The sequence below is a fragment of the Sus scrofa genome, chromosome 13, assembly GCF_000003025.6.
Source record: "Sus scrofa isolate TJ Tabasco breed Duroc chromosome 13, Sscrofa11.1, whole genome shotgun sequence".
NCBI lineage: Eukaryota > Metazoa > Chordata > Mammalia > Artiodactyla > Suidae > Sus > Sus scrofa.
In genome coordinates, this window is record NC_010455.5 from 92,828,815 (window position 1) to 93,117,172 (window position 288,358).

Below are 288,358 nucleotides of genomic sequence, written 5' to 3' on the forward strand. Positions count from 1 at the left end.
TCTGTTTTGGTACCAGTACCACACTGTCTTGATGACTGTGGCTTTGTAATATTGCCTGAAGTCTGGGAGAGATATGCCTCCTGTTTGGCTTTTGTCCTCAGAATTGCTTTGGCAATTCTGGGTCTTTTATGGTTCCATATAAATTTTTAGATTGTTTGTTCTAGTTCTGTGAAAAATGTCATGGGTAATTTTATAGGGATTGCATTGAATCTGTAGATTGCTTTGGGTAGTATGGCCATTTTTACAATATTAATTTTTCCAACCCAGGAGCAGGGAATATCTTTCCATTTCTTTACATCTTCTTTAATTTCCTTCATTAATGTTTTATGGTTCTTGCCATGTAAGTCCTTTACCTCCTTGGTCAGGTGTATTCTCAGGTATTTGATTTTGGGGGGTGTAATTTTAAAAGGTGTTGTATTTTTGTATTCCTTTTCTAATATTTCATTGCTGGTATACAGAAATGCAACTGACTTCTGAATGTTAATCTTATATCCTGCTACTTTGCTGAATTTGTTGATCAGTTCAGTTAGTTTTTTGGGTTGAGTCCTTAGGGTTTTCTATATATAGTATCATGTCATTTGCATACAGTGACAGTTTTACCTCTTCTCTTCCTATTTGGATGTCTTTTATTTCTTTTGTTTGTCTGATTGCTGTGGCTAGGACTTCCAGTACTATGTTGAATATCAGTGGTGAGAGTGTGCATCCTTGTCTTGTTCCAGATTTTAGTGGGATGGCTTTCAGATTTTCTCCATTGAGTATTATATTTGCTGTGAGTTCCCATTGTGGCTCAGTGGTAACAAATCTGACTAGCATCCATGAGGAGGCAGATTTGATCCCTGGCCTTGCTCAGTGATTTAAGGATCTGGCATTGCTATGAACTGTGGTATAGGTCCCAGATGTGGCTCAGATCCCATGTTGCAGTGACTGTGGTGTAAGCTGGCAGCTATAGCTCCGATTTGACCTCTAGCTTGGTGAACTTCCATGTACCACAAGTATGCCCTTAAAAAGACAAAAAAGAAAAAGAAAAAAGAAATTAGTTGAAACTTCTTTTGCTACCTCTGGCATAGGTTATTTTCAGTGTTGTAGGTTCATCTATATATTGCTTTTTGAATACTTCTGTATTATCATGTATGGGATTTGGAGAGGGAAGAGAGCTGGTATGTGCCTGGTCCACCAATATGAACTTCCTTCTATTATTAATATCAACATTATAGCATCTATACCAATCTTTTCCCCCTCTATTCACAGGATGAAGTCAGCCTTCTCTTGGTTTTACCATCTTCTATATCTTAGTTCAAAACATCACCTCTGTTCATTGCTCTTGTGTCTAGTGTCCTCTCAATGCTCTCTTTCCTTCATTGTATGAACTCCTTCAGTTCTCTCTAATTTTCCTCTTTCCTTCTCCTTTAGATGGCACCTTATCACTTTCTTTTAATTCTCATCCAAATTTACCAGTGGCTTACTTTCCTTCCTGACTTTCCAAACACTAAATCTCAGTGCATTCTAACTCCCTGTCTCTCTCCTCTGATGTTGCTTTGACAGAGGTTGTTGACCATCTCTGCATAGTCAAATGCAATAGATGAATTTAAATCTTCTTTGTGTGACCTTGTTAACCACACCTGGCATTACCTTCACCCTGGGCTTCTAAGCAAACCTGTGCTCTACCTCCCTTACATTTTATCAGATTTCTCTCTCTAGTTTCTTCTCCTACTACCCTTCAGATACTGTTGCACTGAGTCCATTCATGGCCAGCTGTTATTCTTGAACTTTTTGGACTGCTTGACAGTATTCTCACCCCTTCATCTGTTTTCGTTGTCATATTTTCTACTTGGGTTCTGATCTTTCTAAATGGCAACTGATAATAATGTTATCTATGTTTATTATTGCTCACTCTGTGGTAGACCCTTTGCTAAGCATCTTCATGCACTATCTTATTTCACCTTTGTAGTAACCTATGAGATAAGTGTTATCATCTCCATTCTACAGAAGAAGAAACTGACACTCAGTAAGACTCAGTAATTTACCCAAGTTATGCAACTAGACAATGGAGATCCAGGAGTTATACCAGGTTTCACTGGAAGGCTGTGCTCTCACTCCCTGTGTTGTGCACCCTCACATGCTTCCTTGTCTCTTTTATGCAGATCATGGGATTCATGGAGACCTACTTGGCCATCAGCCTTCGTGGATGTCTGAAACAGGCTTGACTTTCCACTTTGGCATGTTTTTTCTAAAGAGGCACAAGTTTTCCTCTAAGAGTTTTTGGCTGTTTGGAAAGTCAACATGTTCTCCAGTCTTTGCTTGAATTTCTCTTTCTTAATGAACACACACACACACACCCCTATTCTCCTAGGCAAAGGTGTATATTTATAACTATTAAAATGCTATTCATTTATTTAAAAACACATATAGTGTGGCGATCCTAGGCAAGTAAAGACAGGAATTGAAATGATGAGAGGAGAGTTAAAATTAATTCAAATCTCTATTTTGGTCCTGCAGATCCTTGCTTTCATTTACTGGTATATGTTAAGGAGAAGATTCTCAGAAAGAAGAGGGAAAATTGTGAAATCTAAATGCTAGAATCAAGAATCCAAATAGAAAGCTCCCATGTAACCCTTCCTGGGGGCAACTCTGTTCCAGCGGTTTTGCAGCTATTCTTGTCTTCTGGGTTCTTTTTGAGGTTGGCGCAGCATTGTTATCTCTCAGTGTGGGATCTCAGGTCCTAGAACCCATCTTTCCAGTTCCCATATTATGTAGACTCTAAAGTCACCAGTAACCAGTGTTGGGAGCTCAGGAGCTGTTTTGCTGCCTCCCTCATGCAGCAAAAAGATGCTACTGGACTTTTGGGACCAGCGCCAAGTATTTATTTACCTTCTTGGCCTCTTCATCTCTCGCATGTTCCCAAGCCTAACTACTTTTGGGACCAGCGCCAAGTATTTATTTACCTTCTTGGCCTCTTCATCTCTCGCATGTTCCCAAGCCTAACTACAAAGAGACATAGAATCAGAAGAGCTACTTGTATCACATTTAGGTTTTGTCTTTCCAGTCTGTCCTGGGACCTTACCTATATCTTTCTTCACTTTATTTCCAGTGCCACAGGGCACAGCTGTGTGCTGCATCACTTCTGGGGTTACCATTTTCTTGGACTGCAGAGAAAGGTACTCTCTGGTGTTGTGTGGTATGTTGGCCCCTACAGGTGTGCCCTGAGCAGGAAGCTTGATACTGGTTTGTGAGTTAAGAAGTGGAGGAGAACGTCATGGCCATCACTGTCTTACACTAAATTTTGCAGAATGCATTTTGTCCAGGAAATTTTTCTTTCTTTTTGCTTTTTAGGGCTATACCCTTGGCATATGGAAGTTCCCAGGCTAGAGGTCAAATCGAAGCTACAGCTGCCAGCTTATACCCCAGCCACAGCCATAGCAGTGAGGGATCTGAGCTCTGTCTGCAGACTACACCACAGCTCACCAATGCCGGATCCTTAACCCACCAAACAAGGCCAGGGAATGAACCCGCATCCACATGGATCCTAGTTGAGTTCTTTAACCACTGAGCTATGAAAGGAACTCCTGAATTTTTTTAAGTGACAGACAGGGATACTCAACACTGTACCAGAGGGGAAGACATTGAATTGTTTTTAGTGGACATGTTAGGCTCTTATTTGACTTTATTAAATATACATGAATGCTTGGAATAATGACAAGAGCAAAAAATATTTGAATTTAAAAATCCTTCTCTACTATTACTGTTTAAAACAATCCTCTTTTTTTTTTTAAAAAAAAAAAGACAGTATATTTTAAATTTTATTTTATTTTATTTCTTTTTTTTTTTCTTTTTGTATTTTTAGGACTGCACTCGCAGCATAGGGAAGTTCTCAGGCTAGGGGTCTAATTTGAGCTATAGCTGCCGGCCTACACCAGAGCCACAGAAATGCCAGATCTGAGCCATGTCTATGACCTACACCACAGCTCACGGCAATGCCAGATCCTTAACCCACTGAGAGAGGCCAGGGATCGATCCCTCAACCTCATGGTTCTTAGTCGGATTTGTTTCTGCTGTGCAACGACGGGAATTCCTATTTCAAATTTTAAATTACAAGAATGCTGATCTTGTGGACAGAGCAAGAGTAATCATCAGCACACATGCCATGTATCAGAATGAAGAATAATTTTATATGTTTTTATTATTGTGCGCAGTTTTAATGAAAATGCTGTATAGTGACATACAATATATAGTGATAGGTCAATAACTTTATCCTAGATAACTCAATTACCAAGGGTAATGTTCTTTCATTCATTCATTCATAAATTCATGCATTTAAAGAATGATTGGGAGTTCCCACTGTGGCCCAGCAGGTCAAGAACCCAACTAGTATCCATGAGGATGCAGGTTCAATCCCTGGCCTCGCTCAGTGGATTAAGGGTCCAGTGTTGCCCTAAGCTGTGGTGTAGGTCACAGATGCAGCTTGGATCTGGCATTATGGCCGGCAGCTGCCACTCCAATTCGACCTCCCAGCCTGGGAACTTCCATATGCTGCGGGTGCAGTTGTAAAAAGAAAAAAGAAAAGAAATGATTGAATACTAAGGATAAGAGACTAATAATGATCCCTTGGCACTATATGCTACTGGAATGCTATTTATTAAGATATGAGGCTTTGAGAATGTACAATACACAGTTTCAATGCATATTTCAAGAATTTTTCTAAAAAATATATTTTAAGTTTCTGTTGATAGAAGAGAGCCGTGGAGTTCAGAACAAGAGAATATCCATGGCTGAAAACATAACCAGGCGCCATCTTACCTTTAACTTATTTCCAGGTTCCTTTCAAAGGAGAAGCTACACTGTCAAGACTATAAAGGTTATCACCACAGTCTTAGGGAATTTCCTTCCTATTACTCCTCAATAAGGGCTCCAGAGACATTTCCAATTATTTCTCCTCAAGACAGCCACCATCTTAGGTTAAAGATTTTTCATTACTGAGAATTGTCAAATTAATACCTTATAGGAAATTATGAAAGATTCCAGATCTTTGAGTAACATAACAGTTATTATAAAAGTTAAACTCCCTCCCCAAAATTACTTCTTTGTAAAAGATTTATCCTTAAGATTTAAAACATTTAAACAATATAAGCTGAGGCCAAAGGGAGGAAAAACATTTAGTGTGGTGTAGGCAGTGCTAAAGCAGAACTTTGAAACAGAATTTTCCAGCTGTCAATTAATATGGCAGAATTATTGAGATATTTTACTTACTGAAATATTGCAGAACATTTTAATTTAGGTTTTGGTACCCAACACTATCCAAATATAATTCATCTCAGTAAATCTATCCCATATTATTAGAGACTGGCTCACTGTAAGTCAGATTGATTTGTGATTCCACTAAAGCAGTTTATAATCTTAATTTTTCATCATTCATATCATATTGTCATAACTGCCACATTTCAAAGAAAAGTGATCCAAATCCCCAAGTCCTAAAATGGTTGATATGCTCAGAGAATTCAGCAAATCCTCTGGAGGGCTGGCTAACTAGTCAATTCTATTTATCTCAGAAATAAAATCTTAAGAAAACCTGACACTCCTTGGAATTTTGAGTTCAGGAATTTCAGTGCAACCAGTGTCATATGATGCCATGATTCACCGTGTAAAACCAGAATGCAATCAATGTTGTGAAAGCAGCTCTCAGATTGTAGAGAAACAAACACCACAATGTCTGTCAAGGGAGTGACGGGGCTGATTAATGAAAGCTGAGCTGGGACCGGGGAATGGTTGATGGCAATTTAGTTGTTTGTTTTTCAATCTTAAAACTTAAAAAATAACCTCTGTCCCCATTTTGGGGAATGAGGGTTTTCTAAAGAGACGTTGTGGACACAGAGATGAGCCCTCCAGATTGCCACAGCAGACAGTCTCTGGATTTTAGCTTCCCAGGGTTTGCTGCATCTGCAGAGAGGCAACTTGCTCAAGAACAAGTTTTTCCCAGGAAGGACACAGCCAATAACTGATCAGGATGGGGTATAAAGACAGCCATTTTAGCCCAGTGGGGTCACCTCTGATAGGCTGTATACACTCCCGCACTCTCCATGGGGACTTTCCTTTGCCCTATCCTGCTTCCTCCCCCTCCTTCCAGAGATGTTGATGCCTAATAAACACAGTGTTTGCCAAATACCATTTCAGTGTCTGATGCCAGAGACTCAGACATTCAACAAAAGATAAAGCAACATTTTGAGTTATGTACTATCCTGTGATAGTTTGGAGGAATTATGGAAAACACACACTAATAAACAATTAAGAGTAAAGTATTATCAAATATAAAGAGATGGGTTTATTTATTATAATTCTGCAAAAACTCTCACATTAACTCTTTCATCTTCCATCAACCCCTCATCAAAGCTCACAGGCAAATCAGAAACTGTTGACACCTTCCTATTATTTTTATATCATCTCCTTTTAAATGTACAAATTGCCAACTTAAACAGTAATAATTTAAAAGAGAATTTGGTTAAAAAGAATCAAAGCAGCTGAAAAAAAAATATATATTGTAATGGGGAAGCCTTGGAAGAAACACAGAATTCTGAGAATGTAAAAGGGATTGCAAAAAACACTTCCATTAAATAAAACTAAATATAAATCATTTTGATGTGAATGACCTATTGAGGATCACAACTTTGGGCGAACAATTCAATGAACTCATTATTTAATTAGTGCCTACAATGTGTGGTGCCTGCTATTAGGTGTAGCAAGAGTTACAACAAAGTGAGAGCAAGAGGCTTGTGCTCTCAGATGCAGAATGAAACAAGAGAATATGTTCGTTGCATTTCAAATGCTGTAGTGTTCCAGAGAGGGAAAAGGGACTGTGACAGAGAAACAGAGAGACAGAGACAGAGACAGCGATTGGAAATTTGTTTGAAAGATAAAGAAAAGCTTTACAGAGTAGATGTATCTGAGAGAAGCTATACATATGAGTAAAATTCTGCCAGGGAGGACTGAAGGAATATAGAATGAAAGTTAAGGCAACAGCATGAGCAATGGAAAGGAAGCACGAGTTTTACTTGATTTCCTTTCCTCCCAGTGTTTCATCCGTAAAGAGAAATAGTTGGACAAGATGAGGGCTTTACAAACCACATCTCTTGAAACACAGTTAACCCATTAAATTGTTCGTCTAGGTTAACTCATGGGAGGGCAGTCCTTGGAAAAGGACCTATAGTGTATTAGCATATATTCTTAAGCTTCTTGCAAATGTGCATAGATTAGGAAGACTTGTTTTCTCTTTCTTTTTTTAAAATTCAGGCCTGAGCTTGTTCTTTCCAACGAAAATGTATGCATGATACATTGCCTCAGCGCACGGGTGCCAAGTCCAATTAAATGTACGCCCGGGCTCGGATATCTCTCCTCTGCGCATGTGCCCACTAGGGCCCAGCAGTTGCTGGGCAATAGCGAGGGAGTTGGTAGCACACCAAGTTGTGATCATATCTTTTACAGGTTTTATACAAAGGGTTTGTAAGCGTCTTGTCTAACTTTTATTTTCATGATGGGAAATGTGAGCAGGTGGAAGATATTGTCGAATATTTAACTGAAATAAAAACGGCCAACTGCCTCTTGTTTCCAGGGTCTAGATTAGAGCAAATTAAGAGTATTCTTAGAGTGTGAGGTAAAGTGGCAAATGTAATTTACTGTTTGCAACTGCAAATATTTGTGAAATTGTGTGACTTTAGCAAATTACTGAAGTAGATGAGATGTTGAGTTTGAAATGACTGCAAATGTCCCCTATAATGTCATATCAATTTTTGGCTTACGTTTATCAAAACTCGCTCATTGTTGCTCTCATTCAATGTTAAAATTTTTTAAAGTTATAAATTTTCATATGTTCAGTATCTTTGTACAGAAAAACAACAGTTCTGGCTGTTTTAAGCCACGGGGAGCCCTACGTATATTTTACTTAAAAAAAAAAAAAAAGACATTTAAAAGTTTAGAATCCTGTATGAGATCCCTTCCATATAGATAACTTTATGATCTCTTCTGATTTTAAATAATTCCCTATTCCTAGATATGCATTTGCAAGAAGTGAATGAATGAAAGGTGGTCCCCATTATTATTATGCATAAAGTAAAAATAGAGCAAGTTTTTTTTCACTATTGACAGTTTGATAGAAAAAAAAAAGTGAAACAAAAACAGTACAATTACCATGGTTTGTGAAGAAATATTTGTCAACACCAGCTTTTATCTCTCGAAGAGCAATTGACATATAGTAGCTGTTCATCAAATATTTGTTGGATGAATGAGAATTAAGGAATATTAATTCCTAATGAGAATGGAAAGGAAGGGCCAAACACACAGCAAACCAGGTTGTAGGGATCATTTATTTGACTAAAAAATAAGCAGAGTATGAAGCAATATAAAGAAGTTTCAAAATATTGGAAAATAAAATGAGAATCACTGTGAGCTCCATGAAAACTTGAAATCCTTATGATATCCAAAATAAAGTTTCAAATCTAAAGAGAATTTTCGAACAGCTAAACTATAATAATGATTTTGTTATATATCCAGTGTTTGGACCAAACATAGAATGCATTTTAAAACTAAAGAAGAACTTGGGGGTTCCTGTTGTGGCTCAGCAGGTTTCAAACCTGACTAGTATCCATGAAGATGCGGGTTTGATCCTGGTCTTGCTCAGTGGGTCAAGGATCAGCGTTGCTGCAAGCTGCAGTGTAGGCCACAGATGTGGTTTGGATCAGGAGTTGCTGTGGCTCTGGCATAGGCTGGCAGTTGCGTTCCAATTCAACCCCTAGCCTGGGAACTTTCACATGCCACAGGTGCAGCCCTAAAAATAAAAAGCCAAAAATAAGTTTTAAAGAACTCAAACACTTCATATTTCAGGGTACAGCTGAGGAAAAGAGAAGATGTAACAAACCTATAAATGACAGGAAAATTAAATGTGATTACTAACATTTTAGTAAAATGTAGATAGTAATTTCCAGGAAGACTTTTGGGAAAAACTGTATAGCAGAATTCATCATAAGAGAATATCTATAAGGAAATGAAGTTCATGAAAATCAATTAAAAAGAATCAACTTCTAATGAGCAATTTCCCTCCCTTGGGAGAATTAACCTTTTCGAAAAGAACCAGAGAAAAATGAATAGTAGGGAACCGATGGAAGACTGGAGGAAAGATTTATCACATCTTCAATATGTAATCATAAAGCTTATTACAGCTGTAAGACATAAGCCCCCCGATTCATCCATTTCTAAATCATGCTTTTAACAAGAAAAGCAGATTTATTCCCATTTGACAGATGATCTGTAAGTAAAAAAAAAAAGTGCAGCTTTTTAATGTGCCACCTTCTACTTCTAATTTGAATTTTATTTTGAAAATTTATTGTCAAAGTGTGATTGTTGAAATTGTTTGCTTTATCATTTTGTCAGTTTGTCCAGTCATATGTAACTTACTGTTAGTTAAATATCATATGATGTACTTAGTGGTTACCTGTCATTTTATGGGGGAGGGAATGCTCTGTACATCACTCCATCTTGTTATGACCCCTCACTGCCCTTTTAGGAGTCTTATGGCACCCTCATCATTGTGTGTGGCCTTGGTTGGAGTTGGTGCCAGCCTCCCACAGTGGACACCCCAGGCACCAGACCTCCCCTCCTTGCTAGTATGCAGAGAAGCGGGAACAGCTAAATAAATGCCCTTGTTCCCTGGCTCTTCACAGCTTCCAGCATGTCTCCTTTTTATTAGTCAAAGCCTCTGGCTTCCCCATACTTCCCTTTACTCAGAGCCCCCCACAGTTTATCAACAAATTCCCTTTACCTTAACTTAGCCAGGGCCATTTTATGATGCTTGCAACCAAGGATACTGAAAATAATAATATTTTTAATTTTATAATTTTTTAAAATTTTTTGTCTTTTTAGGGCCGCACTCATGGCATATGGAGGTTCCCAGATTAGGGGTCAAATCACAGATGTAGCCACTGGCCTATGCCACAGCCATAGCAACACCAGATCCACTGCAGCTTAAGGCAATGCCAGATCCTTAACCCACTGAGTGAGGCCAGGAATCAAACCTGCAACCTCAGGATGTTAGTCAAATTTGTTTCTGCTGAGCCATGACAGGAACTCCATGAAAATCACAATATTTATTCAGAAAATGCAATGGCCATCTTCTTAAAGTAATATTAATACTTTAGACCTGGGACAGTCTTTTTTTTCTTTTCTTTCTTTCTTTCTTTCTTTCTTTCTTTTTTTTTTTTTTTTTTTTTTTTTCGTTTTAAGGGTAGCCGTGCATATCGAAGTTCCAAGGCTAGGGGATGAATTGGAGCTATAATTTCCCAGCCTACACCACAGCCACAGCAACACAGGATCCAAGCCACATCCACGACCCACACCTCGGCTCATGGCAATGCCAGATCCTTAACCCACTGAGTGAGACCAGGGATCGAACCCACATCCTCTTGGATGCTAGTCAGGTTCATTACCACCGAGCCACAGTGAGAACTCCAGACTTTGGAGAGTCTTTAGTGACGCTCTTAACAAATCCACGTTTGTCATTGAAGAAACAAAGGTTAAAGAATATCACAGGCTCAAAAGGATCAGCCCCAAATTCATGTTGAAGACCTCCCCCCTCCTGCCCCCATACATCAGAATGTGATTGTCTTTGCAGAGAGGGCCTTTAAAATGGTAATTAAATTAAAATGGGGTTTTTAGGCCAGACTCTAACCCAGTATGACTGTTGTCCCTATAAACAGAAGAGATGAGGACACATAGAAACACCAGTCCTGTGCATGCACAGAGAGGCAACCATGTGAACATAGGAGAGAAGGCGTCTGCTATAGAAGGAATGTTTCTGTGCCTCAAAGTTCATATGTTGAAATCCAGTCTCCAATGTGATTGTGTTTGGAGGAAAGGCCTTTGGAAGGTAATTAGGTCCTGAGAGCAGAGCCCTCATGAACAGGATCAGTGCCCTTATAAAAGAGATCCTACAGAGCTCCCTTGCCCCTTCTTCTATGTGAGGACATAGTGGGAAGACAGCCTCTATGAACCAGGAAGTAGATCCTGAATCTGCCTGTACCTTCATCTTGGACATCAGAGCCTCCAGAACTGTGAGAAGTCAGTATTTGTTATTTAAGCCACTCAGTCTACAGTATTTTTAAAATAACAGCCTGAACTAAGAGTCCATTTGCACACCAAGAGAGAAGCTTCGGAGCAAACCAAACCTGCTGATACCTTGATCTTGGATGTCTAACTTCCAGAACTATGAGAAAATCAGTCTTTACTGTTCAAACCACCCAGTCTTTGGTATTTTATTGTGGCAGCTTGAAGAAACCACTACAAAGAGGTGATGCCTATTGTCTAATACTGCAGTGTTGGCCATGGTGAAATCTGGACCCATATCCAAAACATCCCAGTCTATGCTGAAGCTGGTCACACATGCAGCAGTGAACTTGAGTCATCTATGCTTTGATTATCATAAATGTTATTTCTAGCATTATTTTGGTTAATAATGTGATCAACTGGGCTGTCCTGTAAAACTTCTGCTTATCAATCTATAAAAATGGTTCTACATCTGAGACTGAATACGAGAACACGGCAAAGCTCTTATATTAATATTCACACACAAAAATGGCTACTTCCAGGTTCCCAGTTCACATGATTTCTAAAAGTTTATTAAATTTGGATAAAGATTTGTTTCTTGAGACCTGCATTCCAGAATATGATTCAGTGTGTCTTAAGAAAAGACCACACTCATCTGTGATTTTAGAAATAAATTACATTCTAAGCTTTTACCAAACAGCTTTAACAGCTTCTGCCAAAGTCCATAATTAATCTTTTTCTGAATTCATTTTGTAACTTAAATGCCGTTAAATGTTACCAAAGGACTAATGCTAAATATAAATACACAAAAAAGAAAGGAAATACAGCCTATTCTTAATTCAGTGGAAAATGAGGGTGAGTAAAAGCTTCTCTAGGGGAATGAATTGATTCAATTAACTGTCTTGGTTAAATTAATCCCATTAGAGAACCAAACACTGTCTAATGCACTAGAAAAAGTAACTTTCAAAATAGCCCTCTGGTCTCCCAGCAATTAATATAATATAGGTAGATAAACACATTTCCCCTAAAGTATTTTATCCATTGTAGTTCAAAGGAGGCTCAATCAGAATATTCTTATCTCCTGTTCTGTCCTTGAAAGAAGCTCATTGTCTAGGATATTATTGTCATGTGAATCACCCTCAGAAGCTTATAAAAAGCAATGTCCCTTGAAGCTACTTGCACATGAGAATTAGCCCCATTTAGTTTCTTACCAAGTACCTTTTCCTAACTTTTATCATGTGGTCCATCAGCAGGACAGGTACACTTGTAAGAAGGAAAGCAGGACTTCTCTTCAATAGATTATGTGGAAAACAGAAAGGTGGCCATGCTGTGCCTTGAAAACTTCTACAGGAAATCTGAATTGATGAAGATTTGAACATAGCGCCCTAGAAAACTAAAGAGAGTGATGTGTCCTAAACAAATTTGTAGTCTCCTTGGAAGTTAGAATTTAAAAGCAATACCATTTAAAATAGCATCAGGGAGGGAGTGGGATGGACTGGGATTTGGGGTTAGTAGATGCAAACTATTATATTTAGAATGGATAAATAATAAGGTCCTACTATGCAGCACAGGGAACTATATCCAATTTCTTTTGACAGACTATCATGGAAGATAATATAAGAGAAGGAATGTGTGGAGTTCTCATTGCGGTGCAGAAGGAAATGAACCCAATTAGTATCCATGAAGACACGGGTTTGATTCCTGGCCTTGCTTAGTGGATCAAAGATCTGGTGTTGCTGTGATGGTACAGGTCACAGATATGGCTCGGATCCCATGTTGCTGTGGCTGTGGTGTAGGAAGGCATCTGTGGCTCCAATTTGACCTCTAGCCTGGAAACCTCCATATGCCATGCGTGCGGCCCTAAAAAAAGAAAGAAAAAGAAAGGAAAGAAAGAAAGAGAAAGAAAGAAAGAAAGAAAGAAAGAAAGAAAGAAAGAAAGAAAGAAAGAAAGAAAGAAAGAAAGAAAGAAAAGGAATGTGCATGTATATGTATGACTGGGTAACTTTTCTGTACAGCAGAAATTGGCATAACAATGTAAATCCATTATACTTTAACAAAAATTAATTTAAAAAAAAAACAAAAATAGCATCAAAAATAAAACATTTACAGATAAATTTGACAAAGGACTGTAAATTGAAAACTATAAAACATTGTTTAGAGAAATTAAAGAAAAATAAGTAATTTGAAACATTCTTTATTCACAAGATAGAAGACTCAATATTGTTAAGATGTCAATTCTTCCCAAATTGATCAATAGAGTCAATGCAATCTCAGTTGAAATACCAATATGCCTTGTAGAAACTGACAAGCTGATTGTAAATTTCAAGGAGAAATGCAAAAGACCTAGAATGACTAAAAGGAGTGAAGTTGGAGGATTCAATGCCATCTGGCTTTAAGATAAACTATAAATACATATATATAAAACTGCAAGTGTATTATGCCGTGGGGTAATTGGCATCATTACAGACAAATGCAGTATGGAGTCCAGAAGAGATCCACAGATATGTGGACACTGCTTCCTAGCAAAAGTTTAAAGGCAAGTCAATGAAGAAAACCTAGTGTTTTCAACAAATAATGGTAGACCAATTGATAGGTAAAAGAAGGAACTTAATCTATTCCTTACACCACATACAAAATTAACTTAAAATGACAATAAACCTAATGTAAACCTTAAACTTATAAAACTTCTAGGAGAAAATTTTGCAACCTTTAGATAGGCAATGATTTCTTTGCTATAACAACAGTAAAACAGAACCTGCAGAGAAAAAGAATGAATAAATTGTACTTCATCAAAATTTAAAACTTGTGCTATTCCAAAAATGTTGTTAAAAGACAAGCTGCAGACTTGGAGAAAATATTTGCCAAGTCTATGTCCAAAAAGGGGCTTGTTTACAGAATGTATCAGAACTTTCAAACCTCAATAATAAAAAGAAAAGCCCACTTTTAAAAGGGGACCAAAGAGTCGAACAGACACATCACAAAGAAGATCTGTGGATAATAAACAAGCATTTTAAAAGGTGCTCAATGTCATTTGACATTAGGGAAATGCAAAATAAAACCACAATGAGCTATCACTACCTATTTATAAAAATGGCCAAAGTGAAGACTAATCATACCAAGTGTTGGTGAAGATATAAAACTGAACTCATACACAACTAGTGAGTATGTAAGGTGTACAACTGATTCTGAAAACAGTTGGATAGGTTCTTTAAATGTTAAAAACACTTGTCATAACTTAATGTATGACCCAGGCATCCATTTCTGGTATTTTCCTAAAAACTAATGGAAAAATATAGGGAACTATTAGGAGCCTCACACACACACACACACACACACACACACACACACACACACCCTAACTGGCTTGATTCACTTAACTCTTTATTCTCCGTTACCTGTACGGTGACAGGATATATTTTTAAAATATTGATTGGACCATTATCACTTAACTTTAAAAGTCCTTAATACACTTGTTAACTTTCTACTGTGTGTAACATTATCAAATTTCAAGTGGCTCATGAAAAACACAAATTGTACCTTCCAAAAGTGCTTTCTTCCATTTCATTTTCTCAGATTTGACTCACGAGTAAATTCACCTTCAAATGGCTGAAAACTTTAAATCAGTTCATTGGGAGACTGGGGACTGAGTCCTTAACTTTCTATTTTCATATCTCTGTATTCATAAATATTAATTTGAAAACTATTTCTGGATCAATCAGATTCAAATTGAGGTCTCTTAAAAAATTAATCATTTTTATTCTCTCAATTTTGAAAGTAAAAAACTTCAGTCTGAGCTAAATTACATCACTTTATGCTCTTCAATAGAATAATTCAGAATGACTCAAATGTATTCAATCTTTCTAACAGCTTTCTTTCCATTCTGCTGTTCCTTATCCTACACAAGCCTCAAAACTTGTGGCTCCTCCTATTTGACCATCTCCAGACCTCCACCAGGCTCAGTTATGTATACAACAGCTAGACCACATCCCCCTGCTTTATCGCATTAGTCACATTCTCAGCAGTGCTATTTCTCTTCTACCTCTTGTTTTTTTCTACACCTCTCTTTCCCTTCCTCTCTAGCCCTAAACTTAAACCAACCCAATGTCTTAGGTCCTCGAATCCTGCTGGAGAAAATGCATCACCATGCCAGCAGGTCCCCATTGTTCACTCTGGCCAAATGTTTATGTGCTCCTGGTAAGTCATCTCTGCCACCACTCATGATAGCAAGTTACAACCATTGGGAAACCGTCCAATTGTCCTTTGCCTTCTCGGCTGTCCCTCCACCTTACTTCCTCTATGTGAAAACGATACCAGCAAAGTTGGGTGGGACTTTAATTCAGGATTAAATATTTGAACTGGCATTATCTGATAGTTTCCTGGGCTTTGATCCCTGGACATTTGCTCCAGAGCTATGCCAAGACAAGGAGAAATATGCAAAGGAGAACAAGGAGAAAAGTAGGATGCTGGATGAGAGAAGAGATTGTCTGGGGGGATTATGAAGACAAAATCTTCAATTAAAGCCTTGAAATAGAACTAGGAGAAAAGGTGGATATAGGTGTTTCCAGGGAGAGAAACATAACACTAAATCATGGAAGCACAAGCTCACTTAGGGAATTTAGTTGCAAGAGCAAAATGCCTTAGAGAGTGGAAAGCAATGGGAAGAGGTAAGGCTGCAATGGAAGGTGATGTGGAATTTTGAAGCCTCTTTAATACCAGGTCAATACATTTTTACTTCACCCTAGAGGAATGGCTATTAAAGAAAAATTGTAAAGGATGCACATGTTTCTTTCTTAGAGTAGTAAGTGACAACAGTAGGAAAGTAGGCTGGGATTGGTGGTAAGAAGCAGAAGTGGCTACATGGGCCTAAGGCCAGTAAGTCCTACCAGAACCAGTCCTGCATCCTCAGAAAGGCTCCACGGTAGGGCTTAAGGCTTTCTGGTTTCTGTCTTAATATTTAGAATTACAATTATAACTCTGAACAATAAAGTAGATGCCACAGGCTTGGAGCCTCGGGTTGCAGGTGTTCTTTCTTGCCATCTCCATACTTCCTGGGATGGGCAACACCTGACCCAACCCACTTTGACTGGCCCTGCCATCCCCCCGACCCCCCCGTGACCTGGGCAAGGGTGTGGGGAGGGAGGGTCAAGAGCAAATACCCCAGGCCATCATGGGGCAGGACAGGGTGCCATCATTGCTCCACATGTTGGCAGCCACAACTGCTCAGCAAGCACCCCAGCCAGTGTGAGCCTCTTGCCTACCCCCAACCCAGGGCCCCTGCAGGTCCCATCATGCAAGTTGAAATCTCTTGAAGTTCAACTGTCCACTTGAGGTAGGGGACGAGGCCCAGTGGGAAGGGGAGATGTGTGGCTTGACTTACCTGCCCTTGACAGAGACATAACTTGTTACCAATTCCCAGTGGCATGGGCCCTGTGGTTGGAGGGAGGAGGGACCCAGCAGCTAATTGAACGTGGACTGAGGATTGGTGCTGGGACCCAGGGAACATGATATTAAACAGCAGATACCATGATAAGTCAAGAGAGACTGAGCATAGAAGAAAGGAAAATGTTTCATATGTTAGTGCCCTCAGGGCACATTTTCTTTCTGCCCTGGGCCCCACAACTCATTTAGCTTGTCCTGGGAGCAACTAGTTGTACTGTTACCACAATCCATGCAGGAGCCCAAGGTGAAAGGAATGGAATCATTTCTGCTCACTCTGCCTTAGGTCTTCCTGATTACTTGCTTCTTCAAAAATACCTTTGTATGCACATTATATTTGGAAGTTCTCGGTCTGCTTCACTTTTTTCCCCTAAACTGTTCTCCTTCAGAGAGAATTATCTTTCTGATTAGGTTAAGTATGACTTCCACCCTCAAAGAGGACAAAATAATGAGTCCTTAAAATATGTTTTTGGAATAATAGAAAAGTGAAGATAGTGAAGGGGCTCACAGAGGTGGGGCGGTGTGTGTGTTTTGGTTTATTATGTTTTAAGAAATGTACGTACTTTAGGGTCAGTAGGGTAGTGGAAGTTTCCATGGCCCTTATACTAGAAGATCTTACCCTATTTTTATCCTGAGAGTTGTTACCTAATCAGAGAATGAAGTCAGGATCATTAAGATGTTGATGATAAAACTTTAGTCCTCCTTTCTTTCAGTTTAATAGAAGGTCCACATATCTGGAAAAAAGCCCTTATCAGAGAAGCATCTGAGAAGCTTCTGAGAAGGAAAAAAACTGCTGCCTTCATTATCTACCCAAGAAAAAAAGGACTGAGGAGAGAAAGCAAGCAGGATTGGCTCTTTTGAGAAAAAAAAATTTTATTATTTGTGTGTTTGCGATAATGATGATTTTCTTCCCTTTTATCTATAATTTTAAACAATTAAGCCATTAACTCCGCAACAAGTGTGGAAGAGTCTGACAAATCAATATCCTTGCTAAACATTTCCTGAGCCTTATCACTTATTATTTGTGGTGCAGCTCCAGTCCTGTGGAACCAGATGGAAAGGATAGCAAAAAGACTTCAGGTCAGGAAAGGACAAAAAGATAAGTAAAGGCAGTAAAGGACAAAAGGATAGTATTATTAAAAAATTTTTTGTAGTCTGAGGAACAGAGAAAAACACAAGGAAGACCTGGAAAATGGATTTTGCAGGCAAAATTTACTGGAATTTTTGAGCTTTAAGAGAGTCTGATAAAACCCCCAAACAAGACAAGAAATTAAGGTACCGTGCAATTTAGAGCCAGAAGGAGAAAGGCAGAGTTTGGAAAACATTACTACAGAGCCGAAGAAGCATTTCCAGGTACAGCTGAACGTGGGTCTCTCAATGCTTTGTAGCACTGTTTGTAGCAAATGCAGAGAGAGAATGCTTGCGATAGATCTCCATACCGCTATTACTTTGGGTAAGTTTTAACTTCTCAAATCCTTAATTTCCCCTCCATGGAAAGAGGCTGATAATAATAGTATTTGCCTCATAAATTGTTGTTAGAAAAACTTTTTTTTATATATGTATTAGTTAATTCACTTTTTTTAAATTTATTTTTTCCACTGTACAGCATGGGGACCAAGTTACACTTATATGTATACATTTTTTTCCTCCCTTTGTTCTGTTGCGATGTAAGTATCTAGACATAGTTCTCAATGCTACACAGCAGGATCTCATTGTAAATCCATTCCAAGAACAATAGTTTGCATCCTATAACCCCACGCTCCAGATCTCTCCCACTCCCCCCCTCCCCCCAGGCAGCCACAAGTCTGTTCTCCAAGTCCATGATTTTCTTTTCTGTGGATATGTTCACTTGTGCTGTGTATTAGATTCCAGTTATAAGTGATATCATATGGTATTTATCTTTGTCTTTCTGACATTTCACTCAGTATGAGAGTCTCTAGTTCCATCCATGCTGCTGTAAATGGCATTATGTCATTCTTTTTTACGGCTGAGTAGTATTCCATTGTGTGTGTGTGTGTGTGTGTGTGTGTGTGTGTGTGTGTGTGTGTGTGTGTGTATACATATACACACATATATATATACTTTTTTTTTTTTGCTTTTTAGGGCCGTGCCCTGGGAATACGGATGTTCCCAGCCCTAGGGGTCAAAACGGAGCTACAGCTGCCAGTCTACACCAAAGCCACAGCAACACAGGATCCGAGCCTCATCTGTGACCTACGCCACAACTCATAACAACGCCGCTGGATCCTTAACCCACTGAGCAAGGCCAGGGATTGAAGCCGCAACCCCATAGTTCCTAGTCTGATTCATTTCCACTGTGCCACGATGGGAACTCCAAGGGTTAGAAATACTTAATGCGCATAGAAAACTTAGCTTGGTGTCCAGCATGTATTAAATGCTCATCATACATTATCTATTGTTATAAAAGGCAAGAATTAGAAAAATCTCAAAATTGCTTTTGTTTTTATGGAAATGAAACTGAATGTAGGTTTCGAATTAGTCATTTCTGTAATGATTAAAAGCTAAATATGTCCACTTTTGTTTACCAACAGCTTTATCTCTTTCCCAACATTATTTTCCTGTAAAAATTCAATAGCAACATTCAAATTCCTTTTCCTCTGAGACTTTGTGTGTATGTGTGCTTAGCGGAAAATATATTCATATATTTCTGACTTTGTTTTCAATTAAATACTTATGCTTTTATCTTTTTTTTTTCTTTCTTTCATTTTTTTTTTACTTCCCAGCAGCATGGAGTTCCCAGTCCAGGGATAAGATCTGAGCTACAGTAGGACCCACAGCATAGCTGGGGCACTGTGACAACATGGGATCCTTGAACCCACTGTGTGGGTCCAGTGATTGAACCTGGGTCCTGGAACCGCAGAGATGCCACTGATCCCGTTACACCACAGCTGGAACTCCTTTTTAATTTTTTTTCCTTTTTCTTACACATGTATCTTTTATTTTATTATTATTTTTTTATTTTTTTGTCTTTTTAGGGCCACAACCAAGGCATGTGGAAGTTCCCAGGCTGGGGGTCGAATTGGAGCTATAGATGCCAGCCTATGCCACAGCGACAGCAATAGGGGGACCCCAGCCACATCTGTGACCTACATCGCAGTTCACGGCAGCTCTGGATCCTTAACCCACAGATCAAGGCCAGGGATTGAACCTGTGTCCTCATGGATGATAGCTTTGTTTCAGCTGAGCAACGACGAGAACTCCCCACATTTATCTTTTAAAGAAATAAGTAGTAAATGGCAATATGCTCAAATAAATGCTAGGATTTTTTTTTTCTTCATGAAAAGAGGAAGGTTTAGCTTACAGATATTTAAATGAGCTTAAACTCCACCTGGTTGAGGTCTGAAGTCCTTCTCTTCCGTTTTACTTTGAGAGTTGGCTTCAATGATATACCTAAACATATTTAACTTTATTTTTAAAAGTAATTTTAAAAATTAAATATGTATATTAAATTTATTTTTAAAAGCCATACCTAATGAGTATGATTGCCAAAGAAAGAAGGATTAGTTATTACTTCGAAGGATCAGATTCAAATTGAAAGTTATTTATAAAGGGAATAAAAATAATTCTGTTTAATCCCTTCTATTTTTAGTTGGGGGGGGTGAAATCAGGTATAAATCTTTTTTAAGAAAGAAGAGAGCCTCTCTGGAAGTGCCAGGAGAGAATTTTAAGAAAGCCTAAACCAAATTACTTCTAGAACTAAAATTTATAGGTTTTTTCCCTCTATATTATTACAAAACGAATGTTGTGAAATTTTCTAATTAATTTTTACCAACATAGCTACAAGTGACAGAGAGCTGTAGTTCATGGAAAAAAAAGGGCAAAATAGCCTTTTCATATACTCTTATGATGTTGACTAACTAGAAAAGGGAGAGTCTCATGTTATATTAATTACCCATGATTTTAACAAAATCATTTGATTTTTCTTTTGTCATGATGATGAAAGTGGGTGTGTTTTTTTTTTTTCCTAAAAGGTAAGTGAGTTTATTGCTGATGTCTTTGTAAACACAGAGCTGAGAGTTGTGCTCTATCTTCATGTAATTCACTGGGCACAGGCTTTGTTGTCCTTAAACTGAGTGCCAAAGCTGACATCACCATCCTTGTTCTCCTAGAGCTCCAGCTGGATGAACTTGGGGTATGTGCTGTGACTTCATGTTCAACATCAGGGTCAAAGCAAAGGGAGGGCTGACAATGATTCCCTTGTGAGCTTGCTATGGAAATGCCATGATGATTCTACATCAAGCTCAGTGTCCATTGCACCAGCACTCACCCTTCCCAGTGAGGTCCTATATCACGCCTTATAATGCAACCCAGATGGGTGAGGAAGAGAGGAAGAATGAGGATGTCAGAGCAGTCATTATTCTATTCTATTTCATCTGAAAGTGGTGAATCTTATTTTTCTTGATTCTGTAATTTCTGCCATCTACTCTAAAATTTTAGAACAAACTTAAATGTCACTTTACAGATGAGATAATTGGGACTTGTAGTGTTCAAAGGATTGGCTCTTGGAGTAGAAACCCAGAATTTTCTAACTTATTCAGACTCAGACAATCATATTTTATTTTGGAACTCCTTAACACATGCTTAATCTGTCTCCTTGGTTGAGGAGAATGTATCTGTCTGTGTAGAGTATCAAGACATGACAAAATATACAGTTGGTATCCTTCCTAGCTTTAAGAGATAAACTGTCAGGAAAAAAATGTGAAAAACTTTGAAGCAGGCAAAAAAGTCCACTAAGTGTTCTGTTAGGGCTATCTCTTTCTTTTATTGTCTTCAACGTTTTACAACTCATAATAATTCAAAACAATGTTATCCATAGAAATACAGATGTGTTGTATGTGGTGAAACATTTATTTATTGCTGGGTGAATACTGACAGTTTCACATCTATTTATATGTATCTTAAGGACTTTCCTTTGACTAGGCTGTAACATCTTATTGGTTTCCTCATTCATTAATGAGTCAAATAAAATATTTAATACATGTTTGCTTTATATTTGTATGACAAACATGGTTTTACCTTTAAAAAAAAATCCTTTATCAAGAACTTCAAACAATCCATAGACTCTTCATTCTATCTTCAAATTACAAACCTAAAGGTAGAGGAACTCTCCACAAAATGAGAAACTTTCTGACTTGCGTAATAGATTCTCATCAAATATTTCTGTCCTTGGTGTCCAAAGATAATCCTAAAGATAATGAGATTGTGTGTTAATATGCTAACAAATCTGGGATCATTGGTCCATGGAGTCTTGGTTAAGGTGGAAGAGGCTATGAGGAATTCTGGCTAACAGTGCTGGTGAGACATTCAGGTCAATGTGCTTCTGGAAAAAATGGAAGCCTCTTAAACTTAATGGAGAATTAGATTAAAGGTAAATAGCTCAGATTTTTTTTTTCAGCATTAAAGTTTTTTTTCTTTTTTTTTAATTTATTTTTTATTGTTATTTCCCCCAACACATTTTTTTCCCCACTTTATAGCATGGGGACCCAGTTACACATACACATATACATAATTTTTCCCCATTATCATGCTGCCTTGTGAGTATCTAGACATAGTTCTCAGTGCTACACAGTAGGATCTCATTGTTAGTCCATAGCTCAGATAATTTTTAAATTGATTCAATGGAATCATAGCAAGAATGCTTCTCTCCCCTTCCCTAAGGAAACTCTGATCTAAATGGCTCCCTGCCTTACTGTTTCATCTTATGTTTGACTCTGAAAACAAATATAAATAGCTGAGGAATCATAAAACCAGTAAAATAATAATAGATGTCATTTATTGGAAAGCTACTATTTAATAATAGATGTCATTTATTGGAAAGCTACTATTTAAAGATATTTTGCATTTTTAAAAAAAAATTTTATTATAGTTGATTTACAATGTTCTGTCAATTTCTGCTATATAGCCAAATGATCCAGTTATACACATAAATACATTCTTTTTCACATGTTATCTTGCATCACATTCCATCACAACTGACTGGATGTAGTTGTAGTTCCCTGGGCTATACAGCAGGACCTCATTACTTATCTACTCCAAATGCAATAGTTTGCATCTACTAACCCCAAATTCCCAGTCCCTCCCAGTCCCTCCCCCTCCCCCTTGGCAACCACAAGTCTGTTCTCCATGTCTATAAGTTTGTTTCTGTTTTGTAGATAGGATCATTTGTGCCATATATTAGATTTCAGATATAAGTGATATCATATGGTGTTTGTAGTTCTCTTTCTGACTTACTTCACTAAGTATGAAATCTCTAGTTGCATCCATGTTGCTGCAAATGGTATTATTTTGTTCTTTTTATGGCTGAGTAGTATTCCACTGTATATATGTACCAAATCTTCTTAGTCCATTCATCTGTCAATGGACATGTATCTTTTTGAATGAAAGTTTTATACAGATATATGCCCAGGAGTGGGATTGATGGATCATAAGGAAGTTCTATATTTAGTTTCCTGTGGTACCTTCATACCGTTTTCCATAGTGGTTGCACCAGTTTACATTCCCACTAACAGTGTAGGAGAATATCCTTTTCTCCACATCTTCTCCAGCATTTGTTATTTGTAGACTTATTAATGATGGCCATTCTGAATGGCCCTCATTATGGTTTTGATTTCCATTTCTCTAACAATTAATGATGTTAACCATTTTTTCATATTTCATATTTTGCATTTATTACCAGAGTTATTCCTCACAGCAACTATAGCTGGAAAGTATTACTACCTATATTCTATATATGAAAAAACTAGTGCCCAAAGAGACAAAATATATAGGGAGCTGGGATTTTAACACTTTTTGGCTTGACTCTGGAGCCATTGGGTTAAACCATTATAACATATGGAGTCTGTGTTGTTGGGCTCTGGAGTTTTGCCTGGCTTTGAATCCTGATTCAGCCACTTCAGCTACCTACCCCCCAAGACAGCTGGCATTTTAGAGAGAATATCAGGAGAGAAGAATGAAATGGAAAGGTCTGAAATACAAGTGGAGAACCATGAAAGCGTGTGGCCACAGAGGAAAGAGAGGAGAGAATTCCAGGAAGAATGTAATGATCATCTGTTTCAAATAGTTTGAGGATGTCAACTAGCATAATAAAAACTAATTCGTTTAGAGCCATAGGAGGTGATCGGTGGCAAACTTTGCCAGGAAATTTTAGCAGAGTGGAAGCAGAAACCAGATAAGCGTCTGTTGAAGGCAGATAGAATGAGGGGATATGGAAGAAAGAAACTGAAGACACAGGAGAGAAAGATGGTGATGAAATTCCCTAAGAGACCCTAGACAAGTGCAAAAGATCATCTAAAGGTGCGATGGATGCTTGAGCCTTGAATATCAGAATGGGAAACAACTGGCCAGCTTCAATTTCTATGTGAAATAGGAGATACGTGTGTTGCTGGAGAAAGGGAGTGAGCTCTAAAGGCAGCAAGGACAGTGCAAAACAATGGGGCAATTTTCTGATTGTTTTGACTTGCAGTTATGACTGCTTATTATGAACAAATAAAAAAGTTGGCCAGAGAAGGCTGCAGGCCCACTGTGACTGGGCATCTAGAACAGTGATTGTCTGCATGGTGGTGTAGTTTCTCCAGTAGGACTCAGGATACTAAACTGTTGGATTGTATTAAGATTAGAGTTCAGTGGTAAGGTGGGTGAGGTGTAGAGAAGAGCTAGGTGTTGAAGGGAAATGACAATGCTAGAAAAAGAGACTAAAGTAGAGAAGGAGGAGGAGGAAGGATGTGGTCTCACAGTATATAAAACAACTGAGCCTGGCTGGGGTCCTGAGCTGGTAAAAAAAAAGGAGAACCAAAAATTGTGAGGGTTTCTATGGGAGGAAGAGAAAGGGTAGTGATGAAACATCTTAGTTCAGATTTCATCTAAAGGGCAAGGTGAACATTCATAAGACATTGCTGAGGAAACACTGAAAAATTCACTCTGTATCTCAACCCTGAAAATGTTAAAGTGGATAAATTATTAAGGACTAATTTTTCATCCTAATCGAAGCCATTTTAAATAGGCTTGTTTTCCAGCTGTTTCTGAAATAGCATTAGTATCTAGAGAACTTATAAAAAATAAAGAGCAGTCTGTAGGAAGTTTATTTCTTTTTGTATTTTATATCATTAAGATCATTTGAGTCTATCTATGCTTTGTTTAGAGGTGATGCAAATTATCTACCCCACATAAAGAAAACAAAAGAGATGTAGAGGTCATGTTTAAATAATTTTTGTAAATCATAATGCCTTACAGAATTTACCTAACAGTAGGAAAGGGGAATGAGAAACCACATGCCCATCTCAATGACTATTTACATTTGTAGATCATAATTGATTTCATTTCTGAACCTGATCGAGGATCATAAAACACTCCATTTTTCTATTCACATGGAGAAAAACAACTCATTTCCAGTCACACCTCTGATACTCATGTTAATAGATGTAGGAAATAAGGGTGAAGAAACAATTTCACAACTAAATAAAATTAACTTGTTACCAGTTGTTACATTTCTGTGCTTGATACTTTTAGACTAGTGTTACCAAATTTATTTGTTTGAGAAATCACAAAGCTTTAAAAAAAATTTGAAATAAACTTGGCATTAGTTAAGGCCAAAGCAAGGGCTTGTTTTCTGTTTTCTTCTCAGTTCTTTAAGGACCAAGTACTAGTTGCTTTTCAATATTAATGGAGATATAGACCCTATAAATAAAACAAAATCCTGAACTTCATTTTTGCTGAAAATGAGACCTCTAATGAATGACTTTGTCTTGAACTTTTAAAAAATCTCTCATTCTTGAGGAAACATTAAGTTAAAGCATGGAAAGCTGGAAAGATAATTTGAGGGGAGAAAATGCAGGAGGGAATCAGAGGAAGTGTTAATGACGGACCCTCCCAGATGAAGTTGGCAGTAGTGCAAATTTATTGTGAGTCATAAGGCTAATGTATGTACACAAGCCTATTAAGCTCTGCTCTCTGTGACAGGCTCAGCATTTTCCTTTCCATTTTTCTATCTGGAAATACTATTAGTCAGCTAATGCACCTTGCTGCAAGAGGCAAGAAAGACTTCAGGGATTTGGGATATGAAGCCTTGGATCATTGCACAGATGCATTTTCTGTGCATTTTGCCTAAAATGGCCTGACCCCTGAAAGTTAACTTTTGATAAATATTATTTTCAAACTTTTATTTTCATCTCAATATTTTTAATTGGAATAATATAGTTTTAATCATCTGTTTCCCTATTCACCCCCCCCCCCAGAAATAACAATGAAATAAATGAGGGAAATCATATCAGAGCTGAAGAAAGTAGGGAGAAATTTAAGAACCTTCTGAATAGTCATGTTACTTTAGAAATATTTTAATTTAATAATATTTTAAAGTAAAATATTTTTACACAGTACACTCTTTTTCTTTAATATTTTCTCTTCTAATTAGCCTCCAGTGTAGGTATATGGTAACCACCTGGGTTGAACCTTGCTAAATGTCAGATCTACATTAAGAAAAGGCGATTTTCATTATTTTCTGCTTTTTCCATTATTATCCTCTCTGGTACTGCATTATATACAAATGTTATATAAACTTCAATATTGGAACACTAACTTAATCATTTTTTCTGTGAAAATCTACATATTCTGTAAAGTTATTTTTTAAAATTTTATTGGCGTATAGTTTATTTATAAAGTTGTGTTAGTTTCAGGTATACAGCAAAATTGGAAAGTTATATTTTAAAGAAAGAGTTCTCAAAGTATATTTTTCAGCTTTTTTTCTGTGACTGCTCCATAGCTAGCCTTCTAGCAGCTAGCTGTCTATTGTTGGTCCTGATGCAAAATGTCAGGTCGCTTGCTGGGAGGAGGGTTGGTGGGGTGGGAGGGGGGCTTTAGAAATGAGTTTAGAGCCCTAGGATGTGTATTCTCATTTGTTTCCATGTCATCTATATTACTTGAGGCTTCCAGGTACAGACCTTCAGGAAAGACAGATCCATACCATCCTAAAGAAGCTCTCTATCTCATCAACTCCCTCCTCAAATTCAGCAACCCTGCACTCTGGAATTAACCCATTTAATGCATCCTGGTTATGCAAATTGATGCATAAATCATGAGATAAAGGTTTATTAGAAGGGGTAAAGAATTCACTCACATTTTAAAATGCCCACAAACAGTTCTACAGAGTTGGTCAGAACACCAGGAATTTGCTGTTATATATATGTACAAGAGTGATTTTTAACAGATATGACGTTGCATGTCTCCATTTTTCACCGTATCTTCAATGTTTCAAAATTCTTTGCTCCCTTTCAAAAAAAAAAAAAAAAATCCTGGTGTTTAGTAACACATTGATACCAAGCTACCTTCTACATAAAAACATTATTAGAGGCAGAGCTGAAAGATATTTTACAAGCCAAGACCCAGCCCAGGCCCTGGAGTTCTCTGTTACTCTTGTAACCATTGATAACAATCACTCAACCTGAAGCTACTTGGAGCTGCAGTCTGCAGGGCTCCTTCTGCTCCTTTTAAATGTTTGATGTTGTCAGCAGGGAAACCAAAAACAATGAGTGCTCAGGTCTAGGAATACCAAAGTGAGAGGGACCATGCCTAGACTATTCTATGAAAAATTGTATGTACTTCTAATTGCTATAAATGCAGATGCATGTGCCAGCAAATGTTTTGCTGGTAAAATTGCTTAAAATTGTTTTCCATCACCCTCTTCAGCAAAGCAGAGACCTACTTGCCTATCACAGTTTCTGCGGCATTTTGAAAATATTTCTGTGATGAAAGATGACAAAAAGCAGTGCAATAGCCCACTTCTCTGGAAGAAGCTAAGTCCCAGTGCCTAAGGGGAGACATTCACCAACCTTATGAAAATCAGTCTTTGTTAAGAGAAGGAAGTGAACATGCAGGGACTTTTACTGGGATGAGTAAATCAAGCCTTCAGTAACTCAAGGAACAAAGTTACAAGAAAGACTTAACAACTCATTAAGACCAAGTTAGGGCAACACTACAGAAAACAAATCATTTTCTCTGGTCATGGGGCTTTGCAGGAAGTTAATTGGCAGTTCAAATAACGGCTTTGAGAATGACATCAACCTGGGCTGTATAAGCAGGTTTCAATCAACAGAAATTTCTGGTAAATTGTACCAAAAAACCTACTTATCTTCCTGATAAAGATTAGGAAAAGTGTCATGTTCTATCTATTTCTGTTTTGTTCTTTGAAATGATACTGGACTTGGGCTAATCCCTTAGTCCTAAAATATTGGGAATGAAAGGCTGTAATAGTCACCCCATATTATTTTAAATTTTGTATTAATGTCAAAGGAGATGAAAGGGCAAGAAAATTTGCATTCATGCTGAAACTGCAAATGGAAATGTGTGAATGACCTCTTGGACACTTCTGCTTGACGCTGAAAACTGTACTTTTTACATAATAACCCATATGCAACTAGCCATAATTGAACTTAATTTAGTAAAGCATTTTGCTCTGAATAAAATGGACATTTTCAACATTTAAGTGTGTTTAACAGAAAATGAGGAAGGAATCTAAATTAAGAAAAAAATTCTTGTGGTAAATCTATCAAATGTCTTCCTTTGCTATAATACATTCCAAATATAATTTCTTTTGCTACAACACATGTCCTGTAATATGAATAAGTTCAAATGGGATCAGTATAGAAAGAGATGATGTCAGTATAACCTGAAAGACCAGAAGTTTCCTATATGGTTTTCCCCCAACATCCTAATGTTTTGTGCTGTAACAGCAGCGGGATGCAAAGTATCCTTATGGAAGCTGAATCCAGCAAGCCATCAAAGACTGCAGTACTGTGCAGGGCATCCACTCATGCTACCTTCTCTTGCGGTTGATCACATACAAAAGAAACAGTGACAAAATAATGATCCAAATATCAGTCTACTATCGCCCAATATCATTGATGAATATAGATGCAAAAATTCTCAACAAAATCTTAGCAAACCGAATCCAACAACATATCAAAAAAATTATACACCATGACCAGGTAGGGTTCATCCCAGGTTCACAAGGATGGTTCAACATATGCAAAGCAATCAACATCATACACCACATTAACAAAAAAAAGTCAAAAATCATATGATCATCTCAATAGATGCAGAAAAAGCATTAGACAAAGTCCAACATCCATTCATGATCAAGACCCTCGCCAAAGTGGGTATAGAGGGAACATTCCTGAATATAATCAAAGCCATTTATGAGAAACCCACAGCAAATATAATACTCAATGGGGAAAAACTGAAAGCCTTCTCCCTCAAATCTGGAACAAGACAGGGATGCCCACTCTCACCACTGCTCTTCAACATCGTTTTGGAAGTCCTAGCCACAGCAATTAGACAAACAAAAGAAATAAAAGGCATCCATATAGGAAGAGAAGAGATCAAACTGTCACTGTATGCAGATGACGTGATACTATACATAGAAAACCCTAAGGACTCAACCCCAAAACTCCTTGAACTGATTAATAAATTCAGCAAAGTAGCAGGATATAAGATTAACATTCAGAAGTCAGTTGAATTTCTGTATACCAGCAATGAAACATTAGAAAAGGAATACAAAAATACGATACCTTTTAAAATTGTACCTCACAAAATCAAATACCTCGGAATACACCTGACCAAGGAGGTAAAGGACCTATATGCCGAGAACTATAAAACTTTAATCAAAGAAATCAAAGAAGATGTAAAGAAATGGAAGGATATTCCATGTTCCTGGATTGAAAAAATCAATATTGTAAAAATGGCCATACTACCCAAAGCAATCTACAGATTCAATGCAATCCCTATCAAATTACCCAGGACATTTTTCAAAGAACTAGAACAAATGATCCAAACATTTATATGGAACAACAAAAGACCCAGAATCGCCAAAGCAATCCTGAGAAACAAAAACCAAGCAGGAGGAATAACTCTCCCAGACTTCAAGAAATACTACAGGGAGTTCCCATCGTGGCGCAGTGGTTAACGAATCCGACTAGGAACCATGAGGTTGCAGGTTCGGTCCCTGCCCTTGCTCAGCGGGTTAACGATCCGGCGTTGCCGTGAGCTGTGGTGTAGGTTGCAGACGCGGCTCAGATCCCGCGTTGCTGTGGCTCTGGCATAGGCTGGCAGCTACAGCTCCGATTAGACCCCTAGCCTGGGAACCTCCATATGCCGCAGAAGCGGCCCAAGAAATAGCAACAACAACAACAACAAAGACAAAAAGACCAAAAAAAAAAAAAAAAAAAAAAAAACCTACAAAGCCACAGTAGTCATCAAAACAGACAGACAGACCAATGGAACAGAATAGAGAACCCGGAAATAAACCCTGACACCTATGGTCAATTAATCTTTGACAAGGGAGGCAAGAACATCAAATGGGAAAAAGAAAGTCTATTCAGCAAGCATTGCTGGGAAACCTGGACAGCTGCATGCAAAGCAATGAAACTAGAACACACCCTCACACCATGCACCAAAATAAACTCAAAATGGCTGAAAGACTTAAATATACGACAGGACACCATCAAACTCCTAGAAGAAAACATAGGCAAAACACTCTCTGACATCAACATCATGAATATTTTCTCAGGTCAGTCTCCCAAAGCTATAGAAATTAGAGCAAAAATAAACCCATGGGACCTCATCAAACTGAAAAGCTTTTGCACAGCAAAGGAAACCAAAAAGAAAACAAAAAGACAACTTTCAGAATGGGAGAAAATAGTGTCAAATGATGCAACCAACAAGGGCTTAATCTCTAGAATATATAAACAACTTATACAACTCAACAGCAAAAAAACCAATCAATCAATGGAAAAATGGGCAAAAGACCTGAATAGACATTTCTCCAAAGAAGATATACAGATGGCCAACAAACACATGAAAAAATGCTCAACATCTCTGATTATAAGAGAAATGCAAATCAAAACTACCATGAGATACCGCCTCACACCAGTCAGAATGGCCATCATTAATAAATCCACAAATAACAAGTGCTGGAGGGGCTGTGGAGAAAAGGGAACCCTCCTGCACTGTTGGTGGGATTGTAAACTGGTACAGCCACTATGGAGAACAGTTTGGAGATACCTTAGAAATCTATACATAGAACTTCCATATGATCCCACTATCCCACTTTTGGGCATATATCCAGACAGAACTCTACTTAAGAGAGACACATGCACCCACATGTTCATAGCAGCACTATTCACAATAGCCAGGACATGGAAACAACCCAAATGTCCATCAACAGAGGACTGGATTCGGAAGAAGTAGTATATATACACAATGGAATACTACTCAGCCATAAGAAAGAATGACATAATGCCATTTGCAACAACGTGGATGGAACTAGAGAATCTCATACTGAGTGAAATGAGCCAGAAAGACAAAGACAAATACCATATGATATCACTTATAACTGGAATCTAATATCCAGCACAAATGAACATCTCAGAAAAGAAAATCATGGACTTGGAGAAAAGACTTGTGGCTGCCTGACGGGAGGGGGAGGGAGTGGGAGGGATTGGGAACTTGGGCTTATCAGACACAATTTAGAATAGATTTACAAGGAGATCCTGCTGAGTAGCATTGAGAACTTTGTCTAGATACTCATGTTGCAACAGAACAAAGGGTGGGGGAAAAATGTAATTGTAATGTATACATGTAAGGGTAACTTGATCCCCTTGCTGTACAGTGGGAAAATAAAATAAAAAAACAAAACCAAAAAAAAAAAAAAACCCAAATATCAGTCTAGATCTTTGCTATAGTATGGGCAAAGCCTGCATATGCCTAACCACTTACAACTTCTGACGACAATTTGCTGGTCTCCATTATTCAGCAGACTTTCTTTGACTCCCTTCCACTAGTCTACCTTCTTTTGTATTTAGAATAAAGTCCTACAATTACCATAACATTTACTTATAATAATTATAACATTAAAAAAATTATGATCTGTTGTTTTAAAGTAGATTTTGTGGTGATTGTTGTAGTTGTTAGTTCTCTGGCCATAAAGTGGCATATGTCTTTAGTGATCTGGATTAATTCTATTTTTTTTCCCATAAGCTCTGTAACTTTATATATGCAGTGTAGCATATTGCAAGCTCCATTTATAGTCAGCTTTTGTATGAAGATTCTTTCAAAGGTCAAAAATAGATTTACCTTCTTGATGTAAAATAACCAGCAAATCTTAACCTCGAATTTGGGTGATATATTTGTAAAAAGAAATAAAATTAATTGAGAAGTTGCAGTTAGTTGAGAGAGACTATAACATGACATAAGAATGCAGGTTCTGGAGTTCCATGGTGGCACAGTAGTTAAGTATCCAGTGTTGTCACTGTTGTGACTCCAGTTGCTGCTGGGGCACAGGTTCAATCTAATCCCTGGACTGGGAACTTCCACATGCCCTGGGTATGGCCAAAAACAAAACAACAACAACAAAATCAGAAAATATCAGGTTCTGAATTGACACTGCTTGGTTCAAATAACTTGTGCAAATTATTTAACTTCCCTGTGCCTCAGTTTTCTCATTTGTAAAATGAAAGTATAACAGTGCTTACCTAATAGGGTTGTTGTGGGGATTAAATGTGCTAAATAAAGTACTCAGTACTTAATAAGAATATACTCTAAGTACTATTATTGCTTTAAAATATAATTAACCCATCAAATTGACAATATTTTTTTTTTTAGAAGGTAGGAGTTTCTTGAGGGTAGGATCTATGTTTTATACATCTATTGCCTCTTTAGTGCATTAAACATAAGAAAGGTCTAACAAATACTGGTTAAATTGTATTTAATTCTTTGATTATGTTTTGTTTTCCTTTGACTAAAAATTGCGTTTGAGGATTAGTTCTTCCAAAGATAATCAGTTTTCTTCCTATGTAGTCCATACTTTTTTAAAAAAATATCTTTGATTTTTATTTACTTTACAATTCTTTATCTTATCACTGGAATAAAGAAGAGCAACAAATAGGCATTAAATGATGAAATAAGAGAGGAAAAAAGCTGAAAAATTTGAAGACAAACAAAAAAATTTGAAGAAAAACAAAAAAGTAAGATTTTTGGATATAGCTGTTTTAGTTCTCAAGAAATAACAGGCTCAACTTTTATAGGTGGCTAAAATATGATAGTCAACAGATGTTTTTTTTTAGCCAAACATTGCTGGATGCTGACGAATCAGGAAAAAAAAAAGTCCCTGTCCTGAAAAGCTTATGGTACAATAAAAGGGATCAGACTTCTATGTGCTACCTGAAACCCCTGAATAGCACAAGGTCATAAAATTTGAATATGAAATTATAACTCAGGTAATTCACCAAATCGGGTTCTGATCTTCAGTCTCTCTAAGCAGCCCCACCTATTAAAATAATAATAAAAATAAAAAGTTGTTAGCTTAATCTTCCTTCAAACTGAAAATCTAGACCTTAATATCTATGAAGAGATCCTTTCATTTGTATGCCTTTATATGTAACAACCTCTCAATTGACAGACATTTGTCTGATATTTCACATTGTTACCTTTTCTATTCATCAACTAATGAAAGAGTATATGGATTTGGCAAAAAGTAGATTATTAGTAATATTCAAGGGTGTGGTAATAGCAAAGAGACATCATTGCAAAGCTTTATAGAAGGACTTGATAATATAGTCTAGATGATACATAATAGTTTAATTCTCTGTGAATCAGTAAAATGTATTTCTTCCTGTTAGTCATAGAATGCAACCATATTCCCACTCCATGTTAAGGAGAAAATTATGAATTAATACTTTTCTGTTCACACTGTTTAAGTAGACCACTTTCCTTAAACTCCAGTGTTTCCAAGTACATCTTCAAATTGGTTTACTGTTTCTGCTCTCATCTTTTTAAAGAACGGTGTTTCTCACAGGTTCAGCATTTCACTTCTCCTGATAATAGTTGCACAACTCTGTAAATGTATTTTAAAAAGCACTGAATTGGGGAGTTCCTGTCGTGGCACAGTGGAAATGAATCCAACCAGGAACGATGAGATTGTGGGTTCCATCCCTGGCCTTGCTCAGTGGGTTATGGGTCTGGCGTTGCTGTGAGCTGTGGTGTAGGTCGCAGATGCGGCTCAGATCTGGTATTGCTGTGGCTGTGGTGTAGGCTGGCAGCTACAACTCGAATTCAACCCCTAGCCTGGGAATCTCCATATGCCATGGGTGTGGCCCTAAAAAAGGACAAAAGACAAAAAAAAAAAAAAAAGCATTGAATTGCACATTTGAAACAGGTAAATTTTTGGTATATAAATTAAGTTGCAGTAAGTCTTTTAAAAATAAGGATAGGGTGATCTTGTTGTGGCTCAGTGGAAACGAATCTGACTAGCATCCATGAGGATGCAAGTTCAACCCTTGGGTTAAGTATCTGGTGTTGCCATGAGCTGTGGTGTAGGTTGCAGATATGGCTTGGATCTGATGTTGCTGCGGCTGTGGCTATGGCCAGCAGGGGTAGCTCCGATTTGACCCCCAGCCTGGGAACCTCCATGTGCTGGGTGTGGCCCTAAAAAGACAAAATAATAATAATAATAATAATAATAATAAGGGTAATGTTTATTCAAGAACTATAATATCGATTCCTATTTATATACTAGAGATGCTTACAGCTTTACATAGTGGCAAAGTCCTATAATCAGCAATCTTGGAAATTCTTCTGTGGGTTATTTATTTCTATATTACAGATACCTTTTATAAAGTTGTGTGTGTGTGTGTGTGTGTGTTTGCTTTTATTAAGGACTACAGGTACAGCATATGAAAGTTCCAAAGCTAGGAGTCGAATCGGAGCTGCAGCTGCTGGCCTACACTACAGCCACAACAATGTTGCTGGATCTGATCTGCATCTGAGATCTACACCACAGCTCACAATGCCCGATGCTTAACCCTCTAAGGCCTAGAGAGGAAGATATTTGCTCAGTCCCCAAGCTAGACAGTAACAGAGACAGGGATCAGTGATCAAAGCAACTGCTGGTATCTACAACAATGCCTTTTCCAAATAGGAGCTATACAATCAAATACATTGAAATAGTCAATGCTTTACTGTTTGAGATAAGTTGCAAGCTACCAATCCTTACTTCTTCCCTGGAAGATTTAATGTGACATCTGGGTACAGCGTGTGACTCTTCTTTCTTAATTTTGAAAACTTCCCTTCACCCTAGATTTATAGTTCATTTTAATAGGTTCTCTGCAGCCCACGTTTTCCTGTTTAAATTTTTCCTCTGACAAGTAATAGTGTATAAATGTAATAACAGGTATTAGTTGTGACAACTGCATTGAAATAATTTTTATGACAAAATTACTTCTAAATTATTTTTTGATAGTGCATGGATTTTCAGCTTAATATTATATAATTTAGATGAAGAATTGGATTAGTCTGTGACTCCAAAAACAGTTAAGGGAACAAGAGACATAAGAAAATGATCAAGTTGTTTAATTTAAAGAGGACACATTAATATGGCCTAATAGGTTTTGTCCCCCTCCACAAAATACCATTTTAATCAAGTTCCTCCCTAATTCAAAAACTATCAATGACACACAACCACTTTAAAGTGGAAAATATTTATACTGTCTTCAAGTTTATCATGTACTTCCCCAGCCACATCTCTCATAGCTTCGCTCAACAGTTTTCTGTACAACCCACTGTCTGTTGAGCACACCTGGTACATTTCTACCTCCTTCATTTCATGCACTGTTTTCTTTCATTGGAATAACCAACATTTCTTTCTGACTACGTGTATTACATTCCTTTTCCAAAACTTGCCTCCTTCATGAAGAGATACTGTTCTCCTCTGAGTTCCTACACACTTACTACAGCTACCATTTATATACTAGAGATTAAGAGTAAATCCTATTATTTTTAGAAAAGGAAGATAAAAACTAGAGAAATTAGGTGATAGGACAAGACATTTTTTATTGAAGTATAGCCGATTTACAATGTTATGTTAATTTCTGTTTTACAGCAAAGTGACAGTTTTTTAAATATATATATTCTTTCTATTACGAATTATCTCAGGATATTGAATATAGTTCCCTGTGCTATACAGCAGGGCCTTGTTTATCCCTTCCATATGGAAGAGTCTGCATCTACTAACCCCAAACTCTTAGTCCATCCCTCCTCCACTGGCAACTGTAATGTTTGTTATGCATGACAGCTTTCTGACTGAACTCATTTAGAACAAGGCTCAGTTTAATTGAACAAGCAAGTATTGGATATGCCTATTATATAAAAAGTATGATGTTAAGCGCTTCTGGGATAAAAACTGAATAAGATCATCTATACCCTTAAAAGGCGAGTTATATACTTTTGGAACAAGGCATGTTACACTTAAAAGAATAAAAGTTATTGTCTGATGTTTTCTAGCTCTGGCTATAACTTTCAAGGACCTATTGCAGACTTCAAGAAAAGAATGATATCAACACTAAGGAAAGATTTCAATTTGGGTCTATTTGTCAACAAGCCTGGGAAGTTCATGTCACTGAGTCCTTCCAAGTGTGCCTGTGGACCAATGTGATGGTTAATTTTATGTGTCAACTTGGCTAGGCCAGAGTACCCAGATATTTGGTCAAATGCAGTGGGACATTGCTTTGAAGGTACTGTTTATATGAGATTGTCATTTAAATCAGTAGAATTTGATTAGATAATGTGAGTGGGCCTCATCCAATTTGTTGAAGACCTTAATAGAAAAAGACTGACCTCCCCTGAAGAAGAGAGAATTCTGCCTATAGTCTTCTTTTGGACTCAAACTGCAGCATCCATCCTTCCTTGACCCTCCAACCTTTCAGCCTACACTGCAGATTTTGGACTTGCCAGCCTCAATGATTGCATGAGCCAATTCCCTCAAATAAATCCCCCCCGACATGCACACATACTCTCACAAATGTATACACACAGTCACAGACACATCCTTTTGATTCTGTTTCTTTGGAGAACACTGACTAATGTAGCTGAGGTCTCTTTTAGTTCTATTTGCCTGTGATTCATGTATAAAATGGAATTTCTTCAAATCTGTGCTTCAACCAAGTTTGTACACAAGTCTTCATCTGCATTTATTCTCTGTCCTTAATTTGTATCCTTGAAGGGGAATCACTGCAATAAGAGAAATGAACATTTTCAAGGTCTTTAACATTTATTTGGATTGTATAAAATACCACAGGGCTTTGTGGCTTGCTCCCTGCATTTATAATTTTTGAATTTTAATAGCATAGATGAAATAATTATAGAAAGACTGCAATTTGCATAATCTCATTTATTTTACTTCTCTTTCTTCTCTGTGAGATCCGCTCAACCTTTCATTCCATGCCTTCATGGGTAAATTGGCAGTAATACTAGTCTATGAATATCAATTTTTTTTCCATAGGCCTTAATCTTGCTTGTTGTGGAAAAGAAACCACTGTTGAAAGCCATTCATATGAGAAATTAGTAGGTCCTAAAATACTGCTAGAATAAAAAGGACTTTTTCAGCTACATCTGTAAAAGAGTATACCACTGTAATAAGTTTAATTTGGTCCTCCTAAACATTGTATTTTCATTTTTACTGAACATTGACCTGATTGTGCCATGTTTCTCTCTGAGTCACTATTATTATGGCTTAGATTCATTTGTTCTCCATCAATTTATTCAGCAAATTCTTACCTAGTTTATTTTCCATTCACTGTTCAGGCACTGAAGATAAAGCATGAACATTATAGACTTTTGTCTGCTCTGTGGAGCATACATTCTAGTAGAAAGAAGAAGATGTCACTACCATACAGACAATACTTTTAAAACATTAAGTCCAAAAATTAAAAAAAAAAATACATGAATGTACACAGAATATTTGGAATTACAAAGTAGGGGTGGCTAACAGCCCGTTTTTGTTCTCTTACTTTGCTTTAGTTACAGGGACCATGGAAACATTTGTATGTGCAATCCTTGTGACAAATGGCCATTGGAAGGGCTTGGCTTACACTTTAGGTCCCATACTCTTCCCCTGGACATAGCGGCCTCCCAGGACCCCACTGGTCAGACTAGAAGATTAGCCCTGAAGATGCTGCAAGTAAGCATTTTGGATACAAAGCTTTCAAGGAAGATTGTAGTGTATTTTGATACAGTCGTTTTAAATTACAAAACTAAATTATGTTCATTATAAAAATTTCATAAAATACTCGATAAGAAAGAAAAATAGTCTAACTCATTGTTGAAAGAGCTACTTTTAACACTTCAATAGATTAAAACATACAATGTAAATAAAATATGTATATATAAATGTGCATATGTTAAAAATCAGGCTTGCATCACACATAGTATTTTGCAGCCTCTGTTTTTACTTAAAATTATGTTGTGGAATTTTTTCTATCTTGAAGTATTTTCCCAGAACATGATATTGAAAGGCTGAAAATGTGCCCGAACAGACATAACCCATATGCTATTGTTGGACATTTATACTGTTTATCTCATCACAGCATCTCTGATTATTTCCTTAAGATAAATTAATAGAAGAAGATTTTGGGGTCAAAATTAAATGCACATTTTTATCATTCTTGATGCATGTGGCCAGATAATGCCAATTTACACTCTGGCCAGCAATGTATGCAAACACTAAAGAGGTTATATTAAAAAACAAATGCCAGCCAAAGGTGAACTGGTAAGATGGATGGGCAAACCGTGGCTGTGCAGCCCCACAGTGGAAATGGCTGGCTGTTTGGGTCAGAACTGGCTGCATTCCTTGTCTTTAAGTCCATGTTCAGAAGAAGTAGATTGGTGGTTTGATGGGCCATGTGTGGTATTTTACAAGCAAGATTTGGGCCTTCTTCCAGCTCTGGCCAGTGCTGACTCGGTCAGCTAAATCCCTTCTTGGCACAAAGTGGCCAAAGTTAGAGACTTCCTTAGGAGGTTTCTAGCCCTCTATGTTACATGTACAGAGAACTTAGAAACCCCCTTTTTTTCTGGAGTTTCTCTTTTAACCCAGGTTGCACAGAAGTGATGGTTTCCTATCTAGTCTCTCGGGGAGACGCTGGAAACCTCCCAAAGGAACAGGTCATTTCCCTGATTACAGCACCCAGATAAGTCTCTGTGCTACTTAAAATAAAATAAAAGTCCCATGATGGAAAGCATTCCTCCCATGACCTGTCTGAGTCTTGCTCAGGATCTTCCAGCCCCACCAATCGATCCCCTTTTGGTCCCTTGAACTTTTTCAACCACTTTCTGATCTCAGGGTCTTTGTACTTGCAATTCTTTATCACTTTTCTCTTCTATCTTTACCTCTGAATGATACTCATTCTGCTATAAATATCTAAAAATAATTACCTTCTATTATCACACTCATCACTCTGTATTATAGTACTCTGCTTTATTTTTTTCTTCTCAGCATTTAGCATTATTTGAAATTATATCACTCATTAATTTAGATTTTATTTATTATATATATTACCTGAACCAAACTTGGATCCACGTGCAATAAAGCCAATCCACTGACAAATTGGATTTGCATGCAATAAAACCAATCTACTGACACCAGGTTGTGGTGAAGGAAAGTGCTGAGCTTATCACAGGGCACCGAGCAAGAAGTCTGGGGCACCTAGTGCTCAAAACACTCAAACTTCAGTGGGTTTCAGAAAAACATTTTTAAAGGAAAGCTGAAGGAGGGGCATCCCAGTGTATGTAATCAGCTTGTGCACAATTCTCTTATTGGCTGATGGTGAGGGAACAGGGCCCTGTCCCAGGGGTTAACAATATCAATCCTTAGGCACCAGTACGTCTGGGGGCTACATGCTCATGGCACTCAAGCAGTTAATTTCTTCCATTTGGTGGTAGTTTTAGCATCTGTAAAACAACTCAGGAATGTGCATCAGATATGATTATCTGGGTACTTCAGAGAGGAGCTAAAGATGGGGGAGGGGTCTGTCCCAGTCCTGCTCAGTTACATCTAGCTCTTTTTTTTTTTTTTTAATGCTTTATACTCTTTTTTCCCCAGCTTTACTGAGATTATATTTGATATGCAAAAAATTGTGAGTTTAAGATGTACAATGTAATGATTTGATACATGTATATGTTGTGAAATGATTATCATGATAAGGTTAGTTTACATATCTATTATCTAACATAATTACATTTTATTTTTCTGTGAATGGTGAGAACTTTTAAGGTTTATTCTCTTGGCAACTTTTTTCTTTTTTAAAAAATAAATTTTATTGGAGTATAGTTGCCTTAACAACATTGTATTCGTTTCAGGTGTACAACAAAGTGAATCAGATATATATATATATACTTGTATATATATACAAGTTCCTTATATATAAAGGAATATATAAAGAATATTTCCCACATATGTTATTACAGAATATTGAGTAATTATATAAGGAATATATAGAATATTTACCATATAGGTTTTTACAGAATATCGAATAATTTCCCTGAGCTATATACAATAGATCTTTGTCAGTTAACTATGAGTTTGTTCCTGTTTTATAAAAAATTCTTTGTATTATTTTAAATTAGATTCCACATAGAAGTGATATCATATGATATTTGTCTACATCTGTCTGACTTACTTCACTTAGTATGATCATCTACATCTCTCTCCTCCTGATGGAGTATTAACTCCATGAAGTCAGGGGTGTCGTGTGGCTTGTTCATTGCCAAATCCCCCAATGCTTGGAACTGAGTTAAATATCGAATGAATGAAGAAAAGAAGGAGTAAATTACATGTACTGGCTCTGGGAAGGCAAGACAATCCACTTTCCCCACAGTGTATGCATGCTGACACAGCAAATATAACCTTTAGTGAGGTATATGCATTCTTATCCTGCTCCTGGAAGAGTTACATTCAAATGTGCATGAATTCATCTTAATCTGGTATGTCTTATGCCTTCAGTTCCTTAAGTGGAGGTGTGAGGTCAAGGATCAGGACTCATCCTTACTAACAGAGGTGATTTTTAGATAATCTTGTGAAAATTTAGAGTTGTCCCAGATCCCATTACTTGACAAAAAACATGTTTAAGAATTATATTCACACACAATGTTTCTAGCTATTTAATTCTTTTTTATCATTATATGAGGAAAGTTTTACATTAATTGTGCATTTTGGGTCTTATTTTATTTACTATTTACCTACTTTACTCTCCTATTTCATAAATAAGACTAAAAAAATATAGTACACTAAAGTCCTATAAAGTTGTTTGACTCTTGACAAGGCTGCAAAACAGATTAATTCTCTCTCCAAGAGTATCTCTCTCATTTTTTTTTTCTTTCTTTCTTTATTGGTAATCCATTCACTTTATTTTTTTCATTTTTTAAAGTTTTATAAAAATATAGTTGATGTACAATGTTGTGATAATTTCTGCTATACAACAGTGATTCAGTTATACATGTAGACACATCCATTCTTTTTCAAATTATTTTCCCATATAGATTATCCCAGATTATCGAGTAGAGTTCCCTGTGGTATACAGCAGGTCCCTGTTCACCATCCATTCCATATATCTGTTATTTTTTTTTCTAAAAAGATGCAGAATGAAAGAAACCTAAAAACAGGCCATGGTATATGAGGAAGGATGTTAATATTCTTACTTTTATTATCTCTTTCTTAAGATTATCTTTGGTTCCAGTATTTTCTCTTTCAAAATTTGATAAATTAGGAAACTCATCTTCCTAACATTTGGAGACTACTCAAGAGGAATGGCATTTATATACTGTCTGACCTCTGCCTGATAATCACCATATGGCTTTAGTTGACTTATAACATAAAATTAGTTTACATGCATTAAAAACATTAATTCTAATTCTCTCATAATAATAATAATAATGATAAATTGCTCTGGCAACACTGTTCCCACTGTTCTGAATGGCAATATTTGGCTGGCGACCTGGGGTGTGTTACTGACTGTGGGCACACTCATTTTTGTTTGGCGTTGCACATTCATGCCACTTTCTTGGCTCTGAAGATGTCAGAGTCTACTCCTCCCTGATGACATGATCTCCTAAGCGACTTCATCCATGGACACCCTGCAGGGCCTTGCTGATGTGCCCAGGCTTTTCTTCTTCCTAGCTCCATCTCACTCCTATGAGAGCCTGGGACTATTATTTGCTTGTGCACAAGAGTCTGCATTATAATGAGCGCTTTGGTTTGTCTTTGCTCTATGCACAGTTGAGGTGAGAAGCTGAGGAGAAAAAAAAAAAAAAAAAACAGAAAGGAAATGGTAGAGAAGAGAAATTAACCAGTGTTTTGGCTTTTCTCCCTCATCTGTCTGACCAAGTCCATGTTGACTGTCTTTATTTAATTTACAATATGCCACTCATTTAGGATAGTGTTCAACCATCTGAGCCTTCCTTCCAATTTTGGCTGCATTAGGGACTGGAGAATGAGTAATATCCTTATTATTAAAAGGAAGTAAAAAGGAAGCCAAGATTGTATTGCTGTATTTTTTTTTTTTAAGAAAATCATTTTGGTGTGTGTTGAGAAAGGCAAAATTTCAGACAGATTTGTAAAAGACAGTTACTAATCAAAAGGTAGATCGGCTCGTGTTTAAAAATCAAATGGAAGTAATGACTTTGGGAGTTGGAGAAACTGGGGAGAAAACTGAAAAGGATGCATTAAGCTGCCCTCCAGTAGTACATGTGGTTATGGCAAAATGAGGACTGTGTCTGAAAGAAAGGAAATGAAGGTCTTATGGTAAAAGCCAAAAAGATTTCATTTTTTGTTTCCCCCCAAATTATTATTATCTGCTGTGACTGATGATGAAGAACCACTTAACATTCTCTTCAAAGAATAATCACCAACCTTTTCTTTGGCCCCATCTCACATAGACTAACCTGCCAAAGACAGAATTTTGCCCTAATTCTTTAAAGAACAGGAAAACACTGATGTAATCTGTTTGTTTAATTCTAGAAAACTTTTCCCTGAAGTCAGTTTAGTTTTTGCACTGCCAAGATGGGAAGGGACGTCTGGGGGAGTAATTAAAGGCTTTAAACATGAAAGAAAGAGAAGTTCTTATTGCAGCCTGGGGACCCAGTGAGAATAATGGGAACCAAGGGAAATTAAGATGGACAAGCCGAAGTTAATGGGAAAATATGTCAGCATCCTGTGAGATGTTAAAAGTTGGTGCTGAAGAGAATCAGTGGCTCCAGTTTACCTTTTCACAGTCTACACTGAGCAAATTAATACTTTAAACAAAATGGCCAGAGCCAGAGTAATGTCTGCACAAGAGAACAGACTCTGAGGGCTTGGCTCTTTCCTGTTGATCACAGATTGGTGAGGCTAATGCATTAAAGTCTTTTCCTTGGAATTTCAACATTTAGAGCAGTCACATAGAGTTACTGTGATGACCTGAATATATATACTGTGCATTTTAAAAGTATTATTCTATAATGCTAATATGAAAATGCGTATACAAAAATTCTGCAGGAGATCTCAGTTGGACATAGTCAACACTGGAGTCATTATTTGTTTTTCTCCTACTTTACTGGTTGATTTTTTCCCCCATCTCCTTTACTGGTCCTTCCTCTTCTATAAAATCCATGCTCATTTGCCTGATTCTCAGCCTTACTTCTTAGATGAACTCAGGTTAATGGTTTTAATACTATACATATTCTGACTTCAAAATTCATAGCTGCAGTGCCAACCCAACCCCTGAGTTCTGGATTTATATATTCAACTGCTTTCTCAACATCTTCACTTTTATATATCTAATTTTTCCAAAATCTAATGGATACTTCAAAGTTTTATGTACTTGGAGAACTGTTGAGTGTAAACACTAAGAGGTTAGGGATCTTGTCCAAAAGTGCTAGGTATGCAGTAAAAACATGCTAAGTATTTGTTGAATGAATGAATAGATGATTATCCTAATTTACCCTTAAATCTGCATTTTTCCACATATATGTTTTTTTATTTTAGTCAAGTCTATTGCTATACATCCAGCTGGCGAAGGTAGGAAACTTAGACTTTCTCATTCTTCCTATATCTTGCTTTCCACATTAAATCAATAATTAAATTCTCTTTAACTGTCCCTGAGAAAATAATCTGTAATTCATTTCTTCCTATTATTATCACTGAAAATTCTCTTCTTCTCTAACAAAAGTGTTATTTCTCCTGTTATGGTCTGAATTGTGTCACCCCAAAATCATATGTCGAAGCCCTAATCCCTAGTACCTCAGAATGTGACTGTGTTTGGAGATAGGACCTTTAAAGAGGAAATCAAATGAAAATAAGGCTGTCAGGGCTGGTGCTACTCCAATATGACTGTTGTCTTAATACAAAGGGGATACTGGGATACACAAAGAGACACCAGTGATGTGATATGGGTGTACAGAGAAGGAAAGATCATGTGAGGACACAGAGAGAAGGTGGTCATTGGCAAGCCAAGGAGAGAGGCCTCAGGAGAAACCAAGCCAGCAGACACATGGATCTTAGACTAGCTCCTAGAATTATGAGAAAATAAGTTTTTGTTGTTTAAGCCACCTGATATGTGGTAGCTTATTATGGCAGCCCTGAGAAACTAATATATATTCCCTAAAAAGATCCTCTTGTCTTCCTAACAAGACATCATATCATATCATCTCTCTCTCCATGGAAATATATATCTTTGTTTTAGCTTTCAAATATCTATTTATTATTCATATTTATTATTATTAAGGAATATAAATATAAATAATAAATGGATATTTAATAATAAGTATTATTAATAGATAATAGATATTATTAAGGAAAATAATAGATATTATTAATGAAAATAAATATAAATAATAAATAGATATTTGAAGGCTAAAACAGGGTTTTATCCATCTTTCTCTCCAACCTCTATATATGATTACATATATGATCTTTCTTAAAACATCATAATAACTATAAATGAACATGTTACTTCAGTGCTTAAAAAAAAAGACCTACTGTATAGGACAGGGAACCATATTCAATACCTTGTAATAAGTTATAATGCAAAATAATCTGAAAAAGAAGAAATATATGTGCGTGTGTGTAAAACTGAACCACTTTGCTATACTCCTTAAAATAACACATTATAAATCAAGTATACTTCAATAAAAAATTATTTTGAACTTATGGTTCCTTATTATCTGACAGTAAATTCAAATGTCTTAGCCTTGTATACCAAAGTTTTTATTTTTGTTTTCCTCCACTCATCTTTCCAAGTGCTTCTGATCTACAGTCTGTGAAAGAACAGAACAAGAAGCAGAAGGCCAGAGAAGGTGATGAGCCATGAAGACACAGGTGATCTGGGCTCCCATTGGCTTCCCAATTCCAGCTCCAGTTTCTCAGGCCATGCGAGCCATGTGCTATGCACCGTTATGAGCATTTTACACACCAAATCTCACTTAAATATCATGAAACACAGAGAGACTATGCAACTTGCTCAAGATCTCACAGCCAATGAGTAGCAGAGTTGATATTTAAAGCCATGTGGTCCAGCTCTGCTAGTCTGCTCTTTGCACCTACTGTCTTTCCAATACACTTCAATTGTTGTTAATTTCTTTAATCAAATGTGTTTTGTTTTTACTAAGATAACTCAAATTGGTTTCCATTACTACTAGTAAAATACAATGAAAACCTCAGTAGCCTAAATGAAATGTTACATTCTCTGGGCAAGGTAGGTGGGCAGAATTATACAACCCTCCTTCCTTGGTCTTCTTGGTAATGCTTTACACTTACCTTCTTAATAACCCTTATCAAGCCACAGCGTAATTGCTTATTTACAGGTTTTTATTCTAGCTATCATCTTGTCCAGCACATAGTACAAGTTAGAATAAATAATAATTATTTTTCTTTTCCCATATTATGTAAACAAGTCTAAGAGAATTGCTGTATCTTATTATTAGCATACACTCAGCATAGAATCTGATATCTAAGAGGTACATAACATGCCACTGATGAACAGCTGATTGATGTCATGGCAGTTTAATGTTTAATCATGGTTATAAGTAAAGAATGAAGAAAATTACATGGGAAAAATAAATGGAACCATAACCCAAAATGGGAATTCTAAGGGTTTAGTTTGGCGTAACTGAAAATGCTGCTTTCTGCTGGAAAAACAAAGCTCTAATATCTGATATATTCTGAAACTGGTTTAGAAGATGTGATATTGGAATTCTAGACACCTGTGGATTTCTTTGATTGCATCGCTCTCTCTCCCTTCTTTCATTTCATTTTGTCTTTTCCAGATTGTACCTGTAAAGATTCCAAAAACAAACAGGTTTTTTTGTTTGTTTGTTTGTTTGTTTTTAAGGTTGGTGAGGAAATATAGGGCCCTGGTCTTCTTGCAAATCTATTAGATAAGGAATTGCTGGAGTTCCCACTATGGCTTAAAGGGATCAACCTGTCTCTGCAGTGGGAAGGGCGCAAGTTTGATTCCCAGACACATGCAGTGGGTTAAAGGATCCAGCGTTGCCATAGCTGCAGCATAGAATTGCTAAGATTCAAGAATTTTCTGCTTATTTTAATTTTGTTATCAGAATACATGTTTATAAAGATTAGCTGGGATTTGACAATTGTTAAAGCTCTAAATACTTTTGAAGCATAGAGGTTCATTGTAGTTTCTACACGAAAAATTTCAGGTACAAAAAAATTAAAGCTTTATAGATTAATAAAAAGGAACTATTCTTATATATGTAGATAGAAAAATGAAATGAGGAAGAACTGCTTCCTGAAGCTGGTAACGCTTTATGTTACCAGCATTTCTAATTGAATAAACAATAACGAAAAAATTTTTTTCTTTTTACTTTGTGTTTCTATTTCATAAGAGGAGTAGTAAGTTTGTACACTGAATAGTAGGAATATAATCTGGTGAATTCTAAATACTTTTTACCTTCTTTGTCTCAGAATATATGTGGCTATCTTACATACTTCCCATAAGGAAAATATTACAGAAGGCTGGTATATGAATCCTAAGAATTTTAAAACCGAGGGCCTTATGGGAAGAACACCTGATATGGCTATTAATATGGCTCAGTGAGGAGTTCCCATCATGGCTCAGTGGAAACGAGTCCAACTAGTATCCAGGAGTAGGTGGGTTCAATCCTTGGCCTTGCTCAGTGGGCTGGGGATCTGACATTGCTGCGAGCTGTGGTGTAGGCAGGCAGCTATAGCTCTGATTTGACCCCTAGCCTGGGAACTTCCATATGCCATGGTGTGGCCCTAAAAAGCCAAGAAAACATAATAATAGATTAAATTAAAAAATTAAAATTAAAAAATATGGCTTAGTGAGTAAATACACATATTTACCTATTAATTATCTCACAAAAGCAAGTATTGCTTTTATTTTTAATAAAGATGTATTTTCCATAACAAATACAAACATAGTATTTGTATTTAGTGCTGTAAATAACAGTAAATACTACTCCAGGATGGTGAATCATTGAGCAAAACAACTTTCTGAAGGCTAAAAATAGCATGAGAACAAATATTTGCAAATGTCCTCAATAAAGTTCTTGCAAGATGGATAAAAAACGTCAGCACTTAGCACCCAACAGAATTTCAAACACAGAAGAGATTTTACCTAGGTAACTGTGACAATCATTCCTAGAAACCAAGGAGAGACCTCTTTAACCAGTTAAGCCACATTCCCAGACAGTAGGGCTTCAGAGTCAGGTTCAGCCTCCTAGAAATCCTAACCTGTGGTTGCTTGTGAAAAGCGACTGCCATCAATTCCAGCAAAGTGCCATTTCTTTTGATGACTGTGCCTTTTATGAGAAACAAAGGGAGCAGCAAGAAGCTGAGCAAAGTTATGGTGATTGAGATGCCGTGGTCACCATGGACTAGCGTCCATCCAGTGGTTGGTTAAAAGCAGGCCTGACCAAATGAATCCAGATTGATAGAAATTAGATCAGTGAGTATACAGGGGGTTGGATTTGGACTGCCAATGGCATAAGTGAACTTTCTGAGCTGATGGAAATGTTCTAGGCTTTCACTGGGGAGATGGTTACATGGGTAGATATACTTGTCAAACACATCTAACTGTACATGAATATGGATGAATTTTATTGCATCTAAATTGATTTATCCCTCAGTAAGATTAATTAGAGGTGAAAATCAGAGTTAAGAAAGTGATTGGCTTTGGAGGCAGTGTCCTAAGGCAAAAGGGGAGGCAAAGGGTATCCTGGAGATGTTCCTTTTCTAAACCCTATCAGCCTCTTGTTGCTTCTTCTCCTGGCCTAGATAAAGAGTTCCCTGATATGGAGGCCTCTCTGACTCCTCAGGAAGAATTTCTTGTCTAAAATTTTTGTGTCTTCTTCACAAAATTCTATCCTGATTTTCCCATCTCCCTCGGTCTCTCTCTTCCCCTTCCCTCCTTTTTTCTTTCTTTCCTTCTTTCCCTTCTTATTCTATTTTTTCCCCATTAAAATCAATTTCCAGAGGGACAGTTATCTTGAAGGAATTTATTCTTCTAGACAATAAGAGGAAACTTCAGAAAGGAAAATGCATGGACTAACTAGCTACTTGAAATTTAGTAACTGAGTAGGTGACTGAAAAAGAGACTTTTTTTTTCTTTTTTTGTCTTTTGTCTTTTTAGGGCTGCACCTGCGGCAAATGGAGGTTCTCAGGCTAGGGGTCTTATCAGAGCTGTAGCTGCCTGCCTACACCACAGCCACAGCAACACCAGATCTGCCAGATCAGAGCAACCTACACCTCAGCTCACAGCAACGCTGGATCCTTAACACACTGATCGAGGCCAGGGATCAAACCTGCCTCCTCATGGATGCTAGCCATATTCATTTCCACTGAATCATGATGGGAATTCCAAATAAAGAGACTTTGGATGGGAGAGTTTTCCCAGGTTCCTCATTCTTTGCCTTGCTTCACCTTGCGTATGACCAGAATACAACATTGCAGCACATCGAGGAACACAGGATTCAAAGTCAAGGAGACATGGGTTACCACTTAAAGCAAATCCCATCTCTGCCACTTACAAGCCACATGACATTTGAAATGATCCCTAGTCTCACCAAACCTGTATCTTCATCTTGAAGATACAGTGGGCATTTAAAATTACCTATTTCTTTAGATTATGAGGACTACATGATATAATGAATTATTTGAAATTTGCTAATTCTTTTTTTTTTTTCCCTTTTCTGATGCCCAGACAGTCCTCTCGTTAGCCCCACCAGGCCTGCCAGCAAGAATCCTGAAGGAACCATGGCAACTTCAAGACAGTATGTATGTGAAAGGACAGGTACAGTGTGAAAAAAATGATCATATAGTAAAATGATAAATATTCTATTCTGAGATGATAATTAAGAGATCACTGTAGATGAACTTCTCTATAAGGAAGGGAATTTGTATTTCTTTTTTTCCGTGCTCAATTGCCAGTGTAGAAAAACTGACACAGAATAGGCAAACAAATCTTTTTTGTATGAAAGAATATTAAAACCAAAATATGCTGCCACTTTAAGCAAGATCAGAAGAAATAAGTAAAACTCTTTGAATGACTTGGGATCTGGATCACCACTGACATGTTCCAAAATGTTTTACAAAAAGCTTTGCTCCAAGAGCATTATAATTTTCTGCAAAGTTGCTTGGGAACAATATAAAGAAGGAAAGTTTTCGAGTGTCAGAGAACTTCTCTGTATATCCTACCACACAAAATATAACTTTAATCATATAAAACAAAAGTTCTGTAAATAAATGCAAAAGTATAAAGAAAATAAAATCATACCACCCAGGCGGACAATTTTAATTTGTTTATGTTTTTTCCTTTCAGTTTTTTTGCATGTTTTCAAGCACCATGTAAATAACCACCAATCTGTATACATTTTCAGAGTTGAAATTATATTGTGTATGAAATTTTAAATTCTGATTTTTATTACATCATATCATAAGGATGTCATCCTCTCAGTCTTCATGATTTTTTAAAAATTGCTGCATAATCTATGGAATATGTATCCAAAATTTATGAGAAATGATCCTAGATGTGTTGTAGGGATAAAGAGTCCCAGGCAGGTGCCATTTATAATATTCAACTCAAGTTTGAGCTGCAGAGTCACCCCCCCAATCCCGTGAAAATGATGTCATGCTATTTGTGTTCCTGAAAAGGAGCACTTTTGGAAGTCAGACTAAGTAGATAAAAAGGACATCTGAGGGCCTGGAGTTGAGAGGAAAAGAGATAACTTATGAACAGGGAAAGAGATAACTTCTGACAGGGAAAGCCAGAAAATCAATGCTTAATGTCCGTCAGCCAGTCCAAAGTGTTTTTGGCATTGAGAGTTCTAGCCATTATTAAGGAATCGAGGTAACGATGTATTCGTGTGGGTGCTGGCATCCTTCTCTCCCTATACACTTGAACAGCCTGGAAAGAAGAGGTTTCCAAGTGAATATTATAGCTAAGATGGATTGTCTCTGCTGTGATGATAGGTAACACTTACTGGGTGCTTACTGTGTCCCAGGATTTGTTCTATGTCTTTTCCATGCATTGACTCATTTAATCCTTCACGACAATTCCGATAAACAATTTCCACTATTATTCCACTATCCTCATATTACAGAAATGATAATGGAGGCACGGAGAAGTTATACAAATTGTCCTCAGATGGTAAGATTTAAGCGCAGGAGTCCTGGCCCCTTTTCAGTCCTGGCCCCCAGAATATGTATGTAAATGTAGTTATCATAGATATGTGTATGTGTAATCATATCTTACTTAGTTTATATGCTACACGTGTGTGTGTGTTACTGCATGTGTAGTTCCCCCAACGGTACTTTTCCTAACCTACTAAAATCTTGCCTGTATTCTTGTCTAACTTTGATCACACCCTTTTGTCCTCTGTTCATGAAAACTTGAGAACTACATTAGGTGTAGTAACTTCCTCACCTCACATATTCATTCCATCCCACTGAAATGTGTTTTCCCTCTCTCTGTTCTATTAACATAGTTCTTTTAAGCCCACAGTAGCCCTCCTAGTTGATAAGGAGACTTTTCAGACATTGAACTTCTTTGTAGCTTTAAAAAGAGTTAGCTACTTCTTCCAAGAAGTTCTCAACATTTAGTTCCTATGACCCTGAACATCCTTGTTTTGTTTTGTGTTTTTATGGAATTTATTTTTCTATCAGCTTAATGTGCTATTCTACTTTGGATACTTAACAGTTGACATTCTCCAGATTTTCATTCTCATCCCACTGTTTTTCTCACTCTGCACAGTTTCCCCATCTAATATCATCATTTTTACACTTTTCATCTCTCTTCTTCATGTATTAACTCTTTAGCCTGTAAATTTCCAGAATTGGATGCAAGTCTATCCAGATTTCTTTAGATACAATTATTAACTGTAAGTCTCCTGAATAGGTAATAGGCATCTTATTTTATTTTTTTGGCCACACCCAGGCATGTGGAAGTTCTCCATGCCACAGCAGCAACCCAAGGCACTGCAGTGGCAATGCCAGATCCTTAACCTGCTGCACCACTGGGAACTCCCAAGATGGGCACCTTAAACTTAACATGTATAAAGTTCGACTCATCTTTTTTCCCAAAGCCGTTCATCCTTCTTTATCTCAGTTAACAGCACAATACTCTGCCCATTACTAACTAAAACATTAGTATTGTTTTTGTTTTCTTGCCTTCCTCATTCCCACATTGTGTCATTCTTCAAGACCTTCTTCATTTATTTGCTAAATATTACCTCAATATTTTATAACAATGACACTTTGCATTGAAGTGAGAGAAACTCAAATTTCCCTGAGGCAAAAGGGAAAAGATATAGTGTGGTGTTGCCTTAACTGGTGGAGCTATGGCTGGGGAAAAAAGGAATTCATGCTACCGGGTGTCTCTCTAAATCTCTCAATCTTTGTCTTGTACCATCCCACATTGATTTCTCCTTTTCTCTATATATTGGCTGAACCCAGGTATTGGATATTAGAATAGATCTCTAGTATCCCTTGGGTAAATTCTGGAATTCTCTGTTAAAATAGATCCCTTTATCAGCCTATGCTAATGAAATTTATTCTTTAACCTCATTTGACTGACTCATTGGAGCTGACCACTCTTTTCCCCCTTTCTTTCAGGATGTCTAACGGACTCTCCTTCTCTTTTTTCATGGTACTCTCTCTCTCCATCTCCTTGGCTACTCCATGCATCCATTCAACAATTATTTAAGGAATCCTTTCTGAGAGCTGGTCTCTGTGACAGAGCCTCTGCTGATGAGCCAATTTCTCCCTAGGTGTCTTTGTTTATTTCCATGGTACCACTGTTTTGCCCAACAGAGACCTTTCTTCTGAGCTCCAAAGCCATATCTATTTGCCTGGTCAACATCTTTGCTTGAATTTCCAACTGCTACTTCTGACTAAACATATTCTAAACTGCACTGGTTTTGTCCTCAATTTCCTCCTCCCTATCAGCGAATGGCACTTCTGTACACAGAATATGCAAACCATAGTACTGACAGTCATTCTTATCTCCTCTCTCTCTTACCATTCTGTCAATCATCACATTGCATTGGTCTTGCCTACATACTATCTCTGCAATCCATACACTTATTTCTTTCTCCACTGCCACTTATCACAATCTGAGTCACCATCATCTTCTTTTCCATATTACTCTAATTCACTTGCAAATAGCCCCTGGCATCTACTTTTGCTTCTATCTAATCCATTATTCACCCTGTTGACCCAGTGATTTTTTTTTTAAATACATTGATCTGATCATGTTACTCCCATGCTTAAAACTCTAAATGATTTCCCATTGCTTTTAGGACAAGTTCCAAAATATATTTCAAATGGCTGACAAAAGCTTGCTTTCTCTCTTCAAGCTCATTATTTTCCTTCTCCTAGATTTATCAATGCATCAATCATGAAAATTTCCTTTTGATTCTCACAAAATACTGTTTTTCTACTCCATGGCCTTTGTAAACATTTCCTCTGTTTCTATTTATAGTAAAGTAGAAGTAAAATATCCACATGGTTAAAAATATCAAATGGCATAAAAATCTATAAAATAAAAAGAGAAATCTTTCCTCTGACTCCTACCTGGTCACTCTTATCAAAAGCATACAAAATATCTCTTGTATATTTTCCTAAAATATGTATATGTGTGTGTGCGTGCATGTGCATGTGCATTTTTTTTTGGAAGGATGGTAAAGAAATGGGTTTACTCTATATTCAGCAATATAGTAAAATTATTAAAGTTCAAATTCTGGAACCTGACTGCCTGAATTCAAATTCTGTCTCTGCCACAGAAGAGGCTTGTGATCATGGACAAGTTATTTATTCACTCTGTGTCTTAGTTTCCTCATCTGTAAAATGGTAAATTAACAGGATTTATCTCATAGGTTGTTACGAATATTAAATGACTGCACAGAAACACATACAAACACACATGGATGCTGATTGAACTCAGAGCTGAGTATATTTATTTCATCAATACAATCTGAACTTGGAAAATAATTACAGGATGGGTACATGCACACAGCATTCCCACTATGAGATGGTCCTAAACCTAAACTCCATTTATCATCCAATTTCCAAAGGCTTAGACTGACTAGTTACATTCTGGGTTAACTAATAATCTTGAAAGCCTGGGCATTTCCTTTATCTAAGTGTGCACTTCCTTTGACAAAGAGCTACTTTTCCTTTTGAGAAAGGCAAATGGAAACATAGAACGTACTCTTGTTGCTGCTTTATGGTATTTCTTTAAAATATCTGGGCTTCCCCTTCATTTGTGGGGTTTGAGTATGAGAACACTCTCAGGTTTAGTAACTGAGAAGCCTGGGGTTGCTTATGAAGTAACTTCCAGTGAAATTTGGCTAAAAGAGCATATGAAAATGCACATACACATATATGCATGTGCTTTGGGAAACTGAGGTGGGAAATTCTACAATAGTTCAAGTTTATTAAGCTCTTTAAATTTCCTATCTCAATTCACAAACACACATGTATGTATGTGTATAGGTATGTTCCAGGCACAGGGTTGAATGTGATTATGTCAATTATGCCATAGTTTCAATAGTGAAGGAACCTTAAATCTGGTGAAAAACCAATAGGCAAGTACAATGCACTACAATGGCATGTTACCTAGGAGGGATAGGCCCCTCCTGTCTGGGAAAGTCCCCAGACTGCACAATGTCTAGCTGAATTCTGAAAGACTTAACAAAGAACTACTTTCCCAATGTGGAACAATTGATAAAGACTCCAAAGCAGTAGGAATTAGATATTAAATTCTAGATAGTGATTTAAAATACAGCCAATACTTGTAATTTTTCCTAATATCAGATTTCTGAAGAATGAAATTTAATGTTTTGAACGACCTCACAATGAAGTGCACAAATAATTAACATGTTACCTCCAGAGGGTGGTGATGTCCTCCAGTTAATGGGTGGAAGCACAATATTATATGGTATTTTAAGTAAGCCTCAGGTAGTTCTACTACAAGATCTTAATTTGAGAACAACTTTTTCTTTTTTCTTTTTTTAAGGGCCACACCTGCAGCATATGTAAGGTTCCAGGCTAGGGGTTGAATCAGAGCTGTAGCTGCTGGCCCATGCCACAGCCTCAGTCATGGCAACGCCAGATCCAAGCTACACTGCAGCTTGAGGCAATGCTGGATCCTTAACCCACTGAGTGAGGCCAAGGATTGAACCCACATCCTCACAGACACTATGTCAGGTTCTTAACCCACTGAGTCATAGTGGGAACTCCATTTTAGAGCATCTTTGAGCAAGTTTTAGAGATAGATCCTCTTATCCTTAGGAAAGAAGATCTTGAGTGATATACCTTTGGCTGTTAGAACATGTTATTCAGACAAATGGACATAGGTCTGGAAATTACAAGTTGAGGGACATTAAATAGATTTACTTGAATACTCTTTTTGAAGAGAAAGTGACATATGTGAAAATTACCATCCTTATAAATTTTCAGTCTTCACTAAGAGGAATGAAGTACAAATGATGACTCTTATGGTAGAGGTGGAGGGGAGGAGATGGTGCTAGGAGTGAGGAGTTTGGAAATTGTTTCAAGAGATATATTGGACTTCTAAGTTTGAAGTCCTATCAAACTTATTGGCCTCAAGTAACATTACTAACTTTGTCACATGCCTTACACATAAAACTTCATCTGCGATGACTTTTTTATGTTTCAAAAAATCAAATTTACTCTTTAAGATCGACTATTTGACACCTCTGGGGATATGTATAAAAATGGCTCTGAAGGCAGTTCAAAAATAGTGGCAATGACAGCATCATTGGAATAAGCACTTAGCTAATGGGATGATTATACGAAAGAGAAAAACAGTTGGATGCCTTGATAAAAGACTCTAGTTGTCTTTTATGTTTATTCCTCCTTCTTATGTGGTAGTAGAGTCCCCAGTTTTTAGCTGGGTTCATGACCACATGAAATAAAGACTATATTTCTCTGCCTCTCTTCAGGCAATATGAGACTGTGTCACTTAGTTTTGACCAATGGACTATAAGCAGAAGAATCATGTGGCTGTCTTGAATCTTCATTAATAGGCAATCATCATGTAGCCTTTGCTCATTCTTCTCTTGTCCCTTTATCCTTTCCACATGCTAGAGTGCTATAAAATTGCTAGGACTAAAGCAGCTATTTTGGTTCTTGAGCTAGCCTTGAGATTGGAGGTCATATTAGTAGCAGAATAACAGGACAGAATCCATACACTTAAAAAATTTGTAGAATTGAATCTTTTTACAAGTCCTAGGTTGCTTTTTTCTAGGTTTTCATGTAAGAGAAACAAGCATATCTCCTGTAAGTCATTGTCATTTGGAGTCTCAGTTACCCAAAAGGAACTTCACCCTAAGTGATACATGTGAATACATTCTCGTGTGTTTGTCAGTCTCACATTATTTTCTAGCATCAATATGTGCGTTTATAATAACAGTAAAACATATATATTTTGTAATTTGTTATGCTTTATAGTCACATTAACTACTTAAATATTAAGTTTCAAAAAATTTCCAAGTTCTGAAAATACTGATATGCCCTGAGGTTAACTCAGGGGAAGTTGTGACGAGAAGCTGCATCCCAGATATCCTTGTATAGACTTTAGGGGAGGCATGGGGCCTCTTGTAGTCTCTCTAAAAATCTAAGATTGCTCAGCCCTTAAAGGTCTCAAGGCCCCGACCTTTGAAGGTATAATTCTTGTCTATTCATGTAGAGATAAAAAGTTGCAGAACATAGAATAACAATCATCTCATTGGAGGTTTATAGGAATATTGGGATCAGACCTATGTGGACAGCTGCAAGAACAAAGGATTCCAGGACCAAGTTTGCAACAACCAGCCACATTCCCTCCCCTTTTAGTACAAAAGAAGTGTGTATTCTAAGTTGAGTAAGATAGTTCTTTGGGACACTAATCCACCATCTTCTTAGTCTGCTGGCTTTCCAAAAAAAAGCCCCTATTCCTTATCCCAGCAACTCATCTCTGGATTTATTGGTCTATTCATGTGGCAAGCAGCACAAGCCTGGACTTGGTAATAATAACTATTTACTTCTCACATTTCTCAGCCTAGATACCTATATTTTAAAAATCACTTAACATTGGGAATGAGTGCTGTGAGGAAAAAAAAAAAAAAAAAAAAAAAACAAAAAAAAACCCTGGAATTCAAGGTGGGGGAAGAACTGCATGTGTATACTGGTCATACCTACCCACTCACTGCCCCAGCGTCATTGGGCAAGTCATGAAGCTCATTTCTTCATCTGTGAGAACAAAATACATCAGGTTCTCCAGGTAAAGGAGATCCTCCCTGTGGAGAATGTGAAAGAACTAGACATTGTCAGTTATTATTATATTTACCATTCTCTCATGTAAAGACCGTGTGGGCTGAGAGTAGCAGGACCTGGTAGGCAGAGTTTGAGTAAGCACGTATCTGTTTAAACTTGTTTCCGTAATTTACTACAGTCATTATTCCCTACCAATAAGAGCATATTCTCAAAGTTCTATGAACAGTAGCAAATTAAAGGGAAATTTCCTGGGAATAAGCCCATCTCACTGTTTTTTTTTTTTATTAAATAAATAAATGTATATTATCTATGATATATGTATTTATATAACATATATATGCTTATAAAACATTTTTGTTTTATATTTGTATACAAACAAAAGACTCTAAAAACAAAATTAGAAAGTGATCTCAAGCCAGGAGAAAAATTGCAACATATGTGATAAATAGGGTTAATAATCCTTAAAATAGAGGGAACTTTTTTAAGTCAATAGGGAAAAGTAAATATCCTGGGACATGTAGGAATATATCTGAATACATAATTTCAATAAAAGGTTAATATGCCATATGAGAACTTTCTATTCCTATTGGTTTTCAAAGAAAAAAAAATTTTAAAAACAAGATGCCCTGTTTTTTCTATTGGCAAAGATTTTATAAACTTTTTTTTAAAACCCATATGTTTCTAGGAGAAGGGAGAAATGGGCCTTCTCATGCTCTGCTGGTAGTTAGATTCACTGTTCCAGCTGTAATCTGAATAATAAACCATGAAAATGTGCAGAAGATCAAAAGGTATTGAAAATGAAACTCTTGTTCTCATTCCTACTAACTTCTCTAGTTAGAAATAAAGATGCACACAAATTTTTCTGTACCTGAATATTCATTGAGAGTAATATTTAGACTAGGGAAGTATAAAATCAGTCTAAAGCAGTAACAACACAGGACTGGTTAAATCAATTAAGTAGTGAATAGTAAGACCAATTAATTGTCTTAAGTTATTTCATGAATTTAAACATTGTTTAATGAAAAACATATTTGAGTTACTGTGCACGGCATATGCTCACTAAATGAATACATGGAAAGATACAGTCCAAAAATGGAAGCATAATGTGATTTTCTTTAAGTTGAATTATAAATATTCCAAATTATATGCAATGAATATGTGTTACTTTATAAATAAATCTTAATAAACAAAAGTTGTTTCTTTTAAAAATTATTGAAGACCATAATCTTAAACTTGGGTAGAAAATTCAACCCAAATATGTTAGAAGGTTATGTTATTTTCTCTGACTCTCATTCTCTCTCTTTTTTTCCCCCTTCTTTTTATAGGCACACCTGTGGCATTGGAAGTTTTCAAGCTAGGGCTCGAATCAGAGTTGCAGCTGAGGCCTACGCCAGTTCCCAACAGCATCTGTGACTTATACCACACTTGAGGCAAGGCCAGATCCTTAACCCTCTGAGCAAGGTCAGGGATCCAACCTACATCCTTACAGAGACAACATTGGGTTTTTAACTCACTGAACCACAATTGGAACTCTGACTTCCCCCTTCTTTTGAACCCACATGTCCCCTAAACAGCCAAGGTGAGTTTATCCTGGTCATGGAAGGCTAAGTATTTCCAATTAAATGCAGATGAACTTCTAGCTTAAGAGGTTATTTTAAGTAAATATTATGTCTATTCAAAAACAAGATTATTTCTCTCCTCTCAAGGAGTCTCCTCTGGCCCTCATCCTACCCAGACATTTCAGGATGTGGAAAAAGGATTATATATCTGGAAGAAGAGAGTCTGCAGCAGGCCGGACTGCACATGTGCCATCTGGCTCCCCTGGTTTCTGGGTATTGGATAATTTTAAATGTAAGTTTTATTATTTTTCAGGTATAGTGAGGCCAACAGAGTAAGAGATGATTTTCACTGAGAAGACAGTTTATTTCTCATAGTTCCAAGAAGAAGATATGCCATTCCATGCAGGGAGCCACACAGGGCAGCACCAGGCTCAGTCAGGAAGCAGAGGGAGCAAGGGAAATGTGGGCAAGAGGCTGGAATTTGGTTTCTGCTGGGGGAAGGTGGGGGGAGTTGCTGGCAAGGCAGGTGTGAGGAAAATGGAGTAACTCAGGCTTTTCTGCCTAGCCACAGTGTAGTTCTGGGGAGGAACAACTGCAGCAACTATTACATAGTGATAGTTACACATGTGCATGTGCAGTAGAATAGCATGACATCCGTCATATACGTAACATTTTGGCAAACTGCTGGCTTTATTCTGCACCAGTATAAAAGGTGGACAGGACTTTCTGCCCCTCTGGTCACTGCTTGTAAAGCCAACAAAGGGATGTCTGACCTACTCCCAGCGCCGCAGCTCTTCTTCAGGTTGCCTGACCCAGATTCAACCTGCTTGGTCTCCAAAGACTGGAGGACAGCAGCATGAGCAGGCTTAGGACCGGCTAGTTGGAGTAATTTCAGCAGGCTCTGGGTGTAGGGGCCGTCTCTAGTGGTCTGGTACCTGCCCCTGGGGTGAGAAGGGCAGGGGAACAGTGGCCTAGAGGGTAAGAACTCCATAAAGGAGGTGGTTGGGGAATTGGTTTGGGGTATTGGCTGGTCTGCAGGCTAGTGGAGTCCTTTAGTATCTCTGGAAATTGGCGAGTCCTGGGAGAGACAATCTCTTCAGGGTCTGTGAAGACCCCAGTGTCAAAACATCAGAAATGTGTGGTTAATGCAGCCTCCCTTCCCACGTCCAACCCTAATGTAACTTCTTCCTCCTGGTCTTCAATCAGCTTATATCCACTATTAATGCTCCCTGTGGCCTCTACGCTTGATTCAGCTACAAGATCTTATCTCTCACCAAATTCTTGTCTGGACTTGCCTCTTTGGGTTCCTAGTTTTCTTGGCATTTTCACTTCACTGTGCGTAGGCATGTGGCATTGGCAGGATCTTCCCCAAACCCCACTTATCCGTAGGAAACAGGGGCCCCAACTCAGGCCCTTGCCTGAATACCCACATTATGTTACTTTGCTGTAGTCCAGGGCACACTGGAGGCAGTATGTTCTCAAAGTCCTAAAGACGAGATGACACAAGCCCATCTGCTTTGGCGATTCCCCTTAGCTGTGTTTCAGGGGAACAGATATTTGATTCTGATTTTCTTTCTTCTTCTCTTCTTGCCCTTCCTTTCTCTCCTGCTCTCTTTCCCAATTTATTTCCTCCTCTGGGAGCACTTTCCTCCTTTTCTTAGGGAAACTTCACAGGACATCTTCATTCCTCTTTACTCTATAGATTGTAAAAGTGACTCTGTGAGGTAGTAATCTCAGCCTGGCTGTTATTATTGGAGCTGTGAGAAGACCAAGGACCAGGGTTCACTAGTGATAAAAACACAATGGTTTCATTTATAAAATATTACTTCTGCTATAATCACCCCCTTCCAAAGGGATATCTTCTCTTTTACTTCTTCAAGTTCACCTGGGTAAATGATAAGCAAACCCTTACCTTTCTTGAATAAAAGCTGTTACCCTTTCCTCAGGATACTGAGCCTCTTCTAGTGTAGCCCCATCCTAAGACCTTCTGGCCACCTACCTGACCACTGTAAAGGTTAGCCAAAACTCTGAGCAAAGCTTCCCCTAAAATGGCATAAAACTTGGACAGGTCTTCAAAAGAATTTACTATCAACGACCCTTACTGAAATGGTTAATAAAGGATATATGTCAAGAACAAGAAATATGAATCCTGATGGAATAATTGAAATGTAAGCAACAATGAAAAGAAGAAAAACAATTTAAATATCTTGGCAAAAACAATACATATGTGTGTCTTTAAAAATATAAAACTAAAGAATAGATCAGTCAATAAGTAGTTTTAGTCAATAAATAGTTTGAGCAAATTAGTAAGTGAACTATTGGCTATAATATGCAAAATTTTTTATTAATTTGGCTTTTGACATTAAATTTCATTACTGTATTTTTAGCAATACTGAAGTTACACATTTTTGTAGAGCAAATCTGTCTACTTTCTCCTTTATCATTCTTTTTTTAAAAATTTTGACATCTTGATTACAAAGTCTCATTCATACTTCAAGGTTATAAAATATTTATGTAATATTTAAGAACTTACATTATTTCTTCTATTTACAAAAGTAAGAGACACATAAACATTGATGTGGGACATAAAAATATACTTAGATATTAAAACATTAGAGTAGAAATCACAATTTTAAAGAGTTGAGGCTAAAAGGATAAGAGCTGCTGTCATAAAAACCTTGAAGCTCCTGATAAATACTTCAACTTTGAGAGTTGATTTCAAGGGTACCAATTATTTCTTCTAGTACTGAGAAGGTGCTGTGCTTCCAGAGAGGGAACAATCCCAGTCTTACTGCTCTGGTATTTTTAATTAGAGATTGAGAACATCAAACATAAGACATTGTGTATTTTCTTTTTCCCAATATTTTAGATTGCATTTTTTAAGTGCTACAAAACAGTTTAAATGTGTAATGGAATTATTGGGTTGGAAAAAGTTCCAATTTGATGACAGTTGATTGAAGCAAAAGGTTAATTTTATTAAAGGCTCATGTAGCTGTACCAAAAAAAAAGAAGGAAAAAAAAACATAAAGCAAAATTTCCTTCCTATATTAGAGCTGTAGTACACTTTTTTCAGTGTAGACTACAGGCCACTTTCATATATATATTTATGTATGGCAACTAAAGTAGATTAAACTACAGAATATAGGGAGAAAATACTTTCCAGATTTTCATGTGTCTCCTGATGTATTGTGTTTATACTGTGGAACGGAAGAAAAACAGCCTTTGAGGCCAGATGGTCTTGGTTTAGGGTTGCCAGATTTAGCAAATAAAAATACAGGATGCCCAATTATATTTGAATTGCAGATAAACAGTGGTTTTTTTTTTTTTTTTTTAAGTGTACATCCTATGCAATATTTTTTCAAGTGACCCTATCCTGGATTGGATCCCATCACTACCTTTCCTGCAGCATCACCTTATCTTTGTGACTTCAACCTACACATTTGCCAACTGGGAAGAATAATAGGCATTTTTCAAGTTTTGTAAGTCTTGGCATATATTTTATATGCAAAAGACCTTAAACAGTATCTAAAATATGATAGATGCTGAAGAAATGTTAGATTCTTCCCCCCTTCTAAGACTCTATCCAGCCACATGGAAATAGCTGCAGTTAAAAATTTACAATCCTTCAGGTTAAGAAGTAGGTCAATCAGTAACAGATAAACTAATGAATTTGGATTTTGCCAGGCAAGATTTCAAGCCACTCTTCAATTAATTGATTCTTCCATGCCCATGTCACCCCTGTTATCTCACAACAAGCATTAACAATCTTCTGGTCCTGAGAGCCAGGAGGATGTATGGGAGCTAGATTAGAACTTTTGGAGGTTACATTTTAAATATTCAAAATACAAATTTTTTTATTCCCTATCCCCATCTAAATGTCTTCCAGATGTTCCAATTTCAGTAAAAGATACAATCATTTATCCAGTATTCAAGCTAAAACCTAGGATCTCAATTTAAATATAAGTGGGTTTTTCTATAGAAATGCAAAGGATCTAAAAAGACAATTTTGAAAAAAAAAAAATTGAAAAAGAATGGAGTGCATCTAGCATCTTGGTTTCTAATACCATTTATTAGTAAAAGGAACCAAGATTCCTTGAAAATGACCAGTTCTTGAACTGGGGTAGGGAACATACTGGAAAAACCTGAAAGCATGCTGTAGTGCCGAAAAGTAAGAAACACACAAAAAAGTAAGTTAAAACCCCCCAAATCAACACTATATCAATGGGTGTTTCTCAAAGTGACATAGAAACCTACCAGCAAGAGCTCCCAATAGCCAAAACTGGAACAAATTGAGTAATGAAATAAAGTGGTATTGGATTATCATTCAAATAAGTACTCATGAGTTAATACTAATATAAATAAACGATTAAAATAGTAAAGGATAAGAGGCAAATATCCCTTGCAGAACAATTCCAAATGATTTATTGCAGACAGTTGGCCTTCAAGGAGGTGGAGCATAACTCCCCACTCCTTAACTGTGAACTGCTTACTGCGACTTTGTTCCAAAATGTATGGAAAGAGAGGAAAAGAGTAACTTGGTGGTGGTGAGACCTGACAAGCATTACCTCAACCAGGTGATCAAGGTCAATATCAACGGTGATAAACGATGTTGGTACCACACACCCTTAATGAAAATGCCGCTTTACCTCTGTGGTTGTCACTTCACTCTTCATGCCTAAGTATCTTTAAATGAGGCTAACAGTAGTCACAATAGTTGTTACCTGATAGGATTGTTCTGAGAGTTAAATGAGTAAATAAATGTATGTGAGGTGACTAGAGGTGCCTGGCACATAGTAAGCTCTAAATAAGGAATAGCTGCTCTCTTGACCTTTTATTTTTCTTTTTTCAACATCCTCATTCAGTAGTGATAGCGATGACCTATCACTTTTAGTTCCAAAATATAAAATATCTTTCTCCATTTTTTTGCTACTGGTGCAAACAGCCCTTTAGTCTCTTTACATTTATTCCTGGCCTCCTTCTGCAATGAGTGGTTTTTGAAAATAAAAATGGAATTCATACTCCATTCTTGCTAAAATCCTTCAGTGGTTTTCCTTGACATCTCAAAGTTCCAAACTTATCATCACCACTGAGACCCTTCTTGAGAGCCATTTATTTATTTATATCTATGTGAACTAATGGGTCCCTATTTTATTCAATATGTTTTATCCAATTGCTATCATGATTTATTTTGAGGTCAAGCTGCCCCAGATTTTGCTAGTGGGAACCTCTCCAAGTGGACTTCTTTTTCTTTGTGATATATTCTAAGCATCATTTCAGTGTTTTCTTGCTTTCTGGCATGATAAGATGTTCCAGGCTTATCTTGTACCTTCCCCATTCCAGCCCTGGTATCAGACAACTTTTCAAGGGACCCTGTTTTCCTTTTAGTGGAGAATAGTATTTACAATTCAAGACTAGGGCTCTATGTATGCTCATTATTTTTGGAATTTGGCACTTGAACCCTCAATGGAAAGATCCAGAGAATAGATTTTTTTTATTTCATATAGTATGTTTCCCTGATCCTTCCACCGAGAGGACTCAAACATATATTTTTGTATATTAATATATAATGTATATTATGTATATTGGAAATATTCATTATATATAATAAAATATATGTATTTTTACAGACATTTATTTCTGAACACATCTACACCTGTATTTACAGCTATAAAATTTCCAATCCAACTGTACAGGCATGATTCATTCTAGTTTCTTCATTTTCTGAATGTGTTGCTCCCTTTTCCAACAGTGAGAAACCAGACTTCTATTATCCTTAGTATTTTTTTAATACAAGGAATCCCCCAGTATGTAACCAATTGCCAATATCCCCCATCCAGCCCAGCCCCTGCAGTGTTCTCCCCTGCTCAAGCTCTAATGCCTGCACCTGGGCTGCATCCCCCTTCTGCATCTTGCTTTGCACCATTTAAGTTTCAAATTGAAATGTCCACAAGGGGAAGAGAAGAGAAAGGGGTAGAGGAAAAGGGGGTCTGATCCATATGCTTCATGGAAGTTACCACAATGTAATTTCCTTCCTTCTTCCCTTCCTTCCTTCCGTCTTCCTTTCTCTCTCTCTCTTCTCCTTTCTTATTCTTTGTGTGTGTGTGTGTGTCTCTCTCAGCCAGAACATAAACTCTGCAAAGGCAGGCACCTTGTCTGTCTTGCTACTGAAATATTCAGGCATTTGGGAGATAAGAAGAAGTGGATAGGTGTTTTTTCTGTAATGCACACTCAGGATTAAAAAACTGAAGGTACTGTTTTTCTTTGGATTAGTTAGACTTAAGCCTCTATAACAATGCAGATAGCAATCAGTTTAATTGCATGTTTAACATTCAAACAGATTGTTTTAGACTTGTAAAGGCTTAGTTTTAAAATGATAATTTTGTCAACTTTGGAGTTGTTGCCACCAGGACAAAAACAGTTCTACTTCTTGCTGTTTAATAGTAAGAACTTATTACTTAAATTAAAAAAAAAAATCTTACCTCTATCATCACCCCCCAAAAATGATTATTCAGTTGAATAGGCTTATAAGTTAGTCAACATAATATTCAGAAGTAATTTAATGGAAGATTTATTTTGTACACTTAGGTTACATGGTTCCATTACGTTTTTCTTCATCCATGTAATATACATATTGTAATTTTGATGGATTAGTAGCAAAGAAAACCTGATTTAAATGTAAATTATATTCTACCTGTCAGGGAGGTAAATTACATAGTTCATTCTATAAAGAGACTGGTTTATTTTTTTCCCATTTCCTGATGTGATTTCTTCCAGAGGGACAAGTTTTTGACTTGGAGACATTCCGCATGCTATGGCATGTCCCATGTGATATGCTAGTTGCTAAGGTAACTGTATTTTCCTGAAAATACCAAACTAAACAGGAGCTTGAATCATCTGTATGCAATTTGCTGCTATTATATTTATTGAAATTTTCCTTAGCATGTAAATACACATATTGTGCCCAGATAATTCTGGATCCTTTCTCTGATCTTTTCTACACTAGCACAATCACAAGCGCAGTCAATTACACAAAGAGTTCTGTTACTTAGGGGATATGCAGTCGCTTAATCTAGACTGGACATATCTTTGCAATCTCTCTGCAGACAAATTTGTTAAATAAAGTTGCTGAAGAAATCGGATTGTGAGACACCCAAGAGGCTAAACTGCTTTTCAGAACCTTAACCTATTTTTGTAAACAAATTGATATCTCTAATAAAAATTGAACTTTTTGGAGTGGAACTTCAAAACATAGACTCCCTACTTTGAAATGTCTTACTAAAAATAGTAGAGTATCTATGCACATTGATAGCCACATATATGTATTATATTCATTTGAATTTAATAAATTGAAAGTCTTTTTTTCTATAGGGCTTATATTTCCTAATTTAGACTCTTCATTTCATCAATTAGCAAATTTGCTTAATACAGCTTTTAATCAATGAAGCAACTTAATAAAATATAGTTTTATAGGTTTCGTGACTCTATTCATGAAGTTGATGAAATCACACATTATTGATTGATTTCTTTTAATTAAAAGCATACTTTAAAATTCTCAATTTCTTTCTTGTAGCTTTTCTTGATCCCTGCACATCATTATCAAGAATTTCAACTTCACTTTGAAGAGAGTGCGTGGTAACATTTTTGAAAAAGAAATATAATTTTTGGAAACACACCCATATCTACCCAATGACAAAAATATCTACCTAACTCAGAGATTACCAGCATCTTCAGAATTAAATGGCCAGAATTCAAATTCATCTCTGCCCCTTTTCTAGAGTAGGATAGGGCTAGCTGAAGAAAGCATCAGTTTCCTCATCAGAACTTTGGGGAGTATAATAATGCAAACATACTTCCTAGGGTTGTCAGTGGATTAAATCAGATGATCTCTAAGAAAATCATAGTGCGTGATACATAAGTGTTTCATAAGTGTCATCGGCTATTTCTATTATCGTTTTTAAGTAGATTGGAATGAGAAACTCATTCAAAATATTCTTTCATGTGTTGAATATACATGTCTGGGACTCAGGTACTATAGATTTCATCAAGTGCTATTTTAGCTTCCTGTAGATGTAAACTTGGTGAGGCTTCCTTTGTGAAAGCTCAATACCAGTTTCATAAGAAAATTAAGGGTTCGACCAAATTACTTTTTTGAGAGTGAAGTTTGACTCCTCCCTTAAATGACAAAGCTTTCTAGTTTAAATTAGTTTATTACATGCTCCCAAGTCTTAGTCAGAAAGGAATATCTGAATAATGGGTTGACATTTTCTTGATGATTCATGCTGCCCCCTACAAAGTACAGTGCTGCAATCTAGTACTGCCCTTGGGGAATGCTGAAATTCATGGTCAGGTCTGTCCTGGACCACTGTGTTCACTTTTCTGTTTGAGATTCCTTTGGACTCTTTCTTCATTGTCAGTTGTCATTCTATGCCCTTAGCGATTCTGACCCTGTCTCATTTGTAACAGAGTAATTTGGAAAGAGACCAGTTTACCAAGCGAAAGGAAATGCCTGAGCAAGTAGAACGCATGACAAATATATATATATATATATATATTTACAAGAGAAAACCAGTGGCATCTGACCCGGCTGCTCTCTTCCCTGTAGGGATTCTGTGCAGGGAGGTTTGAGGTTGCTGTAATTCTATCAACAGGTTAAATGAGTCAGTTTACAATTAGATCTAGAGGTCCTGGGTGACCATAAAAATGTACTATTGAAGAATGTTCCCTTTAGTGGGGAGATTGAGATTGCCTGTTGATTCCACTTTCAGTAGCAGAAAATACAAATGAGTCATGCTTGTTGCATAGTCAATATGTCTCCTGAGTCACACCAGTTCTCCAGAAGCTGCTTCACCTGCTTTCCTGCAAATAGTAATCTGTTATTTTAATTACATTTACACTGTCTGCATTTTTGCTTACAGTATGTAGTCCAATGCAGAAATAAGTTAATTTGAAGCTCCTTTTTACTTTTCTCTTGATAAAAGAACTTCTCATATGGTTTTGTAAATTAGACTTTTTGTCACTTGAAACCATTATATATTGAAGTCTGTCATCTTTCAACTTTGGAACTTTTTTTTTTAGATGTACAATTTTATGCTGTCATATTTTTGCTTCTTTTGGTAACAATAATTGGAGGATACACTATTCTTGATTCATCTGCATTATTCAATCATATTATCTACCTATTATCACATTTTTTATTTTTGTAACCAAGGTGTTATTATTTAGTTGATTCAATATTTCTATTTATTTCAATGTCCTCAGAGCCTAACCAGTTAATTACTTAAACAAACATCCATTATGGTCTTTTTGTTAATCATTTTATGTGTCAGTAGTGGCTAGCAGAATGCCTGGTATATATTAGATGTTCACTATATGTTAATCATAAATAAAGAAATGATTGTTGATTGCAGGCCTAGTGTTACCATAGTTGTAACGCTGAAGGACTTAATGAAGATGCTTTTGTTGTTTTTTAGCTGGTACGTTTTTGCTAATCCATCAGCTTATTCACTTGTTTTTTTATCATTAGTTAAAGTTTTTCAGGGTATGATTTTGTTAGTATAGAAGAATGAGGAGTGAGTCAAGGTCTATCAGTTCCCTCACTATATGCTCAGAACCTCTCTAGGTAACAGACACACAGAAGATGCTCAGTAAGTATTTCTTGACTCAGTGAATGAATTCAGAAAGTTCATAAAAAGGATGATGAATAAGAAGCAGAATTGTAGGAATTCCCTGGTGGTGCAAGGGTGTTAAGGATCTGGTATTATCACTGCAGTGGCTCAGGTCACTGCTGTGGCATGGGTTCAGTCCTTGGTCTGGGAAATTCCACATGCTATAGACAAGGGCAAAAAAAAAAAAGAGTAAAGTTTTAGTTTATTTGCTTGTGGTGAGAGTTATGGGCAGAGCATTCCCTTGGCTACTTGTCCCACTCACAAATTCATTATTTCTTTGTAGACCATTCTATGTGGGAAGAAAAAGACCAGCTATAATTATCTTCAGAACTGGGATGTGATTATGAAATGCTTCCTAACTACAACAGGATTCGTAAGGAGTATGGAAGCAACACATGTCTCTACCCACAGCCCCAGTCATTGACACTTTATCAACCCATGGCACAGAGCATACCCTCCATCCAAGAGTCCAGTCATTGCTGCTATGTTAAAGAGCTTCCATTGCTGACTGCATCACCTTTGATAACCATATGACCTTTGGAAATCATATTCTTTGTTCAACTATGAAAACCACTGTCTTGGAGAACACTATTATCTACATGTTCATCCTACGGCTTATACTTCTGATGGCAAAATTATTACTTTTAAGTTACAGAAGTCTACTCATTGCAAAAATGACTAGCAAAGTTCTAGCCTTGTAAATACAATAGATTTTTAAATGAATTATTCTATTATTGTTTGCTACTTTCCATCTCAACTCAAAATTTTAAGACCAACATTTCATTCCAATACATGTCTATGGTTCTTTCTTCGGGATCATGTTGCTTTAAAACACTTTTTTTTTAGATCACAAGGAGTTTTGGAGAGAAAATATCTATGAGTAACATACATAGAGAGTACATGAGGGTAGCACAAAGCACTTTCAAGAAAACAGATCATAGGGACTAGGAGATGCAGTGAGAAAAGGCTATGGAAAGAGGCTTTACTCAACAAATATTTAATTAGTATGTATTAGGTGTAGGTGAGTAATGGCTCCCACAGCCTAGTCTTTAGAACATATGAATGTTATCTTAATATGACCAAGGAAAAAGGTCTTTACAGATGTGAATAAGAACCTGGAGATGGTGAGGTTATTCTGGATTATCCTGGTGGGTCCAATGTAATCATAAGTGTCCCCATAGAGAAAGGTAGAATGATTTGACACACACAGAGAAGGGGTGTGAAGACAGAGCAGGGGGAAACTTGAAGATGTTGGCCTTGAAGGCTGGAGTAACACATCCACAAGCCAAGGACTGTTAGCAGCCATTCCTTAAGGAGAACTGGAAGAGGCAAGAAGGAAAAACTTCTCCCCTGGAGCTTCCAGGATGAGCAGCCCTGCCAACTTGACCTTGGTCCAGTGATACTGACTTGAGACTCTATCCTCCAGAACTGTGAGATAATAACTTCCTGTTGTTTTAAGCTTCTTTGTAACAGAAGTACCAGAAAACTAATACAATGCCTGAAGTTATATCAGTAAAGGAAAGCAGACACAGATCTGGCTCTTTACTACGTGTATGATTCTAAAAAGTAGGAGAGAAATTCACACCTACCACCCACCTACTGTGTTCCAGGCATGAGATATTTTCTTTATATTATTTCAACCTTTACAACACCATTATTTTTTCCTGACTAGCATCCACATTTTTGGTAATAGCTTTTAAAATGGTCTTGAATTTTAAAATTGACTAACAGTAAGAATAACATTTGCCTCAGATAGCATAGATTTTTCAGTTTTTTGTTCTTATCCAAAGCAGCTATACTTACCAGGTTTCTTATTTTAAACTACACGGTTCGACGGCCCTAAGGAGATGAGCTATTCTATCTGACATGAATATTAGGGAAACTCTGAAGAACACATCCTAGCTTTCATAAGAAGAAATTATTCTTAGTTGAAATTACTCTTAACTGCTGTTTGTCTCTAAACGCCCAGAAAAAAAGCAGCCCTGAGGAGTTATCCACCAACCCTGGGGGTTAGGAGGAAATGGGGTAAAGGGGAACAGCATCAAGGCTGGTAGGTAGCATAAGTTTTCATGAACTCCTATGCCCAGCCCAACCTCAGGGCTGCTCTGATATTTCTCCTGAGGACATCGGTCCCTGCGGTAGTTGCCATCATATTGTGAGGCCAGGGGACTAGCAATGATTGTGCTAAGGGAATGGAATGCGCAAGGGAAAGACCAGAACTTAATTTGATTATCCCCTTCTCTGCTGCTAACAGCTGCCCTTAACCCATAGCAGTAGGTTCATCATCTCACCCCACCAACATGCACACTCATTCCCATAGCTTTCCTTCTCCTGACAGTTTTCTTTCACATTCATTGCTTGTGATCTTGGAATGTTTCCTTCATATGATGAGAGCCACAGAATAGAGGGCACCATCGCCCTCTCTCCAGGGGGGAGTGAGACACACACATCATGGGTGCCCAGCTGTCTCATTACTGTTAAACCTGCTGGACTCCCTGTCAGAAGTTTTGTTTCTTACCAAATAGCTGAGACTGATCCAGTTACTGAGGGACCTTCAGGCTTCAAGAACCATCCACCTACATCTTTCCATCTGTGTATAACCTGGGATTCTTCCCTTGGTCTCCACTGAGTCTGGAAACCTGGGAGCAGTATTAACTCTAGTACTTTTCCCTCTTAACTTATACCTGGTTTGCTGTTTTCACCACATAAATGTCAACATGATTAGAGGAAAAGGAATGTTCCTTTAGTTTCTCCTTCAAAGCTCAGAAATTAGTCTTCCTGGACAAGGGAAGGAGCACAGTATCAGAGGCAAGCAAATAGACTCTCCTCAGATTGTGAACCTTGGGTAGAACTTATTACATCTGAAAAAATGTTAGACCTGGTTGATTTCAAAGATAATGCTCTAAAATTCCCTGAGTGCCTGTCTTTCATTTTAGCATATTCTTTACTTTGTTCAAATTTGGCAAAGTCCCTCTGTCTTGCTTATCACCAAAAACCTTAATCAGCTCACCTAACATGCAGATTATAAGAAAAAAATAAATAAGATAATGTATGCAAAGCATTGTGCATGGTACCTGGCACCAGCATTTAATGAATGTAAACTTCATAATATTAAGGGTGAAGGGTAAAAATCAAATCAAAATGAAATGTACAGGTGCTTTGTGAAAGTTATAAATGCCAGTTATTATAAGTTTATTATCATTCTTACTCTGAGAGGGACAATTCAATGTACGCAGATTATAAATTCCTGTTACTTGCATTCATGTTATTTTATGGATTCAGTCTGTGCTGTTCACCCCACTACATTAGCACTTTCTGTGCTTGTTCTTTTTCTTTAGATAAATAATGGTAATGTGTCCAAATTAATCCAATTGGAATTAATTAAATTAGCTTATTGGAAAAATAACGTACTTTAGGTACATTTCTGAAGAGTCTGTCTCAACATTAAACATGTCCTTAAGAAATTAATAAAATCAGCTGATGGTTTATCTCTTCTGACCATCTGGGTTTCCACATTAATTGCTGCTGACAAGTCACTCTTTCTGTTGAATTTCTAAGTTCAGGTAGAAATAGCATTTTGTTCTTTACCATTCATACCTCAGTTCACACTTGCTCACAAAAAAAGAATTCAAACGAATTGATTAAGAAAAATCAGCAGGAGTCTAATTCCGGCATATGTCCATATACATTCATTGTAAAATAGATTCAGACTTTAAAAGATAAATATTTCTAGGTAAACTTAATTAAAAACAGATACAACCATTAAGTAGATGAAATCGAATTCCAGGTCTGGGCATCTTGGTATAATCAGTGGATGGCTAAACACTTTTTCTTGCCTTTGCCCCATTCAAGAAAACAGTTAGCCAACATTTTATGAATGTGTTATGAGTGTGTATTTTTTGTGCCTAGCCATTGATATGACTGTTACAATGGTGACAAAAAATGTACAAAAAAAGTTAGGAATTCTAGTGTGTTTTATTTTATTTTTTAATTTTGTATTTTTTTTTTTCTTTTTAGGGCCATACCTGCATTATATGGAAGTTTCCAGGCCAGGGGTCGAATTGGGGCTCTAGCTGCAGGTTTACGCCACAGCCACAGCTACAGCAACTCATGATACAAGTCTCATCTGCAATTACACCACAGCTCATGGCAATACTGGATCTTTAACCCACTGAGCAAGGCCAGGGATGGAACTCACATCTTCATGGATACTAGTTGTTTTTGTTACCACTGAGCCATGACGAAAACCCCAAGAATTCCAGAGTCTTAAGACTTAGTTGAAGATCTAGCTTTGCTATCTATTAAATATTATATCTAAATTTCCTCAGCTGGAAATTAAAGAGACTGATGGGCCCACTAACCACTCAATGGGATGCTGGAAACAAATTGTGCCTGTGAGAATGCTTGATAAATATCTAGAAATTACTTGTTATATTTATTTTAAGACACGGGGATTGGTGAGTTTATATATTAACTAGGAAGGCATTATCAAATATAAGGTAATTTTACTATCAGGTGCAAAGTTGGTAGTCACAATTAGGACCAGAATTTCATGGAGCCAATAAAATTTTAACAGATATTTTTTCTATTTCTGTAAATATCTTTACCCTTGGAGTCATAATTCTTTTTGTGTGTGTGTCTTTAGGGCCACACCCATAGCACATGGAAATTCCCAGGCTAGAGGATTCCTATGCCACAGCCACAGCAATGCCAGATCCAAGCCGTGTCTATGACCTACACCACAGCTCACGGCAACATCAGATCCTTAACCCACTGAGAGAGGCCAGGGATTGAATCTGTGTCCTCATGGATGCTAGTCAGATTCATTTCTGCTGAGCCACGATGGGAACTCCCTGGAGTCATAATTTATACCCATTAGAAAAATCTTGTTGGTTTTCCTTTCAAAACAAACCTTATGTTTGTCCGTATTTGCCTACCTCCACTGTTAAGACCCTAGTCCAAGCCTCCATCATCTAGCACTTGGAAAAGTGCAGAAGCTGCCTAACTGCTCCACCTCCATTTCCTTTTGCATTGCTATTAATAATTCCCACAATAGTCAGTGATCCTTTTTTTTTATTTATTTTTTATTTTTATTTTTTGTCTTTTTGCCATTTCTTGGGCTGCTCCAGCGGCATATGGAGGTTCCCAGGCTAGGGGTCTAATCGGAGCTGTAGCTGCCGGCCTACGCCAGAGCTACAGCAATGCGGGATCCGAGCCGCCTCTGCAACCTATGCCACAGCTCACGGCAACGCCAGATCGTTAACTCACTGAGCAAGGGCAGGGATGGAACCCGGGACCTCATGGTTCCTAGCCGGATTCGTTAACCACTGCGCCACGACGGGAACTCCAGGTCAGTGATTCTTAACAAGGTAGATCCTATAGTACAACTCGCCTGTTCTCTCCAATAGATTCCCATACATTTGGAATAAAATGAAAAAAAAATATTACCAAGGGCTAGAAAGCTCTCTAGTATATCTTTAGATAGAAATATTATCTTTAAAAACCTATATATAATATTTGATAGAGAGTAAATCTGAATCTTCAGTAAATCTTCTGTCTGCCTCTGCAAGCTCATTTCTCATTCTTCTTGCCTCATTTACTGGCTGCAGCTTCCTCCTCATCAGACGCAAGTTCCTGAAATCTCAGTCTACACTAGCTATTCTCTCTGACTGGAATATTGAGTTCTGTCTTATACCAAATATAAAAACACAGATACAAAGAATAATTCCAGATAAATTTTAAAAGGCAAAACGATTTGCAAAAGGAAACACAATGGCGAGTTTAGAAAGTATTAGTATTATAATACCTCCGTCACTTTGGAGAAAAAAAAATGTATGAGGTGAGAAACACACAAAGCACTAACTATAAAAGAAGGGATGACAAGTTGGAGTACATTTAAATAAAAAAAAAATTATGTTTCTTCATGGAGACCAGTAAGAGAGTAAAAAGTGTACACCTTTAAGCTGTATACTTTTGTGTGCTTCTCTACATAAATATTTTATCTTACACACTTGCACACCTAAAGGCTACAAACTTAGGAAATGTGACTTACAAACACCAGAGGGCTGGGGGGTGAAGAGAACATTGCAGAGAGAGTAGAGGACCTCTAAGCTTACCTAAAGTTGAAGAAGTTGCCACTTTGGAGATTCCCTGGAGGAAGAGGCGACTGGAGAGCAGAGAATGTGGTGAGGCGCCAAAACACTGGGCCTGTCTCTGCAGTGCCAGCAACTGTCCTAAAAGACACATTACTGCCTGGCTAGTATGTGGTATAAGTTATTTTGAAATAACTCAACCTCTTTATTCTTAGTATTCTCTTCAATATGTGCTTCTTTCTGCAAAAGTTCATTACAACAAGTTAAATCATCTTTAAAGTTTTACCTTTTTTCTACTGAGTTCAATAGAGCAAAATTGAAATTACAATCTCAAGAAATTCAATTAAAATATTAGATGATAATCCTACAAAGCTGACTTTACATACTGGTTAATGAGTTCCAGTTTCATAATTTTCAGTGCATTTTAGAGCACACTGCAAGTCGTGTCAGCATTAAATTAACAATGAAAACCATCCCTGACTTGCTAGTAAGCCTTGGCTGAGAAGAATTCAAAATTTCGCACCCATCAGGACTGTGCTCTAATGTGGTACCAGCCTGAATAAAAATGTTATACTATATACAGCTATCTTTCTCTCAAGTCAAGAATTTCAATTTGTTACTACTGGAAATAAACTCATCATAGTTTCTAATTATCTTGACTGAGCTCTCAAACAAAAGGCATTCACTGTTGTAAATATTTAGCCAGTAATTATTAAATAGATCAGCCCAGCGTGACTATTCCAGCTGGAGGAGGAGAACAGATTTCTTGCTGCTCATGTTACTGTATAAACCATCATTTAAATAAGGCTGAGGATGATGGGACTGATTATCTCTGCTCCTGGGATTCATTACATTCTCACAACACACTTGCCAGCTGAAGTCCACATACTGTCAGAGCTTAAAAGAAGTCTGCCATTAAAGTTTTCAGACTATTTTCATCACCCGTCGTTTCATTTTTAGTACCAGGTATGTGAAGCGGTCTACCTCTAGCAAAAAATCTAACTCATTGGCCAGGGATGGGGCTTCTGATGCAAAAGCTATAACTTTTCCTTGCCTTGATTCCTAATTACGATCTATATTTCACTGTGTTTAAAAATAATATCCTGGAGTTCCCGTCGTGGCTCAGTGGTTAATGAATCTGACTAGGAACCATGAGGTTGCAGGTTCGAGCCCTGGCCTTGCTCAGTGAGTTAAGGATCAGGCGTTGCCATGAGCTGTGGTGTAGGTTGCAGATGCAGCTCAGATCCTGCGTTGATGTGGCTATGGCGCAGGCCAGCAGCTATAGCTCTGATTCAGCCCCTAGCCTGGGAATCTCCCTATGCCACAGGTGTGGCCCTAGAAAGCAAAAAACAAACAAACAAACAAACAAAAAACAACAAACAAAAAAACAGTAGTTAGTGTATTTGTTGGCTTTTTTTTCTTTTAGTGTTGACGTTTAATAGGCAAACTATCTGTGTTTCATTCCACTTTCCAAGAATTTTCCTTGTCATCCAAACTTAGGAAATGAAAATTTAATTTAGACCAGCCCCTGAAGGAGTAACCACTCTCTCCTCTCATATGACACATGACCACCCCAAGAGATATGAGTCAAATCTTCCAAACACTTGATAATATTATAAATATGATTCTAGTTGATCATTATTTTACTTTGTTCATTAAAAATGGATGGAAATCAGACATAATTGCCACATGAAGTTAGGCTCTCACCAAAGGGATAAGAGAAACTTGATTCCACTTTCAAAGCCACTGTATAAGCTGCTAATCATCTGGTTATGCTGTCCTAGCTTATGAGAATGCGGAAGTGGTTGAGCACAACTTATCACTCTAGCACAGAAATAACTCAAAGAAGACTGAAGTAAAAGCCCACACGTGCATGATGCATCTCAGTGTTCAGAACACTGTACATCCATTAGATCTTTAACATATAGCACATGGCCATATTCCCATATGGCTGGTGTCGCATGGAGACAAGGCCAGTTTGTGAATATCGTGTTGGCAGTAGGAAGAGTAGAATAGGAAAACAGAATGGCATATGTTTAAAGGGCTGGAAGATTGTTGTTTCCATCTTATCCCCAAAGAATTTCACTGTGGAGATGGGGCCTGTTCTGGGATCCAGTAGGGCAGTCCAATGTGTCAAAGCCTGAGGTCTCTCCACCTACCCTGGCTGAGCATGAACATAAACTCCAGGCTTCCTGTCACTCACAAAGAGCTTGGTATGTGTTAAGCTAGGACACTTAAGAACAGCAATAAACCACCCAGCTGCAGCTTTCCTCCTTCGCATGTGACTCCACTGTGAAACATGGATGTTAAAAAGGAACAAAGGAGCCCCTTTTCAAACTGCTGTCCTTTGGTATTTTAATATTTGGCTTTTCAAATTGTTCCTCCAGGCAGACCGTGAGCTCTTGGCAGTAGGGGTTGTAAAGTCCTAGGGTCTAGCACAGGGCCAGTAATAGGCATGAAGCTTTTAGGACAGTCTGCAAACCACGAGGGAGGCAAAAGCTCAATTGTCCGAATGAGTTAATAATTAGTGAATGAAATTTTAAAGAAAATTGAGCATAATATTAAAATAAATATAATAGTAATAGTAATGGATCAAGGACAAGGCAATTGGTATTCAAGAGGTAATGAATCCATAAACACATAAAAAAATTAATAATCATTTTCTTATTTTTAATTGCTTTTATATTTAATAATCTTTATAATAACTTATACTTTTCTATATTTGATAGCCATTTTAATACCATTTAATGATAAATTTTCCATATTTAAAAATTTACCAAACATGAAAATACAAAATAAATTAATGCAATATTTAGACCACTTGCAATAAATTTTAGCAATAATACCCATTGTCAGTGAGGATGCGATGAAAGATATTAGCAGCATTTTAATTGGAGGCGCAATATGATAATAAGAATTAAGAACAATTTAAACCAGATGTCAACTCACATCTCAGCTCAACCACTGACCAGCTGAGCAATCCTGAGCAAGTGTTTTACCCTCTGGGAGGCAGGACAGTTGCTCCTTCGCTCATGGCCTCATGGCCGCATCATGATACCCAAATGTGATAAAGCGATAAGCACCACCATAGCAGGCATTCAATAAAAGCCCTGCTTTTCCCTTATTCTCCTTTGTTCTCTCTTCAAGTACCCTATGCAAATAATTTTGCTGATTACTTTGTCTAGCATGCATCTGAGTATTGAAATACTATTCCTGAGTTGCTTTTCCCCAGCCAACAGGACTCAGGTATTTACTGTTGAAGAGGCATGGAACCATATGGGGGGAGGGTCACTTCTCCCCTTCCTGGAGCTGAGTGGTTTCCCAAGCAAAGTGGTCACAGTTACTGTACAGTCTGTAAACCATAAGGGAGGCAATAGCTCAAGTCATCTCTCCCCTTTGATGAGTTTCGCCATGGCCACAACCTGTCTGGCTGCCCAGACAGCTTGTATCAGCTCATGTTCAATGGTTAATTATGGCTTTGCCCTTTTATTTATTTATTTTTAAGGGGGGTGAGTGAATAGTTTAATCTACCTCCATTTGTGAATCATTGGCCTGTATCAATCCACCAAACCTCACACATCCTAATCCATTAGGAGAAGAAGATGATGATGATCTTGGAGAAGGAGAAAGGGGAGTGCGGGAAGGGAAGGAGAAGAGAAAGAGGAATGGTGATGAAAACTGTAGATACTGTTCATCAGATTAACCCCACATCTTAGTGTTGAATCTAAGGCAATGATAAAATTTGGAGGGAAAACCTTTAAAATATATTCATTGTAATACTCTCTTAAGGGAAAAAACATAAGCAATTTAAATGTTCACCTATAAGAGCAACCACATTACTTAGTGCTCAAAATAGGAACATAAAAGGCAGATTTTGAAGATGAGAAATATGAAATACATGTAGCAATAGAGAGGGCTATGTGCAATTATGTTAAGTAAAAAAAAGCAGAGGTCAAAGCTGGAATCACATTGAAATGGGAATGATGTGAATGTAAAGCTTGCTTATCAGACTCTAGAAGATTTGTGGAGAGATGAGAACAGTTTTGTTAAATTTCATGGCAGTAAGAGAAATACCTCTTCCACTAGAGTTATGTTAATGCTACTGTATCAATACTATAAAAGTAAATTAAAACAAAACATCAAGGAAAATGAAGGGAAACTTTCTGGTGCTTTCTTCACCACATTTAAGAACAGTTGCTATAGAAACGACATGAATGTTAGTTTCAGATGTAGCAGAATGGGCCTGGGGTAGATGTCAGGAGCCTGAGCTCGGGTCCCAGATGCACTACCTGGGACCTTGGACAAGCCTCCCTCCACCTCAGTTCATTGACTTAAAAAATAAGATGGTTTCAGGAGTTCCTGTTGTGGTTCAGTGGTAACAAACCCAACTAGTATCCATGAGAATGCAGGTTTGATTCATTGTTACTGTGAGCTGTGGTGTAGGCTGGCAGTTGCAGCTCCAATTTGACCCCTAGCCTGGGGACTGCTGCTGGTGCAACCCTAAAAATAAAAAAAAAAAAAAAAGATTGGATAGTTTAACAAGGACTTCCCTAAGGAATACCTATAGGTACTTAAAGTGGGCAGCTTCTATTTCCACAATCTCTTTGGCAGCATCTCTCTATTTTATAAAGACATTGATGCCAAAATTAAATTTATTTTGGAGCAATCAGTTTGGTACATTTCACTATTGCTTAACATATATCAAGAAAATTTCCTTCACCACCAAGAATGTTAGCTTAATTAGGAAATATATTCACTACTTGAGCCAAATTGATAGGCAATTTCAACACAATGTTCTCTGACTAGGCTAACAGTACCACAGGCTAAAAATCTGTCTTTTATTTTCAGAAGCAACATGCAACTTATAGTTAAATTTTTCTTCTTTGAAAGATATAACTGGTATGATTCAGTTTTTCATTGCCAGAACACATACATATAACTCATATATATGTGCCTATGTATACATATATGATGCCTAAAATACACGTATGTGCATGGATTGTATACACCTTAGACAAAATAATTTTATAGGAACTAAAAAGTTAGGGATGACTACTTAATAAACAGCTTTATCAAACTTCCATTTTCAGTCACATTATTTTAAATGAAGTCAATATTGATCACTATCTTTAACTAAATAAATTTGGACAGCTGTCTTTTAAAATGTTTCCTAACTGAAAGGTGAATGAAAAAGTCTTTTCATCAATTTTAGGTATAAAATGGGTTGGAGAACAATTCCTGGATTATATACAGTCTTTTGCTATAAGTTAGAGTTGATTAATCTCTCCTAAAATTCCATATTAATGTGAAACTTTTGCAAAATAAAAATTTTTAAATGAAACTCTAATTAGCCTATTCAATGTCCATTCTGAATAATCCTTGTCAAGTCATTTTTAACAATATATTTAGTTCTTACTTTGTACTTCTACGAGTTATTTGGAAAAAAATTGTTACTTTCTTTTTTAAAAGGAAGTGGTTTAAATATTTGTAATAGTAGTCCTTTTCAAAAATAATTTTCTGATCTAGTGGTCTACTTATAATGATTCATTTAAATGCTTATTTTTACTTAGTGTATTGCTATTTTCTATAATTTCTATTATCAATCAGTTACGGCGTATTCATTTTTTAAACAAATATTTATTGGACACCTACTATAGATCAGCACATATTTAAATCACTTATTTAAAAACGAATCTTATTCATATGTAATTTATATAACTAGATTTTTAGTTGAGATGTAAATCTGCTACCATAAAATTAACTTTATTTTTATCTTGGGGGGTGTCTTTTTGACTTTTAGGGCCACAGCAGCGGCATATGGAGGTTCCCAGGCTAGGGGTCCAGTTGGAACTGTAGCTGCTGGCCTACACCAGAGCCACAACTCTGGATCCAAGCCGCGTCTGCGACCTACACCACAGCTCATGGCAATGCCGCATCCTTAACCCACAGAGCAAGGCCAGGGATCAAACCTGAGTCCTCACGGATGCTAGTCAGGTTCACTAACTGCTGAGCCATGACAGCAACTCCCAAAATTAACACTTTAAAAGCATACAATTCAAAAGGTTTTTACCCATTTACAAAATTGTACAGCAGATAACACTACCTAATTTCAGAATATTATCACCCTGAAAAGAAATCTTGAATCCATTAGCAGTCATTCCTTATTCTCCTATCTCCCTAGTTCCTGGCAATCAATATCTATTTTATATTTTTATGTATTTTCCTCTTCTGGATATTTCATATAAATCTAACATACAATAGGTAGGATTTTTTTTTCTGGTTTCTTTTATTTAGCATAATATTTTCAAGGTTCATCCATATTGTAGCATGTATCAGTAATTCATTCTTTTTTGGCTGAATAATATCCCTGTGTATGGATATACCACATTTTGTTTATCCAGTCATCAGCAGTAGACATCTGAGTTATTTCCATGTTTGGGCTGTGTGAATAATGCTGCTATGCACATTTATGTTTAAGTTTTTATATAAACATATGTTTTCACTTCTCTTGGGTCTGAACTTAGGTGTGGAATTCCTGGGCCAATGGCAATTCTGTTTAACAATTTGAGAAACAACTTGGGTGTTTCCTAAAGCAACTACACCATTTAACTTTCCCACTACAATGTAAGAGGGCTCCAATTTCTCTGCATCCTTACTAAATCCTGCTATTGTCCATCTTTTAGATTATAGCCACTCTAAGGGATAAAAAGTAGTATTTCAAATGGTTTTGATTGACACTTTCCTAGTGACTAAAGCTGTGAGTACCTTTTCATGTGCTAATTGATCATTTGTATATATTCTTTAGAGAAAAGTCTATTCAAATCCTCTGCCCATATTTAATTGTATTATTTGCCTTTTTTGTTATTGAGTTGTAAAATTTCCTTATATATTTTGAATTCTAGACCGTTATCACACATATCATTTGCACTATTTTTTCTTATTCTATCTACAGGTAATCTTTTCACTGTGGGTTTGTTTTTTTGTTTGTGTTTTTTTTTTTTTTGCTTTTTAGGGCCACGCTCATGGCATATGGAGGTTCCTAGGCTAGGAGTACAATCGGAGCTACAGCGGCTGGTCTACACCACAGCCACAGTAATGCAGGATTCTTAGCCCACTAAGCAAAGCCAGAGATAGAACCCACAACCTCATGATTTCTAGTCAGATTCGTTTCCACTGCGCCACAGCAGAAACTCCCTCTTTTCACTTTCTTGATACCATGTTAGAAGCACAAAATTTTAAATTTTTGGTGGTGTTCAGTTTATTTTTTTATTTTGTTGATTCTATTTTGTGTCCCATCTAGAAACCATTAGCAAATTCAAGATCATGAAAGTTTACACCTGTGTTTTCTTCTAAATGTTTAATAATTGTTGTTCTTAAATTTAAGTTTCTATTTATTTTGAGTTAATTTTTGTATATGGTGTTAGGAATACAGCCTCATTGTTTTACATATGAATATCCAGTTGTCCCCAACACTATTTGTTGAAAAGATTATGCTTTTCCTCATTGAATTGCTTTGGCACCCTTGTCAAAAATCAGTTGCCCATGAATATATGGGTTTACTTCTGATCTCAGTTCTCTTGCGTTGATCTAGGTGTGTATCCTTACCTGTTACCACAGTGTTTATTACAGTAACTTTATAATAAGTTTTGAAATTGCAAAGTGTGAGTCCTACAAATTTGCTGTTACTTTTCAAGATTGCTGTGGCTATTCCGAGCCCCTTGCACTTGCATATGAATTTTAGGAAGAGCTTATCAGTTTCTTCAAAAATGGCAGCTAGGATTTTGATAGGTATTGCATTGAATCAGTAGATCGATTTGTGGATTATTGCCAACCTAACAACATCAGGTCTTCTGATCTAAGAACTTGAAGAACATCTAAGAAATAGCTTTTTGATTATTTAAGGTGTTTAAGAATTCTTTCAATGACGTTTTCCAGTTTTCAGTGTAAACTCTGGCATTTATTAAATATATTCCTAATGTATTTTAATATTTTGGATGTTATTTTTAATAAAATTCTTTCCTTGATTTCATTTTTAGATTGTTCATTGCTAATATATAAATGTACAACAACACAATTGATCTTTGTTTATTGATCTTGTATCCTGCAACCTTGATGAATTCATTTATTAGCTCTAATGGCTTGTTGTTGGTGATGGTGCATAGTGTTTTCTGTACAGGAGATCTGTAATTAGAGATAGTTTTATTTCCTTTCCAATTTGGATATTATTTATTTATTTATTTATTTGGGTCTAATTTCCCTGGCTAGAACCTCCAGTATAATGTTGAATAAAAATGATGAGAGAATATATCCTGTCTTGCCCCTTAGGGAAAAAGCTTTCCATCTTTCATTATTATGTGTGATGTTTTTCTTAGGTGCCCGTTATCATGTTGCAGAAGTTCCCTTCTAGTTCTAATTTTAGTGTTTTTATTACAAAGCTGTGTGTACAAGTTGCAGGTTGTCAACATAAGAGTTCTGTTATAATAAAAAATTATGTGAATATAATATGATATAATATAATATAATATGCTATTCTACTATTTAAGCCAAAGATTCTAAGGGGCTTCTAGGATTAACAGCAAACTGCTTAAAAGAAGGTTTTTCCCACCCTGACTCAAACCTGTCCACTTATTTCACTTGCCACATCTCATCTCATGATCCACAGTCCAATCATGAACAAATCCTTACTGTTTCACAAAAGGATCATACTTTCTCACATCATCTCTTGAGTTCTGCACAGACTGTTGCTCTGCTTAAAGCATAAGCTTCTTTTTTTTCCTCTAAAACTTGTACGTGTCTTTAAGATCCAGCATGTGTTTCCATTTTTTTGTCATTAGTGGTTCATCCTGTGGCTTTCCAGAGCATAGGTACTCTATCTACTTGTCTGTCTATGTAATCTCGATGGTGCTCAAATCATATGTCCCATTGTCACTAGACTAGGGGTTTTCAGATGTGATACTTCTTTGTATTCCCATTAATTGGCATGCTACATGGTACAGGATGGGCTTTTTAATTAAATAAGTAACTGTTAGTTCTGATGTCATGAGAACTAGCCACAATGTGCAAACTATAGCTTACTTATAGGAGAGGCTTTAAAAACAAAACAAAATAAAAACAAAACAAAACAAAACAAACAAACAAAAAAACACCAGTGGTCCACAGCAGGGCAATTCAAACTTTTGGCATTCATGGATAACTTAATGGACTTTTGACACACATCCAAACCACAACACTTGGATGCATTTTCAAAGATATATCACAATTTCAATTATTAAAGCACAGTATTTAAAAAATGAACATCAATGATAACACAAATTATTAAGCATCAATGAGAGGAAAGATACTATGTGTGATCCTGCTGAAAAATACCTATAAATCTTAAAGACAGAGAGCTTGGTTCAAGAACTAAGTTCCATATCACCATTACTATTTTATTTTTATTTTTGATTAGAAACCCCTAAGTCACAATCACAATGGCAATATATCAGAGAAGGCAAAATTGTGAATCTCTGAGATGGTTCTGGATAGTTGGATCATAAGAAATTATAGTCAAATTACCCATTACTGACAACTTTTCAGTACCATGTTATAAAGCCAGGACACTAATATATTCATGAAGAATGCATACATCAGAAATAGAGGCAAATAGAGCCCCTGTCTAATTTTCATGTTGTATTGCAGCAGTAGGTAAGATTTTAAAATATACCTATGGTAAGAGCATGCCTGCCTTTCTGCAACAAGTATAGAAAATTGTCAAGTGTGGGGAAAAAAAATAAAATATTTAGGCTGAAGCTGCTTGATTTTTTTCAAGAGACCCTAATGCATATTGTAAAGAGTAAAACTTTCATTACATTTGCTCCCTGACATGATAGATTCAGGCTATCCAAGATGATTGCAGTATATGATAAATATGCGATAACAGTTAGTGTCCAGGCTCTGGGGTCAGTTTGCCTGCATTAGAATTCTGGCTCTATCGTTTATCTCACTTGTGACCCATAGCAATTTATCTAACTTTTTTTTTTAATAGGGATAATAACTATTTCTACTTCAAAGGTAGGTTATGCGTATTAAGTGAGTTTTTTTAGAAAAGTAATATTCTTAGGATAGTGCCTGGCATGTAGTATGTGCTCAATAGCAGGGTGATTGAACAAAAAGGAAATGAGGAAGAAATCCTTGGCACTTTCCTCTCAGACTTCCATTCCCTGCTTGAGCTTCCCGAAGGCCAAAGCCAGTAAACAGCCAGCTGAGAATCTTGAGGTCCATCTTAGAATTCTGCCTCCCACAAAGCCTGTAATGTGCTGTTCTTACTTGCCATATATTTTAGCTAACAGGTCATTGCCTTATTGTTAGTGCATTTCTTTTTTTTTCTTCTCTCAATTGTGAGTTTTTTGAGGGCAAGAATCATATATTTTTTGTAATTGAATCTCAGTAGAGCTTTAATAAATACTATTGAATTGAATAAATACCAAAAGAATGATACATACTCAAGTACAGAGGAATGCAGAAGAAAGAGAGGAAGCCTTTTAGAGGTGGCAGTATTTGAAATAGTCAATACAAGGTGATTAGTTTCTTTCTCCTCTAAGGTAAATTTCTATTTTTTTCCTACAGGTATGTGTTTCAAGTTCTTTTCAAAAAAAGAAACACTACACGAATAATTTCTCTGTAAAAAACATTCAAGCAATATATAAGCATATAAAATAAAATTTCCTTTCACTAGACTCTCCAGATTCTAGTCTCACCATTAAAAGTAACTAATCTTAGCAAATCAACGTGCATTTTGCCCAAATCTTTCTCTATACATTTAACATGTGTGTTTGTGTGACACAACTATGTATTTAATTATATAGTAATGATTCTTTATACAATTTAGTTCATACTTTCTGTCGCAATGTTCTGCATCTTGATTATTTCTCTAGAAGACGTATCTCAGAGATGTTTCCATCATATAAACAATGCTGAAATGACCATCTTATGCATGAATTTTCATGCACATTGAAAACTCTTTCTATGAAATACTCTAAACTGGGAATTGCTGGATTTAATGTTCTGCACATTGTAACAATGGTAAAATGGGAAGGATTTTAAAATAATTTTTGTGCTTAAAATTATCTCTTGAAATATATTCTAGAAGCTTCAATCAATCTGTAGTGAAAATATCCAGGTAAATAAAAGTTTTAAGTGACCAAATATCTATCTATAGAGAATGATTGAGATCCCAGTTAAATAAAGGTGCAAAGAGAGATTTATTGCTGGTAAATTGGTATTTTAATGTTACCTATTTATCAACTTGCTCCTTCAAAAGGACCTCATGCCCACATGGGTTTCTAATATGCCATATAATGGAGGCTTAAAAGAAAAGATAAAAGAGGATGGAAACAAAATGAAGCATATTAGCAAGCTAAAATTGCTTATCACAAAGATAATATTTATCTCAAAACATGTACATACACAAGCCAAGAACTGTATGAAGTGCTCAGGATACAGGGCTGAACTGCCTTTTAAAATTTTATTTATTTATTTGTTTGTTTGTTTGTTTTCTTTTTTAGGGCCACACCTGCAACATGTGGAAGTTCCTGGGGTAGGGATCAAATTGGAGCCACAGCTTCCGGCCTACACCAGAGCCACAGCGATGCCAGATCTGAGCCACATCTGCAACCTACACTGCACTTGTGGCAACACCAGATCCTCAACCCACTGAGGGAGGCCAGGGATTAAACCCACATCCTCAAAGACACTATATTGGGTTCTTAACCCACTGAGTCACAACAGGAACTCTTGAACTGCCTTTTAAAAATTTATTATTTAGTAAAAAAAATAGAAAGATATACCAGTTAAACTATAAATGTCTAGATTTTAGGGTTTCAAGCATCATGCATCCTTGTTCTACTACTCTTGGAATACCTATTATACATGTGATGCAGACCAGCCCCTGTTTCTGTATTCTCATTCTTTCAATACCATAGAAGCTTTTAAGAACAAATAATAATAGTACCCATTCCAGTGAGCAATGCCATTTTCACAAATCTTTCTCAATTACCTTACTTACAGTCAATTTAGAGACTGGTTTTATTAGCCCTAAAAAACTTTCTAAAATTTAAAGGCAGTTGAATTACTACACCTTATTTTTTTCTTTCCAGTGGCTGGTTAACAAATGATCTTATTTCAAGACCATGACCATTTTAAATGCAAAGGTAAAGTAGAAACCAGGATTCTGCTTTTCAGTAAGCAAAATTCTTTATTTTATTCACCAATATTTTCTTTTTCACCATGTGTTTAGGGAATATTTTTCTCAAATAAGGGGAATAGAGCTTTATTTCTATAATATATTGTTTTATTGAGGCTGGAATCCAACAATTTGGAAGGAATAGGTTTTTCTGCAATTGAGAGGCCAGGTCTTCAAAATGACTGGTGAAAGTCTGTTTTTACTTGAAAATCACAGTGGTGCATTCTGAGAAATTAGTTATTCATTGCGATAGTCATCACAGGAAAAAGCAACTATTAACCATAACAAAGCTTGCTTTTCCTGTGGAACAATGCAAAATTCAACTTTTGCTTTCAAAGGAACTGGCAAAAAGCCTCAAATTTGTGGGTTTTACTTTGGCTGGAAATCTCTTTGCATTCTGCAGTCACTGTGGGACACAATGTAAATAGATAACAAAAGACTTCACAGAATGATACAGTAATTGGTATAATTGACTAAAATTACCCAAGTGTGTGTCACCAACAGTCCACATAATGTTGAGCTTATGCATAAGAGGCATGATGTGATTTCTTCCACTCCTAGTCAGAACACAAAATTTAGGTCTCAGCCATAACCCCTTGACATTTGCAGAGGCCAGGTCTTTGTTCTACAATGACTCAAATAAGATAATATGGTGATAGGAATGTGTACAAATGCATGTATTCCTTTCCTGCAGACATTCTGATTTTTGCCAAATTTGATTCAACTCAATTATAGTTATCCATCACTGAAATTTAGCTGCAGTTGCTTATTTACTTCAATACTTTATAGGAAAATAGCTTTAAGTTGTGTATGTAGAAGAAAATGTGTATGCATCTGTTACTTTTATGCTCAGATCAGATACATCTGAAGTATAAGGAGCTAGAATGTGAAGCTCACCAAAAGTATTTCTTTTCAAACCTAAGCCACAAAATCTAAGAACATGCTTTAGTCATTATCAGGAGGCATTTCCTAAAGGGTTAGCAAGGTAGCATGTGACAAATTTCCTTCTATTGACAAAAGCATCAGTCTAGTAAGTTTATTCAAGAACCAATGTTCCTATTCTTTTAGTAAGTAGAATTTCAAGGAGAGCATTAATTTTTTGTTTAGTGTATCAATCAGTAATGCATTCTTAGTAAATTTGTTTACTGTCACAACATGAAAATTTTCTTCATGCTCCAAATTCTTCTTAGAAAATAGAGCCACAATGATCTTGCATTTATCTTTTTATTAGATAATTAACATACACAAGAATGCAGTTCCTTTTTTTTTTCTTTTTTGGGCCATACTCGCGGTATATGGAGGTTCCCAGGCTAAGGGTAGGGGTCCAATCAGAGATACAGCTGCCAGCCTACACCATGGCCACAGCAATGCAGGATCTGAACCACGTCTGTGACCTTCACCACAGCTTACAGCAACGCCAGATCCTTAACCCACTGAGCGAGGCCAGGGATAGAACCTGCAACGTCATGGTTCCTAGTCGGATTTGTTTCTGCTGCACCACTACAGGAACTCCCGCAGTTTCCTTTGAACTCTGTTTACTAGGAAGCTCTATGCCTACTATTGTACTTTATATTCTTCCTTTGTCCTGGATTGTCATATAATCTTCTACATACCTTGCTTCTCTCATTGCTTTGATCTATCATTTTACTCTTATTCTGTTGGTCATATTTTAGTCTGTATTTTATTGAAAGTAATGTCTTTTTATTTGGATCAACTAGAACTACCAAGAGAGAGAAGACAGTGGAGGATTTTAAGTGAGAGCCAGTAATGCAGACAAGCCTTTAGTAATTTCTTTTAAAAAGATTTTGGGCCTAAAGATAGTAATTTAATCCTAATATTGAAAAGTTGCCTGTTGTAGCAAAGAGCATCATGTGCTAGAAGAAATAGCATGGTGCTCAAATATTTACTCCCTGTATGAATGCAAATATAATGCATTTGCTCAAAAACTAAACATGCTAATGTTTGTAATTTGCTTAGCACATAATGGTCAATGAAAGTTGAGCATTACCTATATTAACTTATTACTTACTTGGTTTTTACTCCCTGAACTAACAAGTCATAGATACATATTAATATCTATTAAATCTGCCCTTGTCTAATTCTCTTGAACTTTAGATTCTAGCAGCAATTTAGTAGATTAGATAAACATGACACCAGCCTCTCTTGTTGGAATTTCAGCATTCATTCCAACTACTGTCTGCATTTAGGCTGATGCATTTAGGCTGCATTTAGGAGTTTTCTTCCCAAGCTTTTACCTGGCTCTTGCCATTCATTTTGCATTTTGCCATTTATTTGAATAGGAAAATTAATTACTTATGGCTAAGAGGACACAAATACTGTTTGGTACCACTCAAGTTTCTTCTCTGTTCCCTGCTTTGTTTTAGTTAAGGTCAATATTTGTGATCTTACTTATGTCTCTTTCCTGGCAAAAGAAAGAACAATTGTCAATTTAGCCTTGAACTGACCACTGACTTTGCCCTATAAACTCAGCCCAACACATATTTTTGTTGGCTTCTATGGAGACCTCTTTTTTAAAATTTTCCTTGTAGTTTAGTTTCCTCCAGCATCAAGAGTGTTTACAAGTTATTAAAATAGTTTTAAATAAAAAATTACAATAAAGCAGAATTTCTCACTTATCTTGGGAGATATCAAAATTCCTGACTGATTCTTTCAACCCCTTCTTCTTTTTTTTGGATTTATGGCCAGTTCTTATCACACATAAAAAATAAATTAATCTTTAAAACACATATTTAAACATTAAAAATAGTCAGAATATAGATTTCTTAACAATTCTGAATCCATGGTGCTTAAAAAAAACCTTCCTTTCGCCTCTTTGCACATAATTTTAACTGAATCTGTAAAAAAATTGATTTTCTTTTTTAAATGTGTGTCATCTTAGGTTAATATCCTTTTGGTGAAACCCTTTGCTTACAATTGCACATTACTGAAGTCATGTAAATAATACTCCCTAAAATTAGTCTCAAGAATTTGTGGACATTGAACTACTGCTATAAATTTATTTGGTTGTGGAACTCTCTACAAGTTTATTTCCCCCAACAATATCTCACTAAGTAATAACTTCATGGACCTTTCTTCAGAGAACTTGCCCAGAAATATGTGCTTTTCATCAAAAAGGCCTTAAATAAATTAGTAATCATCACATTTGAAACATCTTAAATGGGGATAAGCCATCCTCTCCTGCTGTAAGGCTCTCTCCCTTGCTCCTCACTTCCTCTTCAACCTCATATCCAAACTATCAACACATTATGTAGTCTCTTTCTTCACCACATACCAAGGTCATGGCTACTTCTCACCATCCTCATCCTAAACCCGCCTCTCTCAAGTAAGATTGAAAGTCCCAACAATAAACAGCATAACTTAAGTAACAGGAGTGCACCACTACCTCTCCAACCTCTTTTCCTGCTAGCCAGCTTACTCTTACCACTGGTCTCCTTCCTGTTAGTCAAACCCACTAATGACTCTAGTTCCTGCACTTGCTACTGCTACTTTTTCTTGAAACCATTCCCCTGGAGAGACATGAGGCTCGCTCTCTCACTTTTTATAGATCACTGCTTAGATTTCACCTTATCAGCAGTGTCTTCCTAGATCACTCTCTGGAAAATAAAATAGCAGATCAACCAGCCCCCATTACCTGCTTCAACTTCCTCCACAGCACTTGTCACTACCCTACATATCCTATGAAATTAACAGATTACTCTTTCTCTCTCTAGAATGACATCTCCACGATGCAGGACTTTGTTCTGTTCTTCATTGTTCTTTCCCCAGTGCTAAAATGATGGCTGGAACTTAGACTTCCGATGCTCAATACTACAGTCATCCCTTGGTATCTTTAGAAGATTGATTCCAGGATTCTCATGAAAACCAAAATCCCTGGATGCTCAAGTCCCTCCAGTGTACAATGGTGTAGCATTTGTGTATAATCTCACTCCTCCCAGAGGAATGAAATTCTCTCTAGATCACTTCTACTACCTAATACAATGTAAACTCTATGTGAATAATTGTAAGTGTGATATAAATGCTGTGTACATTGTGGTGTATGTGCAGAAAGTTCACGTTTTGCTTTTTGAAATTTTTTTAAGAAATTTTTTCCGGTATTTTCAATCTGTGATTATTGAATCTGAGGATGCAGAACCTGTGGATTGGGAGGGCTAACTGTAAGTGTTAAGTAACACACAAAGGTCTTATTTTTTGTTCCAGCACAGCCTACTCCTTCTTGGATTCTAAAACAATCTATTCATTTTGCAACTTCTTTTTCTTCTGATTTCTGCAATAAACAGGCCTCTGGTTTTCCTAATTTCTTCACTAACTTCCTGCTTACAGATATTTCTCAATTTGCAAATAAATCATGATTAGCAATTGGGCAATGTGCTGAAATGCATAGGATAACATTTTACTACTTCTTAACAGTTGGATTAGACGGTCTGTAGAACAGATGGGATAAACCTCCTGAAAAGGTACATATTGAGCAGCTGCACTGTGTTGTTTAGGCTAAAATGTGATTTTGTATTATTCATTAGGTTTCACATCTGAAAATCTAGTCAGTTAAATGTAACCCTATCTGTATTTCTGACTTTGTGTTATACAAAGCTGGATATATGAAATTGGAGTTCCTCAAGCCAAGTTAAGACCAAGCTATGTGGTGCCTTAACAACATTGTGCATCAGTAGATAAATATTATGCACCTTCTTACACTGGTTTTCTTTCAGTATTTGTTCCACAGAATTAAAGGCTAAGCCTTGGCTCCTGAGAAAAAAAAAAGAAAGAAAGAAAGAAAGAAAGACAGCTGTTGGGAGGTTGTCTTCAAGTAACTTAACAAAATAGTCCTTTCAATCTCATATTATATTCACACAGAGAAGTTCTATAAATATACCTTCTCCAGCAGGGCCAGTGATTTTTCTGTGCCCTCACAGATTGGTGCCCTGGGCCCAGCTGGCTGACCCCTTGTCCAGCTGGCCAAGATTATACATATCTACCTGCTATCATTTAGGAAAGGGGAGAATGCTATTCTTGCCTAAAATGTTATTTTGTGGCTACCAAAAATTGGATCTAATCTTTCAACTTTGCTAATTAAATTAGCCCTTCCAAATAACAGCAATTTTTATTATTACTCAAGCCTCAAAAAAGAAAGGATAGAAACTGGGTTTTTCCTCAGATCGAAACGAACTTTTAAAGTGAAAGAAAATTGTTTAACCAAGGATTGGTTAGATAATGGAATCAATCAGATGCTAATGTGGTTTGTTTCCTTTGTTTTGTTTTGCATTTCCTGGGCAGGTTCTAAATGGTCTCTGGGGTGATTACTAAGAACTTTATTCAGTCCTGTGGGCCATGCAAGGTGGTGTGAGGGATTTTACCCTGCAGAGAGGTCAATGCTCATAGGACACAAAGGCAAAGGCTGCCATGACAGATGGAGTGTTGGTGCCTTGATAGACTCCACAGGAGCAGGCAAGGACAGTGAGAAGGCCAAGGTCAAAGCCCATGTAACAGTTCAGTAAGCTTAGCAGCTGCATTTGTTCCATTTCAACACCACGATTTTTAACTGGTGGAGCTGGGTGGTGGGGAAGTTGGGCTATGTTTCAGTTTTAAAGCAAGAGGTTTATGTCTATTTATGCCTTTCCTATAATGAACAGGGACAATAATAAAGTTGCCTTGATACTCTTTTTTTGTTTTTTTTTTTGGCCACATTCACAGCATATGGAACTTCCCTGGACAGGGATTGAATTCCAGCCACAGCTGCAATCTATGGCAGCAATGCCAGGTCCTTATCCCACTGTTCCACAGTGGGAACTCCTCTCTATTTCTTAAATAAAGACCGAGAGAGAGGAAAAGGAAGAGGTTACCTGGATACCTGTAACTTTGTCCAGTATTGATTAGGACCCAATGGAGTCTCATGACTCCTAAAATAACTCTAAATTGTGCTAGGGTCCTTGGTACAAAATCTGAGTGCTTGGAATTCCTGTCGTGGTGCAGAGGAAACAAATCTGACTAGGAACCATGAGATTGTGGTTTCGATCCCTGGCCTTGCTCGGTGGGTTAAGGATCTGGCATTGCTGTGAGCTGTGGTATAGGTCAAAGACTCGGATCCTGTGTTGCTGCAGCTGTGGTGTAGGCTGGCAGCTGTAGTTCCAATTGGACCCCTAGACCAGAAACTTCCACATGGCATGAGTGTGGCCCTAAAAATCCAAAAAAAATTTTTAAAAACTTAAAAAGCTGAGTGCTATATCTCTATTCACACTTAAGTATTTCTTATTCTAAAATTAAATTAATTTTGCTAGTATAACCCAAAAGTCAGCTGCCAGTATACTTAAATCTTCCAGCTTCCCATGGCTATCATATACATCAAGATTTTAATAATTTGCTCCCAATCCCTTCTCATTGTAAGGTAGGAAAATCAGTGTCCCACCAAATATTTTTGACTACATAAAGGCACTAGGCTTTTGCTTCTCTTGAATTGCAAACATTTACATTTTATCACCTTTTCCATGCTAAATCACCCACTGAAAAATACCACAAGTCCTATTATCTCAGGGTACTGCCAAGTGGTATTATATCATTTCATTTCATTTTTAGGTCAGTTGATTGATTTTTCTCCTCATGACTTATATTTGCATGTTTCTGTCTTTGTATGCTTTTTCACTTTTTTTTTTTTTTTTGGTTGCCAGACATTGTGAATTTAACCTTTCTGTGTCTGAATATTTTCTTAGTCTTGTAAATATTCTTGATTATTTTTCTGCATGTGGTTAAATAATTTGTAAATAGTTTGATCCTTTTGAGCCTTGCTTTTAATCTTTGTTAGACGGGTTAAGACCTAAGATTAATATTTCTCCAACAATGAGGCAGGATGTTTTTAGAATTCCAGCTGATGCCCCCTAAATTATGAGGTTTTCTACTTTGGCTGTTAGGTAAAGGCACTATTTTTGGTCCTGTGTGCTCTCTGAGAATTGTTTCTTCTAATTCTTCCACGTTGTTCTTTCCCTGAACTCCCACTTATGTGCTGATCACTATCTGTTGGACCCTTGAGTAGAACCCTCTGGAGATTTCTAGAATTTTCCCACCCTACAACTCTCATTACCCAAATGTCCAGTATTCTGAATTCCTTCATCTCTGTTAGGAGGCCTTCTGGCTCTGCCTGTATTTATTTCCTCTCCCTTGTGTCTAATCTTCTGACATGAAGCTGGGGCAATTTTAAGGTTCACCGTGTTTATTTCCCAGTTCCAAGGGATTACTGTCCTGTATTGCTGATGTTCAATGTCTTGTGTGCTATTGTTTCATACGTTTTTCTCATCTTATCTGTTTCTTGGCAGGAGAGTAAATCCAATTTCTCTTATTCTATCTTGACTAGAAGGGAAGTCCTCTGAGGCTATTTAAAATTAATCTCATGAACCAACTACTGATACCCTCATCTATGTCCTTTCTACATTTGGGAAAATCCAGCTCCTGGTCACCTTTTCTGGTTAATTTCCTAATCTTTCTTTCATCCCCCTCCTCCACCTCACCTCTAGCAAAATTTATTGTTTCCTCTCTGATTTGGCTTACTTTATGCTTGTATTCTTTTTAGCATTTGTCACAGATCTATGCATTATTTTTCTTTTCTTTTCTTTTTTCTTTTGTCTTTTTAGGGCCTCACCCAAGGCACATGGAGGTTCCCAGGCTGGAGTCAAATTGGAGCTATTGCTGCCGGCCTCACAGCAATGCCAGATCCGAGCTGCGTCTGTGACCACACCACAGCTCACGGCAATGCTGGGTCCTTAACCCACTGAGAAAGGCCAGGGATTGAACCCACAACCTCATGGTTCCTGGTCGAATTCGTTTCTGCTGCACCATGATGGGAACTCCACCTATGCATTATTTTTCAAATAGTTCTGGATCCTATATTGTTTTGGTAACTAATATAGTAATAAATTATTCTTTTTTCCTTTCCAGTTTTGGCTGCACCTGCAGCATATGCAAGTTCCTGGGGCCAAAGATTGAATCTGAGCTGCAGTTGCAACCTATGCTGCAGCTGTGGCAAGGCCACATTCCTTTACCTACTGCACTGGGCTGAGGATCAAACCAACACTGCTGCAGAGACAATGCTGGATCCCTAACCCACTGCACCAGAGTAGGAACTCCCTAAATTATTTTTTATATTATACAAAATTAACACATTTACCACTGCTAGTGAAAAAAAAATTAATAGATATTTATAAAGTAATTTTATAAAAATATAACAGATCAAACATATGCGTTTACTTCCAATATCTCTTGAATTGCTGCTTAAAATAGTAAAGAGATGTTAAAAAGGCATTGGCACTCTAATCAATATAGTGTGATACCAACAGAGAGATGGGCACCTAGACCGAAGGAAGAGAATAGGGAGCGCAGAAAGTGATCTACATAAATATTCCCAATTAATTTTAAGCGAACAAACAAAAAAGGCAACTCAATAGAAGAGGGATAACCTTTTCAGTGAAAGAAACAATTGGACACCTGTTATGAAAAAAAAAAAATAGCCTTGCTCTATACTTTACATTTAATGCAAACTTTAACTCAAAATTGATCATAGACTTTAAGGTAAAACATAAAATTGTAAAAAAAAATTCTAGGAAAGAACACAGAAAAATCCTCAAAATAGGACTAACAAGAGTTTTTAGACTTGACACCAAAAGCATGATCCATAAAAGGAAAAATTGATAAATAAAAACTCTTCAAAATTAGAAAGTTTTGCACCGTAAAAGACTCTGATATAAGGATGAAAAGACAAATCACAGACTTGAAGAAAATATTTGCAAGTATCTTATCCCGCAGAAGATTTGTATCTAGAATATATACAAAACTCTCAGTACTTAGTATGAAGAAAAGCAATCCAATTAGAACACGAGCAAAAAGATGATATTTCACCAATGAAAAGAAACATACAGCAAATAAACACACAAAAAACATGTTTGGAATATTTAGCAATTAGGTAAATGTAAATTAAAACTATGAAGACTTATCACTAAACAATGATCACAATGGCTAATTTTTTGTTTTTAATAGTGACAATACCAAATGCTGGTGAGAATGCAGAGAAATTTAATTATTCATACGTTGCTGGTGGGAATGTACAACAGTACAGACACTCTGTAAAATAGTTTGACACTACCCTTCAAACCTAAAAATGAAGTTTTCGTATTACCCAGGAATTGTACCCTTGGGCGTTTATCCCAGAGAAATGAAGACATTTTCGCATAGGATTCTGTGCACAAATATTCATAATAGCCTTACTGATAACTGCCAAAAACTCAAACCTACTCTAAAGTTCTGCATATGGATGAATGATTACATAAATTGTGGTACATCCATACCATGAAATGCTACTCAGCAATAAGAAGGAAGGAATTATTAGTACATGCAACGATTTCCTTTGGGGAATTTCAAGGAAATTATGCTGTGTAAAAGGAGACAATCTCAAAAGGATACATACTACATGATTCCCTTTAAATAATATTCACGAAATAACATAATAGAGATGAAGAGAAAATCAGTTTTCAGAATTTAGAAGTGGGAGGAGAGGGGATGAGTGGGGCTATAAAGAACTATAAAGGTGTGATTGTATAGCTGCATGTTTGATTGTGGTAGTATTTACATAATTGCATATATACACAGACACACATACATATAAGTTCATTATATGGAACTAATGGATTCGGAATAAGCTCTATTATGCCAGTATCAACTTGGTTTTGATTTTGTACTCTAGTTGTGTAAGATGCTAAGGGAGGGCACTGAGGGAGGCCATGGGAAGTGAGCACAGGACTTTCACTGGGCATTCAATGGGCTCTTTCAACTTAAAAATACAAGACCTTCAGTTTCGGAGTAATTTTTTTTAAATTTCTTTGAGCATTTTCTCTCCTCTTTTTTTTTTTTTGAATCCTTTCTCTACAATTTCCACCATTTGGATGTTGAACTACCTAAATGAATCCTCTAATTTTCTATTTTTTTACTTATTATTTTCTGTATCTTTGTTGTCTGGGTTACTTTATAAACTTCCTATAAAAGCTTCTAATGATTTTTTTTATTGACTTATTTTTTTTTCTCTGATTTATTTAAAAATAATTTTATGTTCTTATTTTATGAGTGTGATATTATTTGATCTATTTGTCTGTTTAAACTGGATCTTGTTTTTAGAAATATTTGTTTGTGGTCACTCTGATGTCATGGGAAAGGATTTCTTCTCATGTATGTTACTTCTTCAGTAAATACACATACACACACACACACTTGTATAAATCCATTTATATTACTCCAAGTGCATAAAGCTTATTAGAAGTTCTGAGTAGTAGAGGAAAAGCCTGGGACAAGGGGACTGGACTTAACCGACTTCACTTAGAGCAAACCCCTTCATGTCTTTAGGAGACACTCAAACATTTAAAGGTCTTTTTTTCTGAAGTTTTTCAATTTTTTTCACAGACTGAAATTTTCTGCCAGGCAGAGATAAACATGGAAACACGTATTTCAGGATCAGAGCTGAGGAAAGACACTATGGGTAGTGCAGGGAATGCATGGAGACAAATTTTATCATACTGTTTTCATCGTATACCTCTATATTACTTAGTATATATGGTTCCTGAGTATATTTTTCCAGAGACTAAAATTTTTTTCTCTTAGTGTGCATTTGTGGAGGGGTTAAGAGACTTTAAAATAATCTCTGTGTGTTCAGTCTTTAGACTACCTTCCACTTTTCATGACACCTGCTTCCTCATGTACAGAGACTCACAGGGGATTTGTGAGGTAAACAATTAGTTCATTCCATGAAAATACCCTGGAGCTTTTGACATTCTTTGCTCTGTTAGGTCAATGATACCTCCTCCACCTTATTCAGTTTTCTAAAAATTACTCTAATGTTTTTTCTAAAATTCTATTTTCTATTTTTCTCTTCACCCTCGTTAGTTAATTTTTTTTTAAGTTCCTAAACCCATTTTTGTGGTGTTAGGAAGGAAGAGGAGATAATCACCTGTGGTCATCCTCACATTTAACCCAACATTGGCAAATGCATTTTAAAATATTACTACATGTATGGTAACTTCTTATTTTGTGTTTTCTTCACCATAGATACTAAATGCACATTGATGTAAACTGAACATTGTATAGATGTCTGAGGAAAAATATTCATGCTGAAGAAATTTAAAAATCCCTAATCATGTGGATGTTTGGGATGAGGGTCACGAGAGGGTAATCCAGAAATCTTTGATAGAATTTAGAGGGTAAAGGGATTAAAGTTGCCAATCACGGACTCCCACTATTGCAAAGCCATTTTCCATAGTTTCTGCCACAAGCTAGAATTTCATAACGGACATCATTCAGCTCCTCACTTGTGTGTTTATAATGGGTCTCAGCTACCAAACATAGTGTCTTTCTACAGTCATACTTCAAAAAAGTACTATCTTAATTGCTACAGATGGTATAGACAGTGTATCCTATTGCAGATGGATCTTTATAATAAGAATTTATCACCTTTTTTTCTTCTTTAAGACAGAAGAAGCAAATACCAAACTGAATTGCCGGTAGCATAAATTGAGGGATCTTTCTGAGTAGACAGGGGTTTATTTAGATTTCTTAACTTAATGTAGCATAAAAGCACAACATTAATGAAATGCAGGAAATGATTTTCATCATCAGTGAACTCATTAGTTTTGTATCTTTTTCTTGGTTGAATAAGAAATGTGGGTCATTAGGCATGCTGCTTATGAAAGCAAAATAATACATCAAACTTTACAGTTCCTAAGTTCTCCTATAAGGTCCACTTTCACTTTTCCTGAAAGAAAAATTTGTGTATTCATGAGATTCGTTTTTTATGGAATAATTAATAAGGTTGTACAAGTAATATTTTTGTCTACATTTGTGACCCAAGGGAAAAGTCTACTAGAAAGTTGTATTTAAAACTGCTAAGACATATATACTTTTGGTAGATTTCATATTGTTTGGATTTGAATGTATTAGCTTAAAAACCAATAAAAGAATTGAGGCAATACTTATTTCCTCCACAAAACCCAGACAGAAGAGTAGGGGAAAAAATGAAGCCATGTGCAAAGGACAGCAAGGATGTTTTAAATAGGAAGTGTAAGGAAACAAAAGAGATGATGACCATTAATCTATCAAAAGCTGAGGTTTCAGCCACAGGCCCATTATCCATGGAGGGAAGTCTAAAGCTTTGGTTCCCCATTATCCACTCCTGCTCTGGCAAACACCATGGCTCCACCTCAACAGATGTTTCTCCTCCTTCTTCCTTGCTAAGAAAATCTTGACTTAGATTTTCAGATCTTAGGAAATTGAGTCCTCATCTAAGGCAGGCAACATGTTACCCTAGTATAAGGGAAGGTTTTCTAGAGAGTTTCTGGGAAAGAACTTTTCTCCCTGCTCAGAAAGAAGCACTCTAAAAGAAAAAGTTCCTTCCTGTGCAGTTTGGCCCCTTGTTCCCTGCAATGGGGACTGGGGACAAATGGATAGGGATGACATGACGGGAACTGCTGCAGCCATGTCGATCCTATGAGGGGAAGGCCTAGAGACTGACTTTTAGCCCTGAAAAAATTACAGTGTTTGGAGTTCCCGTTGTGGCACAGCGGAAATGAATCCAACTAGGAACCATGAGGCTTTGGGTCTGATCCCTGGCCTTGCTCAAAGGGTTAAGGATCCAGAGTTGCTGTGAACTGTGGTGTAAGCTGCAGACATGGCTCGGATCTGGCATTGCTGTGGCTCTGTGGTAGGCCGGCGGCTACAGCTCCAATTAGACCCTTAGCCTTGGAACCTCTATATGCTGCAGGTATGGCCCTAAAAAGACAAAAAAAAAAAAAAAAAAAAAAAAAAAAAAAAAAAAAAAAAAAATTCTGCTGCTGTATTAAACTTAGTAAGTGCTTATCAAAAACTTGATAGAAAACTACATTCCTAATTACTTAAGCCACTGCTGTTTTCATTCTTGTTATTTGTGGCTATTAGCAACCCTAATTTATTCCTACCTCCCCTTCTTTGCCACTTTGCTCCATACATTTATCACCACGATACACTATAGCCATGTGGGACAACTTGCATTTCTCAAGATGTGTCTTACCATCTTATACTTTTCTGCTTGGGTCCAGGAGCACCTTCTGTCTGAACACCCTCTCCTTTCTATTACCCTCTGAATTTTGAATCAACTTTCATTTAATGATGTTTTGCTTTATGAAATTTTATTGTGGTTGTTGTTGTTGATGTTGTTTGGCCATACCTGAAGCATGCAGTGGCAACACCAAATCCTTAACCCACTGAGCCATTAGGGAACTCCACAAAATTTCTTTATTTAAAAGCTTTCTAGTCTCCAGCATCATCCCCACCTTCATATTTTGTTTTACCCCCTACAATCTGAGCAGAATGCACTTTCTGATTGTTCTCCATGGTCAAGTCTTCTTTCTGTGTTCAAACATACTGAGATCACTCCTACTTTAGCCCTACTCTAGAAGGTAGAGTATTCCTGCCCTTACTATTTCCTTGCCAGCAGTGTCCTGCCCTAACATTTATGCATGGTTAGTTGCTTTTAGTCCTTCAGGTTTTAGGGTCAACCTCTACAATGACCTTTAAGTTCAAAGAGGGCAAGATTGGGCTTCTCTTGTTCAGCAGGGCATCCCCAACACATCTGATATAGCCTTGAGTTGAGGAGGTTCACAAATATTTGAAAATGAATGAACTGAATTCCCTGATTTAACTGGGAAATTCTTCAGTGTCAGGCATGGCATAATATTCACCAATGTAGATAATAGAATCCAGCTAAATACACTTATATCCTTCGAGTGAAAGACATGAATGTTCCACAAATACTGAATGAATGGATGGAGAGATGGATGACTGGCAGCGATTTTACTATTTTTTTTTCCTCTAGTGAAAAGCAAATGCTTATTTCCAGGAAAGAATTTTCTTTTTTTTTTTTTTTTGGTCTTTTTGCCATTTCTCAGGCCGCTCCCATGGCATATGGAGGTTCCCAGGCTAGGGATCGAATGGGAGCTGTAGCCATCGGCCTACACCAGGGCCACAGCAATGTGGGATCCGAGCCGCGTCTGCAACCAACACCACTACTCACAGCAACACCAGATCCTTAACCCACTGAGCAAGGCCAGGGATCGAACCCTCAACCTCATGGTTCCTAATCAGATTCGTTAACCACTGAGCCAGAATTCAGAATTTGCTTTTGAATAGCAGGAGTGGCAACTTTTTGTGAAGTAGATTGATATCTGTTATTTCGGTGCTTAGCTTTTCGCAACCTTAAGTACACACTTATTAAAGTTCAGCATTCCTAGGAAGACTTTGTTCCCAGAATCTACAGATTGGAAACCTAAGGGGTGAAGCCATTGATTGTTTTGTATTTTGATTGGAGGATCTGTGAAACTATTGTTATCCCAAGTATTTCTCTCCATAGTAGAGATGGGTGCACCACTAAAATGTTTATGATCAATTGTTTTAGTCAGTGAGATTTTGGAGTGAAAACTGGGAAACAATAATTAGAAATTTGGTTTAAGTTAAAATTAAACATAATTCTCTTTAGAAAGTATAATATAATAATGTTCGAAATGTCTAAATGTTAAACAACAAAGACTGAAACTTAATACAAATCAAACACCAAGAACAAGGAAGGAAAATAAAACCCCAAACATTTACAGAGACAAAAAACTTGTGAAACAGGAAATCGTTCTGAGAATTCATCAGCATTTTCTTTGTACAATTTCCTCTAAATGCAGTGATACTCCATTCCATCAGTCAGCCTGAATCCATCTGATATCAAATGCTCATAAAGGAATTAAAACAAGAAACTAATGCTACAAAAATTTCCTTCTTTTTTTCCCTTTAAATTGTCAGTTTAAAATATTTTGTTTTGTTTTGGTTTTGGCTACACCCATGGCATGTGGGAGTTCCTGGGCCAGGGACTGAACTCAAGCCACAGCAGCGTCCTGAGCCACTATAGTGACAACACTGGATCCTTAACCTGCTGCGCCACAAGGGAACTCCTAAAATATTATGTTTTAACCGCTAAAAATAACCTACTTCAAAACCCATATATGTTTCAAGACAGCAGCTTGAATCAAATGCAGTTTTAGCCAGAGTTAAAATTTTCACTGGTGAAATGTTCAGAGTAAAACACATGCCATTTTTAAGTACTAATGTATGTATTGCAGTAAATGTTCTAGAAGACTGAGAAATCAAAAGCTACTTCAGGGGAGTTCCCGTTGTGGTGCAGTGGTTAACGAATCCGACTAGGAACCATGAGGTTTCGGGTTCAGCCCCTGCCCTTGCTCAGTGGGTTAACGATCCGGCGTTGCCGTGAGCTGTGGTGTAGGTTGCAGACGCAGCTCGGATCCTGCGTTGCTGTGGCTCTGGCATAGGTCGGTGGCTACAGCTCCAATTCGACCCCTAGCCTGGGAACCTCCATATGCCGCAGAAGCGGCCCAAAGAAATAGCAAAAAGACCAAAAAAAAAAAAAAAAAAAAAGCTACTTCAGGGTAGGGTGATCTCATGAAAAAGGCTAGATTTGTGAGGCTTTAGAATATTAAGAAGATTGAGTAATCAGAGAGGTGAGAGAAACCAGGTGAGCTCCATGAGAAATATTCTGTCGGTATTATATTAGGAAAATGTCCACAGCCTGATACTAAGGATGCTGTATTACAGATTCAAATAGATTCAAAAGAGAAGGGGATTTCTTTTTTTAACCACTGGTGTTAGGATGTAGGAATGCTGACATGATTTCAATGTCATCTTTGCTGACAGTAGTGAATTGGGTCATTAGAGTAGCATGTGAACAGCCCGTTTGTTGAGGCTCTTGGGGTCTGGCTGGAGAGACAGATTGGAAGATGTAACAGATTTTACAGAGTTATTTAGTTTTATTGGCTCTCCTTTTTTGGCTTTAAATATACACATATAGATTTGTTTGGATTGTTTTCTTGGAGAAGAGCATCTTTGGGGATGCATCTGATAATTAACTTTGCTTATCATTATAACAGAGTTAGGGCGAGGTGACCTTTCTCTCCACTTAGAATTTTTTGCCATTTGAAGAGAAAGTGAAGTCTCTCATCTTGAAAGTTCAGCTGTGCTACCTACCATTTGAGCCACTGGAGCAAAAGTAAGCAGCAAGTGAAAACATTTCTTTAGATCACAGCAGCCAGGTCAAAAGCATTATGGGGTCATTAACTCGGATCTGTTATTATATTTAGTGTGTGAATTCTTTCAGCTTATTACTAAGTGTGACATTGTGTAAAAAGCAGGAAGGGAAAGTCCAAAATTTAATCTGGAGAAAAGTATTAAGAGGAAAATAGAAACATATGCAAGCAAATGAAAAGAGATTTATAGTTGCTAAAACTCTGGACTAACTTTCAGGAACACATTGTATTGTTTCTACTTCTAGATATTTGTAACTTGGAGGCTGTGACTGATCACTCAAGAAACTGAAAATAAGAAAAACAGGAGAATTACGAAGCATATTTTCATTGGCATTTTAGATTAACACTTCATGCTTTGTTTATTTTATAAATAATACTCACATTCACTGTAATACATTTTCTATGCGAGGTACTGAGCAAACAGCTTCATTTTCCAAGTATTTATAAACACATGATTATGCTCCATAAAATAGATCATTTAAAAAATAAATGACATATTTTCTTGCAGGATATTTTATTAACTGAGCTACCTTTATGTTTTCATTGGTCAGGCAAGATGAATTTGAATTGCTATGATATACCTATTAACTTACATGGTTCATGGTGGTCTGTATTTGGTTTAATTTGGTCACAAAAAAGATAGTATCTTTAAAAAGAAAACATACAAATTCAGATGCATAATAATAAAATTTAACAGTTAAGAAGTTGAAAACTGTGAATCAAATGCAATTTCCATCTGTTGAAAAGATTTACACTGGTGACTTGTTTTACCAAAAATACATAGTATTTTAAATTACTATAAGCAGATGTGTTATAGTGAATGTTGAAGTAGACGGATTTCACATCATTTTACACTTTTGAAAATTACATTAAAATTAGTTATTCTAACTTTATATTGGCATGTGCCTTTCCTCCCTTCAAATTAAATAGGCAAAAACAATATTTTCTGATGCTTAAGAGAGTGCTTGCTAAGATACTTTAAAATAAGCTTGTTGCTTATTTCTATAAAAGTCATGATGTTTCATGTCAGGAGAGAGGCTGAGATTACCACAACTGTCCTATAGTTGCTCCTGCCTCTCACTTCCTCAAAACTAACCACTGTTGTACCACCTTCCTCTTCCTCTTTTTCCCACCCTTCCATCAATTTCGTCATTAGAAGGAAGAAGCAAGAATTGAAAAGAAAATGATAAAATAGGAGTGGATCACAAAATCTAGGAAAGGCTAGGAAAGACACTGGAGACATTTTCAACTCTTTATAAGTGGAGGTGAAATAATTCAAAGCATCTACATTTATGTAATGACATTCATACATAAGACAAAAGAAAAATGCCCCTATTTGCCCAGGTGGAGCATCAATTCCTATTGTCTTCCCTCTCCTCTCCCTCCCTCAAACATACTTCATGAACAACTTTCCGTATTTCTGGGCACGGATATAGAACTGAGCCCAAATCATATTCTACTGGAAAACCAAGGACAGTCTTAGGAAAACTGAACTAGTAAGTTCTGATTTGGGCAAGCCCTATCTCTTCTTTGCTGCATCCCTTCGCCCTACTTCATTCTTTTCCAGGTAACCTGAAATTTCAACAGGAGCCTGGATGCTTCTCGGCTGCTCTTTCTCTGCCTCACTCTTCCTATAAGACCCTAAATAAAACTTTTCTCTAGGTCATCCACTATTGATACCACTGATGTGAGTGAATAAATGAATGAGTTACTGAATATTAAGTGGTTAAGTGCTGTCTTTATGGCCATGTGTTAAGTCAAAACAATGGCTAAATAGGAGCACAATGAGAACTTAGAGCACTAAGATTGATAAAATGTAAGAAGATATTTGACTTTGAGGAACGACTTAAATCCCAATACACTAGAGGTCACCTACTCTATCACATATGATTAGAACTATGGAGTGGGGAGCTTTTGTTCTGTATAATAGAGGTCATCAAACTATTACTCATGAACCAAAATCCAGCCCACTGCCTGTTTTGAAGATAACATTTTATAGGAACACTTTCACATTATTCCATTCTTTAGAGCATTGGCTAGTTCCATGCTCCAATGGTAGCGTCAAGTAGCTACAATGGAGATCTTATGTCCCACAAAGACTAAAATATTTCCTGTCTCGCCCTTTTTAGAAAAAGTTTGTTGACTTCTGCTCTATAGGAATAATGAGGTTGAAAAGTATGGCAAATCTTTTACCTTATTTCTTCTCTTTTCTTTTTCTCTTTCCAAATTTTTTTTTCCCTTCAATTATAGGACAGAGCAATTCAAACTTTTAGTTTGCATACTTAGCCGGGAATTCTTACTTTAAAAGCTGAGAGTAAGAAATCCTGGTCATTTGGTAACATCTTCAATTTCTCCTGACTCTACACTATATGTATAATTGAATGAGAGTTTGTAGTGATTGTCTTGCTTTGGTTATACAACTCCAAATCAATTCTATTTGGCTTCCTTTAATCACTTCTAATAGCTTATCATTCAACATACTGGGAATTTACTCCTAATACAGTACAGAGAAGTGCATATTTTTCTTCTTATTTTGTACCACTAATGCATCATGATCATAAAGAAAGAAGCATAGATGCTTAGAGTTTATAAATATTTTCATGATGATATAAAGACTGTAACAAAAATCTCAGCCATCAATATTTTGATTGAATTTCAACATTACAAAGTGGCCACTATTTTAAAAATATTAAATTTTCTTGTATATGAGTCTTTGCATTTCCCAAAGCATGCTTCCCAGAAAGTGCTTTGTATAAGTAGCTCAAAGGTTTTGGAGATTTCAAGTACATCACAGAGGTTTAGATAGTCTTGGAAAGAAGTCATGAAAGAAAAGAATTCTGAGGATAAGTGGAGTTATGATAAGTCAAGTTTTCTAGGGGAGAAGTAGTCTACTAACAAGAAATACATGACTAGCAGATGCAATATAGAATGAGGTTAGTACATAATTACTGAACTTCATTGAATTACATGGAATGTGATGATTGCAATAGCAGAATGAAATCCTCTGCTTTGTAATGGCACCTTGTATATGTTGTCAGTTTGTTCATATATGCATTCACACACGTGTGCACAACACATACCAAAATCCTGAAACAGACTTCGTTTTGGTGTCAAGGGTTGGAAAGTGGCATTCCACCTCTTTCTCCAGGTGTGAATTTATGTTTGCATGCCTAGTAAACAGATTTGCAAATTATGTAATCTAGTTTACACTAAACTAACCCTCACCAAATGGACTTGTGAATTAAAAAGCTTCCGGCAAGGAAGCTGCAGATGGAAGATAATATTGATGATGTAAACAAAAGCAAAATACAAGAAAATGGCAGAACGAACATTTTGCTACTCCTTGTAGAAGCTCTTCCTCAGTCATATCAGAAGTAACAATGATGACCTAATGATATGTGTCAAGGTGTCAGCCAAAAAGTTGAATTATCAAGAAGACATTGAAATAGAAATGTTATACACCATTGTTAGCTAAAAATCTCATCCTAAATATATGCTTTGTCTTTCACATCAGTTAATGATGCTAAGTTGACAACTTGATTGGCAAATGTTTTAGGTCTGAGCATCCAAAGCTATTTTTAGTGACAGCCAAAAGGCTTTTTGCTTTTGTACTAATAAAAAGTAAAATAAATAATTATCCATAAGTTTATGTCATCCATATAAAATTCTGTACTTGTATGAGTTTTATAATGAACAAAATTTTCCATAGGATTGCACATGTCTATAATTTATAAATAAATTTGAAAATTACATATATTAAAGGCACATGCTAAATGTATGTTAGATATGGGATGAGTAATTAACAAGTTTGGAAAATATTTCTTGGTAGATGGTAATTTTAGGCAAATAATTGGTGTATTGTGTATACATTTCCTCTGTTTTTTAATCAAGAGTTGAGCTGATGAACTCAAGCCCTCTTTAACACATATTCTTTCCTAGGTTCCTCCAGTTGCTTGAAGTAAGTTTTGAATAAGCTCAGGAAAATATATAGCTAGTCAGCTGGAAGATTATTAAACATCTAATTCTCTTTTTGTTAGAAATCAGGCCATTTGTAAAGCGTCAGTTTAAAAAAAAAAAAACCACTTTTTTTTCTTCAAATATGAATGAATGTAATTGCAGATTTTGTTAGAAATAAAGCCATTAAAGCACTTTAGCAGGCTGGGTTTTCCATTAGCTCCTTTCAAAGTCTTTCAGCCCAGCACAGAAATCCAAGTTTCATTATGTAAAAGTAATTTACCACTCATCAGCAGTTCCAATGAGGACGAAGACATGTTTGAATGTTCTAAAAGTAGCTTAATTTGCCACACGACCCAAGCTAATAAGATTATTTTGAAACATGTGTTGTACCACCAGCCTTCATTTATTAAAAATTAATGAGAACAATTTATATTATAGTTGTAAATAATCAGCCATTTACCAAAGCTAGTATAAGAATCTTCTTTAATAGGACCATTATGGAGGTCAAGATGTGGTGAAAAACATAAGGAAACTTGCATGAAAGTATTCATGACATATTTTAAACTAACCTACCCCCCATTAGTGTAGTCTGGGGTCTAAAATAGCAATGACAAAGGCTGTTTCCTTTCTACATGGATATGTGTCTGTAACAATTAGAAGTCCAGCCTAAACCAGTGTTTATTGGCTGTGAGACCTTGGGTAAGTTATTTAAACCACTATGCTTGCACTTCCTTCTCTTTGAAATGGGAAGAACAATAATACCTTTTTATGGTAGTTCTTAAGGTTATTAAATGAAATAATACAATTAAAGTTTTTATCAAATAGAAGATTAACCATGTGGGTTTATACTCAATAAACTGTTTTTACTGTAAATAATTTTTATGGTAAACATAACCAGACAGTTACAAATTATGATGTCATACTTAGTATAGGGCTTAACTGTGTATTACCAGATATGCAGAAACTTCAGATGTGGTAACATTAATACAAACTCAAGTCTTTACCCTCTACCAGGAGATATTTGTTTAAATTAATAATGAATAAAGTTTCTTAGCAGTCGATGTGCTATTTCCTCTAAATCTCTCCTAAAACTGACCAGTGACCGAAATGGTTTATATCCAGTGTCATGATCATGTGTAAAAAGATCCTCCAGCGAATACATTTTAAAATAATTTATGTAGATTTCCAAAATTGTAACAGCCTTTGGGATCAGCTGTAATGTCTCACTTCTTCATTTTTGTGTGTCCTAAACTGACGTCACAATAAAAAGAATGATGCTGAAAGAAGGTCAGGATGTGGATGCTGGGCCTCATTCTTGTTGTTTAAATAATAGATCAACTGAAGTCATAGAAAAAGGTATGCATCCAAGTTGATAATAAATTTCAAAGTCAAAAATATCATTGATGGCGGCATTTATAAAAATAAAGAGGATAGCCCCGTGAAAGCCCATGTTAATCCAATTCAACAAATATGCCTTAACAATCTCTTGGATCCTGAGCATTTGACTGGCTGTGTGCAGTATTTTAAAGCTGGTGGCAGTAGCTTGATTAGTCAACATGGAGGACTGAGGGGCAGCATCTTTATAAATCTTCTTTTCTTGTCATGGATGCTTCTCTCTGTGTGTGTATGTGTGGGTGTGTGTGATGACTATTTCCTTATAGTCTATATTCTTCTCATCATTTACAATGAGAGCTGGAGCTTTCAGGGTGTAAGTTTCAGTAAGAACCATGTCTGCTTCCTAATGTGAGGGAAAACACTCTGAATTCCACATAGATGACAAAAGAAACAAAGTTCAGCACATGTCTGTGCCTTTTTTCTAGACTTTTTCCTCAGTGCTGATTGACTACTACATTATTGACGTCCAACTGGGAAATCTGGAAGTCTAAAGGATCAAGTACAGTTATTTCCCAGGAAAACTACTAACAGAAAATACAACAAGTTTCCTGCTGAAATGCAGCTTTCCTTCTCTTTGTCCTTTAGTTTATGTAGAAGGAGGTGGAAGCATCCTTGGAGTGCCAAGCCCAGGAGAGACTAGCAGTCCCCTCAGTGGTACTACTGCACATTTTCACACTCACATTACCTAGCCTACCAGTGGTTTCCCAGCCAGGTTGTTTCGTGCTACATTACATAGTTTATTCTTACTTGCTTGCTTGTTTTTTTTTTTTTTTTTTTTTTTTTTTTTAGGGCTGCAGGCAGTTCCCAGGCCAGGGGACAAATTGGAACTACAGCTGCTGGCCACAGCAACATTGGACCAAGCTGCATCTGTGACCTGAGCTCATGGCAATTCTGGATCCTTAACCCACCAAGCGAAGCCAGGGATCGGACCTGCATCCTCATGGATACTACTCAGATTTGTTTCCACTGAGCCATAAGGGGAATTCTAGTTTTTTCTTTCTTTAATGTACATGAGGTAAAGTGAACTCTAGTTAACACATTTTACTCCCTATATCAGATATAATAACTTAGTTCTGACTTTCCAGCAGTTTAACCCGTCGTATTTTGAAGGAATCTCGTATCACCTAAATTATAGCAGGAGGCTGGACGTTCCCTCCTTTAGAGAATAAATAGAAAGGCGATCTCCCCTCATTCCCCTTGGCAGCTATGGAACAGGGGAGTAACCTGTGTTCTGCGAACCAGATGTTCCTATTCAACACTTTGAATCTTGTGCACGTGATATAAAAAAGCAGAAGCCACTTAGAAATTATACACTGTGGCATTGCAGTTCAGTGACCAACATCAAGTAACCAGAGGAGCAATTCTGAGGTGACAGAATCTTCCTAATGATACTGTTTTGTTTTATATTTGATATTTCCTTGGTGATTCTTCTTGCCCAGCCCTTCTTATGTTCCATATCATTTTTCAACTTTTTTACAACATTATTATCCATTTTATAAAAATCTGTGACATTCTTCCAATAAATTCCTTTATAACTGAACATATGACTCATCAGAATTTGGCCTTTATCTCTTTTTCTAGCTTTAGCTCTAATTGTTGCCCTCAACAAAAACCATACTACAGTCATACTGCTTGTCAAACTCACAAGGCATTCTTATGACAAATGACTTGTTCTCTCTCTCCCTCTGCCAAGCTATCTCCTGATATTTATTCCATTCTTGAGGTCCCTAGGTGAATTCAGCCCTCTCCAGTTTGGGATTACGCTTTCCTTCACAAGCGGGAAAGAGCATGTTGTAATGGAAGAGAGCCATTGCCTGGGACCTCTGTCAATGTCATTCTATTGTTTTTGATCTGAACTCTACAGTTCACCTCTCTTCCAGAGTAATATTTCAATTTATTAAATATTGGAGCAATTAAAAACTTATGAAAAAAATGTATGCACTCATTCAATCAATACTATTCCATGTTTTTCTAGAGATAACACAAAGTTTTTGTGAAGTAATAATGTTTAATGTATCAAATTTAATTTTATAAAGTAAAGGGTAACTCACAGTAAGCACTCATTAAGCATCTGAGGTTTTTTGAGTAAAGCAGGAAAAAGAGATGAGACTTTTACCCCCTTTCAGACTATATGAAATAAATTCAATAGCAGTCCATAAGTGCTTGGTATACTTTTTAGTTTTCTGTGACCTGAGGTCTTTTCATATTCAGAAAAGAAGTCTAACAAGAAATGTCAGTCTATTCTATGAGCACCTATGATATAGTTACGATAAATTCTTTTGTGGCTTAAATTGACCAGAGTCATTTTGTGTTGTTTGCAACCAGAAACTTTAAACTGGGTTTCTGCACTAGATTCTACTCAAAAAACCACATAGCTTTGTATTATATAGAGAATCAAATCCACACTAATCAGTTTGACTTTTAAAACCGCCACATATGCCTGAAAAAAATACGTAGTCATTTAAGATGGCACTGTAAGATTTGACAAGGCAACTAGAAATCCAAAAACTGTTTCCAATAATTAGTATTGTCAATCTTCTCTCACAGAACTTTTGTTATGATTCTCGGAGCTAATTGACAGCAAGTCTTGACGACCTTAGCGGGAGGAAGAGATGAAAAAAAAAATGATAGAAAAAGGAAAGAGAAAAGAAATATCATCCAAATGTATGTATCAGGCTATCATCTTTGAATCTTTGGTATGTCTGAGATTTGAAATGTGCAAACTCCTAGAAAGTTGATTTTCAGTTTTACAAACTATTTGGTTGAAGAGTGAAGTTTTGGCTTTGTGTTGGGTATAAAGTCATTGTGCCAACTCCCTACTCTCACCCGGACATGCTCATTAAGTTATACTGTGTGGATGTAAAACAGTGTTGGGGACTTTCTTTAGAAAACTCATTATCATATAGTACCTAATAGCATAGTTATTTTCTTCACCAATTAAATAAAATGGCTTTAATCTAATAATCCTGCCACATCATTCTTCTCTAGACAACAAATCCACAAAACTTAATTCCAGGCAGTAAGAGATGGGTATTAGGCATGTATATGGTAGGAAAAAGTGATGAGTATGTAATTAGATTATTAGATTGGCTTTTTGTTATTTCTTTTGGCATTGATTCTCCTTGGAAATCTTACGATAAAACATCATAATTTGGGGAGAATGTGATTATATACCTCCTGTCTTCTGCTTACCTGCATTTATGACAGAAGTAAATTGCTTTGAATTTAACTACTGCGGATTAAATATCTACTTCTGTGTGGTTAGCCTAGCTGCAATGCAGTTCTTCTAGATGGGTTGTAGCCAAGTAAAATTATTTATTTACATGAAATTTTATGCTAAAGACTGATAAGTAAAATACATAAAAGTTGAGTTCCCATTGTGGCTCAATGGGTTAAGAACCCAACATATTGTCTCCATGAGGATGTGGGTTCAATCTCTGGCCTCGCTCCGTGAGTTAAGTTTCCGGTATTGTCGTGAATTGTGGTATAGTTTGCAGATGTGGCTTGGATCTGGGATTACCATGGCTGTGACTGTGGTGTAGGCCTGCAGATCCAATCTGACCCTTAGTCTGGGAACTTCTATATGCCACAGGTGCAGCCATAAAAAAAAGAAAAAAATTAAAATACATAAAAGTGGAAATTTTGTGGTAAACTAGGATATCAAAGATCTCCATTCTGTAACTTCTCAATCTGTCCTTTCCATAACTCCTCTCTCATGAAGCTATGGAGGGAGAGCTAAGGGTCTCAGATATTTGATTTTGAACTAAATGTCCTAGTATTTGAAATATATCTATATTTACATAAAAATATACATGTAAAGGTATATATATATACTTTTTAACTAAGTAACTTTATTATTATATAATAATGCAATATAGGCATGTAAGCAGTGAACTGTGCTATAAAACATGCTTTAGTATAGATTTTTGTAAATGAAAAATCCATGTGCTTTTTTATTTATTCCACAGATTTTTATCAAATTTATCTCGTCTTTTTGTTGAAGCCATCTGGAACTCTTATTCAGATCATAACTGAAAGCTCCCACGAAGTTAGGAAAAAGAGAGAAATCACAGGAGTCACACATCCGGGCTGACTAACTGGCCATGTGACCTTTGGATTGTTCTCTTCTTCTCTGAAGAAATGGAGCTGGGCTGAAAGCTTCCACAGTTTCCAAAATTTTGTCATGATAAGTATCACCTGAGGTGCTTGTACTTGGATACAGTACAAATTCCCCAAATCATTCCAAACCTAGTCAATTCAAATTCTCAGAAGAGGGCTGGGGAACCATGCATTTGACAGGACCTCCAGGTGATTCTTATCCTTGGAAAGTTGAGAAGCAAAGAGTTGAACAATTCCAACAGCCTTCCAAATTCAAAAGCTGCATGATTTTCTTCATATTTCTTGGATAATAAAATATTTCACCTGAAGCTATTGTGCTTGGAGTGGAGATGATGAGAGGAAGAAAAAAAGTATTCCTTTAAAATAAAAATGATGTAGAATCTGATATTTTCTATGAAATATTTTTTAAAATTGTAGAATACCAAAGAGCTAATTAGAAGTGTGATTTTTATCTGAACTTCTTCCATCTTTCCATTTTTTATTTTTGTATTTAAAAAAATTTAATATAGTTGATTTACAATGTTCCATCAATTTCTGCTATATAGAAAAGTGAGCCAGTTATACATACATACATATATATATATATATATATATATATATATACATACACACATATACACATTCTTTTTCACACATTATCCACCATCATTTTCTATCACAAGTGATTGGATACAGTTCCCTGTGCTATACAGCAGGATTTATCCACTCCAAATCTAATGGTTTTCATCTACTAACCCCAAGCTCCCAGTCCATCTCACTCCCTTCTGCTCCCCCTCCTCATGGCAAATACAAGTCTGCTCTCTATGTCCATTAGTTGATTTCTTTCCTGTAGATAGGTTCATTCGTTCCATATATTAGATTCCAGATATAAGTGATATATATCATATGGTATTTGTCTTTCTCTTTCTGACTTACTTCACTTAGTATGAGAATCTCTAGTTTCATCCATGTTGCTGCAAATGGCATTATTTTGTTCATTTTTATGGTGAATAGTATTCCATTGTGTACATGTACTACATCTTCTATACTCATCCATTGATGGACATTTAAATTGTTTCCATGACTTGGCTATTGTGAATAGTACTGCAATGAACAGAGGGGTGCATGTATCTTTTTCAAGGAAAATTTTATCTAGATATATGCCCAGGAGTAAGATTGCTGGATCATATGATAATTCTATATTTAGTTTTTTGAGGTACCTCCATACTGTTTTCCATAGTGGTTGTACCAATTTACATACCCATCAACAGTGAAAGAGGGTTCCCTTTTCTCCACACCTTCTTCAGCATTTGTTATTTGTTGACTTCTTAATGATGGGCATTCTGACTGGTATGAGGTGGTACCTCACTGTAGTTTTGATTTTCACATTTCTAATAATTAGCAATGTTGAGCATTTTTTTCATGTGCCTGTTGGCCTGTATGTCTTCTTTGGAGAAACATCTATCCAGGTCTTCTGCCCATTTTTTAATTCAGTTTTATTTTGCTGTTGAGCTGTATGAATTATTTGAATATTTTGGAAATTAAGCCCTCCCTTGTTGGTTGCATTATTTGAAACTATTTTCTCCCCCCTTTTTTTTTTAATGGTTTCCTTTGCTGTGCTAAAGCTTGTCAGTTTGATTAGGTCCCATTGTTTTAGTTTTGCTTTTATTTCTATTGCCTTGGGAGACTAACCTAAGAAAACATTTGTACGGTTGATGTCAGAGAGTATTTTGCCTATGTTCTCTTCTAGGAGTTTTATGGTGTCTTGTCTTGTCTTATGTTTAAGTCTTCAAGCGATTTTGAGTTTATTTTTTTTGTGTGGCATGAGGGTGTGTTCCAGTTTCACTGATTTACAGGCACTGTCCAGTTTTCCCAGCACAATCTGCTGAAAAGATTGTCTTTTTCCCATTTTATGTTCTTGCCTCCTTTGTTAAAGATCAATTGCCTGTAGGTGTCTGGGTTTATTTCTGAGTTCTCTATTCTGTTCCATTGGTATGTATGTCTGTTTTGGTACCAGTACCACATTCTCTTGATTACTGTGGCTTTGTAATATTGCCTGAAATCTGGGAGAGTTATGCCTCCTGCTTGGTTTTTTTCCCTCAGGATTGCTTTAGCAATTTTGGGTCTTTTATAGTTCCATATAAAATTTTGAATTGTTTGTTCTAGGTCTGTGAAAAGTGTTATGGGTAATTTGATAGGGATTGCATTGAATCTGTAGATTGCTTTGGGTAGTATGTCCATTTTTACAATATTAATTCTTCCAATCCAGGAGCATGGGGTATCTTTCCATTTCCTTGGATCCTCTTTAATTTCCTTGATTAATGTTTTATAGTTCTCAGCATATAAGTCTTTTACCTCCTTGGTCAGGTTTTTTCATAGATATTTAATTTTGGGGGGTTTGATTTTAAGAGGTATTGTATTTTTATATTCCTATTCTAATATTTCATTGTTGGTATACAGAAATGCAACCGATTTCTGAATGTTAATCTTGTATCCTGCTACTTTGTTGAATTTGTCGATCAGTTTGAGTATTTTTTGCGTGGAGTCCTTAGGATTTTCTATTTATAGTATCAGGTCATTTGCATATAGTGAGCCTAAGGACTCCACACAAAAACTACTCAAACTGATGGGCAAATTCAGCAAAGTAGCAGGATACAAGATTAACATTCAGAAATTGGTTGCATTTCTGTATACCAACAATGAAATATTAGAATAGGAATACAAAAATACCATCTTTTCTTATGTTTTTATTTTTTTTAATGTTTCTTTAATGTTTTCGTTCTTTTTTCTTATTGTTGTTAGAAGTTTTGTCTTTGCATCTGCACTTTTAAAATCTGATTATTTATCCTTATAAATCTCTAAAAAGGATCCTATAGTCTTTCTGTTAAGTACCATGTTACAGATTTCCTGCAGTCTTTTGGCAGATTTCCCCCTAATTAACAAAAAGATTGACTTAACTTTTCAAAGCAAGATAGGGCACCTGCAGGCTTTAATCACTTAGCAAACACTGACTGTGCTCTGTCAAGGTGACAACAACTTAATTTCAGTCAATTTGAGGATCCCATCTATTTTTCTAGGTTCTCATTCCATTTTGAGTCTTGTGGAGACTAGGGAATGGATGTCTATCTGGCTCTAAAAGACATCTATTCTAATAGGCGTCTTCAGAGCCATCCATTGGTCTCTTTGGAGCTCAGCCATCAGTCCTGTTACCAACAAAATGTCGTTCATGAAGTCACATATTGATGCTTTTCTTTCCTTCTCCTCTGCCACTCCTGGGAGCATCAGCAACTCAAGTTCCTGGGGCCCAGGAAATCTCTGCAAATTTGTCTGGGGTCTCACATGATTAGATATCTACATAACCTACAGTCATTTTCCCTTTGGAGTCTTGCCCGCTTTTCTTAGATACCTACCTCATCAGTAATGCCCAGATTCCTTTTATTCTCAAATCCCACAAAATCACCTCGGATTATTACTAAAGAGCTATTTTAGAATGTTGTTTTGCATTTAACATCAGTTTTATAGCAGAAGTATAGATGCATTCACATTTATTTATAATATGTGATGGACAGACCCCAGTACATACTTTTTTTCTACCTATAGTTTAATTACAGCAAATACTTTTAAGAACTTATTTTTTGGAAAGGATAATTAAATATTTTTTGCCATGTGAATATGAATTGACAATTTTTTAATTAGATTCTTTAAAGCTTTACTCTAAATACTTTGAAGATTTCATCATAAAGATAGCAAAAATTATATGCTGGGGGATAGAAATCTAAGTATTAATCAGTTGGTTTAACTCAAAGTATTTTTTATAAAATGGCTTCAGGATAGAGAGATGAGAAATGAATTTCACACACAAATTGAATATGCAATGTTCAGTTTAGAAACCTTTTAAAGAGTATCACTGTCCACCTATAAAAATGTCAGTGGCATTCTGAAGAAAAGCAAAATATTGCATCATTTGTTCCATGGCTTACATTTTGCTTTTTAAATTTATGATTTTGCTTATGTTTTTTGTCTCTTTATAGGGATTCATTCTGGCTTCCATGATTTTGGAAGCAATTTCTTGAATCTGTTTAATTTCCTAGATAAATTCCTAATTTTTTTAAACATTAACTTTTATGTCATGCCTTACATCTTGTTTGCGATACCAGAGATAGCACATTTTTAACTGAACTAGGCAACAAAATGAGAGAAACAAAAAGCTACATAGCATTAATTGGTGTTTTTCATTTTCTGTCTTTCCCTTCTGTGCTCCCTACATGCTGGAGAAGACAGATTTTTAACAACAGGATGTGTTCTCTTTTTAAACATAATGTTAAAACATAAATGCTTTTTCATATTATTACCTAGCCTTTAAAATCACGTTTTTAATGGCTATATAACATGCTAACAGTTGCTTACCAAAATTTAACTAGTTCCAAAATTTCTAGATAGTTAGCAATATCCAGATCTTTGATATTTGAAAGACCTTTGTAATAAGAAACTTATGTATATATTTTAGCTAAAACTTGAGAAGATAATATTATTGGGTTAAAGAGAGCTAAAGTTTTTTAGGGATCAATGTAAAGTTTTTTTAGGGCTTAATGACTTTACAGTTAACCACCTATTTTGAAGTGTAACAATTTCAACTTATACCAAGCAGAATATTTTATATGAATTTCATACATATAAAATAATGTTTAATTGCTTTGAATTCCATTTATTTGATAAATATCACAAAAAGAAACAAACAGTATTTCCAACTTATAAATTGATACTGGCTTCTTTTTATACTAAGCAGAGATGTCAGTATAAATATACTGACATACAAAGTTAAAATTCTAAGCAGAATTAAATGAATATTAAAACAACCACGGGAGTTCCCTTCATAGCTCAGTGGTTAATGAATCCAACAAGGATCCATGAAGACATGGATTTGATCCCTGGCCTTGCTCAGTGGGTTAAGGATCTGGCATTGCCCTGAGGTTGGTGTAGATCACAGATGCGGCTTGGATTCCTCATTGATGTGGCTGTGACATAGGCCAGCAACTACAGCTCTGATTCACCCCCTAGCCTGGAAACTTCCATATGCCACAGGTGCAGACCCGAAATGCCAAAAAACAAAACAAAACAAAACAGAACTATATATATATATATAGTCAATAAATGTTACAAAATTATATAAATCAATTTTTTTGCTTTGAATTCATCCTTACATTTTAATTTTTTCTATGCAATTTTCTAGTCAAAGTTAAAGAGATGATATTTTGAGGTATAATTTCCTTTTATTTAAGAGGATTCATGGAATTTTCTATTATCACATCCTAAGTGCTGAGAAAAGTTAAGGTGATGAAGTTGGTATAATTAGTATGATAATTATAATGCTATTGGGATTAGATACCACAATATTACTGTTCATCACCTTAAATGTTAACATCTTAGTTTAGCCTTTATGTTTATTTTTAATAAATGCTGCACCTCACAAATTGCCTTTCAGTATCAGAAAGTTAAGCTGTCAAATGTCAGAATTAGATTGGCTTGTCTGTCTAATTAAAAGCAGATTCATCTGGAAAAGTGTTCTCTTGCTCTCCCATTTCACTCTAATATCCGCTCAAATTCAGAATGAACTCTACATGGCCTGAACTTTAGAACAAGAGCAAATAAACAAAAATACCAGCCCTTTCCTATATTCCTGTTTAGTCATTTCTTGACCTGAGGAAAACAATATCAACTTGGTATAAATTAGAAGACAAATGGGGAGAGAGTACTGGCACCACCCAAATGGGAAAGACATATAATGACCCGTCTCAACAATAGAGTCAGAATGCACCCTTGTCTCACTCCCTCAGTGGTCCCCACTTTTCTCAGAACTGTCATGATGCCTTGGAAGGAGGAGAAAGTGGTGACTGCCAGCACTAAACATCCTTCCCTGGTGACATCATGCAGAAAGCAGGAGGCAGCTAAAACTGACAGGAAAGGATGCTTAGTCAGAAAACATGAACTCTAACTTAAATCTGCTCCTTACTCACTCTGTGGGGTAAGAAAGGCCACTGCTTTTCTCTGGGATTGAGTTTCTTTCCCTGAGAAATGAAGGAGCTGGTCTGTATAGCTAAAAGATGTCTCATGGTTCTCAATTTCTAAGATTCTTCAATTACCAATATAAGAAAATGTCATTTCTTGAGTGCTCTGGCTAGCTTCAAGATAGTGTGAAAAATCACACAAGGCTGAGCTCTCTATTTGAGTAGCAATTGCTCAGCTAGTTCTCTCTCCGGCTGGCTGTAAGCTGAAGATGCAGTGCAACATCCATTGGTCTGAGGAAAAATCTATCCTCCCTATATGTAATGCGTGTGAAGGGAGATGATTGGTAACAAGCTTGGAAACTAGAAATAGTTTTTGGAGAGTCAACAACAAAGGTCACTCCTGGGTATATATCCAAAAAAAAAAAAAAAAAAGCCAAAAACACTAATTCCAAAAGTTACGTGCACCCCAATTTTCATGGAATCACTATTTACAATAGCCAAGACATGGAAGCAACCTAAATGTTCATCAACAAAGGACTGGATAAAGAAAAAGTGTTACATATATACAACAGAATATTACTCAGCCATAAAAAAGAATGAAATATTGCCATTTGCAGGAACATGAGTGGACTTGGACACATTATGCTAATTGAATTTAGTCAGACAGAGAAAGACAAATACTGTATGATATCACTTAAATGTGGGATCTAAAAAAATACAAGAAATAAAATAAAAAATAGTAAATAAAAGAAAAAGAAGCAGACTCACAGATATAGAGAACAAACTAGTGGTTACCAATGGGGAGCGGGAGTCGGGGGCAAGAAAGATGTAGGGGATTGATTAAGAGACATAAACTATGTATAAAATAAATAAGCAACAAAGATATACTATGCAGTATAGGAAATATAGCCAATACTTTAAAGTAACTATAAATGGAGTAAAACCTTTTAAAAAAAACAAGGTCATCCTGCAGATAAGATGGAGTAATACAGTACCACTAGTAAGACATCTGTTCCTAACTGGGCCAAGCTCAGACTATGCCCAGACCATACTCAGATGTGGGCAAAAACTGCTCTTTCTCTGCTAATCTGCTAGTATCAGAGGGAGCACCACATGGAGAGAAGGCAATTCCACTGTGTGTCTTCTCTGCTGGACACTGGACTAACCACTGTTCTTTGCAAAGTCAATTATTATATTTCAGATTTTTGAAAACAAGAATGTATTTTGCATGTAGGTAAGAAACAGCACATATTCGGTATCTAGCTTAAAACATCTAGTTTCAAAATTTTATTGAAAAGTACCAGGTACAACCTATTGGTGCATATTTTTCTTTCCTTTTCAATGAGTCAGAGTGGGAGGAGGGGAGAGATAATAGTCAATGTGTCAGACTTATAAGTGATGACTAATCAAGAATTATGTAATTGCTACAATTATGTAATTGTATGGTTTTTGAACATTATTTTGTTCAAAATATAAGGCATTTTTACACTGATAGAGCTATTCAGTTTCTTTCAAATACAATGAATAAAGGTTAGGTATTTAAGATTTTAAAATGAATGGAGAATCAGAGTCGCTTCTATGCGAAACTATAAACCACATGCAGATTAGCAAATGGTAGGCAAATCTTGCACTATATTTATCCTGTCCTAGTTTAATAATTGACCTCTACTAGGCTTTTTTTCCATTAGTGTCTATTCCAGTGAACCATATACTTAAGAAGGATTTTTCAAAATAGATACAGAGTTAAAATGTAGAGAAAAATATCTACTGAAGACCCAGGACCTCCTGAGAATGTGATATTACTTGGATACCAAAGCATTAGAAGACCACGTCATAGTAATAATAGTGGTATTGCGTTAAAGTAATTTAGGAAACAAAGGCTGTTCTACATTTCATAGAGAAAAATGAATTTATAACTTTGCTCTATTGAATTACATAATAGACACTACTGCTCACCACCTTATGAATATGGGTGATTATTTAGCTTTTCTCTGCCTTGGATTTTATTTTGTAGACCAGCTTCCATAGTATGATGTACTATATAGAGGTTTTATGAGGATTAGACGAAATCAGTAAAGAAAGTCTTACACTCTACACATCTTAAAATTTCAATTAACAGGTTCTTTAAAATAACATGGAGGGAGGAGCATACATTATACAGCTAAAGACCTTTAAAATTTCAGCTTTTCCTTTTACCAGTACTATAACCTTGGGCAAATTGTCTCTCTGGATTTAGTTTCCTCATCTGCAGAAAGAATTTAAAATATCTAGCATGCAGTATTGTCTCAGGCCTGTGACAGTGCATATAAGGCACTGGTTCAGTATTTTTAGTATTCACTAAATGTACTTGGAAAATGCCAACAAGATATAATACATGTATATGTATAAATTCATGAAAACAAAAACATGTAATTATAAAAAGTGTGTTTAGACTTTTACAGTCCGGAATTTTAAAGTACTTTAAATGTTAGTGTATCATTCTAGCATATAAAACATTTTCCACCTTTCATCATTAATAATGAGATAAAAATTAAATACCTAATTCAAATGGAATAATTCTGTGTTGAAAACGTTTCTACAGTTGTAAGAAAACAGATGAGGGTTTAGCTTAATGATATTTCCCAAAGGGCTTCTTATATATTTACTGATACGCCTACAAAAACAAATGAATATGAAAAAAGTGAGGACTCTGAAGCCACATCTTTCTTTCTTTGTATTTGCATTGTGGCATATTGCTTTAAATGCAAGGATCATGGCCCAGGGTGCTTGGTGTTGGCTTTGTAAGTGGCTGAGACTGGATACAGAGAGGAAACATGCATCACTACATATGCTGCTCCCTGAAAAACCTGGTGTGGTTTCAGGGTCTCCTCTTTGAATCGCACTTGATGATATTTTAAAATTTCTAAGCAAGTCCACTGATTTGGATGGGGCCCTTTTTTTTTTTTTTTTTAAATCTTAGCAAGAGGCTATTCAGATCCTTGAACATCCCTAGAAGTGTAATATTCACACACTATTGTAATAGAGAGAGTAAAACCAGCCTGATTTATGAAGTTTATGTTCTACTGATTTGATCCAACAAATCATATTTACAAATAATTTGGAATTATTTTCTGTGATGTTGAGTTCTCAAACAGTTTCAGACCAGGAGCCCTTCAACAAGGGCTCAAGGGCAAGAGATTTTCAGACTAGAAAAATGGAACACACTTTCACCTCCCATTTAGAATATAACAATTATTCCTGATGCTCTGCTAGGTTCACTCCATTTAGTACCCTATTCTATTCTTAACCTCAATTTCAGATTCTCTGTCTGCTAATTGATCCAACCCATCACTCCCTTAAACCCCTTAAACCCCACTTGGTGGTGACCTTGATTTACATATTTCCATCTCAGGCACATCCATTGTTTTGCTTTACACAGTCTCCTCTGCCAGCAGCTCTGCTCCCATAGTCTACTAACACAGACACCATATTGCTTTCTGGCTTTGACATCCACGAGGAGCTCTTCTAATCATCCCAGCTGCCCATGAACTTCTTCAGTGAGTATCTGGGATACTTTTCCTCAGGAGTGTCTTTATTACAATTTCTGTTGCCTAGTATTCTACTCATTTGTGTTCATGTTTCATCTTCCCACTGAACTGCAAGCCACTTGGAGAACAAGAGCAATGTCTTGTGCATCTTTTTCTCACACAATTCTGGCACATACATGACAATCAATACATACCTGTTAAATTAGTGAATCCTTCAAACCAATATATTTTTTTTAAGAATCACTTTCCTCTTGATAAATTTTGATTCCCCTGAAGAGATTCATTAGAATATCCCTTGGGGAGAAAGATAATTTCAAATATCCCTTGCTAATGCCATAAATGCACCTGTAATCTTTTAATAATATTCTACCTCCTTTATCCAACTGCCATTTGTGAACTGTGGAGAGACAAGACAAAAGACCTTTCTTCGACAATGAGTTTAGAAGAAATGATTATGGATCTAGCCAGAGTTTCTGTTTTGTTTTGTTTTAGACAATCCTAAAATGTGTTTAGAAACACTTCCTATTTAAAACAATACTTTGTATTTCTAATTTGGGAGAAACACCAAAGTATTTGAAAGTATTCTGACCCGGATCTTGAAAATGATTTACTTGAAAAGGAAATACTTGAAAAGTATTTACTTTAGCATGCTAATTTCCCAGATACATGTATTTTTTTGTCTCAGAACTCTTTTGCTTTTAATTCTGGAAAAATCTCATTATATTTTTGTATTATAGATTCAAGAATGAATCACTGTCAGAAAAATGGTAATGAGCACCTTACCAACTTTCTGTCACATTTAATTTGGCTTTTCTGCTATCATTTTACATGCTGAAGAAACAATGAAAGACTTTAAACACAGCAGAATTTTATGCAGAAACAATTTTTTTTTTTTTTTTTTTAGGGCTGAACCTGCGGCATATGGAAGTTCCCAGGCCAAAGGTGGAATCTGAACTGCAGCTGCAGCCCATACCACAGCCACAGTATCACCAGATCCTTAACCCAGTGAGTGAGGCCAGGGATCAAACCTGCATCCTCATGTACAGTAGTTGGGTTTGTAACCTACTGAGCCAAAATGGGAACTCCAGATGTGCTTTTTAAAAACACATTTTCATTGGTCTAATGGTATGGACCTAGAGGTAGAGTGAGGATTTCTGAGTTTCACTGTTAATTTTTACCCCAATCTTTTCTTTTACATACTTTTTGGAACTTAGGCAAAATATTTGTCCTGAGCTATTTTCACCAATCTATAGTATTGAGACAATAATGTCTTATAATGATTATATTAAGAATTTTTATAAAAACGTGTGAGTAATGTTTACATATGTGCATTACAATACTTAAATGGTCCTGTGGATTTTCACAAATGTTTAACTGCTTTCTAGTTGCTTCTTTTGATATTTTTGAATAGTAATAAGAAAATGTGGGAGAGAGGATTAAGATGGCGGAATAGAAGGACTGGAGCTCAACTTCTCTCCTAAAAAACAACAAAATTCACAACTAAAGCATGAGCAATCTCTGCCCAAGTGGACCAGAAACCTTAAAAAAGATACCCTACTCCAGAAGAAAAAGAGGCCACATCAAGAGGTAGGAGGGGTGATTTCATGATATAAACAACCCCACACCTCTGGGGTGGGAAGCTCCATAGACTGAAAACTAACTAGTTCACAGAGAGTCACCTACAGGAGTGAGAGTTTTGAGCCCCACATCAAACCCTCATGTGCAGGGACCTGGCACTGGGAGAAAGAGCCCCCAGAGCATCTGGCAATAACGGCCAGTGGGGCTTGTGCACAGGAGCTCCGTAGGACTGGGGGAAACGGAGACCCCATTCTTAAAATGTGCACACGGACTTTCACATGCACTGGGTCCCAGGGCAGAGTGAGGTCTCCATAGGAATCTGGGTCAAACCTGACTGCAGTTCTTGGAGGACATCCTGGGAAAACAGGGGTGAATGTGGCTTGTTGTTAGGCATGGACATTGAAAGCAAAGCTCTCGGGAATATTCAGCAATTGCCTTTCTCTGGAGGTGGCCATTTTGGGAAAATCTGGCCCCACCCGTCAGTCAGTGCTGAGAAGCCCCAGGCCAAACAACAATCCAGGTGGGATCACAGTCCCACCCCTCAGTGAACAGGCTACCTAAAGACCCCCTCAGGCACACAGCTGCCTCTAATCCCATTGAGAGACTAAGCCCCACCCACCAGAAGGATTAGAATCAGCTCCACCTACCAGGGGGCAGGCATCAGACCCCCCCCCCATCAGGAAGCCTACAGCAAGCCCTCCATACCAACTTCAGCCACAAGAGGGGCAGACACCAGAAGTAAGAGAGGCTACAACTCTACTATCTGTAAGAAGGTCACCACACCAAAAACCTATAAACATGGAAAGACAGAGAACTATAACTCAGATGAGGGAGAAAGGAAAAACCCCAGAAAATCAGCTAAGTGATGAGGAGATTCTCAGCCTCCAGGAAAAAGACTTTAGATTGTTGATGATAAAGATGATGCAAGACATTAAAAATAAACTGGAGGCAAAATGGATAACTTACAGGAAACACTGACCAAAGAGATACAAGATATAAAACTTAAACAAGAAGAGATGCAAAATACAATAACTGAAGTAAAAATTTCACTAGAAGCAGCTAACAGCAGAATACAGGAGGCAGGAGAACGAATAAGTGAGATGGAGGACAGATTAGTGGAAATTACGGATGCAGAACAGAAAAGAGAAAAAAGATTGAAAACAAATGAAGAGAGTCTCAGAGAACTCTGGGACAACGTGAAACGCAACAACATCCATATTATAGGGGTGCCAGAAGGAGAAGAGAGAGAAGGGGACAGAAAAAATATTCCAAGAGATAATAGCTGAAAACTTCCCTAACATGGGAAAGGAACCACACACTCAAATCCAGTAAGCACAACGAGTACCATATAAAATAAACCCAAGGAGGAATACACCAAGACACGTATTAACCTGTAGCCAGACAGGCATAGTTTTGATTATTTACTTTCCTGTTAATTTCTCTAATTTCCTTTCTCAGATGTTCACTGGTGGAGATTATTAGTTGCATGATAAATATGGACTCTTTCCAAAATTATATTAATAAGTCAATACAGAAATTTTGATAATAGAAAGGTTCATTTCTGTTTGATCTTCAGTATAACCTAATTGTTAGCATAGTGTGAAGCACTTTTAAGATATGAAAATATTGGTTAATGACAAGAATGTACATTTAAAAGAGTCATATAGGAGAAATATCATTAACTTTTTCTGATCATGTAGGTTTTGACATCTTGCTTTTCTCATCACACACAGATTTATGTTCCATTTTTGCTTTGGAGGGCTTACATTTCTATTTTCACCACTTTTTAAATTCTTCAGTGGACCACTTCTGAGCCATTGCTCTCTTTTCATGAATGGAATATATGGCATGGAATTAAATGAAACAAAATGGTGGAGTTCCTGTTGTGGCACAGTGGAGATGAATCTGACTAGGAGCCATGAGGTTGTGGGTTTGATCCCTGGCCTCACTCAGTGGGTTAAGGATCCGGCATTGCCATGAGCTGTGGTGTGGGTCGCAGATGTGGCTCAGATCTGGAGTTGCTGTGGCTGTGGTGTAGGCCATTGGTTACAGCTCTGATTAGACCCCTAGCCTGGGAACCTCCATATGCCACAGGCACGGCCCTAAAAGGACAAAAATAAAATAAGTGAAACACAATGGTAATAGTAAAATTCATATCCAATGTATTTTTAAAGTATGAACATATAAAGCTTTTAAAAATGTATAATCCATTACAGGCAAGAGGCATAAAAATAATTTACCTGGTGAAACTCCCCTGTAACTCCCACCATTAATCATGTATTAGAAAAGAAGAATGAACCAATGTAATCAATGTAATCAATGTAATGCTGAGATGGGGACAAACCAGGCCCATGAAGCTGTGATCTTTGACCTGCATCATATTGACCTATTTGATGTTTTAAATTGGATTATTTGCCAACATATATTTTAAAAGAGGTTACCTAGAAATCCAAGTTTATGACTTCTTTTTAAAATATATACATGTAGATGTATATTTATACAATAAACTATAATCAAATATTTTTACAATATAATACATATGGTATACATGTGTATATTTTTATCTTCTATATTAAAACATATAATATCATATAAGTCTTGAATTCCAAAAAGGGAACAATTGGCTGGATAGCTTAGCATCTTCCCTGTTGAGGGAGAACATGCTGTCTAGGTCCTCACAGTTCCTTCCCCTCCTTATTTTTCCCTTGACAGTAGAAAGCAAGTTATATTCAACATGCTTCATTTATACACATAACCTGGCTGGTCCTTGTTTAACTTTTATTTTCATTCACTGTAAAACACGTATACTTTTAAGGAATGTAATGATCATAATGACTGTATGTTTTCTGGAAAAAGTATAATTACTTTTATATTCCAAATTTCTGAAATGTACATGAATGGCACTGCATATTATCTTACCTTTTACAAGAACTCAACCATTCTGGACAACTTGGTTGCTCAGTGGAGACCACTGGTGGTCTGTGGAAACTATTTTGAGGAACACTGAGTAAAGTTTTAAGTACTCAGCATTGCATTAAAGGCCAAAAATTATCTGGTCCTTGCTTTTCTTTATACTTTGCCTCATACAAGAATTACCTCTCTAAAAATATTTTTTTAAATCATAATGTAAGACTTATAATTGTCAGAATTTGCCAAATGCTTACTAATAAACCCTAATGCTTATGCATTACTTTGTCCAGTAGTTTTCTTCACCCCTTTGTCAATCTGGCAAAATAATTTTGGCTTATATATTAGCTTTCCTGACTTACCTGTCAACCTAAAGAACAGAAATATTTTTTGAGGAGTTCCCATCGTGGCGCAGTGGTTAACGAATCCGACTAGGAACCATGAGGTTGCAGGTTCGATCCCTGTCCTTGCTCAGTGGGGTAGGGATCTGGCGTTGCCGTGAGCTGTGATGTAAGTCACAGACGTGGCTCAGATCCCGAGTTGCTGTGGCTGTGGCGTAGGCTGGTGGCTACGGCTCCAATTGGACCCCTAGCCTGAGAACCTCCATATGCCACAGGAGCAGCTCAAGAAAAAGGCAAAAAAAAAAAAGAAGAAGAAATTTTTTTGATACTTTATGTATATCGTTTTCATAATTTATGAAACAGATGAAATATCAGGTAATTCAAGACATGCTTATTGAATGAATGATTGAATGAATGAAGGGTGTTGCAGTGATCAGCTTGAATCAAATCTAAACTTACAGATTACAGCAAAATGTAATCAACAACTGAGGGTGATTTAAGAAAAGATAATTCATATTCTGAGTGTTAATTATCAGAAGATAGCCTAAGAGAGAGATCAAGATGTTTAAAGAGTATGTATGAGCTAGGGACCATTCATTTCAAGATAACTCCCACATTAGAGTATTTTCTTTTCATGTTTCTTCATTATGGGCAGCCAAAATAGTGTAAGAAATTCTGCAGAAACCTCTAAATATATTTTTTCGATGTGTTAGAGCTTAGGAATTATTGGAGTTATTGGAGTTTTTAGACTGCAGATATTTAAGCTGTTGGACTTCTTTAAAACATTAATTTTTAGCACTTTATGCATTTATTTGATTTTATTACAACTTCACTCACAAAAGCAACACCAAAATGTTTTGTTTTGGAGTTCAATTTCTAAAATATGGTTCATAAAAAATCATAGAGCTTTTGTAGAGTCATCAAGACACAAATTATCTATATTGAAAAACTTTCATAAATATTGTGTCTTTGAGCAGAAACTTCACAATGAGATTTTGACTTAATTTTTAAGGAAATATCTGGGCTTTCCCCCATTAGATACCAATTCATTTACAAACCACAACACCTTTGCAATAATAGGAATTGTTTCCAGTTGTTGACAGCAGTTATTAAAGAAATTCATCTATACATTTGACTATTTAGACTGAGAATTTAATTAAATAAATATTGTGTTTTCATGCAGCTGAATTTGAAATGGGAAGTAAGTAAAAAAATCTAGTTTCTTTTCTTTTTTTTTGCTTTTTAGGGCCATACCTGCGGCATATGGAGGTTCCCAGGCTAGGGGTCTAATCAGAGCTGTAGCTGCCGGCCACAGCCACAGCCACAGCCACAGACACAGCCACAGCCACAGCCACAGCCACAGCCACGCAGGCTCCAACCCACATCTGTAATCTACACCACAGCTCAAGGCAACGCCAGATCCTTAACCCACTGAGTGAGGCCAGGGATGGAACCCGAACTTCATGGTTCCTAGTCGGATTCATTTCCACTGTGCCATGACAGTAACTCCTAGTTTCATTATTCTTATCTGATAAGCTTTTTTTTTTTTCTTCTTTCTTTGCCAAGAAAAAGTTGGAGGTATGGGTAAAACAAGCAACAATCAATAATAACAACATAAATATGCCTCCTATGTGGGTAACAGATTTGGGGACTATAAAGCAATTGCAATGTTAAGAGTTCTAAGACTATCCCTCCCATCCTTCCCTTTACTTTATTCTAGCTGCTTGCCAGTGCTGGAGGCACAGGAATCTCCATGGCCCCGCAGTTTATCATCCTCAGCACCAGAGGCTGGATTCACATCTGCCCTCCTTTTCTGAAGATATTTGTATCCAAAAAAGAGCTCTGTTGAAGGCTACAATGAAAGTCTTTTGGTGCCAGAACATTTTTTGACTTGGAAGCAAATAAATTACCCTTTCAAATATCATTAAGAAGAGATGCCCAAGACATGGAAGCAAACTAAATGTCAGTTGGCAGAGGACTGGATAAAGAAGATATGGTACATATATACAATGGAATATCAGCCATAAAAAAAGAATGAAATAATGCCACTTGCAGCAACATCGAGGGACCTAGAGATTATCATACTCAGTGAAGTAATCCAGAGAAAGGTGTATGTCATATGATATTTATGTGTGGAACCTAAAAAAATATTATAAATGAATTTATTTACAAACCAGAAACAGACTTTCAGACATAGAAAACAAATTTATGGCTACCAAAGCAGGGAGAGGGATAAATTAGGAGTTTGGTATTAAAATATACACACTTCTATACATAAAATAGATAACCAACAAGGACGTACTATATAGCACAGGGAACCTATACTCAATATCTTGTAATAACCTATAATGGAAGAGAATGTAAAAAAAAAAATTCAGAATAACTGAATCACTTTGCACATCTGAAACTTATTCAACATTGTAAATCAACTACATTTTATTTTTTTATTACTTAATGACTTTTATTACATTTATAGGTGTACAATAATCATCACAAACAAATTTTAAGGCATTTCCATCCCAAACCCTCAGTGCAAAAACCATAAGTTTTTCAAAGTCTGTGAGTCTGTTTTGCAAAGAAGTTCATTGTGTCCTTTTTTTAGATTCCACATTAAAAGGAAAGAAATACAGCAATTGTAGCAACATGGATGGACCTAGAAATTATCACGCTAAGTGAAGTTAGTCAGACAATGAAACACCAACATTAAATGCTATAACTTACATGTAAATCAACTATATTTTAATAAAAACTTGAAAAAAAGAGTTTTGTGGGGTTGCAGCTTACTGTAAGCAGTTGTACTTTGTTTTCAGTAACTGAAACAACATTCAGCTGGGAGGTAGTAAATTTGAGCCTTAGTTATATTTATGGCAAAATTAACCTTTCAGGTTGAGGTACTAATATAGAAACTGAAGACTGATACTAGATTTTGTATAAAAATATCTGTCTGGAGTTATAGCTGGGCAAAAATCTCTGTTAGTGAAAACAGCTGGTATTATAGCTGGGCAAAAGCTTTAAAAACTATTTCATTATAATGAATCATAGAAGTAAATAAATTAAGAAGACAAGTGTATACTTCAATATTATGCAATTTTTGAATGAAGGCTATGAAAAATAAACATATTTTCATTTGTCACAATTATGGACAGTAGTGAAGACTAAATCTACTTGCATCATCTGTAAATGGCTGCATTGCCCAGTCTCATTAAGAATGGATTGCTGCAATGGGTTCTCTGAGAAACGATTCTTGGTGTAAGGCACCAGTTGGTCTGGGGTAGCACAATTTAAAAGCTAATAAAACCTAGTCTGACACTGTGACATTCTATCATCCAGCCATGAGGTACATTTTACCAAAGGCAGCAGATAAATGTCAATAGAATTTGTTTAAGCTGGCATTGAAACATGTTTATCTCATTTATCTCTTCAAATGATGCCAAGATCAAATAAACTGAGTGAAATATTATTGAATATGAAGTAAATTATGGTATAATAAGTAAGATCATATTACCCCAAACATGTAATCTATTGCAGAACTGTTAGATACAGTGTACTCCAATTAAAAGAAAATTATGTTTAAAAGGACTCTATTTAACAGTAACCGATACATACTAATGGGGATGGCAGTAAAGGAAAAAAAACTAATCCAGGACTTTCCCAATGTTTAAAGACATAGAGTTTAAATATGTTGAAAAATAGAAACTTGAGCAAGCAGTTCCATTATTCTGCTATCTTTTTGGTTTAGAGTTCAGTTATACTTGGGAACAAATACATCACCATTAGAGTGAATTTAAACATGTAGTTGAGACTGAGAAAGGAGGGAAGACTAGATTTCCGTGGTATTTTCAATAGGAGATACAAAAGAAATCACAATTGTCACTTAACTAGAGACAACCTTTCTAGGTCCATACATCCATGAATCTTAGCACATTTTCATGGAATCCTAGGTTATGTGAAACTTTAACTTAACAACCCAGTTCCATAAAAGTTTTCTTTTTCTTTTTCTTCTCTAATAGACCGAAAACTTCCTTTAAAATAAAAACAATTGAGAGATAACAAACAGCTCCTGATGATTCACTTTTCATTTACAACCCTTAAGATAGAAAAGAAACTTTTAACAGGAAATCTATTTAGGGTTGAGAGATTCAGTCTTATCAAGACGGGAAGGAAATGGCTGCTCAGGCTCCACCTCCTCTGGTGAGTAGCAGAGGAGACAATGTCTGTGGAAGGACTGTGGGCCTGCAAGATGCTATGTGAATGTTACTTGTTAAAAAGCCAGGAAGTTCATTTACCTTTCTTGTGACTCTACTCCTCATGACGTTTTTTTTCCTTCTTCCTTCTGAATTGTTCCCAGATGAATTAAAAAACCACACAAAGCCGCCTGATGCTAAGGAATTACAGTTTCTTAGCCTGATACATGCAGAACAGCCATTCATTTAACACAATACGGCAACATGGATGCTTGCCTAGCTCTATTCTAGGATGCTTCATGGGCCCTCAATCCAGTTGAAGTATAGACTACAATAATAATCATGAAGCAAATGACTCCTTCCGGAAAACCTTTCTTTAGGACTACCAGGTATAAGACACTATGTTGGGTCAGAGGAATCAGCAATGGACCAAACAGAAACAAACAAAAATCCCCTGCTCCCATGGAACTTATGTTTCATTGCTTAGGTATTTTACTTTTATATCTTTTGGGAAAGGCTCCCTCTGTCTTGGATAAAAATGTTCCATTTCTTAGGTGACCTGCCCTTTCTCTGTTTCTTTCCCTAAAAGGATATCCTAGTGTATAAGCAGAGGGTATGTGCTTATATAACCTCATGACCAAGATGAAGAATCAATTGTTTTGTTTTGTTTTTTTTTTTTAATTTGTTGACTTCCAGTCTCTGGTGTGATGTCCCTTGTCTACTTAGTGAAATAGTAAGAAAGACAAGTCAGCAGGCAATTACATTAGAGTGCATTTAGCACTGTGATAGAGATACTATAGACATGACCACATTGCGCAACTCCAGGGGCCATATAGATCTCGATGTGACTAGCACCCTATAGAGTTGTGCTGTGCATGACCTGTGAACCTCTATGTGGCAGTCTGAGAACAGCACAAAAGAGGGGCATGTAATTCAGACTTGGGAATTAGGAGAAGGCAAACAGGAGTTCCCACTGTGGATCAGTGGGTTAAGGACCTAACATAGTTTGTGGGGATGCGTGTTTGATCCCTGGCCTCACTCAGGTTAAGGATCTGGCAATGCCTCAAGCTGTGGTTTAGGTCGCAGACATGTCTCAGATCTGGTGTTGCTATGGCTGTGGCATAGGATGGCAGCTGCAGCTCTTGTTTACACCCCTAGCCTGAGAACTTCCATATGTTGCAGGTGTGGACCTAAAAAGGAAAAGGAAAGAAATAGAGAGAGAAAGGAAAGAAGGAAGGAAGGAAGGAGGGAGGGAGGGAGGGAGGAAGGGAAGGAAGGAAAGAAGGAAGGGAGGGAGAGTGAACATATAGAACGAGTAGAAGTTAGTTCAGTAAAGGAGGAGAATGAGTGAATAGGATCACATGAACAAAGTCCTAGAGGCAGAGGAAACATATCTGAAGGAGGAATTTTAAAAAAATGTTCATGTTAGCTGAAAGGCTGAGTAGAAAAGGAAGGAGGAATGAGAACTGGGGAGGAGAAAGAGGCAAACACCACATTATAAAGAATCCTGCAACAGTTCTGAGAAGCCTGACCTCTATCCTAAGGACAAGTAGGTCCCATTGTAAGATTTTAATCAGGGGACATACTAAGGGCATACATTAGAAGGACATACATTAGAAGCACTGCACTTGGAAGTTGCACAGTTTGATTTGCTTTTTAGCTGCACTGCAGTGAAGAGATGAGGAGGCTATGGTAATAATCTAGCCCAAAGACAAGGGGCTTGGGCATGGTTCCACATCTGGAATGGTGAGAAAAGGAAGGCTGAAATAAATATTTGACAAGTGGGATAGAGAATACTTTGTAACAGGATGTGGGGACTGAGGAAGAGAGTGGAGGCGGAGATCATGTATGTGAGTAATCTGTGAGATGACTAAGCCATTCTCTGAGACAGGAACCTGAGGCAGGTGAGGAGCAAGGGCTTCAAGGGAAGATGAGTTCATCTTTCAATCGTTCGGTGTTAGGGGCCTGGTGGGCATCCAATGTCTAGGGAACTATAGCAACATGCAGTTCTGACATCCAAAGGAGCAATTTGGGACAGGGAGGTAGATTGAGACGAAGGGTTTACATCGAAGGATGTGAGTTAAAACCATGACATGGCAAGGATTTCCCAGGAAGAAAATAGCTGTTTCTATCTTTTGAATTATTACAATACCTTGGTAAAAGTAACGCAGAAACCACAAATATACAGAACATATTTTTGTATATGGGGTGTTATGGACTTTTGGAACTGGGAGAAATTGGTGGTAGTTCCCATTCACCCGCCTTTATTACATACATATGCAACTGTAAGCAACACATATAATTCAATGTAAGCATTGAATTGTGTGTTGCGAACATTTTACTCTGAATTGCTTTTTTCATTAATTTTATTATTTTGACACATAATGAATCTAATTTGTTTATTTAACTGCTTTTTGGTATTCTACGTGAATTGTTGTTTCTAATGTATTACTTGTGGTAAGAAGCCACAATGAGGAGTTCCTGCTGCAGTGCAGTGAGTTAAGGATCTGCTGTTGTCACTGCAGTGGCTCTAGTTGCTGCTTTGGTAGTGGTTTGATCCCTAGGCTGGGAATTTTCACATACTGCAGGCACAGCGGAAAAAAAAAAAAAAGCCACAATGAGTATGCCTCTGTGTTTCTCTGTGCACCTATGCAAGTATGCAAGTTTATCCAAAGTATATATTAAGAATTTGCTAAACTAAAATATTTGATCACTTTAAACTAATTACATACATACAAATACCCTCCTGTGTTTTTTGACCAAGTTATCCACCAACCAACATTATGGGAGATTTTCTCTACATTCTTTCCAACACTTGGCATTTGACAATCTAATGATTATGAAATGTTTTGTTATTACTGGCTTAACTTGAATGTTCTGGTTCATTTCTGAGCATAAGTATTTTTCATTTATTTGTCATTTGGATAACTTAGTCTCTCAACTGATGTCCATCCATGTATTTAAGGGTATTTTTCTTTCCCTTTCTTTCTTTTTTTCTTTTTGCTTTTTCAGGGCCGCACTTGCAGCACATGGAGGTTCCCAGGTTAGGGGTCAAATCATAGCTACAGCTGCTGGCCTACACCACAGCCACAGCAACATCAGATCCAAGCCACGTCTGAAGCCTACGCCACAACTCTCTGCAACACCAGATCCTTAACCCACTGAGTGAGGCCACGGATGGAACCTGCAACCTCATGGTTCCTAGTTGGATTCGTTTCTGCTCATCCACAACGGGAACGCCGGTATTTTTCTTATTGATTGATGAAATCTCTTTAATATTATAAATACATAATATATAATAATTTTTGATCCTTTATATATCTATCAATCAAGTGTTTCTTTCTGTTTTGTGCTTGTTTTTTATATTTACTTATGATAGCTTTGGTAAAGTACATCAATCTTTATGTTACTGTTTTTCTTTAGTCCTTTTTAAAAGAAGTCTATTTTATACCATAAGATCATAAATACACTCTCTTAAAGTTTCTAGTAAGTATTATTAAATTTTTGTTTTTAAGTTTTGGTCTTTAGCCCATCTGGAATTTCTTTGGGTGGAAGAGTAGAGGTCTTTTTTTTTCATAATAAGAGCAACATTCTAAACAATAATTTAAATAATCCAGCATTCTATGGAAGAATCCAACCTCTCTTGAATAATCTGTAACGTCATTTCTGTCATATTGCAAGCTTCCATATGTGCAGAGTTCTCCACTATATTTCATTATTGTATTTGTCTATCCTACTGTCAATATACACTTTTACTTATTATAGCTTTATAATAAGCCTTGGTGTTAGACGAAGGGCTTTTTAAACTGATTCTTCCTTCTCTTCCAAAATATTTTGGTTGTTCTTGGCCTTTTGTTCATCATATGATCATCTCATCAAATTCCATGACATTTTGTTCATCATGTATGATCATCTCATTAAATTCCATGAAATTCCTATTGAGGAGTACATTGAATTTAGAGACAAATGTGGGTAAAACTATATTTTTAAAATTATAGACATTTTTAAGAACTATACATTTGAAAAATTAAAAGTGCTCTATTTTACTAACCTGTCCTATGCCCAAGTGGGGAGGCAAGGGGGGATTTCTATTTACCTTTGCCCTGATGGCACAGTAGCCAATACATGCCGAATATATATCCCTTTATTGACTAACTGAAAGAATGAATGAAGGAACGAATAAAAGCCTCTTTACGATCTTGCTAGTAGTGAGGATAAGTTATATCTATAATAAACGACTTAGTAGGGAATAAGGATGGCCTTTTTACTTGGTTCCTTAATCTGTTATGAGAGACTCCCATTATTCCTACTGACAGTGAAAATTAAATTTATAAGAGTTTTTAATCACTTCCTCTTAAAAAAGGCTTTCACATGCAGGCCATGAATCTTAAAAGCAACTTGCAGATTCACCCATGCAACATATTTTATTTAATGCCTACGACATTCCAGGGGCTGTTTTAGGTGCTGCAAATAAGCAGTGAGCAAGAGACAAAAACCTCTGCTCTCCTGGGGCTTGCATTCTAGAGGGGGTAGAAACTAGCAACTGAATAAATAATTCAATTACACTGTGTGTGAAAAGTATTGTGTGCCAGGGGAAACAGATTAAACAGGAGGAGGTTGGAGTTGAGGCAACTGCAATTTTATGTAGGATGGTAGGGGGAGGCTTCAGTGCATGTAAGATAATGACTTGAAGGAGGTCACCAGAGCAGGACATGAAGACATGAAAAGAAAGTGTTTCCAGTAGAGGGAATAAGCAATGTGAATGTCAGAGGCAGGGCCTGTCTAGCTTGTCCTAAGTATAACAAGGAGCACAGTATTACTAGGGTAGAGTGAGCTGGGAAAAGAATAGTAGGAAAAGGAGGATTGGGGATTTAGAATAAGGCTTTGCAGGCCATTGTGAGGATTTTGGCTTTCAGCTTCTGGTGGCAATAAATCTGCCTTCCAGTAAAAATAGTTTCTTCAAGACTGCTATTCTCCTAAAGGAGGTTTCATACTTTTTGTCCACTAGGTCATTGTTTTTGCAAAAGAGTTTGCTAACATTCTCTCTCTGAGAATTTTGAAAAGCTCTGTATCATCGTAAATGTTTTTAAGCTGACTTCTAAACTTTACAAAATTGTTTTAAATGGTTGCAAAGGTTATGATTTCTAGTATAGTGTAAATATTTAAAATCAACTATTGTATTACTCTTTCCAATGTAATGGACTCCTAATGTCTTAACAATTTGTGAGTTACAATATCATCCCTTTAAATGATACATGAACATGTTCTTGTTGAAATTTTACATATTTATCTCTTTGAATTGCTATTTCATTGGCAGAATTTTATCTTAATATAATATAGGAGTTCCCATCGTGGCGCAGTGGTTAACGAATCCGACTAGGAACCATGAGGTTGCGGGTTCGGTCCCTGCCCTTGCTCAGTGGGTTAACGATCCCGCGTTGCCGTGAGCTGTGGTGTAGGTTGCAAACGCGGCTCGGATCCCGCGTTGCTGTGGCTGTGGCGTAGGCCGGTGGCTACAGCTCCGATTAGACCCCTAGCCTGGGAACCTCCATATGCCGTGGGAGCGGCCCAAGAAATAGCAACAACAGCAGCAACAACAACAAAAGACAAAAAAAAAAAAAAAAAAAGAAATAATATAATATAAACCTCTGCTTTACTGTATTTTATTAATCATCCCAGCATATTGTTTCATCAAAAATAAATATTTAAATTGGCATTTAAGTCTTATTACTTCCTGTGACTATAATGCCCTAAGTGTTAAAATATATTTTCATTTATAAATTCAAATATAAATTACATTTATAATAATAAAAATATATAATTAATCAAAAAACATAAAGGGAGATAAATTTTGATAGGGTAATATTTAACATAAAGTATAATTTTATTACAGATGATTTTAAAATGTGATTTGCTTTTTAAACTGAAATAGCTTTAGCATCAATTTTATTTCTATTTTTCCTTTTCAATTTTGTTTGAGGAAGAAGGCAAATGCTTAAAATATTATTCATTTAAATTATGTACATAGAAATGGAAGGATTTTTGTTAGAGCAGTATTCCTCAATCTTTTGAATGCCTTGGAATTATGTGCCAAAATCAAAGTGACACATCATAAACACTTCTAATGATCTGTCAGTGAGCAATGTATTTGGTTCTTCCTTCCTGTTTATTGAAATCAAATCATTGGTAACAATTTAAATTGCAAAAGGATTTTTTAATCTGAGTCTGGAGTGGTTCACTTTCTCAACACCAGCACCAATGTATTAAAATACTCCTTTGTGTGTCAGAGATTTTTCTCCCTTGGGACAATGTAGCCTGGTGAGATTCAAGCTGGATGAAAAGGACAATTATAAAGAGGGCAATTCAGTGGGAGGACAGTTATGAAAAGAGGAAGGAAAAAGTATAATGCTCTTACTTCAGGAATGTTCTCAGACAGATCAAATTTAGGTAGATTATTCCAGAAAGGCAGGGTTGGGGGCAGACTTGGTCATAAAGTGGTGGAAAAACAGTGTGGAAAAGCAAGGCAATTGTAACGGAAATGATTGGCAATATTTATTTTTAATGTAAATACTGACATTCCATTCCATAAATACAGATTTAGTAAACTGATATTTCCTGCTAACCAAACATTCTAGTAAATCACACTGGAAGGAAGCTACGCTGCTGGTGTAACATTAGTTTCAATCTTGAAACCAAATGGACATTGTTTCAGAAAACTATTATCAAAAAAGACTACATGCTTTACTTCAAATATTCGATTTATTTTCAAATATTACCTTTTCATGCAATTATGAGGATAGAAAGTTCTCTTTCAACCAAGTATATTCACCATACTTCAAGAAATCAAATATAAAAGAAAATGAGATGCTGTTCCAGGAAAAACAATATTGGAATAATTTCCTCATAGACTGAAACAGATACTGATTTGTACTTTAAATGTAGACCACCTTTTGTTCTCTAGTTCTTCCTTAGTTTGTTTGTTTGTTTGTTTGTTTGTTTATTTTTGTCTTTTGTCCTTTTAGGCCCACACCAGCAGCATATGGAGGTTCCCATGCTAGGGGTCTAATTGGAGCTGTAGCCACCAGCCTACACCACAGCTCACTGCAACTCCAAATCCTTAACCCACTGAGCAAGGTGAGGGATTGAACCCACAACCTCATGGTTCCTAGTCAGACTTGTTTCCACTGTGACATGATGGGAACTCCGACTTATTTATTTTTAAAATTCTTTTCTTTGGCTGCACCCAGGCCAGAGAACAAACCTGTGCCACGGCAGTGATAACGTCGGATTGGATCCTTAACCTGCTGTGCCACCAGAAAACTCCTCTTCTTTAGTTTAAATGAAATGTCCCAGCGAATGTGAGAGCTTGTGCAAAACTACTTTGATATCTCCATCTCATAAGGTATTACAATAAATTATAACTCTTAAAAGTAAACTGAAAGCATATCCCCTATTCCATTCATTACATAGCTACAGGGGGAGAAAAAGAAAAAAAAGGCAGCTATATCCACTAGCTCTTCTTTCCCTGTGTTGAAATTTTGCTAATCAGTTCACTCTCTAAGCACCCTTCACACCCTCACCCCTGCATATGTTCCTTCCTGCCTCAGGGGTATTACTGCTTGTGATGTTAGTGCGTTGATGTATGTCTTCAGGCTACTAAGGACGTCCTGACTCCACGATGCTCTGATGAAAAAAGCATGAGACTGTGTTTGTGTACATGTGCTGTAGGGGGTGTTAGAGAGTCTACTGTCTAAATATCCCTAGTTAAAAGTTCCTGCTCATTATAGACATCCCTGAAAGGAACTGTAAGGATCTTTCAAAACCCAATGTCAGTTGTTTCGAAAGCTCTTCATCAAGCTAAGCCAGTCTGTCTGTCTGTGAATCTTGATTGTGAAATGTGTGAAAAGATATAAAGAAAAAAAAAAAAAAAAAGGAATCAAGGCTGATGCAAAAGTGCTTGCTCCATTCTTTGTCTGATGTCTCCTCAGGATCCCCCCCTGTCCTTGCTCCTGCCCACCCCGTGCCCTCCTTCTCTACTAACTGGTCCCTTCTGGAAGAACTACCAGAACTCATTTCTCAGGAAGTCCAAAGGTTTCTTGAAATTTCCTTTAACATGCTATTTCTGGAGGTTTACACAGTAATGTTATCTTAAAAGCTATTAAAAATGAAACAGAATTAGATCCAGTAGCTCCATTTTGCAATTACTTAAGGCACAATAACTTCAAAGCTTTTTAAAAAATTTAAATGAACTATTGGCTTACTCTAAGAAGAATACTGTCATAAAACATATCATAATAAGTATTATTGTACTAGAATTCAAACTCTTTAACTTGGCCTATCAAACCCTTCAGGTTTGATATTTGAAATCTGACTACCTCTTTTGTACTCACTGCCATTTCCCTTACCCCTTTCCCAGATACGCTCACTTCTTTTCAAGTCTTCATCCTTGCCAAGAGGCTTTCCATTGCAGGACATTATTCCTCCCTTATCTAGGAAAACTGGTTCACTCCTTCTGTACTTAAACTCACCCTCTTTTAATTCCTTTCTCAGATGTTGGCACAACCTTGGAGAACTTCCCTGAACATCTCTTTAAAGAGCATCTCCCAGCAACTCTCTATCTAAGCACAATTTCCTTTATAGAAATGCTGCCAACCTGCAGGAGTTAATTAATTTGTTCACATATTTTTCTCTAAGGGCAAAAACCTCATCTGTCTTTTTTGCTCCTGTATGTTCACCTTGCAGAATCATACTTGAACCTGGGTAAGTAGTGAAAAATATTGGTGCATAATTGAATGAAAAATAAAATGGTAAGGCCAAAAATAGGGAAGAATAATTGATGCAAACAATAAAAATGTATCCAAATGAAACAGTGTGTTTTCAAAGCACTCATAAATGTGTTTTTTATCTACTTATTTTATTTTCCTACGTTGGGTAATCCATTTCCTACCCTCAGTGTTTATACATGTCTGCAGTCAGGACAGCAGCGTGTGTTGGGTGCCACAATGAGCATGGCAGGAGATGTATTTCGTGACCCAGAGGTTTAACAGAAATCAATTTGAGTGGTCCAGTATTTCATCAGAAGAAGTGTGCCCCACCTTCCCCATCTCTGTTGGCTCCGGTGTCTATTTTTCCAGCTCAGTGATCAAGATATTTAACCACAGAGGGCCTTATGGGAAGAGTATTGATGTCTTCAGGAAGAACTTGGGTATGGCGTATGATTTATGCTTCTGGGTTTGAGACAGGAAAATCAATACTTAACTGTGTTGCTTTACTTCTGAGTCGCTTTTAAAAACTTACTAGGCTAAAATTAACCCAACAAGTTTCCTCATTCACTATTCCTTATGTCACAAAGTAGACAAAATTCAACTATAGGCTGATGGTCTAACATTCCCCATAGCTGTTACTAAATAGAAGGTCATTATTGTGGAAGATGGATGATTTCACTTGCCATTTTTCCTTCTCTTTTGGATAATATAAATTTCTCTCACTCCTGCTGATGAAAAAAAAAAATCTCTTTGTCTAAGTCTCAGCATTTCCCCATGCAAGTGGATCCTTTACAAAAATGGTTCAAATAATTATGGATTTTAGAAATAACAAATTACTAAGTAAAAAATTATGTTCCTAAAATAACTGTTACCTTTGTCAACTTCATTAAATATTCACCAGGGACTAATAACTTAATTTGAGCTTCTCTTTCTAAAATTTTGGAACATTGTATTCTTCATGGGGAAATGCCAGCCAGTTGTTTTCATTTTTTATTTTAAAATTAAAGATATTAGTTATTTGAGAGAGCCACATCTTTATTCATTAAAGGCTTAGTGCACATTAGGAAGTAATAGGAGAAGCACTATTTGGGGTTATAATGGATCTCTGAATGCCGTGTTACTTCATTGTAAGTGTGAAGTTCTAAAATTAAAGTAACTTTGTGTATTTTAGGTGGTTAACAAAAATTTGCCTGTTCACAATCTTTTGGGTAAAGACTGACAAATTAACAACACAGTTTTTTTTTTTCTATTAAGCTCTAAACATTTTGTATTGTTATTATAAATGTTAGTGTCGGAGAAAGAGAGCTTTTTTCAAAATATATTTGATATTAGAATGATTTTGATTATCAATATTCAAAATTTCACTTTTTATTTACTTATATTTTTTATTTACAGCATCAAAATGAGAAGGGAAAAATATAAATATAAATTTTATAGTTAATTTTTTAAACTTGATACATCTAATTTTAATTATGTAGTTAGTAGTACACACCAACCCAACATAATCAGACTCAAGCTATTGCTAATATGGCCACAAAGCCACTGCTTTGTTTTTATTTTTTCATTAGAGTATAGTTGACTTACAATATAATTCTAGTTACACTAAATGCTGGAGAGGATGCAGAGAAAAAGGGTACCCTTCTACCCTTTTACATTGGTGGAAATACAAACTGGTACAACCACTCTGGAGAATAGTATGGAGGGGCCTTAAAAAAAAACAGAACTACCATATGATCTTGCAGTCCCACTCCTGGGCATATATTTGGATAAAACTATAACTTAAAAAGATTCATGCACATCAATGTTCATTGCAACATTATTTACAATAGCCAAGAACATAGAAACAACCTAAATGTCCATTGACAGAGGAATGTATTAAGAAGATGGGGTACCCATACACAATGGAATACTAATCAGCCATCAAAAGAACAAAATAATGCCATTTGCAGCAACATGGATGGACCTAGAGGTTATTATACTAAGAGAAGTAAGTCAGAGAAAGACAAATGGTATATGTTACTTATATGTTGAATCTTAAAAAAAAATGATACAAATAAACGTATTTGCAAAACAGATACAGACTCACAGGCTTTGAAAATTAACTTATGGTTACTGAAGGGGAAAGGTGAAGGGGTATGGAGAATAGACTGGGAGTTTAAAATATACACACTACTATATATAAAACAAATAATCAACAAGGACCTACTGTATACTACAGGAAACTCTATTCAATATTCTGTAATAACCTACATGGGAAAAGAATCTGAATAAGAATGGATATTTGTAAGTGTGTAATTCAATCACTTTCCTGTACACTGCAAACTAACACAACAATGTAAATAAATAATACTCCAATATAAAATAAAAATTAAAAAGAAAAATATTATATCAATTTCAGGTGTACAACATAGTGATTTGATTATGTACCATAAAATTATTATAAATTATTTATTATTTATGTACCATATTATAATAGTATTGACTGGGAGTTCCCATCGTGGCTCAGAGGTAACGAACCCAACTAGTATCCATGAGGCCTCAGATTCAAGCCCTGGCCTCTCTCAGTCGCAGAAGTAGCTCAGATCTCGTGATGCTGTGGTTGTGGTGCAGGCCAGCAGCTGCAGCTCTGATTTGACCCCTACGCTGGGAACCTCCATATGCTGTGGGTGCGACCTTAGAAAGACAAAAAAATAGTATTGACTATATTTCCTGTGTTCTACATTACATCCCTGTGGCTTACGTATTGTATAACTGGTAGCTTGTACCTCTTAATCTCCTACACTTATTTTGCCCTTTTCCTCTCTCTGCCTCCCTTTTGGAAGGTGGAAGTAACCTAAGTGTCACCAATAGATATCTGGATAAAGAAAATGGTGCACATACATATGGGGCTGTTAGCCACAAGAAAGAATGAAATCTTGCCACTTGCAACAATATGGATGGGCTTGGACGGTATTGTGCTTGGCGAATTAAGTCACACAGAGAAAGACAACTGCTGTATATTTTCACTTATACGTGGAATCTAAAAAACAACACAAAGGAGCTTTGTTTCTCTTGAAAACTGCTGTTTGTATAGCTATTTTCATAAAGTTTCATCATGCCTGTAAATAAGCGTGAGACTGATAGTTATATGCAAGTATATGAATCACGGGGCTGTAGAAGGCTTCAACGTGTAACCAGTTCTAGCAACTGGCCTAGACTGCTGAATTCCTCAGCCAACCTGCTCACTAAGATCACCTTTATTACCTAGTTTCTCACTTTATAATTAAAATCTTCCTGAGTCATGTCTCGAAATCAAAATTTTTTTGTTACTGAAAATTATCTAAAGGCTTTTTAAAATAAATCTTTTAAAATATATTCAGCTATTTAAAATAGTGGCTAAGGTTTACACCAAATGTCTTTCTGTGTGTTCTGTTGGGTGATATTAAACATTGTTAATGGGTGCGTAGTTTCTGCTAGAAACTGTATGTGTAGCGGGATGGAAGGCTCCCTAAGAGCAGCACACAGAGTAACTATTCACTAACCTGTCATTAACTGACACATCAGTTCCTTCAAAACACTTGAATAAAATTATATATTAAGTAATATCCAAGTGATAGAATGAATAAAATGATTAAAAAAAAATCCGTAATTTTTGGTGCTGCATGCTGTGCTTTACACATTCAATGAAGAGAGTAACCAAGGATAATAACTATTATCACCCATTTTATGGGTTAAAATAGAGGTCAGAGAGGTGCAATAATTTTGTCAAGGTCTCACAGGCAACTAGCCAAAATCAAGATTTAAATCCAAATCTGATTCTCAACCACAACATAATTTTCTCTCTTACAATTTTTTTTCTTTTTGGCCTCATGTGCAGCACATGGAAGTTCCTGGGCCAGGAAATGAACCCAAGTCACAGCTGCAACTCAAGCACTGCAGTGGCGACAAAGCCAAATCCTTAACCCGATGAGCTACAAGGGAGCTTCGCCTTATAATTTATTTAATTCCCCCATTCAAGCAGACCAGTCAAAAACTGTGGAAGCTTAAGAATAGACTTTTTAAATTTTTCTTTATTTTTTAGGATCGCACTTGAGGCATATGGAAATTCCTAGGCTAGGGGGTTGAATCAGAGTTGCAGCTGCCGGCCTATACCACAGCCACAGCAATGACAGATTCTAGCTGAGTCTGTGACCTATACTGCAGCTCAAGGCAATGCTGGATCCTTAATCTGCTGAACAAGGTCAGGGATCGAACCTGGGTCCTTTTGGATACTAGTCAGGTTTCATTACTACTGCACCACAACAGGAACTCCATGGAATAAACAATTTTAATTCTAAGCCTAACAAATCTGCCCCATCTTCCTCTGAGAGTCCGAAAATTAGGAGAGGATGCTATAATTTGCATTGAGGGGGAAAGCAATTAATCCAATCACATAAAAAGGAGGTACACTGAGCAGCTGATTTAAGGAGAGTATTTTTGAACCCGTGAAAGCTTAAACATATAGCAGTTGGGCAGTGTAAAATATTTTACAAAATGTCTATTAATTAATTTCAGTCATAATTGATGCTTATCTATTCTCTCATGTATATTTTGCAGTAGAAAATACACTCATTGTCAACTGACCTATTTTATAGCTGTTTTATTGTGCTTCACTAAAAATCTTACTTAATTCATTTACTTAAGAGCTGAACAAGTTTCATCTTCAAGCCAATATTATAGTGGAAGAAACTTCTAATGCCCAAATTATCCTTACAGTACATAATTTTATGCCATGAAAAGTTCAAGTCATGAAAAGTTCAAGTCATGGTTGTATCTCTAGCTTCCTATTTACCCATTTAGATTTCTATTCACTTGATAATTTGACCATGACATTAAATTAAAAATAGCAGCACAAAGAGGACCCTTGGCTTTGGTCATATAATTACAAAAGACAAACAAAAGAACAAAAACAGCTTCTAAAACACATCAGTATTAGATACCTGTTACTTATCTTCTCAACACTTGTAGGGTTTCCAACTGCCTGTCTCTCGGTTTTTATGCTTAGATTATGTGTGGTAGGATTAATAATGGCCCTCAAAGATACCAAGGTCTCAATCTCTGGAAACTGTGATGCTGTTTATTGCACCAAAAGTGACTTTACAGATGTGATTAAGTAAAGGATCTTGAGATGGGGGTGATTATCCCACACTATTTGGATGGGCCCTGAATGTAATAACAAACGTCATTATGAGAGGAAGGCAGAGAGAGATTGGATTAGATTACAGAAGAAGGCAATGTGGCCAAGCACGATGCTAGGCTGATGGCCTTGAAGATAGAGGAAGGGGCCAAAAGCCAACGAATGCAGCTCTCTGAGCTGGAAAAGGCTCCTAAATGGATGTTCCCCTAGAGCCTCCAGGAGGCACATGGTCTCCCCACATCTTGATTTTGGCTCAGTAAAGTTAGTTGATGTTGGATTTCTGACCTCTAGAACTGTAAGAGAATAAACATGTTCTTTATATCCACCAAGTTTGTGGTCATGTTTTAGAGCAAACACAGGAAACTAACACAGGTGGGGTTCAGGGGTGAAACTGAATGACTCAGTTCTAAGTTAATCAATAAGCTCACTCTTCTCTCCTCAATTGTGGATAGTTCATTAATGGCTTACATTACCCCATCAGGAAGGCTGCCAAGAGACAGGGGAATTCTCCCTCCTGCTAGACTGAATCTCAGAGGATGTGAGGTCTAAGAAAGCTGAAGCTACTTTCTGTTCCTGATTTTAAAAACCTACATAAGTCTGAGGAGGAATGGAGACCTGGAAGAAATATTAGAGTGGAGCAATCAGAGAGGACATTGGGAAGAACAGAGTGGTGCAAAGGAGAAGGCAAGGAGAAGAGAGAGAGAGAAAGAGAGCGAGTCAGCCCTCCCCTATCCTTCTCCTTTAGTGAATGAACCAGCTCCTTTTTTAAAGCCAGTTTGGACTGGATTTTCCGCCATTTGCAAGTGAAAAAGTCCTCTTTTAGACACATGTTTTAGGTTTGAGTTTTTAGGGCTTTTTTTTTTTTTTTTTTTTTTTTTTCAATGACAGAGGTCAGTACATCTTTATGACTGGTAACATACACACTTCACTATGTAAATACAATTAGAGGCCACATCAACAAGCACACCTTATGTTTAAGATTACAAGCAATACATATTAGAGTGTCCAAATAATCCTTAGGGAGAGAATTGGGAAGACAAAGCCTAAGGGAGGAGATTAATTCACTTGGCAGAATTTCAGCCCTATTTAGTTAGGGATTCTCTTGCCAAATTCTACTATGGGTTTCTGATATTTCTGATACCTAAAGTATCCAGACACATTATTTAGTCCCAAGTGATTTTTCTTATAAATAACACACTGCTCTAACAAGCCTTGAATTTTTTTCTGATGTTAAATACTTGTTTAGGAATTTGATATCGCTTAGTTTATTAAATCCCAGAGTAAATAAAGATTATCTTTTGTTTCCCTCCACTTACCACCAGCCTAGAGCATTTTTCTTCCATGAAAAAAAAAAAAGAATATTGCATTAAAAAATTAAAAGTCTACTGCTTGATGTAGGCTTTGAAGTCTGCAAGTTCCTGTGGAGAAGTAAATTACTTGATCTGAAAGCAGTGGATACGTTCCACAAAAGCTAAGAGACAGGAAAAACAATCCACAGATTGCACCTGCAGTTTTTGTAGGACACAGTCTTGTTAGGGATTATTTCTTTATTATCTCCAAGACATGACTGTTCTAAGGAGGAAAAGTGAGAATAGAGGGGTAGAAATGTCCAAAATATAAATATCTTTTTCTTGAAAGTTTACTTGAGAATATGAATGTTAATGGAAACCAATCCCTCATGGACAGTTCTTGACTTTCCTAGATCATTTGATTTTCAGACATATGACCTGCTTTGCAGAATGTATATGATAGCTAATATTAGTAAATGGCAAAAACCTACTCCTCGCTCAAAAAGTACAAAAGGTTTTTTTTTTTTGTTCTAAGTCTTCCATCTGTTGAGGCCATTCTTAATTAGTAAAAAGTTAAAATGGCAACCTATTTTTTCTGTCAAAATATAACTGAGTATTGATCTGATATTATCAGGATGGACGATTAATGACCAGTGACTAGTTAGATTTGTCAGATGAAAGAAGGGAGAGAATCGGGGAGTGCAGATCCATGACAAATCAATGATTCATACTCAACAATGGTTGGTAACATTATACTGATTCCATGTCCCTTGGAAAGGTAGGACAGTATATTTTTACTGCAGCACAATCACTATGGCAGGAAAGATGTGGCCCAAAGTAGTTAGAAATTACCTGTTAATTCAGAAATTTTTCATATTTTTTTTTAAAAATTAAACTTAGCTGAAGTGACTTGCTCTCTTTCATTAGCTGATAGAGGTAGATCTTAACACTTGCATTAAATGCAAAGAAATAGGAGTTCCCTGTGTGGCTCAGTGGGTTAAGGATCTAACATTGTTACTGCAGTGGTTTGGGTTTCTGCTGTGGTGTGGGTTTGATTCTTGGCCTGGGAACTTCTGCATGCTATACATGTGGCCAAGATTTTTTTTTAAGTAAATAAATAAAATAAGCACAGAGAAATAATATGTTGTGTCCCATATCTACTTAAAAGTGACCACTAGATTACCAAATACCAGAGACATAATAGATCAGCTTCATTCTCAGGTGGCTTCCTGAAAACATTAACATGCCGGTTCCTAGAGACATCTAGCTTTTGGGATTAAGAACTCTTTGACTTGGGATTTATAAGTGCAGTTTCAGTATTCCTTTTTGCTCTGATGAAAGTCTGGATTGTAAATACAATTTTCAAATGATAAATGGAGACTCTCTAAACCACCAAAGAAATATTCATAAAGACATAGTCAGTAAGACTTAATCTCCACTTGTGCCAAATATGACAAAGTATAGAACTCTTTATATGTGATATAGAAGAATAAAATTTACATAGTACATGTCAGGTGAACAAGATAACCACTACATTATGTAAATGCTGCATGTTAAAATCGACATAGTATATGATTAAAATAGTAGTCAACCATATACTAATGACACATATTTTGCATTTAGACAATCGTAAAAACACTTTCTGCACCACTGACAAAGAATAAGCAATACTAAAATGTTTCATAATAATGAAAATCAATTCCTTCTTTAAGAAACATCCATGTAAGACTTTTAATTTAGATTTTCTATAGCTAAATTAACTCAAAATCTTATTTTATCAATTTGCTTTGCTGCAATCTAAAAAAATAAAAGTAGGTAAATCACTTATCAAAAGAAAACTGACTTGTGTTTCTCAGTCACGGGCTAGACTAGATACCTAGCCATTACAGTCTCTTTCACAGTTTCCATTTATATAACCAAGTTGACATCCATAATGACTGACCCTGAATCGCTATTGAGTATTAAATCACCAGAAATAAAATGACTTGCTTTACACAATGTACTAATTTTGCTATTACTAAAGTCACCAAAGGCTTTAATTTTAAAAATTCAATCTGTACTTTTTCCTTTGATTATATTTGTTTTGGGTTTTTGCTTGCTTTTTTCGTCTTACTAGAGTCATTAATGTAAGCAGGTATAGCAAACACAGTGCTAAAACGTATATAGTAAACACATATCAAATTTTAAATCCTTCTCTCCAGAAAAAGACAATTTCAACATTTTAAGCATTTTCTTTAGGTATTTATCTTGTATTCAGTAATGTCTAAAGTGCTGATATATTGGCTTCCAAAACCCCTATTGAAATTTTGTATGCAAACTATTACTGTTAAATTAGTGTTAAACGTTTTATATACTTTATTGTTAAATCATTTTTGGTGGTATTATATTCCTTTTTTATGGGTAGAATATTTTCTCTTAACTCACTAAAGATGCTGCAGGTTGGGGGTTTTCCTTTAAATATTTCCTGCCTTCACTATCTTTGTCCTTATTTTGGGTGCTGTTGTTGTTCACTTTTTTGATCCATTCCTTTCAGACTGAAGGCTGTCCTCAGGGGACTGGAGGACCTTGACTAAATATTCAGATTTGAAATTGAGAAATGTCAATATCTGTAAATCTTTCTTTTGGGTGAGGAATGGGACAGAAGGAAGGGCCTTCTGGATACAGGAGAAGAATCAGCACTCTGGAGCTTAGAGCACGGGTTGAGGAGTGAGAGAGAGGATGCCGCCTGCTGGTGTGCTTGTCATGAGCAAAGGCCCATCAGTTCACAATATAGTTCCTTAGATAATCTTGGACAGCTTCAAACCTGAGGTCACCAGTTTTCTATTTAACCCAAGACCTCCTGTTCAGAGTTTCAGAGCTGAGCTTGGCTCCTCACTGTGCAGAGGAAATGAGAAAATGCGTTCTCAATCTAGGTTTTCCTCCTCCATCTTGTACAGATTTTAACCAGTCCCCCTGTTCTTACCCTCTCTTTTGGTACTTAGTATTTCCAAACAGTGGCCTAAATGAATAGATTCATTTCTTTCCTCCAGAAGTTCTCCACCTCAAGATACAGCTTTGTTTTCTCTAAGTCACTTAACACCTCTGCCAAAAATGTGTTTAAATCTCTCATCTCTTCAAGTCTCATCCCTCCTTTTTTAAACTTTTTGTATGTTAATCACTTTTTATCCTTTGTAACTAGTTTAGCAGTGTGTTAGAAAGGAAAGGCATTATCTACAATATTTAAAGAGGATCCTAAAAAATAATTTTAAGGTCAATTGTTGTAGATTTTTTAATAACACTGTTCTGAATACATTATTACTCTTGATTCTTTCATGCTAGTATTATACAGTTACTTAAATTTAAGTTCTTGATTTTGATTTTGAATTAAAAATGTACATTAGGGAGTTCCCATCATGGCTCAGTGGTTAACAAATCCGACTAGGAACCATGAGGTTGCGGGTTTGATCCCTGGCCTTGCTCAATGGGTTAAGGATCTGGCATTGCCATGAGCTGTGGTGTAGGCTGCAGACACGGCTCAGATCCCGTGTTGCTGTGTTTGTGGTGTAGGCCAGTGGCTACAGCTCCAATTATACCCCTAGCCTGGGAACCTCCATATGCCGTGGGTACAGTCCTTGAAAAGACAAAAAGACAAAAAGACAAAAAAAAAAACTATATTGTACATTACCATTTTGAGAGTTCCCTGGTGGTCTAGTGGTTAGGACTCTGTACTTTCACCACTGTGGCCTGGGTTCAATCCTTGGTCTGGGAACTGAGATCCCATATCAAGCCACTGTATACCATGGCCAAAAAATTCGAAAACTAAAAATTAAAAATAATTGTACATAGTATTCTAATAAAAATACATTAAACACATTAATGAGGGTTCAAAATATATGCTATTTAATTTCTTACACATAACCTATATTTAATAAATCCTTTGAATAAGTTTATAAATTTTCTTATAAAACAAAATGAAGAGGCTATCTATAATAAACACCTCATTTTTTAGTTTTTAAAATTGATTTCAGTGAAAGAATAGAATTCGAAAAACTCCAGAAATCATAAGGAATGTAGAAGGATCATTGCAAACATAGTAATTCCTTTATCAGGAGCAGATTTTCACTTTTCTTACGATGCTGGGGAAAAAAAATTGGAAGAGTTGTCATTTAGCTAGTGGGTATTGAATCATTTTCCCCTCTTCTTCCTCATTCCAGAGGTCGCCCAGGAGTGCAGACTATAAAGCAGGGGGCCTCCCATCAGACAAATCAGCAAAGTGGTAGGGAAGAATTTAAACAGTCAGCAATCTCATGAAAACAAAATCTTTGAATATTATAGTGAAATAAAAAACATATACAAATTAAATGTATTTAATTATTAGCTTTGAATATAAAATATCACATATAAACATATACATATATACACATATATACTTACATATGTGTGTATATTTGTATATACTACAGTTTTTCACTGTATCTGTTCTTCAAAGTTTTGTTTTTTGGCTTTTTTTTTCTTTTCTTTTTAGGGCTGCGCCTGGGGCATATGGAAGTTCCCCCACTAGGGGTTGAATTGGACCTGCAGCTGCCAGCCTACGCTGCCTCCACAGCAACATGGGATCTGAGCCAAATCTGTGACCTATGCTGCAGTTCACAGCAATGCCAGATCCTTAACCCACTGAGCTAGGCCAGGGATTGAACCTACATCTTCATGGATACCAGTCCAGTTCGTAACCCACTGAGCCACAACTGGAACTTCCTCCAGGTTTTTAGAGGATAAAAAAATGGAAAAGGCAGAGGGGTCAATGAAAGGAAGGACAGTAAAATGTCATTAAGAAAGGGTGAGTAGATCAGAATTACCACAGAATACACAGGGAATAGAACGCCGTTGCCTTGACATGAGGACAAGGTTTGGAAAGAGAAGCTTGGGGCTGTTATAGAGCCTTTAAAAATCTCAAACTTAATGAAATTGGAAGAAAATATATGTCCTTTGAGCCCAGAAAACATAATCAAAGTCCTAGAAATAGAATGAAAAATATTTTTGCTGTATACAGATTTATACTATCTACTTCCTTGCTGTGTAAGTATCTCATAATAGAGTAATAATCCAGATTCCATGTTATTAAGTATTAATGTGGTAAAAAGTAAAAACCAGTACTTAGGGAATGCTTTTATGATAGAATATATATCTGACTGAATATATAGAATCTCAAATACCTAAATATTTTATTTGCAAAGCACACGATTTTAAACAACCCTTTTAAAAACATTTACATAATGCTGGTTTTTCCAAATAGCTCAAAGTACAAGTCCATTACCTAATTCTCATAATATCCTAAGAGGTGGGTAGATATAGAAATTAATACTCCCAAGTAAGAAACTACACAGGCAGGCTAAGTGCCCATTGCCAGGCAGTGGGAGAGGTTAGAATCTAGTAGTGATTCTACATTTTACAACTTAGGTAATATTTATGTACCAAGGGTTTTGAGTTCTAGGTAATTCTCATTTTTATCACACTTGCAAAGTCATCCAAATTTACTTAAAAAAAATACCTCATCTTGTTACTTGTCTCATTTTTAGAAATGCACAGGAAAAGAGACATGAGTTACACTGGAAGTTCATATTGCCAGTTTTAAAGAAGCAATGTTTAAGGGTTACTGAGAAAGAGTGAGAATTATTACGTAAGTATTGGCACACTCGTTGCCCTGAGGATAGAAGGGAAACGTCAGTCATTTTCAAAGCCCCAATGTCTTTAATTGATGTAAAGCAGTTACATAAAAAAAAAAATACATAATCTAGTGATTCCATTATTGAGAAAGAGCAACCATCACATTTAAAGAATGAGTTGCTTATTCCAACTGGAATAGAAGGCAATCATTTCATCTTCGGTGTCTCTATGCCCCAACCAATTTGTGAGTCTCCTAGTCTTTTTAATTTGATACTATTATAAGGAAGCCATTGGAATAACGCTTGCATCTTCAATAACTTGAGCATAATGGATCCCACTTCCTCACATGCTAAAATTCAGCAATGAAATACTATTTATGTCCCGATGTTCATTTTCTACATGTAATATTTTATCTTTATATATCCACTGTTACAGATGCCATTTAAAAGTACTACTTATGTATGTGTTTATTACTCTTCCCCAACCAATAATTTGCCTGGCTTTGAAAATCAATTTCTTACATTTTTGTTTCCCTTCAACTCTTTCTTCCTCTATTTTCTATATTGTGGTTTACCCATCTTTTCTATAATGTGGTTTTTCCCATTTGGCACGTCCTAATGTCTCCTTCACTCACTTATAGGCTCCTGCATTTCTGCTCTCCCAGAAGGCTTTTATCCCCATGATTAGGAATTTTGGATCCTTTCTTTTCCTTCTAATAATTTTCAATGAATTTGTATCTAGACCTTCATCTTGCCTGCTTCTCCCAGCTCCTTGCTGTGACTTCTCCAGTTAATAACCTCAGACATCTGGCTCCCAACTCTTTTCCTATAGCGCATTCCCTTATTAGGAGGTACTTTATCCTTACATGCTTCTTTTGGAGAACTGCCATGTTTTCCTATATTGGTTTTAATTAGGAGTTTGGGGGGTTTTATAAAATGTTCTGTGTGGTAGCTCTGCCTTGCCCTAGTTTTATTTCCTGTAGCTTCTTAGTGGATTTTTTTATATGTTCGTCATCAAATTCAGCAACTTCAATTTTGTAGATATTGATTTACTGTGACATTTCCTTGTATTTAACTTATGTTCCTTTTTAAGTTTAAGAACTTTTCCTGTCTCAATGCCTTTATTCTCCCTTATGGGTTTTTTTTTGGGGGGGGGTGTCTCTTTTCCATTTCTATAAAACCCTGACTCTTCAGCAGAGAACTATTTTTTTGTGTTATTCCCAAAGATGAAATTAGAAAAAAATATAAAGTGCTGTAGGCTTAACACAGTAAATACTCGTCAAACATCAGCTATTATTTTTATAACTACCTTGGTGATGGCTGTGAATAACAACTACACCTCAAATCACTTGGCTTAGCTCACACTATTGTCTCTTTTTTCTTTCTTTCTTTTTCTTTTTGAATTGGATCCACAGCTGCTGGCCTATATCACAGCCACAGCAACACCAGATCCAAGCCATGTCTGCGACCTACACCACAGCTCATAGCAACATCGGATTGTTAACCCACTGAGCAAGGTCAGGGATTGAACCTGTATCCCCATGGAGACTAGTCGGATTCATTTCCACTGAGCCACAAGGGGAACTCCAGCTCACACTATTTTCAGAAACAATGTTTCATAATTTCTCATTATGGTCATTTTTCTGTTCCCAATTTCTAATTTATCTTTGTGTCTTATATTTTTGCTTTTCTTTTTGATTTAGTGGCCCATGTTACAATTTATTGCATAGGTTATTGATGTATTTTAAATACTTCTTCCTCATGATTTTTACTGTCTTAATCATTGAACCTTTGTCCTTTTAATGAATTCAGACTAAATGTCCATTTCACTTTTGTACCTTAAATGCTAATTCTTTTGTGTTTGATTTTTTTCTTTTCATTTAGAACTACATTAAAATACTACATACCCATGCCATTGGCCATGTTGATTCTTTTCTATCTGAAAACTTCTGACCAGGAGATGTTGGGATATAAAGGTTTTGCAGTAACTTAAGAGGTAAGAGCTTTATCATTGTTATTGGAAAAAAAATTATTGTTTATCTGATTCAAAGTCTTAATCTAAACTTAACCGAGATACCATATCCTTAAGGAAGTCAGGCTCCCTGTGTCCCTTTATGGGGTATCTCTGTATTTTATGTATCGAGTCCTCTGTTATTGCGTCAGTCTTTTCTGTTTAGTAATGCCAGAAAACTATTTATCTAATTTTTTTCTTTTATCCTTTTGACTACTTGTGGTATCCTGTCACCATTAAGAAAATGTAAAAAAGTGTATATATATGCATATATATGTATACACACATATATATCTCCTGGCAGAATACAAACATATAGTACTCTAATTTAAAATGTCCGTATAAATATATATTCACATGACTATATTTGAAGGGACAAAAATCTATGGATTAGTAGTTGATAAATTGGTTATTCCGGGGTATAGAATTTTGCATCTGTGTGTGTATGTGTATGCACAAACACATGTGACTTATCTGCACTACCTTTTTTACCTACAATAATCCAGTTATTGGGTAATTAGTTGAGTTTTATTAGCAACTAAATACATTTAAAGAATGATTGGTGAGACTCTTAGCTTCACCATACTTTCTTTCCAACAGTCTCCCATACACTAACACTGCAGAAGACAAGTCAGTTCAGACAGTTACTGAAGGAATGTAGCTGAGGCCATTAACCTAGAAAAAGTTTCCCCTCTAAAAATGCCATCAAAGCGTTCACTTCTGGAATGCTGAAGTCTGATAATAACTAAATTCTTCCTTTCTTCAGTGCTGTCACCATGGCATTAGCCACATTTTTTTCCAATCGCATTTTAGATTACCACATGATAATCAATAATCCTTTCCAACATCTCTCACTGAAGAGACACAAAAGCTCCTTCTTTCATTTTCAGTCTTGTTCCTTTTTATAACACAAACATGTTTATGTGTTCAGAAATATATGTGCTTTTCATTTCAAAATTCTATAGAATTAATCTTCTGAGGCAAAATATTTTTCTTAATACATATTGTAACTTTAAGTTCAGCTTTATCCAGAGTTGTAGGAAGTTAATCAACCCTCAAAGGTTTCTTTGACCGCCAATTTTTATCATCGACCACTTTCTTCCTTCTCCTTCTTATTCTCCTTCTTCTTTTTCTTCTTGCCTCCCCTCATTGCCTAAAGATTTATGCCTATTTCCTCCTATATTTCCTCATATATCACCATAAATTATATTCCTCATATTCCAATTTCCTCATATAACCTTTTTATACTTAATATATTTAATATTGTATACTTACATCTTTAGGATGTTATAGTCATTTTCTTCAGTCTTTCTCTCCACGGAGAAAAAAGCAGTAGGGTCCTTTCCCTTCCTCATATTTTACCTCTAAGAACTTCAAAACAAAATGCTCTTTCCAGAAGTAAGAAGAGTTTGTCTCCTTTCCTCAGACCCAGCTGATTTACAGACCTAGCTCTTATCCATCATACCCACCATGTCTGTTTCCTTTTGTCTTTTCCTTTCTACGGCCAGAATAGCAACTGCTTTATTTCCCCTTCTGGTCTTGAAATGCCTATCCCATGTCCTTTCCTTCTCTTTAATTAGAGTCCCACATCATTTTTCTGCATTTATACTGAGCAGACGTTCCCAGCTTAGTTCTTTCACTTCTCCTTTTGTTGATTACAACATAGCATATAACATTATTTTATAACATAAAACATGCTCTTCAGTGAATATGATAAAGATGACCTTCTTCCCCAGCAAGACCATATATACATTTTTCCTTTCCTTTTTTTTTTTAAATAATGAAGGACATCAACCTTATCCTCCATTGCTAAACCACTTTTCTTTACATGCTGAACATTAATTTCATGACTTTGTAAAGTCTATCTTTGGCACATCCCTGAGGATCCCCATGATGGTAATAAATTTTGCCCACCTCCAAATAAAAAGTATTGGGTTGGTAGTCCAGCTCAGCTTTCCCTTGCCACAGCTGTCCTTCACACAGACACTTACAATCAAAACACTTATCCATCTGCCACTTTCATTGGAGATGATATCTAATCTAATGTCTCATGGTATCTTGCTAAAAGAAATTATAATGTATCTTCCAGCCAAAATTACATGCCTGAGGAGAATAAACAGAGCTTTTAGCCATGATGAGTTAAGGCAATCATCATAAAGTTTTTTTCAGACTTGCTTTCTACTTTCTCCTGAGGTACTCATTCTCTAAACCAAATTCAATTTCTCTGATGCTCTGAAGCTCATGTCAAACTCCTGATTTCCAGAGACTCAGATTACTATAAATATGTCTCTGGGGCTCCTTTCGACTGAATTAATAATTAGGAACTGGGAGCAATTGCCATGCCTTGGGGCTGGTTTCCATGATGGAAGCAGAACCTCATGATTTATTTTTGACTGAAGGAGACTTCCATTTTCCTAGCAGGAATATGAAGATTATTTTCTTCCTTTTTTTTCACTCTTTGTTCTACATGTCCTTAGCAAAGACCAAAGAGATAAGACAAGTGTATTTTTTCTGTTTTCTGCCTCTTAAGTTCATTCATTCTGCTCAGTTTTTCCATTTGCTCTATAATCTCCATTTGGGTGCTCTCATTGGTAGCTAATTCTCACCAACTTCCTTGACAAAGCAGTAGGCACTCAGGGCCTGCTCTCACCAAGCTGGGAGCACTATTTTATTCACCAGGCTCTAAATGGCCCGAGGCACAATCCTCCAGCCTCAGAACTTTGGAGTTTCCTGTCCTAACTGCATTCCTAAAATCCTTATTTTCCTATTCTCCTCTCCCCACCCACCAATCACATCCTTGGTTTTACTGCCTTCTGCCCCTGAGGGATAACAATTTCACCTGCTGATCACATCCTCCCTGCCCCCATATTTCCTCCTAAGGGAAGAAGGCTTCCCTTCTCTTCTTTTTTCTTAGAGTCTGTCACTCAGCCCTGGAAGAAGGCTCTGATAGTTGGCTCATCTCCTTCACCCCCAGGCCAATGTGAACTTGACCATGTCAGTCCACATCCTTTCCCAGGAATTTATTATTGGAAATAATGCTAAAGCTTTGAGTTGACACATTGAGTCATGTCACATAGGAAAAGAAAAATGTTTAGCAGACAGAGGGAAAGAAAAGCAAGCTGTTACGGAGAAAGGCAGGGAACAGAGACCCCATATCTTTGGAAAAGTAGACAGAATAGGCAAAATACGTGACTTTCAAGTTTCTATACCTTCTTTCTGGTAAAGCCCAAACTTCTGTACCCTTCCAATAAGTCACTTTATTTGCCCAAGCTGGTTTTCATGAATTTGGGTTCTTACATCCAAATGGCCACTTATCAAGTTATATCCATTATGGTAACAATGACGGTGTTATAAATAACAATGACAATGATTATAATAATAATAGCTATACCATTTATTATGCAGTTACTAAGTATGGGGCACAGTCCTATACACTTTACATGTGATCACATTCTCACAGCTGTCTTGTGATAAATGAGGAGTTATTTGATAAGAACATTGAAAAGAGAGAGGTTTAGCAATGTGTCTAGTTGTAGCTGTTAAGTGGCCTTAACTGACCTTTGAACCTAGTTCTGTGTTCTTCTCCAAAAATTATATGATATGAGCTAGCGCATAAAAGCATTCCAAATAGCACATGGCACATGCATACCACAGTTCAAGACTGCTAAACTCTTAATGTGTTGTAGTCACTGGATAGCACCAGCTAAAATAATTTTAAATTGGCACAGCAAAGCCATGTCAGGCAGGATGATATAAAATCTTGCCACTCAGAGTGTAGTGATTGTATAAGGAGCTTGGACATAAAAGGGAACTTGCAAAGTCTTAGGCTCCACCCCATACCTAGGACTGCATTTTAGCAAGATCCATCCCCTAAGTGATCTGTATGCACAGTCAAGTTTGAGAAATTCTGTTAAGAGATTCAAAGTAGACATTGCTGGTGAGCTAAGATAGTATTTTACTTACACAGTTATTATAACTATGATACAGTCTCTAAGATAAATATTCAGCTACAGTATCAGGTGTCTACAACTAAAGTTGAAAGATGAAAATCAGAGCTAAGGTTGAGGTTCTGCTTAACCCTATCACTGAGGATGTAAGAATCTATCAAGGAGTAACTGATTATTTCTCCGCCTGAAGCATTACCTAGACAACTTGGGTTCTTTGTCAACTGAAAAGAATTGTTTCTATATTGGATTTTATTTTATTCCACTTTTGTTTTTATAGACTTTAGTATGTTGACTTATTGGGTGCTTTCTTTGGCCACCCAGGTGTCTTTCCAGCACAGTATCTTGGGCTTGTTGTAAGAAGACTCCCTTGGATAAGCCCATTCTACTAGCCTTTCTACAAGAATCTCAATTAAAATACTACAAAAATGGACACAATCCTCATCTGTTTAAAACTGGTTTACACTTTGAATGCCACTGGTGAAAATGTATTACTTTTCAGAAAGCCAAATTCAAAAATTTGAAATGTGAGATAATAATTTTTATTAAGTTTAATCTTGGAAAATGTGAAACACTCAGGACATAATTGAGATTAACATCCCAGGATTGAGCTGATGGAAAATGTGACTTAAGGAAAACAGATATTTCTTTATTTCTACACATTATCTTCATTTACCTATTTGGGATTTAGCTTATGTACTCAAAACATGGATGGGCCAGAAGTTAAAAGTTTATTTAGGGCAGACATAATAATGATGACAAATAACACTCAAATAATATCATAGTCTTATCCTTTGTGCTACCATTAAAACTGTCCATGGGTCCATGATTACAGTGTAAGATCTTAGATGTGGGTTACTAGTTGTAAAGATATTTCTGCACGCACATGCAGAACATTTATTTCCCTGTCTCCTGAAAAAGCTAAGTGTATAAAGAAATTGTAGAAAAAAACTGGCATGTAATATAACATTTCCAATCTGTTATTAGTAAATGTGTGATATGTCTTTGTGAAACCAGAGAATTCAGATACAAAGAGAGCAAAAGGAATATTTATCAGATAATAATGATTAGAGAAAGACTACAAGCCATAGCTGGCACCTTTTATTCTAGATTTAACAAAAATTCTTTTAAAAAAATATTATACAGTGCCCAAGACTAGACTCGAGGGCTTCACATGTCTGAAGATAAGGAAAGTAATGAGTAAAAAAAGGGGGATATAGGAAAGTAGTTTCCTTGAATATTCTGTACTTCTAGGAGCAAGAAATTTTGTGAAGGATGAAAAGATTTAGGTGGCCTGGGATTTTAGAGGTCCTTATAAATGGCAGGGCACAGATGGAAAACTGAACCCCTATATATATGTATAACTGAGTCACTTTTTTGTACACCGAGAACTAATACAACATAGCAAATCAACTCTACTTCAATTTTTAAAAAGAACCTTCAGTGAATTGGAAAAACAAAAGAAATAAAAGAAAACCTAGCTCAACTTCATCTGCCAAAGGGCAGATACTCAATAGACACATTACTCTGACTGTAGGACCATGGAGCCTGTGTTGGCCCACCACCTCCCAAGAGCCCTCTCACCATAGCCACTCAGATTCAAAACTAAATAATTAGAAAGCAATGCTTGGTGAGACATTCTCCCTCCACACCTGGTGTTTCCCCTCATGCACTGTACACCTCTCTCCTTCCTCCCTCTCCCTTCTCCTCTCTCTTTCCTCTGCCTCTCTGGTCCCCTACTGTCCTCTCCTCTTCTCATTCATTTCAACCTTGGAGTAACCAGGCTCTCCCATATTCTGTGTCCTATACCCATGCTGTCATCCTTAATGAAATAAATTTCATGAAGCCTACTGATTGGATCCATGACAAGCATATCACTTACAGGAGCAGCTGGGCCCTCTGTAGCACAGGACGACCTTTCATGACCTTTCCTACTTTCTCCATGTGTCCTTTTTCCATTTCCCCTCCACCTTAGCCCTCTCTCCTCCTCTCCTTCCCTGGAGGACTTAAGCTGCCAATTCTTTAGGCTTCTTTCTTCTCTCCTTCTTTCTCCTATATTCTTCTTGGGGACTAGAAGAGTCTCCTCACTTTTTTTAAGGTATACCTCAGAAGTTATCACATCTCAGTGATTATACTTAGAGGGATCCCCTTATTTTTTAAACCAGGATCTCATCCTCTCTCACCTGCAAGACCTGTCTACCAGCTCTCCCTTCCTTCATCACAGTGCCATTCAAATTATGTTTAGCATTTGTAGTTTATTTGAGTTTATTTAATCAAACCTCACATTACTTGGTCTCAACTTTAACATTGGGAGATTTTACATTTTATGTTTATCAGAAGTTTTTTTCTTATTTTATGCTTGTAATTCTCAATTGGAACTTTTTTTTTTTTGTCTTTTTGTCTTTTCTAGGGCCACACCCGCAACATATGGAGGTTCCCAGCCTAGGGGTCTAATCGGAGCTGTAGCTGCTGGCCTACACCACAGCCACAGCAATGCGGGAAGGTCTGTGACCTTCACCACAGCTCACAGCACTGCCAGATCCTTAACCCAATGAGCGAGGCCAGGGATCAAACCCGAAACCTCATGGATCCTAGTCGGATTCATTAACCACTGAGCCAGGGTGGGAACTCCCAACTGGAACTTTTACAATAATCTTTCCATCCTCAATGATTGTGGTGTTTTTTGTGACTTAAAAAAAAACAGAAAAATAAAAAGAAAAGAAGACCCTTCCTAAAGATAGTTATCAGAATCTTTGTAAAGGTAAGAGGGGCAGGCTTTTTGCTTATTAGTCTGAAACTGAACAGATCTGACTTCCCTAAGATTGTCTGTTTTCAAATTATACGTAAGTCGTTGGCTATTTTTTTTTAAAGCCTAAGTAGAGCAGAACATTTGAGAACCTTCTGAAATACTCTTTGACTACCAGTACCTTCAAGACCTGACTCACAATTTTCTCTCTTGATAGAAGGCTTCTGGGATAATACTTACTATATTCAGTCTTTTTTAGTATAACTTTAGTATGGCCACTAACAGTTTTCCTATCAGTGCTCTGTACTACTGTGCATTTCATCCTAGAATAGTGGTTAAACATACAGGCTTTAGGAATAGATCGCTTAAGTTTAAATCCCAATTTCTACTGTGTGACTATGGATAAGTTACTTAACTTCTCTGTGCCTAAGGTTCATAATTTATGGATACATATAAATCATATTTAAGGATGGTAACTGTCAACTACCTTAGGATATTTTATAGATTAAAGGACTCAGCACTGGAGTTCCCGTTGTGGCTCAGTGGTTAACGAATCTGACTAGGAACCATGAGGTTGCAGGTTTGATCCTTGGCCTTGCTCAGTGGGTTAAGGATCTGGTGTTGCCATGAGCTGTGGCATAGGTTGCAGAGGCGGCTCGGATCCCATGTTGCTGTGGCTGTGGTGTAGGCCAGCAGCTACAGCTCTGATTAGACCCCTAGCCTGGGAACCTCCATATGCTGCGGGAGCGGCCCAAGAAATGGCAAAAAAATAAAATAAAATAAAATAAAACAAAGGACTCAGTACTGTGCATAGTGCTGAGTACATAGGAAAGGCTATTTATTATTGCTGTTGTTATATGTTGTTATTAATAGTTAACTCTATGTTCTTTGCATTTCCAACTACATTTGCTAATCTCTTAAAGTCAGGAATTTACATCATTAACAAAGTGAAAAACAAATTAATACAAAATGTTTGAGGTATTTATCTTAGATATATGAAATATTCTTCTCATATCTTTAAGGCATTTATAACAGGTATTCAAGCATCAATAAATAGCGATATGTTATTTGGTTTTAGATGGTATTTTATTTTTCCCTTTACTAAATCTAGTTTAAAGTATTTCCAATAGAAAGTTAACAAAGTCAATAAACAATACTGAATACATATAAATTATTCCCAAAGGCACAATTTTGACTTAATACATAACAAATATACTATAAATCTGTAGTTAAAATATGTAGGATGTAAAAGCAGTGCTTTCATAGTTTACCTTTTTAATAATATTTTTAAAAGTCTGTCACTTAGGGCAACTACCCTTCTACAAATTCCTTATAAAGTGTCAAGTTTTCTGAAAGTACTTAATGGCATTTGGACTAAATGTACATTTCAAAACATTCACATAGTGAGTTAATGCATTTGCAGCAGACTTCTGAATGAGATTATATATTGCTCATGCTGCAAATGAACAACACAAAGGAGTGAGGAATTAGGACCTATTAAGCACCAAGGGAACTCTTAAAGCTTTTCTCTGCTTCCTTCTCTCTCTCTCAAGAGAAAATCATTCCACTCGGTACCATCCTAATCAAACAATATGAAAATGTTTCACGTTAAGGCTGAGAATTATAGAATTATGTACGAATGGAAAAAAAGTCAAATCTGACTTCCTTATTTTATAGATGAGAAAGCTGAAGCCTGTTCATCATCAATTCAGACTGTTTCAAAACAACATTCATGCCCTTGAGTTATTTACTCGAGTTTTATCATTTATTTCCATGCTATTCAATTGACCACAGTTCAAAATACCAGTGTTCTCACGATGGCTTGTGTTTGGATATGATTCTTTCTACATGTGTCCTTCTAAAGAACTGTCTGGGTCTTGTAGGGAATTTTCTTTTGTGGTATCAAAGTCAGGAGTTTGTGGTATTCCTCTGAATATTTTTTAAGAGAACACTATCATGTAACACCTGGGAGCAGAGAGAAATCTTACAGTATATATTTTACAGATATTTTCTTTTTGGATTTGTTTTTTTCTTCAAAGACAAAAGCCACTATAAATGTTTCACATAAAACACATTGTTAATTAGTAAATTGTCAAAGATTGCTAGATTCCATCCCTGTATGGGTATATCTAAATATTTCTCTCAACAGCTAATAATTCATTTATTTTCCAATCAAACTTACTCAACTACGATTCTGAAGTACACTGCTTAAAAATTTGATATTCATGAAAATGAGTTTTTCAATAAAAATGTGGCAGTATTCACGGAGGTCCCAATCAATATTGTTAGGGTACTTACCAGAAACTGTCTTTACATACTTCTATATAAAGTTGTATTTAAAATTCAAATTATTTCTAGTCTAGAACAATATATTTTAAATTATTTTTCATTGCAGTCTCTGCTCTTTAATTAAATGTACTACTGGACAGGAGGAGTTGGGGATCCTGCATTGTTGGTAGGTGGTAAGAGGCTGAAATGTGCTGAAGCAAGAAATTCTCACGTAGATATTACCAATGACGTCGGTTTATTAGCATTCGGTTATTAAAGTAAAAAGAAAAAAGAAGTAGACTAGAAGGGCAGAAAGAGATTCTCCTCATCTCCCTCCCCACCCACCCTCCTTGTTTTGAATGCTTTCTGGGAGTAGCAGTTTCCTGCAAGTGCCAGGAATCTGGTCTCCGAGAAGTGCGGAGCAATGCAGCGCCAGGGCGCTCCCAGCTGGGGACTGCTGGCTGCTTGGGACCTGCAAACACCTGGCGTGGTTCTTGAGGGCCCTAGAGAATTCAGTCTCATTGGCTCTAGGGTTGCGGCAGAAGGCTCTGAGTCGTCAAAGGGGTTTCCTGTGTGTCAGCAACTTCATTTTGCCTAGATAGCTGGCGGAACAGCCCAGGAGCGCTCGCGGGCCAATCGCTCCCTAGCAGTCAACCCTTACCCTGACCGAGCGCACCCCACGCCCTCGCCCTCGCCCTCGCCACCGACTCGAGTAGTGGCGAAAGGGCAGAAGCTGAGCACGCCGGACGGTGAACAGTGGCTCCCCAGAAGACGCCTCTGGCTGCGGGAAAACGCCAGGAAGAGCGCTGGCGGGCAGCGGGCGGGCTCGGCGGAGGCACGCCCCTCGCCTCCCCGCGGAGCGCGGTCTCGCTCGGGTGGCCAAACTCCGCCCATCCTTGCGGGGAGCCGGTTCGCCCTCCAGCCGCCAGCACTCGGGACAGAGCGAGGCTCTAGAAGGGCCTGCGAGCTCACACAGACGGCGAACCGGAGACGATACAGAAGCGCACGAGTCTGCGGCCACGAGCGCTCCAAATGGCTCCCAGAGGCTGAGCGCAGAGAGGCACGGAGGCAGTGGCACGGGCCCCAGAGCCGAAGTACTGGCATGCAAGGTAGGGAGAAGGAAGATGCCCAAACGAAGTTGATATCTGGGGGAAGGAGGCTGGGGCGCGCCCTCCCCGCACCGGAGCGCAGCGCAACCAGTTTCGCCGGACCTCGCTGAGCCCCCGGCGCGCTCTCCGGCGCGAACCTGCGGCCCCTCGGGAAAGCTCAGAGGGAAAGTTGTTGGCGGCGGTGTCCTACGCTCCCTGTTGTGTAACCTCGACGCTGCCAGCCGGACGGGGAAGTTGCTGGTTCTTCGGCCAGTCCAGTTCGGTCATAGATCGGGACGGATTCATGGCCCGCGAAGAACGCGGGGCCGGAACCGGCGTGGGCGAGCCCCCGCGCGCCCTCTCCTGCAGGGATCCCGGGCGCCTGCTCTTGTCCGCTCTCCCGCCTTTCCGATGCTCTCTGCGCCCCTCGCAGCCGCCGCCCTCTCGCCGCCGCTTGCCGCTTGGAGCTGCCGCCTAAGTCGGGAAGGACAGAATGACCGAGGTGCTGTGGCAGGCGGTCCCCAACGGGACGGACGCTGCCTTCCTGGCCGGCCTGGGCCCGCCCTGGGGGAACAGCACAGCTGCCTCCACCGCCGCCGTCCCGTTCAAATGCGCGCTTACCAAGACAGGCTTCCAATTCTACTATCTGCCGGCTGTCTACATCTTGGTATTCATTATCGGCTTCCTGGGCAACAGCGTGGCCATCTGGATGTTTGTCTTCCACATGAAGCCCTGGAGCGGCATCTCCGTGTACATGTTCAACTTGGCCCTCGCTGACTTTTTGTACGTCCTGACTCTGCCGGCTCTCATCTTCTACTACTTCAATAAGACCGACTGGATCTTCGGGGATGCCATGTGCAAGCTACAACGATTCATCTTCCACGTGAACCTCTATGGCAGCATCTTGTTCCTGACTTGCATCAGTGCGCACCGGTACAGCGGTGTGGTGTACCCTCTCAAGTCCCTGGGCAGGCTCAAGAAGAAGAATGCGGTCTACATCAGCGTGCTGGTGTGGCTCATCGTCGTGGTGGCGATCTCCCCCATCCTCTTCTACTCGGGCACTGGGATCCGAAAAAACAAAACCATCACCTGCTATGACACCACCTCAGATGAGTACCTGCGAAGTTATTTCATCTACAGCATGTGCACGACCGTGGCCATGTTCTGTGTCCCCTTGGTGCTGATTTTGGGCTGTTACGGATTAATTGTGAGAGCTTTGATTTATAAAGACCTGGACAACTCACCTCTGAGGAGGAAATCCATTTACCTAGTGATTATTGTACTGACTGTTTTTGCCGTGTCTTACATCCCTTTCCACGTGATGAAAACAATGAATTTGAGGGCCCGGCTGGATTTTCAGACCCCAGAAATGTGTGTTTTCAATGACAGGGTTTATGCCACTTATCAGGTGACAAGAGGTCTAGCAAGTCTCAATAGCTGTGTGGACCCCATTCTCTATTTCTTGGCAGGAGATACTTTCAGAAGGAGACTCTCCCGAGCCACCAGGAAAGCTTCCAGAAGAAGTGAGGCAAATCTGCAGTCCAAGAGTGAAGACATGACCCTCAATATTCTATCGGAATTCAAGCAGAATGGAGATACAAGCTTGTGAAGATGCCAAACATTTTATAACATGGTAGGATGCTTAACAGAGCCAAATGCTTGTTTCCGTTTTAAATTTCTAGTATGTTTAGAGAAAATTAAAACCAAGAATGTAGTGAGTTAAAAAAAAAAAAAATACAAGTGGAGATGCCTACACCCACAGTTGGCTTGCTTGGGTTTGCTTTCAAGGACTTCCTTTCTAACCAGAAGTATGTAAAATAAAATGATACTATCCTACTTAAATATTTACTTTCTCTTCTGCCTTTAATATTTTCAAGCTCTTCTGTTCAAAGTGTACATGAGTGCTGGAGCTATCTGGATATTAATAGTTTCTCCAAGAAAACTGACCACCTGAAACTTAAATTTGTGATTTGTCTGGCCTTTATTGTTTTTAATAATCCGAGGTAAGAACAAATTGAAACTTCACATCCTCAAATTAGAGAAGTACAGCCAAATCCTAAACTTAGTTCATTCAATAGCAGATGAACAAGAGTGCAGCTGGGAGTCTTTTTTCATCCTATAAGCAAAGGTGGTAGCTGGCTGAGTTTCTTTGAAGAACTGAATAGAAAAGTCAAGTCAATGAATTTAAAAGTCTAAAAAGTGATTATCTCCCTGTTTTTTTTTTTGTTTGTTTTGGTTTTTTTGGTTGTTGTTTTTCTAGAAAACTGCCTACTGTATGTTGGGTGATAAATGTTTGGTGGTTAAATCCTGCATATATTATCTTGCACATAAAATGCCTTCAAAATAATTAATGTGCACGTATTTTCCTTGAAAACACCATGAACTCTCTCAGACTTCCTGTGATAAAGAGCATTTACTTGCACCACTGCTATGCAGCTCCTTCAGGGTGTGTTTGTGTTCCAGGACAAATGCTTACTTACATCTGTAAAAACAATTTTAAAAAATCACAGCTAAAATAAAACCAAAGTTGAATAACTGTTAGCAAGTTGAGGGATGTTGGGCAAAGGGGGGAGAGTGGTTGACAGTCATCCATAATGCAATGCATGCAAGCATATTCTCGAATGTATGAGACAACTGTGAGTGGGGAGAAGACATTTTTAGAATAAGGAGTGTAGTTTAAATTAATCATGATGTGTAAAGGCTCTTTTTTTGCTTCTTCAAAATGCTGGAAAACATTAAATGCAATATAGAAAGAAGGCAGCACACACAATTTGTATGGGTCGTGTTCACAGAATGAAATATTGTAATGATTTACTGGATCTTACATGCTCATATTTGAAGAAAAAAAAACACTACAAGTATATGGGAAAGGGAACTATGAAGAATTACATTTAAATACTTGAGGTATCACAGCACTAAAAGGTAATGTGTAGAAACTGCTAATCAGACTATTAATAATTTAAGAGACTACTACTAGGCAGTGCTTTATATTCTCCCTCTGCCAAGCAGTAATGACAAATCCATAAAATACTTCAATAACTTTCATAACAATTTTCAGTGAATATTGAATTGCTTCACTTCTAGTCTTTGAAGTGGTCAAATTCTATATAAGGCAGAATAATGAGGTGAGGTGTCACAGTTTACAATACCATATAAATAAATCCAGTGTCAAAGGAATTTTTAACTGTGAAGATACCCCAACAAAGCTAACACCAGAGTCTGCAACTGATGGTGGGGTAACTTGTGTCTCTAGGGGAGAACCTGAGCACCCTGTGGGACCCTGTGACTGGAAGGTCAGAGCTGGGCTTCTGTTCTTGCAGTGCCTGGGTAGACTGCAGATTTGTGAACCCTTCAGTTTCTTCCTAGAAACTTCATTTTACTTAGTCGCTAGCCACCAGGCCAATGAAGAAAAGCTGTATCTAGCCTTCCTAAAGAGGGCTACTTTTTTACATGTTCAGTGTTAAAGCACAGAATTACAGAGACCAAATCAAGAAGAAACTTTTAAGATGTCCTACCTACACTTCCTCATTTTGAGGAAAAGAGTTTCTTATTTGGTTAGGGTCCTACCGTATTGTCTGTTGTGGAATCCTAAAAGACAAATACTAAGACTGTCATGAATACATTACCCCACCAAATATCCTGTTCCATGAGACAAGATTCATATCACTAAGACGGCCAAAATGGAAATGTCAAAGGCTGTACCATCCTTGAACTTAGAGACAAATGGTTCCCATTTCTGTAATATTTCCTCACCATTTACTTTAGTGTTCTTCCTTTTAGGTCTGAGGATGCCAAGTCTGGTTTACAGTATGTGTTAAGTACATTGTTTCAGCTTCCAGAGAACTTGCTTTTGGAGTGCGGATCCAGTGTGGAGGTGAACAGTGACTAAAAATGCCCTTTGACTTCTTGGCATGCTTCTTCCAGTGTTTCTTCTTTAGTTTCATATATCACAGAGTAAACAATGATGACATGCACAAACCTGCCTAAGAGTGACAAGAATGATCTGTCCAACCCCTTCCAGGCACAAAGAGGTCTCTGAGATGAGTCTGCTAATGGTGAAAACATACAGAGGGTCAAGATAAAGCAATGACCTATCAGCTGAAAATCTGTTTCATGACAAATGAGATGAGTAGGTATTTTAAGAGTAAAGGCAGACATCCACTGGAATTTTGATAAAAAGAAGAGCTAAAATTGTAGGACTTAGAGTTAACTAAATTTCACACAATAAAACAACTTGAATGCCAATTTCAAGGTGTCTTACGGCTCATCAGTTGGCATCTTTGATTTTTTGAACATCGACGTATGTTTGCATTGAAATGATAAAAAACAGACCAAGAAGAGATAAGAGTGAGAGTAGGATTTGGAGTTAAAAACAGTGACACTGCCACTCGGCCAGCTGTGGAACTCTTGACCCTGTCAAGTCCATACACGGTGGATTAAAAGGGTTGGATGACATCCATCTGTTGGGGCCTTAGGGGATGTAGTAAAGCATTAAAACTACAGGCAGCCAAAGGTGCGTGAAATCTGCTACAGTATTTTCTAGGACTCTTCAATTCTAGTCCTTAGCTAAAAATTTGTACAAAGTTCTTCAGCTGTGATAATGGACATGACCTGTAAGTTTTTGCAGTTTCCTCAGGGCAGCCCACTATACTGCCTTTGGATACAAGAGATGTCAGTGTTCAGAGCAGCTGGAATCAGACTGGTGACAATGACAATAAATATTTGTAATTCGTTAGAGACATAGTGAAGCTTTAACTTTGCTGGTCAAATTGTAACTATCATAATAGTATTTATTGATGAAACTCACAGTCCTTCCATTGTACAGATTGCAACACTTTCTTTAAAGATCCAACATACTGATGTACATTATATTTATTACTATGTATAATATTAATATGTCACCCTGGTGTATTTTACATAATATATGATGCATAGAAAATGAGTTACTGTATATTATGATGCTTTCCAAATATCAGTCTGTTGAAATGTTTAAATATTCAGATGTTTTTCATCTAAAATATGAAAATCTGTTTTGTGAAACAGGTGATTCTTTTTCTCTAGAAATGCTTTGGCATGTTTACCTTTTTATTTAGGGTTCTTTCTGCATAGACACAGTTTGGTGTCAAACTATCATAAGATCAATAGTAAATATAAAATACCTTAGCCAGACTGGGTCTGTATTGTCTGCATTTTATATAAAACTATAGAAAAGTTTATGTTGCCTTTTCAACACGTAAGGAGGAACTGTGTCCCCAAATATCGTCAGAGCTTCTCTTTCCAAATGCAAGAGACTTGTCCTAAATTCAAAGTAGATCTCTTATGTTTTAGAAGTCTGGTGGTATAGGCACTACAGATACAACATTAAAATTTAAGGAAATGCTTAAGGGAAATGGAAAGACAAAAAGGCAGCTGGTATAATCAGTTAACTGTGCTCAGTTCTGCTTCAGTTTTTATGTTGTGTTTCTTCTTCAGGTGAAATAGTATAATCTTAATTTCTTTGAGATGGAGTTTGTAAGTAACACACTACCAGCAAGTTCAACACTGCTAGTGATTTTAATGTTTGCTTTGTTCATATGATAGCTTTAATTCCAAGTTTTATGGTAGTAACTGTATATTATTTGGCTGCTGAATCCTGTTACAACTTAAAAATTCTGTTGTACATTGTATTATACACATCATTACATATTAACATGAAGGGGAATATATGTTACATATCAAAAAAATTGTGAATTTGAATTCTAGTATGTTTTAGTGCTTTTGCAAAAATGTTTATTTTTATATTATGTGATTTTAATATAGATAATTGAACTAGATTTCTTTGTGATTAATAGTACCATTGAATGAGCGGTATGGAAACAGTGTTACTTGACGTTTTGAGCTTTCTCAGGTTTATCTAAATCAATGGTAGCTTAACAAATTCCAGACTAATTGTGCAAAATCATGTTTTAAAATTTATTTCCTATAAGTTTGCATGCAGAAGTGTTCAACTTCAAGTGTGTGTGTATGTGTGTGTGTATGTGTTGTCTAAGGCATGGCAGCCAACTTCGTATCTCCTGTTGATAATAACAGCAGAGCTTTGATATAATTATGGCCATTAGAATTGTACCTACCATAGATAATTAAAACTGAAAAAGTCTCAATAAAACTATGAAATGTGGTCTGATGGCTTCTATGTTATTATAATATTAATACTTACAGGATTCCCCCAAATTTGACATGTACTATTATACCAGCTGGCAAGTACTGTGGGATGTATTGAGTGAACATAGGCATCTCTTAATGTGTAGCCTGGGCTGTAAAAAGTGAAGTGTTAAGAAAGAATCCTGGGAGTTCCCATCGTGGCACAGTGGTTAACGAATCCGACTAGGAACCATGAGGTTGTGGGTTCGATCCCTGCCCTTGCTCAGTGGGTTAAGGATCTGGCGTTGCCGTGAGCTATGGTGTGGGTCGAAGATGTGGCTCGGATCCCGCATTGCTGTGGCTCTGGTGTAGGCCGGTGGCTACAGCTCTGATTAGACCCCTAACCTGGGAACCTCCATATGCCGTGGGAGCGGCTCGAGAAAAGCCAAACACACACACACACACACAAAGAAAGAATCCTGGTGCAGGATAATTGATAAGATCATCCTTATTTAATATTTAATTATTAATAGGAATTTGACCTAATTCTTTGAAGAAAATACAGAATGCAGTATTAATACATATTTCTCCTACTAGTATTGTGTTTAAAGTGTTAGCTATAATCTTTTTTCTCTAATTTTTAATCCACAGAGGTAGTCATTCTAATAATCCTTTGTGGTGTCTATTAGCCTATATTGCCTGCTTCTCTCAAGTTTATTTTAAAAAATACAGATGCATATACATGTAGATATTTACATACACATATATACATATGTTGCTGTGTGGTGAGAAGCTGTATGGAATGGACACATGCTTAAAGCATTACTTTTTCTCCTCAGTGAAGAAAGTAAGTGCACAGTGGTCTCACATAGGGTTTTTTGGTTGTCTGCTGGGACAACTACTCTGTCATAGAATCCTGTGGATAGAAAAATGCAAATCACTGGCAGGCCCTAAGATATTGTCACTCAGTTTTTTTTGTGTGTGTGTGTGTGTATGTGTGTGTGTGTGTCTTTTTGCTATTTCTTTGGGCCGCTGCCACAGCATATGGAGGCTCCCAGGCTAGGGGTCTAATCGGAGCTGTAGCCCCCGGCCTATGCCAGAGCCACAGCAACGTGGGATCAGAGCCACGTCTGCAACCTACACCACAGCTCATGGCAACGCCAGATCGTTAACCCACTGAGCAAGGGCAGGGATCGAACCCACAACCTCATGGTTCCTAGTCGGATTCGTTAACCACTGCGCCACGACAGGAACTCCCTGTCACTCAGTTTTAATTCCTGAGTTGGCTACACTATTCAGACTACACCTCTCAGGAATTCTCATTCACATCAGCTTTGGAACAGTTTTGCAACTATATATGTGTTGTGTCTGCATGTATGTTTGTTTACTGCATACACAGAAATTATACATATGATTGTCATTCTGATTTATGAAGAACTCACCGCGAAGCTTTGAGCACCTTGTGATTTTCAAAATCACTTTGAGATTATAGTCAGAGAAAGTTCTCTCTCCTCAATATACTGTGTTTAAATTCTTTTACTTTAATGAACAGGAAACTTTATATTTTCTTTGCATGACGTTTAGAATTTTGCCCCCAAACATGGTCAGAGTTTCCACTTCCAAATGTAAAACCATGTCCTAAATTCAAAGTAGATCTGTTACGGTTTAGCAGGCTGATGGATGGGCCATTAAAGACAACATATGTCACTAGAAATCCATGTTAATATTAATACTGTGCTTACTTACTTTAACCCTGCAAGGTTATATTGCTTTGGGGTGGACTCTGGGGACTTACATCCCCAGCCAGCATGTTTTCTGGGACCAATGATCCAAACAACAGCTGTGGATGGAGTCAGGCCCTTGGGCTGAGCAGCTGACAGTACTGCAGCCCCTTGGAAGTGGACGTGGATGAGGGGTGGGGGGCTGGGAGGCATGTGGGGGCAGCCAGTATGGCACATAGAGGAGAAAATGCACTGCCTTTCCTGCTTACCAAATGAGGTGAGGTCACCTGTGTGGAAGGTAGAAACCCCTAGATGCTAAATTAAAAGAGAAAGAGGCCTTGCAGAGGATTCAATTCCATCACCTCGGTTTGCTCATGAGAGTAAAGTTTTCATGCTCAAAGTTGGAACTAGCAAAGAACTGAGGGTTCTCATTCCTAAAAACATATTTTCCTTCATCCAGGGCTCTTTAGCTGCAGATCTTGACTTATTGGGTTATGATAGACATGCTTTCACATCATGAAACAGAATAGATTAGAGTTCATATGTCAGTGAGTAAGGCTTTGTGATTTTTAACTTCAGACAAACACACACACACACACACACACACACTCTCTCTCTCTCTCTCTCTCTCTCACTTACAACACATATATTCACACGTACTTGTGTCCTGGGTTGCAGTGAACATTTGATTTCTTACTGAGGATCTCCTGATCCAAAAAGTTAAAAAATGACATTGCTCAACAAAAGGTGGTGTGGAGTTTTAGAATACGGCATGAAAGATTGTTTGTCAAAATTATTTTTTAAATAAATTGAAAGAATCTTAGTTACCTTTTTTACATGCAGTCTCCTTTTTTCAAATGTTATTTTATTCTGAAGATTTTACTTGGAATTCCCAAAGAAATGATTAAATCTAAAAGATGGTTATTCGCAGTTAAAGATAGTATAACTGAAAAGCAGATGTATCTAAACTTGGACAGCTTAACTCTTCATACTATTCACTCTGGTTTGAACATTTAACAGCAAAACAGCAGATGTCTACTATGTGTAACAGCATTGGCTTCGCAGTCACAATGCCTTAAGTTTGAATCTACCTCTGCCATTTACTACTTCTGTACCCTGGACAACTTACTTAAACCCTCTTGTTGTCATTTTCTCATCTATAAATGGGCATAATAATTTGCAGCTCATAGGATGTTGGGAGAATTACATAAAATAAAATATGCAAAGCATCTACCATGTGATAAACACACAATAAATGGTAGGTATACGATTCTTGAGTCTACTAAGGTTTTGCCACTCCACGTGCCATTTTGTTGTTATTATTTCTGCTTTTGTTAATACAAATAATATTTCTATTAATATTAAAATTTCTGTTTTCTTTCATGCCATGGGGGCTTTGTGGTTCGCCTATAAATTGACAGTGGGTCTCCTAGAAATTCACATTGTGGGATTGAGTGCATTTAAAATTGGTCTTTTGGACATTCCAGTAAATATCTAAGGTCAAATAATAAGCAAGAATTCAACTTTTTGATGCATTCTGTGACATTTATTATGTGAGACAAAAATGTATAAGGCCAAATATGCACAGCTAAAATATATTCACAAGAACGGTCTGCTAACCTCCTTGGCTAGGCCTCACCTTCAGGTTCATGGTCTATTTTCAGTCACACAGTCCAGAATCTGGTCTTCAGTTTTGCAGATTCAGAAACTTGATCTCAACAGTTCACATAGAGTTCACCAACTCTGGAACACTGACTCACACCAAGCAAACTGGCAAGAGAATCATTTACCAACTAGAATGTCACTTTATGAGTATACAGCAGCTATATCCCAGTCACAATAACAGACATCTGCCTTTTTGATTAATCTAATTATGTATCAGAAAGTTGCCTGCAGAGCTTAAAATAAGAACGAAGAGAGGCATTCTTGAAAGGCATTTTCAGTAAGATAGAGGGGCTAAAAGAATTGCTTATCCCTAGAGATACTGGTCATGACAATCAGCATCCATCCTGTACTTGAAGAAATTCTGCTTGCCTGCAACAGCTTAGCAGCATGTAGACTGAAATTTTCAATTTACTTATTTTCTTTTAGAATCAGTCACCACCATTATTATTTCTTTACTTGCAAATTATGTTTGAGTAATGTCTCCCAGTGGTGGTGCAGGAGAAGGGTGGTGGTAGAGAAGATTGCAATGCTTGCTAAGTGGGAGATACTTAAAAGACATCTAGCTGGAAAGGTACAATATGTCATTATCAAGGGCATTCCAGTGTTGTAGTGAGAGACAGAGGTTTGGGAATTGTCCATGTGAAAATGATAGCTGTAACCAAGGAAGAAGGTGTAATCGCCCAGAGAGCATGTGTAGACAGCAAAGGGGGCAGGAGATGGTGGACAAACCATAAAATAACACCAACATTGGTGAGTAGGACAGAGAAGGATGCTGAGCAGGAATAACTGAAGTAGTAGAAGATCCCACATAGCTCCTTAGAGAAATCAGTCTGGGAAGAGAGTTTCTGTAAGGAGCTAAATCTTTGTCCCATGTTACAGCAAGGGCCATAAAGAGTCTGTTGGATTTAGAAGTTAGAAAGCATTGGTGTTTAATTGAGAGCACTTTCAAACCATAAAAATAGCAATGATTACTAATCATCCAAAAAGTGTTTTGCTGATGATATTGAGGAAAAGAGGTTAGTAGTTTGAGAAGACAGAGATTAGAGATAGAAAAAGGTATAGAGAGACTGATAATGCCAGAGGAAACAAGGTCCTGGGGGAAACTAGGATAGATGGATGACATCAGCAGGACAAAGAGGAAGGAGTGGCTGTGGTTACTGAAGCCTAAGGGCAGTAAAGGCTGTCAGAGTAGAGGAGAGCCATAATTGCAAGGCTAGGACATTGGATGGGGCACTGAGAGACAGGAAGAGTTTAAGACTTGTGGAGGGAACTGATTTAAAAGTTGGTGGTTGAGGGAGTTTCCATCTTGGTGCTGCAGAAAGGAATCCGACTAGGAACCATGAGGTTGTAGGTTCGATCCCTGGCCTCATGCGGTGGGTTAAGGATCCAGCGTTGCCATGAGCTGTGGTGTAGGTCGAAGACATGGCTCGGATCTGGCGTTGCTGTGCCTGTGACTGTGGCCAGCAGCTGTAGCTCTGATTAGACCCCGAGCCTGGGAACCTCCATGTGCCGCAAGTGCAGCCCCAAAAAGACGGAAAAAAAAAAAAAAGAAAGAAAGTTGGTGGTTGAAAGCACTGAGTAAGAGGGCAGCTAGCAAGAATTAGTGGGCATTATTCTCTTATTCTCAAAAGAGAGATTTACATGGCAGAGAGAGAATAATGTTAAGAAGCAGTGGGGGTCTGAGAGGATGCCTATCTCTTTTCTGGTGGGCTAGGGTACTGAAGGAGAAGAAATGGCTTCTATGGGGAAAAAGCATGAGCAAAATATTTTCATGGGAAGTTGTCAGCAGCTTTTGGTAAAAGAAGGTTGAGGATATAGAAATTTCATTTGGAAAGACTTGTGTCTCCAGAACACATAGCAAAAAAAAAAGAGTAGGAAGTGTGGTCAAGAGAGAGTAGAAGTGGGGGGAGAGGGGAATGAACTGGATGGAAAAGAAGAACTTGGTGACAAGCAAACATTACCCAGCAGATGATGTTAAATCATGAGGATAAAAGAGGCAAGTTGTAGAAAGATTCCAAGGTGGAAATAACTGATATTTCAATAGGAACTTTGGCAGTAACTTTCTTCATAGTCTAGACATTGTCCTTAGATGGATGGAATAAAAGAAGAGGTAAATAGATTGGCTTTAGACAGTGATTGAGAGATTTGTGGTGGTTTTAAAACATGGCTATAAGTTCCTTGGCATTTCTTTCCACTGAAAATTTGGATCTATGGCCTCTCCCCTTGAAATTGAGAGGGTCTGTGACTGTTTTTGACCAACAGAATATGGCATAAGTGATGCAATGTGACTTCCACAACTAAGTCACAAAAAACTACATAGCTTCTGCCTTGTTGGTTGGAACTTTCTCTCTTGGAGCTCTGAGTTATGGTATAAGAAGTTGACTACCTTGGGGAGACATGCTGGAGAGGCTACAGGGAGCGGTTACTTGGAAAAACCCTGAAAAGAGAGGCAGAGGGGTGTGTGTGTGTGTGTGTGTGTGTGTGTGTGTGTGTGTGTGTGTGTTAGTGAGAGTGAGAGAGAGAGAGAGAGAGAGAGAGGATGAGAACCCAAGAGCCTCTAGCTATTCAAATCATAGTAGCTCAGGCACCAGACATATGCATGAAGAAGACTGATCCAAACACCCAGCCATTCTAGTCCTTCTAGCTGCTTAGCTCTTCTTAGCTGGGGCCTCCGACATCATGGAGCAAAGACGAACCATCTTTGCTGAGACATGCATGAAAAGCTAACACACAAAATCTATTAGGAAAAGAAAATTGTGGTTATTCATGAGTTTTGAGGTGGCAATGATATTACATAGCAATAATAACCTAAACAGGCTAAGACAGACCACAAATGGGCCAGACTGCCAATGCAGTGTTATCCATTCATAGTTATTTTTTTTTTTATTTCTGTTTGTTTGTTTTTAGGTAGGTGTAGTCAGGGCAGAGGTATAGGTTGGGAGTGGGATTGATTAATATATATGTATTGTATCTTCAACCAGGGGTGATATTAAGTTATATACATGGGTACTGAAAACTGGATGACTGGACAGATGCCCATTTGGATTGGTTAAATATAGTGCCTAATCATGGCTAAATATTTCTATTATTGTAACCCCTGCCTCCAAAACAATGCCAGGCATGTAGAAGGCACTTAAATTGGCACCAAAAAAAAAAAAAAAAAAAAAAACAAACTCACATGAAGAATAGTTAAGAGGAAAATTGTATCAAGGAGCTGTGAGTATAAAATAATCTCACAAAGAAAAGAATTTCAGTTGAAGTAGACTACTTGAGAAAGTATATTCATGAAGGAAATTGGTATAAAGTTAGATATAAAAGTGGAGCAGAATTTAATATTCAGGAGGAATAAGGGCAAGTATTCCAGATTTGCTTTTTTTTTTTTTTTTTTTTTTTTTTTTTGGTCTTTTTGCCTTTTCTTGAGCCACTCCCATGGCATATGGAGGTTCCCAGGCTAGGGGTCTAATCAGAGCTGTAGCCACCGACCTATGCCAGAGCCACAGCAACGCAGGATCCCAGCCACGTCTGCAACCTACACCACAGCTCACAGCAATGCTGGATCAGGTTTGCCTTTTATTTGGGTGTAATGGAACAAAGAATGAAGGCAGCAGTTTGTAAAGATGATGAACTTAGGAAGAAGGGGAGAAAATAGATAACTATGGCTCAGTGGATGAAATTAAGGTTAAGTAGGCAGAATAAAACACACTGTGATGGAATAAGCAAAGACATTTGTATTCATTACAAAAGGCAATAGAAAGTCATGTTAAGTTTTGAATCGAGGGAATGACATTATAGGGAACTCAGCAAGGGGAGCAGATACATTGTTGCTCTAAGTAAGACATTCAGACAATGGTATGGTGACAAATTAAACAAAATATTTTATAGGAAGAAATAATGGTGTAAGAACAAAATGGGGAAGAAAAAAGTCAAAAATGACTGAGGTTCAATCTGGAGAATCAGGAAAAATGGTAGAGAATCTGATGGAACTAGGATGTTGGAAAGGGAAGCAGACGAGTAGCAAAACTAAGATGAAAAGAGAGTGGAAGACTACAAGGCCCCTGTGCAAGAAATACCACTCCATTTATTTTTCTATATTTCTACATAATTTTTATGAGCCTCTCTTCTGCTAATCTGGCAGAAATTCAACTTCGATTTGTTCAGTTCTCCTGCCCTTCTCTTTGAAGTTATGACTTAAATCCATAAGTAAGTTTAGTTGTTGAAAGGAGGGCATCTGGTCCATACCGTCATCTCTCAACCCTGGCACTCATGAGGTGGTTTGTATCTGTGCAGTGCACTGCTTAGTCACCTCTTCTTTCCAATCACATGAGTCCTTTATTTCTGGCTCTCTGAACAGATACTATGCCCTTCTTGGAAGAGCATCTTACTTCTGGGTCATGAGGCTGGCATGGGGCATCTTGTGAGTTCTGCCAGGCCATCTCCTTAGATATGTTGCAAAGCTATTTCTATTCATGATTTTTCTTGCTTCTCAGGAAAATATAAAAAGAATTCATCTTGGAACAACAACAAAGAAAGAAAGAGGGAAAGAAAGAGAGAGAAAGAAAGAATGAAAGATAAGAAGAAAAGTAAGGACATAGTAAGCAAAAATATGAGTGAAGAGAACAGATTTCCCTCCCTTCCAGTTTTCTAAATTGCTTGATGATTGAAGCAAAAGTATATTACTTGATTTGGTTCTAAATGCATGTAGAGAAAATATTTAAGATAATTATAAATGAGGGAGGGCACAGATACATAAAGGAGAGGTAAGATTTCTACACTTGAATTGGTAAAATAATGACAACAGTAAATGGGAAAAATTAGGTCCATATAATATAATAGCTAGAGCTACAACTAAAAAGGAGTTTTACAGACAATATATACAAAACAACATAGATAAAACAAAATGCAAGTTGAAAAAAATGTAATCCACAGAAAGGCAGAAAAAAGAAAGCAGAGAAAGGATTAAAAAACAGAATAAATAGAAAAACAATAAAATTATTTAAACCCTAACATATTAATAATTACATTAAATGTAAATGGGTCTAAATACACCAAATAACATGCATAGATTGTCAGACTGGACTTTAAAGCATAACAGAAATTTATTCTGTTTATAAGAAATTCACTTCAAAAATAACAATACTGGCAGATTAAAGGTAAAAGATTGAAGGTATAGCATAAAAACACTAGATAAATACAGGAGTAGCTATATTAATTGCAAATAAATTATACTTCGGAGCAAAGAAAATTAACAAAGACAGAAAGGGATATTTTATAATGATAAAGTCCACCAATAACACATAGCAATCTTAAATATATATAGACAAAAAAAAAAAAAGAAAAAAGAAAGTTGCAAAAGATGTGGAGCAAAACTTGATAAAACAGAAAGGAGAAATAGACAAATTCAAAAAATATGGTTGGAGATGTCAATATTCCTCTTTCAACAACTTATAAAACTACCAGGCCAAGTATCAGCAAGGATATAAACTCAACAATATGATCAACCAAGAGAATCCAAATGACATATTAGAATACTCAACAGAACATATACACTTTTCAAGTGCTCACATCTTGGGCCATAGAAACATTCTCAAAATATTTAAAGGAGCTGACATTATATAAAACATGTTTTCTGGAGTTCCCTTGTAAGAGAGCAGGTTATGGATCTGTTATTGTCACTGCAGTGGCTAGGGTTGCTGCTGTGGCACAGGTGAGATCCCTGGCCTGGGAACTTCTACATGATGCTAGAATGGCCAAAAAAACAAAAACAAACAAAAAAAAATCACCAAAAAAACATGTTCTCTTACCACAATGGACAAAAACCAGAAATCAGAAAAGATAACAGGAAAATATCCGAGCACTTGGAAACATAAAAATACACATAAATAATCCATAAATAGAACTTTGAGGGCATTATGCTAAGTGAAATAAATCAGATAGAGAAAGACAAATACTGTACAATATCACTTATATGTGCAATATAAAAAATACAAGAAGCGACTGAATAAATCAAAAAAGAAGTAGACACAGATATAAAGAACAAACTAATGGTTACCAGTGGGGAAAAGGGAGTAGGAGGAGGTAACACAGAGGTAGATGGGGGAAAAAAATGTTATGAAATTATATGAAATCATCTGTGTGAAACTTTTGAAAATTGTAAAAAAACTACAGAATTTAAAGAATTCTTCATTTAAAAAATTAAAAACAAACCAAAAAATCCACAATGAGATACCACTAAATACCCATTAGAATGGCTAAAATAAAAAAAAGAGGAAAGAAAGAAAAACAAAAGGAAAAAAAAGAAAAGAAAAAGACGACATTACAAACGGCATATGGAGGTTCCCAGGCTAGGGGTCGAATCGGAGCTGTAGCTGCCAGCCTACGCCAGGGCCAGAGCAACGCAGGATCCGAGCGGTGTCTGCGACCTACACCACAGCTCAGGGCAACGCCGTATCCTTAACCCATTGAGCAAGGCCAGGGATCCAACCCGCAATCTCATGGTTCCTAGTTGGATTCGTTAACCACTGTGCCACGACGGGAACTCCTGAAATTCTTATACACATCTAGTGGGAATTATGTCTGTTAAGAGTATGCAAAAACAAAAAAAGGAAAATCAACTGTATTTCTACATACCAAAAAATAATTTTAATGAAAGATACAGTTTTTAACAGTAAAAATAACCATAAATGAGGAGGAGAATTGATAGCCTTAAAATCTTAATTAGAAAAGGAGAAAATCTTCAAGTCAATAATCTAAGCTCCCATCTCAAGAATTTAGTGTAAGAAAAGCTAAAAAGGAAAAAAAAAATTGACATCTTAAATTCCTCCCAAAATACAAATTTATCACAATTCTCCCAATATGAAATAATTTGAGTAGTCCTGAAACTATTAATGAAAGTGAATTTGTAACTTATAATACCCCCCCACACACAAAGAAATCTCCAGGCATAGTAGGTTTCATTGGAGAATTCAACCAAATATTTAAAGAAAATTTACACCAATTTTACACAATTTCTCCCAGAAAAGAGAAGAGAGAGCACTAAGTAGTTTACGATTTGATACTAGTATTATCCTGGTGCCAAAACTAGAGAAGGAGCACCAAAAAATAAAAATAAAACATTAAACTATAGACTAATATCCCTGATGAATAGTCACAAAAATTAACAAAATATTAGAAAATAGAATACAAAAATATATAAAAAGAATTATTATGACGAAGAGGAACCTGTGATACAAGGTTGATTTAATATTTAAAAATCCATCTATATAAGCATTATATTAACAGGCTAAAACAAAAATGTCACATGGTCATATCATTGATAAATAAAAAAACATTTGACAATTATTCATGATAAAAACTCAGAGAAATAGGAAAAGGGGGAATTTCTTCAGCCTGATAAAGAGCACCTATTAAAAACAAAACAAAACAATATAAACAAGGGGGAAAAAAACTACATCTGACATTATACTTAATGGTGATTGATGATTGAATGATTTTCCCCAAAAATTGTAGCAAAGAAAAACTTCTGCTTTTACCACTCTTATTCAACATAGGACTAGAAGTTCTAGTCAATGTAATAAGGTGAGAAAAGCAAATAAAAGACATAAAGATTGGAAAGGAAGTAATAAAACTGCTTCCTTATTTACAGATGACATGATTGCCCACGTAGAAAAGCCCAAGAAATCACCAAAATAAAAGTCCAGGAACTACTAAGTGAATTCAGCAAGGTCACAGGACATAACATAAACATACAAATATCAATTTTTTTTTCTTTTCTTTTCTTTTTTCCTCTCCTCCCCTCCCCTCCCCTCTCCTCTCCTTTCCTTTCCTTTCTTTTTTGTCCATGCTCAGGGCATGCAGATGTTCCTGCACAGGCATCAAAAGCACACCAAAGCAGAGACCAAGCTGTGCAGTGATGACAGATCCTTAAACTCGAGGCCACCAGGGAACTCCAACTGTATTTCTGTTTACTAACAATGAACACATAGATGCTGAAATTAAAAATACAGTACCATTTTTAGTAGTTCAAGAAAGAAATGAAGGGAGTTCCCATTGTGGCTCACCGGTATTGAGCCTGACTAGAATCCATGTGGGTTCAACTCCTGGCCTTGGGCAGTGGGTTGGGAATCTGGCGATGCTATAGACTATAGTGTAGGTCAAAAATGTGTTTCGGATCCTTCGTTGCTGTGGCTGTGGCATAGGCTGGCATCTGCAGTCCCAATTTGACACCTAGCCTGCGAGTTTCCATGTGCCACAGGTGCAGCCCTAAAAAAGAATAAAAAAAGAATGAAATAAAGTCTATCAAAATATGTACAGGACTTGTATGCTTAAAACTATACAATGTTTATCTAAGAAATGAGCTAAATAAATAACGAGACAGAATGCAAATGAATTGGAAGACTTTTTAAAGTGATATATAGGTTTAACACAACTTCTAATGAAATGTCAGCAAGACTTTTGTAGATATAGACAAAACTTACATGGAAAAACAAAGCAAATAGAATATTTAAGAGAATTATGAAAAAGAAGAATAAAGTGGGAAGAATTAAGAGTACCTGATTTCAAGACTGACATAGTTAATAGTAATCTGTGTGATAGTGGCAGAGGAATAAACACATAGATTAATGGACTAGATTAGAGAACCCTAAAATAGATCCACAGAAAAATGATGAACTGATTTTTCACAAAGGTACCAAAACAATTAAATAGGGGAAGATAATATCAACAAATGATGCTGAAACAATTGGACATCCATGGCAAGGAAGGAAGGAAGGAAGGAAGGAAGGAAGGAAGAAAGGAAGAAAGAAAGAAAGAAAGAAAGAAAGAGAGAGAGAGAGAGAGAAAGAGAAAAAGAGAGAAAGAAAGAAAAAGAAAGAAAGAAAGGAAGGAAGGAAGGAAGGAAGGAAGAAAGAAAGAAAGAAAGAAAGAAAGAAAGAAAGAAAGAAAGAAAGAAAGAAAGAAAGAAAGAAAGAAAGAAAGAAAGAAAAGCGAATTAAAAGGGAGAGAGGGATGAAGGGAGGAAGGAAGGAAGGGAGTGGCCATCAATTTACATATCATATCTTGTAGAAAATAACTAAAAACGGAGCATTAGCTTAAATTTAAAACATAAAAGTATGAAACTTTAGAAAAATCACAGGAGAAAATCTTCAAAATCTAGAACTAGAGTGCTAGACAAAACCAAAAGCATGCTCCATAAGGAAAAATTGATAAATTGGATTTCACGAATCTTAAAATGTTTGCTCTGTAAAAGACCCTGTTAACAGAATAAAAGACATGCTTGGGAGAAAATATTTGTTAGCCTCTTATCTAACAAAGAACTAATACTAGAATATATTAAAAATCCTCAAAACTCAACAGAAAAGACACAAATAATCCAAGCAGAAAGTGGGCAAAGATGTAAGGATATAGAGATAGCAATAAGCACAGAAATATGTTCAACATCATTAGCCATTACAGAAGTGCAAATTAAAACCACAATGAGGTATCAGTATACACTCATCAAAATGGCTAAAATAAAAAATAATGACAACACCAAATACTAGCAAGGATGTGGTGAAACTGGATCCCTTATACACTAATGGTGGAAATGTGAACAATCGCTCTGAAAAAGTTTGGCAATTTCTTTAAGAACTAAATATGCAACTAACATATTACCCAGAAATTGTCCACAGGACATTTTTACCAGGAAAATGAAAACCCATTTTTCACAAAAAAACTGTACAAAAATGTTATACAAATTTTATTCATTAGACAAAAATTGAAAATGACCCAGATATCCTTCAGTGGGTAATTGGTAAAACAAATTGTAGTAGAACTATCTCATAGAATACTACTCAGCAAGAAAGAGGAAAAATATTAGTATAGTCAATGACCAGGATGAGTCTCTAGAGAAATAGGCTGAGTAAAAAAAAAAAACTCAAAAGGATAGATGCTGTATTAGTCCATTTATATAATTCCTGAGATGAGAAAATTATAGAAATGGAGAACAGATGAGTGGTTGCCAGGGGTTCAAGAGGGAGGAGGAGAGGTGGGAAATGGATGTGACTATACAATGGTAACATGAGGGACTCTTGCAAAGACGGAAGTGTTACCATTAGGGGAAACTGGCTGAAAGGTACAGAGGAATTCTCTGTATTATTTCTTAACAACTGCATATGAATCTATAATTATCTTAAAATAAAAAGTTAAATAGAGAGAGAATGAGAATAGTGTAACCTGAAAGTAACTCAAATATCCATCAAAACCAAATTGTGATAGATTCTTACAATGGAATGCCATTTAGCAACAAAAGGGAGCAATCTACAAAGACAAAAAATATGAATGAATCTCAAAAAATGCTATGCTGAAAAAAAGAAGCCATACATAAGAATATGTTCTAAATTATTTACATGAGATTCTGAAACAGGCAAAACTAACATGTGGGGACTGAGAACAGATCAGTAATTGCCTAGGCCCAGGACAATATGGGCCTGAGGGGATGCTAGAAAAGCTGCAAAGGGAATTCTGGGGGTGATGGATGAGTTTTATATCATGATTGCAGTGATTGTCACAGGTATCCACATTAGTCAGTACAAAGTTCATTTTAAAGATAGCAAGGAATGAATGCAATTGAGAAATTAGAGCTGATGCTATGATTTTTTTTTTGTCAGATGTCATAGCAAGAGAGAAACATACCCAGGAATCTCCTTTCCACAGAGCAGCAAGACTCAAAGTAGGAAAATTCTTTTAAAACAGACCTTCAATGGACATGGAAAAAAATAAATACATCCATCCATCAATAGATGAATAAATTAAGAAGATGTGGTACATATATATACAATGGAATACTACTTGGCCATAAAAAGAACAAAATAATGCCATCTGCAGCAACATTGATGCAATATTGATTACCATACCAAGTGAAGTAAGTCAGAAAGAGAAAGACAAACACTATATGAAATCACTTGTATGTGTAATCTAAAATATGACACAAATGAACCGATCTACAAAATAGAAACAGACTCACAGACATAGAGAACAGACTTTTGGTGGCCAAGAGGGTAGGAAGAGGGAGTGGTATGGCCTGGGAGTTTGGGGTTAGTAGATGCAAACTATTATATTTAGAATGGGTAGAGAATAAGGTTCTACTGAATAGCACAGGGAACTCTATCCAATCCAATCTCCTGGGAGAGACCATGATAGAAAATAATATAAAAATTATACACACACACACACACACACACGCACATGACTAGATCACCTTGCTGTATATAAGAAATTGGCACAACACTGCAAATCAACTCTACTTTAATTTAAAAAAAAGGAAAAACTTTAAATTAATCAAGACCAATTCAAAATGATAAATACAATAAATTTTATAAAACTATAAAACAAACAACAAACAAAAACAGACCCTCAAAGCTAGATAGATGTGGAAAAGCATGGGAAAAGCATGAGAAGGAAGCAGTTGCTGTGGCGATTTGTGCAAATATGGAGATGGAGGATAAGATCCTAACAAACACACACATTTCAAACAAACACATTTCAAACACACATTTCAAGGGCTGGTGGAGCGAGGCCTGTCTTCTTCTAACAGCTTGGCCTGTTCACCTTAGGCTGGAGAGTAGAATGCGAGGCTGAGGGCTGAAAGAGTTGTCCATGGGTGAGGAAGATGTAGGCAAGGCAGGGCGAGCAGAAGACCCACAGAGGGTGATGCTCACAATTGCAGATGAATTCCCTGTGGGAAGGCTAGGATTTAATTCATGGTACCTGTGAGGACAGTCAGCCAGGAATGGAACTGGAATGGTGAAGTAAGCATGCAACAGGAGTGATAAATGAAGAGGAAACCAGAGAAAGCGAGCGATCCAGGAGTGTGGGTTAGGTTCAAACTAAGACAGGACCCTAACTAAGACAGGAGAAATATGGCTCAGGAGACACCAACTGATTAGATCAGGAAAGCCTTAGGGAAGTCAGGAACAAGAGGAGGCTGTAAAAAAGTCCATGCGACCATATGGTCACAAAATTCAGTGGGGATACTTGTGCTGAGAATCAAGCTATCCCTTTTGAGAGTCTAACATTGACCTCTCCCCAGCTTACCAGTCAGTCCTGCATAATGCGTATATATAGTCTGTCCATTTTATTAGATTGATTTGTGAGGCAGCACCTGTCAGTTCATACCTGGGTCTCCAGACCCTGGAGTGTCATTACAAGACAAGACTCTGCTCATCAAAACCTTGTACAAAGAAAGTCTAGACTTGGCATGTCCTTGTCTTTCTCAAGTTTCCCTGGTCTGCTTGACCAGGTTGAGAGGAAATGGAGCTACAATGCTGAAACTTCAATATAGAGGAAACTGATCACCAGTACCAGATGGAAACCACAGCTCTTGAGTGAGCTGAGAATAAAGAACATCACAGCATAAGGTCAGGGCAAGTCTTGTTATACAAATGCTTAACAAATTAGGGGCTAATATCCTATGGTGTTTAAGAGTGAGAATCAGTTGGATTCTACTCCTAGTACAATTATTAGGCATGAGAAACTAGGCAAGATATTTAACCTTTCTGAGCCTCAGTTGTCTTATCCAAAAACTACCTATCTCATTGGAATTGGTACTACCTATCTCATTGGAATTTTGTGAGGTATAAATGAGATCATTTGTTTGAAACTCTTTGTACAGTTGACTGGCGCTTAGTACATGATCAATGAACAGTAGATGCTGGAGTGTGAGGTTAGGAACTTTTTTTTTTTGTCTTTTGTCTTTTCGGGGCCACACTTGCAGCATATGGAGGTTCCCAGGCTAGGAATCAAATCAGAGCTGCAGCTGCCGGCCTACGCCACAGCCACAGCAGCTGCAGGATCCGAGTCACGAATGCAACCTACACCACAGTTCAGGGCAATGCCAGATTCTTAACTCACTGAGGGAGGCCAGAGATCTAACCCATGTCCTCATGGATACCAGTCGGGTTCCTTAACCACTGAACCACGACCAGAACTCTGAGGCTGGGAACTTGATGTAGAGCTGGGCAGAGGCTGCCTGAGGAGGTCAACGGAATCAGATACACAGAGAGGGAAACTTGAGAGTCTTGGAGTCAAACTAAAACAACCTAGCTGAGGAGACCAGGACAGACTACTCAGGATGCAAAGAAGGGAAAGAGGAAATCGAGTGTCTAAGAAAACCAGAAGGAAGTAGTGATAAGCCAGAGTTTATGAGGAAAGAGAATGAGTGTGGAGAGAGAAAAGAGAGGTAAATTTACAAGAAGGAGATGAATAGACAGGTGGGGAAGTAAGCCAGAGGACAGAGGGTCAAGAAGGAAATATTAAGAAACATTGTAATCTCAGGATGAATCAAGAGAACCAGTGGCCTTGAAAGGTTAAGTAGCAAAATGTATTGATTCTGAAGTGTGATGTTGTTGAGTGTGTCTTTGTTTATCTTGCTGTTGTTCAAGTCTCAAAGTCTAAAAGAACAAGCAGACTCCGGTTGCCAGGATATGTTATTCCTGCTGCCTCCAAATCCAATTCCGGCAAGCGCAGTCATTCCCCATGGTATTCCTGTTAGCATTCATACAGTACTCATTAGGACTTGAAATCTTTTCAGCCTTGTCAAATTCCATTATATGGCACAGCAAATCTTAACTTGTAGATTGTAATGTTTCTTTTCACTTCTTCTTGGTTTTAAAGTCAACTGCTGCAAGTAGTAGTAATCCTTCCATGTTCTTATATTGAAGTTTTTTTCCCTCATTATAAAGTGTTAACTTTATTAGGCATTTAGCAATTTAAAAAGCAAATTCTCCTTGCGAATTAAAAAAAAATTTAAAAGGACAATAGTTAGGTGGGGTTTTTATACTCATTTTCATATCAGCTTGTAAAGTATAAAAGTAATTCATATTTGCTATATATTTACCCTATATCAGAAGTGTTCAGGCATCTCTTTTGATCTGAAAAGAGCAAGTAAACAAAAGTAATGATAGCATTTAATACAAGTATCTAGAGGTTTCAAAATTTTTTTTTGACTAAAAAAATTTTTTGAGTGAGACTAGAGTTAACCTTAATTATATGCCAGTGATAATACTATGCAACTGCCTAATTAAACCACTTGAACAATGTGATTTTCCCATAATGCATCTCACTCCATATTGCTACTATTATTTCTTTCATTACTTAAAATTAAGTCTGCCTTTGTTATGAAAAGTACCCTCAAGTAATTTTCTCTTTCAACTGTTTGTTTTAGGAATATTATAAAATGATTCTGAAACTACCACACTGCTGCCTAACAGCAGAATATATTCTTCAGTATAAATTATAAAACTGAAGCAACTTCACAGTTTAAAAATCTATAACAAAGCATAAATTTAAACTTTTTTTGCAATTTTATTTGATACCATTTAGAGAAATCTATCAAATTTTCTGAACACTAATGTATCTTTGGGATCTTTTTAACCTTTTGGAGAAATAAAATATATTTTCTTAAAAATTAAAAGTTATATTTGACATCTATTTACCTAAAACTTCATACATTTTTACCAATGAGATCTAGAATTTTCTTTGATTTTTTTGGTACACTCTTCCTCTAAAAATATTACAAAAATACCCAAGAAATTTAAACTACATTTTAGAGTAAGAAAAATTTTTGCCTTTAAAGCCAAAATAGGGAATATTCTAAATTCAAAAAAACATATTGAGTGCATGCTAGTTGAGATATAATGAGATCAGAACTTTTGAGTCATCCTAGTGAATGACCAGAAAAGATCAACAGGAAGCATGATCAGTAGAATTCACTGACCATGGAGGAGTCTAGGAAGAGGGAGACCTCATATGACTGCCAAATTTCTAGCTTGAGCAATGAATGAGGGAATGGTGGAGCCACTCACCAGGCCTGAGAAAATGGATGGGGAATTAACTGACTTCTTTTGAATAACTGGATCCAAAAGTGGAATTCTAATAAATATAATTTTGTGTATTCCAGACTAGTCATTTGCTTTTATTTAAAAGTGTTGCAAATAGAGCTGATTTAAATATTCTGAAGAAATACTGGTGAGAGGGCAGTTGAAATTGTCATATGATTGCCAAATGTTTGCTAGAGTCATCTGGTTCAGAATTGGGCCAAGTATCCAATTTTATCAAGCAAAGAAACCATTTTTTCTGCATTCAATAGATGGATTATGAATGCCTACTATGTATCAGGCACGATTGTAAGATCTGGGGCTAGAGAAGGGGGAAAAAAACAGAGACAATTCCTGTTTTCATTATGTGTACAATCTACTACAAAAATATAAATGATGAGTAGACAGCAATGACGATAAATTCATCTCAGTTACAAGTGCTATGAAAAAAATAAAAAACAGTAAGGAACATAGTAAGGAAAGAGTGGCTAAGGTGAGGAAGAAGAATTTGACATTATGCCTCTCTGAAGGGTTGGCGTTTGATCTGAGCCTTCAAGGATGTGGAGCCTTCAAGGATGTGAGCTGTGTGGAGAAATAGGGGAAGACCTTTTAGACAGTGGACTCCAGAATTCGTAGACAGAGGCAGAAATGTGGTTGGAAGAAGTCTGAGGGGGACTTTTTATTTTTTCTTGAAGTTACATTTGCATAGAAAACACATTCTGTTTACCTACAGTGTGTATTTATTTGAGATGGAATGAGCTGACACAAAAACAAAGGTGACTGAGTATATTCTCTTCACACTCTCCTGGCGGTACTTTGGACTACCAGCAGTTCCAAGCAGAGAGAAAAGCCAAAGAAAAGCCACGAAAGCAGAAACTAGCTTGGCTTTCCCTGGTGCTGGAAAATGTAAAGAAAAGAGGCATGAGCAGCAAGAGATGAGATCAGGAAGAGGGGGTTGGGGAAGGCCACATCACGTCTGGCCTGGTAGATCACAGTAAGAGGATTAAAGGGTCAAAGCAGGGAAGTGATGGGGGTATAATTTCTGTTTTATATATTAAATCCTCAAGTTGTCATCTGGTGCAATTACTATTTTTAGTAGCCACTGATAGGAAAACAGCACATTTAGAAATACAAAGTTGTATTTTCAATGTTTTCATATTCTTCAGGCTGTATATAGGTTAGAGATGGCATATTACTACTTATCATTAGCACCTTCCAAATGTGAGTAAAGAACCAGTCTTCAGGAGGAGAAATATAGCTGTGTCTCAAAATGGCATTTACCGACACCAAAAGGTGTATTTAACTCATGTTCTGGAGAGATGTTCTGTTTGTTGCTTACATAACAATACTCTTAAGATTTGTTGAACTTCTTATTAAAGATAACTAGTATAGCTAAGAATGCTGGAAAAACAGACAAACTCTATGAATGGGAAGCTAAGAATTTGTTTCAAGACATCAGTAATGCTCTTCCATTAATGGTATCACATTTTTGATGATGTTGAAATACCTCCTTTGGGGCAGAATAGGAATATTCTATTTTAAAATTGTTCCCTAACTTTTTACAAATATGGGAAATCTTCCATCTCCTCTAGTAATTTCTGATCAAATGAGCTAATAGAGGGATAAATTGTCTAAGGATGTCATGATAGTTTTCTTACACAATGTAGGGAAAATATGTAAGATAATTTTTTTTTTTTTTTTAGTTTATAGACTCTTTAACAAAGAAAATGGGATCATCAAAAGCAAGAGAATTTTTTCTCTCTTCAAAATCCAAACCCAGGGAACTTTAGGGTGGAAAAAACTTTAGAAGTGTGGTGAATGTCATATACTTGAGTTAATTAATTAATTGGACAATTCATTCATTTATTCTACAAACAATTACACACCTTACTATTACTTTGGATGATATGCAGGAAAATCATTATTAAATGTATCATCTGTATAATCAAATTGTTTTCCACCTAGCTGATGAAGTAAAGCAGAAACATATAAAATGTTTACATGCAGGAAAATTAATGTGAGACAGCAGTAGAAGAGATACCACAAAGCAGTACAGATTTTTGAATGCCAGATAGCACTACAGATCATTCAGGCAGTAGGAGCCTTTAGAAAGCTGAGTTTACTCGGCTGGGCTCCCTCTTGTCTGGACATATTCTTAAAGTGTGCAGACAGGTTTCCTCAACAGTATACACCTCACTGAGGTCAGATCGGGGTTGCAAGTTTACATGTGAACAGCAGAAAATGTACAGGTCTCAAGTCAGTCTTACCATAACAGCTCTATATCCTTAAAAGGGAATGTTTTCTCCCCCATAATCAAAAAGAAATCTTTCATTTATTCCATGCTCTATTATTTTCTTTAGTGAACAGACACTTTAAATTGCATACTTGTAAAGCTTCTGAAAAATGCCTTTCAGAAATCCATCATTAGTCTTCTCTCCTTCCAAGGACTAGATCCTCCCTCAGTGTTCTTTAATGCAGACTCAGGAGGCAGCCATAGATAAGCATTAGGGAGATTTGTTTAAAAGAAATTTTTAAGAAATTTCTGACCAGTATGCTCAAATAGAGGTACAAATTGCCTAAGAGTGACTTGATGGTTTCCTTATGTGAAACTGAGAATATATCAGAGAAAAAAAATTTTTTTAAGTTGCAGAATTTTAAAGCTACACAATTTTTTGCAAAATTGTAACTTTGGCTCATCTTCCCTCCCCTCCTCCACCTGACTGTCCTTTTTCCTTCCTTAACAAGTTGGTCCTAACCATGAGATGGAACAGAGCAAGGTAGGCATCCATGCCAGTCTGGGGGAACTGCAGTGGTCCAGATCCTGGTACCAGAGCTCCATGGGTTGAGAGGGCATTGTGTAGGAGGGCAGCTGGGCATGGGGTTAAAAGCCTAAGGAGAGTTAGAGGGTGTCCAGGAGTGGTTGTCCCTGCATGGCCCAATAAGGATCAACATTAGTCCAATCAGGATCAATGTAAATATCAAAATAAAAACTGCAAAGAATAGCTATACTCCATTGGCTAACAAAGAAAACCATGAGTCCATACAGATACAAATAAATCAATAAATTGACAGTTTGATGAGGAATAAGACAGTAACCCAGTTTCAAAGTACCAGCCCACAAAATGCTTATTAATTACTAGAAGGAAAAGTAACTTAGTAGTGGAGAAGTTTTGCAGACTCCACTTTAAACTAGTGATCATAGTGACTTCCTTAGTAATGGAACAAATCAAAATCATGTGCCATCTGAGAGGATACAAGGAGAACACATTACTTCTGAGATATTCCTGCCAAAGACATACAGTCTCAATATAATCATGAAGAAATATCAGATAAACCCAAATTGAGAACATTCTATAGAATAGCTGGCCTTTACATTTCAAGTGTCAGGGTCATGATGGTCACAGAAAGACAGGAGATTGTTCCAGGAAAAGGAGACTAAAGAGACCAGACAACTAAATGCACCCTGGCATTCTGAGCTGGACCCTTTTGTTATAAAAGTCACTACTGGGACAACTGGTGAAATTTAAATGGGGTCTGAGGATTTAAATGTTAATGATGTTTTTTGTGGTAATTTCTTGATTTCAATGATTGCATTATAGTTGTATAGGGAAAGGTCCTTGTTTGTCATAAATACACACCATAGTATTTTTGGGTAATGAGATACCAGTTTAGCAACCTGAATGGTTCAGGAAAATAAAGTTTCTTGTACAGTTACTTCTAACATTTCTGTCAGTTTGTGATTATTTTAAAATCATAATTCTGAATTTGCTTTTACAATCAATGGCAATCCTTCAGTATTAATCACGTATATTGCTGCAATACATATCACACTGTTTAAAGAGATAATCCAAGTGGCAAAAAATAATTTTATCTAATCACCTGACATATACACATAGTTATAATACTGTAATGCTCACAAGACTATATATTATATACTTTTATTAGGCCTATATTTTTGAAGTCTGAAGGTTGCATAAAGTCATATGAGTTAAGTGAAAGCCATAGGTTGTCACAAAAAAATATATCCCAACTATCTATATTCATAAATCTCTTTGTTAATCAGCCTTCTGAGGTAGCATGGCTGTCTTTGCACAGGACCCAGAGCAATTATTTCCCTAAACTACTGTACCCTGCTATTCCCAGATATTGTGTTCCCCAAAAAAATCTGGTTAACCACCATGTCTAAAGAAAATCAGAGTGGAAAGAAGTAATACAAGGACAACACAAAGTCTCTTAAATGTGGACAAATAAAATAACTCATTTTAGGGATGGTGGGAATTGTGGGTAGATTGTATTTATCTGAACCTTAAATCCCTTTGACACAAATGCACTAATACATAATTTTTTCCCATTTAACAGCTGCCTTGATTCACTGACCTAAGCAAACAGAACAAACGCTCAAAAAGAAGTGACCTAAATGAATCTTCACCTGCCCCTACCCAATGCAATTACCATAGTTTGTTTTTACACTGGGGAAGGAGGCAACTTTAAGGGGAACAATTGTTATCTTTGCAATTTCAAGTCTAATCTGTTTTAGAAACTATGTGATATCAGCTGAATTTGAAGTAAGCTAAGAATGCTAATAGAATTCCATGTTATAGCCTACATTTAGAAATTTATAAAGCAGTAATTGCTGGTTTATTTTTAAATAAACTTTCTTGGGTTATTATTCCTACTTTAAGTATAACTCTGCTGTGGTAAAATTATTCTTGGATAAACTTCAGAATAATTTTATTTTATTAATCTAGTCAGGAAAAAAGTAGTTTTTTGCTACGGACCGAATGTGTTCTCCCCACCTCTACCCCCACCAAATTCATATGTTGAAGACTTATTCCCCAACATGACTGTATTTGGAGATAGGGCTTTTAGGAAATAATTATAGTTAAATGAGTTCATAAGGATGGGGTCTGAAACGGACAGAGCTATTGACCTGATGAGAAGAGGAAAAGATTTTTCTCTCTTTTCAGACAGGCACACATTGAGGAAAGGCCATGGGAGCACAAAGTGAGAAGGCGACCATCTGCCAGCAGAGCTCTCTTCAGAACCCAACCATGCATTCTGATCTTGAACTGTGGGAGAAAATGCATTTCTGTTGTTTAAGCCACATAATTTATGGGATTTTGTTATGGAAACCTAAGTTATTACTGTATTTTTGATGGTGACCTTCCATTTAAAGAGAGAAATTCTATATGATTGTGTTTAATTCCTAGTTTTGCTCTTGGAAACTACTGAAATCACTACTTCTACAAAAATCTCCATCTCTTTATTCTGTTTCATAAGAAGAAACTTAGATTTCTTTATCTTTGAAAGAGTTGCCACACGTTACTATTAGAATCATATCTTATGCAACATATCTTTGTAGTGCCACAGTTAAGGAGCCATGCAGTATTGCAGGAGGATGGTTTTAAAGCTTATAAAACAGGAGTTACATCTGTTCTAGTAAGTGAATCAGTAAAATGATAATGATGTTAGAAGGGGACTGGTCTGGTCACAAGTGAAGAGAGGACTGGCTGAGTTCCCTTCTGACACAGAACATTTTGGAATCTGATTCTCAGATGCTGTGTGCAGAATTTTGGAAGTGGCTCATTTCTTTCAGACTAAGTTACTTTACCAACTGAGTAATTACTAACCAAGTGTAATGAAAATGACACAAAAATTGATGAGACTCAAAAATTAAGTAAGTGACAAACTTAAGTGCTAACAGCATAGACTTAGCGTAAGGGAGAGTACACTGACAGATTAACTTTCACTTTTTTACCCCAAAGCCAAGAAGCTGAACATTTACTATCCTAGAAAAGTGAAGCAAACACACTGAATTGAGGAATTAGCATGAAATCCAAGTATAGCTCCACAGGAATGTGACTTACCAAAGTATATGATTTGACTCCTTTTATTATGATATTGAAAATTTCTGAAGAGAGACCAGAGCCATGGTATTATTTAAAGACTGCAAACACTTTGACTCAGTTCTTATGCTACACTTGCCACTCTATCCATGTATTGAAAATGGAGAGAAAACAAAATATCTCTCAAATAGTAGTAGCTCGAAGGACAAAAGAAACTTGGTTCAGTTGTACTAGAAAGGATTGCGAATATACACACATTATATCAGAAAAAATGTCTGAATAGAACTGCTCAACTACGAGCAATGTGAAATAAAGTTCCAAGGAAATATGCAAACATATCCTAGCAAAACAAAGCAAGATATACAGAGAAGAGAAAGAAAGTAAACAGGAAAGGGATGTGTCTTTCAACGGAAAGATAAGGACCCTAAATGTGAAAGAAAACCTAATTCAAAGCACAAGAAGATTCATCACAATGATCTTAACTAAGAGAATAACTTAGTAAGAACATAAATTCAAGAGCTCAAAGATAAAATGATGAAAAATAAAAATAGAAGAAAAAGGGAGGTGTATATTTAAGAAAATAAAAAAGGCTATACACATAATCACAGAAATAAGTAAATTAAAGAAGGCAAACTATAAAATCAACGTCACTAAAAATCAAAATACTGAACTAGTAAAAAGGTTTGAAATAATTTTAATAAATGCATATGAAAGAGGCAAAAAATTTAAAGCAATCACAGAAGGGCTAACAGACATTGAAGACAAAAAAAATCCAGCATAAGAGTATATAGCACTTCCTGGAGTTCCTGTTGTGGCTCAGTGGTTAACAAATCCAACTAGGAACCATAAGGTTGTGGGTTCAATCCCTGGCCTTGCTCAGTGGGTTAAGGATCTGGCATTGTTATGAGCTGTGGTGTAGGTCACAGATGTGGCTTGGATCCTGCGTTGCTGTGGCTCTGGTATAGGCTGGCGGCTACAGCTCTGATTAGACCCCTAGGCTGGGAACCTCCATGTGCCATGGATGCATCCCTAGAAAATTGAAAAAGACAAAAAAAAAAAAAAGAGTATATAGAACTTCTTTAGTTATCAGAGAATTACAAATCAAAACTACAATGATATATCACTTCACGCCAGTCAGAATGGCCATCATTAAAAGTCCAAGAAATAAATGTTGGGGAGGATGTGGCTAAAAGGAAACTCTCTTACACTGTTGGTGGGAATGTAAATTGGTGCAACCACTATGGAAAATAGTATGGAGGTTCCTCAAAAAACTAAAAATTGAGTTGCCATATGATCCAGCAATACCATTCCTGGGCATATATCCAAACAAAACTATAATTTGAAAAGATACATGCACCTTTATGTTCATAGCAGCACTATTTACAATTGAAAAGACGTGAAAACAACCTAAATGTCTACTGAAAGATGAGTGGGTAAAGAAGATGTGGTACATATATACAAAGAAATACCACTCAGCCATAAAAAGAAATGAAACAATGTCATTTGCAGAAACACAGAAGGTAGAAAACATCATACCAGGTGAAGTAAGTCAGAAAGAGACAAATATCATATGATATAACTTATATGTGGGATCTAAAATATAACATAAATGAATATTCTACAAACAGAAACAAACTCACAGACATACAGAACAGACTTGTGGTTGCAAAGGGAGAGGGGTATGGGGGAGGGAAGGATTGGGGGTTTGGGATTAACAGATGGGAACTAGTATATACAGGACTGATAAATTAGGTCCTACTGTATAACACAGGGAACTATATTCAATATCCTAGGATAAACTATTATGAAAAAGAAAAAGTGTGTGTATATATATATATTTGAGTCATTTTGCTTTACAACAGAAATTAACACATTATAAATCAACTATATATATATTATATATATGTACATATATATATATTTATTTTCTTTTTTTTGTCTTTTTACCATTTCTTGGGCTGCTCTCACGGCATATGGAGGTTTCCAGGCTAGGGGTATAATCGGAGCTGTAGCCACCAGCCTACACCAGAGCCACAGCAATGCAGGATCCAAGCAGCGTCTGCAATCTACACCACAGCTCACGGCAACGCCAGATGGTTAACCCACTGAGCAAGGGCAGGGATCAATCTCGCAACCTCATGGTTCCTAGTTGGATTCGTTAACCACTGCGCCATGACGGGAACTCCTAAATCAACTATATTTTAATAAAAAATTTTAAAAGAGTATATAGCATTCCTTGAGTAATCTGACCAAAGAAAAGCATACGGATCTGTAAAGAAAAGAATGTTGCCTGCCATTCCAGTTCTACAAGGATCAAGCCATGAGACACTACAATCACCCACCAACAAGTGCACCCTGAGGGGAATTCACAATGAAGAAAAATAGGAAGGCTTCTGTGCTTTGGTTATACTTGCCCTTAAATAGTTAAGATGCATATCTAAGGAAAAATTTCAATGAGCCCAGATTCTTCCATCTTCCCATACAGAGAAAAGCACTAAAATCATTAACTAGGAGATGTTTGTTCTTTGTGATTAGGAGTATTCTTTTGATATTCAACTACATGTTATTTTTCCTGAGCAAAAATTCATATACATCCTGGCTCCTCTCTCTTACCTCTTTGGAGCAGTTCCTCAGACCTATCTAAGAGGCTCTCTCCAAGGATACAGTCTTCAGTAATGGCCCTGAATAAAACTAAACTTGCAACTTATATATGTTGTGCATTTTTATTTCATTTGACATAAAAATATTTTCCTGAAATTGGAGTTCCTGCTGTGGTGGAACAGCAGGTTAAACATCCAGTGTTGTCTGTGGTAGCACGAGTTGGATCCCCATTCTGATTCAGTGGGTTAAGGATCTGGCCTTGCTGCAGCTGTGGCATAGGCTGCAGTGGAGCCTGGATTTGGCCCCCTGCCTGGGAAATTTAATATGCCATAGTGTGGCAAAAAACAACAACAACAACAAAAAAAAAAACAATGTGAAATGAAGAAGTCACTAAATTTCTCTCTCTTTCTGTAAACATACAAACACACACACACAATTGGGTGGAGTATCACACACAATTTGGTGATGTGTTAAAGCAGACAGATATTGTCAGTACTCCACTCATATCGCTCTAACCCTTTCTGTGTGCTACAGTTGATTCCTAACTGTCACTATTCACATTTCTGTAACCAAGTGCCATCCCCCCTCAGTGTGGAAGCCTGCTTTGCCCCTCTGCACATGGACAGTGATCTATAACTGCTGAATAATTAACATTCAAACCCAGCATCACTAAAGCCAGCCCCCTTGAACTTCAGGTAGGAGCATTGAGACCTGTGATTTTTATCATTCTCATAGTCTTTACAAAGGATCAACTCCAATTACCCACCACAGAAGTGGACTGACTAAAGTACTCTTTCTTGGCTGCTTTCCCTTACCTCACTGTTTCACTGCCCTACTGGTATCCCCTGCTCATCTCCAATAAAATATGTGCATGGAAATTGTTGCCTTGGGATCTTCTGGAAGAAAACAAACTAATATATACATCATGTACCAATAATAAAAACTGGAGTTTCAAAAGCATGACAAAATGATTCTGGGCAATGTGTATAATTGTTATTTTATACTTTTTCTTCACTGCATATTTTAATTTTTTAATTGTATAGAAAAATCATAAATAAAAGTGAAGAAGATACAGACTGAAAGTAAAACACTGAAATAGACATTATCAGTGTAAAATACAATCAATGTCTATAAGTAACACTAAGTTGTCTGTACATTATACCTCTTAAAACCATTTCCATTGTGCAAAATTAATTTTAAATGACAAATCTGGAGGGCAAGGCCACATATCACTGTACCTAGGTCTATATCTTTTTCCCCATTTTCCTCTCTTCCATTATCAACTGTTTTGATCCTGTTAATCTCTTGGTATTATATATCATATCTACCTCTGTGCTTATTAGTGCATTGTGTACATCACTAAAAGTCCATTTTTTAAAAAAGCAACCTATATAGAAACTTTACATATGAGAATAGTTCAAATTCATGAAGAGTATTTATTCCATATTCCATAATTTTATAAATTAACTCTAGAAACAAAATGGGATTTATTCAAGGTCAACAGCTACTGTTTTAAAGCAGCTAGAACTAGAACCAAACCAGGTCTCCTAAATTGTAGCCTAATTTCCAAAACACCTCTTCATTCCAAATCTTCCTTCTAAATCATTTCTCTATTCAGATGCCTGATATACAATGATGTCAGGCAAACAGACAGGAGGCAAAGGAAAAGAGATCAGACGCAAAAGCAACAGGTAGACCTTAAAAAGGTAAAGACACAATGGCCTACTCAGGATTCCACATGATTCACTGATTTCTACTACACAGAGATGGGTGGGTCTGATGGACAGAATGGGAGTGTTTATGCAATGAGTAGCAAGTCTGAACAAGCCAAACCAGGCACATGCATCCAAGTCTGGCCAGTCTCTTTTCTAGGTTAAGGTTTAATCTCAGTCCTTGCCACAACAACCCTTCCTCTTTTGTCCCAGAAGTTCAAAGCTCTGCAGTTTAGAAAAATATACCATCTAAGCTTTCAGATGTTTTGAAATAAAGTTCTTCAAAGGACAAATACTTTTTCCACAACCTTAATGTCATTCTGAGGTTGGATTTGTCAGAAGTAATTGCCTGCAAATTAGAATGGGTAATCAAAGCCATAGATCTCAGTGTTTCTGAAGGACAAAGAAAGGCTAATGTTATCTCACTTTAATGAATTATTGAGTACTTTGAATAATGCACTTTTATTTATTTTCCTTCAGAAAAACACAGAAAAATAAAATTTTATATGACATTTAAGATCAAACAAAATAACAATTCACATATGGGGGGTACCACATTATTGTAGTATATTTATATTGTTACCTGTCACAATTTTCTAAAGCTAAACTTTGAAATCCAAGTTCTCATTTCATGCATTCATGAACTGTGCTCACAAATTATTAAATTATGTACTATATATAATATAGTTATAGTCAGCATGAGTGGTTTAGAGGTGAGTAAAACACTATTCTAGCAATTACAAATTTATGCTGCATTTGGTGAAAGACTTCTATTAGCATAATAAAAATTAAAAACTGCTTTTGAAAAATTAGCTTTATTAATAAACAAACCTTCATGCTGGAGTGAACCACATCTTCTGACCATATGCAATGTCCTTTGTTTGTTCCCTTCCTGTTTTCTCCTGAGTTTATTTGAATGTTTTATTTTAAAGTTCCATTCATGAATGGACTGTGTTGACAGAATAAGAAAAGAAGTGAACACATATATTTTCAGATTGAAATATTAAAGCAGAAGGGTCCCTTTTTACTAGAGTAGACTTCAGTAGGTTGTAGGATACAGAATTGTACATAGAAATATGGTGCCTTTCTATAAAATAATAACAGAAGATAAGAAAAAGAAATTAAGGAAATAATCCTATTTACCATTGCATTAAAATAATAAAATACCTAAGAAAAAAACTACCCTCGGGAGAAAAAAGACCTTTACTACAAGAACTATAAGACACTGGTGAAGAAATTGAAAATGACAAAAACAGATGGAAAGATGTACCATGTTCTTGGATTGGAAGAATTAAATTGTCAAAATGACTATACTACCCAAAGCAATCTACAGATTCAAGGTGTTCCCTATCAATTTCCAATGAAAGTTTTCACAGAACTAGAACAAAACATTTTAAATCTGTGCGGAAACACAAAAGACCCCAAAGGGCCAAAGTAATCCTGAAAAAAAAAAAAAAAAAAAAACAGAGCTGAAGGAATCAGTCTCCCTAGCTTCGGATTACAGTACAAAACTGTAGTCATCAAACAGGATGATACTGGCACCAAAACAGAAATATAGGTCACTAGAACAGGACAGAAATCCCAGAAATTAACCCATGCACTTACGTCAATTAATTTACAATAAAAGAGTCAAGAATATACAGTGGAGAAAAAGTTTCTTCAATAAGTGTGCTGGGAAAGCTGGACAGCTTCATGTAAAAGAATAAAATTAGAGCATTCTCTAACACCATACATAAAAATAAACTCAAAATGGATTAAAGATCTAAATGTAAGACTACATACTATAAAACTCCTAGAGGAAACACAGGCAGGATACTTTTTGACATAAACTGCAGCAATATATTTTCAGATCCATCTCCTACAGTAATGAAAATAAACGAAAAATAAACAAATGGGATCTAATTAAACTTAAAAACTTTGCATAGCAAAGGAAACTACCAATGAAACAAAAAGACAGCCTACAGAATAGGAGAAAATATTTGCAAGTGATGCAACCGACAAGGGATTAATCTCCAAAATATACAAACGGCTCATACAGCTCGGTATCAGTAAAGCAACAACAACCCAATCAAAAATGAGCAGAAGATCTAAGTAGACATTTCTCCAAAGTAGACATACGTGTGGCCAAAAAGCACATGAAAAGATGCTCGACATCGCTAATTAGTAGAGAAATGCAAATAAAATATGCAATGAGGTACCACCTCACTCTGGTCAGAATGACCATCATTAATTAGAGTACAAATAATGAATGCTGGAGGGGGTGTAGCAAAAAGAGAACCCTCCTATATTACTGGTAGGAATGTAAATTACTACAATGGCTATGGACAACAGTATGGAAGTTCCTCAGAAAACTAAATATATAACTACCAGGGAGTTCCCTTCGTGGCTCAGCAGAAACCAGTCTGACTAGTATCCATGAGGATGCAGGTTCAATCCGTGGCCTCACTCAGTGGGTTAGGGATCTGGCATTGCCATGAGCTGTGGTGCAGGTCACAGACATGGCTCGGATCTGGCCTTGCTGTGGTTGTGGCATAGGGCAGTAGCTAAGGCTCTGCTTTGACCCCTAGCCTTGGAACCTCCATATACCATGGGTGTGGCCCTAAAAAAAAAAAAAAAAAAAAAAAAACTTCTATATGATCCAGTAATTCCACTCCTGGGGATATATCCAAAGAAAACTACAACTTGAAAAGATACATGCACCCAGTGTTCATAGAAGCACTGTTTACAACAGCCAAGTTATGGAACAACCTAAATGTCCACAAATGAATGGATAAAGAAGATGTAGTATATCTATTTATATATAGGATGGAATGTTACTCAGCCATAACATAGAACTAAATAATGCCATTTGCAGCAACATGGATGGATCTAGAGATTGTCATACTAAGTGAAGTAGGTTGGAGAAAGGCAAATACTATATCACTTATATGTGGAATCTAACAAAATAACACAAATGAACTTATTTATAAAACAGAAATGGATTCTCAGACATAGAAAACAAATCCATGGTTACCAAAGAGGAAAGGTGGGGAGGGGAGGGATAAATTAGTAATATGGGATTAACATACACACACTGCTATATATAAAAGAGATAATCAATAAGGATCAACTATATAGCACAGGGAACTATACTCAATATTTCATAACAACCTATCTGAGAAAAGAATCTGAAAAAGAATATATATATCTGAATTGCTTTGCTGTGCATCTAAAAGTAACACAACATTGTGAATCAACTATACTTCAATTTTTATAAAGCTAAGAGAAAAACAATATAAACAAATAAATAAATAAAGTGAAGCATAGTTTAAAAATAAGGACAAGGACCCCCTTTGAGGTCCCCACACTATTGGCTGTAACCCATATGAGACTGCTGAGAGGAAGCTGAATGACTACAGACCAGACCTCAGAACTTCAGGTCCATCTTCACACCCTACAAGTGAAACTTTTCTTTCTTCATTCACCTTGAGAAATCTGGGTTTGCTGTTAATGAACCAACACTAGATATTTCTCTTTAAAGGAAAAAATTCCTAGCATGATTACAGAGTAAAAAAATGACTACTAGTGAAGGGTCATATGAGGAAGGCTTATCAAAGGATTCAGTGTTTGAGCTCAGGCTTGAAGAAGAGTTTCCACAAAGAGTATGTGGGAGGGACAGTCCATTCTGAGGCAGTAGCACCTATAAGGCACAGGAGTATGAAAAAGACAATTGAGGAGCACCTCACATTCCATTAAGGCTGACTCTGATGTTTCTAGCATGGGCAAATTGGTGAATAACGTGCTATTAACTAGAATTGGAACAAAGATGATGAATTTGATTTGGGGCATTACAAGTTGAGGAAAATCTGGTGCTATACTGGAGCCAGGAAACACATCTCCCAACTCCACTTACAGTGATGTTATGATAATAGCTAGAAATAGGCCATGGTGAGAGTATTTACACTATAGAAACTGATGCCACAAATAACTTTTTTTAAGATCCAGTTTTCCCACACAGTAGTAGTTGGAGTAATGGTGAGACTTCTCTGTGAAGTTTGCCAATCAGATCAGGGACTCAGGAGGGCCAGAGATAGGGCTTTTGAACCATCTGAAAATACCTCAAGATGTAAAGAATTTTAGCTATCTTTCTTGTCTTTTGTCTTTTTAGGGCTGCACCCATGGCATATGGAAGTTCCCAGGCTAGGGGTCGAATCAGATCTGTAGCTGCCAGCCTACACCACAGCTACAGCAACTTGGGATCTGAGCGGTGTCTGTGACCTTCACCACAGCTCATGGTAATGCCAGATCCTTAACCCAGCTCATGGTAATGCCAGATCCTTAACCCAATGCCAGGAATCAAACCAGCCTCCTCATGGATATTAGTGGGGTTCATTAACTACTGAGCCATGACGGGAACTCCCGAATTTTAAATATCTTGGAAGAGACGAAATTGCCTTGTGAGAAACTGAATAGAAATCAGGTAGCTCTTTGAGAAATGTTTACTGAAAAGAGGTACATAGAAAAGGTCCTGTGAAAGTGAAAGAATTACAGAAATAGAAAAAACAATTTAGGTAAACCTATCAGAGATTAAACCCACAGCGTTAGTGGAACAAACCAAAAGCCATTATTACCATCATCATCACCACTACCACCATAGCAGCCCACATTTACTGAACTATTTAAGCCAAGAAATTTACTATGTATTTAATTACATCTAATATAAATCTCAAAAATCATAAGAAATACTATTATCTTTATTTGTATAGGAGGAAATTGAAGCTTATTATCTTTAAATAATAAGTACAAAATGAAATAGTTGTTAAACAGCATAGTCAAGACTCTGTAGAAACCCAAACTTTGTTTTCAGAAGCCAATTTGAATTTATTTTGGAAATCATTCAATTGTAAATATCAAATAGCTTTACTTCCTGATTTTGGCCATTTCTGCCTTTACTAAGAAAAACTATGGTAGAAAAGTATAAAACAATGAAGTAGCTGCATCTTTGTTTTTAGTTGCAGTTCCAATTCCCAAAATAAGAACTTAACAGAAGAGACTTTAAATAAAATGAGATTTTAGAGTTTTCTGTGAATATTAATTATCCAGAGTACATTTTCCCAATTACAACAGCTCATTAGAAGTTTCGATATTATCCACAGCTTTATTTAAAGTACTCTTTATAATTCTTCATCTGATTGGCTTTATAATATAATAGAAACTTCCAAGTAAGTCAGCTTAACTGAGTCCGCATAAATTTTAAATGTTAAAATTTTAAAAACTTTTTAGTGAATAAGCAGTTGAAGGGAGGAATTACTAGTCTTAATAAGTTATTTGGATGACTGGATATAGTGCTTCTTTTGGAAACTGAGAGCTTTCTTAAAATCTTAATTTCTTTTTTCCCATTCATGGAGAGGAAAATCTAATTTTTTAAAAAAAGTATATCACATAGGATTTTTATTTTATTACTATCAAATTTGACTTCTTGGAGTTTCTCTTGGAGGAGGGGCTTAAGGATTCAGCATTGTCACTGCAGCAGCCTGGGGTTGCTGCTGTGGCATGGGCTCAATCCCTGGCCTGGGAATTTCCATACGCTGTGGGTGTAGCCAAAAATAAATAAATAAATAACTTCTTGCAATATTTCTCTAGCAACTGTTGCTCACGTATTGGCCTATAGTTGTGTATAATATCAGACAGATCTATAATAATATAAACTGAGATTTTTATAGCTCTTATGCTGTGTTGGGCAATAAGTGTTTTACACATACAACATCTTTGTGAGCTAAGCACTTTTATTATGCTCATTTTATAGTACTTTTATTTATGGTCAAAAACAGAAGCATAAATAGGCATGACTTAGTCAAGATTTCACTGTTAATAATGACAGGAGCAGGGATTCAAACCCAGGCAGTCTTATTCCAGATAATGTTCTAGACGAGTCTTTTATAAATCAGGACTATTATTATAAAAGCCAGCATGTAGATAGCTGAATCTGATTTTTCAATATACAAATTAGTCCTATTTCTAATGAATTTTAATTTGTAAACACAGCTGAAATCATAAATTGGATGAACTCAAAGGTGATTTATCTGATTATCTTTCAACAAAGTAGATGAAATACTCTATAAGCATTTCAAGATGTGTCAACTGAAGTATAACTCATTAACTTATTTAAAGCTCATAATATAGATTATAAAAGTTTAAAAACCATTTCTGAATTTTTTTTCTGGAAAGTCTAGAATATCTTCCTTATAATTTGTTACATAAGCATTATTATACATGAACTCTCACATGAAGCTAAATCCACCTTGTTATTCTAATTGTTCATCTTTGCTTTTATGGCATATTCATGGTTATCTATGTGAAGTCAAGAAAAACTTTCAATTACTTGTTGAGCCATGGAAAAATACAGTTCCCTTTAGAGCAATTCTATAAGCTCTTGTTTTCAGTCTTCACTTAACTGTACGGCTAGAATTAAGGTAAGAAGTAAAAATTCCAAATTCAGATCAAAATATTAAAGGTAGGGAGTTCCGTTGTAGCTCAGCAGAAATGAGTATGACTAGTATCCATGAAGATGCAGGTTTGATCCCTGGCCTCACTCAGTGGGTTAAGGATCCTGTTGCCATAAGCTGTGGTGTAGATTGCAGACGTGGCTCAGATCTAGCGTTGCTGCGGCTGTGGCATGGGCCAGCAGCTACAGCTCCGATTCAACCCGTAGCATGGGAACCTCCATATGCCACAAGTGTGGCCCTAAAAAGACAATATACATGACAATATATGACAATATACCATATATATATGGTAGGAGTATTCCAGTTTCTCCCTCATTTAAATGAAAACAGTCTTTTCAGGCACCTATACGTTTGACATAGTATAGACAACATATTGGAATGAGAGTAAAATATGTTCACTTTTCTTTTGGTCGTTTGGGACTGGATAGATGCCGTCAACATTAGTTTTGTGGTAGAAAGTATGTGTTTTGAAATACAGCTGCTGAGACAATTGCTTTTACTTTATCTTAGCTGATCTATGGCACACAAACTGTCACACAACCATAATCACAAGGGGGAATAATCTCTTATTGAGTAACAGTTGCTTGTGTAAAATATCTTACCCTTTTTGTGAGTAATGGCAATTGCAGTTAATTGCTATAGCTAATGACTAGCTTCTCAACACCATCAAGTTTTCCTCTTCAATATTAATTCCCTTCCATTCGCTGTCAGGTCAATCGTGCTTTCTCTGAGTAATGTAAACTGCCACTGAGATTTGAGAGGTATGCGTTTCAATCCTGATTCTACTATAGATTGTTCAGCTGGCCTCTCTCATGGTTTTTTACACCTGCTTCTTTTCCTTTGAATTCAAGATATCTCAGAGGAAGATCACGCAGGGACTCATTAAAAAATTCTGTAACTCAAGGAGTTTCAAGGGCTTTTTAGTAATTATAGTCTTGGGAAGTACATAAATTACAAGCATTTAACCTTTTAAAACAACTAAATCACTGAACAAAATCAGCATTTATAAATTCAGTAATCCTGGGTGAAGTCTGATAGAAAAATTGCCTTAGGTGCAGGAACCCATTGTGTAAAAACTACAAAATTTTGAGTTAATACCAATCCTTTTAATCTTAAATTATTTGTTCCCTGAAATCCTGGTTGTCAATAGTACCTTGTTTTAGTTTGTAACAATGCTGAAATACCTTCAGAAAAATAGATTTTTACCTCTTTCTGTTTCAACTAATGAAGTTGGACAAATACATAGAACTTTATCTTCCCATCTGGGTTCTATTTTCACTTTAAATTACATTGCTGGGCCTTTCCTTCCACTATCAATTACACCAATGAAATCTAAATTGTGAACAGAAAAATTCCTGTGAAAGAGAATCACAGGAGGGATTCCACCTGCTTCTCTTGACTTTGGCACTTTTTTGGACTCCATTCCTTCCATTTTGGAAACTGGTCCTCCTGCCAGTGATGACTCCCTTGATCTCACCATCTTTCTCATCTTTTCAGGCCAGCGATTGATGTTTTAGAAAAATAAGGAAAGGATTTTGAAAATTTCCCTAGTGCTTCGTGGACTTTTCAAGACCGATGTCTCAGAAACACTCTTGAGTTCAACATGTTCAAAATGAACTTACTTTCTTTTCCTTCCAAGCAAACCCCATCCTTCTCCTGATCTTCCTTCTCACCATACCTTCACCATTATCCCAGTTACTAAATCTTCTTTTTCCCTTTCTCCTCATAATAACAAGACACAGAGGTTCTGCCTCAGATTTCTCACATTCTTTTCAACTTTTCAATCCCAGACTCAATAGCCTCATGACAGTTTTCTAAACATCACCTCTCACTATGTCAATAGTTCCAAGAACCACACTTCCATATGTCAAAGATCCAATAATATGTCTTCCTTTCTTTTTTGAAATTAATTAATTTATTTTTCTGCTGTACCAATGGCACCTAATCAAACTGACAAGGTTTTGCATAGCAAAGGAAACCAAAAAGAAAACAAAAAGACAACTTACAGAATGGGAGAAAATAGTTTCAAACGATGCAATGGACAAGGGCTTAATCTCTAGAATATACAAGAAACTTATACAACCCAACACCAAAAAAGTCAACCACCCATTGGAAAAATGGCAAAAGACTTGAATAGACTGTTCTCCAAGGAAGATATACAGATGGCCAACAAGCACATGAAAAAATGCTCAACATCCCTGATTATTAGAGAAATGCAAATCAAAACTACCATGAGATACCACCTCACACCAGTAAAAATGGCCATCCTTAATAAGTCCACAGATAACAAGTGTTGGAAGGGGTATGGAGAAAAGGGAACCCTCCCGTACTATTGGTGGGAATGTAAGCTGGTACAACCACTATGGAGAAGAGAATGGAGGTACCTTAGAAATCTATACATAGAACTACCATATGACCCAGCAATCCCACTCTTGGGCATGTATCTGGACAAAACTTTCCTTAAAAAGACACGTGTACCCGCATGTTCATTGCAGCTCTATTCACAATAGCCAGGACATGGAAACAACCCAAATGTCCATCAACAGACGATTGGATTAGGGAGATGTGGTATATATACACAATAAATAAAAAAGAATAAAATAATGCCATTTGCAGCAACATGGATGGAACTAGAGACTCTCATACTGAGTGAAATAAGTCAGAAAGAGAAAGACAAATACCATATGATAACAGATCTGGAATCTAATACACAGCATAAATATGTCTTTCTTGATAAGAAATCCTCCATGTTCCTCGTTGCATTTCAAATTCACATAAATTCTCCTTGCTGGTATTCAAGATCATCCAAAACATATCTGGCACTTACTTATCATGTCCTACTTACTAATGTGGACCTTAAACTCTCATCAAGCTCAACACACCAACCTTCTCTGAATAGACCCGAAATTTGCTACCTTGCTGCCTTTGCTGTTTTCTCAATGAGACCTCATAGTTCTTCTGTCCAGAATATCTCCCCCAAAAGAACTTTCTGTGTGAATAGAAATGTTCTTCAATTCAGTGCTGACCAATATGGTAGCCAGAAACCATATGTGGTTATTAAACCCTCAGCATGTGGCTAGTGCAACTGAGGGGCTGAATTCTTAATTTCTTTTGATGTTAATGAATTTAAATTTACATTTCCACATGTGCTTGTGGTTACTGGAGAGTACAAGTCTGGATCCTGCTTCCATCCCTCAGAATTCTCTCTATGGTGCTCAGGCAACATCTCTACTCTGATGCCTCTACAGGTTTCCCTCATTGGAATAATTATTTCTTTAAACCTTAAAACAATTTAGCTATATCTTTTTACAGCTTATATCTTCAATAAGATAATAAGAAAAAAAGTGATTAAAAGCCTGAATTCTGGGAGCTCCTATTGTGGTTCAGTGGTAACAAACTTGACTAGTATCTGCAAGGATGTGGGTTCGATCCCTGGCCTCGCTCAGTGGGTGAAAGGATCCTGCATTGCTGCGAACTGTGGTGTAGGTCACAGACGCAGCTTGGATCCCAAGTTGCTGTGGTTGTGGTGTAGGCCTGTGGCTACAGCTCCAATTAGAACCCCAGCCTGGGAACTTCCATATGCCATGGGTGCACCCTAAAAAAAAAAAACCAAAAAAAAAAAAAAAGAAAAAAGAAACTGAATTCTGGATGCCTCTTAGTTAATGTGTAACTTTGGGCAAATCACCTAGCTTCTCTAATCCTCAGTTTCATCATTTGATATTTGTTCCCTCAGAGAGTTGTTGTGAGGACTAAATAAGAAAAAAAAAAAAAGTGCAATGCTTAGATCTGTTTTAAGCTATCTATGTGCAAATCACTGGTTCCTTAGAATTAAGAATCCAGCATCTAGTGAACATTCACTCATCACTTAGGATGCCAAGGCATGTTAGATACAGTCCCTGCTTGAGTTCACAGACTGCTGTGGGAACATTTCATATCTTATCTTTCCTTCTGGTTTCTGAGCCCTGAGGAGAAGAAATTGTATTTTTTTTATCTTTCTGGTCTTCTAAGAACCTTGCACAACATCTGGTACATGGAAGATTATCAGTGAATATTTAAACAATGAATTTATTCACTTTCTTTTCTCCTCCCTGCTCTTTCTCCCTCCCCCCCCCCCCATTTTTTTAACATAGGTAGACTTTTTTGTATCCCAAAGTCATTTATTTTACTCCATCTTTAATTATAGTTACTCATGTGCACATTTTCTTCATTCTCCCTCTCTCCCCCAAACATTAAGTAATCAATAAACATTCAAGGACAGCATCCATCTTGTTGCTTTTTCTCTCCCATGCTGACTTTGGGATATTTTATTACGAAGTCAAATATTCCCTAAAGAGTTGAGAATAAAACACAATTTTAATCTTCTTTAAAACTAATTTTCTGAACATTGCTAACACATAGTATATCATTTTAAATTCCTGTAGCTCACAATGCTTCCACATTACAGCACTGAGAATAGAGCATTATTTCATGTGCTTTTTATTTAGTTTTTCTATATAATTGCTAACAACTGTTTATTATACACCCATTATAAAAGTTATTTATTGAAAGATTACTTGTTCCAAGTGAAACAGAATTCTTTGCCTAGCTATGGGTTTTATTTTACAATTATACAATTACAATTTAAATTTTATTTTACCATTAAATTTTATTTTACAATTATAATTTCTATTATTTAAATGCATAGATCAAATTGGTATTTCTCATATTGAAGTCATCATTTTACTCCTAAAATATCAAGTGATTCTGAATCATGAAACTCTGTTGAAGATTTTTTCTAATTTATGATTAAAAATTATTGCTGATTTTCCATATCAGAAGAGTAAATAAACTGTGAAATATGATGACCATCAAATAGTTTATAACTGATAAAATTATTTAAAATGTAAAGGGTCAATGGGATTAACAAAAGGTTTTAAGAAGTGAAAATTATGCTTATAAAAAATAAAAATTGAAAGTCATGTTTCTTATGTATTGTCCAGCAAAAGAGAAGGCTATGAGTAAGACTGAAGTTATAGATAAAGCATTACTGGATGAGTTCAATGTCCTTTCTAATACTTTTGCTAATTAGAAGCATATGAAAAATAAACACCAAATACAAATTTTAGCTTGAGGTTTGGGCAATATTTAAATTCCTAAAGTTATTTACCATAATTAAGTAAGTTTTAACCTGGGTAGAATGTAATAAACTTTGATATAAAGCATCAGTACTTCTATAAAATCTAATTTTACAGAAATTGCATGGGCTTATCTTACTGAGGCTTTGCACTGTTCATACATATTCTTTACAGAAGATAATTGCACATGGAGAAAGCCCTATCAGTGTATCAGGTGGCCAGCTGAAAGCAAATGCTGTTAAAATGCAAGGAATTTTTGTCATATTGCTGTAATACACATGGTTTATGTTGTGTCATAAATTTCTTAAGCTTATATTTATTCTATCTTCAACAGATTGGATGGCTTTAATTTCATCAACTAAGTGACATTCCAGAATCTGCTAGAATCTCTGTTACCCCTAAATCCTTAGTTATTTAATAGCAAAAAATTAACAAAAATTCATGACTGAATGATCAATTGGATAAAAACTGATAGAGATTTATTTTATGACTTTTTAAAATGAAAATGTCTTAAAGGGTATATTTTCACTTAGGAAATACTCAAAGATAAATTGTCTCTTTGATATTGAAAACTAGGATATATAACAGGTATTGTAAAATGTTTCATTAACATTTAGCAGGGAAATAAGTTAAAAGGAAATGGGTGTAATTTCATCAAATATATCTAACTCAAGGAGTTCTTGTTGTGGCTCAGTGGTTAATGAACCTGACTAGTATTCATGAGGATGCAAGTTCAATCCCTGGCCTCACTCAGTGTGTTAAGGATCCTGTGTTACCCTGAGCTGTGGTGTAGGTCCCAGACCCGCCTCTGATCCTGCGTTGCTATGGCTGCGTCATAGGCTGGCAACTCCAATTCAACCCCTGGCCTGGGAACCTCCATATGCCACGGGTGCAGCACTGAAAAGACAAAAAAGAGCAAAACAAAAAACAACAACAACAACAAAAAAAAACCTAACTCAAAACCTTAATCTGTTTATATTAGTTTTTATATTAAGCCAGAACCTTATTTATCTACTGAAGTGATTTCTTGTTGAATGAGTGCCCTTTTTCAGTAACTTGAATAGTGAATGACTTTAAGAAGTCAGTTTTACCAAAAATAATGAAAATTTGATTTCCTTAAAATCTCCGATGCACCCATTTCTGCATGCTTTTCTAAGCTTATTCTCATACATAGATTTTAAATGATCTCAAAGGCTTATCAAGCTTTAATGCTGAAAAGTCTTATCCATTGCTATTCTCTCCTTTTGCAGATGATAAAACAGAGGCCCCTTTTGCAGAAGATAAAACTAATAAAGCAACCTGGCCAAAATATAGACCCGTGTATATAATTCCATTTCCTTCCAACCTTTAGAGGGTTTTGTTACAAGTGTCTTAGCCCCTCAACTGTTGATAGCTCTAAAATTCTGAATAATCTTTAAATTTCCTCTTTTTCTAATTTCCTCTGTTTTTCTTCTCTAATGAGCTTAGCCTCTGAATATACTTGACTATTACCCTTGATTTTTTTTCCCTGAGTAACATTACATTCTTCCATTTCTTACATTCATTTTTGACAAGTACTAATATTTCTCACAATATGTTTTTTTCAATGCTTTTTCTTGAAGCTTACAGTCAAAACTGTATCATTAGTTACTATCATTATATGCTGCATAAAAAACTATCTTAAACTCAGTAATTACAATTATTTATTTCTTTTTTTAAGTTTTATTGAGGTATAGTTGATTTACAAAGTTGTGATAATTTCTGCTGTACCACAAAGCGATTCGGTTATACACATACACACATCCACTTTCACTCAGATTATTTTTCCACATAGATTGTCACAGAATATTGAGTAGAGTTCCCTGTGCGATACAGCAGGTCCCCACTGGCCAATCATTCCATCCATATAACTCAGTGTGCATATGCCAATCCCAAACCTCACAGTTCATCCTTCCCTCTCCCCCACCCCCACTGGTCCCCTTTGGTAACTGTAAGTTTATAAGCATTTATTTCTTGTTCACACATCTTCAAGTTGCTGGATTTTGAGACCTGGACTGGGGGCTGGCTTGCCTGATGCCAAAATCTAGGCAGGTCCAGATCTACTTTATAGGTCTCTCAGTCTTTTTGAGCTCACTGTCCAAGCATGTTATTTTCATGGCAAAAGGCAAAAGGCTACATGCAATCTCTCAAGCACATTTCAAACCTCTGCTAGTTTCACATCACCAACACCTCATTTGCCAAAAGAAGTTATATAGCCAAACACATCATCATCACGATAGGAAGGTCTTCTTCCTAAAGAGGTGAGGGCATTGGACAGCAAGTAAACATTTGGTGAACAGTCATTTAATTTTCCAGACCAGTTCTGGAACTCCTCAAAACTTTCCTGATGCAGGATTCTTTTCATCAGATATACTCAAATAATTTTCAATGAATACTTGTTAGACATAAGTAAATACTTGTGTGCCAATAGTATCTGATCCCTTGTTTCTGGGACCCTCCCTTCTGTGAAGATTTTGTGATTGAAGAACTCAGTAACAATCTCTTTGGATCTCCTCTTAAAGGAATCAGATGTACAGAATTGAGTGGAAAACAATGAACAATGGAACCAAATTAAATTCATTGTTAGGGAGAATCATACATGCAGGTTTTAAATTAACCTTTAGGGAAAACAGGAATGACTGTTGCACACGCCTTCTCAGAGTAGAGACTTTAGGGGACAGCTTTGCCCAGGGAAGCAGGTAGGCTGGCTTATCTGTATGCAAGCCCAGAAAGAACCCACTATCAATATCTTTTGTGATCAGATGCCTGCCTCTCTTGCACCATACTCTGCCTAATGATTTTTCCTCCACTTATTTCAAATGCATGTGTCATTGGTTATCCATTCTACAACGGTTGAACATTTAGGTTCAAATTTTCATTATAATAAATAATGATGTGAGGAATATTCTTGCGTATATTACCTGTATCTCAGACTATCTTTTAGGTTAGCCCAGGAATTACTGGATGGCAGAACATAATTTCTTAATAAGGCATCTGACACACTGCAGGCGAGGCTTTTTTAATGTAAAGTTTTGGTTTGTTTGGGTTTGTTTTGTTTTGTTGCACTGTAGAAATGGAATGTGACCTATATAAATTATCTTTCCCTGTGTGGTCTACTGTATATTTGTTGACCTACTTCTGTATTTAAATGACACTGATGCTTATCATCAATCTTTTATAGCATAACTTTTTCATAAAGTCTTACCTTTCAGTTATCTTTCAGTTGGCTACACATATCTTCAAGTAGTTTTTTTTTGAAGTAGTACAAGCGAGTGAAATGTTTTTGGAATCTCTGCATATTTGAAAATCTGTTTGGGTACCCTACATAAACAAGGGCTGTGCTGGGTATATTCTCTTCCTTCATGATGTGGATGCTACTTCCTTCCTGTTGGCCTTCATTTTTTAGAAAAGAAAACTGAGGCCAGGCTGGTTTCTTTCCTTAACAGGTATCTTGGCATTTTCTGTCTGGATGCTTTTAAGACTGTTTCCTCTTGTGATTAAAAATTTTTTTTCTGATATTCCATTAATCATTCCAGATATGAGCAATCCTCTTATTCCACTCCAGAAAGTGGTGCTTATGTTTTTGGTAGTTGCTACTGTTACAACTGTTTTGATTTTTTAAATTAACCATTTTTTAATTGAGATATAGTTAATCTACAATGTTGTGTTAGTTTTAGGTGTACAGCAAACTGGTTCAGTTATACATATATATATATATATATATATATAATATATATTTACTCATTTTCAGATTCTTTTCCATTATAAGCTATTACAAGACAGTGAATATAGTTCCCTGTGCTGTAACAGTAGGTGCTATGTTTACCTCTTTTATACATAGCAGTGTATATATGTTAATTCCAAACTCCTGATTTATCTCTCTCCTGTACCCCATTATCCCCTTTGATAATATTAAGTTTATTTTTATTTTTTTCATAGCAATAGCTGAACCAGTTTAAAGCTCTTCCCAACATCTGTGAAGTGCCTATACCTACTGTGAGCTCAGGGGCTCTCCCCTCTCTGAGATCCCTTTCTCTTATTTCCCTTCCCACACACTCCTACCTGGGTTCTGTCCCTGTTTAAGCCCTTGTGACCTATGCTTCATTGAGACGGGCTGCCCCACACTCTGCCAGGAGGCTGCCTTCTTTGCCTTCTTACTCTTGGTTCCAGTGCCCACCTCTAGCAGAAAGCAGGCCCTGAGGAGGCAAAGCCAAGTCCACTGCCTCCAATCTTTCTTATCCAGGACACGAATTCAGACACTCCTGAGCCACTGCTTGACAATATGTTATAGTTGCTGTTGTTGTTTTTCCTTTGTGAAGCAAACAGGCTCAGAAGTTTTTAATTATCTTGTATACATGATCTTTTGACAGAAAATTTCCAAAATATTTTGAAAAATTAATTCAGAGAAACAACTGGTTGTTTCTTCAAAAAAATCAGTTAAATTCAAACAACCAATTTATCCACTGAACAGTTGCTAACCTTTTATTTCAAATGACCCATCTAAATGCTTAATTTTCAAATTGTTTTCAATGTAGTGTCATTGGCAAATGGACTCTAGAAACTACCCTAACTCAACAGTATATATGCTAATTATTCAAAAATCATGTCTCTTTAGTTACCACCAACTCAGTAATTATTTAAGCAATCTACCAATACATACAACATGGATAAGTCTCATAAAGGCTATGCTGAGCTTTTCAGGATTCTTGGACATTTAGGCAGATTTCCCACAGGGAACAAGAATTCAGAAGAGAGATCAGAGACACAGGTATAGATTTGAGAGCTATCATACATTGATGGTAGTCTGTGCTGTAGCCATAAGTGAGGACAAGAAGATATGAGTTGGTATGAGAAGTATAAAACTTGGGGAAGTCACGGTAGATACAATGAAGGAGGCCAAGAAATGGCTAGAAGAATGAAGACATGCACACACACGAAATTCTCTGCACAAAACTATGGAAGAACGTGTGTGAGTGAAGATAAGTCAAACACTGCTTAGGAGCAAGTTCATTAGAAAATAAAATGATTCACTTGGCATCAGGTATGCTAACTGAGTGAAGTAAGGGTTGCTAATTAGAGTGATTGTGGAAAACGCCCAAGTGTGCAGCATTTAAGAGGGAAAGGAAGTACAGATGATAGACAAGAGCCTTTGAGAAACTAGTGTGTAAAGGAATGAGAAGAGGTGGAGGATCTAGAGAAGCTTTTATGTTTTGTTTTTTTGAGCCAGAAGAGACTGAAATGGGTTCAAAGGCAAGCAATAAGGTCCAGGACTAATACAGAATGATAAGATGGAAATACATGTTTGGAAATGTCCTAGACAATGAGGAGAGGATTAGATCAAAAACACAAGGAGGAGTTATGACTCGGCAGTTATGAACCCAACTAGTATCCATGAGGTTGCGAGTTCGATCCCTGGCCTCACTCAGTGATTTAAGGATCTGGTATTGCCGTGAACCATGGTGAAGGTTGCAGGCAAAGCTCAGACCCCGTCTTGCTGTGGCTGTGGTTTGCTGTGGCTGTGGCATAAACAGGTGGCTACAGCTCCAATTTCACCTCTAGCCTAGGAACTTCATATGCCATGGGTGCGGTCCTGGAAAGACAAAAAAGCAAAATGAAACCCAAGTGCCAGAACTAAGCTTGATCAAGATGGCACCATGGCTCCCTTTTTTCTGTGCCAGTTGGTAGAAGAGACAGATACCTTAGTTTCAAGGTGACCTGGAGGGAAAGTAAGGCTGTTTTCACATAATAACTTCAGTTTCTTCTATGAAGGATTATACTGAGAGAGGGGGTAGTACTGAAAAGGAAAAGGCTCAAGTCCTTTTTGTAAAGGAGGAGATTTAAAAAGGAGGTTATAGTCTGAGAGTGGCATGTTGACCTTTAGGATGATGTTGATGACATTGAAGAGGTACACAGTAAAGCTGGAGATGAAGAAAGCAGGACGCTATGATGGATGGCTTGTTTACATGAACATAAGTCTATTAGGATCTTGAAAGAAAGCAGGATGGAAGAAAATACAGGGGCAGCTCTAGTCCTCAGTGACAGTAGGATCATGATTAGGCTGCAAAGATGAGTAAAACAGGGTTTGGGCCGATGGTAAGCGTCTCAAAATGAGTTTTTGCAAGAAGACCGAAAAAAATAAAAGGTCTACCAACAGCAGTGGGTGGTTGGGAGAATGTCCTTTTTTCCCAATGAGAAGAAATGAGGCACTGCAGAAAAATAGGAAGCTTCCCCTTGAGACAACTGAAAAAAGTGTGTCCTCTGGGCAGAGTCAGGTTTCAGTGAACAATTATTATTATCACGATTAAAATGGCTGTTGACACTTATTACATTCTAGGCACTGATCCAAGCATTTTTACATTTATTAACTTATTTATGTCTAGCAGGGGGAGAGAGGGCAACTGTGAAAAGCTGAGGATATAAAGGTGTTTGTTTTCAATGAAATAAGCAAATTCCATATGGTAAAAAGGAAAGAGTGACAAGGGCAGAGGAGCATACAGAGGATTGTAATAATTAGAATATTAGTTCTTTTGAGAGTTTGGATATGAACAGTCTCTGAATTCTGTTTTCGCACAGAAATGTCTGATGGATTCCCAAGGAGGGACTATACAGATACTAGGGTCAAAAATGATTAAAATGACACAGTTAATAATTAACTTATATTTCAGCCCTAAAGCTTATGTGGAACCCTTAGTAAGAGATAATGAATAAATGAGACATAATGGTTGATTTTGACTCTTGGTTTAAGATCCAGATTGAACTCAAACTAAGGTCAAATCTACTTGAGTCTTCCATCCCTCAGTCCACACTCTTATCTCTTAAACAAAGATCACAAACTAGGAGGCTCCTGGGCCCAGTCTGGTCTGTATTTTTATCCATGGATTATTTTTTAGATTGGGATTAATTCCCAACATCAGGAGATTTCACATTATGAAGAAAGGAAGGATGGAAAGAAGGAAGCTCAAATATAGTGACAATTGGCTATGTTGAGTAAAAGCCAGGGTGGCCAACTCATGCCAGCTGCCCAGGACATTTCCAGTTTTAGTACAGAGAATCCCACATCTTGAAATCCCTATCTATACAGTGGGATTGTTGGAAAGCCACTTTTTTTAGGTTGATGCAAATGTGCTTTAGGGTTCACTAGAGTCACTCCCAGACCAGCAGTAATTATCTGGCTGGTTCATGGAAGTTTCTGCGTTTTCTAGATTTTGGCCTATCAAAGGCTTATGAACAGCTGATTTAATACTCATGCTCCTTGGCAGTATGTCCCAATAGGGAAATGACTGACTGACTTTAGAATTTTAGGGGAGCAGAGAGAGAGAATTCATCCATGTAGATGAATGCAAGTAGAAAATCAACATCCATAGACTATACCACACTGCAAGTTTACCAGTATATATCCCACTATTTGTTATGCCCTAAGGCCCAAACTCAGTAATGGCTCACCTAGATTCCTTAGCTTTTTGTGGAACAACCTAGTAGGGAGTAAGCCTCAGGTCCCTTTTGTGGGAGGAATCCACCTCCATATAACTGATCTGGTTGAGTTTGAGGGTAGTAAGAGAGAAAGAAATGAGAAGTCTAGATGCAATGAATTGCTCCAACTTTTCCTTTGGAACTCTGAACCTAAAGAATCAGCTTGGAAGCAGAGGACACTGGCAATCAAGGGTCGTCTCCGGTTGCTGGGGCTGCCATAGTCTGAAGTTCAGTGTGCTGCTGGTGGTGGGGAAGTCCTGACTGCACAGTACTCCAAAACCTGCCCAAAGAGATGCTGGCCTTAGCTATTGGGCCAAAAGAGAACAAAATGAAATAGGAGGTTAGGGTTCCAGAATCATCCAGCCATAGGCAGTCTGAGAGATTCATAAAAATCTGTAAGCCCTGTCAAATCCACTTTTTGAAACATAAATACTGTATAATGATCTGGTATATGGCAAATATAATACATCTTGTATTGTTTAGATGTAAAAATCTGTTTAAAATGCATTAAAGGTGACCATATTTCAGTTGAACAAGGTCCCTCAATGTTAAGAAATGTGTATTTTCTCAGAACTTTCTCTCAAGTGTAAGGGTGGGTGCTGCTTCTGAAAAATAAATCTTATGAATTTCATAAGTAATAACTCAGATTAAACAATAATTGCTTTTGGTAAAGTTCAAGAAGCCAAGGGGTGTGGTAATGATATAACAAAGTAAAATGCTAGCATGGCTGAGTATTGGCTGTAATACATTCTCCTGCTTCCCTAAATCATTGATCTCAAGAGAGAAGATCTGACTGTGTTTATTACCCCCAGCCCTTCCAGCTGTCAGGGAGGTTTTCTGGTCACTTCCAGGATACCTGCCCCTTTGGCGTCAATGCTATGGCACTAGACTCCAATTTCTTACGAGGAAACAAACTGAGATATCATAGTGTATATGGGCTCTACCAAGGCTAAATGGGCAAGTAACTCCATTAAAGGAATTAAAGAGTAATTCAGAAATACTGAATAGATAGTAAAATTCATTACATTTAGGACTATTTTTCTTAAAGCAAATTAGAACCAATCAAATGACAGGTAATTTGTCAATATTTGTTGAATTAATATTTACTGAATAAATTATTTGGCCTTTGGAACCAATAATGTTTTTAATAATTAAACTAATTTGAAGGGTGAACAAGATAAAGATGGAGGAGCTGTCTTGTAGGAACAATTATTTTTCTGCCTTTTGGCATAATGACAAATCTAGTCACTTAAATTTATTATTCTTATAAGAAATCCAAAGCACATGCTCTTGTCTTTAATATTAATCTGTCAGTTTAACATCCAGTAATAGTTGCGCTCTTTTAAATTTTTTCTCAGTTCTTATAATGCCAATATTGTTAGTGAGTAATTAAGATCATATAAAACAGCATCAAAATGACACTAATTAGTAGAATCAATATAGAATGGAGTAGATTAGATTCAGCAGAAATCATATTTTGTAACAGCTTTATCAATGTATAATTTATGCACAAACAACCACACATATCTAATGTGTACAATTTGATGAGTATGAACATATGCAAAGACCAACAATATCATCACCACAACCAAGGTAATGAACATATCCAACTCCTCCCAAAGTAGTTTTCTTGTGCTCCTTTGGCTGTGTGTGCATGTGTGTGTTAAGAATACTTGACATGAGATCTACCCTCTTAACAAATTCTGAAGCGCACAACACTGTATTGTTAACTATAGGCACTATGTGGTACAACAGATCTCTAAAACTTACTCATCTAGCATAACTGAAACTTTATAACCATTGCAAAGAAAGTGCTTTGATAAATAGAATGTCGTCCTAACAAATAGAAGGTTGAGCCACAAATAGCACTAAAAAAATTAATCTAGGATTTACCAACAAAGAAAAAACTTAATCAGTGGTATTAAATTATATGTACCCACTCCTTTTCCTATACTCACTGGTGGCAAGAAGCTCTTTCATTCACATCAATGGGGCCAGCAGGCCCAGTGTCTTCAGGCCCTCCACCCAGATGAAGAAGGAAGCTTAGGGCCAGCATCCCTGGATCTGTTATCTAATACAGAAAGCTCCCTGGACCTGGCAACCCCAGCCTTCCAACCAGCAGCAGAAGATAAGGCAGGCATCTCCTTACCCTCTACTCACTGGCAGAAAGCAAAGATGCCCAGTGTCTCCGTGCCCCTCCCTCTAGCAGCAACAGAAGATCTATACAGGCTCTCCACTGGACAGTAGAAGACAGTCCAGAATTCACAATTTTAGGCCACTCCTGCCCCTCCACCTAGTGGCAGAAGGCATCCCAAGTAGATACCTCACTTTCTCAGTGGCACTGCAGGGACAGAGTTGAAAGCTCACCAACACAGGTGGCTGGAGGACAGACCAGAAGAAATGTGATCTCTGAGGCCCAAAACAAAAGGAATCAGATATTGCAACTATCTGAAAAAAGGATTTTAAAGCATCTACCATACAATTTCTTCATTAAGAAATTACAAACTCCCTGAATAAAAAAGAAAAATAGAAGACTTCATAAAAGAAATAGGACTTATTTTTTAATGGAAATTATAGAACTAAAAGAGTAAAATAACAAAAATTTTAAAAAAATCTTACTGGATAGGCTCAATAGTAGAATAGATATGAAAACAAAAATGAACAGTGATCTTCAAGACAAATCAGTAGAATTTATTCAATCTGAACAACAGTAAGCAAGGAAATTGAAATAAACACACACACACACACACACACACACACACACACACACACACACACACACACAGAGAGAGCTGTGAAACAATAACAAAGATCTAACATTTATGTTATCAGAGTCCCAAGAGGGAGAGAGGAAAGAATGTGGGGCTGAAAAGTAATTGAAGAAATAATGACTGAAAATTACCTAAATTTGATAAAAGACATGAACACACAGATTCAAGAAGCTGAGTAAACCCTAAGTAGGATAAAATCAAATAATTCCATGCCAAGACATGACAATTAGACTTCTGAAAACCAAAGACAAAGAAAAAGCCAAACTTGCTTTATTTTTTTAATTTTTAAAATCTCATTTAAAAAATATTATAGTTGATTCACAATGTTCTGTCAAGTTCTCCTGTACAGCAAAGTAACCTAGTCATACATATATAGATACATTATTTTTTTCACATTATCCTCCATTATGTTCCATCATATACAGATACAGTTCCTTGGCTGTATAGCAGAATCTCATTGCTTATCCATTTCAAATGCAATAGTTTGCATCTACTAACCCCAAACTCCCAGTCCCATCCCCTCCCTCCCCCTCTCTCTTGGCAACCACAAGTCTATTCTCCATGTCCATGAGTTTGCTGCTTTTCTTCAGATAGGTTTATTTGTGTGATATATTAGATTCCAGACATAAGTGAAATCATATGGTATTTGTCTTTTGCCTTCTGATTTACTTAAATTACTTAGTATGAGAGTCTAGCTTCATCCATGTTGCTACAAATGGCATCATTTTGTTCTTTTTATGGCTGAGTAGTATTCCATTGTCTATATGTGTCACATCTTAATCCATTCATCTGTCGATGGACATTTAGGTTGTTTCCATGTCTTGGCTATTGTGAATAGTGCCAAAATGAAAGTTTTCATGAAAACTTTTTCAATGAAAGTTCTGTCTGGATATATGCCCAAGAGTGGAATTGCTGGATCATATGGTAGTTCTATATTTAGTTTTTTAAGGTACCTCCATACTGTTTCCCATAGTGGTTGTACCAATTTACATTCCCACTAACAGTTCAGGAGAGTTCCCTTTGCTCCAAACCCTCTTCTACCATTTGTTATTTGTAATATTACTAATGATGGCCATTCTGACTGGTGTGAGGTGGCACCTCAATGTAGTTTTGATTTGCATCAAAGTAGGTTGAAAGTAGAATAGAATAGAAGTACCATGGCAATGTTAATAGAGAGGGAAACTATATTAATATCAGACAAGAGAGTCAGAGCAAAGAAAATTACATGATAAAAAGAGGGACAGTGCATAATGATAAAAGACTCAAACTACCAGGAAAACATAGCACTAAACAAGAGCTTCGGAATACATTTAAATAAGTTGTTAGAACTGAAAAGTGAAATAGTCAAATCCACAATCAACACCCCACTCTAAATATAATATTAGCAAAGATAAGGAAGAATGGAACAACACTATCAACCAATAGGATCTAAATGGCATTTATAGCATATTTCACTCCAAAATAGCAGAATACACATTCTCTTCACGTGTACATGGAACATTAATTGATGTGAAAAGTATCTTGGGTCATAAACTAAACATAAACCAGTTTAAGAGAAATGAAGTCATAAAAAGTATGTTCTTTAATAATAATGGAAGCAAGCTAGAAATCAATAATGGAAACACAACAAAAAATCTTCAAACACTTGGAAACTAAACATCGTGCTTCTAAACAATTCATGGGACAGAAAGGAAGTCTCAAAGGAAAGTTAAAAATACACAGAACTGAATGAAAATGACTATACAACATATTAAAATTTGTGAAATGCAGTGTTGCGAGGGATATTTATAGCATTAAATCCTTATATTAGAAAAGAGAAAAACTATGCAGGCAAAACAAGCATCTAGTCCCTTTGGCACTTATACTTTTAATGATAAACTCATTTGTCTTTTTCCCATCCATTTCTCATTTTACTGTTTCTACGTTTAACCTGAGGCATTATATGATGAGTGGTCATCACGATATAGTTGATACTTAGCCAGCTTCCTGACATAGTCATTTACCTTCTTTACAGTTTTTCTCTACAATCATCACACCATCCTGAAAATCACTATAGATATAACTTGAAACACGAATTTTCTGAATAAATTCCTAGATATGAAAAATTGTTTCTTTCTTATTTCAACAGATACTTTGAAATTCCACAGTCAAAAACCTTATTAATTTTCCACAGGTTTTTCTTGAGTATAGTAACAGTTACCATAACCATGATAGTAATAAACTCTTATTCTGCCTTGAGTGTATAGGCACCAAGTAACAGAATGTGTTGAGTATAATCTGAGATTGAGAGAAAAATAACATAATTCCTTCCAAAGATATAAAATCTACAAATTTTCACAACATAAAATCAGCCTGTTATCTGCAATGGCCTCTGGAGATTTTAAGAGATTGAAGAGATATTCCAGATAAATCAACTATAACATCTTGAAATTTTATATACTATAGGGATAGGAAAAGAACACAGAAGGAAGTTAAGAACATGCCAGTCAATTACTCTAACATTTGCAAAATTTTCCCAAAGTTCAAGAATTTTTACTTCAATAAGTAAACTGGATATTCAAAACTATTAGATGAAGCATATTTAAACATGGAGCCTTCATATAACTTAATTTAAAAAATGGATTTTTCTCCCTAAATAATTCAGAAAATTGCCTTGCCTTCTTATTGTCAAAGTTTTCTTGCAACACTTTATTATTTCTTTTTAAAAATAAATTTTCCATACCTAAATTATGATATTCATTCAGCTTGAAGAAGAGAGGGCTTTATGGTTAGAAATAGTACCTTCTTCAGGAATCTGTTTTTTTAAAAGCAGTCATATATTCCAACTGAGATCAGAGGATTAGGAAGGTTGATGACATATTAGTGACACTGAAAAGGTTTAAAGATTGCAACAGATAATTTAAAGGAAATAGTAATAAACAGTAACTAAAATAAAGACCAACATTGTAAATTCAAATAGATGTTAGTAAAAATTCATTATAACAAATAAAATATAAAAAATAGTTCTGCATAATCAAGAGATTTTTAGACCCAGGTGGCAAGTGTTTTAAGAAGTATTTAACTATATGGTATTTCAATGTAAGTAAATAAATTGGACAAACCCTTATAGACTGTATTCCAGTTCAAATTCACATTTACTACACATGAAGTACCACACTGAAAACTTTGTGTTTTACATCATTTCATTCTCACAATGACCCTTTGGTGTAGGTACTATTATTCTTCTTCTATTAGGGAGGAAGAAACTAATACTCAGAAAATTTGCATCACATGCTCAGTTTCACATTATTAGTAAAGTATTCAATCAAATCCAGGCAGGCCTTTTCCAGCGCTTAAGTTAGTTCCTTCTCTCATGGAGCTAATACTCTTGATCTGTGAAGTAATCTGCAGTTTTACTGAGTGATCCTCAGCCCTTTACTGTGTTATTATGTCTCATTCTAATGGATAATAATTAAGGGGTTACAAAAGACTTTCTCAAAGATGGAGTAAACAGACTTGTTCCTAATTTGAGCAAGCCAAAGATGGTAACAGAACTGGAAACCAATAAAACATTATTACCAAAATGTTGCATCTATTCCCAATTAGAACTAAAGGAAGTAGAGTTAATCTGCAGTTTATGGTTTATATTCAAAATGAGAGAGAGAAGATCTTAGTTATCAATTTTTTTTTCCAATACTGGTCTTAGAAAGTGACTTATATATGTATTTCAGTGAGCCAGGACTCAACTCTCTTGACTCATAGCCAGGACTATCTACACTTGATCACACTTCAAGCTAAAGTCACATTACAAAATTTCTTAAGATCTCTATATTCCCTATACTCAAATTGTATAGGCTGTGATTTGCATAAACATTCTGAAATACAGAGTCTACCAGCCTTAATAAGGGGGAAAGAAATCATTTCTCAATCTTTCTCTCTCTCTCTCTCTCACACACACACACACACACACATGCACAAGCATGTGCACAGCTGTTTAGAGTATGCTGTCAGGCTCCTCTTCTACTCCTGTCATCCAGAAATAGCAGAGGGACCTTGGGTACCCTGACAGTTCTCTAAGAGGCATGCTCAAGAGTTGAACTTGGCTGCCACACACAGTGATTCAGCAATTTACCAGTAGAAAATACGACAGGGAGAGGAAGGAGAATTTCTCATCTGGGTTTGGGTAAGAAACATTTTTCATCATGCACAAACCAAGAGATATCTAGAATTGTTAATTTGTTCTTTATTCTAAAGCAACTAATGTGTGCAACTGGCTGATTTCAGACCAAAACCACTATTTGCTTTAATCGAGCATTTAGAATGTGGAAACTGGTTCTATAGCTCATACCAAAAATAAAATAAAATTTAAATTAAATGAAATGGTGATTACAGAAATGTATCTATATTGCATAGCTAAAGGCATGGGATTTTTTTTTTTTTTGGTTATGATACATGTGTTCTATTTAAATCTAAATAGACATCTGGGAGACAGATCGATAATTCTGTTAATCCTATTTTACAGAAGCAGAAGAGGAGGCAACAGAACACTAAAGGAATGTTCCTCAAGCCATGTTGCAGGAGGTAACACATATACAGCATTGCTTCCTGAAATTCAGACTCTGCCTCTCCAGACAATATCCATTTTATTAAAATGAAATATCAACTCTTCCTAAAGTTGTCAGGTTAAAAAAGCAAATCTTAATGTGAACTCTATCAATCTTTCTATGAAATGATTCAATGTGGGTGTGAAATGGCTCCATGGAGAAATGAAAGGTAATGGCCTTTCAAAAACAACTTCTTTGAAGAAAATTTTGGTCTTCTAGAAGATGTATTTGTGATTGCTTGGGTATGTGGTTTGCCTAAAAAAAAAAAAAAAAAATGTTGCCCTCTCCCCAAGAGAAAAATGGAAAATGGAAATCAGTAATGGGGAGAAGAGAAAGAGAGACTTTCACAGCTTGACTAAATTCCTTTCTGAGACTCATATGAGCACTTTAGCTCTAGAACAATGTTTCCAGAAACACAATCTATCAATAATGACATTTATAGGTCAATTACTATTACCTGGGGAATTTGGTCTACTCTTATTTTACAGCCTATTTGCCAAAAGAAAATCATATATGGCATGTTTTGACTTGGCTCTAAGCTTTCTGAAAGCTTTTCTTTCTTTTTCAGCTGCAACTCTTGAAACTTACCTGCTACCCTTCTGGCCCAGAGCCAGTTCATCACTAAATCTACACTGTGTTGTGTTTCTCTGTACTCCAGCCAGCCTCCTATTTCAGACTTTGACACAAATGACAGAGTGCTGATAGTGAAGCCACAAAATGTTAAGATGAGGTCACTTGGAAAGGGGCGGAGGAAGAAAGTACAGGATTTCTTGGTTAAGTAAGCAGAGACTCAGTTGCTGAAGAACCAATAGGAAGATTCCTTGCAGCCACTATATGACAAGCCACCGTCTTCACAATCGCTAAAATGACTTCTAGTCATTTTAGAAGGACCACTTTTTGTCTTCTGGTAGGTAGGCAGTTGGGGAATCTGCTTTACTGTTCACTCACTTATTTCTTTATCCATCTGTCCCCATACTAATTAATTCAAACAGACATTTAAGAGCAATTTTCACAGAGAACTTTACCCAGTGTTCTGTGATAATCTACATGCGAAAAGAATCTGAAAAAGAATGGGTGTGTGTATAACTGAATCACTTTGTTGTATAGCAGAAATTATCAGAACATTGTAAATCAACTATACTTCAATAAAACTTTTCTAAAAAGAGCAATTTTACTTTGAATAGTATATAACAATGCTTCTAAAAATTAATCAAGTTCAAGTCACTTGGGGATCTTGTTAAAACGCAGTCTCTAGGAGTTCCCATTGTGACTCAGTGTGTTAAGAACCTGACTAGTATCTATGAGGGTGCAGGATTGAGCCCTGGCCTCGCTCAGTGAGTTAAGGATCCAGTGTTGTCACTAGCTGCAATGTAGGTTGCAGATGCAGCTCGGATCTGGCATTGCTGTGGCTTTGGCACTGGCCTACAGCTGCAGCTCCTATTTGACCCCCAGCCCAGGAACTTCCATATGCAGGTGTGGCCATAAAAAGAACAACAACAACAACAAAAAATCTCTGATTCAGGAGTCTGAGATGGGCTCAAAATTCTGCATTTCTCCTAAGCTCCCAGGTGATACTTACGCTACTCCTTTGAGAGCAGGAAAGAAATACAGCTGACCCCTGAAGAGCAAACGGGTTGGGTGTACAAACACTCTGCACAGTCAAAAAACCATGTGTAACTTATACTTGGTCCTTGTATTGGAGGTTTCTCCACATCTGATTTGTGATTCTGTGGATTCAACCAACTGCAGATTGTGACTACTGTATGATTTAATATTGAAAAAAAAAATCACATGTAAGTGGACCCGTGCAGTTCAAACATTTTGTTCAATGGTCAACTGTATATCCATTTTACTTCCCTTTCCCCTATACCAGTGGTTTTCAAACTTGTTAGAAAAATGCAAGCTCTTGGGCCCAAACTTGACTTATTAAATCTTGGGGTTTGGATTCAGCAATTCTTATATTTCCAAGCCCCCAAGGTGACTCTGTTGAATATTCAAGTTTCAGAACCACTGAGTCTAGACCAGTGATATGATAAAATGATGCATAAGTAGGCTTAACTGGGTGGGGATGTTTAGGGCAAATTAAGAGGCTTGCAGAGCTTTCCCATAAAAACTCATGTGGTGATGGAAATGCTTTACACTCTGCCATTCAACATTAGCTACATGTGGCTATTGAGTAGTTGAAATGTGGCCAGTGTGACAGAGAAAATAATCTTTTATTTTTTATAATTTTAATTAATTTAATTTACATTTAAATATACACAGTGGACAGTGCAAGCTTATATGAAGACTGGTTAGGAGACATTGGTGGTCTGACTGCACTTATGGGTACAACGTTGTCATACCTCATCAAGTGTTAGTTCTCACACCATTTTTCACACATGCTCAGAAAAACATAGGCAATCCAATTTTCTGTTGAATTAACTCATTGTTTAATGTGCCTACAGTCAACTTTCAATTATAAAGGATCTGATTATCCCACCTAGTGTTGATCTGATGCGTACACACATTGCTTGCTTCTCTTTCCTTTCCAGTTTGCTATTTACATCCCTTGACTTGTCAATATCACCTACCAGAGACACAGAGACAAGGAAACTTGTTGCAAGGGATCTTACTGGTGAAGAAAAAAGACACTATTATTTGCCTGAAATTTCTGTTTAGGTTTGTTCAGACAATTTCAAATGTCTGTTGCTTCCCAAACTCATTTGTCTTTTTCCTTCACAAATAATCTGTTTACTAACAAGAGTGACAGAAGAGATGGGAGTGATATGCCCTTGATTATAATTAGCGGAGTTTCTCAATGCTAAATGGAGATGTGGAAGAACACAGCTGTGAGCCCTAACAGGCTGTAACTTTTGCTGATGCTTCCTTAGTCGATTCTATCTGCCCCCAATTTTCTTAACCCATGAGCCTCCCTTAATGCTCAGGAAATCAAAATGCACCTCTGAGTTGCTCTGAAGCTACGTACGTACTTCTTATCTGGCTTCTACCTCTTTCAGCTCTGTGACACCTGAGCTTATTCTATTTGTGCTGCTTTCTCTTTTTGCTCTCTTCTTAGATTTTTCTTCTTGCTGGTCTTGAGCCCTCTCCCCAATGTTTACTAGCGTGAGCAGAAATTTTCACTTTTAAGGCACACCCTGGCCAGTTTGGAAGATCCCAAGAGGAAGGTCAATTGGAAATGTCTCTGAAGCATCGATAAAATGAATTAGATCCCTGAATCGCTACTTTTTAAGATGTTTGCTTAAAAATAGGGAACTAACTCTAAAGGTTTCAACAGATTTCACAAATAATTACTGTGAATCACTACTTCACAAAATATAATTACTGAACACAGAAACACAGTCCCTGCTTGTAAAGAGCTCAGAATCTGCTATGCAGAATGCAACAAAACGACAAAAACAAAAACAACCCCCCAGAACCAAAAAAATACCCCTCTAGTACAATGTTATTCTTATAAATAGAAATAATAATTTGGGCATACAACCATTCAGAAAGCCCAAGGAAGACTTCATTGAAAGGGTAATTTTGACGAAGCCCTTAAAAGATAAATATTTTCCAGGTAAGATAGGGGTGAGTGTTGAGGGAAACATATACAACCTGGGAGGCATAGAAAAGCATTGTGGATTTAGGGAAATCTCATATGCCTAGAACAGAGGGTATAAGAAATTACTTTCTGAATATGTAGGCAGTGGCTAGATTGTGCAAGGCCTTGAACATGATACTGGGAACACTGACTTTATCTCATTGGTGATAAGGAGCCATGGAAGGTTAATAGGGATTAATAATCAGGTCTTCATGTTTAAAATATAAATATAGATGATATATTTCAGTGGACAAAAACAGCCTCAGGAAGACAAGCTAAAATAGTTTTTTACAACAATCCAGTTAAGAGATGATAACACCTTAAATTGAGAGCAGAGCAATAGAATGGAAAGAGAAAGCCTTGAGATCAGTTAGTAGTTGAGAAAGTTGTCTAACTATAAGGTAACACGAGGATTTTGGTAATTTTAAAAAAGCCATTCTCTAATAAATTTCTGCACTGACAACACAGAACTGGTGATTAGATGGGATGGATTAAGCCTGGACTTGGAAATCAGAGAAGCCTACACTTGAGACCCAAATCCATCACTTCCAAGATAGATTATTCACAGTCAGATACTTATCTGTATGAACCTCAGTGAACTGGAGGTAATTCTTGCCTTGCAAGACCATTGGGATGTTTAAATAAATTATGAAGAATATTTGCTGCATGTGGATAGCCAGTTAGCTTGCTTTCTACCCTCTTTTTCAACTCTAAAATTCATGGCAATAAATCCTTTGACACAAAAAACTTTTTCATTTTTTTGAATTAGCAGTCTAACAGCCTAAAAATTTTTTTAATAAGCAATTTATTTTTTTCCCGGTAGGATTAGGCCCAGTGCACCACTCTGTAATGAAATCTCCAAGTGACAGTTATTTTAAATGTAACAAAACTGTAGTGTACCTAGAGCTGACATATTCCAATCAGTATACTTGTTGGACAAAACGTCAGATTCAATATAGCAGTCAAACGCCACTTCTGTTGCCAATTGGATTATAAATGATTTCTGATAATAACTGAAAATCCTCAGTGTGAAAACAGTTATTTCAAACCAAATGCTATTCAGAAAGGCTGCTTTCCATCTTCTGAGAAGCTTTCAGAAATAGCTTTGAATTAAATCTGTCCCATGGTGTCAGATAAGCAATTACCAAATACACCAATAGGAAAAAGCTGTCTAAAGGGGAGATTTAGTATCAATGATTGCTATAATCATTTTTAAATGTCATTTTATGAAATCTTTCTACACTAGACCAACCTGCCAAGATACTTTTTAAATTAGAAGGCTAACAGGAAGATTTTGTTTTCATCATGTTTAAGTATACAACTGTGAAATATGCAGTAGAAGGACATCTTGGAAGCATAATTCTATAGATTAAATTTGCAAAAATAAAACAAAGACTAAAACAACAAAGGAAAACCTACAAGGATTTTATTTGATAAGAGTATATAAAAGATGTACTTACAAAGTAACATAAATGAGAATGTTTAGCCTTCAGAGAGACCATTGCTGTTCAGTCAGAAATTGCCAAACTATATCCAAAATTTTACCAAAGACTATGACTTGTAGGGACTTCCTGGAACACAACACTAATATGTTTATTAACAGCTCTGTAGCTGGTATTATAATGATTATTTTAAATGCAATACCATCTATAATACAGAAGTCCTATGTGCTAGGAGGGAATACTGAGCCTTAGAGAGTTTAGATAACTTGCCCAAAGTTACACAGCTAAAAATAGTTTGTATGATTCATACTGCAAAAAAAAAAAAAAATTAGTTCAAGTAATTTGCTCAAATTTACACATTCATGGCAATCTAGATTGAAATTTTTGCTATTTTTATTATCCTGAGTAGAGTCTTTTAAAGCCTCAGTGTCACCACTTGCAAAATGGGAATAATACCTATTTCCAGATGTATTAGTCAGGTTTCCAACAGGAAATCGATGCACAGCCAACTAGGTAATTGAAGATTCCCAGGAAGGGACTACTTACTAGAATGTGAACAGATAAATGGGAAAAGAGACAGTGCCCTGGGCTAGGAATGAGGGAGAGTTTTTGCCACCCTGTGGTCTTTAAGAGCAAAAAAAAAAAAAAAAAAAAAAAAAAAGTGATAACTGGAAGTGAAAAGAGAGTTGTAGGGAAGGCTTCTGGCCAGGAGCCGAGGCTTTCCATCGGAAAAACACAGACAATGTCAACCCGACACTAGGGCAGGAGGGTGCTGGGGGGATTGATATCCTACCGTTATTCTCCTTTCGCCTTGTGATGTCCTGCAATTGCCTCTCAACTGGGCACCATCCTGATACAGTCCATACAGTTCAGCCGTCCAGACCCAAAACAGGATGACGAATGGCTCTGGAGGAGCAAATAGACAGTATTAAGTGAATATTAATACACTATATTAAGTATTAACATTAGTATTGAGAAAATTTTCTGAGAATATGAAATACATACTTTACATATAATATAGCAACAGCAGTAGCTTGCATACTGGGAATGTATTATATGCCAGGAATCATTCTAAGCACTTTCTATGTCTTTTGACTTTCACAGCAACATTATGAGATAGGAGCTATTATTTTCATTTCCAAGGTGAAGAAACTGAGACCTATAGAGGTGATATAATTTGACCAAAGTAGTAAGCGCCAATGCTGGGATAAGAACCAAGGCTGTAGGACCTCAGATCTTAGCCTCTTTATCACTGCTTTTATCACTGGGTGCATGTAAGGCTTGGGGAATCACAGCAATATAAACACATCCCCTATATTTGATTATTTTTAGTAGGCTACTAATAACCCTGTAAAGGATTGTTATTTACATCTTATAGATAAGGAATGTAAGTTTTCAGTTGTTCAACTGGTTGTAAATGATCCAGGCCATGTTATGTTCTAGAACCTTCCCAGACTTTTTACTTTACTACCCTTTGAGCTATACTGTCTCCCAAAGAGAGATATTGTAAAACCATCTGTTTTACAATCAATCATGCAACATGTATTGAGCATCTATTATATGTACTATATTCTGAAGATGCAAAGAAATCATGGTCCCTTTTGGTAGAAGTAGCTCATAGCTGTCCTGGTCCCAAATACTATCATCTCTTCACGTGAATTACTATAATAACCTTTCAACCAATCTCTCTGCTTCTGTCCTGGCTCCCACAGTCCATTAAAAAGCTAGATAAATTCTTTGAAATCATAAGTCAGATCATATCACTCAGTTGTTCAAACTTAAGGCCTTCCCATTTCATTCAGAATGTGGGTCAAAAATCCTAAAGTAGCCTAAAATGCCCATCAGCTACACATTAGAATTCCATGGGATCTGTTTAAAAGTATCAATGCTCACCCCTTCCAAAACATGGATCTTATATCCACCTGCAACCATGCTTGAGTGTGGGTTGTGCTTTGTGATTTACTGCCAAAACAAGAGAATAGGAAAAAGTGGCAGGGGGAAACTTTGCAGCGCAGAACCCAGGAAACTCTATCTTGGCCCAGTGATCAAGAGGACATCATCAGTGAAAGCCATTGGGTCATGTTGATAGCACATACTTGATATAATATGATGCGACAGATACTTCAACTCTGGAGAACTCCTCCCCCAAACCTCTAACTTCAAGGGTAATCATGAGGAAAACATCAGAGGCACTGTCCCAAGCACCTGAACAATACTTCTCAAAACTGACAAGGACAAGAGGAAAGAAAGAAAGGAAAGAAGGAAGGAAGGAAGGAAGGAAGGAAGGAAGGAAGGAAGAAGAAAGAAAGAAAGAAAGAAAGAAAGAAAGAAAGAAAGAAAGAAAGAAAGAAAGAAAAAGAAAGAAAGATGGAAAGCCAGACAGCCAGCCTAAGAAAGTGTCACAGACTAAAGATAACTATTGGAGGCATGATTTAACTAAATGTAATGTTAAATGGAATCCTGGATCTAATCCTATAATAGAAAAAGACATCAGTTGAAAAAGAAGTGAAGTCTAAGAAGTGCGGAGTTGATTTAGTTAATGTTGGTTTCCTGGTTGTATGAAATGTGCCATGGTAGTGTGAAATGTCAGTTAACAACAGTACAGGAAATTGGAGGGGGGGATGCAGAAGCTCTCTGGACTACTTTTGCTACTTTTCCATAAACCTTGAACTATTCTAAAGTTCAAAGTTTGTTAAATCTCAAAAACAAAACAAAAAAAAAGCTGATAGGAGAAAAACAAAATAAAAACAATAACAAATACCAATATCTGGGCTCTATGCCAAGTCATTAAAGTTACAATCTCTCGGGAAAAGACTGGACTGTCCCATATATTTAAAAGCTCCCAGTTGTTCCTAATGTCCAGCCTTGTTAAGAACCATTGCTCTGGAGTTCCCGTCGTGGCACAGTGGTTAACGAATCCGACTAGGAACCATGAGGTTGCGGGTTCGGTCCCTGCCCTTGCTCAGTGGGTTAACGATCCGGCGTTGCCATGAGCTGTGGTGTAGGTTGCAGACGCGGCTCGGATCCCGAGTTGCTGTGGCTCTGGTGTAGGCCGGTGGCTACATCTCCGATTGGACCCCTAGCCTGGGAACCTCCATATGCCGCGGGAGCGGCCCAAAGAAATAGCAAAAAGACAAAAAAAAAAAAAAAAAAGAACCATTGTTCTACTTGAACATTTCCATGACACCTCTCTAATACTGTCTCCTACTCCTCTCTCCCTCACACAGTGCACAAGGGCCAGCTTGTACTCTGTCCTCCTTGCTGTTGTCCCAAATATGCCAAAATATTTATGTTTCATGGTCTTTACACATATAATTTCCTCTGCCTAGAACACAACTTCATTTAAATACCAGTATTGTTTGTTCTCTTGCTTATTTCAAATCTATGTGAAATACACATACATGCACACACAAATAAACAAAATACCCAAAAGGTTTGGGAACTGCAAATAGTACGGTATTGCTGATTATTACTTGGCCATAAAAAAGAAGCACTGGGAACTATGTCTAGTCACTTATGATGGAGCATGGTAATGTGAAAAAAAATAATGTATACATGTATGTGTAACTGGGTTACCATGCTGTACAGTAGAAAATTGACAGAACACTGTAAACCAACTATAACAGAAAAAATAAAAATCATTATATATAAAAAAAGATAAAATAATGCTATGTGCAGAAATATGGATGGACCTAGAGATTATCACACTAAGTGAAGTAAAACAGACAGAGAAGGACAAATATCACTAATACCACTTATATGTGGAATCTAAAAAAAAACATGTAAAGGAACTTATTTACCAAACAGAAATAGATTTAAAGACATAGAAAACAAACTTAAGGTTACCAAAGGAGAAAGAGGGGGAGAGGGATAAATTAAGAGGTTGGGATTAATATACACACTACTATATATAAGGTTAATAATCAACAAGGACCTACTGTATAGCACAGGGAATTATGCTCAATATTTTGTAATAACCTATAAAGGAAAAGAATCTGAAATATATATAATATATATATATAAAATTTAATCACTGAAACTAAATTATATTTCTCATCCTCAAACTCCTTACTGTGCTATACACTTGTACACCTGAAATATGATACTGTAAATCAATTATACTTCAATTAAAAACAAAAACAAACAACAACAACGACAACAACAAAAACCCTTCCAGGTCCCTTGGGACAAACCACTTTCTTTCTAAAGGCAACCACTTTCCCCAGCAGAACTAAATTATTCCCTGTTTACCTCACCCTGTTTTTTTTTTTTTTTATAGCAACTTATGATTTCCTGGCATTTTACTGTATGTTTATGTATCATTGTCTTTTTGTGCCCCCACTAGAAGCTGAGCTCCATGATAACTGGTAGTTTTTTGTTCATTGTTTATCCTCAGTGCCTTGAACAGTGATTGCCTTATGCTTAATACTTATTAAATATTTGTGGAATGACTGAATGAGTGAATGAGGAAAACTGATGAGGAAAACTGACAAGCAGACAATTATGATGCAGCATCAAAACTACAGTAATTAATAGAAACACAAGGTACTTGGGAAAGTGTATTGACAGACAGCAAGTGCAGAACTGGGGAAGTTCTTGGACGTTTTAGAAACATGTTCCTGAGGCAAGCTGTAAAGGTCAAAGGGCTGAATATAGGGTTTCAGACAGAGAAGGCATCATAAACTAAGGCCCAGAAGGTCTCAGACCTACAAATAGTTCAGTATGACTGGTTCTGGGAGAAATGTGAACTGGGGTATGTAGTTTGAAGTAAGGTCTAGTGGAAGGCAATGAAAGGGCTTACAGGCTACGGGAAGGAGTATGGACTTTATCCTGAAGGCAATGAGGAACCACGGAAGTATTTTACAACAAATCAGAAGTTAACGCTGATAAGAAAAAGTCATCACATTTTCTTTATTATGAAATAATTCTTTATCAAATGATAGTATTTTATACTAAAATTCTTGTTAGAAATTAATGTTCAGGATAAGTTTATATTACTAAGTTTAAGTGAGTTTTATTGACTAAAATGGGGAAATGTAGGGTAACATTTAAGATGATCTGATAGAAGAGTTTTTGATAATGTTTATGCCCTCCAAATAAATATTTTAAAAAATTAAACACTGGAAAAAGAGACATTGCCTTGAACACTTTTCCTAAAAAGTTGAAACTAAATTATATTTCTCATCCTCAAACTCCTTACTGTGCGCCTTAATACATTTTACACTTTTCTAAGATATACAGTTAACCCCTTGTATCCACGAGAGATATTTCTGAAGATGGGGGCCTTGGCAAATCTTTAAATTCACAGGTATGAAAAAAACTTGGATGAAATCCAAAATATGATCCAATCATACTTCCATTACAGTGAGCATGCATTTAACTCAATTTCAAACCAAACCATCATTTTTCTTACTTCATGACCAGATTTCATAACTAAACAAAGTTTGTATTATAAAATAATAACTTTATTCCAGTTATTTTAAATATGTCCAAGAAGGAAGACAACAAATGTGCCTTGAGACATGGATGCTAAGTAGTCAATAGACTCATCCATTTGCTCACTAGTTCATTGAAACTTTCTGTTCCTATAGCATGTTCAAGGCAAATTTATGCCTCAGTAGAATTACGAAACATTGCCAGTCAATGTCTAATAATACCACATAAGACTAGACAGAATAAATGTTAAATCCAAGAATTCCAAGCTGATAACTTGTTGCTACATGGCCCTTGTTTATTCTGCAAGGAAAAAGGGAACCTTCCCCTCATCTGTACACAAGTAAGGAGTTGCTTTGATGCACTTCTCACAATTACAACTCAAGATATAGGGCATGATTGAGATAGCCCTAGAAGACCCTAGTTATCCTGGTGATTTTATTCCTTATTTATAACACAATATGAGATAATATATATATATATATGTATATATATACATATATATATATATATGACTGGGTCACTTTGCTGTACAGTAGAAATTGACAGAACACTGCAAAGCAACTATAATGGAAAAAATAAAAATCATAAAAAATAAAATAAAGCAAAACAAATAAAAAAGAACACAGGAGTACGGTCCTTGGAGACCTCTATACAACACTGTATTCAGCATGTATGTGAGTGAACCGCAAATCCACCTTCTAAGTCAGCTATTCTGGGAGAAAATCAGATCCAGAACAGGTCTCCTTAGTATGTTTTTAACTAGAAAGAGTTCTTCCCCTGGAGAAAATAAAGCTTATGTGTGTATAAGAAAAATTTGTATGCTCAAGTTTCATAAGCTATAAGAAAAATAGGACTCCTCCAAGGATTCTCCTCTGAGGGATTTTTGCACAAAGCATCCTATACTCTCTGACATCTAGAGACTAAGAAGGTTTATCTGAAATGCTTTCTTCAGAAGAATAATGCCATGATAAATCTTATCCTAAAGTTTAGTGTCCTTTAGTTCTTTGAGCTTGTGGTAGTGATTCCAGGACTGTAATGAACACTTAGACTTAGAGCTAGAATATTCAGTTTTAGTTCTAGCCAGTCATCTCAAGAGGAAATATGAACTGTTACATGAACAAAGGGGGTTGGCTCCATCACTCATGACCACTGCTCTAAAAACAGTGAAAAGAAAGTCTTCAGAAATGGCTACCTTAAATAATTTAATCCTATGTGGAGTTCAAAAGTTGAGAGTAAAGAAATATTTTTTGGAAAGGTTCCACTTAAAAAAATTTCTATAGGTGTTCCTGCTGTGGCACAGTGGCTTAAGAATCTGACTGCAGCAGCTTGGGTTGCTATGAAGGTGTGAGTGTGATACCCAGTTTGGTGCTGTGGGTTAAAGATCCATCGTTGCCTCAGTTGAGGTAGAGTCGCAGCTGAGGCTCTGATTTCATCCCAAGCCTGGAACTTCCATCTGCTGTGGGTATGGCCATTAAAATTTTTTCTATAGGTAATTATTTTTTTAATGGAATAATTGTTTGGTAATGCTACTACACATCTACCAAATAGTCTGTTTTCAAAATCCAGGTTTATATTTTTAGGAAAAATACATACAGTCATTTCTACAATTATGAGGTCTACACATTTTTGAAGATAAAATTATTTTTCTTTTCCTACAGTTTTTTGACATTACTGTGAAAGAAATGAGGCTGCTATTAGTAAAAATTAATGTGTGGGCAGAAAGGGCATGGGGATATATCTAGCAAATATAGATGACCCTTGAGCAACACCACGTTTGAACTGCACAGATGTATTTATGTGTGGATTATTTCAATAGTAAATACTGCATGCAATGCTACACAATCCACAGTTGCTTGAATCTGTGGATTTGGAGCCTTGGACACAGAGGAACCTTGGATATGAAGGGCCAACTATATGTTATTATTGGATTTTCCACTGGGCAAAGTTAGGCACTCTTAATCCCATGTTCAAGGGTCCACTATAATAGCTGCCATTCTGCATTTGACCACAAAACTGTCACTGTCCAGTTGGTGATGACTTGATATTGCTGTGAAATAATACATCAAATTTTCTCTTAATCTTATAAGAAAGTTGTCTCTTTTCTCCTTCTTCCTCAGATTATGTCTGCCTCATCTATCTCCTATGCCTTGAGGAAACTAACAGAATCATGGAACTATGTAGAACAGAACTACCACAGAATCATAGAACTAGAATGCAAACTTTATCTCAGGCTTCTAACCCCATGGTCAGCTTCCTGCCAAATGATCATCTAGTGCTCTGTCCACTGATGGGAAGCACCACTTCCTACAGTTCACCTCTCCATCTAGACTACTTGTCCTTCAAAATGTCTTCCCTATGTCGAATCAAAGACTCCTTCTTTGCTCGTCTCTTTGTCCTGGTCCTTGTAAACATGAAGACCATCATCATCATCAGTGCTAAGTATTTGGCATTTATTATGTGAAAGACATTGTACTAAGCATCTTATTTAATGTGCCCCATTATATTATCTAATGGGACACATCTTTATGCTGTGATTTAAAATTTAAGTTTTACTCTTTTGCTACTAAAATTCTTCCCTAAACACTGGGAGGCAGGTATTATCTCCACGTCACAGATGACAAACTCTGAGGCTTTTAAGGATAACTTTAACCAATGTCATACATCAAAGGCATCAAACTTGGGATTTGAACACAGGGGCTGTCTGACATGGATTGGGTTGATTTGACACATGTAGTTTCAAGAAAATTGTTTTATAATTTCCAACTGTATCTACTAGACTTTTATATATATTTAATTTTGAAATCTCAAAGCCTTTTTCATCTATTATATGGCTTGACCTCTCCATGACATCCAATATTATTGACCACTCCTTGACCTTTAACCATCACTAATGTATCAGTTATTACCAAAATGATATTTATAAGCAAGAACTCCCTACTTTTTACTATAGGCACATGTCCAACATGTTTTAATTTAGTTATACATCAGGATCCCAAATTCAAAATTTCAGAAATAATTGCTGTTCATCCTCCCTGTAGTCAACACATCTAGAAATTTCTGTGCCCTTTGACCTCATCCTCACCCCTAAGGTCAATCTCACATTCAGTTGGTCATGAAGACTTGGTCATGCTTACTTTAGCTAATGGCAATGCTCAATAAATGCCTGTTGGATGAATATAATTGATGATCATAAGCAATAATATTTGGTCTATTTCTCACACTGAAGTGTTCACTCATACCAGTTTCTAAATATAGATCCTTATAAAGGATATCTTATCTCTCTAGATAGAGATCTTGTACATGTACATATTTAATGACTTAAAAATATTTTGGGTGAAATAAAACTTTTTAATATAATTTCAATGAGATTTTTAAGACTTCCACCTCTTGTATTCTTCATCATTCTTTTGTTTGTTTGTTTTTTCATTTTGGCCACCCTGCAGCATATGGATCTCCCGGGCTAGGGGATCAGATTCAAGCCACAGATGTGACCTAAGCTATAGGCACATGTCCAACATGTTTTAATTTAGTTGTACATCTGTGGCAATGCCAGATCCTTAACCCACTGTGTCAGCCAGGGGTAAAATCTGCATCCCAGCACTACCAAGACACCGCCCATCCTGTTGCACAGCAGTGGGAGTTCCTTCATCATTCTTATAGTTATTCTCTTTGCATTTATTTGCAGCTGTTTTAATGAATAGATATTTAAATTTTATTTCCAATTTAAATGTTAATATATGTAAAAAGGAAAAAATTATACCTTTAAGAATAGAAGGTCTTATTCATTTTTGTGTCAATCTTAGAGGTTATATTATACATTGTGAACTGGAGACTGGCACTTGCCATCTGCCTCTACATGGATTGAATCAGGAGCCACTGCAGCTGCTGACTCTCAACATCCCCTGAAAGGTGCTCAGCATGGAGGTCAGGAGGAAGGCCCTCTGTTCTCTGAGAAAACTGGCAGAACAGGTGTTCAGATAGTTATTTTCAGATTTTATGAACCCAATTCTTGCTTCTCCTCGTATCTAGAAAAGTACTGAAATACTTCATGGTGATTTCTGCTCCTTGTGACTAACAGTAACCTGTGTAAAAATGTGTGCATGGTTACATGTACCTTCCCCTTCACCAAAATCACATATATACTGACATTCTCCCCTGGCTCTTTGGAGCCATATCTCAGAGCTATCTGAAATGCTGCCTCCAAGGCTACAGTCCGCATTTTGCCCCAAATAAAACTTAACTCTCAACTTTTAAGTTGTGCATATTTTTTAAGTCGACAATATTGAGTTGAAAAATAAAAACTAAAAATACACTCCAAAATTAAGTAGATCAAAATCTATTTATCTCCTTAGATAAACTCCTAAAATATGTTTTGTATGTTTAACTAATAAAAATCTTAAATTAAAATGATCCAAATATAAAATAATTTGAAACACACCTGTTTTCTAATTATTTCCTCATGTGCTGAGCAAGTGAGGCCACTTCTGGTTTCAGGCTTCAAATTCAGTTATTTTCAGTTATTTTGTTATCCATTCTTTAGATCAATAGTTATTGAGTCCCCCAGGACTTTGATAGGTGCAGTGCATATGAGGATGAAAAACCTAGCATGCTTCCTATCTTCAGCTTATAAGCAGGGAGGACGCCGAGATAAATATAAATTTTCACAGTGAAAAATGTTACAAAGGAGAGTTTTATTGCCCTTAGAGAGCAATAATAGGAGATTTGAACCAATAGAGGCAGGGTTCCCAGGGGAAGTGAAGAATAAGATGTGATCTGAAGAAGGAGTAGGAGGGAGCCCGGGAGAGCCAGACTGCACAGAAGGCAGGGAAACAGTAGGTCATGAAGAATGGAGTGGCCAATAGGGTCAAATGATGCTAAGAGGACAGGAAAGATGAGGACTGAAAACTTTCAATGGATTTAGTAGCAAGGTGACCTTAACAAGAGAGAATCTGGTAGGGGTTTGAAACAGAAGCTAGATCAGATAGTCTAAGGAGTGAGTGAAGAAAAGAATTGGAGACATGATCCTTTCATGAAGCTTGACTATAAAAGGGAAGAAAGATAGAGGAAGTTGGAGAAACTTCTGGGACTGGGAGTGGTTGTTTTGTTTTTTGTTCTTATTAATGGGAGAGGCCTGGATGTGTTTAAAAACCTAGGATAAGATTAAGATGAAGTGTCTGAATATATCCTAGAGAGAAGGCTTGAGAATGTAAGATTCATGAGAAGCTGGAGGGAAGAGAACAAGCTAGAGCACTAAAAGTTGGGGATTTCTCAAATCTCTGATATTAAACATAGCACCCTATCCCATACTTTCTATTTTCTATATAAACCATGAATGGGGTCACCAGCTGAAAGAGGGTATGGTTGGAGTTACTTATGAGGGTCAGGGATTTACAAAAAGTGGAGAAGATTTGAAATGGTGTCAAGGATGGATGAGGATGAGTTGATGGAAGAAAAATAGTAGGATTGTCCACAACTGAGGGCTAATTTGAAGTTGGTACTCATGAATGTCTAATGGGACACACCTTCATGCTGCGATATAAAATTTAAGTTTTAATCTTTTGCAACTAAAAAATGAGTTATATTATACAGTACATGTTTCAAGGCTTTCTTCTCAGCCTTAGGTTTTTATAAGTTTTATTTCGAGGTCCTCCTTTTCTCACTATAGACTACACTTTTTCTTAGGAATTTCATTCAGGTTTACAACCTGCATTACCATCTACAACAGAGGTGTACATTGATTTAATATGGCCAACCAACTAATGTGTTTTGGCTCACAAAGTGCCTTCTAAAACTATTAAACTCGTTAGAGACTGGGAGAGCTCGTATTAAAATCCAGGTTTTGGTTTCTCTTAAAAAAAGGCTGCCAGTGCTGGCTTTGAAGTCCCACATCAATAAGCTATTAGAACTGAGTAGCAGCTGTCCCCTACACAGGGGACATGTTCTCTCCAGCTCATGACAGTCCCACCATTCCTTATTATCTACTTTACTCATTTACTTTGTCTACCCAGCAACTGTAACCTATAGACATTTGATTTTTTTATTTTAAATCTACACATCCATGACTCCCATAGATTTAATTTTAGCTCAGCTATCTCTCCTGTACTCCAGATATCAATAACCAACTACTGATTGGATGGTATTTAGGTAATTGAAACTCAAGTCTGCAGAGGAATATAATCTCCTAGACTTATTGAGCCTCCTATAACTTATATCCTGGCTTTAATATCACTATCCATTCTGTTTATTAAACAAAACCTGGGAGTCTGCTTTCCAAGTACTTCTCTTTCCTATTAGCTTCCCTTCTTCACCCCAATTGCTTTGACTTCAGGCCCTCATCATATTTCACCTGGGATATTAAAATAACTCTCAACCAATAACCTCTACTTTTCTCCTCTATTCTAATACTTCTGCTAAATGACCACAACAGTGATCTTTCCAAGTACAGTATCTTCTCTGGCACATTTCTTTGAATTATAGCAAACTTCTCATAATTTTCCAATATGCTGCACATCCTTCAGTTGTGCAACTTGCCAACTGCTGCTCCCTTGACCTCTGTCTTCCTGGTGAATCCTTATTCATTAAACAGCTCAAATAGCTCCTCCTCTGGATGCCCTCACTGCTACAGAGGTAACTTAGGCAGACCTTAATGGCATAGCCTTTACCACAGTGCTCTGGAGGCATCTGCTGGCATCACAACCCCTGCCCCTGCCTCCCAGACACACACCAACTAGACCATGAACTTGAGGGTAGAGGCTGCAGACATGTAGTTCAGTTACATGTAGTTTGGCATCTAATTTCTAGGCATAATTGGTACTTAATAAGAACTTTAATAAATATATTCCTAAATTCAGAAATACAATGACACCACATTAAGCAAAGTCCTAACTCTAAAAGAAAGAAGATTATTGATCTAAGACAAACTTTTTAAATTCCTGATCCACTCTATAAGAATTAAGCCTGAGACACTCCAATTCGGAGAATGTACCATGCTGTAAAAATATTTGTTTGTGGGAGTGTGTGTTCTTAATATATGAGAAATATGGGATCCCTATATCATGCTGTGTACTAAAATAAAATCCATCTAAGCTTAAAAGCTAAGTAAACACATAAAGAAAAGAGACAAACATATATGGAAGAGGAATCATATAATATTGGTGAGGAATTAGCCATTTTGAGCATTACAGCCAAAGCACAAATATTAAAGTGAAAAAAAATGGAGAGTATTGGCAATGTAAAGTCTACATAAAATTTCTGCCATTAAAAGGAAACTTCCAAATTAAATAAAAAATAGAAAATTCTTGAAACTTACATGATAGAAAGGTTTTATTTATATTCTTCTTACTTTATATTGATTACTTTATATTTAAAATAGTCAATTGACAGAAAAAAATTAAAACTGAGGCTTAACATAATTAAAATACATTAGCTTGGAGTTCCTGCTGTGGTGCAGTAGGTTAAGAATCCAACTACACTGGCTCACTGTTGAGATTTGGGTTCAATCCCTGGTCCAGCACAGTGGGTTGCAGCTGCAACTCTGATTCAGTCCCTGGCCCTGGAACTTCCATATGCCACAGGTCTGGTCATAAAATTTTTTAAAATAATACAAAATTAAAAAATTTTTAAATGAAAAAATAAAATGCATTAGCTTAAGTAAAACAGACTCCTCAGATATTTTTTACCTACTACATGTTTCTTTTCTATCAACTAGTGTTTTACCAGATATCTGATTTTATATACAGCTGAAGAATTTAGATATTGGTAAATCTTTGCTTTTGGTTTTATTTCTGTATTTTAAGTAGTTTTATTGATGGCAAAGCGACTTTTGTATACCTTTTTGAAAACATAAAATTAAATATGCATAATCATTTCCTCCTCTGGATACTGTGTACACTGCTAAAAGGAGATAAGAAGAAAGTAAATGACAAAATTTTTGCCTCTTATGTATTACCCAATCCACAGAAATTTGAGGAGGATTAATGATAAAGTTAAAAGAACTTTCTGAACTTGCTTTCTCCCAAAAAAAATATATTTTCAGAGCTTCTGGTTTCTTTGGAGAAAGGACTACATAAAAAGGAGAAGTATACATTTCGAATATCTGATTAAACAATAAAGTTGAAAAGAATAAGAGTGAAATGAATATATGGGGTAATAAACACATAGTATAAGAGAAGATGGAATCCTATGAGAGAGCCAAATAGAAATTCAAAGGAGCTGGATTTCCCACCATTGCATAATTCTCCAGGCTAACTCTAGGCATTGCTCTTGCTCAGGGTTTGGATTAAATTTGTCTTTCTTCACACAGTCTACATTTCTTTTATCAGAGGTTTTAATCTATACAGACAGTTTGAAGCCTTAAGCATCACTGTACTCAGGTCTCACTGTTGCTTTTCTCTACATGGTCCTAGAAAGAACAGATTCTAGACTAGGGTTACACAAGTGAGAGAGGAACAAAACCACAAAGTACCTAAAACAAATTATAAAACCTAGGTTATGGATTTTTTTAATAAAATGTATTGTTCAGATTAATCTGTTCAGAATCCTTTTTAACATTTTAGAATTCAATCAAGTGCATCATGTCGAACTCACCATATATATTAAGCCTTCCTTCCCATTATAATGTGATGCATAAAATACTAGCTTCAGGATAATAGTCAAAGCTTTACAAGAAAAAAGTCTATAAGGGAGAGGGTTTGTGTACCTCCTGTAGTTTTATACAGTGCCCAAGAGCCTAGGAATGTGAGATTATATTTGTTTATCTGTGGAATATTCTAACACAATAGCTCTCATAAATAGTCATGCTTTTATTCTTGCACTTGAATTTCTACCTATTGAGCATCAAATAATACTGAAGTTAATCTTATTTTTCAAATTACTCACTAGAAAAGAATGACATATTGTCTTGTGATTGATTTGTATGTGAGGAGTTCCCATTGTGGCTCAGTGGTAATGAACTGAACTAGGATCCCTGAGGATAAGGATTCAACCCCTGGCCTCACTCAGTGGGTTAAGGATCTGGCATTGCTGTGAGCTACGGCGTAGGTTGCAGACTTGGCTTGAATCTGGCATTGCTGTGGCTGTGGTATAGGCCAATAGCTGCAGCTCAGATTTGACCCCTATCCAGGAACTTCCATATGCCACAAGTGCAGCCCTCAAAGAAAAAAAAAGTAATTTGCATGTGAGATTTCAGACATTTTCAACCATTTAGAGCCCAGCAACAAACTTGGAATTAAACAAAAAGTACCTTTAGGTAGTGAATGCCACTGCAAAACAAGCAGTTATAAAGCCAAAGCACTTCAAAGAAGAGATAAAGCTTTCAAAGTAGAAAATTCCAGTTTTAAGAAATCAATAAATTAGAAACAAGGACATAGGAGAAGAGAAATAAATGCCAAGGAATAAGACAATTTTTTTTTCTAAAATCTAATAGAACTACAGAAGCAAAACATGTAGGGTCTACTTGGTCTGGGGAAAATCTTTTAGCCCTTCACATCCCAGTAGAGTCCCAGGTCATTACCAAAGCAATGTATTATGATGGTCTCGAATCATCCTCTCAGGGGAAGAAGGAGTGATTATTAAATTCAGCATCCTCTATTAGCAGAGCGGTGTGTTATGTCACATATTTCAAAAAATAGTTCTGATGTTTCAGTTATCTGGAAATTTTATCTATGTGAACAAGTTTCCTGGCAGTGTTGGATAAATGGAGCATCACAGCATATAGATTTGTTGAAGAGCTATAGATTTGGCCAAACCCTTTAAGCTATCCATTTAGAATAAACGGCTCATAAGCAGGTACCCAACTTTATATCTTCTCTCAGTTTTATGATTGGTACTGTTTTAATTTTAAGCTTGGAAGATTCAGTACTAAAATCAAAGCTTAATGGGGTCTCCCTCAAAACATTTTTCAGGTTTAAAGAAGAGCCCTTGAGACTGACTCTGCCTAGAGCTAGAAAATGTACTGGAGTCCTCCATTTTCTCATCAGATGCAGTAGTAATTTGACTTTCAAAAAGTCTTACCTGGTAAACATTAAGAATCTCCTCCAGCTCGGAGTAGAGGTACATGAGTCACATGTCTTTTCGATTTGTTGTTATAGCTCGTACACAGTTCAAGCATTTGAATTTGGTTAAGATACTGATTCTCACAGAGGCAAGGGAAGCATGCATTTTGCATCTTTGGGACAAATTTCTGTGCTTTATTTCTCTATTTCTTCATGACACAGGGAAGTGGCTGAAAGTCAGGGAAGTGATGGATCAAGAAGGAGTTGGATTCAGGCTCCCATCATTAAGAATTTTAATTGTTTTGCCATTTGGTTGCACTTTCCCATGGCCTGTTTTTGTTTGTTTGTTTGTTTTTGTTGCTGTTGTTTCCAGAGCATAATCTGCTCCTATGAGGAAGAATTAACCATCATGACCATCCTTAAGGCCAATATGTGACATTCCATCTCTTTTTGCTGTCTTCCTCTTAGTTCTCCTGTCCTTTGAAACTGCAGTACCTGCACTGTTAATCTATTTTGCCTGAACTTAGACAACTGTTTCTAATAAAACATATACTATCAGGTATACGGTCTGACATATGTGCTAAGGTCATGGACTATTTTTTGTTTTGTTGACATTTTAACTAGAGAATTATACAAGAAGTAGTTAGCGTCTAACTGCTACTCAAACTCATTACTTGAATAACAAGTTCTCTTGTCTCAGGTGACATTTCCATTACTCATTATAATCACTTTTTAGTGACTGAAGCTATGATTCTCTTATTGGCATTCCACATAGCATCCTTCAAATTCTTCACTAGAAATGAATTTTTATATCCTTCCCTCAGTGTCTCTTTTACTATTACACATCCCAATAATTTTTAAGTTTTACTTATTTTTCTCCAGTTTCATTTAGTTTCACATTCCCATTAACCTTTATTTTAAATAAAATTTACTTCAAATAACATGTCATATTTTATAAACTTATTTTTATTTAACCAAATTGGAGTATTCTGTTTGAAAGGTCTGTTTTCCTACTTAGTAACAGTTCACAGGTTCTGTATCATATAGTTTTCTTTCCATGGTAGGTCCAATCTGCTTTATGTTTTCTTTATACTTTCTATTCTTTGGCTTAAATTTAGGGACATTTTTCTTGTTACACAACACTTATTTTCTGGCTCTAGTGTCCACTTTCAAATGTTGTAGACTAATCCCCTGCAAAGTTTTGCCCAAAGGTTCCATTCATTCACTTCTTTCATTTGCATTAAGACTTATCAAATATCTGGGAGCATACTGGGCTCCAGGAACTGTGCTGGGCACTGGGCACAGATTATTGAAAAATAAAATACGCAATCACTTTCATAACAGACCTTAAAATCCACTAAAGAAGATAAACCAAAAGCAAACAGACATATAAAATAACTGGAAAAGTGATAAATTCTGTAAAGAAATAAGTAGCTGACAAAGATATGACAATGGGGTATCAAGAACCCTATTTTTGACAAGGTTGCCTGTCTGATGAGGGGAAGATTCTAGCTATGTAAGAGTCAATGAGCCACCTAGACCTGGAAGAGGAAGGGCCTGGCCAGATTTTGGGAAAATATCTTTTATTCCTTCATGTCTTCTTCAACAATGAGAACAACAACAACAAAAATATCTCAATAAATGAGCCTACCTAATTTGATCACTATCTTTTTATTATTTATTTATTTATTTATTTTTTGTCTTTTTGCCATTTCTTTGGCCGCTCCTGCGGCATATGGAGGTTCCTAGGCTAGGGGTCTAATCGGAGCTGTAGCTGACAGCCTACACCAGAGCCACAGCAACGTGGGATCTGATCACTATCTTTTTTAAAAAAATGTTATTATAGTCAATTTATAATGTTTTGTCAATTTCTGCTGTACAGCAAAGTGACCCAGTCATACATATGTATACATTCTCTTTCTCATATTATCTTCCATCATGTTCTATTGCAAGATAATAGATATAGCTCTCTGTGCTGTATAGTAGGACCTCATTGCTTATCCATTCTAAATGTAATAGTTTGCACCTACAAAATCCAAACTCCCAGTTCATCCCACTCCCTCCTGCTTGGTAACCACAAGTCTGTTTTCCATGCTTGTGAGTCTGTTTCTGTTTTGTAGATATGTTCATTTGCACTATATTTTAGATTCCACATATAAGTGACATCATACAGTATTTGTATTTCTCTTTCTGACTTGCTTTATTTAGTGTGAGAATCCCTGTTGCTGCAAATGGCATTACTTCATTCTTTTTTTTTGGGGGGGGGGGAATCCCTATCTTAAAGCAAGTATCTTTGTGAGAAATGATAGAATTAAGTGTTTTCAAAACTAGAAAGGACTTTGAAGCTCATCTGCTACAATATCTTTATTCCCCACATGGGGAAGCCTTTTAAATATAACTTAACATTTTGACCTAGACTTGATTTCCTTTATAAGATACAGTCATTTTGAAGCTGTCCTTTTGAACACTGTGTCTTTTTTAGGATATAGGCCAGTTCATCATGTAATGTAACTTCTAAAGAGATTCAAACCGTGCATCACCCTCCCTGTTGGATCTCTTCCAAGGCAAGTGGGGACCAAGAATGCTGGACCTGTGCTGGTGTCAAGCCCGGAGAGCAAGGTGGGACCTGGGAACTGAACAAAACCCCTGCAGAATGAGAGCATGTTCAGTAGGAGACTTCAGGGCAGAAGCCAGGAAACCAAAGCAAAGCCACAGGGTAGAGGAGGCCACTACCGGATTTCTAATATAAGCTCCTGCAGTAGCTTGTCTATGGCTAGGGAAGGAAGTGCTACAGTCATTGACCCAGATCAGGGAGCTGGACCTAACAGCCCAGAAAATGTTTGACCTCCAGATAACTCTTGTTGTTTAAGAAGCCATGAATGTGCTTTTTTCCACCCTGATTTCTAAGAGGTTAGAGCTGAATTTTGTAACCAGATAAAAAAGGTTAAAAAGCACATGTGATGAATGGGTCACATGTCTCTCATGCTTCTACTCTGTATGGATGTGACTCATTCTTATCTTTTTATTAATAGATTACAAGGTTTGGACTTTATTTTTTCTTTATTTTATTATATCTATAATCATGTACATGTAGCTATAGAACAGAGAGATAAATTGACTTGTCAAAGCTGATCCAGTCATTTAATGGCTAAACTGAGATTTCCACTTAGTCTGGTATTATTTCCAAAATTATTAGTTGGCATTCCTAACACTGAATTATGGTTGAATGGGAAATAAGGATCAAAAAGTAGGTATTTATAGGTCACAGATGAGCACAAAGCATAGGTTACTGAGATGCTAGGTGTGGCAGGCCAGAAGAGGGGATTGACCACAGAACCAAGAGATGCTCAATAACCAAAGAAAGCCTATGATTACTGACAATTTTTCCTGAAGCTGATCTGATTATTGCACATGATAATTATTTCAGTAATGCATTTTACTATTTAGCCATTTCTGCTTGCTCTTTCTTTATGTACCATTATTCTAAGAACTGTCTTGATTTTTTGTATATGTATATTTGTAGATGTATTTATATATGTTTGCTTATATCCATGTATATGTGTCTACATATATTCATATATGTTTGCAAAAGCTGAGTCTTTTATTTCTTTTTTTTTCCAAAAAAAATTTATTATGGGAATTCCAGAAGATAGTGGTGGGCATAGTTTCTGATGCATCCCAAATACCCAAATAGAAACAGAGAAAACTGATAGCAAAACCAAAGACTGAAAGGCAATATTTAGAATAACTAGAAGACAAGCTGTCCTCATAAAGTCAAAAATACTATTGAGTGGGGACAATCCTCTAACAACCCTCAAACCAGTATACTGTTCAGAAGGAAACAGTGTGAAGCAATCTAGTGCCTAAGAACACAGGAACTATAAAACAGCCAACAGATATTTACAAAGAAGTGTAGTGGGTCAGTTCAGGAGACACTGTAAAACTTTGGTGGGTTTTCCCCACTCCAGTGGCAGGTGGATGTAAGACCTTGTGTGGGAAACAAGAGAATGGAGCAGTCTAGATTCTTTGCCTCTGAACCCTGGCCCACCAGGGTTCTCTCCCCAGATAGATGGCTATGCTGAAGAAAACTGTGAATAGAATTGAAGTGAAACAGGATAAAGGATAAGAGAGGCAATGGAAAGAATGTCCTGATAAAAATGGAAAAGGGGGAGGAGTTCCAGTCGTGGCGCAGTGGTTAATGAATCCGACTGGGAACCATGAGGTTGCGGATTCGATCCCTGGCCTTTCTCAGTGGGTTAAGGATCTGATGTTGCTGTGAGCTGTGGTGTAGTTTGCAGACGCGGCTCGGATCCCGTGTTGCTGTGGCTCTGGCATAGGCCGGTGGCTATAGCTCCGATTAGACCCCTAGCCTGGGAATCTTCATGTGCCTCAGAAGCAGCCCTAGAAAAGGCAAAGAGACCAAAAAAAAAAAAAAAAAAAAAAATGGAAAAGGGGGAAAGAGACATAAATATCTTACACAGGTAAGGAATGAAATCATCTTCAGAGAAGAATTGCTTTTGCTTTTGCTTTTGCTTTATCCTTGATGTCACCAACAGGCCAGGACTTTGTTAGAAACTTGGCTTTCAGACTAACAGTTTTGTGGGCTACACAGATAGTTTTAATTCTATCCTCTAACATAAATCCATGCCTCTACCCATTGCCAAGTCTACAACTACTTCTTTTCAAAAGGTGGGTTGATTAATCCTAATGTACCCTCTAAGAAAGTTATTTCAAGTTTCCTGCTTTACTAAAGCATCCCTGATACGACTACCATATTCTAGGGGCATGCAGCCTAGTTTCTAGTCCTAAACATGTATGGCAAGTCAAAAGCCAGGCTCTGAGCCCTCAGGAATTGACAGATGCCCTCAGGTCAGAACAAACCTCTAGATCCAGCTTACCACTATGCAATCATTCTTTATTCTTTCTCTAGTTTTGACTGTTTTCATCACTAGAGCTCAGATTTATATATTTAAAGTTTATTATGTTTTATCTAGCATTTTAGATGTTCTACGCCAGAAGGAATTTTTCTGGATATTTAATATGGCAAATTGTTTAAAATAAAAACTACATTTATCTATTTGCCATAAAGCATGGTTTAAAGTCAATATGCAAATGACTTTAAAGGTGAATCCAAAATTGACCTCAGTCAAGAAAGATCTCTCTGATCTCCAGATTCACCTAACTCCTCCCAAAGTCACTCCACATACAGTCTCTTTTTTCAGGGCCACACTGGCAACACATGGAAGATCCCAGGCTAGGGGTTGAATTGGAGCTGTAGCCACCAACCTACACCACAGCCACAGCAATGCCAGATCTGAGCCGCATCTGTGACCTACACCATAGCTCACAGCAATGCCGAATCCTTAACCCACTGAGTGAGGCCAGGGATCAAACCTGTGTCCTCATGGATACTAGTGAGATTCATTTCTGTTGAGCTCAATGGGAACTCCCACATACAGTCTTAATATTTCAGGAAAGGACCTCTCCAAATTTGCATTACTCAGGTCAAAAACCTTGTAATAATTCTTGTCTCCTTTCTTTGTCTTCCATCCTTCATTCATGTATCAGAATCCTAGCTGGCCCCACCATTTAAGCATCTCTCAAATTATCTGTTGCCACTTCCACTGTTAACACCATGATCTAAAACAGCTCCAACCCTCCCATGGATTATTGTAACAACTGATACTCCTGTTTCTACCTTTTTCTTCTTACAATCTCTTCTCAATTCACCCGGATTGACACTGTTAAAACACTTAGGTCATATCATTCTTCTGCTCAAGACTCTCTGGGGCTTATTTCACATGCATTAAAAATCTAAATTCTTAGGGCAATCACTATGAAAAAGAGTGTGGAGTTTCCCTAAAAAAATTAAAAATGGAACTACTATACTATCCGGCAATTCCACTTCTGAGTATTTATCTGAAGAAAATGAAAACACTAACTTGAAAAGATATATGCAGCCTCATGTTCACTGCAGCACTAATCAAAATAGCCAAAATATGGAGACAAGCTAAGTGTCTAACCAAGAGATGAATGGATAAAGAAAAATATTCCACATGCGGTGGTACATTATTCAGCCATAGAAAAGAAAAATCTTTTCATTTCCAACAACATGGAAGAGTTCAGAGGGCTTTATGCTAGGTAAAATTAGACAGAGAAAGACAAATATTATATGATCAGTTTATACAGAATATAAAACAATACAAAAACAAAACAAACCCAAACTTACAGATACAGGGAACAGATGGGGAGTTACCAGAGGCAGAGAGTAAGGGTGTGGAGGTGGGTGAAATGGGTAAAGGGTGTGAAAAGGTACAAATTTCCACTTATAAAATAAGTCATGGTGATGTAATATATAGCATGGTGACTATAGTTAATAATACCGTAGTGCATATTTGAAAGTTGCTATAGGAGTTGATCTTAAGTTTTCATCACATGGAAAAAAGTTCTGTAACTATGTATGGTGATGGATGTTAACTACACATGTTGTAATCATTTCTCAATAAACAGAAATATTGAGCCTTTACATTATACACTTTATATAATGATTTTTATAATTTTTCTTTTGTTTACTTTTTATGGCCACACCTGCAGCAAATGGAAGTTCCAAGGCCAGGAGTCAAATCAAAGCTGCAGCTACAGACCTAGGCAGCAGCTTGTGGCTCAATCTTTAACCCACTGAGCCAGGCCAGGGATGGAACCTGCATCCTCACCAACACTGTGTTGTATTGTTAAGCTGCTGAGCCACAACAGGAACTCCATTTTTTTTAAATTGAAGTACAGTTGATTTACAATGTTTCAGGTTGAAGCAAAGGTGATTCAGTTATATATATACAAGTATGTGTATTATTCTTCAGATTCCTTTCCATTACAGGTTATTACAAGATACTGAAAAAACTAATATGTCAATTATACTCCAATTTTAAAAATCTAAATCCTTACAAGGACCTAAAAGACTCCATCTTACACCTGTCTGATCCCATCACCTACTAATGTACCCCTTTTTACTCTGCACTAGACACTCAGACCTCCTTCCTATTCTCCAGACACACTGAACACATTTCTACTTCAGAATCTTTGCACCACTCTTTCCCATCTCTGTAATTATCTTCCGCCAGATATTCATGTGGTTCCTTTCCTTACTTCTTTTAAGTCTTTGCCAAAGTGTCACTGCCTACCCTATTCAAATGAATCCCTTACTCCAGAACTCAATGCTTCTTATTGTATCTCTCTCTCTCACTTTGGCTGCACTTGGGGCATGCCAGGGATTGAACCCGTGCCATAGCTGCAACCTGAGCCACAATACTGACAACGCCACTGATCTTTAACCCACTGCACCACTAAAGGAACTCTACTTATTGTATTTTTTTCTGGCATGTAACATCTTCTGCCTATACTATATATTATATAACATAGTTGTTTCTTACATTTATTTCCCGTTTCCCTCATACTAGAATGTAAGCTTTATGAGGTCAGGGAGTGTATCCTTATTTTATTCTCTGATGTCTCCAGAGTATCTAGAAGAGTGCCTGACCACACTGCACTCAAAGGGCCACATCTGCCAACCTGTTATCAGGTTGATACACCTGATATCATATATTTGACCATACTATATAGTCAAATTCATCTTGAAGGAGCTCCATCAAATAAAATATTTCAAATTATTATTACATTTAGATTGTCTTGAATGAGCCTTAAATTTATTTTTTGTTTTTTACCAATTAATATTTATTCTACTTTCATAAACTCAAGATTATCTTTAAAATGAATTTGTAGAAATATTTATAATTACAGGCTTCTTATTTTCTTTCACTCTATCCCAGTTTCTAGCCTAGCAAGTTTAAATGATTTCAATTAATTGCTAACAGATTTCCAGCAGCACTAGCATACTCTTAGATGGCTTATGATACTTTGTATCACACAATATGATGAAAGGAAGAAGAATGAAATACATCATTATCTATTTTTCATTATTATCTCTATTACTACATTTTACTATTTAGGTTTAATTGGTATATTTCTAACATATATAAGAAGGCTTTTTGGAGTTCCCGTCGTGGCGCAGTGGTTAACGAATCCGACTAGGAACCATGAGGTTGTGGGTTCGGTCCCTGCCCTTGCTCAGCGGGTTAACGATCCGGGGTTGCCGTGAGCTATGGTGTAGTTTGCAGACGCGGCTCGGATCCCGCGTTGCTGTGGCTCTGGCGTAGACCGGAGGCTACAGCTCTGATTTGACCCCTAGCCTGGGGAACTCCATATGCTGCAGGAGCGGCCCAAGAAATGGCAAAAAGACAAAAAAAAAAAAAAAAAAAAAAAAAAAAAAAAAAAAAAAAGAAGGCTTTTTGTGTAAGCACTTTTAAGCAGCTCATATAACACTTGTACCCTCAATATTGGTAAATAGGTACTGAGGGGATTTTTGACATAAACTTCCTATTAATGCAGTAAGCCATTGCATAACTGACACTGTTTCTCCCAACTTCTGTTGCTGGGATTTAACAACCTGTCATACTTCCTTTAGTAGATTTTTCATAATGCCATTGAACACTACACAGTAAACAGCTGACCCCATCTCTTTTCTGATATATCATGAGCCACTTTAAGCCTGTCAGCTTTCAAACTACAATTCAATGCACATGACTGCTGCTTGCCCATGGGCTGCAATTCTTCATCATCCAACTTTATTTGAGCTTTACTTGGACACAATGAGACAACTTAAGCTGCAGGGTATGAGAGGAAGCAAAATATTTGAGCTATACAGATGAGAAAATATGATTTTTATTCCCTCTATGTACCTGTTTATGGCTCCTAGAGGGGTCTCTATTAATCAGCATGGCCCTCCTCTCCTAACACTGCTTAATTCTTAAGATAGTAGATCCAGAACTTCCTATGGCTTATTTTCCTCATTCAAACCACATGGCTGAATTGCTTTATGGATTGCTGGACACAGGATTGCTGGACCCAGTCTTCTGTTGCTTCATCAATAAGACATTATTAATTGACTAAAAAGAACTTTGTTATGATACATAATTGTATATATATATATATACACACATATATATGCATATACACATACATACACAAATGAATACATACATATATAGTCATACACATGAATAAAGATGAGATACCAGTCTGTGATGTCACTGACAGCTGTCAGGGCATGATTTTACTTGCCATCATCCTTCTAATGGAGTCAAAATTAAGAAAGTAAACATCTAAGCTGGTGCTTCAATAATAAAGTGATAAGCTGTATTAGACCGAATTGTTTCCAAGCAAGCAACTTAAACCCAACCATACTGGCCTAAGTGTATAAAGAAATACATTTATTTTTATAATGAGAAATTCAAGAGTAAAATTAGCTTCAGATGGGCCTTAATTAATGGGCTCCAATGAAGTCACCGAGGCCTGATTCTCTACATCTCTGAACTTTGCTTTTTTTCAACGCAACATCTTCATTATAAAGTAAGACTTTCCCTCTTGGTTTCTAGATGGCTACTGTAATCTCAGAATTTATACTTTTTCGGCTTCAAGTCCATAAGATGGAACTTTTCTCTAACAGAGAAACAAAAGTTTGAGGATTTCTCACTGCCCAAAAGAGGTCTCAAGTAATTCTCCAGATCAATGACTCTAGTCAAAAGGATGCGAAATGCTGATTGGCCTAAACCAACCCCAAATTCACCCCTGAGGTTTAGGGTAAGGAAAATCCCATCCAAATCACATGACCCCAAATGCAAGATAGGATGTTTCCTCAAAGAAAGGCAGGGGAGATGAACAAGTATTTTACTAGGACCATGGACCTGATCATCACTATAGTTTCTCTTCTTGCTTCAGGCTTATAATTTCTATAGAACTGACATGATATCCCCCAATATGGCAAAGGACCACTTATCCAGTGGTCAATCCAACACATCATCTATTACAAGCAAGGTGAGGCCATAAAGTGAGCAGAGAAACCTGGAATTAGCTGCTAACCCAGCAATATTGATTGTTGTCACAAGTGAGTTAGGGAATAATGATTACCAATGAATTAAAGTTTAAAAAACACTTTTATGGTACAACCACTATGGAAAACAGTGTGGAGTAACCTCAGAAAACTAAGTATAGAATGACCATATGATCTAGCAATCCTACTCCTGGGCATATATCCAGACAAAACTTTCATTGAAAAAGATACATGCACCTATATGTTCATTGCAGCACTATTCACAATAGCCAAGACATGGAAATATCAACAGATGAATGGATTAAGATGTGGTATATATACACAATGGAATACTACTCAGTCATAGAAAAGAACAAAATAATGCCATTTGCAGCAACATGGATGCAATTAGAGACTCATACTAAGTGAAGTAAGTCAGAAAGAGAAAGACAAATACCATATGATATCACTTATATCTGGAATCTAATATATGGCACAGATAAACCTTTCCACAGAAAAGAAACTCATGGATTTGGAGAACAGACCTGTGGTTGCCAAGGGGGAGAGGGAGGAAGTGGGATGGACTGGGAGCCAGGGGTTAATAGATCCAAACTATTGCATTTGGAGTGGATAGCAATGAGATCTTGCTCTATAGCACTGGAAAGTATATCAGTCCCTTGTGATGGAGCATGATGGAGGATAATGCAAGAAAAAGAATATATATGTGTATGTGTGACTGGATCACTATGCTGTACAGTAGAAAATTGTCAGAACACTGTAAACAAACCATAGTGGAAAAAATAAAAATCATTTAAAAAATACAAAAATACTTTTCAGTTCTTTATAGTTAGTTGAGCCATCTCCCTGCTTACCCTAATATGAAGAAGAAAGGGTATTTCCATGGTTATAAAGACTCATTTTTTTTTTCAGGGAAGGTAAGGGTGTTGTAACCATCCAGGATTTAATAATGGCTCATATCAAGCTTCTGTCTTTGTGGATGTGTACACACTAAATGTGAAAAACACACATTATTAGTTAATATATTCTTAGAATGCATTTTCCTGTGTAATTATTTAATGCTTCCCTATAATTTTCCAGTATTGAAATTTCCATCACACCAAATAAATTACATACATAAAAAAAAGTACATCAAAGTTAAGAATTCTTAAACACCAAGATAACACATTCCAAGACCTAATTTTACCTACTGCGATCAGTTGGTGGTTTTTTTGTGTGTGTGTCTAAACCTGCCTGGGGAGAATATATAATCTGGAAAAGGTATGTCTGTCTAAAAGCCAAAGGCACTCCCTTTTTAATGTGCCATCAGAAATATTTCTGAGAGGATATTTTTTCCCCACTTTTATGTGTGTGTATTTGCCTGTGTGTGCGTGTGCGAGAGAATGTGTGTGTGTATATGTGTGTGTAGGGCAGAAGTAGGCAGGAGGGAAAGAAACTGAGGATCTATATTTATGTTTTTACTATTTTAAGAACTGAATGAGAGCTAATAGAAATTACATCCAGATGATAGATTTATGGGTTAACAATATTTTGTTTTAGCTGTTTGTACAACTTACAGTTTTGACCTAAAAGAAGGGGGCTTTGGTGAGCAAATATGGTTATGATCATTACTTCAGTAGAAACCTATCATTACAGAAAGCTTTCACTGGAGCTACGGGAATAAGTGGTATCCCACATTCTCTGATGTTAGTTAAGTAGCATGAAGGCGAGCGAAAGCTAGCATCCTACCCATTCTGGGGTGCATTTCAGAAACATAACTGCCAATGGCTAAAACTGACTCTCAGCATTTTTTTCACTGAAGTTGGTGACCTCACTGGCTCAAAATGACTCTTTGTTCCTGTCATAACCAAGGGTATTTAGCCATTTGTGCAGCTAAGATTTGTGTCTAAACCTGTTGGGCAGAGTCTTATTTCTTGGAAATAGCTCTGCGTGCCCTATAAACCACACCCTCTTTATTGTGCATGGGCACAGCTCCTTAAGATTTCTGGAAAGCTGCTTGTGGTGTTCTCACACTAGGAGACCTGAAACACTAGTATATACAGTTGTAAACATTTTATGAGATCAGATGCTTTCAGAAGATTATCTCTTTGTCAAATTTTGACATCTAGAGAAACCCAGGAAATAACACTCTAAGATTTTTTTTGGGGGGGAACAGAAAGCACATGTCCCCAGTCATCTCATGTCTTTGCACAGTGAACCATGTCAGAGAAGCCAAGTCATTGCAAGTATTTCCCCAAAATCCCTTTGCCCTTTGCTGTTAAGTGGCAAATCAAGCTCCCTGAGGCCTGGCCCTTTGTACCTCTCCAGCTTCATCTCAACTAAGCCCTTCTTCTAGCACCACCCTCTAGAACACTGAACCACTTACTGATCATCACAATGAAACTGTTCTGACTGTCCCTTCTGGCTGAAATGCCCACCCTCCATAGTTCCAACTCAGTCTTTCATGTGGTAATTTCTGTTCATAAAATAATGAATGACTAAAGAGGACTTTTTCAGTCAGGGAGGCACTGAACCTAAGAAATGAGCCACTTCTACAAAAAAGATTGACAACTCTCTTTTGCAAGAATAGAGCATCTTTTCTGAGGTTGATTTCAAAATCTCAACAATTTTTAGGGTTTTAAATTTCAATTTAATATGTTAGTTATTTGTCTCTAGGATCCTGTTGCCAATGCATCCATATATTTGCTGGATGGATGGGATTTTTCAATTTCTGTTTTTAATTCCTACATCTAATCATCTGGCCAAGCTGATTTTTGCTCAACAATCTTCTCTTCTCTAACTCTTCTCTTCTAAATATTCCCTAACCCACTCCACTTCCAAGTCATTCTAATTATGGAAAAGAAAGAGTATGTTCTAACATTAAATTATATCACTTCACAACACACGAATCTATTATCTACCAATAAAAGGGAAACTTTCAAGCCACCTTATTATTATTTTTTACTTTTTATTTTTGGCTGCACCTGAGGCATATGGAAGTTCCCAGGCCAGAGACTGATCCTGCACCACAGCAGCAATGCAGGTTGCTGAGGTGACAGTGCCATATCCTTAACCTGCTGTACCACAAGAGAACTCCTCAAGGAAATTTAAATTTAGCTTATATGTTTCCATTGGAGCTTGTGCATCCCCATTCCCTACAAGCTGGGTGTCTTGAACCTAAATCTAAAAAACACTTGACAGTCAACAAACTATCTATGTATATAAATGTCTACTCCTTTAAAAGGGAGATTAAAATGAAATGGATTAGCAATGAAATCCTGCTGTGTAGCACTGGGAACTATGTTTAGTCACTTACGATGGAGCATGATAATGTGAGAAAAAAGAAGGTATATATGTATGTGTAACTGGGTCACCATGCTGTACAGGAGAAAATTGACAGAACACTGTAAACCAGCTATAATGGAGAAAAATAAAAATCATTATATAAAATAAAACAAACACAGATATAGGGGGATTAAGATGGTGGGATAGAAGGACTGGAGCTCAACTCTTCTCCTAAAAACAACAAAATTTACAAGCAAATGCTGAGCAATCCTCAACCAAATGGACCAGAAACTTTCAAAAAGATAACCTACTCAAGAAGACAAAGAGGAGGCCACATCAAGAGGTAGGAGGGGCAATTACTCAATATAAGTAACCCCGTACCTCCCCATTAAGCCCCACAGACTGGAAAGTAACTGTTTCGCAGAGACTCACCTACAGGAGTGAGAGTTCTGAGCCCCACATCAAAATCCCACCTGTGGGAATCTGGCACTGGGAGAAAGAGCCCCCAGAGCATCTGGCAGTGAAGGCCAGTGGGGCTTGTGCACTTGTCCCAGGTACTCCATGGGACTGGGGGAAACGGAGACCCCATTCTTAAAAGGTGCACAAAGACTTTCACATGCACTGGGTCCCAGGGCAATGCAAAGTCTCCATAGGAATCTGGGTCAAACCTGACTGCAGTTCTTGGAGGACCTTCTGGGAAAACAGGGGTGAACGTGCCTTGTTGTGGGGGAAGGACATTGGAAGCAAACGTTTTGGAAATATTCATCAGCATGCCTTTCTCTGGAGGTGGCCATTGTGGGAAAATCTGGCCCCACCAATCAGCATTGAGAAGCCCCAGGCCAAACAACAATCCAGGTGGGGTGGGATCACAGCCCACCCACCAGTAAACAGGCTGCCTAAAGACCCTCCCCCCCAGGCACACAGCTGCCTCTAATCTCACCCAGAGACAAAGCCCCATCCACCAGAGGGATAGGAATCAGCCCCACCTACCAGTGGGCAGGGATCAGTCCCTCCTATCAGGAAGCCTACAGCAAGCTCATGCACCAAATTCAGCCACAAGGGGGGCAGACACCAGAAGTAAGAGAGGCTACAACTCTATTATCTGTAAAAAGGTCACCACACCAAAAACCTATAAAAATGAAAAGACAAAGAACAATAACTCAGATGAGGGAGAAAGAAAAAAACCCAGAAAATCAGCTACATGATCAGGAGATTCTCAGCCTCCAGGAAAAATACTTTAGACCATTGATGCTGAAGATGATGCAAGACATTGAAAATAAAATGGAGGCAAAGATGGCTAATTTACAGGAAACACTGACCAAAGAGATACAAGATATAAAACTTAAACAAGAAGATGAAAATACAATAACTGAAATAAAAAATGCATTAGAAGCAGCCAACAGCAGAATACAGGAGGCAGAAGAATGAATAAGCAAGGTGGAGGACAGATTAGTGGAAATTACGGATGTGGAACAGAAAAGAGAAAAAAGACTGAAAACAAATGAAGAGTCTCAGAAAACTCTGGGACAATGTTAAATGCACCAACATCCATATTATAGGGGTGCCAGAAGGAGAAGAGGGAGAGAAGGGGACAGAAAAAATATTCCAAGAGATAATAGCCAAAAACTTCCCTAACATGGGAAAGGAACCACTCACTCAAATCCAGGAAGCACAATGTGTACCCTATAAAATAAACCCAAGGAGGAATACCCTGAGACACATATTAATCAAACTGACCAAAGTTAAAGACAAAGAGACTGGGAACTATGTCCAGTCACTCATGATGGAGCATGATAATGTGTGAAAATAGAATGTCTACATGTATGTGCCACCATGCTGTACAGTAGAAAAAAAATGCATTGGGGAAATAACTATTAAAAAAAAACAGAGAAAATCTTGAAAGCAGCTAGGGAAAAGAAACAAATAACATATAAGGTAACCCCGATAAGGTCACTGGCAGATTTTTCAGCAGAAACTCTACAGGCCAGGAAGTAGTGGCATGATATACTTAACATGATAAAAGGAAAAAACCTCCAACCAAGATTATTTTACCCAGCAAGGTTCTCATTCAGATTTGAAGGAGAAACAAAAAGCTTTGCAGATAAGCAAAAGCTAAGAGAATTCAGCACCACTAAACCAGCTTTACTAAAGGAACTTTTCTAGGCAGAAAAGAAAAAAAGGCCACAACCAGAAACAAAAATACCACAAATGACAAGGCTCACCAGTACAGATATATATACAGTAAAGATATGAAATCATTCACACACAATTAATGCCACCAAAATCAGAAATCGTGAGAAGAGGAGGGTACAAATGCAGGACACTGGAGATACACTTGCAATCGAGAGACCAACAACTTAAAACAATCTCTTATATATATAGACACATATCAAAACTTCAGAATAACAACAAACCAAAAATCTACAATTGATACACAAATAAGAAAAATCAACACAAATACAACACTAAAGACAGTCATCAAACCACAAGAGGAGAGACCATGAGAAGAAGAGAAGAAAAAAGAGCAACAAAAACAAATCCAAAGCAATTAATAAAATGGCAATAAGAACATACATATCAATAATTACCTTAAATGTTAATGGACTGAACACCCCAACCAAAAGACAGAGATTGGCTGAATGGATACAAAAACAAGACCCATATATATGCTGTCTTCAAGAGACCCACTTCACTTCTAGGGACACATACAAAGTGAAAGTGAGAGGATGGAAGAAAATATTCCATGCAAACAGGAATAAAAAGAAAACTGGAGTAGCAATACTCATATCAGACAAAATAGACTTTAAAATGAAGAATATTTTAAGGGACAAGGAAGGTCACTACATAATGATCAAAGGATCAATCAAAGAAGAAGACATAACAATTTAAATATCTACGCACCCAACACAGGTTCACCACAATATATAAGGCAACTGCTAACGACCTTCAAAGGACAAATCGACAATAACACAATAGTTACGGGGGACTTTAACACCACACTTACAGCAATGGACAGATCAACCAGACAGAAAATCAATAAGGAAACACAGACCCTGAATGAAGCATTAGACCAGATGGACTTAATAGATAGGTTTATAAGACATTCCATCCAAAAGCAACAGAATACACATTCTCCTCAAGTGCACATGGAATATTCCCTAAGATTGATCACATCTTGTGCTATAAATCAAACCTCGGTAATTTTAAGAAAATTGAAATCATATCAAGCATCTTTTCTGACCACAATGCTATATGACTGGAAATCAACAAGAAAAAAAACTGCAAAAAACACAAACACATGCAGACTAAACAACATGCTACTAAACAACCAATGGATCACTGAATAAATCAAAGAGGAAATTAAAAAATACTTAGAAGCAAATGACAACAAGGATACAACACTCCAAAATCTATGGGATATAGCAAGAGCCGTTCCAAGAGGAAAGTTTATAGCAATACAAGCCTACCTCAGGAAACAAGAAAAAGCTCAAATAAACAAGCTAACTTTACATCTCAAGCAGCTCAAGAGAGAAGAACAAACAAGACCTAAAGTTAGTAGAAGGAAAGAAATCATAAAGATCAGAGCAGAAATCAATGAAATAGAAACAAAGAAAACCAGAGAAAAGATCAATGAAATCAAAAGCTGGTTCTTTGAAAAGATCAACAAAATTGATAAACCCTTAGCCAGACTTATCAAGAAGAGAGAGGACTCAAATCAATAAAATTAGAAATGAAAAAGGAGAAGTAACAACGGACATCACAGAAATACAAAGGATCATAAGAGACTACTATATGCAACTATACGCCAATAAAACAGAAAACCTGGAAGAAATGGAAAAATTCTTAGAAGAGTACAATCTTCCAAGACTAAATCAAGATGAAATAGAAAAGATGAATGGACCAATCATGAGAACTGAAATTGAAACTGTGATTAAAAAACTTCAAAAAAAAAAAAAAAAATCCGGGACCAGATGGCTTCACAGGCGAATTCTATCAAACATTTAGAGAAGAGCTAACACCTCTTCTTCTGAAACTACTCCAAAAGTTGCAGAGGAAGGGACACTCCCAACTCATTCTATAAGGCCACCATCATCCTGATACCAAAAGCAGACAAAGATACCACAGAAAAAGAAAGCTACAGGCCAATTTCACTGAGGAACACAGATGCAAAAATCCTCAACAAAATACTAGCTAACCACATCCAACAATACATTAAAAGGACTGTACATCATGATCAAGGGAATTTATCCCAGGGATGCAAGGGTTCTTCAATATCCACAAATCAATCAGTGGAAAATACCACATTAACAAAATAAGAATAAAAACCATATATGATCCTCTCAATAGATGCGGAAAAAGCCTTTGACAAAATCCAACACCGATTTTTGATGAAAACCCTTCAGAAAGTGGGCAGGGAGGGAACCTACCTCAACATCATAAAGGCCATATATGACAAACCCACAGCAAACATCATGCTTAATGGTGAAAAGCTGAAAGAATTCCCGCTGAGATCAGGAACAAGACAAGGATGTCCACTCTCACCACTACTACTCAACATGGTTTTGGATGTCCTAGCCACAGCAATTAGGGAAGTAAAAGAAATAAAAGGAATCCACACTGGAAAGGAAGAAGTAAAACCATCACTATTTGCAGATGACATGATACTATACCTAGAGAATCCTAAAGACTCTACCAGAAAACTGTTAGAGCTCATCAATGAATTTGGCAAAATCGCAGGATACAAAATCAATACACAGAAATCGATAGCATTTCTATATACTAACAATGAAAAAGCAGAAAAGGAAATTAGGGAAGCAATCCATTTACCATTGCATCCAAAAGAATAAAATACCTAGGAGTAAACCTACCTAAAGAGACAAAAGACCTGTATTCTGAAAACTACAAGCCACTGATGAAAGAAATCAAAGATGACACAAAGAGATGGAAAGATATACCATGCTCTTGGATTGGAAAAGTTAATATTATCAAAATGACTATATTACCCAAGGCAACATACAGATTCAAAGCAATCCCTATCAAATTACCAAGGACATTTTTCACAGAACTTGAAAAAAATATTTTAAAGTTTGTTTGGAAGTACAAAAGACCTAGAATAGCCAAAGACATCCTGAAAGAGAAAAATGGAGCTGGAGGAATCAGGCTCCTGAACTTCAGACTATACTATGAAGCAACAATCACCAAAACCATATGTTAGTGGCACAAAGACAGAAATACAGAATCAGTGGAACAGGATAGAAAGCCCAGAATTAAACCCATGCACCTACACCCAACTAATCTACGACAAAGGAGGCAAAAATATACAATGGAGAAAGGACAGCTTGTTCAATAAGTGGTGCTGGGAAAACTGGACAGCCACATGGAAAAGAATGAAATTAGAACACTCCCTAACACCATACACAAAAATAAACTCCAAATGGATTAAAGACCTAGATATAAGACCAGACACTATCAAACTCCTAGAGGAAAACATAGGCCAAACACTCTCTGACATAAATGACAGCAACATCTTCTCAGATCCACCTATCAGAGTATTGACAACAAAAAGAAAAATAAACAAATGGGACCTACTCAAACTTCAAAGTTTCTGCACAGCAAAGGAAACCCTAAACAAAATGAAAAGACAGCCCACAGAATGGGAGAAAATCTTTGCAAATAAATCAACTGACAAAGGATTAATCTCCAAAATTTATAAACAACTTCTTCAGCTCCATACCAAAAAAACAAACAACCCCATCCAAAAATGAGCAGAAGATCTAAACAGACAATTCTCCAAAGAAGACATACAGATGGCCAAGAAACACATGAAAAGATGTTCAACATCACTCATTATTAGAGAAATGCAAATCAAAACCACTATGAGGTACCACCTTATACCAGCCAGAATGGCCATCATCAAAACGTCTACAAGCAGTAAGTGCTGGAGAGGGTGTGAAGAAAAATGAACTCTATTACACTGCTCGTGGGATTGTAAATTGGTGCAACCACTGTGGAAAACAGTATGGAGATTCCTCAGAAAACTAAACATAGAACCACCATTTGATCCAGCAATCCCACTCCTGGGCATTTCTATCCAGAGAAAACCATGACTTGCAAAGACACATGTACTCCAATGTTCACTGCAGCACTATTTACAATAGCCAAGACATGGAAGCAACCTAAATGTCTATCGACAGAGGACTGGATCCAGAAGATGTGGTACATATACACAATGGAATATGACTCAGCCATTAAAAGGAACAAAATACCAGCATTTTTAGCAACATGGATGGACCTAGAAATTATCATGCTAAGTGAAATCAGTCAGACAATGAGACACCAACCTCAAATGCTTTCACTGACATGTGGAATCTGAAAAAAGGACACAATGAACTTCCTTGCAGAACAGATACTGACTCACAGACTTTGAAAAACGTATAGTTTCCAACGTATGGTTGGGGGTCGGGGGATGCTACTGGTGTTGTCAGACGGAAATCTTATAAAATTGGATTGTGATGATCATTGTACAACTATAAATGCAATAAATCCATTGAGTAATAAAAAATTTTTAAAATAAAAATTACTAAAAAATAAAATCATTGTAAAAATTAAAATTAAAATAGAATAAAATAAAATAAAACAAACACAGCAATTAGCTTGGGAAATAGGAGGAAATGAATGAATGCATCACTTTGCCAAGTTCAATAAACTCAAGTTTGAAATGGTAACAGTACCTTGATGATTCATCAGTAAATAAACAAATACTCAAAGAACAAATATATGCAAAGGTGATACCACCCTCTCTTCAATTTTTAAAACTACAGAGTACTAGAAACCATTTCCTCTGAAGACTTTAGACTTCTGTGTACATGAATGGTATGGACTTCAATCATCATGCTAAGAATATTCTATTTCTGGCTACCATGTTCCAGGCCCTGGATTGTGAAGGTGCATATGCAAAGAACTCCATGGCAGAGGAAATGAATGCAAGAAGGTACAAAACAAATGGCACTGAAGATACCACATATCTTATGTAGTAACGCAACGTGTCAGGTGCCACGTGTAGGTAGACACTAGGGTTTTAGGAATACAGAGGAAGGAAGAATTCAATTCAGCTTGGAAGTAGGAAGAAGAGATTTGAGAAAGCTTTTGATTTCAGAATTGACATTTGAACTAGTCCAGAGGACTGAGTCACAGTTCACCAGAAGCAGAGGAAGTAAACAAAGGCTCAGGAAAGGAATTATTGGAAAGGGTGAGTGTTGGAGGGGATGGAATGTGGGTAGGGAGGGCATTAGTAGTGACAAGGATAAAATTGCAAAGTTTGGGTACGACATAATCGTGAAGCAGCTGTAGACCAGGCTATGAAGTATCTGGCTCTGGAAGTATTAGGGAACCATCAAGAGAGAAATCAAGTCTTCTATTTTAGAGATTTTTCTAAGACCTTCCCTTACAGGAAAGATGCTATTCCTCACTGTAGCATCCATGTCTTAATTTTTCAACATTTAGTCTGTATTTTGAGCCCCTCAAAAACTGGTAGATTTGTTGTAATGTGTTCTGTTTTTCCACTTGGTATAGAAGAGGAGCAAGGGAAACTCTTTTCTTTGACTTAAGTCAAACACAGTATGTGTCTTCTATTATAGTGTGGCTGCATTTACCCAGAAAGACATTTCCTTGAAAAATGTTTTACAGTCATTTATGTCTGAGAGGAATCCATTCGTGAGAAAAAACCCTGAATAAAATTGAGAAAGACAGAGAGAGCCCAGAGACACAGAGCAACTTTTGGGCAAAGGAAAAAATAATCTGTTTCTGTATTTTTCAGTGAGTGCCCTAATTTGTGGGTCTTTCCAGGCCTATTGGCCCTGCTTGATTCTTATAGAATTCAGGCACATAGCAGGAAGAAAAAACTCCAGTTGTCCAATCAGCTCTGCATTTCTCATGATGGAGCAAGATGAACTGGGATTTCCACACACCCAACTTACCTATGAAGTCAGAAACAATAAAATGGCTCGTCTCTATTGGTCACAGGCACTATATCTATGCCTTGTCAACAGCTATTACAAAAGCAATCTGTCACTTTGCCTTTGTTGAAATTAAGACACTTAATTTCTTAATTCTATTTCAGCTATGGTTTTATTTCACTGTCAATAATGGGTAAATGATTCAGACACTGGAGTTGTTTTCATGTCATCATATTGGGAGTAAGGATGACAATGCTTGCTAATTCTAATAAAATGAACATTTAAATGTGCAAGAAATTACAGGGTGACTAAGCATGTTATAGAAAGAAGAGTGTTTCAATCACAATAATTAGAAACTCAGAAATTTATATTTAATTATAGATTCGTTAAAATATTTTTTATTAAATTCAGTCAACACAAAGGGCACATGCTGATTTATCCCAGTAATATTAGAAAATTTAGAATTCTATCATAATGATTGTTTTTTGAGAAGGGGCACTATTGCTTACCTGTGTCTTAATGATATTAATGCATTTCTACATATCATATATAGAGAAATATATAATGCATATTTATATATATATATATATCATAATTATTATATAATAGTATAGAAGGCACCATATGACCCACCATGTACTAAAAACCGTCTGTTTTAACAAGATTCTCTATAAATTCCTACCTATAAATGAAGAGAACATAGCCATAGACCATTAGACCTGTCAGAGAGAACAGTACAGAACCAATAATTGTTAGAAGTAAACCAAAGATCTACCCTTGTGTTTTAAATAGCATCTCATTTTAATCTTTAGCAACAGTATAACAAAGACGGCATCCCCACTTGCTATTTAAGAATGTAAGTCTCAGAAAGATTAAGTAAATACTCATAAATACACATTTAGATACTCTACCTGCCACTGAATTTACTTTACCTATTCAGAAACTTTATATCAGATTACAAATTAAGCTGAGATGGAAAATGTGTTAAAAAGCATAATTAAAGGCCTGACTGTTCTCAGGCAAGGAAAAGTGGTAAGGAAATACATCAAGTGTGTCAAGAGGTGAGACTGCTAACGTCCTTTAATAGGATGTTAAAGGGTCCTTGGAAATTCTTAAATCCACAAAACCAGTGACAAAAGAGTCAAAGAAGGTAAGTGACTTGCCAAAAATCAAGAAACTGGGAAGTTGCAAAACAGGTATCAAGTCCAAGGGATGCCCTGGGTTGAAGCACATACTTTGACTAGGCACTTATTGCACACAAAGTGCTGGGCTGGGCTGAAGAGATGCAAACAAGTATGTAGGACACCCCAGAGAGATTCAAGCCTGCCCTTGGGCTGGGGGTGGCCCAGGGCTGTCCACAGCTCACCTCACTACCAGTGCAGGTGAAGCTGCATGTTTGATGATGACTCCAGGGACCTTTCATTCTCAGCACAACTGATTTCTTACAGGGGAGCTAGTGCTGAAGAAATTGCCCCTTTATAATATTCAAATATTTACTAGATTGGAAATTTCTGCAACCCTCTAATGCATGTGGCTTCATTCAGAATATTGACCCTAAATTTATTTTATTCATGTGCTTCTTTGCATAGCATCTTTCTGCAAGATAGGTTTTTATTTCAGTGAGTCACATTAGGACTTTTTTGAATACATTCATGCACATTTACTACTGTCCTCTAGTGGATAGTATCGCAGATGAGTGTACTAAGTACTGGGTAACATCTCATAACAAATCCAGGAAAAAACCATAGAATATTGTACTTTCAAGTCTTGGGTGAACCTTAGAGAGCTTCATAACATCATCACTACTGTCATTATTACCTTCGGGGACTTTACAATGTACAGTTTTGGTTTTATCGTTTTGGTTATCGTATTGGTTATCATTTTAATTTGTGAGTTCCTTCCTTAGAAGTTTAGACTTTATGGGGATGGGAAGTTAGAAATCAACTACAGGAAAGATTGAAGCCACCAAGGAGAAGCCATTCATTTGAAGGCAGAAAATGGGTTTTAGCAAAATGTGGATTCAAATCCACATGTTTTCTTGCACAACCCTCCGCCCTCCACCAAGCTGCCCCTCTTTTCTGGTCACGCCATGATGTCCAGGCCAGATGAACCATCTATCTGTTAACATACCAATGCACCTTAAAAATTAAACTATTTATGAACTCTAAAAATAACACAAAACTTGTTTTCATGCTTTCATGTGGGGTTTAAATCTGTTTACTTCTTCACAGGGGCTTTTGAATGGATATTCTGTTAGGAACAACATTATCAAAGTGGATAGCATACTTATTCCCAAAGATACCAGAAATTTCTACTGTTAAGATGACAAACATTTTAAACTTTTAATTACATGGAGACCTCTATAGAGCATTGAGATACACAGACCCCTAAGATATTTAAAAGATGAGTTAAGTTTATCCTACAAATTTATCTATGCATACTTTAATATAACAATTGAATGCTTTTTATTCAAATATAGTTGATGTACAATATTTAGTCTCAAGCTGCAAAATGATCACCACGAGAAGTCTAGTAACCTGTCTCCATAAAAAGTTATTATGCTATTACTGACCATATTCCTGTGGCTGGAGTAGTTTATAAATGGAAGCTTGTACCTATTAATCCTTTGCACCTATTGTGCCCAACCTCCTACCTCCCTCCCCTCTGGCAACCACCTGTTTATTTTCTATGAGTCTATTTTGGTCTGATTTAGATTCTTTGGTTTGTTTTCTGGATTCCACATATAAGTAATATTATACAGTATTTGTCTTTATCTTATTTCACTTGACATGATAATATACATATATGTATCACATCTTTATCCATTCATCTATTAATGGGCACTTAGGCTTCTTCCATATCTTGTCTATTATAAATAATGATGCTACAAACACTGGGGTGCATATATCTTTTTGAATTAGTATTTTTGGTTTTGGGAGGTAAAAAAACTAAAATGAAATTGCTGGATTATATGATATTTATTTTTTTTAATAACCTCCATACATTTTTTTCAAAAAGTATGTGGCTACACTGATTTATAGTCCCACCAACAGTGTACAAGTAGTTCAGGGTTTCCTTTTCTCCACATCCTTGCCAACATTTGTTATTTGGCGTCCTTTTGATGATAGCCATTCTGACATGTGAAGTGGCATCTCACTGCAGTTTTGATTTGCATTTCCCTGATGATTAGTGATGCTGAGCATCTATTCATGTACCTATGGCCATCTAAATGTCTTCTCTGGAAAAAGCCTATTCAGGTCCTCTGCCCAATTTTTAATTGGTTTGTTTGGTTTTTTGATGTTGAGTTGTACAAGTTCTTTGTATATTTGGATATTAACTCTTTATCAGATATACCATCTGCAAATATCTTCTCCCCTCCAGTAGGCAGTCTTTCATTTTGTTGATGGTTTCCTTCACTCTGAAAAGTTTTTTTAGCTTGATGTAATCTCATTTGTTTATTTTTGCTTTTGTTTTCCTTGACTGAGGATATAGATCCAAAAATACATTGTTAAGACTAATGTCAAAGAACACACTGCCTAGGTTTTTTCTAGGAGTTTTATGGTTTCAGGTCTAACATGTAGGTATTTAATCAGTTTTGAATTTATTTTTGTACATGGTGTGAAAAAGTAGTCCACAGTAGTTGATTATTTTGCATGAAGCTGTCCAGTTTTCCCAACAGCATTTATTGGAGAGGGTGTCTTTTCCCCATTGTTTATTCTCGCTTCTTTGTCTTAGATTAATTGTCCATACAAGTGTGAGTTCATTTCTGGGCTCTCTCATTCTGTTCTATTGATCAATGTGTCTGTTTTTTTGCCAGTACCATATTGTTTTCATTATTGCAGCTTTATAGTATAGTCTGAAATCAGGCAGTACGATACCTCCAACTCTGTTCTTCTCCCCTAAGACTGCTTTGGGGAGTTCCCTGGTGGCTTTGAGCTATGAATCCATCATTGTCATTGCAGTGGCACAGATTTAATTCCTGGCCCAGGAATTTCAGCATGCTGTAGATGTGGCCCCCCCCAAAAAAAAGATTGCTTTGGCTCCTCAAGATCTTTTTGTGGTTCCATACAAATTTTAGAATTGGAGTTCCCACTATGGTGCAGTGCATTAAGAATCTGACTGCAATTGTTCAGGTCACTTTGGAAGTACAAGTTCAATCTCCAGCCAGTGCAGTGGGTTAAAGGATCCAGTGTTGCCACAGCTGCATTGTAGGTCGCAGCTGCAGCTTGACTTCAAGCCCTGGCCTGAAACTTCCAAATTTTTTGTTTTTTAGGTGAGTGCAGCTTTAAAAGCAAAATACTAAAAATAAGTAAATAAATAATAATATGAAGTAGAATTATTTGTTCAAGTTCTGTGGAAATATCATTAGTATTTGACAGGGATTGCTTTACATCTATAGGCTGCCTTAGGGAATATGGTCATTTTAACAGTATTAATTTTTCTAATCCATGAAGATTAGTGTATCTTTCCATTAGTTTATACCATCTTTAATTTCTTTCATCAGTGTCTTATAGTTTTGAGAACACACGACTTTCACTTCCTTGGTTGATTTATTCCTAAGCATTTTTTCCTTTGATGTGATTATACATGAGATTGTTTTCTTAATTCCTCTTTCTGTTTGTTACTAGTGTATATAAATATAACAGTGTATATTAATTCCTCTTTCTGATTGTTACTAATGCATAGAAATGTTACTAACGTATAGAGTGTATATTAATTTTTTATCCTGCAACTTTACTGAAGTTATTTAATAGATTTAATAGTTTTTGGTGGTGTCTTTAGGAAACTGCCTCTGAGGTGGGACTCAGAGTATGTGATATTTTGCATATGTCCTTTAAAAGCAGAGTCTTTGCACGAATACAGAGAACAAACTAGTGGTTACCAGAGGGAAGGGGATGGGGGAAGAAGCAAGATAAGAGAAGGGGATTGAGAATAAAATATTAGGTATAAAATACATAAATTACAAGGATGTAATGTACAGCACAGGGAATATAGCCAATATTTTACAATAACTTCTTATGGAGATCAATCTATAAAAATATTGAATCACTATGTTGTACACCTGAAGATAATATAATATTATAATTCAATTATACTTCAATTAAAACAAACCAACAAACAAGAGTGGAGTCTATGTTTGCTACAGGCCTTCCGGCTCTCCTGACCATAAGTCAGCTGGTTTTCAAAGGAAGATGTGGGGCTTGAAACCCTGACTCCCTGTAGAGCACCTCCGCAATTGTTAGATTCCTCCTGTTTGTGGGTTGCTGACTGGTGGTGCGGGTCCTACCTGTAATACATTTCCACCCCTCCTACTTATCCTGTTTTAGCTCCTTCTTTACATTTTTAGTTTTGCAGGTCTTTCTCATGTACAGTTTTACTCTATAAATAAGTGTGATTTTGGTGTACCCATGGGAGATGAGCGCAGGGTCTTCCTACTCCACCAGTTTTGGGCTCCTTCTGTCTCTAATGCTTTTTTTTTTTTTTTTTGCTTTTTTAGGGTTACACCCACAGTATATGAAAGTTACCAGGCTAGGGGTCGAATCGGAGCCACAACTGCCAGCCACAGCCACAGCCACAGCAATGTGGGACCCAAGCCAAGTCTGTGATATACACCACAATTCACGGCAACATCGGATCCTTAACCCACTGAGCAAGGCCAGGGATCGAACCTGCATCCTCATGGACGCTAGTAGGGCTTGTTACCACTGAGCCACAACGTGAACACCCTCTAATGCATTTTTAAAGCACATGTATACTTTAGACTTGAAATACTTAGTTTTAGTCCTTGGCAAAAGCATTTCTCATATGTAAAGGTGACCCTCATACTTTAGTGAAGTTTAACAGAAATAAAGTTTTTTGAGTTCCTGGCTTCCTTCATGATACTGCAGAGAAGGTAAATATTAACCATGGTTTCCCTCCACCCATTAGTCCCATTCTAAAATTAAAATAATATTCAGTAAGCTTGTTGGCCATAATTTTTTTGCCTTTGTCTTTTTTAACAAAGACACTTTGTTAAAAGGAAATCATAAAATTCACTTAATATGTTATTAGCTGCATATAACTATGAAAGCTGCTAAGAAGCCTATGATTTAGGTTTATTTAAGAGTTAAGGAGTTCCCGTCATGGCACAGTGGAAACAAATCCAACTAGGAGCCATGAGGTTGTGGGTTCAATCCCTGACCTTGCTCTGTGGTTAAGGATCTGGTGTTGCTGTGAGCTGTGGTGTACATTGCAGATGTGGCTTGGATCTGGCATTGCTGTGGCTGTGGTGTAGGCCAGCAGCTACAGCTCCGATTAGACCCCTAGCATGGGACCCACCATATGCCGCAGGTGCAGACCCCAAAAGACAAAAAGACCAAAAAAAAAAAAAAAAAAAAAAAAAAGTCAAGAATACTTTGTGTAAACTTAAGTGTGTAATTTTATGGATTGTTAGATTTTTCTTTCCTTTGTCACCTCTTTATAACAGTGTTAATTAACAAAGAGGAGACATGACCTTTTTAATGCATTCTCTAGCATTTACTATACTCATCTGTTTATGAAAGTACTTTCCCCATCCAGACATTTTTTTCAATAATTACAGAAGTTTGGTACAAATCTTAACTATTTAAATGACTTTATGAGTTTATACTTAGTCACATCATTTCTTGTAAAACTTTGTAATTTGTAATATAGTAACAATAGGGCATCAGATATTAACATCTGTGAGTGATTTGCATTAAAAATTTTTCCTTTTTAAAAATTTTTAATTTTTCCATCTATTGTCATTTTAATTTTTTTATATAATGATTTTTATTTTTTTCCATTATAGCTGGTTTACAGTGTTCTGTCAATTTTCTACTGTACAGCATGGTGGCCCAGTCACACATACATGTATACATTCTTTTTTCTCACATTATCATGCTCCATCATTACTGACCAGACATAGTTCCAGTGGTACACAGCAGGATCCATCCCAAAAGCAATAGTTTGCAGCTATTAATCACAAACATCCCATCCATCCCACTCCCTCCTCCTCCCCCTTGGTAACCACAAGTCTATTCTCCAAGTCCATGATTTTCTTTTCTGTGGAAAGGTTCATTTGTACTATATATCAGATTCCAGATATAAGTGATATGGCATTTGCCTTTCTCATTCTGACCTACTTCACTCAGTACGAGAGTTTCTAGTTCCATCCATGTTGCTGCAAATGGCATTTTGTTCTTTTTTATGGCTGAGTAGTATTCTATTGTGTTTATATACCACATCTTCCTAATCCAATCATCTCTTGATGGACATATGGGTTGTTTCCATGTCTTCGCTATTGTGAATAGAGCTGCAATGATCATGTGGTTGCATGTGTCTTTTTTAAGGAAAGTTTTGTCCGGATATATGCCCAAGAGTGGGATTGCAAGGTCGTATGGTAGTTCTATGTATAGTTTTCTAAGGTACCTCCATACTGTTCTCCATAGCTGTACCAGCTTACATTCCCTCCAACAGTGCAGGAGGGTTCTCTTTTCTCCACACCCACTCCAGCATTTGTTATTTGTGGACTTAATAAGGATCGCCATTTTTACTGGTGTGAGGTAGTATCTCATGGTAGTTTTGATTTGCATTTCTCTAATAATAAGGGATGTTGAGCATTTTTTCATGTGCTTGTTGGTGATCTTTACATCTTCCTTAGAAAAAAGTCTATTCAGGTCTTTTGCCCATTTTTCAATTGGGTTGTTGGTTTTTTTTTTTTTTTTTTTTTTTTTTTGCTGTTGAGTTGTATAAGTTGCTTGTATATTCTAAAGATTAAGCCCTTGTCCGTTGCATCATTTGAAACTATTTTCCCCCATTCTGTAACCTGTCTTTTTGTTTTCTTTTTGGTTTCTTTGCTGTGCAAAAGCTTGGCAGTTTGATTAGGTCCCATGGGTTTATTTTTGCTCTAATTTCTGTTGCTTTGGGAGACTGACCTGAGAAAACATTTGTAAGGTTGGTGTCAGAGAATGTTTTGCCTATGTTTTCTTGCAGGAGTTTGATGGTGTCTTGTCTTATATTTAAGTCTTTCAGCCATTTTCAGTTTATTTTTGTGCATGGTATGAGGGTGTGTTCTAATTTCACTGATTTGCATATAGCTGTCCAGGTTTCTCATCAATACTTGCTGAAAAGACTGTTTTTTTCCCCATTTTATGTTCTTGCCTCCTTTGTCAAAGATTAATTGACCATAGGCATCTGGGTTTATTTCTGTGTTCTCTATTCTGTTCTATTGGTCTGTATGTCTATTTTGGTACCAGTACCACACTGTCTTGATGACTGTGGCTTTGTAATATTGCCTGAAGTCTGGGAGAGTTAGGCCTCCTGCTTGGTTTTTGTTCCTCAGACTTGCTTTGGAAATTCTGGGTCTTTTGTGGTTCCATATAAATTTTTGGATTGTTCATTCTAGTTCCGTGAAAAATGTCATGGGTAATTTGACAAGGCTTGCATTGAATCTGTAGATTGCTTTGGGTAGTGTGGCCATTTTTACGATACTAATTCTTCCAAACTAGGAGCATGGGATATATTTCCATTTCTTTACATCTACTTTAATATTCTTTTTTTTTCTTTTTTTTAATTTTTATTTTATTTTCCCACTGTACAGCAAGGGGGTCAGGTTATCCTTACATGTATACATTGCAGTTGCAGTTTTTTCCCCCACCCTTTCTTCTGTTGCAACATGAGTATCTAGACATAGTTCTCAATGCTATTCAGCAGGATCTCTTGTAAATCTATTCTAGGTTGTGTCTGATAAGCCCAAGCTCCTGATCCCTCCCACTCCATCCCCCTCCCATCAGGCAACCACAAGTCTCTTCTCCAAGTCCATGATTTTCTTTTCTGAGGAGATGTTCATTTGTGCTGGATATTAGATTCCAGTTATAAGTGATATCATATGGTATTTGTCTTTGTCTTTCTGGCTCATTTCACTCAGGATGAGATTCTCTAGTTCCATCCATGTTGCTGCAAATGGCATTATGTCATCCTTTTTTATGGCTGAGTAGTATTCCATTGTGTATATATACCACTTCTTCCGAATCCAATCATCTGTCGATGGACATTTGGATTGTTTCCATGTCCTGGCTATTGTGAATAGTGCTGCAATGAACATGCGGGTGCATGTGTCTCTTTTAAGTAGAGCTTTGTCCGGATAGATGCCCAAGAGTGGGATTGCAGGGTCATATGGAAGTTCTATGTATAGATTTCTAAGGTATCTCCAAACTGTTCTCCATAGTGGCTATACCAGTTTACATTCCCACCAGCAGTGCAGGAGGGTTCCTTTTCTCCACAGCCCCTCCAGCACTTCCTCACACCAGTCAGAATGGCCATCATTAATAAATCTACTTTAATATTCTTGATTAATGTTTTATAGTTCTTGGCATATAAGTCTTTTACCTCCTTTGTCAGGTGTATTCCCAGGTATTTGATTTTTTGGGGTGCAATTTTAAAAGGTATTGTATTTTTGTATTCCTTTTCTAATATTTTATTGTTAGTATATAGAAATGTGACTGATTTATGAATGTTAATCTTATATCCTGATACTTTGCTGAATTTGTTGATCAGTTCAAGTAGTTTTTGGGTTTTCTACATATAGTATCATGTCATCTGCATACAGTGATAGTTTTACCTCTTCTCTTCCTATTTGGATGTCTTTTATTTCTTTTGTTTGTCTGACTGCAGTGGCTAGGACTTCCAGTACTATGCTGAATAACAGTGGTGAGAGTAGGCACCCTTGTCTTGTTCCAGATTTTAGTGGGAAGCTCTTTCAGCTTTTCTCCGTTGTGTATTATTTAAAAATTTTCCCCAAAACAAAAACAAAACAAAAATTTTCCATCTTAGTGTTTAGGAACTCAAACAGAAGATAAAATGTATTGGAAAATCAGTGTATAATGAACTACACACTGCCTTTCAGTTTCAAATGGAATTTCATAAAACCCAGAAAAGCCTAAATGGTACAAATCATTTTTTACTGATTTAAAATCTTTTTTATTGAATTATAGTTGATTTACGTAAGTCATTTTTGAAACAGATGGATTTTTATCCCTTTTCTTTCTCCTCCCATTATATCAGCCCATCAAGGATGAATGAATTACTTTCAAACCTGAATTCTGCAATCAAGGAAGTAAGCAAATTATTGGCCAAAAGAGCTGCCTATATATGCTATTGTGTGATTTCACACATTCATGCGTGTTATCCATGAAATATTTACTCTTACAAAAATGGAAATGAAATAATGTTAAAGGTCAACATTTTACTCACAATATGAGGCCTTAAATTTTAATCCAAGGGAAATGTAACCATATATCCATATTTGCACTTGAATAATTACTACCAGTGACCCCTTCATTCTCAAAATTGCCCTATTTTGAATGTCGAATTAAAAGTTTTCCTTAATTTTTGGTAATAAGCTTATAATTTGCAAATAGCATGTATATCAATTTACATATATAAGTGGTCTTTTCTACTTCTAAGGCAATAGCAACAAAAAGTGAGAGTAGGCCATATTCACATCCAAAATAAGGTTGTTGAATGGATTTAAGTTATTTTTACCTATAATTTGATAGGATAATTTTTTAAATTCAGTGGAATCGAATATGTTAATATGAACTATTTATTCCCTAGTGCTTTTGATGAATTTTCGGAGTAAAACATTTAATAAAAACAAAGCAAGGTGATGATCAAAATTATCTGTAATCCAACTCCAGAGAGAATCCCTACCCACGTCTCTATAATTAATACATATATTTTTGGCAAAATTTGGATTATACAATTTACACACTTTTTTTCCTGCTTTTTTACTTGCCATCACATCATGAATATTTTAGAGACTAAACAGTCTCCAAATATAATTTCCATGGCTACATAATGTTCCAAAGATGGCACCTATTTCTGTTTATTTGACCACTGCCCTGATATTGCTTATTTAAGGTGCTCCAGTCTTTTCTTATTATATGACTAACTTTCTCTGCAGTTGCTTTTACAGAACATTAATGAAATTAAATCTTCATTTAAATTTCCTTGATTGCAAAGCAAAAGTACACAATATACTTTTAAGATCATTCATTTTGAGATAAAATCATACTGTTTTTTTTTCTTCTGATGGATTAAATTTTTAGTTATTCATATGTTTTCCTCTGCATTTTTATCTGGTTTATTTGATAACATACAGAGAATGATTTGGCAGACTTTTCTACTTATATATCCATAGGTATTTCAATTTCAAATACCTCAAACTGAGCTATTATTTCTCCAAATTTCTTTATCCCTTATGAGCCCTGGTAAAGGGCACCTGCATATATCCACATCCCTAAGCCAATCTCTGGACTCATCTAGTGTTTCCTCAGTCCCTGAGAAATTTATCTGCCCTTCGTAGGCTCTTGTCATTTCTTGCTAGGACCATTCCGATAGCTTACCAAAGTCTCTACCTCCATCCAAAAGCACTTCTATTTATTCTGCTCAGAATCAGCAAAATGATCTTTCTGAAACATAATTTTTATAATCAAATTTATAAAATCATGTTTAGAATTGTTGATGACTTTGTTGCCCACAAAGTAAAATCTGAACTCCTTTAAATGGTGTGTAAGCCCCTTTATGAGACAATTCCTTTCTCCTTATCCAGCTTCATCTCCTGCCCTTCTGCTGTCTAAGTACAAGCAACACTGGACATTAAGTCCCACAAATAATCCAATGGTAGTCCTCGTCTACCATTTCTGCATTTACTTTTCATTCTTTTAAGTGTTCTCTCCTCTTCCTTCTACATCTGTAAAATTCCTACTTACCCTACAGGCATGCACTCAAATGACAATTCCTCAAGAAGACCCTGGTGTTCTTCTCTGACATTCTTAACACCATGGTGTATATACAGGCAGACTTCAGAGACACTGCAGGTCTGGAACCACTTCAGTAAAGCAAATATCACAATAAAGCTAGTCACATAATTTTTTTTCACTTCTGAAGGCATATCAAAGTTATGTTTATGGTCTATGAAGAGTGCAATAGCATTATTTCTTTAAAAAATAATGTACATACATTAAAAATATTCTTTATTGCTAAAAAATGCTAACCATCATCTGACAATGCTGGTGGCCACAAATATTCAATCTGTAAAAAACACAATATCTGTTAAGCACAATAAAAAAGAATGAACAATAAAATAAGGTATGCTTATATACCAATTATAACATTTGCTATTTATTTTAAGTTAGTTTTCACTTTCATCTTTATGTCAAAAGCCCAATGTTTGGAAAAGTACATGGCACAGTAGATGACCTATAAATGCATGCTACAAGAAAGAAAGAATGAAGGGAATGGTCATATGAAACAGAATTGCAGTAGATTTGAGGACTTGAGAATTCAGCTTGTTCAGGTACCCAGTAAATATATCCATAAATTTTGAGCTTACTTTCTCTGGAAGACAATTCTCCATTTTAAATTTTACTATATATAAGTGCTATCTAGTGGAAATATAATACCAACCACCCTAAGGCATTTTAAACTTTCTAGTAACCATGTTTGAAAGAGTGAAGAAAAAAAGTGAAATTTTAAATATAGATCTTATTTATTAACTCAACATACCCACAGTAATTTCAAAATGAAGTCAACATAGAAATGTATTAATAAGATATTCTACATCTTTTTCCTTTTGTACTAAGCCTTTTAATTCCATTGTGTATTTTTAACTCCTAGCCCATTTCAATTTGGACAGCTAATATTTTTTAAACATTTCACCTGTATTTCAATTTCACAAAATTCAGTTTAAAATACTTGAGTTGTTGCAAACCTACCTTTTTTCCCCAATATTTAAGTGAGTACCCGTTTAAATTAAAAACTAAATTAATTAAAGTTCAATAATATTAAAAATTTAGATCTTCAGTTTAACCAGCTACATTTAAGTGTTCCATAATCACATATGGCTGGTGGCTACCATGTTAGACACTGTAGTTCTAGAAGTTATTTCTCATAAGCCAAAGTCTCCCTCCCCTTGTATTTTACTTACTATTTCTACTATTATACCCCAGGACAAAATGATATGTGTATTATCCTAAGTGGATTATCAGACAATTTATAAAGAACAGAGGAGAATTTTTCTAAATAAGCTTACTATATATTTGATTAGAATACCATTTAGAAACCTTAGACCTATTTGCTAAGTGTTGTCAATTATTGAGATATTTGGAATATACTGTTCAAAAACTCTAGAGAGTTTACATGGTATTTATCAAAAGTTAATATTAGGAGTGTGCATCTTAGAGTGTGGCACAGCAGGTTAAGGATCCAGCATTGCCACTATAGTGACACTTGGGTCACTGCTGTGGCATGGGTTTGATCCCTGGCCCTTAGGAACTTCCCTTCACATGGGTGCAGCCAAAAAAAAAAAAAAAAAGAAAGAAAAAGAAAAAAGAAAAGTTAGTCTTAGAAAACTTGTTGCTTTACAAGTCATTCTTTCCAAATTTGCAGATGCTTGTTAAAGACAACTAATTTAGGAAATTAGCCATGCATATCTTTCCTGATAGAGTGGCCTCAGATAAGCTAAAAACCACATGTTATAAGAAAAAACACAATGCCTGGCCTGCAAGTGAGCCCCTGTAGACCTAACTGAAATGCCCATGGGTATCTTAGAAAAGATTGTGGATTCATTTATTGTCACAACAGCTTTTTAGTCCTCTGAGACTCAGGCAAACTATCCTTGTGTGAGCCTTACCCGAATTGAACCTGAAACTCTGAGAGACTGAAAAACAGGTCAGTGAGAAAGTGGGTAGGTTAGGGGGAGACCTGGCTAAACCAATAAGGAAATAGTTTTAAAGTGGCCACTGCTTTCTCCTTCCTACCTTAAATTTTTCCTGCCTGCCCCCTTTCTCTCAAGTCTATTAAACAGTTGCGTTAGGAATTTTTTTGAGGTTTGGTAAACTCCAAGGTGTGACCAATTATGTAATGAAAACTAAGAAGAGTGCCATTTAAAAACTCACTAGCCATACTCTGTAATAACCTATGTGGGTAAAGAATCTGAAAAGGAATGGATAAATATATATGTATAACTGATTCACTTTGCTGTATAACTGAAACTAATACAACTTTGTAAATCAACTATACTCCAAAATTTTTTTTTCTTTTTTTTTTTTTTTTGTCTTTAGTTGGCTACACCTGTGGCATGTGGAAGTTTCCAGGCTAGGGGTCGAACTGGAGCTGCAGCTGATGGCCCATACCAAAGCCATGGCAATGCAGGATTACAGCCACATCTGTGATCTACACCACAGCTCATGGCAACACCACATCCTTAACCCACTGAGTAAGGCCTTGGATTGAACCTGCATCCTCATGGATACTAGTCAGGTTCATTAACTGCTGAGCCATGATGGGAACTCCCAATAAAATTTCTTTTTAAAAAGTATATTCAGATGTTAAAAACCTGCTAGCCTCCCCCCATGCAAATAATTTGCATAATTTACTGTCTACAATAGTGATTAAAAGAAACTCAATAGCAAAAAACAAAAAAACAACAAAACAAAAGACAAAAACAACCCATTTGAAAAATGGGCAAAAGACCTGAATAGACTTTTTTCTAAGGAAGATGTAAAGATCACCAACAAGCACATGAAAAAATGCTTAGCATCACTAATTATTAAAGAAATGCAAATCAAAACTACTATGAGGTACCACCTCACATCTGTCAGAATGGCCATCATTAATAAGTCCACAAATAACAAATGCTGGAGTGGGTGTGGAGAAAAGAGAACCCTCATGCACTGTTGGTGGGAATGTAAATTGGTACAACCACTATGAAAAACAGTACAGAGATAACTTTAAATATAGAGGAAACTTTAAACATAGAGGAAACTTTAAACATAGAACTATCATATGACCCAAAAATCCCACTCTTAGGCATATATCCAGACAAAACTTTCCTTGAAAAAGATATACACACCCATATGTCCATTGCAGCACTATTCACAATAGCCAAGACATAGGAACCAACCTAAATGTCCATCAACAGATGAATGGATTAAGAAGATGTGGTACATATACACAATGGAACATTACTCAGCCATAAAAAGGAACAAAATAATGCCATTTGCAGCAACATGGATGCAACTAGAGACTCATACTAAGTGAACTAAATCAGAAAGAGAAAGACAAATACCATATGATATCACTTATATCTGGAATCTAATATATGGCACAAATGGATCTTTCCACAGAAGAGAAACTCATGGACTTGGAGAACAGACTTGTGGTTGCCAAGAGGGAGGGGGAGGAAGTGGGATGGACTGGGAGCCAGGGGTTAATAGATCCAAACTATGGCCTTTGGAGTGGATAAGCAAAGAGATCCTGCTCTATAGCACAGGGAACTATATCTAGTCACTTGTGATGGAACATGATGGAGGATAATGCGAGAAAAAGAATGTGTATACACATATGTGTGACTGGGTCACTATGCTCTACAGTAGAAAATTGAAAGAACACTGTAAACCAACTATAATGGAAAAAATAAAAATCATTATAAAAAGTTTTAAAAAGAAAAAAAGAAAAAAGAAAAGAAATGGTACAGTTTGAAACAGAGATACTGGTATTTGGCAACTGAGATGTGACTTCAAAAAAAACAATGAACCTTTAGAAGGAGACTGACTTTCAGACTATGTCATATCATATGTGGACCAAAAAAAAAAAAAAAAACATTCTGTAAATGGAGTAACTCCAAAAAAGAGACAGGATCACAGAACAAATTTAGGCTTTTAATTCAGTTTAATTCTTTAACCTGTTAAGTTTAAAACATCAAAGATAAACTTAAGATACTTTCTTTTGTCTAGGATAGGAGTTGGCAAACTTTTTCTGTAAAGGGTCAGACAGTAAATACTTTAGACTCTGTGGGCCCCAACTCTTCTCTATCATCAAGTCTTTGTTGTTTTGTTTTACAATCTTTTGAAAATGTAAAACCCATTTTCAGCTTAAGCCATACAAAAGCAGGCAACAAGCTGCACTTTCCCACAGGCTGTAGTTTGCTGAAACTTGATCTAGGAAACTATCTTGTCCAGATATCAACAGGATATGAAAATCTTGAGTTTCACTAATTGCTCCATATTCTGCCCCTACCCAGCAGCTACATTAAAAATCACAGCAAATCTCCAAAAAGCATTGTCTGTATAATAAAAGACAGATGGCTTTTCAAAATAAGGTTTCATTAAGGCCTCTTTCACCATTAAATATTACACATTCTTATGAGTAAGCTAAATCATATATCAAATGAAAATAACAGCAAGTATTCACTGAATGTTTTACATATGCCAGATTATTTACTAGTTACATTACTTATCATTTATAAAAGCCATCTTACAAGTCAAGTACTACTATTATCCCATTTTAAAAGTGAAACTAAGGCATAGATCAGTTACATGATTTGTTGAATAATATACATCTAGTAAATGAAAGAGCTAGTATTAAAATTCACATTGCATCAGAATCTATAAATTAGATCAGGGTTGGCAAACTTTTTCTGTAAATGACAAAATAGTAATACTGTAGTTTCTGCAGATCATACAGCCTCTGTCATGATTATTCATCTCTGCCACGAGACTGCAAAAACAGCCATGAATGGGCATGGCTGTGCTCCAATAAAACTTTGTTTACCAAAACAGGCAGTGCATCAGATACGGCCTACACACCACAATTTCCTGTTCTCTGCACTACATCAAGACTTCTCAAACTTGAGTGTCGAAAGAATCACATGAGCATCTTTTAAAAGGATAGACTAGTGCGTTACATCTAGGAAAGGACCTGAGATTCTGAGGTTTTCAGACATAGTCATACTGCTGTTTTAATGACCTCACTTTGACTAGCAAGTTCTAGGCTACACTGTCAGGTAAGTAAAGTTTGTAAGAAGGATTGATTTCTTAAGGTACATATATCATCAATTACCTTTTTAGAGCTAACATTTATTGAACACTTACATCAAACATTGTGCCAAGCATTTTATTTGTATGTACTTTGAGTGGAATGATTGGCTTTTGTTCAAGCCAGAAACCTGGGTACCACTCTTTAAACCTGACTCTGCATCATCTGTCAAGTTGGATATACTATCCACCACTTCATACTACTTCCAAAACATATTTCAAACCCATCCTCTTCTTTCAGAATATACCACCACTACCTAAATATAAATCATGACTCTTTATACGGACTTCTACAACAGACTCAATCTCTTTGGTGTCAAATATGATCTCCTTCCATCCATTCTCCATAGAGCAGCCAGAATGTAAACTTATGAGATAAACTGGATCATGTCCCACCATTGCCTGGAACCTTTAAATGGCTTCAATGGCACTCAGAATAAAAGACAAGCTCCAAACATGGCATCAAGAGGATGTATAAGCTCTGGCCTCTGCCTGTCGCTCCATTTTTCCACTTGCTCCTTCACTCAGTTATTCACTTACTCCTACACACTGGCCTTCTTTCAGGTTCTCAAATGCACCAAGCTCACTCTTAGTTTAGGACTCTTTCACATGTTCTTCCTTCGGCTGCAAATCCTTTCCTTTCCTTTTTTTTTAAGGCTTGATCCTTCTGATATTTTACTCAATTAGTCTAAATGTTACCTTATTAGAAAAGCCCTTCCTTACTACTCAAAAGAAAGTAGGTATCCTTTGTTTTTCTCCCACAGACCCTGTTCTTTCCTTCTTAGCACTTATCCATAAGCATGTTTTTCTTTGGGTATTATATGCCTCCCAAGTAAACACCACAAAAGCAGAGACAGTTCTTGAAATATGATATAATTTAGTGAAAGTTTGTTAAATGAATGGATAAGTTAATAATGTTCCCCTGGAATAGCCTCTCCATGACGGCGGGATCTTGTGTTATTAGTGGTGCTGTTCTACAATACTCTCAAAAGAGTGTCTTACATATAGCAGACATTCAACAAATATCATTGAAAATATCATTTAATACACATAAAACTCTAAAATTTTGAGTACTATTGTTGTGTCCATTTTATAAATGAAGTAATAGGCTTAGAAACTTAAGTAGCTTAAAATCAAAGAACTATTAGCTGGTGGAGTCATACTTTGAATATAGGTTTTATTTCCAAAACATGTACTACACGTGTGGAAAGGTCTCCATTGGTATATTTCTGAAAACTCTGTGACATTTTTAACACATCATTATTCACAAGTTATTTGCAAGTCTTCATAGAAACTTATATTTCTATGTAAAATATCAATTATAGATCATTTCTTCTTTTCCTCATTTACTTGCTTTACTTTCTGGTAATTCCATCTTTAATTACATTCCCTAAATTGAGGGCATACATTTTGTATATCTAATAACACCATAAACACCTTGAGGATATGATAAGTCTTTTGTAAAATCTACACTAGGCTCAGAGTAAGCCATTAGGTATAATATAACATATTGTTGCATCACCTTATATTCTGCTTTTTATCACTGTGATTTGCCTGCATGTTGGTGTGATTTCTTGGTATTTTTTCCCAAACTATTTCACTCTTGAGCGGAAAGTAGCCTCTTTATGTTCTACTTCAGCTGTTGGAAAACAAAGACAGTCTGAATTAGGGAATGGGTGCTTTGAAAACTGAATGTTGTGTCTCAGAGTATACGAGTATTTACTAAGCCCTGTGAATTTGGATCTTTTTGCTTTAGTAGAGAGAATCCAAACTCTTTAGCACCTGTGTATTTTGGCAACTTTCCTTCTGAAGCATCATTTAGCACACTCAGGTGCTTACAGACATTAAAGAGATACTGAATGCAGAGTTCCCATCGACTAGCATCCATGAGGACGCGGGTTCAATCCCTGGCCTCGCTCAGTAGGTTGAAGATCAGGTGTTGCCATGAGCTGTGGTGCAGGTCACAGATGTGTCTCAGATATGGCATTGCTGTGTCTGTGGTGTAGGCCAGTGGCTGCAGCTCCAATTCGACCCTTAACCTGGAAACCTCCATATGCCGAGGGTGCAGCCCTAAAAAGACAAAAAAAAAAAAAAAAAAAAAAAAAGACAAAAAAGAAATACTAAATGCTATTTAAAGTTTTGTGGTATTTTTTTTTATATGGGAAAGAATGAGATTCTTGGGACGTTAGCCCTGATGAGAAGAAAATGGAATATTTGAATTGCATCAGGCTAAGATGCTTTACCGCAAAGTCACACTACTAAATTAGAACCCATGAAGGGCTCTCCTCTATGAGAGAGTGGTAAATACAGTGTTACCATCATCTAAATTTTTGTTGCACTCCAGCCTGATAGCAGAACAGGAAGGGGAGGGGCCAAAGACTGTTGGTATAATTTATATGATATGTGAAATATCCAACAAATGGTAATTATGTCTTTTCTACTGGTTTACATAATTAAATATTCCACTCCAAAATCATAATGTTCACTGTGGTTCATGAAGCAGTAGAGGCAGCAGGGATGGCCAGCCTGTGGCACATGTGTAGCCATAGCTTTCTCCATGCCTAAAGCAGTTATCGTTTATTGATTACATTGCACATTCCTACTAAGCCCAGAGGAGGCATCAGAATTGTCTTCAACATGGCTTTAGAGCCAGTCACTTCTGAAATTAGAATTGGAACTGAAGCCCAAGGCAGAGCTATGGAATCATTAGTAGCAAATGGGAAGTGGAAAGGGCATTGTTAAGCATGAACACATCACAGCACTGTGCAAAATAGACATCAGATTAATCCTTTAATACCTCTCCATATGCTCTGTGGCTATCAAAGTTGATAAATTGAGTGTGTTGAGCCCAGTAATCCTGGGACCTGAAAGAAGGCTGACAATCTGAAACTGTAGTTTAGTAATGTACATCCCATCCTTATTATGGAAAAATAGCAACTGGTAAGCGTATGTAGGCACAAACTTTGTATATAACTGCGGGTTTAAAGTGAAAAATGCAACTGATCTAATCATGAATAATCATGAATGAATGTTGAGAAAAACAATGTCAAAAATGGAGAAGCTGGGTATCATCTCAGGAAAAACACAACTGATACTGTGTGATATATACATTTTCCCTCACATAATATATTTTTGGGTAATTTAAATGATTGTCAATAACATTAATATATTTCTCAAGTAATATTCTCCTTAAAGTATGAATTGTGCAAGTAGTCAGAGCTTTGTGGGATGAGATCTCTAAGATGTCCTTTCACCAGCTACATCTCATTGATAATGTAACTGAATACCTTTCAAATTATAACTAGCGGGTCATGATTTTGGAGCTAAGATTCAGGTCTTCAGTATCTCTAACTATTTTTCTTTCACTATTCCACATTTCCCCTGATGTCATTTGTGCATGCAGATTTCTGTGTACATTATATTTTTTTATTTACTGACCTCTGATTTAATCATCAGAAATGTTTTTTAATAATACCAAAGAGCCTCCTTAATTGTCTATAATTAGGATGAAACATACATTGGCTGCTATACTAATTTTTATTCCACCCAGATTGAAAGCATTTTTCCACTGTTATAAAATACCACAGATTTCTTATTTACAATCAAGAGAGGCATGCATCAGTGTAATAATGTGCCTCAACTTAATTAAACATAATTACATTCCCCAAATGGAAATGACACTGTAGAAAGGAAGTCTGCACTATCATTTACTTTCCTTAGTACATGTTTAGCTGTAGGCACTGGAGCATGAAATGGCTAACTACATTCATTATTGTTTTGGGTTCTGTAGGTTTCTGTTCACAGTTTCCACCAAAGTGGCATTACAAGAATTAATATAAAATGTATTACTAAACACCACCTTATTATATTCCCAATAGAGTGGGTAGCTCACAAAATACAAATTCAGGGATAGAAGCATCTGTACATGTGGGTGTATTAATCATATGGAATACAGGTCTTCTTTAGTATGCATACTCCACACTGTCTGACTATTTTTATACATTTTAACAATACTACAAAACTTGCAAAATAGTCACCATGCAAACCAAACCCTGATACAATGAATCTGCTAATACAAGCCAATGAGAACATTTAAGTTGTGCTAGAAATCACTGAAAGAAGTTAGAGTATACTATATCTCAGATATTCACCTGATAGAATCCAGCCCATTATCTCATCAGCTTTGCACCCTTTCCCTGAAGGATAGATAGCCCTTTTTAGGTACTAGCTTCTGGCAACCAGTAATACTAAAATTCATATGGAAATGCAAAACAAACAAACAAACAAAAACAAAAAATTAAGGATAACCAAGGCAATCTTAAAGGAGTATAAAAATGCAGATTTAAACTACCAGAAGTCAAGACTTAATGTAAAGCTATATTTATACAATGTAATACCACACAGCAAAAATGTGGTAATGCTTCACCAATATGTACCACCAAGACCCAGCTTCCAAAACTTATTTTTCATATATAAAAGAACTTGGAAGAGAAGCTTCTCTTATTTTAATGTGAGATAGTAATCCCAATTTCAGATAATTTCTTTTCAGCCCACTTTGCCTTTTTTTCCTTTTTTTTTTAAATCCTGCCCTGGGATTTACCTATCAGTCACAAGCATGCAGTCAACAACCTCCACCAGACCACCTCTTTCAGCATCTGCCTCAATCATGAGGAATTGCTTTGCCTCTGCTTGGCTCTTTCCAGAGCAGCTCATACCTGGGAACTGAACAAGACAGGGATGCAAATGCTCTGCCATTTCAGCTCAACGCAGGACAACATGATGGATAATATTCACTTGAGGCTTTGTCAGATCTGCATCACAGTTCAACTCCTTTCCCTGTATAAGCCTGTTTCTGCCTACTTTCTTCCTTTCACAGGTGTAGAGTGCTAATCTGCATCTTGCAATCCCAACTCCTTTCCAGCACTTGTCTTTGAAGAACCCAACCTCCAATGAATGAAAAGTTAATGGATCACTTGTATGTTAGCCAGGCACTAAAAGGTATAGATTATGTGCTTCAAGAAAATTCATTTTTAGAAAGGACAAAACTAAACCAGGATGACAGAAACCAAACAATGATTATTTCTGAATAGCTAATGACCTTACGGCATAAGGAGGACTTCTTGTGTGCTAATAGTCTGTATCTTTGTCTTTGTGATAGTGGAGTATATACTCAACTATACATGTGGTTGCATATATATGCATATGTATAATTTAATGCATAAGATAAAAGACATAGGATTACACAGGATACCAGTTATGTTGAAATGGATTGTCAAAATATTTAAAATATGCCATGTAGTAATATAGGTACCTCTTTATTAGTGCATTGAATAATAAAATCAGATCAAGTGGTGGTGCTAACAACTATAATTATTTGAAAGTAGTCATAGGCATATGCAAGATTTCAGTATATGTGCAACCACTACAATTTGATATGAAAATGTCTGGGTTCTATTAATTTTTATCTACATATGTAACTGAAGGAAGGGCTAAGTCAAAATACAAAATTTTTCCTTCCCAAATTCACAAATTACCACCCACAAATTCTATCCACAGGCCCCATGGACTTCGTGAACTCTAAATGTAGAATCCCTGTTCTGCAGTAATTTTATTCTATAAAGGAGAACTTTAAAGACAGCATTTCAAACATCTCATTGTAGTACATATTAATCCCATAGTTAGGTATTTCCAGCTTATATATTTCTCCCCTTCTCTCTCTCTTTTTCTCTCCTGCCTGGGAGACTGATAATTCTAAGCACTTATAATTTCCAAGGATGTGGTAGGTACTTTATATGTAAAGGATAATGGCTTTTGAAATTTGTCTATATCTGTGTCAAAAACTTCACCAATAGTTTCAGCTTCATCAATAACTTAGTTTTGCAACTCTGAATGAGCAACAGCATCAGTTTTCTCATCTAGAATTTGGGGTAGAAGGCAGGTAATGCTTTTCTATAGCATTGGTGAGGGAATTTTTAAAAATGTATAGATTGTTTTCAGTTTTTAAAATTATCTCATGAAGCTTGGAAAAATTTAAAAATTTTGCCCAAGACCACACAGATAAAAAGTGAAATTGCTCTGATACCCAAAAATTGTTTTGTTGCTCCATTTTCTATTTTCTTCCTACTTTATTACTTGTATTACACATGTGATTCAATTCTAGTTTATTTCTTTTTCCTGTGGCTAG

General features: G+C 36.7%; 1 protein-coding gene and 2 long non-coding RNA genes across 6 annotated transcripts; 2 read left to right on the top strand and 1 right to left on the bottom strand.

Annotated features, from left to right (window-relative positions):
* Positions 26,411 to 154,316, bottom strand: LOC106505714. Its single transcript, XR_001300375.2, has 3 exons — positions 153,960 to 154,316; positions 56,066 to 56,163; positions 26,411 to 26,795 (listed from the first exon to the last, which is right to left on the bottom strand). It is a non-coding gene; the product is annotated as an uncharacterized LOC106505714 (long non-coding RNA).
* Positions 162,336 to 168,888, top strand: P2RY1 (purinergic receptor P2Y1). 3 transcript variants are annotated; one of them, XR_001300377.2, is made up of 3 exons: positions 162,573 to 164,363; positions 164,608 to 164,733; positions 166,511 to 168,888. XR_001300377.2 is itself a non-coding variant. In XM_005669935.3 (2 exons), the coding sequence occupies exon 1, from the start codon at positions 163,224 to 163,226 to the stop codon at positions 164,337 to 164,339; it is 1,116 nt and encodes a 371-aa protein (XP_005669992.1). In that variant the 5' UTR covers positions 162,336 to 163,223; the 3' UTR covers positions 164,340 to 164,363; positions 166,511 to 168,888. The 3 variants fall into 3 exon arrangements, 2 of the variants coding, with proteins under 2 accessions (XP_005669992.1, XP_005669993.1); XM_005669935.3 differs by lacking the exon at positions 164,608 to 164,733 and having other exon boundaries at positions 162,336 to 164,363; XM_005669936.3 differs by having other exon boundaries at positions 162,698 to 164,363; positions 164,608 to 168,888.
* On the top strand, positions 223,122 to 224,910 carry LOC100511157. Of its 2 annotated transcripts, none has more exons than XR_306991.3 (3): positions 223,122 to 223,264; positions 223,604 to 223,854; positions 224,254 to 224,910. It is a non-coding gene; the product is annotated as an uncharacterized LOC100511157 (long non-coding RNA). The 2 variants fall into 2 exon arrangements; XR_002338143.1 differs by having other exon boundaries at positions 223,124 to 223,264; positions 223,604 to 223,662; positions 224,254 to 224,906.

Coding starts and splice junctions, on each gene's coding strand:
- P2RY1 (XM_005669935.3), top strand. CDS start 163,224: ATGACCGAGGTGCTGTGGCAGGCGGTCCCCAACGGGACGGACGCTGCC.